Source organism: Haliotis rufescens, unplaced genomic scaffold (assembly GCF_023055435.1).
Source record: "Haliotis rufescens isolate VD_foot unplaced genomic scaffold, xgHalRufe1.0.p SCAF_1, whole genome shotgun sequence".
NCBI classification, from domain to species: Eukaryota; Metazoa; Mollusca; class Gastropoda; order Lepetellida; family Haliotidae; genus Haliotis; species Haliotis rufescens.
In genome coordinates, this window is record NW_025963779.1 from 59,572,210 (window position 1) to 59,829,507 (window position 257,298).

The 257,298-nt window shown below is 39.1% G+C and overlaps 11 protein-coding genes and 1 long non-coding RNA gene across 17 annotated transcripts; 8 read left to right on the plus strand and 4 right to left on the minus strand.

The window, feature by feature from the left end:
* The first annotated feature begins 4,735 nt into the window (after positions 1 to 4,735).
* Positions 4,736 to 33,822, plus strand: LOC124131494. The gene is made up of 11 exons (XM_046494781.2): positions 4,736 to 5,340; positions 25,268 to 25,386; positions 26,336 to 26,578; positions 27,110 to 27,321; positions 28,227 to 28,655; positions 30,109 to 30,309; positions 30,644 to 30,745; positions 31,028 to 31,171; positions 31,552 to 31,713; positions 32,537 to 32,677; positions 33,601 to 33,822. The coding sequence occupies exons 1-11, from the start codon at positions 5,030 to 5,032 to the stop codon at positions 33,652 to 33,654; spliced, it is 2,118 nt and encodes a 705-aa protein (XP_046350737.2). The 5' UTR covers positions 4,736 to 5,029; the 3' UTR covers positions 33,655 to 33,822.
* A 5,878-nt stretch (positions 33,823 to 39,700) lies between these two features.
* Positions 39,701 to 47,016, plus strand: LOC124131493. The gene is made up of 2 exons (XM_046494779.2): positions 39,701 to 40,250; positions 42,816 to 47,016. The coding sequence occupies exons 1-2, from the start codon at positions 39,816 to 39,818 to the stop codon at positions 42,912 to 42,914; spliced, it is 534 nt and encodes a 177-aa protein (XP_046350735.1). The 5' UTR covers positions 39,701 to 39,815; the 3' UTR covers positions 42,915 to 47,016.
* A 1,401-nt stretch (positions 47,017 to 48,417) lies between these two features.
* Positions 48,418 to 56,374, minus strand: LOC124131492 (cAMP-regulated phosphoprotein 19-like). Its single transcript, XM_046494778.2, has 3 exons — positions 56,219 to 56,374; positions 54,580 to 54,726; positions 48,418 to 51,290 (listed from the first exon to the last, which is right to left on the minus strand). Exons 1-3 carry the CDS (start codon positions 56,243 to 56,245, stop codon positions 51,099 to 51,101), a joined length of 366 nt encoding a protein of 121 aa, XP_046350734.1. The 5' UTR covers positions 56,246 to 56,374; the 3' UTR covers positions 48,418 to 51,098.
* A 216-nt stretch (positions 56,375 to 56,590) lies between these two features.
* LOC124131491 (GPI ethanolamine phosphate transferase 3-like) lies at positions 56,591 to 65,120 on the plus strand. Its single transcript, XM_046494777.2, has 5 exons — positions 56,591 to 57,463; positions 58,064 to 58,223; positions 58,639 to 60,397; positions 62,006 to 62,394; positions 63,488 to 65,120. The coding sequence occupies exons 1-5, from the start codon at positions 56,709 to 56,711 to the stop codon at positions 63,680 to 63,682; spliced, it is 3,258 nt and encodes a 1,085-aa protein (XP_046350733.2). The 5' UTR covers positions 56,591 to 56,708; the 3' UTR covers positions 63,683 to 65,120.
* A 224-nt stretch (positions 65,121 to 65,344) lies between these two features.
* LOC124131489 (neugrin-like) lies at positions 65,345 to 68,027 on the minus strand. Its single transcript, XM_046494776.2, has 2 exons — positions 67,743 to 68,027; positions 65,345 to 66,901 (listed from the first exon to the last, which is right to left on the minus strand). Exons 1-2 carry the CDS (start codon positions 67,964 to 67,966, stop codon positions 65,842 to 65,844), a joined length of 1,284 nt encoding a protein of 427 aa, XP_046350732.2. The 5' UTR covers positions 67,967 to 68,027; the 3' UTR covers positions 65,345 to 65,841.
* A 1,482-nt stretch (positions 68,028 to 69,509) lies between these two features.
* On the plus strand, positions 69,510 to 143,873 carry LOC125381572. Of its 2 annotated transcripts, none has more exons than XR_007221910.1 (2): positions 69,510 to 69,589; positions 143,580 to 143,873. It is a non-coding gene; the product is annotated as an uncharacterized LOC125381572 (long non-coding RNA). The 2 variants fall into 2 exon arrangements; XR_007221911.1 differs by lacking the exon at positions 69,510 to 69,589 and adding an exon at positions 142,851 to 143,048.
* A 33,393-nt stretch (positions 143,874 to 177,266) lies between these two features.
* LOC125381583 lies at positions 177,267 to 178,287 on the plus strand. Its single transcript, XM_048398645.1, has 2 exons — positions 177,267 to 177,666; positions 177,821 to 178,287. The coding sequence occupies exons 1-2, from the start codon at positions 177,308 to 177,310 to the stop codon at positions 178,218 to 178,220; spliced, it is 759 nt and encodes a 252-aa protein (XP_048254602.1). The 5' UTR covers positions 177,267 to 177,307; the 3' UTR covers positions 178,221 to 178,287.
* Positions 178,288 to 178,876: 589 nt separating this feature from the next.
* LOC124145090 (m7GpppN-mRNA hydrolase-like) lies at positions 178,877 to 193,973 on the plus strand. The gene is made up of 9 exons (XM_046514771.2): positions 178,877 to 179,253; positions 184,409 to 184,560; positions 184,988 to 185,115; positions 185,679 to 185,777; positions 187,680 to 187,832; positions 188,830 to 188,942; positions 189,654 to 190,017; positions 190,960 to 191,026; positions 191,867 to 193,973. The coding sequence occupies exons 1-9, from the start codon at positions 179,165 to 179,167 to the stop codon at positions 191,986 to 191,988; spliced, it is 1,287 nt and encodes a 428-aa protein (XP_046370727.2). The 5' UTR covers positions 178,877 to 179,164; the 3' UTR covers positions 191,989 to 193,973.
* Positions 193,974 to 195,295: 1,322 nt separating this feature from the next.
* Positions 195,296 to 206,588, minus strand: LOC124145089 (nicotinamide riboside kinase 1-like). The gene is made up of 7 exons (XM_046514770.2): positions 206,179 to 206,588; positions 204,908 to 204,998; positions 203,899 to 203,956; positions 202,490 to 202,616; positions 201,924 to 201,995; positions 200,177 to 200,280; positions 195,296 to 196,779 (listed from the first exon to the last, which is right to left on the minus strand). The coding sequence occupies exons 1-7, from the start codon at positions 206,211 to 206,213 to the stop codon at positions 196,691 to 196,693; spliced, it is 576 nt and encodes a 191-aa protein (XP_046370726.2). The 5' UTR covers positions 206,214 to 206,588; the 3' UTR covers positions 195,296 to 196,690.
* A 245-nt stretch (positions 206,589 to 206,833) lies between these two features.
* On the plus strand, positions 206,834 to 217,133 carry LOC124145087 (coiled-coil domain-containing protein 124-like). 5 transcript variants are annotated; one of them, XM_046514765.2, is made up of 5 exons: positions 206,834 to 206,989; positions 209,451 to 209,645; positions 211,072 to 211,243; positions 213,869 to 213,986; positions 214,788 to 217,133. In XM_046514765.2, exons 2-5 carry the CDS (start codon positions 209,487 to 209,489, stop codon positions 214,990 to 214,992), a joined length of 654 nt encoding a protein of 217 aa, XP_046370721.1. In that variant the 5' UTR covers positions 206,834 to 206,989; positions 209,451 to 209,486; the 3' UTR covers positions 214,993 to 217,133. The 5 variants fall into 5 exon arrangements, with proteins under 5 accessions (XP_046370721.1, XP_046370723.1, XP_046370722.1 ...); XM_046514767.2 differs by having other exon boundaries at positions 206,843 to 206,933; XM_046514766.2 differs by having other exon boundaries at positions 206,849 to 207,002.
* Positions 217,134 to 226,376: 9,243 nt separating this feature from the next.
* Positions 226,377 to 244,218, minus strand: LOC124145086 (alpha-1,3-arabinosyltransferase XAT3-like). Its single transcript, XM_046514764.2, has 7 exons — positions 244,117 to 244,218; positions 238,245 to 238,714; positions 236,203 to 236,265; positions 232,813 to 232,902; positions 231,304 to 231,422; positions 230,131 to 230,236; positions 226,377 to 228,280 (listed from the first exon to the last, which is right to left on the minus strand). The coding sequence occupies exons 2-7, from the start codon at positions 238,704 to 238,706 to the stop codon at positions 227,951 to 227,953; spliced, it is 1,170 nt and encodes a 389-aa protein (XP_046370720.2). The 5' UTR covers positions 238,707 to 238,714; positions 244,117 to 244,218; the 3' UTR covers positions 226,377 to 227,950.
* A 3,026-nt stretch (positions 244,219 to 247,244) lies between these two features.
* Positions 247,245 to 252,902, plus strand: LOC124145085 (zinc finger protein 595-like). Its single transcript, XM_046514763.2, has 2 exons — positions 247,245 to 247,396; positions 248,310 to 252,902. The coding sequence occupies exon 2, from the start codon at positions 248,348 to 248,350 to the stop codon at positions 251,069 to 251,071; it is 2,724 nt and encodes a 907-aa protein (XP_046370719.1). The 5' UTR covers positions 247,245 to 247,396; positions 248,310 to 248,347; the 3' UTR covers positions 251,072 to 252,902.
* The last annotated feature ends 4,396 nt before the right edge of the window (positions 252,903 to 257,298 follow it).

Below are 257,298 nucleotides of genomic sequence, written 5' to 3' on the forward strand. Positions count from 1 at the left end.
TTCGAACCCCGACCAAGGGATGCTGGTACGCCAAAGAAATGCAACTCGCGGAAAGGTAGATAAATGAAGGCAATGGTTGGAGGGAACTGAAAGTTCTAAGTATTAAAAATGTAAAATATATCCGAAGTCAAGTAATTAAAAACATATCTCATCGGGTGTGCGGCATATCCAGTGTATAACAGATTCGGTAAATATCATATGTAGTGAAACCCGTATTCAGTGTATAGCACATGTAGTGTAGAGCATATCCAGTATAAAACTGAATATCTAGTATAAAATACATTCATCACATAACGGATCCCTGGGACAGATAACGGCTGTCTCTGATTATCTGTAGAAAGTAGTGTGTAGCATATCCAGTATAAAACTGAATATGAAGTATAAAACACATTCAATACATAACGGATCCCTGGGACAGATAACGGCTGTCTCTGATTATCTGTAGAAAGTAGTGTATAGCATATCCAGTATAAAACTGAATATCAAGTATAAAACACATTCAATACATAACGGATCCCTGGGACAGATAACGGCTGTCTCTGATTATCTGTAGAAAGTAGTGTATAGCATATCCAGTATAAAACTGAATATCAAGTATAAAACACATTCAATACATAACGGATCCCTGGGACAGATAACGGCTGTCTCTGATTATCTGTAGAAAGTAGTGTATAGCATATCCAGTATAAAACTGAATATCAAGTATAAAACACATTCAATACATAACGGATCCCTGGGACAGATAACGGCTGTCTCTGATTATCTGTAGAAAGTAGTGCATAGCATATCCAGTATAAAACTGAATATCAAGTATAAAACACATTCAATACATAACGGATCCCTGGGACAGATAACGGCTGTCTCTGATTATCTGTAGAAAGTAGTGAAAAGCATATCCAGTATAAAACTGAATATCAAGTATAAAACACATTCAATACATAACGGATCCCTGGGACAGATAACGGCTGTCTCTGATTATCTGTAGAAAGTAGTGCATAGCATATCCAGTATAAAACTGAATATCAAGTATAAAACACATTCAATACATAACACATCCCTAGGACAGATAACGAATGTCTCTGATTATCTGTAGAAAGTAGTGTATAGCATATCCAGTATAAAACTGAATATCAAGTATAAAACACATTCAATACATAACGGATCCCTGGGACAGATAACGAATGTCTCTGATTATCTGTAGAACAGTTTTCGTTTTTGTAAATTAACTAAGCTCTAAAGCTTTAAAACTGCTGGGCGAAAGAAAGAAATGACCTAAAAACCGGATTTGACCAAATAAATTCAAACGTTATCAAAAGACTGAAAACACAAAACACAATGATACCGGTTACTATCAAATTCTTCACCATCAAATAACAATTTCGTGTTTGTTATATTTTTAGCAACCATCAAACATTGGTGTATACTTTCGTTTGTCCGCCAGTTTATTTCGAAATATTTTCTTTGGAACAGATTTACGATCAACGCGGCGTATTCATACATGTTGCCTCCGATCCAGATCCTTATTATTGATGTATGAGGGAATTGTCTCCCTCATCATCTAGTCACCCACCGCAATACTTGGCCGGCTTTATACCCACTACCTTTCTCCGGGATATCCAGGTTAATCCACGATATCCATATCAATCTACGATGCTCCTTTTAATCCACTATGTCAGTGTTAATCCACGCTTTCCATATTAATCTACGATGTTCCTTTAAATCCACTATGTCAATGTTAATCTACGCTTTCCATATTAATCTACGATGTTCCTTTTAATCCACTATGTCAATGTTAATCCACGACATCCATTTTAATCTACGATGTTCTTTTTAATCCACTATGTCAATGTTAATCCACGACATCCATATTAATCTACGATGTTCTTTTTAATCCACTATGTCAATGTGAATCCACGATATCCATATGAATCTACGATGTTCCTTTTAATCCACTATGTCAATGTTAATCCACGCTTTCCATATTAATCTGCAGTGTTGCTTTTAATCCACTCTCTCAATGTTAATCCACGATATCCATATTAATCTACGATGTTCTTTTTAATGAACTATGTCAATGTTAATCCACGATATCCATATTAATCTACGATGTTCCTTTTAATCCACTTTGTCAATGTTAATCCACGACATCAATATTAATCTACGATGTTCTTTTTAATCCACTATGTCTATGTGAATCCACGATATCCATATTAATCTACGATGTTCCTTTTAATCCGCTATGTCAATGTTAATCCACGCTTTCCATATTAATCTACGATGTTCTTTTTAATCAACTATGTCAATGTTAATCCACGATATCCATATTAATCTACGATGTTCCTTTTAATCCACTTTGTCAATGTTAATCCACGATATCCATATTAATCTACGATGTTCTTTTTAATCCACTATGTCTATGTTAATCCACGATATCCATATTAATCTACGTTGTTCCTTTTGATCCACTATGTCAATGCTAATCCACGATATCCATATTAATCTACGGTATTCCTTTTAATCCACTATGTCAATGTTAACCCACGAAATCCATATTAATCCACAATGTCCATTTTAACCCACGAAATCCATATTAATCCACAATGTCCATGTTATCCAAGACGGCCATGTTAACTCGCGATATCCATTTTAATCCATGTTAATAATCCACGGTTACAATATTAAGCCACGCTTGAGGAACGTTGTAAATACATGCCCAGGAATTACCAGTAGATTTTTCTTATATCCAGGTTGACTAAAATACACATTGTACACAACACATTTACGCATATATTTGCATATTAGTCACTCGTTGTAAAAGAAGTGAGTGAGTGAGTGAGTATGGTTTTACGCAGCTTTTAGCAATATTACAGCAATATCACGGCGGGGGACACCAGAAATGGGCTTCACACATTGTACCCATGTCGGTAATCGAACCCGGGTCTTCGGCGTGACGAGCGAACGTTTAAAAGAAGACCTCATATGTTATGATTAAGGTGGTTGGCCGTTGTTGGGCTGGGGGTGTGCTTTTGGGGGGTGCTATTTGGCGAGAATGTTAAAGTATGTTCCTAATGAAACCACAATGTCATTGAGGTAGACTTAAAGTTGTTCCGACAGAGAGTCTTTTTATAATCGAGAGAAATAACATGATATATAGTACAGGTGATACAGTGATTTCATATTTTCACATAAATAAAATATTTCATCATTATATTATAAACTGAGGGGCAAAAGAAAGAATAGAGAGTTTTGGTATGTTATTGAAAATTGAAAGAACTGTTGTTACAATTGATTATGTCTTTTAACCATCTCTCTCTCCTGCAACAGTAAGAAGTAATCTGTGGCTGGGTAATTCTTTGTAAAAAAATATATATGTTCAATGAAATGTGTAACCACATGCCCCCTACCATGTTTGAAATGTTGTACATTTGTGCCGAAAAAAAGGCAAATCTTTTTAAAGGTCAAGATGTATTAGATACCAATCAGCAGTTGCGTTTTATGCGATTTTAAAAAAACACACAACCCTTTTAAATCAAATTATATTTTTGAAAATAAAACCATATAGACATGTTTTGGTGCTGACTAAGCGACAGTATAGTTCATTCTTTGGATATGATATCGCTCACATAAGATATTTTTAATTGAAAATCAAACATATGTTATTATCAACTGAGTGGTACGGTTTCTTGTGTTCCTCAGTTGACAAGAACACGTTTATTATCTTAAGATAGATGATGAGAGTGTTTACCAGACACAAATCACCATCACGACAATGTCAAGTGGTAATAGGATCTCCAACAAAAGAAAATACAAGTTTGTGTTTTTACTGCTTCCCTGACCCAGCACGAGATTTCAAAGCCCAGACCTCGACTCTCAAAGCGACGATAACGGCTGCATAAACAAGGTTTCTCGGGTGAGAAGTAGCTAAAGGAATTTTTTTTATTATATAAAAAAAAAAAAGAGGTCGAGGAAGGAACGCTTTTTTTCACAAGTATATCAAGAAGCAACTTGACACATGTTAAACTCGGCTCTTTGATCCATATAGTATTTATGGATGTAAGTGCCTTTTATAGCCTATAAGTGGTTTCCCAACTGAAGCTAGCACGCGCAGATAACAGTAAAGCACTACACTCATGTCTATTCGGATTGTAAACATTTTACAGGAAGAAGAAAGGCCCGGGTCGAACGTGCACACGATCGCAGAATAATATTTCGTTCACTGGTTCAATATATTTTAGTTAATTTCTCCGAAAGGAGAAGTGGGGCATATATTTCACAACACATTTCTGGGGACATTCAACATGCAGACAATTATTTTTAACCCCCTAAAATGTAAAATAAAAAATTCCACAACTGCCGGGTAGCAGAAAGTATACAGTACACTTGGAAATTCACACTTCACTCTGCTCAGTACTGCATACTGTGAAATTGTGATCCCAATCTCCGTGAGACGTCATGTGAACGTCACCTGTTGTGAAATCTTCATTGATATGATGCATGTAATATCATCTATGATACCCGTATCACATACATCCCCATCGTATAACCATTTTAAAATAAAATTCATTTAAGCCACCTTCAAATATGGGTGTACGCGCTCTTTTGTCCGGTGGTTTATATATAGCGTGGTGCGAGATCTCGCCGCTGATACTACATAATTACACACGATGACGATTACGGAAAAAATTCTAAAGCAGCTAATTTGGTATGATGTATTGTGATCACGCACTGGCGCGTTCATCTTATGTTCTACGTTCGTACCGGATGCTATAGGTAAGATCAGGAGAGTCAACAAAACACATTACAAGCCTTGGCTGGGATTTTACCGTGGAAGTGTCACCGTTGAACATATTTCCGGAAAGTGCCGAAGGCGACCGAAGAGTGACAGGTTTGAGTTGAAGTTAGGTCATGGTGTCCCCAGGTCAATAACTGGAAAGCTCTGCAGGTAGTATAACAGGCAGCTGTCAGGACCGCTGCTCCACAACAGACGACGCAACAAGAAAACAACACACGCTATTTCACGTTGATCATAATGAACTTGAAGAAGACCAAGGTATATAAACTGATAGCGACTGGAAACAAGGATGCAGTTATTAAGGGGATGTACGACTACCTGAAGAGCGGCAAGTCTCCCAACACTCGGGACAGCGAGACGGGTGGGGGCCTACTTCACCATATTGTTAGTCATGCGGAACGTTTCACAGACCCAGACGTGTGTGTTGTCTTGTATATGCTGGCATGCAAGGATGTTGATGTGGATCTCCAGGACAATGCTGGGGAAACTGCCCTGCATAAAGTCGTTAGAAAAAAAGGAGCGTTCAGGATTATGCAGATGCTGCTGAGGTAAGTCATCTGGAAAACCTTTTTGAGATGTCTATATTGTTGAGGACGTGAAAAAAGTGTATTCGTGTTCACTACGTAATTGGCTAGGACCCATCTCTGCTTGTACTCAAAAAGGGAGATTTACTCAGACCTGCAGACTTGCATTTATTCATCGGATGAAGTTTACACACCTGTGGCCTTTGACTGTCAATATAAGGCACAGAGCCTTACAGGTGAGGTGAAACGGATCCGTCACAAAGTCTTACAATTAAAGGTTATATTTTGAATATAATATAACAAAGTATCGATAAACAACACATATACGCAAGACTTTGATGGTATTCAAATTGACTTGTCAAGCGTTTTGCTTTATTGTCAAGCATATGTAACTTTAACTTTGATACTCGAATATTCAGAGCGCGTGACACAGTATTGAAATGCGTCACCACCAAAATATGTCGTCCATGGATCGTAAACCCTTGGGGTAAGTCTCACCCTCGATAAAAAACATGTAACACGTGACATCCTCGGGGCCTCACGAGGATATCAAGGAAGTACGTTGCCATAGTAACGAACATAAGTATTTCAGCAGTTCTGATCAACAATTTAGGGAAATCGATTTATGCACGAAGCAGGTAGATTTATTGACAAAGTTTTTAGACTAAATAGGTTTCAACTTATTCAACAAGAGAATCTTTCAAATACCAGCCGAGGTTTAGTGTAGCGCTAAAAACTAATTTGTATTAATTATATTATCTTTTTTTAGTTTTTTATGTGCATCTTGATGACAGCAGTCTGTAAATATCGAGTCTGGATCAGACAATCCGGTTACTGCCATCGATCTATGCAATTGGGAAGCGAAGACATTCAATCAGCCAAATCACCGAGTCTAATTACCATCGATTTCGTCGCCTGTTACGAACAGCATGGGTTGATCGGGGCCAATTCTAACACGGATACCTCACGGGGTTATGTAACAACGAACTATTAGCAAAAGCAAAAATCCACAAACAAAAGGAACTGTGATCCCGTCAAGATATTCACAACTGAACATTAAGAATAATTATTATGACATGGATTATGTGGATTTACGGACAGATACAATTCTAACTGCGTACACAAGAAAACCGCTTGTCACAACAAGGGAAACATGAAGCCGATTGATTGATATGGGGATTAAGAAAGAGTCGCACATCAAATTGTCTGACTCTCTGAAACTGGTGAATATGTCTTTGGAGAAATAACGAGATATTTCGCCATGATTTGTGTAAAGAGCACACACATTGCTAGGCAGAATTGGAATTATGTTTTAAATTGGTTTTACATTTAATTTTTCAAAAATTCGAAACCATTACAAAGCATGTATGGGTCCATTTCTAGCCCACCTATACCGCACTATATTTAAGATTTTCAAAGAAAAACATCTAGAGCGGATTATTTGCTTCTTATAATTCACAAAATGAGGTTCGATTTCCTTCGTGGGTATAATGAACAATCTTTGTGTACCTAGATGAAGATGAAGATGAAGACGTGATGTGATGAAAACAGCCGACACTCTCAATCACTCACTTAGCATCCCTCTGTCATCTACTTTAGTTTGTTGGTTTGTTGTTTAACGCTTCACTCAGCAATATTCCAGCTACTAGTATATGACGGCGGTCTGTAAATAATCGAGTCTGGACCAGACAATCCAGTGATTAATATCATAAGCATCGATCCACGCAACTGGGATGAATGACATGCATCAACGAGCCTGCATCTACTTTAGACACAAGTAGATTCTGGTTTTATCATAACCCAAACACTTACATGCATCGTAATCCGATTCCGCGGACTGATGAACTTAAATAAGTATTTGAAATTAAAAACCGTGATGGACGTGCTGTATCAAATTCAGTGTGTTGATCGTTGTGCGTGATGCACATCCTAAATGTATGCCACTAAATACATTATTCATTCTTCGGCATAACATATTCAGTCTCCAGACACAGATTCGCTCTATTTATTCTGGCAACTGTGTATAATTGCCTACTACAGGTAGATTCTAATATGAGTCCACACATTTCATCCTCCGCCGGGGCATAATACAACATGAGAGAGACAGAGTCTATATTACCTAGGTATAGGCAGCGGCAAAAAGACAACATGGGAATTGATACTAAAGAGAAATATCAAATTTCGGGAAAGTTACCTCAAAACATACTCTAGACCAGACAATCCAGTGATTGATATCATGAACTACGATCCCTGTAATCTGGGTATTTAAGCACTTTCAATGAACCTGACCACCTGTTAAGTCACCTGTTACATCCATTCCTTCAATTCTTCTGTCATGTAACACCATTCCTTCAATTCTTGTCATTTAACGTCATTCCTTCAATTCTTCTGTAATTCAAACACCATTTCTTCAATTCAGAGGTTTTAACCATAAGCCGCGGTTTAAAGACAGTTAACGGAACCAGACAAACAATGCACGCATGTAAACAAAAGCATAAAAGTCTCTATTTCATTTGGTGTTGATATATAGTGCACCAAAGTGAACTGACATCACTGAAATGCTACAAATGACATTTCGGCCCTTTCATTAGTTGTGTACAATGTTTGTAATAATTCAGTGCTGGGTGCATCGTCAACGTTGAATGTTCGGTCAACAGTGAGTTCTATTCCTTAAAACACGTATGAAAGACGTTTGTTTTACTCCCTTGGGCCTATGCAAATTATTACAAACACCCAATTCGGACATGACAAAGATGTATTTAACGAATAGTCAGTTACTCTGAACCCAATTTTAATCAAAATATTATTTATGCGAATAACGAACTTCAAGTTGACTGCACATTCTCTACAAGCGTTAATGCTATGTAAATATCAGTTTCAAAGTGTCAAGTCAAGCATTGTGTTGTAGAACAATTTACCTATGGGGCCCAGTTCCACAAAGCGAATTTAGCGTTAAGGCGGTATTAACTCCTATTCTTTAGTGTTGGCGTACGATAATCGTAGTGCTAAGACCGCTCAGGATACTGGGTCCATGTCATTTATATTTTCCTATCACAGGGTGCCACCGGTGGGTAATTAGATGCTCCCCTTTTCGTGAACACCCAGTGTCATAACTCTATGATAGTGACTCGTAATCGCATGCTTGTGATACGGTCGGAATCACACAATGGGTTTCTTATGATTCTGGAAAGGGTTTGTCGCCTTTATTTATATATTTCTACGTTACCATATTTTCCTCACTTAATTAAGAGGACCGCCTCCGTGGTCTAGTGGTAGAGCGTCCGCCCGGAGAGCGGAAGGTCCGGGGTTCGATCACCGACCGCGTCATACCAAAAGACGTTAAAAGATGGTACTTGTTGTTACCCTGTCTGGCGCTCGGCATTAAGGGGCTAAAACAAGGACTGGTCGGCTCGGAGTCAGTATACTGTGTCTGAGTGGGGTATTCATGTTAAACTGCGGCATGGTATCTCAGTGAGCTAGCACTATAAATCGGCATCAGTCCGGACTAGTACAAGCAGCCACACACACATACATACACGTGCATGCACGTCGCTATATAAGTGCAATAATCTTGGACGCGACGTTAAACCCCATTTCACCTCACCTTAATTAAAAAAAAATACACGAACAATCGTTAACCCACAGAATATCAACAACGATTTGGTCAAGTCACTGCAGTAAAACTGCAGTAAAACATAACCTCAAATTCATTGTTGAGCAGATATTTCTTATGATTATGGAAAGGGTGTTGTCGCTTTTAATAAGCATATTCTTGTTGATTTTTACATGGAATTTTCATATTTCAATTTGGAATACATGTATGTGTCTGTGTATGTGTATGTTAATATATTTTTTCAGGTTGTAATACGTTTTTACACTATTTGTACAAATCACATCTTGAACTGTTTGCGAGAACGCATCGCCTCTCATTATGATACCCTTCGATTTTGCATTTTCTTGAAGTGAAAACATTTTCACCACGATCTTATTGAAATAAGTAAACACACCTGAAGCAAATGTTGAACGTGTGTAAACTGTTATTTCGAAACAGACATGGCGACGTCGTCTAACACCTTGTGTCTGTAACGTACACAGTAGATACTCTTCACTATGGGCGAACTCATTAGACTCCAGCACTATACAAGCAGCATCGCTACAGGTGATGAACACTTAACGACTGTTGACACGTCAGCGGACAATTATGTCAAAGACGTTAAATATACGACCATTGTTACTTTTTTTAAAAACACTTATGCTTCATCGGCTTTGAATACTTGAGCAGCGGGGGAGAATGAAATAGGCGAGCGACCATGCGTGTTTATTTTTAAAAATGCAGACTTCGCATTTACAGAACAGTTGAAATACTCCTTATTATTATGCATGTAGACATTATATTCTTGAGGGTCGTAAAAATGCAGACTTCGCATTTTCAGAACAGTTGAAATACTCCTTATTATTATGCATGTAGACATTATATTCTTGAGGGTCGTGCAAAGAACAACATTATTCGTCGCTATGGGTTCGAGTTATGGCTTTAGGGGTGGATGCAACATACAATATATGACCAATACACAACACATGGCTCCAGCGCTGTGTTTTAATGTTACCCGATTGGATTGTGTTAGTTATGAACCCGGTTGGAGTATATCGAGGACAAAGCGTCGCTTGTGTAGGGGCGGTGTTACTCGTCGGAACAAACAGCCTTTGTCAGAAAAGACTAAAATACCTCTCGGCGACCCCACCCGCCTGCAGCGAGGCAGACATACAGAGCAAGATATGATCGTTCATCAAATGTGGAGATAAAGCGTCTTTGTTAAGCGGAGCACATGCATATTGACAAGCAAGCCTCAAAATATGATGGATGATGATGAATTGAAGAGGTTGTTTGGTAAGCTAACTGTTCATGGTCCGTATTTGTAAGTGCACACTGGGAACAAGATTTGTATATAAGGAGGAATTGTGTTTATATTCGATTTACTGCAAATGTAAAAAATTAAATAAAATGTCCTCACTGGCTCTGTAACTCAGTTTAGTGAGTATGATTCGTACTGGTTTCAACACGGCAAGGTGAAAAATGAGGCATTTTATTTATTAAGAACGGCTCTTTTTAACTTCAGATCACTTCCATACCCTATGCATTTTAGAGGTCCCGCCCTTTTAACTCCAGCTTCTTTCCTACCCTATACATATTAGGGGCACAGTCCTTTTAACTTCAGATTCTGTCATACCCTATACATATTAGTTGGCACAGACCTTTTGACCAGGTCACTTTCATACCCTATACATATTAGGGGCACAGTCCTTTTTACTTCAGATTCTGTCATACCCTATACATATTAGGGGCACAGTCCTTTTAACTTCAGATTCTGTCATACCCTATGCATATTAGGGGCGCGGTCCTTTTAACTTCACCTTCTTTCATACCCTATACATATTAGAGGCCAGGTCAATGTTACTTCAGCCCATTTTTCAATATTAGAAGCAGGCCCTTACTAGATGCCCGGCCGTTATTCCTTTCATATCTTTGACGGGTGGTCGGGTAGCCTTGTGGTTTAAGCGTTCGCTCGTCACGCCGAAGACCCGGGTTCGATTCCAGACATGTATACAATGTGTGAAGCCCATTCCCGGTGACCCCCGCCGTGATATTGCTGGAATTTTGCTAAAAGTGGCGTAAAACCATACTCACTCATATCTTAGACGAGAAGGGACGGGAATTACGGCTCATGCTATCCATCTGTATAAAAGTGAAGAAGCCGCTAGCAGTAGCTGACCCAGCGCTTATTCCCAAACCTTACAGACTCAGATTAGGCTCGTCAGCTGACAGTCCTGGCTAATGTGATTCAAACCATTCAAAAAACAAGTCTTTCCCTTAAATTACCGAGCATGTCAAACATGGGGTACTAGGAGTCTAGCTAGCCCGGGATCCCCACAAGGAAGTTAATGAATAGACAGAAGTGATGCAGATTATAAGATACCTTTTGATAACTACAGAAGACTGGCATGGTTGTACTTAATCAGGGCTTTCACAGCATGTATCAAAATGCTCGATTCTATCAAAACAGTTTGTCACCATTGTTAAAACAATGACCGCTTTCATGTGATAACGCAAGGTTGTATGAGTTAAGTATAGCAAAAGGCGCACCTTGAACATCAATACAACCTACGGAATATGAATGACTTCCGCTTCAAACAATGATTCATTTTAACAATACACATTTATATGGTGTTATGTGAGAGTTTAACAATATTCATCCGCTGTTTGATATAAATTTATAAGATATATTATTCCCTTACGTCAACTGTGCGTCACCTGGGTCAAGTCTTGCGTCCGATGTTAACACTGTCTCTATTCATGTGTGTCTTGGTGCGTGGTAGTATTTCCTGTTACTGCAAGACACAGCCCACCCTGGGACAATGGGAAGATGACCCTAGATAGGCACGGCCTGCCCCAGGACAAAAACGTTTTACAAGACATTTAACTCGCTGTTTTAGGTTCCCTGCTTTATTTGTTATCGTGTATGTCTGTGTTATGCCAATACACTCCCTTGTTGTTACGCTGCATGTCAACCCCGGTTGGACCCGGACCATTCATACTTGGGAAGCACGACGGCTCTTTTCACACTAGACGTTGACGGATTAACCTGGATCGTCAACTACTTCATGTGAAGCCGGAATTTTACATTCAGATTTTTTACAGAAGCATTTTCACAATAAGTGTATTTAAAACATTCTTTTCTTGGCGACTTGGTGATTGTGTAAGACTATTAGGTATTAGAGTGCGTCCCCGGAGGGATAGGCGTCATTACATGAACGTGATAGAGTGAGTGAGTGAGTTTGAAGTATTTCAGTTATATCACGGCATGGGGGCAAAGCCCAAATTGATGCAGGTCTTAGACAAGGTCTTAGACAAACACTTGGTGAAACCCACGGGTATATCGCTGATAAACCAAGGATAATAATCAAGGCGTATCCCGACTTCGAACCCTTGAAAAGCGGATACTGGCAATACTAAGGGAGGCAACTGCACAGCGAATTTGGGTGCCTTAGACAACTGGGGCACCAGTTCCAATCACCGCGTGTCATAAGGTTATGCTATGGGAGCCTTGTAACCCCTTTAGCCTATGTACAGTCCGGACCAGACAGAAGTATGTACCCGTGTTCATATTTCACTAAGCCTCCGTAGCGCTATGATTTTCATAATCACGTACTTTATATAGACTAATAGGGGGGCACGGGTGAGCCAGTCGTCTAAGGCGCCGCGATTCGCTGTGCAGTCGCTGTGATTCGCTTGTATAGTCTTATGGACAAATTCATGCAGATATCTTCACATAGTTCAAAACAGCTTCAGTCACTTGTCTCAAGTGGTTGCGTGAATGAGCTTAGACACTCGTGGTTGTTCGGGACACTTTCCTCCGTCAGTCCAACTGAAAATCAATACATGGCTGCGTAAAGACGTCATATTATGACCATATATAAGCAGACACAAGGATAACGTTCGTGTGATTCATTACGTAGTTATCTCCAAAATTTCTCGCATACTAATGTATATAGCCCGGGTATCAGTCTAAAAGAGGAGGCTTAGCAACACAATGGCGAAAATGTTTCAATTGTCATAAAACTCTTCAAAGCTAGCATTAGATTTACGGTTAAAATTGTATCATTTTGCATGTCCTCATTGATAACACCCACAATGATTGTAGTTTCTATTCTTTTAATAATAAAATCATCTTCACATTAGCAACGGGTATCACCTGCATGTCATCACGTGGTTGATGGCAATGTTGCATTGTCGTAACAAGCAACCTATATTTGAAAATGATAGCTTGGTAGAGTTTCTATTATTATAAGGAAATCAGTGAAGAGACAATCACGTGGTCAACTGATGAAATGAACAGGTTGCAAGTCACGAACTAGGAGAGGCTTTGCTTGACTACCGGTCCTAAAATTAAGCAATGGCCGCATTGTTATGTCAAATTAGAAATTTATTTAATTTGTTCATGTATTTTGTAATGATTTGTGTCTATATATATCATATAGTATATGATGATAGGTGAAACACGTGCTGGCCATCCAGCCACTATACAGAAAAACCTTTAATAATCGATGGACATTTGTGGACTTCGGAGGTCCTCACAGACGGCGTTCATACGAGGCATGCATTTTTAGCTTCAAGAGTAGGTGTTTGTATTATTATTTTTTCAATTTTGTTTCGAAAATAAGTTTACTTTTGAATATGCCTTTATTCAATGCTTGCGTATATTCCTTTACATTTTTTCAAGACAAGCGTCATCTGCGAGTATGTTCCTTTACGTTTATTCAAGGCAAGCGTCATCTGCGAGTATATTCCTTGACGTTTATTCAAGGCAAGCGTCATCTGCGAGTATCCAGTGTATTAGATGCGCATACTATTATGATAAATACGCCACCAAAGCATTGTTCCGAAAGTGACGACGCCGCCTTCATCGCATCTATCTCGCACAGAATTTCTTTCGCTAGTAAGATTAATTTGATTTAACAACTATTTTTAGCCGCGTGATATTTGAATCGTTCAGGGTATTTATTCAAAATAGAATGTGGATACAGAACACGAGTTAATAGAGGATGATTATCTAATATATGTATATGCAATAAGCGCGGGGATCCTGGTTGTAGATTCTTGGCATGAAAACACGTTCCTAACCTGTCTCCTGAAAGTACAAAAATACCGGAAGACCATCAATTACATCAAGTGTAGGGAAGGTGGGACAGTTTTTCATGTGTGTGCTTCGTGTATCCTGTTGACCTGAATCTAGAGGAAACATTGTACAATTGCCTGACGTATTTTCATGATTCATCCAACCAGGTTTTTGTGTACACCAGGATCTGGTATTAAGATATTGATGTATGTACTGCTACATGCGAACCTGACACATCTTTTTTGTTGTTGTTGTTTAACGCCGCACTCAGCAATATTCCAGCTATATGACGGCGGTCTGTAAAATAATCGAGTCTGGACCAGACAATCCAGTGATTGACATGATGAGCATCGCTCCACGTAATTGGGATCGATGACATGTATCAACCAAGTCAGCGAGCCTGACCACCATATCCCGTTAGTCGCCTTTTACGACAAGCATAGTCGCCTTTTACGGCAAGCATGGGTTGCCAAATAGCGACAGCCCTATGGGCACATCGTATGATTTGTCCCAAATAGTAACATCCCTATATGGGTACATAGTATGATTTGTCCCAAATAGTGACAGCCCTGTGAGATTTGTCACGAATACGCTAGGCTGCTTTCAGTGATGCTTCTCTGTTGGGTTGTCAATTCATGTTTTATATTCATTTTCTCTCTTAAAATGTTAAGGTAATATATAGAACAGCCGACTTGAGACTAGAGTTATCTACCCCTTGTGACCGAATATTCTACCCCGGATCTTCACGGGTCCTGACACATCTTACCAAGTCAATGTGATCTTTATCTGGTGAACTATATAGGAATGAGTTTGACGTACAGTCGTACATGCTCTTTCTACGAAGATGTCCAAGAACGTCGTACGACTCTTGCTCAAAAAGTTGTTTGATCACGGTTACATCAATCATGGCGTTAGTACAGCTTTTTACTTTTGTAAGTTGTAAGGTAGTTTCCAAATCAAGTGATGCAATTCCCTATTTTTACTTGTACCAAATGTTCCCGTGTTTTGTTCAGGTGAACAATTGACTTGCCTTGGTGTGCCACAAGGATACGCTCACATTTTCGCGAACACCTGGTGTCATCACAGTTTCATAGTGATTCATAAACACATGCTTATGATACAGTCAGAATCGTACAGTGGACTCTGCTTTGAGGGGAGATTTCTTACGATTATGGAAACGGGCCTGTCGCTTTTATTTGCAGAGAGACAGAGTGGAGTTCCAACGACTTGGGCCCACCGGACGGGACTGTATCGCAGGAGAATCGTCCCCTGTTCAGAACACACATTTTTTTTAATGAACTATTATTAAATTTTTTGTGGATGGTACACATCTTTTTGGAAAGAAAGTTGTGTTAAAAAACATACCAATAAGTTGAAATGGTACCTTTGAGAAGTAACAACTGAGATGTTCAAATGAACGCAAAGAAATCTGTAAAAAGTCTAGATCAGTGAATTATTAAATGGTAATAATACATGGAATAAAGTTGTTTTTATGATCACAATAAAAACCACTTCCACATAAGTACACGGTTCATGCACACAAGGAGGCACGGGTGACCCAGGCGTCTAGGGCGCCGCGATTCGCTGTGCAGAGTTGCGTCCCTTGGGCACGCCAGAAACCTATGATTGTGGGGTCGATTCCCGGTTCGCCCCGATTATGTTTCTAGGTTTGTCAGCACCATAAGCGTCCTCGTGGGTTTCGCCGAAGTGGTAAACGTCTGAGACCTGCATCACTTCGGGCTTTCCTCCCATATTAAGCTGACAAGCCTTGATGTAATTGGAATACTGTTAAAAGCTGCGTTTAACCCGTTGAACTCACTCACTCATGCACACAATGTGGAGATACGTTCCACGTTATTTGACACAGCAAAGAGTGTTTTTGTTTCAGGAAACGTTACTCCGTCACCTTCCTCCACCCAGGACACATAACGTACGCGTATCCGATAAAACGTATGAGAACACAGACTGCAAAGGTATAAGCTAAAAGCAGTCATTTTTAATGCATGATGGGGACCCAAAACAACTCCTGTCCCTTAACACAACATAGTTTCCAATGAAAATTAGAGCTGTTCTTTGCCTGGGCCATTGAACATACTACACATCAGCATTGCTACAGTGAGATAACGCGATGCTGCCACTAAACACCCATGGATAGAACAAAACGACTTAACCTTATGCGTTATATGATGCCCTCTGACGCGGTAAGAGATACTCATCACGTCACAGGTCACTGCATTGTCAAGGTTGCAAGAGTAGCCTCCCCTGGATGCGTGATCCTATCAATACTCGGACATCGTGTTTTGTTTTGTTGTTATGTTTGCATTGTCCAAGGTGAAGGTTGCTGGCAAAATAAGGCCTTGGTATATCGTTGCCCTCTGTATATTCCATACCCAGTCACGTCAACCGTCGTCTCCACATGGTGTTTATCTCCAGTAAAATAGATCTGTTCAGATACAGATAGTTAGGAAATAAACGACGTATGGAGGTTGTTTATCGTACAATAAAACACTACAGGGAGAATAAACCACGATCACAATTAATAGATAACGCATCACGATATATACAAAAAGAGAATATAGAAAATGAAATATTGAAAATATTTTGGGGTTATATCTTCTCTTTTACACGTCATATGACATAACAGTTAAAATATAAAAAAATAGTTTAATACATTGCAAAGGTTTTCGTAATATAATATATTTTATTTAATCTTGAAATGATAAAATTATAAATGCTGATGATGATAGTGACCGAAAGCTCAGTTAATGACAAAATGTTGCTCATCTTCAACAGAACATTACATATGCGTTCCGTCGGGTAGCCTAATGGTAGCCTAGTAGCCTAGTGGTTAAAGCGTTCGATCGTCACGCCGAAGACCCGGGTTCGATTCCCGACATGGGTACAATGTGTGAAGCCCATTTCTGGTGTACCCCGCCGTGATATTGCTGGAATATTGCTAAAAGCGGCGTAAAACCATACTCACTCACTCACTCCGTCGTAAGGTGATATCCTGTGCGTGTAAGCTTGATGTGGGAGGGAAGACTCGAGTGACAAAGGATACCCGTAGACCTTACCACTTTGGTGAAACCCACGACAACGGTTTGCTGCTGAAAGAGCACAAATCATCATCGAATACAAGATTCGAACCCACGTCCACCGAGCCTGCATGTAAGGGAGGTAACTCTGCACTACGGTGGTGTGTGACAACCATGCGCGCCCTGTCGCGCCCTGTCACGGCAAGAATAAGTCTGATTTTATTTTTAAAAATATTGTCTGGTAATTTTGCAAATGAATAGCATAACTGATGTGGTACTCATTGGAGGGACTTAAATGTTCTTTTATGACATTAAAAATAATCATGACATTTGACTTTCAACCTGGAGACAGTTTTACTATTCAAAACGACATCACATTAACCCAACTCACTCACTTCAGCGATGCAAGTGTAATACAGGATCAGCACCACAAGGAACCGTATTTCCTCTATTAGACCCCCTGGTATATACATATTTCGTCGAAGCCGTTAACACGGCGCCTAGTCTGTTTAGTGCTGACACAGTGGCAACTTACCACCTTACCGAATCCCCCAAAATTGTGTACCGTCGGCATTCCGTTTCCAGAGACACGTGGAGATAAATAAAGTGAAACGGGGTAATCATTGCATGACTAAGTTAATGTGATAGGTATCATTTTTAATTTAATAAATGATGGACCCGGCGAAATAAAGATACCTGACTTCTATTTTCGTTTTTGCGTATGTCCAAGGGTCAATATTAGAGGCCGAAGAGTATTGGAGATCCGACATATAATAGTGGAAATACGGTATTAAAGCCGCACCACCGTACAGAAATTGATTGATATGTTTCCTTCTATAAGTAAAGGAAATGCAGTTATTCACAAACAACTGAAAAAGACTATTGTTGAACTGACATCATCGCATGGGTCACGTGACAAAGGTGCGCCATGTCTTAGCGGGAGATTAATGAATGTGTCCTGGATTATACAGCGACCCCGTTAATAGACAATACAGATATGACGAATTTACGTCAGTAGTTACGAAGTTCGTTACTTTGGTAACACATGCGAAAGGCTAAGTAACTCGGGTGAACACTTGATAATGATGTTTATTACTTGCCCGTGAAGAGATCACCCGTTTAATAAACATACAGCTGTATTACACATTGTGTAATACCAAAACGCGTGCTTATGTACTCCCGGAACACGTTTAACGAACAAATATTGAAAGCTCTGAACATCCCTTGGCTTATTCAACGACATTGTGTGTGGAGTTGATAGATCACTGAGAGGAGTTTATGCACACTCGATGACCCCAGCAACCTTGTTGCTAGGCTGACGTCACATGGCATTGTTTCGTCATCGGGTATTGTGACGTGATTGTAAACTTTGCGGTGCAAGGCCCCGTTCCACAAGGCGATCGTACTCTAGCGCAACGACAGTCGTTAGTCTGAGTTAACATTATGTGAGTTGTGATAGCCTTAGCCCTACGACAATTTTGTGGAACGGAAGCCTGAATTCTAAAGGTGGGTCGTTGTATGGTAGTAGATTCATACGTTTCAACTTTTGACGTGTTTGAAGTATTATTCTGTTAAACTCAATTAGATTATGCCGTGGATCGTGTAGGTGTCAGCCTATTCACACTCAACAGTATAATTCTAAAAATGTTATAAGTGACAAGTAATAAATAAAATACTAAACTCGTCCCCGTGTAAAACCAATTTTATGAAATTCGTGAATAGTTGTGGTATCTGACTCGCTTTCGCTCGTCAGATACAAGAACTATTCACTCGTTTCATAAAATTGGTATTAAACGGGAGCTCGTTTAGTATTCTTTATTTATCCAAAACTGGCTTCCACAGGAGATATCGCTTGGATGAGATCAAGCGATATCTACACTGTAGATATCGCTGAAATGAAATTACATCACAATGCTTTGCAAACCATTCGGACTTCACTGGTTACCATGACGTCACAATCAAATGACATCACTAATGGCTCTGCTACTGAAGCTGTTAGCAGTACTTTTTACACTGAAGACACTGCTAATTATTGTCTACAAATTGAAAAAGTTGGAAGAATGATGTTGGATGATAAATAAAATATCGGCAAGCCTCGGAATTTTTCCACTTTTATCCACTTGTGTAGATATATTTGATATCAAAAGACACTCGGGTGAGATTCTCTATATATACACTGCGATTGCGTTTATAACTTAATGACATATCAATGACAACACGGTAACCTGTATTTTCAGTAATATTCCATTCACTGCGTAATTAACCAAATATACGGAAGGCCGAAACAAAAATATTAGTTTGTTATTTTGGACCTTTTTTCCGGGCAATTTGTTTTTAAAACAACATTTATTGTTTTGAACCCGAAAAATATTCAGAATTTTTCTCTTAGCACACGCTATTATCCAAAAAACTAATACAAATTGTTTATATATCACATATTATATGGTATTTCGTTCTGGTGAATCTTAGCCATTATACACCACATGCTTTTTAACATCCAATGTGACAAAGTATTAATACATACAATCTACATTTATCGTGCAGTTCATGGTGAGATCACTACTATAAAAATTGTATTGAAGGATATAAAAAAAGAAATATAAGTAATTTCTTAACATATTCATCATCCTATACAACTAGTTTGTTTCATGTGCAAGTTGTACGGAAAACATGTTAAACTGCAAACTGTAATCATGGTTATTGTTATTTTAATAAATGAGTGACTGTTGTTTGACGCCGTAGCCATCTATATCACGACTGCTTGTAAATAATGGCGAACTGAAGACTTGACACGCGAATAACGTCCTCACGCCTTCGGGGGGTAAGTTGACATACAATACACAAAACCTCACCACCTGGTCCCCATTTATCCTCTATTTAGTTTCATCGTCAAGCATGAGCTGATTATTATCCCCCGCCACTTCCGCTTCTCAAAGGGGACAAACTATTTAAGTCCGAAATAGGAAATGTTATGGCCCTGGCTTGTCCCGCATTTTCAACTTAGTGCATACTGCGTGAAACAGGGACACGTTTTCTCAGAAACTACTGAAGTTACATGAATGAAGGTTTGCATGCTTACCTAAGAGATACTTGTCAAGACTGAGTTCGAAAAATTGGCCCTGTAAGTGATTTTTTTACAGAGTTACGGCCCTTGGTCTATGTTATTTTACTTAGTGCACAGTGTCCTCAATGGGGGCAAGTTTTCTCAAAAACTACTTAATTTTAGCTTATCTAAGAGCTACTTATCAAGACTGAGTTATTTTTGCCAGAGAAGGGCCCTTTTGTGCGTATTAATTTCACACTGAATCATTTTTTCCCCGATGACATAAGCGACCATCGTGCCTATCTCTTCTTAAGGCTTATAGGACTCTTTTTATAATTTCTATTTACTACTACATGAACAAACATGGCGGGGGATAGTGAGAACGCTGTTTTCTTCTTATGTTTTAATAAAAGTCCAAGTAAGGCAAATTCTGTCATAGTCAATGGGATTGGCCGCCATGTTGTTGATATCGCTAACCCAACATTGAGGCTGTTTTGAAACTCTCCTCAGTTCGCGAGAACCACGGGAACCCCGGGAACCCTGGGAATGGATCCAGGGGTAAGTATAGGTTTACTGAAATGCGAGCCCTGGAGATATAGAGGATTAATCAGATAGTGATTATTTACAACCTTCACCTGCATCCCCGCTTTCTATATCCCAACAAAGGTTTTTGTTATCCTTTAAAAGCATGGTACATTTCACATTTCTTAATGTGGAATGCCAAACCGTCCCGCGGCTAGCATGCAGCTTGGATTGTGTTCTCCCCAGGGAGAGAGGAAGTTGACTGTTTGGCCAGAGTAAGATTGTAGCGCCGTCATGAGCCTCTCCAGCATCTCAAACCAGTAATCGTTGTTGTGGCCTAACGATGCTAATGTCAATGTAACCTCCAATATATACGCCGGGGTAGACCTATCGTGTGTGGAGAACCTGACCTCGTTACATACTCTAATGAATAGGTTCACCGAGTCGTTTTAGAGTACGGGAAATAGGTGAAGTTCACCCTCTAACAATGTGTATTGTTACATATTGCCAATTACTGCAAATCTCCTTTCAAGGGATCCTGTTCTTATCCAGTCAGGCAACCAGCACCTTTGATCTCAAATGCGCGGTTACCGTCGAGCCGTCTTCAATTTCACCTAATCGGCGGATTGAAATCACAGAAGCGATTTCAGAAGCAGGGACACATATGTCCGACATTTATGTTCGTAGTGGGAATAAAGGTCCCTGTTTCGCTGTGGTTACTTTTTGACTGACCTTTTTTTTAAAAGCCTTTTTGTCTTATAATACGTGTAGATCTTTGTCAAAAAAAAGGTGCGGTGGGTAGCAGAGTGGTTAAGACCAGGTTTCATTCCCTACATGGGTACAGAGGTTGAAGCCCGTTTCTGGTGTCCCCTCCGTGGTATTACTGGAATATAGATGAAAGCGGCGTAAAGCCATATTCACTCAAACTTTGCTAAACAAACTTTGTGAAAAAAACCACACAACCGGACAATCGAACCTGCGTGTCTGCATAATCGGGTGGAAGGTCTTGTTCATGGGCCAGTCGATTTTGTATTCACTTCATTGTCCAGCAAGTACTCTCCACAGCAGTCCCCTTTAAATGACAATGGATTCTTCCGTTGTATTTGGAACGCCCGCTTTCCCAAAACGCGATGTTCAAGTTTGTTTTAGCAGGAACCAGTTGCCTCCCTTAGTTACCAGGTGCCAAGATTCACCTTGATTATGATATCCTTGGTTTGTCAGAACGACATCCGTGGCCGTGGGTGTTACCAAAGGTATATACATCTGAGATCTGCTTCCCTTTGTGTTTTCTGTGTGAGTGTGTTTCTTGTTTAACGCCACATCGATCAGTACTTCAGCGGTCTGTTAATAATCGAGTCTTGGCCAGACAATCCAGTGATCGATATTGTGTGCCATCGGTGTACTAAGACACACAATCCATCAAGTCAGCGAGCCTGACCACTCGATCCATTTGGTCGCCTCTTAGAACCAGCATAGGTTTCTTGGATCCTATGTTAACCCGGAGCTGACGCAGGGGCTGTGTCTTATTCCGAATCTATCCTGACACAACCATCTTCGCGAGGCAAGGGAACTAACTGACTTTAAAAATCCAGTCGAAACTGGACTTTAATAGTCAGTAACTCCCTTGCCTCGGGAAGATGGACACAACGAGCTATTACATAGCTACTTCTAACATCGATGTTAGCCCAACTCACTGATTCATAACATGCAACTAAAGTACATGGATTCTAAACTATTTTGGACATTAGTGAGTGAATGATTGTTGTTTTACGCCGAAGTCATTATTTCTCTTGGACTCTATTCTTACACTGAATCCTGTCAGGGAAATTCAATACATCTTTAATTATATGTGACATTACTTTTTAAGTCTGAAACAATAACGATTTTGCATGAAATTCCACCTGCAATGTTTTACTTGGTTACGATTATTATCCTCCGCCACGAAGTGGAAGGGGGATATAGGAATGGGTGCCGTCCGTCCGTCCTTCCGGCCATCCGTCCGTCACATTTCGTTTCCGGGGCAGATCTTGAAAACCGTAACATATTTCACCAAACTTGGCACATAGATAGGTCTTGTAGTGAACTGGTGCCTTTTGATAGTTGGGATTTAAAACATATATGATTTTCGAGTTTCCATGGCAACGACTTTGACTTAGACTGAAAATGGCGGTAGTCCTCGTTTCCGGGGCAGATCTTGAAAACCGTACCATATTTTCTTCACCAAACTTGGCACATAATGTCATCTCGCAGTACTGAATACATTTCCTTTCTTGTTGGCAAGTTCTGCATTGCGTGTGTGTATGTTCCTCCAAAAGTGTCATGGACACGGTTGTTGCATTCACTGACTAAATTCATGCAGAAACACAACTCATTACAAATCAACAGTGTAACTGATCTTAAACCTACTCAACTGTATAAACACTGCCTCCTATCCTGTATATATTCTTGTCAACCATACTCTGTACTTCACTTGCTTGATAACGGTGTTTGAACCTACACCGGAACCATCGCTCCTAATTGTAATAAAGAAGTTGTTCGTCCATATGTCTCATCCCTACTCATTACAAATACAGTTACATATTCTATCATTAACTGCAGATGGCAAAACAACACCATTAATAACTTTTTTGAGTGCTGCAATTAGGCCATTTACAAAAAGGCCCAGTGAACATAGTTCACAGGAGCTAAAGCATTGCACACAATCGGACATGTCATATTGGCGGGGGATATGAGTATTTCATGCTTATTTGTTTATTAAGTTACACAGGCAAATAATACTCCATGTAGGCATGGGGCAGGCCACCAAGAAGTCTAAACTATAACATTCATTAGTATCAGAACGGAAGCCGTGTGAAGTAAACCAAAATATTCACCCATAAAACCGCTTATGTACATACTTTAGGGTTCGGGTTTTCTTGGAAACATTCCAGATGCAATTTTAAATTCTGGAATTACACAGAAGAAACGTTTTTGATTAAAAAATAGAACATTGCAATGAGTCGCTGTGAAGTTTATTGAGACAGGACAAGCAACACTTGGCTAATCTGAACCTCACATGTTATCTCGCCAAGCATTAGAAGGAATCCATATTGGAACTGTTTCACTAGTTTCACTAATTCACGTGACTATCACATTACATAACACAAACTGGCGGCAGTCGTGGCCCTCATATACCTTTTGCTTGGTATTAAATGGCTTATTAAACTTTATGTCGGATGTCACGTTGTGGAACTGTATGGGGAGGGATCGCTCGGTGTGTGGTTTACAAGACATATTCAACGTAAAAAAAATTCATTGATACCCGGGTATTGTGTTGGTAACGGAATAAGCCCAGTGGACCTGAATGTACAAAGGCAATAAACGTATAAGGAATGACAAATCAGATTTGATGAAAGAGTGAGTACAAAGGATCTTGGGAACGGGCTCCTTGTGCTGCATGACTTGCATCTTGTGCAGCACGAGATAATATCACATGTCCGTCCTCGTGATGAATCATTTCACGTCTTAACGAATAAAAACGCGTCAGAATCAAAGTTCGTTTGATTAAAGGGCGAGGACGAGAATTTTGAAATTATTTAGGAATGGTGGACATTTCAAGATAAACTGACACTGGTGCCATTTATTCAGCATATAAGATAAACTATATGATAAACTGTCGGGCAAAACCCATGTTTGAGGGTGGCAAAAAATATAACAAACAAGAAATGGTTATTCGATGGTGATGTGTTTGATACCTGTACCAAACAATGAGTATCCCACAACAGGTCAGCCTAGTAACGTTTTGATAATGTTTGTAATGTTTTTGTCAAATTCATTTTCCAAGTGTATACTTTCTTTTGCTTTTGGTTTGTTGTTTTACGCCGCACTCAGCAATATTGCAGCTATATGACGGCGGTCTGAAAATAATCGAGTCTGGACCAGACAATCCAGTGATTTACGTCATGAGCATCGATCTATGTAATTGGGATACGATGACATGTATCAACAAAGTCAGCGAGCCTGACCACCCGATCCCGTTAGTCGCCTTTTACGGCAAGCATTGGTTGCCAAATAGTGACAGCCCTATGGGCACATCGTATGATTTGTCCCAAATAGTGACCGCCCTATATGGGTACATAGTATGATTTGTCCCAAATAGTGACATCCCTGTGAGATTTGTCACGAATACACTAGGCTGCTTTCAGTGATGCTTCTCTGTTGGGTTGACAATTCATGTTTTATATTCATTTTCTCTCTTAAAATGTTAAGGTAATATATAGAAGAGCCGACTTGAGACTAGAGTTATCTGCCCCTTGTGACCAAATATTGTACGTTTCTCGCTAAAGGCTCGGGATTAACGCCACCCATTCACTCCTGACAGTTAATCCGTAATGCCTCGTGGTTCGTTAGTTATTATCTAAGTATTTGGTGTAGAGTTTCAAGGATATATCTTTTGTAATGTGTAAAGACTTTTCGTGGATAACAATTTCTTTATTGGTTGTACACGTTACATGGCAACTTGATGCATCTCCGTGGAGTGAAGGCCTTGGGACGTCGTTGCAAACAATTAAGTTGCGTTATGACATGAAGTTGTGACATATAAACAGTTTTATGTCTTCAAGTTCTTCCAGCTTTTGTAATGTATGTCTATAAAGTGACGCCCTTTTTCACATTCTATATTACTTCTGGGCTTCCAGGTGTGGGTGCGATACACAGATAACAAACGACAAGAGTCAGACGGCGTTGAACATCCTGATGGACGAAAAGCCTGACGGTTGGCAGGAGACGCTTCACTGGTACAAGAAATATCACCCAGGTACATCTCATGACAGAGAGACATGTCAGTGTGGGGTGCATGGTACAGCGGCGAACACGATACTGTTAGTTTGTTGTTTAACACCGCACTCAGCAATATTCCAGCTACGGCGGTCTGTAAATACTGTAATCAAGTCTCGACCAGACAATCCAGTGATTGACATCATGAGCATCGATCCACGCAATTAGGATACGATGACATGCATCAACCGAGTCAGCGAGCCTGACCACCCGCAAGTCGCCTCTTACGACAAGCATAGTCGCCTTTTACGGCAAGCATTGGTTGCTGAAGACCTATTCTACCCCGGATCGTACACGATACTGAGTCAGTTTAGAAATATAACGCATGGATATACTGGCAGGTGTTCCTGTAGTCGCCCACGGGGCCGTAATTCGCTATCCCTTCTTCGTGTCGTAATCCGAGTGAGTGAGTGAAGATGGTTTTTAGCTTCTAGTAATATTCCAGCAATATCACGGCGGGGGATACACGAGAAATTGGCTTCACACATGGTATCAATGAACCCGAAACCGCGAAACGCTTTAACCGCCAGGCTACACCATCGCCCTTTAATCTGATGATCGGGTGTTTGAATCCCAGATCGACCCAGGGTCTCGTTCCATAAAGCGACCTTAGTTCTACGACAGTCGTAAGCCTATATTAAGTATGGGAGTTACGATCATCTGGTAAGCTCGCTTCGTGGAACGGGGCACTGATTATTGGGTCCTTGGTTTGTCAACGCCATGCTCATGAAATGCTATATCACTTCGTCGACACATTAATGACAAGATTGAATTGTTTTGCACATGCATAAACGAGGCCTTCAGTGGTATAGAGTACGTCATTTGACTTTCTTGCTTCTGTAATTATCAAGCATATATCCCAACATTTTACAAGTGCGATGTTTGAGATACAACACCGATTGTATTGCACATCTTTTGATTTTCCGCAGGTCTGTGGGTATTATTGCAGGAGCCCCAGCCAGACCGGAAGCAAGTTGAACGTCTGCTCCTCATGTGGTCTCGTCTGACAACAGTCAAGAACGGGAAGATTGTGAATATGAAGACATTGATTCAGGATGATGTTAGGAAAACAGACCTTTTACAATTGATTGAGAAATATGAGAACTCTATTGAGCTTGCTCTGGCATTTGTTGGCGGTCTAGGATTCATTGTGCGGATGTGGCACAAACAAGGTGAGACTCTCTGTTCCTGAATAGGATATGGTTCTGATTTAGATAATGAAATTCTGTGCCTTTGTACCATCAAAACCATATGTGATACATATTCAGTGATGTAATTGCGTTAGCGAAATCTATGTGCATTATCTTTAAGTGGAATTTTAGAAGCTGTAGTCTAAATGAAGAAAGGAATGACTAACGGATTTCAGAATGTGGGAAGAATACAAAAGTGGAAATCAACAAGTCAACTCTGTCGTTACCTATTTGTTTAACTGTTTGCATGAAAATTGGAACACATGTACATCCCGACTGTGCTTGGTCAATTGTATGACATCGTGAAGAAAAATATTACATCTAATGAATAGAATGCATATACATCTTATATATCTGCGTATATCTTGCAGCACTTTCAAAGATGCAAATACAGTTAATTTCACTGTCTGAAGCTACCCCCTTTCTACCTAACGATTAAACATGTTACAATATATATACTCAGTCTGTAAAACCATTTTTGTGTTTTCAAATGTTAACTTTGTAATCGTGCAGGTATTTTGACCAATCACGACGTCAACACAAGGGATCACGCCTACCAGAGACACTACCCAGAATGCCCGGAAGTCCCACAGCCCCTCCTGGCGGTGACGTGGGAAACTAACAGCCTGGACGCCATGGAAATGATCATGGACTTAAAACCAAACACAAGTGTCCTTTACAACGAGTATTCCGATTCTTCCCAAGCTAAACCTCTTTTCTTTCATGTAAGTTTATTCGCACAAAAGGAAACTTCTTTTAGACTTTTATTGATCAAGTAGTGATTTGCATAGCAGAAGGTTGTGTTGTAAAGGACAAAATGGTCAGTCGTCTTGTGTTATGTGATGAGGAAATGTAGGGAACCGTGAAACAAGTTTTTACCTCTTTGCGAGCAGGCAAGTGACACACACATGCAACAGTTTCATGATCCATTTAACAAACATTCAAATTTTCAATCGTTGAAAAGAGACCGACGGCACATTTGTCATTGAATACAACTGTCTGAACGTAGTCTGTTTCAAATGTAGGGCGTTCCCATACTTTTTGTATAAATATATATCAGACAAGAAGATATTCCAAATGTACTGCTCCTAATCACGAAATAAGTAAAATGACAACAAATATACAGAGTTATATAATATACTAGCAGCAAAAAAAACAACACCCACGAGGACAACAAGGACATGGAGATAAAGTGTCAGTTTGCGGTCACTGTAAAAACTTGTACTTCCAGAACAAACGTCCGATAGTATTTACAATGAGTTTTTTGTCCATGAACAGACAGTGTACCGTTACTGAGTGACTTTGGTTTCACGCCGTTTTGAACCGTATTTCAGTCATCTTGGTGTCTGTGGAAAGCATGAAGCGGTGCACGTCTTATGGGTTTACCACTTTGACGAAACACACGAGCATGGGTATGGTGCTGACAAACCTAGAAACATGAACATGGTGAACCGGGATTCGAATTCCCAAATTTAGGCAGCACGTCTAAGGGACGCAACTCTGCAAAGTGAATTGCGGTGCCTCAGGTTATTGGGCAACCTGTGTCTGTACAATGAACAATGGACGTAAGTACTGTAGTCAACGTAGGCGCGAAATAACGTGTACTTTATACCTCTATTTCAAATTACAGGTGTTAACGAGTCAGTTCCGTCCGCGCGATGACAAGGTCATAGAGAGATTGTTCCAGGGGTCAGACCTCGACGCCCGTAATATGGACGGCCAGACCGTCCTGTTTGAAATCATCAAATATAAAGAGACAGAGAACATTGGTAGAAGTGTACTTGCAGCAGGTGTGAGCATCTCTGCCAGGGACAGGTTTGGGAGAACAGCACGTGACTATGCCCAAGCGCTGAACTTACCTGTGTATATGAAACTGATTGATGAGCAGGTGCTGAGACTCATCAAGAACAAGCAGTTTGATGCCGTGGAGAAGCTGATTCTTGAAAACTACTCATTTACTGGCATCAAGGACAGTTCTGGCAAGTCAGCGGCAGAGTATGCCAAAAAGCATTCCTCGCGACAGGTGTTTGAAGTCGTCAAGCTTGTGGATGCAATACAGGTAGACTAAGTGTAGGGAAGCAGCTGGAGCTAATATAAGCAGAGAGAAACAGCTGTTGATCGGGGATTTATCTAAGATTTTTACTTTCTCTGGCAGGAAATTAAAAACAATATTATTTTGTCTAAAATTGGAATTTGTTTTAATCCGATATTTCATATCATTCAGAGTCCGTTTAACATTGGATGCAATTGGCATAATACTTAAACATGTATTTATCGAGCCTGTGTAAGATAAAATATACACAAATAACCTTTTCAAAACTGAGGAATTCTTACATTAACTTAATATGTGAATGTTTGGCTCAGATTTGGTTTTGGCATGAGGCCGAATATTGGCATCTGAGATCGCCTAATAAAATTCCCCGGGATATGTTATAGTTCCCACTTGACATAGTTTAACGTAACAATTATCCCTTTGAATTTGTAGTTGAAAGTGTGATCGGTACAGTGACACATAATTGAAGTAATAACTGCTTAGGTTATTTCTATGAATGGCAAGTTAAAGAGTTACTTCCCTTCCGATATGGATTTTGAGGGGTTTTTTTCTATTTCGGAAAATTTGGTAAATAATAAACTCGTCGGGGGAGGTCTGTGCGGAAGCCTTTCATGGCCATTTTTTTTTTTTATATAATAATTTGAAATTTGAAGATACATATAAGGGGCGTTCAATAAGTTTTGCAACTTCAATGTAAGACCAAGTCGCTGAATATCTTTTGCACTTATATTTTTCAATATAATCTCCATTCACCTCAATACACTTATTCCATTTGTCCGTCAAGCTTTTAATACCACTTTTATAGAAATCCGCAGATTGGCCCTCTAACCAGGCCTCTGTGGCAGCCTTTATGTCCTCGTCATCCTGGAAGCGTCTTCCACGTAGGACAGATTTCATTTGCCGAAACAAGAAATAGTCACTGGGGGCTAAGTCTGGGCTGTAGTCTGGGTGATTTAACTGTTCGAATTCACATTCACATATGGCGGCCTGTGCAATTCTCGACTTGTGAACCGGAGCATGTAAGGAACTTTATTACAGCGCGTTGTTCATCTTTGAGAGAATCCATGATTGTGACCACCCTTAGGTGAAAGAAGCCACCACATCTAACTTATTGTTGTGTCTGGAACTTGTTATGGCACGTGTCAACCTGATTATATGACTAGTGTCACACCTGCCACAAGTTGACATTGTTTGTGTAAACACAAATGCCCAATTCAAGTTGCAAAACATATTGAACGCCCCTCGCACTAAGTTGAAATTTCAAGATAATCATCTTGAAATTTCAAGATGATTACTTGAAATTTTAACTAAGTATCTTGAAATTTCAACTTATTATCTTGAAATTTCAAGTTAGTGTCATGAAATTTCAAGATAGTATCGTCGACTGGACCAGAGTTTAACTACTTCTACTTCTCCCTTTTACGAAATAATTCACTGTGTGACAATTTCTTGTATTCAGACGTATGTGAGGCGCGTGTTCACTGCAGTAGAGGACGATGCGATCGACGACCTGAAGAAATTGCTGTCGTGTCAGAAGTATGCTAACGCGAGGGATAAGTGTGGGAGGACGTCATTACTCAAAGCCATACTCCTCCGCCAGAGAGACGCCACGTTGATGCTTGCCCGGGACTGCTCCTTCATCGTCAACACACCTGATAATGTAACTATAACAGCTTGCCCGTAGACACGCAAGATAGTACTATAACCATAATGCTAAAGAATGAGAGAGTGCGGCTTGGGCAAATATTTGATAAGAAGGCACAGATGGCAAGGTCGCTTAAGGCGCCACAATTCACTGTGCGGAGTTGCTTCCCTTGAGCACTCCAGGATCCTATGATCAATTCGGCGTGCAAATCCTATCATATATTAGACATATGCTGCATGTAAACCTTTTCGTGTTGGCGACCTTTTCGCCTTGCAAATGTTACCTTATGCATGATGTATTCGACAAGCAAACCCTATTTTGCTGATGACTTTCCCGTCTGTAATTTCAGCTTGGGCGATACCCTCTCCATTACGTCCATCTCTTCATGGATGACCCAGAAGTGATCGACGTCCTTGAGCGACAAGGTGCTGACCCGGATCAATGTGACCTAGTACGTAGCGTTCATTTCCGGTCTGGCCAGGAGTTAGTAAATAGTAAAGGTTTCTTCGGCAATGTTTTCGCCTTATAGCGACAGCTGATAAAGGGCCTGGAAACTGAACCCGCAGATCAAGAAAGCACCCTTTCGGATGCTGCAGTCTTTCTCCCTTTATGGCTAACAAACGCTAATTGTTTCCCGAAGTATGTGTTAGCATGTTTGTGCACCCTGCCCCATTTTCAAAAAGCTGTATCCGCGATTGCTGACAGTAATGTAACCACATCTTGCTCCCCGTAGCGAGGACGGCGTCCAGTGGCCTACAGTCGGAAGATGTGCAGCAATCAGGAATTCTTGAACCTGCAGAAGGAAGTCCAGGATTTCGACATGGAGGTCTTCATATACGAAACGAACTTTGAGGAAGCTCTAAAAGGTGCTATTAAAGTGAGTATATTTACATTATTCACCAAGGACATAATTAATATGTATTTATGAAATGCAGGTACACAGATGAGTGAGTGAGTGAGTGAGTATAGTTTTACGCCGCTTTTAGCAATATTCCAGCAATATCACGGCGGGGGACACCAGAAATGGGCTTCACACATTGTACCCATGTCGGGAATCAAACCCGGGTCTTCGGCGTGACGAGCGAACGCTTTAACCACTAGGCTACCCGACCGCCCCGGTACACAGATGATGTACCATCCTTTTCGAGTGTACGAAATGAAAAAACAAATTATATTCACAAATATGAATATATTTTTTCGCGTTCATTAAAACGCCTCTCATAAAATGTGTGACTAGCGTTGACTCTGTTGATATAGAGAGCTGACCTCGATATGGTAACGAGGCTGGTGTCCGGTCTGAAGGAACATGGCGAGGTGAAGCGGTTCAACTCGGTGTTGTTTGACTGTGTGGACCAGAGACGGGAGGACATTGCAATGTTCCTGTTGAGGAATGGTTTCCAGTGTGATATATACAAACAGGTAAGCGAGTGAGAGAATCTTATCTTACGAAGCCAGATAAAACAGTGGTCGATGGTATGAGCAGTATGCATGACGTCCTGGCATGACGACACACAATCAGACGGGCCCCACATTGTCCGAATCCGAACCACCGATTCCTTATTAATCGTCACTTACGAAAAGCATGTGATACTGGGGACCTATTAGGGAATCCCGGCAATGACATCATCGGGTGAAGGCTTGTGGCTTCCAGTCCCTGGAATACACACGAGGACAATGAGATACAATACTTGTTTGTTGGTCTCTTAATTGCTATTGGACTCAATTATAGCAGACCTGTGAAGATCCGGGTTAGCATAGGTCTTCAGCAACCCATGCTTGCCGTAAAAGGTGACTATGCTTGTCGTAAAAGGCGACTAACGGGATCGGGTGGTCAGGCTCGCTGACTTGGTTGATGCATGTCATCGATCCCAATAGCGTGGATCGATGCACATGATGTCAATCACTGGATTGTCTGGTCCAGACTCGATTATTTACAGACCGCAGTCATATAGCTGGAATATTGCTGATTGCGGCGTAAAACAACGAGTTAGCGAGCCTGAGCACCCGATTCCTTTAGTCGCCTTTTACGACAAGCATGGGTTGCTGAAGATGGATTTAACCCAGATCTTCACGGGTCCGTGTAATGCGGTGGGAAAATAAAATGTCACGCAGATCTTTCACGCTTACAATGTTGTTGAAACACAAATGGTAATAGTTTAAACTAGATAATCGGGTAATTGTTTAAGAAGGTGAGTATAAATTCGAATTGTGACGTGCAATAAAGGAGATGTTTCCCTTTCAGTTCAAACATTGCAACCCAAATGACCCCATGTGTGCCATGATGGAATGCAGTCATTCGGTGACGTCACTCAAACAACGTGCAATTGACAAGCAGTGCAGCAGAGTGGAGCGAGCTATCACTGATATGATGAATGGTGGACTTGTGAGTGGCTTAATTCATGTTGAACAGATGTACAAGATCATATTCCCGAGGCAATGGAGTTAACTGACTTTAAACATCTAGTTTCCACCTTTGCCGAACTAAGCTGGAATTATGGAGTTTGGTAGGACTAACGAGTCTATGCATAGTCAAGTCAAAATACCGTCACGAAATCGACATCCGGTTAATAAACAACATGGCAACCGCCGCGCCGAATTCGTTCCAATGCAGGATTTGCAGAACATGTGTACCGTCCACTGGCAATCGACAGATATTTTCCAAATCTTTTCATGTTTTAATCAGTGATTTGGTGAGCAGCGTATTGACCAAGCTTCTCAGACTTCTCAAAGTAAAACCCGTTTTATTACAATAAAGATCTTTATTATCGATGAAATCGTCTTGAGAGGTGCAATCTGATTTGTCAGTTGGGGGGACATAGAAGGGACAAAACTCGTAATAGTCACTGGTGGCGCTGCAACCGAAGCCAGAATTTCCTGCTTATTTCGGCAGGGGTGGAAACTGAACTTCGAAAGTCAGTTATCTCCCTTGCCTCGGGAAGATGCCTGAGCATAAGCTACTTTCTAGTGTTGAAGTATTGTATCCTTGGACGAACATGAGACAAATCAATTTTGCCAAATGGCGTTGAAAATAGATGAAAGCATTATATCTCCGATAGGATACCTCTGTGTCATGGGCCCGGCCTTGCTTGTATCCGTGTCATCCCATTTCTACGTTTGCATTAATTCCACAGACATTCACAAATCTTACAACATGGCTTTGTTGTGCTTGTAAATATACTACATAAACTTGTTATCTTCTATGAATTTGCAAATACCCAAAATGTAATGTTTGAGGGTTCTTTGTCTATAAGCTTGGTCAATACGCTGCTCAAGTATATATTGTAATCACATGTGTCGTATTTTCAGGCTCCGCTCGTGAGTGTTCCTCCTCCATTCAACTACATGCCGAAACGACTGTAACACGGAGGGAGGGTGTTTCCAAAGTGCTCATGGCGGACCAGACGGGTGTGTGACCCACTGCAGGCGGGTTGTCGTGTAAAAACAGTTCCAGTCCCTCACGGGCTATTCATCGACACATGCATGTGATGACATTTCAATGGATAGTTTGAAATACAGTGACATCTATAACGCCTTTTCATAGTTGGTAGTGCCCATAGCATGCAAAATGACTGGTTGGCATTATTTGTTTGTTTGTTTATTTTTGTTTAACGCCGCACTCAGCAATATTCCAGCTATATGACGGCGGTCTGTAAATAATCGAGTCTGGACAAGACAATCCAGTGATTGACATCGTGAGCATGGATCCTCACAATTGGGATTGATGACATGCATCAACTAAGTCAGCGAGCCTGACCACCCGATCCCGTTAGTCGCCGCTTACGACAAGCATAGTCGCCTTTACGACAAGCATGGGTTGCTGAAGGCCTATTCTACCCCGGATCTTCATTAACTGCTATAGAAACGTGTGGTTACATTAAGTTCTGATTGTGTTCAAGTATGCTGGACAACCTTTCTAATGTATCTTGTCTTCGACCATTGCCGTCCCTGTAAAGAGTTGCGGCCGTTGTGCCACTATGCGATAGTGTATTTGTTTGTTTCTTTGTTGTTTCACGCTGCTCTCAGCAATCATCAGGTATATGACGGCGGTCTGTAAATAATCGAGTGATTGACATCCTGAGCATCGTTCTACTCAACTGGGATGCGATGACATGCACCAACCAAGTCAGCGAGTCTGCCCACCCGTTCCCGTTAGTCGCCTCTTACGACAAGTATAGTCGCCTTTTACGACAAGCATGGGTTGGCTATACGATAGCATGGGTTGACTATACGATACCTGGTGGTTGATTCAAATCTCATATTCGCGTCAATTATGGACCTTGGTCTGTCAGCACCATCACGTGCTTCGGTGTCTGTCAGGTACCATCGCGTGCTTCTGGGTTTACCAAAGTAGCAGTCGTCTATATGACGTGGGTTACTTTGTGACTTCGATAACATTAAGTTGGCACGTCCTCAAAGCTGAAATACTGTTCAAAGAGACGCTTAAACCCTAGTCACTCGCTCACCAAATCCTTCAAAACATGCCCGATGCACTGGGAACATTGTGTGCGATATACAAACACAGTTGGGGCGGTATTAGGACAAACGTGTGATATATGCCATATACTTCAACTTCATATATCAACCGGGGAGGTGGGGAAGCCTTGTGGTTTAAACGTTTGCTCAGCACGCCAAAAGGCCCAGATTCGATTCCCCTAGTCTCATTAAAATCAGATCTTAGTTTTCGCTATCTCTGAACGAAGATCTGATGACATCCCATTACGGATCACGTCAGAACGACCTTTCATCCGACCAATCAAAGCGTCGCTTACTAGATCATGAAAGTGACAGTCGGAATGTTTTTTTCTAATCATGCAACCTCGAAAGTGTTAACACTGGGTATTCCGAATGACAGTTAAAGCCAGTACGACTGATTCCGTCAAAGTTGTCGTCTATCTCTTGCTTCCGTGGGATAAACATTTGAACGGAGGAGGCGATGCACAGTACGTGGGAAGCACTGCCACACAATCTCAACCATATATTAGACATCCCGGAATGTTCGTTTGTTCAGTTTTCAAAATTTTAATCGAGAACTGTGTCAATATATTTTTCAAGTGTAGTCTGAAATGAAAATCGCCAGGTTAAGACGAGTGCCGCCGTAAAGCTCGAAAAAGCTTGGCTGATGTCGACTTCTTGTTTGTTTGTTTGTTTGTTGTTTAACACCGCACTCAGCTATCTTCCAGCGAAATGACGGCGGTCTGTATTATAATCGAGTCTGGGCCAAACAATCTAATGATTGACATCATGAGCATCGATCTACGCAGTTGGGAAGTCTCTTGGTAGTTATCTGGATACCTTGTCTCCACCATTGTTTATGATCTGGAGAACTGCCTGGACATGCATTCTAATCAGTTTTAAAATGAAAAGTCACAATATCACCAAATATATTTTTTTATTATTCATTAGAAAATCAAACATTCAATGAAGGAAAACCATAGTCATTAAATAAAATTGATATTTTCGAGAGCTTGTTTCATTCCAATTGAACAGTGCAGGCATCGTTTATTGGGAATCTCGTGTATAAATAAAAAAGTTTACGATTACCAGAAAGTATCTTCTTTGGCTCTTTGTTCTCGCGATGCTTGGATACATGGGATATACAGGTTGCCCACTGTGGCCACTAGATGGCTGATCAAGCAACTCACTCACTCACTTACTTTTATTTATCTTTGGGAAAGAAATGATAATGTTAGGAATGTACGGTTACTGTACACTGAACAAAAACAAAAGAGATTCGGTTATGGCTACAGGTTCAGAATACATAGAGGTACATACAGGTGTCTATAAGTGAAGTAGTCCATAGAAGGTCATGTTTGTTGTTTAACGCCGCAATCTTCAAGCTATACGGCAGCGGCCTGTGAATAGTCGAGTCTGGACCAGACAATCGAGTGATTGACATCAACGCAATGGGGATACGATGACGAGCATCAAACAAGTCAGCGAACCTGTTTGTATGACCTGTTCAGTTGGCAGAAAATACACGAGTAATATTGCACGTGGAGTAAATTTGAATATGTAAGTACAAGTATTTATACTATGATCTACTATGCGTTCACATGCAAACTGTGTGACGTGTGCAAAACAAGTTAGTTTTACTTACACAAGAGTAGCATTAAAACTCTATACCTGGTAAGAAAAGAAGAAATTTCTCATATTTTCTGTATACTGGTCTGAAATTAAAACTGACTAAAGAAGCGTGTTACATGTTGAAATTACCCTACCTACAGAATGTACACCAGTCAGAGGACATGTGAATGTAAGGTTCCTATGGCAGTCTAATGGCTGTTCGTCTCCTAAGTTCAGAACTGTTGGAAACTGTTTTGGTGCAGGACAATCTACAGTGTGGAAGTATTTGCCAGACGTGTGCATGCTGTTGAGTGAGTCCCACTTATGTCAGATTTCCCCTAAAAAGACGTAAAAGCTGGCATTGATGGTAACGATAAATCTGGGGATTCCACAACAGTGTTGGTGCCATCGACACAGTTGTGGAATGTGGACTCGCATCTCAATCAATGGCCCATGCCCAGGCTGACGCTCTGAACAGGAAAGACTGGTATTCAATATTGCTTCAAGCTCTTTGCGACCACAAGTATCTCTTTACTGATGTAAACGTTGGATGGCCGGGACGAGTACATGATGCTCAAGTTTTAGGGAACTCCGAGCTGTTCCACAAAGTGAAGATAATGACCTGTTGCCAGAGTAGCAAAAGAAGATAACTACACCAGACTAGGAATTCACGGTGCCTGTCACAGCAGCGGCAGATGATGATGCATGTTCGATTAAACCCAGGTTGTTAGATGTTACGGACAGCCCGGCCATATTGTCCCCATTTTGCTTCAGACTACACGGTCTCTGCGCAACGACCTGGCTTCATACTTTGTACATAATACATACATAAATAACACGTGGAACATACGGTTTACGTTTTCTGACATGACATGATTCTGAATGTTCAGGAAACTGTTTTACAAAGGATCATCATAACCTTATGACTTGATTAAGAAAGAGGTGTTTCAAAATGTTGAAATACAAAGCATAAAACTAGACAAACCGATTTATCTTTTTATGGATGGAAACAATGAAAATGTCTGTCAGTGAAATGACATCTTGTCAATTGCGAGCAAATACTAAAACATTCAAATAAAATGTATCAAAATGAAAGGAGGTTTGGGGGAGCAACTTGTTCAAAACTGAATATTACGTGCTGCGAATACACTGACCGCGAGTATGCTCAATTACAATTTATTAAATGCTAATTATTTTAACATACCCATTGTTAACATACATAAGTGAGCCAGTTGGGCCGTTAGCATGGTACAGAATACATGGCATGTAAATATACTAATGTACAGAAATACTTTTGCAAGACTAATACCCCGTTCACATGCACAGCGTTTACTAACGTGAGTAATTTTACACATGTGTAACTATAGAAAAATGTTCACGTGAAGCAACATGTATTTGATTTAATTTGTACACAAAATTTTGACTCCTTGAAACCAATAGAAAACACCGTCCGCTCAACTCTGTATATACGCATAAAAGTTGGCAACTATTGACAATTTTGGTGTTGGCAAAAGAACAGATCTTAATCAGATCATCCTCTTACGCTAAAATAAACGTTCACATTGCAACATATACACACAGTGCAAATTTACATTTACATTTGCACCTGTTCCAGACATGATGCAAATTTGCTCCTGGTGTAAATATACACATGAGTAAACGCGTTCGTATGAAAAGTATACTCATGTATGTATTTCTACATACGTATGCACATATACACACAGATGTATAGAGGCGCGATGTACACGGGGTATTATATAAGTTAATTATATGTGAACGCATAGTAAATTTACGTATACACACGCATGTATAGTTAAACGGGAGCAAAAGTACTTGCGTGGGTAAATTGTGTACTTTGTTCATCTAAATATACTCCCGATGTCATGTCGCATACATGTTGCGTTCACAACCCACTGTCTAATGGTGAGTACATTTACTTATCTGTGTATTCACATAAGTATAAACGCTGGCGTGTCAACGGGGTATAGTAGCCCCCTTTAACTGCTGAAGACCAATTCGAACCCAGATCTTTTAGGGGGAGTAACTCCTGTAATACGAATACATGAGAAATATAATATTCAGTAGTGTATGTATTTGCTACTAGAACATACATGACAAAGTAGACACAATTTATGGATAACAACTTCTTTAATACTGTGAAGGCGACGTTTCGGTATGGATCCTTATACCGTTGTCAAGCAAGACTGTCTTGCTTCTAAGTAATGCCTATCAAACAATAGAACATACATAGTTATAACCACGTAAGTAGCGATATATGAATATTTGTCTCGGAAAAAAACACAAAACGAAAAGGTATGATATGGGTCCTTTTTGGCCCACAGGATATAAACTGCCCGGCAAAAAGAAAATGTACACTTGAAACATTTGATTCGACCAAAGAATTATTAACTTTATCAAAACGGTACTGGGCTGAAAACAGTCACCGAAACACTGCAAACGTAAGATCCGAAACACAACTGTCATACCGGTATCAAATACATCAACATCTAATAACCATTTCTTTTATGTATCATTTTTAGACAGCATCAAACATGTGTTGATACTTTCTTTTCCCCGGCAGTTTATATCATTTAAGAAGTGGCAAAACCTTTCAACAGAGAGCTCCGGAAATGAACCATACTCTCATTTGAAGATACGAGTATGTCCAACGTACGTGCTGCCTTGGAAACCTAAGCCGTAACAGTTTTTTTTTAAAATTCATACCAAAGGGCATTAGTTGCCCCTAATGAACAATACTACGGGGTTAACCTAAGGTTGGTGTCCTTATGAGTCCGACTTGCAGTTTATTGTTGTTTATACAAGGTTTTACCAAAGTCCCCAAAGCGAACTCTGTCTGTTTTAATCTACCGCATAATTTGAATAAACTCAGGTTGAACTAAAATAAATAGGAGACATACAAAACCCCAAAAGCAATGTCTACTTCTAAAGATATGTCTGTACAACATTTCCGGAATGAGAACTACCCTTTATTTCTTTCATGGTCGCTGAAGCCTATGTATCTTCTCGCAAAAACAGTTATATTTTTCATGAAAAGAATCCTTTCATCAAGAAATATATAAAACACACTGTGAACAAATTGACAATGCATATACATGTGTATTTCCCATTTCCAAAATAAAAGTTCATGATGCAGGCCCTTCTCCTTTTCCCGGAAAGAAACGAATGATCACGAATGAACCCACACTCCGTCGCAGTGGTGCCTCAGCATACACTATGCTAGCTGGCTGCCGGCCGCATGGAACTCTGGGTAGGAGGGTGGAATGAACCGGAAGCTATATAGACTTAACGGTCTACCGGAAATACATACAGAGTTACAGTTCTTGAAGGTAACACTTCCGTTTCGAACGACGCTCAACGAGAAACATTCCGATATTAATCTCCGAAACGAAACATGTTTGTTTGCTGATGAGACTTGGTATGAATACCGAGCAATAGTCATGGCATCTGGAACTTCAAAATACGGTGAAAATGGAGGGAATGAGGACAGAGACAGTGAGAATAGTTCAGAATCTGAAGAACACGACAGAAACACAAATCAACGAGTTCATGAAAGGGAAAAGAAGCCAGCAAAAACAGATGCCACAACAGACGACGAGAAAAAAGAAGCTACATTTAGTTTGACTGACCCTGAAGCCTTGCTGGAACAGTTAGAAAGTGTTGAACTGACCGAGGAAGATACCGAGGAACTATTACACGAAGCTTACAAAGTAAACATGAAATTGAAAGAGATGCTTCGTAGGCAAGAAGCAAAACGTCGTGACAGACTTTCAAGCGCAAAATCTGCATACAGTACTGCATCGAACTCAAGAAAACATCCAGGACCTTCTGTCCTCCCACCTATTACCAAGAAAAGCTCAGCAAGTGATTCTAAGGTATGCTGCTAGACACGTAGTGAGTTTAAAATACCCAGTTCACTTAAGAAGGAAGGTAAGACTGGTTTTGGTAGCTGTTAGAATTGCTTGGCCCTGGCCATGATAAACAATATAGGTTGTATCCAAGAATAAATTGTTATGGAAAAAAAGTATATAACTAAACATGCATTTTGCTGGACAACTTCTGCGAATTTACACTGATCTAAAGCAATTCCCCGGGACTGGTTGTTGCCTTTGTTATTGTTTTTCCCGGTGAGTACCCGGAGGATACTGCAACGCAACTGAGCGTGACAAGAGACTGGGCTACCGTCTGCAAGGACAGCAAAATAAACTTGGGACAATATTTGTTTTACCCATTTTTGAACACTGATTGGTTAACCATGATCTATAAAGATTTCGACAAAGGGCGCATGTTAATTAATTTCTGAGGACACCTCCATATAAGGTCATGTCAGAGGGTTATAGCTAAAATGGCACCTCAGCAAAACGTCACCTCCCCTCAAGCGAAAACGGCTATTGTTGCATGGCGAAAATGGCACCCTATTTTTTTTACCTTGGTAAAATAAATGAAATTAAACTCACATGGTCGCTTGCAAACACCAATCTTTGTGAAATGTTAAAACTAGTTTACATTAGAAATTAGCCTCTACTCCAACTATATTCCAACTTAGCCTATACCAGAGACCATATAATAGGTATGGTATAATATTATATGGTCTCTGGCTATATGCAACTCAACATTTTGTGAAAACATAACATGCCTTGAAGTTAAATAAATTAAATTAAACTCACATTGTCTCTTATAAACACTACTTAATTTTATAATAGTGAAATGTTAAAACAAGTTTACAGTAGAAATTAGCCCCCTACTCCAAATTTACTCGCCGACTCTGATTGGGAGGTGCAACTAACTTATTATGAAAACATTATATGCTTTGAAGTAAAATAAATGAAATTAAACCCACATTGTCTCTTACAAACACCAATAATTGTGACAAGTTAAAACAAGTTTACATTAGAAATTAGCCCCCTGAGTCAGCTACTATCACAGTGCTCGGTGGTACATGAGCCAATATTGTAAACTGTGATGAAGATCAAAACTGTGAAGAACTGTATATGTGAATGTATGTAGTTATCTGTGAACATCTGGAAACAGGAAATAATATGTAAATACATCAAATAATATGTAACAAATAACATAAATCAGATATTCTACCACATAAATCATTCTTATCGTTATTAGAAATGAGGTGCCGTTTTCGCCAGAGAAATCGGTGACGTTTTGCTGAGGTGACGTTTTCGCCTGCATCCATGTCAGGTGCCCTCGGAGCTATCTTTGACCACCCAAGCACCATAAAGGATATGTGTGCTTTTGAGCCAATGAGACGTCAGCTTTCAATCAATTCAGCTTCATTTCTTCACCACCTCGATTCACTTTTAACAAAAGAAAACCTGCACAGAACACAAATATTCTTCAATACTGCACCCTTTTTGGTGTGGATGATAATGTACAGAATTGACATGGTGTGTTAAGTATCCACAATATACATGCAATGGTGCAATGTTTTTCTCATTTATGATAGGAACAGGCCGATTAACTTCATGTCCAAGATACAGAAATCAGATTCTCTTCTCTGAATGTTTTGCTCATTTATACCTCCGACTCGATGCTTATTGGCTGATTAGAAAGTTCACCTGCCTGAAGTGCCTTGATCCAACTGGTGTAGAAGGCTTCCTCCTGGTGGTGTTAAAAGTCTCCACACCATTCTACTTAATCAATGCAAACTGATGTTTCTGACAATTTCCAAAGTGATACAGTTGCTAATATTTCTGGAAGTCACATTAACTCCCACTTCTGTCTCAATGATGTCAGTAGTGAACAAGAATACCTCCCGCAATGACTGCAACCATGCTTCTAAATTTGATGCCAAGGGCAAAGTCACACAGTGACACTGACACAAGCTGACAACTTAAAATATTTTACATTTCAGCTTGTAATGTTGTTCCTTTATGTTTTGTTTGTGTCAAAACTATATTTGACCCGTAAAGATCTGGGGTAGAATTGGTCTTCAGCAAACCATGCTTGCTGTAAAAGGCGACTATGCTTGTCGTAAGAGGCGACTAACAGGATCGGGTGGTCAGGCTCGCTGACTTGGTTGATGCATGTCATTGATCCCAATTGCGTGGATCTATGTTCATGATATAAATCACTATATTGTCTGGTCTAGACTTGATTATTTACAGACTGCCGTCATATAGCTGGAATACTGCTGAGTGCGGCGTTAAACAACAAACCAACCAACCAAAACTATATTTGATGTTTCCTCCATGGACTGATGTATAAATTAGTATTGTGTACATTGTTTTCTTCAACATACATCTTATTTAATAGTATAACCAACAGTAAGTGAACTAAAAGTAAGAGCCATTGGCTGTTACATTTCTTAAAGTAACTGGATGGCCCTCTTTGTGTTTATTTTGTTTTACATCACCCAGAGCAATATTGAAACTGTATGATGGCAGCCTGTGAAAAAACATAACAGCGTATCTGGTTTATTTTTTCAGAGGAGAGGTGATTCATCAAAGAAACCTAGACATCCCAGTTCAACAAGTAAAAGCGCCAAAGAAAAGCCAATCTGGGATGACCGGTTCTCCTTCAGTTGAACTTACCAACAGGACTTGCACATCTGTGATAGAAAAATAATACCTGTTGTTGTGAACTAGATATCACTGTGACATTGCAAAGCATCATCTATACGGATGCCCCACTTCACATCTTCACTGTGTGCTGCTAATCAGTGTTGTAGATGTGCATTAAAACAAGCTTTTATTTCTGATGTGATAACACTGATCTTTTCCTATGTGCCCAACTATATTTGATATAAGAAGCTAGGCTGCAAGATAGGCAACAAATCCGGCATCAGATTTCAAAATAGTTCATCTTAAATTTTGTGTAAAAGGCACTCTGAAATGTCTCAGGATGGGTGTTTTACTACTCGCAAATATCTTTTAGACGTTGGGCAGTGTTAAAACCCTTTTAACCCATTAACAGACCAGAAGCATTTCAGATGCCACACTTCACTGTGTGCTGCTTATCAGTGTTGTAGATATGCATTAAAACAAGCTTTTATATCTGATGTGATAACACTGATCTTTTCCTATGTGCCCAACTATATTTGATATAAGAAGCTAGGCTGCAAGATAGGCAACAAATCCGGCATCAGATTTCAAAATAGTTCATCTTAAATTTTGTGTAAAAGGCACTCTGAAATGTCTCAGGATGGGTGTTTTACTACTCGCAAATTTCTTTTAGACGTTGGGCAGTGTTAAAACCCTTTTAACCCATTAACAGACCAGAAGCATTTCAGATGCCACACTTCACTGTGTGCTGCTTATCAGTGTTGTAGATATGCATTAAAACAAGCTTTTATATCTGATGTGATAACACTGATCTTTTCCTATGTGCCCAACTATATTTGATATAAGAAGCTAGGCTGCAAGATAGGCAATAAACCCGGCATCAGATTTCAAAATAGTACATCTTAACTTTTGTGTAAAAGGCACTCTGAAATGTCTCAGGATGGGTGTTTTACTACTCGCAAATATCTTTTAGACGTTGGGCAGTGTTAAAACCCTTCTAACCCATTAACAGACCTGCAGATTTCAGAAGCATTGAATTGAATTTATAATATGCTATTCATAGGACTCTTTTTTTATTGTTTTTGCGATAAATGTTGTGTTAGATTCTGATTTAAGTCTAAATCATATGTTCAGTTTGTTTTATGAACTACAGTCAAATGTAATACTGAGAAGATATACTTCTATATAAGAGTTGCCTCCCTTAGATGTGTAAGGTGAGTGTCAGTATGTCACCCTGGGCTGTTCTGCCAAATAAGGCTGACAGTGTATGAAATTGTGAAAGCATTGCTCAACACCAACTCCCTTTTACCTGAAAACAAAGTATGCCTTTGGTCACAGGGGCTTGTGACACAAAAATAGCAGCTACAAGATATATTGTCACACCCAGTGTCAGTATACTTTATAAAAGGATAAAAGGATCATTTGATATAGTATACTGACACTGGGTGTGACCATATATCTTGTAGCTGAAAGTTGTTGTACAAGCCCCTGTGTCTTTGGTCTCATTCATCACTCCATGATAATATGTAAAATATTTCCTGCATCTACAACAATGATGAAAAAGATAAAACATTTCCTTATTCTTAAACATGTTGTAGGTTAGTCATGTGTTTGCCTAAAAAAATCGTTGTTTTTTGTCACATTTTAACATGAACTTCACATGAATGATTGAAATTGAGTTTTCTTCATGGATCGCATGCATCCATACTATTGCCCATGTCATTCTTTCATTCCCAATATTGTTATAGCAAAGCAATATGAAATTAACTGTATAATTGTTTTAGAAATATATGGTTCTCTGAATCAGGAATTCCACAGTTGCTTTTGTCCCTCTCAGTACTGAGCCGACTCTGTTTATTCCTTTTGCCTGTATAGTAATTGCAACTGAAGTATGTCTTTCTCTCTGTGGTCCTTCCGATAAGGGACGGACAGTTTGATATTCTGGGGCCTCCGATTTTATATCGAGTTCAGATATTTTTTCAGCTTCATCTATAAAACCAGATGTTATTTTATTTAAAACTACGAGCCTGATTTTCGTGAAAAAAAACAAAACCTTGCATCAATGTAATTTTGTGGAATGTTTTCTCAACAGTCTCAAACATAATTAAAAAAAATTTGGGATAAAATATCAGACCCCTGAAATGGTCAGTCCCCTAAGTGTTCATATTATTAATAATTAATATCAGATCCTGTACTACAATTTGATACCTCTTTCTGTAAATGTCTCTCATGTCTAGTAAACCTTCTCATCAGTTAGTCAACAAGGAGGCATCTAAGCTCTTGGTACAGGTGAGCATGGTGAGAGAACACGGAGCAGCATATCAGATATCTGTAAGCCAAAATTAACACAAATGGGCAGTTCTGAATGGAGAATATAGATGGTTGGGTGTGGAGAGGGGAATTCAAATATCTGATTTCAATAAGATTTTATTTGTGATAGATATGTAAATATGTTCTCACCAAATACATATGTAGATCCCCGTATTAAGAACAGTTTTTTATGTACTATCAGTATTATAACTTATTGTATGTGTGTTGAACAATGCTGTTTGTAAATAGATACTATTGTTATTACATTGACATATATACAGTAAACTATGGTTATAACAAACTCAAAGGGACCACTAATTTTAGTTTGTTATAACTGTTGTTCATTATAAGCATACATACAGCATATATTCAGCAAAGTCTGGGACCAAAAAACAGAGTTTGTTACATCCGTCAGTTTGTTATAAGCATGTTCGTTATAAACATAGTTTACTGTATTCCATTATAGTTCTACCAGTACAACACAGGTTAAATATGTTATTGCAATTATAACATAGACATTATCATGATGACAAGAAATGGTAGCATTCAGGAAATAACTTTATCTTTATTAAACACCGAGATGAATTCTTGTAATTGTTTTGAAAAAAATGATGCAATTGTTGGTATTGTCAGATATGTTTCTGAAACAAATAAATGAAACATTATTGACCACGCTGTAAACTAAAACCCTTTGGCATTCATAGAATATTTTTGGATTACAAAAATTACATGCATATTTGGCCTACATGGGACCAAATAGATTTCTGAATCCTTGAAGTTATAATAGTATGTTTGTATGTCATGTGTGAATTCACATACAGAATTCAGCTGTAATGTTCATGTTTAGTATTGGTTACATCCATCTTCCTGAGACGAGGGCAATAACGGACTATAAAAGTCCAGTTTCCACCCTTGCCAAACTAAGCTGTAATTCAGGAGTTACATTATGGTTGGACTAATGAGTCTATGCACAGTCCAATCAAAATCGTGTAATGAACTAGACATCCGGTTCATAAACAACATGGATTTCATTGCGCAGATTTCAGTCGACTGAAGGATTTGCAAAGCATGTGTACCGTCAGCTGGGCGTCGACATGTATTTTGCAAATCATTTCATGTTTTTAATCAAGGTGCTCTAGTGGTTTGATGCACTTCACGAGGCAAGGCCCGTTTTATTACTATAGATCTTGATTATCCATCAGATCATATTGACTGGGAGCTGACATTTTGTTTGAAGCAGTTGCAAATGATATGAGAGGTGTAATCTGATTGGTCAATAGGAGGGACATAGAAGGGACATAACTCATAATAGCCACAAGCGCTACGATCAAGCCTGGAAATTTCAGCCTAGTTCGACAAGGGTGGAAACTGGACTTTTATAGTCAGTTAACTCCCTTGCCTCAGGAAGATGGTTTACATCTGGTTCATTTATTCTATGCCAACCAAGTGGGTTAAAATTTTAGAATATTGTACACTAACATATTCCAAATAAATAGTTTGCATGTGTCATGTGAGAGGTTATCACCTTTATAGCATGTCAAAGAAACACCCTCAGGTCACCTTCACAGGATGCTGAGAAGGGCCACTTAGCCATAACTTTCTAGGTTATATTGTGTTCTGAAAATTCTCTAAATAAAAACATTGCAAAAGTCAACAGTGAGATTGAATTTGTGGAATGATGGCCAACGAAAGGCCCTTTTTTTGGTCAATTAGTCATTGTCAAAATAAGGTTTTCAATGTTGAAAAGCAGCCCAAATGTTCCCGAATTCAATTGACATGCCTGTACAGGCACTGGATATTAAAATAGTAAATCACCTACAAAGTTTCTTTGTTTTTGAAGTTTTAATAGGCATTAAAGCCATTTAAAATTCAATCAGGCCACAGCTGTCAAGTCAATAAACATGCGACAAAATAACTTATCAGTGTTTCTATCATGTGCATTATCATGATTACCTCCATTGTATAATGCAATGAATATCAGAGCAGGACATTTTTAGCCAAGCTCTGGTTGAGTGGTCATGGAAGATTGCTGAACAGATTTCTTGACAAACAAAAAGGTTCCCAGGATGAGAAGAAAACTTGCAGAGATTTTTAGACACATCAGAAACCTTTTTTGATATATTGGTTTAACGCAATACAAACGCACACTGAAGCTGCAAGCATGTCATGAATATGTTGTAGATCACTGGAACATCTTTGAAGGTCCGGGTTACAACTGATCATCAGCAAACCATGCCTGCCATAAGAGGAGACTAACTTGCTAATGCATGTCATCGTATGCAAACTGCTTAAATCAATGCACCAGACTTAATTATTAACAGATTGCAGTCATACAGTTTGAATATTGCGAAGTGTTGCGTAAGCAACGAACATCATTTGGGCATTGCCTCAACATGCTTTATGTAGACAGACAGGAATGGGTAATACCCCCTTCATTATATTTCATGATCTGCTAATCCTCAGGAGAGAAACTTCACTTCCCCATCACAGGATAATCCTCTAGGTACACAAGTCTGTTAGTCCAAGACAAGTGAAAATCTAGAGGGACCAGTTGACTTCTCCCAAGATATAACTATGCTACTCAACACTTACTAAGGACCACACCTTTGACTAAAGATGACATTTATGGTCATTTGCAACTGTCGTAGTAGTATATTGTACAGAAACTAGTCTGAAATGAGCTGTGAACAGTTGAACTTTACCAGTGGGGTATACCCCTGTCCATACACATTAGGCCATCGGGGCCACCTGACGACCATCTAAATCTTGTCTGGAAGCATGAATTCAAACTTAAATATCCAAAGGAAGGTCAAGTTTGGATCTTGAAAACTATTCAAACCCTGTCAAGATGTGTGGGTCTTCTGTTCTGATATTATCTACACTGTTTGTCTTCATGTAACAAGACCCGTGAAGATTTCGGGGTAGAATAGGTCTTCAGCAACCCATGCTTGCCGTAAAAGGTGACTATGCTTGTCGTAAGAGGCGACTTACAGGATCAGGTGGTCAGGCTTGCTGACTTGGTTGATGCATGTCATCGATCCCAATTGCGTGGATCGATGCTCATGATATCATTCACTGGATTGTCTAGTCCAGAATCGATTATTTACAGACCGCCGTCATATAGCTGGAATATTGCTGAGTTCGGCGTTAAACAACAAACCAACCAACCAATCATGTAACAATACAGGTTTAGTGGGAAAAATAACTAAGATTTCTAGAAACTGAACATCAAACTTTATTTCAGATAAAATTCCTGCGTAGTTTATAAAGCTTGATGGTTCTATTTAAAACAACAGTGTACATTTGATATTGACGCATCTATTGTTCTTCTTTCACAAGACATAGATTCACCACAACAGAACAGACGAAGACGTTTCTAGTTTTCATCAACTTTTAGTCAGGCTGCTTTCATCATAACATCTTCCAACTGTAACCCTGTGTCCATATATTTCACTTCCTACTCATACAAAGCATGCACTAAATGTCTGAACACATAAAATTAATACATAATTATTTCCAACAGTTGAATATTTGTATCATTGCATGATTTTGACAAAGAGATTAGCTTCAACTTGAAAGCTTTTTATACTTTGTACAGATTGCTATGAAAGAAATGGACTTCAAAATGTTGCTTAGTTATGAAACCAAGATATAGTCACTAAATAAGAATCATTACTGTGATATTTGTTGTAACTTACAACTTTCTGAATCTCAGGTGCAACTATATAACTGAAACAATACTCTATTATAACTGACACAAACACATAGCACAATTAATGCTGGAAAAATATTTAACAGAAGGAAAACATACTGATGTAATCCTGTAACATTAATTCATCTGGATCACATACACAAGGTCCTTGAAACATTGAATGTATTTCTAAGTTGAGGAAAAAGTTTTCTGGCAAATTTGCAGCTGAATAAAAGGATTACTTTAACCAGGTTAAATACATAACAGATGTGTTCAGTGTACCATTCTGATGCCATATCCCATACATTTAGTCATCAAATTTTTCTGAACATTGTACGATTATGTACACCAGGCTTTTGAAAATGTGTTCCTCATTTTAAATGAGAGAGATATGGCCACAAATACAACAATAAATGACAAACAAGACCTACATATATACATATTCTGAATACACATGTGATGCACACAGTTCGCTTGCATTCAAACTTTTCACAATATATTCCAACAATCTTTAACATACTGGCCGCACCTGTAATACGAGCCATCATGGATAATATTTCTCCATTGTAGGAAGTAGTAAATATGAAAGCTTCGGACAAATTTAGGATAAGCTTTTAAAAGACATCTACAAAACAAGAAATAAGGACTAGGGATCCATGCATGAAGCTTTCATTGATTATATAGAGAAAGGGGAGGGCTAGAAATTTACTTCTTTTTTTTCTGCAAAGAAACAAAGTTTCGCCTCCAATGTCTCAGTCAGGATAATGCATTTCCGTAATAATAGATGCCAATACTTTCAAACTGAAGTCTACACATAATGATGCCAAAACACAAGTTCATCATGTCCGTGCCTCCACTAGCAGTGGAGAAAATACTTGACACTGAGGTACTTCTATTGTAGCAAATCCCAACGTTTTAATGAAATAACACAAATGATTTTATCACCATTTTATTTTTCTCCATTATCATTTGATTAACAGTGTGTATATAAGCAGTGGGAAGAGTTTCCTGGGTAGTAACTGTGCAGATGCAAACCAGAAAAACAGGTGACAAGTCCTCTTACATGTCTGTCATTTACTACCATACATATTTCTCAGGTAGCAAAATACCGTATGACTCACAGGTGCTATTTCACTACTTGCTACCAGTTCCAGCCCTGAAGTGATTTCTTTGTCTTCATTATCTGCCCAATGAACAGAAACAAGGCAGCTATATACAAGAGAGGCCTTCAAGAAAAGTAAGGATAAAGAGCCTGTACATTTTTCAACAACAATGAAGAAAAGACAAATGGAGTGATTAGAACACATGTTAATTTCAATTTTGATTATATACATTACAAATGTAAGGTCCAGAGTTTTCTCTCATATATTTGTATTTAACCATGTCCAAAATAAAGTAAATCAAACAGGACGCAACTTAACTAGTGTCAACATACAAGGACACCCTGATAAAGCCTGAAATTCTACTAGCCCTCAGGGAACCTCGACATCTTGGCTTGTGGGCAAACGCCAATCTGATAAATTATTCTGTTAATTTCAACACCTGTGAGCTTTTGTTACCCACTTATGGCTGAAGTGTCTCATTCAGCTGATATTATGCTTTCTACCAGGGCTAAGCATACCATGCATCAGATAGCTGTGGGAGAGTTAAAGCATGAAGAGATGAAACCAGGTCACTAATTAACAAGAATATTGAATGATATTGATGTGCTCAAGAGATATTCATCATAAAAGCCATTCATTCTACTGGGAATTCATCTTCTAGCTTGATATGCTTGATAGGGACTACTGTGATATGGGAACACCACTTTCAAAGGTATGAAATCAAAAAGCACCACTATGATATCTAGTTACAAGGGTATTTCTGCAGGTGACATGCACACTAACTCTTGACAAAAGCTCTGCAACAAAGAGGCACAAGCAAGAGGAAACCAAACACTAAAGGTCTTCATTCCACTACCATGATTACTAATTACACATGAATAACGATGTATGTCTGATAAACTAAAACGAAGGAATACTCATGTAGATCCCTGTGAGTGTGATTGTGTGAGAACACGCCCCTATATACACATCCATCCAGGTCAGTTCAAGCTTACAGTAACCATCATAACAATGTCAACCAAGATACTGTTTCAGTCATTGGCCTTCCTTTAGAGTTATCTCCCCTTAGCCAAATTGTCTCTTACGAACTTTGCCATTGGCCAATCAAGAGAGTGCTCCTGACGCAAGTTTGCTTGTCACTATTGAAGGTTTGCGAGGTGGAAGGGTTTCTGGGGTTGGAATAGTTTCTCCAATTGATTCTTGCAAGAAAAGTTTTTCATTGGGTGCAAGAGGTCTCTTCGGGTTGTTCATCTTTGCCTTGGCCATATTGTAGTCACCAGAGTCAAAATATTTTTGCTGAAAGTAAACATTGAAAAGTTATAGTTCAATCAAATCAGTCACATAGATTTAAATTTTCCCTTCTTCAAGACATTCATAAAACAATTGCTTTGCACAATGCTGCAGACAAGTACTACACTTAAAAAGCTCAAGATAAGCTCATCTGTATAACAAATGCACACAAAAATATGTATTATCTAATTTATTTTGAGTTGCTAGCTTTCCATGAACAAAAATAAAAAAACCAAAAGCAACAATGTGTTCAATTACCCAATGTAGTCTCTTCAGCTTGCTTATCTCTTTTTCCACACATGTTATTATGTACTGATTGAATTCAGGCATCACCCTTATCATAGTATGAAGTCAAGTATAACTATCACTGTCGCGAGCTGAAGCAATATTTGACACACTTGGCATACTTGGAGCAGCACATGAACAGATGCAAATGAGAAGTCGTAGACTACTGTATCTGAAACAGGCCTTAGGACAGGCCTTGCGACAGGCCTAAATAATACTAAATACTAGGGCTGATACGATTCTCTCGCGTATTCGGTGAATCGAACCATATCCATTCATGAATTGAATTTGTTATTTGTGGTCACTAGAATCGAATATTCATGAATATGCAGTCATGTGCATTTACATACTCTGACCCTTAAAATATCCATAACTAAGAACATATTATATGCATAGATTTTATGAGTGACAGTATTTTAGTCACTGGTCATTGTTGCATTTGAGCAGACACTAGTACCTTGATAAGTGAAGTATATTAATGTATAATAAATTAATAATTTTCAAGCCATGTCAAATAATTTATTTTGATATTGTTTCACTGAATATCATAAATAATATATCAACTGCTGACTTGTTATTGTATTTGTGAATAAATATTCGTATTCGTTACCCTATATTCATTATACGAATCATATTCGCCTCATAGTGTATTCGTTGCAGCCCTACTAAATACCAGAAGAGAAATATGGACACAGCATAAATGTAGCATGCGAGTAAATATTGAATATAGTTACATGGGACTGCAATAAAATCAAGTAAATCATGCCATGACACTGCAGCTCACCCTGACATATTGTCAACAGTCTTAAAAAAGTCACCGAACAAAAGTGGCTGTCAGCATTGATTTTGTAATATTTCCTGCATAAATACTGAGGATGCTTCAAGAAATATTCAATGAACTGAACAAAATATGCTGTCTTCACAAGTAGAAACATACTTGCTCAAGTCCAGTTCCTTGTCGTGTAATTTCAAAGGGAAAAGAATTGTACAGTAGTGGTGAGACGATTCACCGATGCATTGGTGTATTGGGATCAATTCCCTCTCAATACAAGTTTGGATCATAGTGGCACTCTAACTTAAAAATATCGATACATACTTTATATGTTTGTTTTAATAACTGTTTCACCAAACACTAATTATCTCCCCCATCTTGAAGTCTTCACATTGGATGCGAAAACAACAATTTGTCTTAAAGAGCATGAAAGTTAATACTTATTTGTCCTTAACAACTTGTCACCATAATTTCTGACATTGTCATGAAGTAGAGAAAAAGTTGTTTACAAACTATCATGTAATAGTTGGTGTTTTAATGTCAGTTGTTACAAGGGGGTCAGTGCAATAAACATAACAACTGAAGGGCATCGTGAACACAGGGATAGTCTCAAAATTTATATTCTGAAATATTTTCATTGTCAATGTCTAATGAAATAATTTGACTGACAACTACATGATCTAATCCATCTATTTTACAACATGAAGCGCTAATTCCAGTCTCAACTTTGTCAATGCACCCCCTTTGACTTGCAACAATCATAAATCATTGCTTTGAGTATAAATTTATTTTGCACTTCATCTGTATTATTTTGCAGTAAAAAATATATTGAAAAAATGGAATAAATATGTTGAATCCCACATCTTATTACAAAAATACCAAATGTCACTACATTTTGTACAAAAATAGCTAATGACCCTATTGAAAGTTGGATTTGAATCTCTTGAACACATTTAGGTGTAATCATTGGTGTGAACAAGCATATAAAATTACGCTTCACTGGTCCAGTGGTTTCTGAGAAGGTGTTTGTGATGTACAATTCAGGCCATGATATAGCTCACTTGATGTTCAGTCATGTGAGCTAAAAATAGACAGAAGCCTATCATACATACTTTCACTCACTAGTATGTGTCCGTATATGCATGCACATAGAACATATTACAGATACACGTCCTATTTGTTTGAACCTATTAAAACTATGAAGAATGAAAACAAAATATTTGACAGTCGCACATAGCAAACATCCTTATCAGAATTTAGAATCTGTACATGGAAACTAATTCTGTATAATAACAAAAGTATCCCATAAACTGCAGAAAATCAAAATATCAGACCTACTTTATTCATTAACTTCCTGTTGAAAAAGTTGACTCTTAAAATAGTATGTCACAGCGCTACCATTTTTCTAACTTGAAACATGAAATGAATTGTATGTTTCATAACATGTAGTTTTCTTTTGCTTTCAGGGCTACATGACATAGCTCTCCTAATTGTTTTTACACTCTGAAGATCTGGGTTAGAACAGGTCTTCAGTAACCCATGCTTGTTGACTTGCATGACATCATATCCCAATTATGTAGATCGTTGCTCATGATGACAATCACTGCATTACATTTAGACCACCATAATAAAAGCTTTATGGTTCCAAGTTAAACAACAAACAAACAAAATAACTACTTTTACTCAGCTGTGTGACAATTTACACAATCATCTTCAGACCTTGATATTTTGTAAACTTGAAAAATACAACATTAATTGAAAAGCTCATCTGATATTTTGATGTTAAAATAAGAAATGTGATAGTTTATCTGACAACTTGTGGCATTTTCACAATTTTTCTAATCATGTTTGTATGAATGGGGTAGCTAAAAGAAAGATACATGACGTCATCTCGGTAGAATGACAACCGGCCGCCATTTTGTAATGCGTACAACATTTTCATTTGCTCATAAATCACCACAAAATGAGGCAAATAGAAGCTTAGATTTAACCTCAGAGCACAGGAAAAGGCGTTATAAGGGTGAGAAATTATAAAAAAATCAGAGCCACGCTAGGAGGCTATGCGACCTCAGGTTCGGACACTTTGCGGCCTCATCATTTAGTCGTGGGCCAGTTAGTTTGGAGAAGGGCCAGTAACTTTTAAAAGGAGGAAGCCTTGCTGGCTACATACAAATTTGTTGTTAAATCTACCCCTGTCACCTGTATGTAGAATAACACGATATGATAAGCGCTACTTACTCCTTTTGCCAGTCTCTTGTGGAGTAGTGCTGAGCCGCCAGAGTTGCTTAAAGATGGGTACTTGGCCTTGAGTTTGTCAGCCTCCCTCTGCTCCAAAGCCTTCTTGTCAGGCTGTGGTTGGGGCTGTGGTTGGGGCTGTGGCTGGGGCTGAAATTGTCATCACCATGTACAGATATAGTTCTTGTTATTTACTATTATTTGTGAGTTGTACAACACCCCACTAGGGAATATTCCAGCAATATGAGACAGTCTATAAATAATCAAGTGAGACAAACCACTACCAGGGATTAATATATGATGTCAGGGCCCTTTAACATGCTATCTACCAAGTCACTGAGTATAGCCATCTGATCCAATAACATGATTTCAACAAGCGTAAGTTGCTGGAGGCATACCCGTGAAGATCGGGTTAGAATTGATCTACAGCAACCCATGCTTGTCGTATGAGGCGACAAATGAGATCGGGCAGTCAGGCCTGCTGATGTGGTTTATGCATGTCATTGTATTACAGTTGCAAGGATTGGTGCTCTTGGTGACAATCACTGGATTTTCTGGTCCAGGTTCGATTATTTACAGACCGCTGTCACATAGCTTGAATATTGCAGAGTGTGGCATTAAACAACAAACAAAAATTCTCTGCTGAATGTTACAACGCAAGTAACATATTAGACATGAGCAATCTCTATTATATTATAACATCATGAGAATAATGCATCAAAAAATCCTCAACAAGCTAACAAACAAAATACAAAATACAACAAATAAATAAATTTGAAACATTGTTTAAAAAATGCTGCAAAATGGAGGTGTCATGCCTTTGGAAGAGAGATTGTGAAAAGATATACCAGTCTTCTTTGAAACTCATAAAAGAAACAGGGACTGCTTCCAGTCTAGCAACACATCTGAACTGCCGGATCCCCAGGATTCTACACTTCAGCTGAGCTTGTCATAATAGCTTCAACAGGGTTCAAGGCCAACAAAACAATGACACCTGACAGACAGTTAACATGACAATGAGGAATGTCATCAGCCCCTACTGGCTATTTGCCATGTTTGAAGCAGGAGAATTCAACAAAATATGAAACTTTAGTACACCACATAATTCATCGCGGAAATTCGACACAGTCAAATTCAAACGACCTTCTTGAATTCACGATTTATTCCCCTTCCGGTGAAGTTGCCTTGACATAGTTTAGAACATGCTCTTGCTGTTGTGAAAGTACATGTTCTGAACTTACGTCTCTAATCATCAACTCATGCTATCTATTAGTGAACACTACACTAGTGCACACTGCACAAGTGCACAAGAGGGTGTGTGAGCATAATGTCAGAATACAAACATTATTTAGTTGACTGTTGCAAATAGCCACAGCAAAACCGGGTCTGATTCGTGAAAAAAATAAACATATACTCAGTTTCCAAATAATTTCATTCCATCCACTGAGACAAACACATATGTTGAATTGGTTCACAGCGGACATTTATTGCTGCGTGAACTTGAACACTTTTCGAAAGGTAAACACGAACACTTTAATAATCCCCATGTGTGTCGTAATAAAGTTAAAAATAGGTTTCCCAAACAACATTGTATCTGCTGTCGATAAATGTAAATTTAAGCACATAAATTCCCCGTCACTACCTGGTTAGATTCTTCAACGTCAGACATTTTCAAGGGAAACTTCGCTTGACAACAGTCTGGCTCTCTTTCCTCGGAAAATGGCGATTTTGACGTCAAACAAAATAGGTACGATATTCCTACACACTAACTATATTGCCTACTTTGCAATTACAATGAAGTTAAATATGTAAACAATGAACTTGAATTGTAACTCAGTCGGTTGTATCGAGTACCAATCAAGTATCGACTGAAAAATCCAAATATTGTCTTGTACTGAACAATCATACAAATAAGGACTTTTCATTGATGGAATAGACATCTTGAAATGTGTCTTTGACAAATAGTATCTGACATTTGCGCCTGAAAGATTGAACCAATCAACTATCGGGAAATAATGAGCGCGTACCTGCAAGATGTCTGCGTCCATGCCTCAGGCATGAATAAGAAAGAAATTGTTGTGTAGTAACTGTTTTACTGTATTTCTTCAACAGCACTGACACTTGCTTCAATAATGCAGCAGGGCGTTAAAGTCTGTGTACTTGTGATCAGTCTGATTGTGATTTATACGACAGGGTGTCTAATTTTTACCAGAGGCTTTCTACTGAAACGATCGGTTGTCAATGAAAACAGCACCTGTCATGCTGATTTTTCGGTGCAGAAGGATGATCATGGAGACGACGGGTGTTGGCAACATTCCAGATTCAAAAGAGCAATAATTATTGTTATCGACGCTTTGAAATACGAATTTATGAAGTATGACCCGAAGCTGAAATCAAAATCATTTTTCTTGAACAAACTTCCTTTCTTGAATAATGTTTTGAATCGCAAACCAAAACATTCCAGATTATATAGGTTTATAGCAGACCCCCCAACAACCACGTTACAACGCATAAAGGGACTTACAACTGGTAGTTTGCCTACTTTTGTAGATGCTGGGGCAAACTTTGCTAGTGCTGAAATAACCGAAGATAACATCATTGATCAGTTAATTACACAAGATAAAAAGATAAAATTTCTTGGGGATGATACGTGGATCGGACTATTTCCTAACCGTTTTTCTAAAGCATTCCCGTTTCCATCTTTCAACGTTAAAGATCTCCATACAGTTGACAATGGCATACTTCGGCATCTCATGCCAGAAATTCGCAAACGAAACTGGGATATCATGATAGCACATTTTCTCGGAGTTGATCATTGTGGTCATAGATTTGGACCTAATCATCCAGCAATGGCAGAAAAACTTTCACAAATGGATCAGATGCTCAGGTAAATAATAATTGGCCAGCATCTCTTAAGACTGAGAATTGGTGATGGAGGAATGGAGTACGTACAAACCCGTGAAGTGAAGTAGAGATGATGATTTATATCATGACAGATGAACACTTGACATGCCAAGGAGTTACATTCCATTATTAGTAAATGATTTAACATTGTGGCGTTATGTCCCTTTTGATCCCAGCATTCAAATACCTGTTTATCATGTGGGAGTGTGGGGAAGCAGGTCAGTGGTTTGATACCATGTCCACATCATATTGAAAGATGGTACTATCCTGCCCGACACTTGACATAAAGGAAATAAACAATGACTGGCTGGCTCAGATTCCCTGTGATGTGTCTGAGTGGGATATCCATGTAAAACTGTTGCATAGTATCTCAGTGGGGAAGCCCTGTAAAACCAGACTAGTACAAGCAGCCACACACACACATGCATGCACGTTGCTATATGAGTGAAATAATTTTGAATGCAAAATCTACTAAGTCCTAACATTCAGGTAAGTTATTGGCAAACCAATATGGTTTTAAGAAAAAAACCATTTGTGTCAGATGTTGCTGAGTAAAGGTACATGTTTTCAATTTTGTATTCAGCAATGTGACACGGGAGATGAAGGATGATACTGTGCTGTTTGTGCTGGGGGACCACGGAATGACGAAGACTGGTGATCATGGTGGAGACAGCGACGATGAGTTGGAAGCAGGGCTGTTTGTCTACAGTCCATCTCAGCTGGCAGCTACAGACTATAAACCAGTGCGTTAGTTGTCTCTGCATGGGGTAGTGCATCTATATCAGTCAGAAAATACTATTTTGTGGCCTTTGCCTGCTGATTGCTTATTTTCCAAACATGTTGTCTGTTATGAGTTTACATTAACCCTACGTAAACGTGTTGACGTTGTGGAGTTTTTTGGTAGGTCTTCCTGACCAAATGAGAGCTCAATGTTTGTCAAGGCAAAAAATAGTCCTTTTTCAGAAATGTATATTCAAGGCAAAAAATATTTTAGTTAAATAACAACTGTAACAATCTTCAGAGAAAGTATGTGGCCTAAAAAGCTAAATCAATTATATCCTATGAATACAGATTTTGCAAAGTCAAGTTTACTATAAGGATTGAAGTCGAATGAGTAACTAATGAACTAAGTAACATCTACTGATTCTGTGGTTTCAGGACGTTGTGAACTCTGTGGCCCAGACTGATCTCGTCCCCACCCTGGCTCTCCTGCTGGGTGTACCCATCCCCTTCTCCAACCTGGGCATGGTGATCAAGGACCTCTTCACACACTGTTCCTGGTGGAAGACGAGCACCAGCGACATCAAGCAGGTGTATCATTCCGTCAAGGCACTCCGTCTCAATGCACACCAGATCAGCAATTACCTAAAGACCTACTCAAAAGTTTCATCTGATTTCCCCCAGGACAAGTGGAGCAGACTGCAGGAACTGCTTCAACATTCAGAGACTGACCTCCAGAGTCTTCTGACCTCTATGGTACAAGAAGGAGAAACTGCCGATATTTTGAAAAGATTCCAGAAATTAGAAGATCATTATGCTCAATTTATGACAGATGTTCGGGAAATATGCCAGGGAATATGGGCTAAATTTGATGTAATGTCCATTTTGATTGGGATATTAACTATGGCTGTAGGTTTAAGTATTAACATACTGATACTGCGTTGTTTGACGAGAGATGGAAGCGATTCTTGGACCCCTGTGTATGTGGCGACTACTGCAGCATGGGTGTATCTGGTGTATGCCATTGTGCAAACTGTTTTTCTGTCGGATTTTGTGAATCCAATGATGTTGTTTGTGTTAGGGGGCATGCTGCTTCTAGTTCTGTGGATTTTGATCAAAAATTCCTTTTATGGAGCAACCAAGGTTGAAGGAAGCCAGAAGTCACAAAATATCCAACATTCGTTAAGCTTTGATGATATTTTTGGAATCTCAATTTGTGTTCTGTATTTTCTTGTTTACTTCTCAAATAGTTTCGTGGTACTGGAAGATAGTGTAACAATGTTCTTCTCACAAACCATGATCTGGATGTTTGGCTTAAAAAATATTAAGTACAACATGTCAATCTACTTATCACAGAAGAGTCATAAAGAAATAGCAGCAAGACGCAGTAAGTCCAAACTGACCATCAACATCCTGAGCCTTGTGTCTCACCCAGTGACCTTGACCCTTGTCTTCACCTTGACCTGCAGTGTGTGTCTTCGTCTGTCGGTTCCATTCCGTGCATGTAGAGAAGAACAGTGGTTCTGCAACAACACTATATTCATGAAACCTCTTGCAAACTTGGCAGTTGATGCTGTCGGTTATCGAAACGTCAGATATTTCTTCAGTATCGCTGCTTTATCAGCTTTCATCATTTCCATCCGCCAGTGGCTGAAGTGTTATGGCAACCTCAATGGATACTCACCAACTGTGATGTGCATGAGATTCGCATATCCATTTGCGGGAGTTTGCTGTTGTCTACACTGGGCTCTGCAAGGACTCCCAGTGCAGGTCCTGGATTATCTCCCTTGGTGGCAGCAGGTGCTTCTGGCCCAGCTTGTCTACGTGTCGCTCCTACTCTCCATCCTCATCCTGGTCTTCAAGCCACTGTGTGTGTACAAGCGACCCTCTGCTAGGGATCCTTCAATCGCAATTCCCTATGGAGGTTTAGACGGGCCTCAGATCATCCCCACTGTGTACAAACATCTCCGAGATCGCTTGAGAGCAGAGGCAGATACAGATGCAAAACCGCCAGTTGTGTATGGACTGGGCACTGTCTATAGTGCCAGCCTTTTACAGGTTGTTATGGTGACAGGGCTGTTGTTGTCCCTGTTGCTAGGTGATGGATTAGCACCAAGTCTTCTTCTTGCTCTCCTGACTGTGTATGTCTTTTATGAGATTTATGGAGCAAGCGTCTTTCATCATATTGAAACAACAGGTAATAAGAATGTACATATGACTATCTCCACCACCCTCTCTTTCCTGAAGCTTACTATACATGTAACTGTAACAGGATAACATGTCACAGAATGTACCTTATTGGTGACATGTTTCAACAAAAGTACAACTACCAGATGCAAATTGTTGCCTGACATCAAAACAACACAGTTCTATTTTTTCAAATAAAGAAGTTACAAACGATTTGAGGTAAGGACGGGTTTAACACTTGTCCAAGATCATTGCACATATATGGCAGTGTGTGTGTTGAGGGGTGCACTTGTATTAGTCCTGATTAATTTAGAATATATTACACCAGCCCACTGATATACCATGCCACAGTTTAAACATCAGACACAGTGTACCGACTCCAAGCCGACCAGTAGTTGTTTTAGCCCCTTAATACTGAGTTCCAGGCACAGTAACAAGAAGTACCACTTTTTAACATCTTGTGGTATGACACGGCCGGGGGATCGAGCCCCGGACCTTCTGCTCTCCGGGCGGATGCTCACCGAGGCGGTCACAAACGATTTGTTCATTGTTTAGGGACTGGTCATTTATGATAGTGAAGGGGGAGGGGGAGGGGGTGTCATGGAAAAATGAAAAACTGAAGTGGTGCCTTTTGCTATTTACTGATTTTGGGCATTTTTACTTTTCTCAATTTCAATGGAAACAATTTGGACTCTGTCTCATAGAGGTATGGAGTTCGTTTCCATAGCCCAACTAAAAAATCGTTCAATATGTTGCAACAAAATTTGGGAGATATATCAAACAGATCCTGAAGTGGTGCCTTTTGCTATTTGTAGATTTTTTACATTTTTATTGTTCTTGATTTCCATGGAAATAATTTGGACTTAGTCTCAAAAGGGGCTGAAGGATTTCGTTTCTGGAGCACAACTTGAAAACCATGAAGTCCTTTTTACCAAACCTGGTACATGTATTAACCAAGGGCTGAAGTGGTACCTTTTGCTTTTTAGGAATTTTTCAAAATTTGATTTTTCCCTGTTTCCATGGAAACAATTTAGACTTTGCTGAAACAGAGGTAGGTGTTGTTTCCGAAGCAGAACTAAGAAAACTAGGCAACGATTTTCACCCAAACTTGGTACAGGTATTAATCAGGGGCTGAAGTGGTTCCTTTTCCTATTTAGGAAATTGAAAACAATTATTTTTTCTCCCATATCCCTAGCAACAAGTTTGACTTTAACTGTGTACATAGTAGTGTGTCTGTCCAGACCATATCTCTGAAACTAAAAGGTATTCTTACATGACACTTTGCACACACAAAGACCAGGTTGTCAAATACTGCCTTTTGATACTTAGGGATTTTTATAATTATTATGTTTTTCATTTCCATGGCAACAAGTTTGACTTTGACTTAGAAATTCAAAGTTCTGAAATCCCAATTCCATAGTATTGGTTTGATAGCTCAATAACTACTCTTGTATACGGACAGACAGATTAGATAGAAATTCTCTTAAACTGTTGGACTTAAAGTAACAGTCACATGATTTGTTCTTTTGAATTTGTGGGGGCCGGGGAGTTTGTCATCAACTGATGACTCTTGTTTCATTATTTTTACTTAACATTTGAAACATGGTTATCATTTCAGACAGACATCATCTTGTTCCATTGTCAGCCATTGTCACACTTGGTCTCCTCATGTCGACATTCTTCTTTGCAACTGGACATCAAACAACTGTTCCTGCCATCAGATTTGAGTCGGCATTCACTGGTTTCCATGGCGATTTCACATACAACGTCATCCCCGCAGTCCTCATCGCACTCAACACGTTTGCCTCACAAGTGTTCTTCATAGTTATCTCCCCTTTATTGTTGTTCTGGCCCCATCTAGAAGGCGTTGTGTCCCAGCTAATGCGGCATGTGTCAAAGAAGGACCGTGTGTGGCGAGGGGACTTTGTAGCATACGATGACAGAACTTCATTCAGGAAAAACATCATGAGACTTGTGTTTGGTTTATTACTGTTTTCAGCATTTAAGGTAAGGCTAATAAATCATGACATCTTGGAATTGCTTGTTACTTTCTTTTTGTGCCCTGTATTTTACTGGCAGTCAGTCTTAATTTTAAACTTCATGATAATTTGATTATGTATATATATATATATATATAGCATATTTCACTCTTATGAAGGTACCAGTAGGCTGAAATTGATCTCTATTTATGTCATTTATGACGCGGCAGGGATTCGAACCATCGATCTTCCGCTCTCTGGCCAGTCGCTCTGTCCACTAAACCTCGGAGCCAGTCTTCATAGTGAAAATTAATGATAAGACGTATTTAGGCTAATGATATGTGTTTTGTTTGATGATTTACGATTGGCAATACATACAGTGAAACCTCCTTACCTTGAGGGGCGGTCAGGTAGCCAAATGGTTCTAGCATTCGCTCGTCCTGCAGAAAACCCGGATTCGATTCCCGACATGGGTACAATGTGTGAAGCACATTTCTGGGGTCCCCAACCGTGATATTGCTGGAATATTGCTAAAAGCAGCGTAAAACCTCACTCACTCGCTCACTCATAAAAGAGTGTGCGTTATTGAAATCCAGTAACATCTTGGGTACCTGGGGCTAGTACAGATTCCTGAGGGCTAGTACAAACTCTCAGCTACTTTAACACCACAAAGGCTTTTGATTTTTACTTGGGCTAGAAAAGATTCGAGTTTAGTTCTAACCTTGAATACCGTTAGTAATGAACCTGTTTAATGTTCAAAGCGCTAGTTGTTGCAAGAGATGTGGTCAAAGAAGATGAATCAGTGTTATTGTCATATGTTGTAGAATACAGATGGCACTGTTGTCAATATTGCCAAAATTTGCATGTGGTGTTGCATCCTTATGTATTCCAGAAATACATGACTGGGTTCCAATCTTGCATTTGCCCTGATTATGTTTCTTGGTTTGTCAGCACCTACCCTTGGTTTCAATCAAATGGTAAACAAGGTAGAAGCCAGTAAGGCTTGCATCAGTCTGGGCGGTTTCACATATTGAACTGACATGCCGTGATAAGACAAATACTATTAGACAGATACTGTTAGATACTCACTCACCAATAATTAAATCCCTCGTCTGTTGCAGGTGCTTGGTGCTATGGCGGCTGCAGGTTTACATCGGCGCCACCTCATGGTGTGGAAAATATTTGCTCCTCGTTTTGTTTTTGAGGGAGCGGCCATGTTTGTGACCTTCACTGCTGTATTGCTTGTGTACCTGTTTCTTGTAATAGTTGACAGGGCAGTGAACACATTCGCGGAGGGATTGAACAAGGAGAACTAGATGGACAATGTACATGCATCTTCCCGAAGCAAGAGGTAACCGACTTTAAAAGTCCAGTTTCCACCCTTGCCGAATTAGGCATGAATTACTGGACTTGATCGTAGCGCCACCAGTGGCTATTACCAGTGATGTCCCCTCTAAGCCTCTCCTATGGACCAATGAGATTCCACCTCTCGTATCACTTGCATTTGCTTCACCCAAAATGGTGGGGCCAAGTCAGGATGATCTGATCGATAATCAAGATCTATATTGTGATAAAACGGGTCTTACATCGCGAAATGCATCAAATCATGTGAGCACCTTGATTAAAAATAGAAAAGATTTGGAAAATATCTGCTGACGAGTTCGAGGTGCACATGCTTTGCAAATACTGCAATCGACCCAATTCTGCACGACAATTTACGAACCGGATTTCGATTTTGATTGGACTACGCATAGACTCGTTAGTCCAGCCAAAATGTAACTCCATAATACCAGTCTAGTTCGGCAAGGGTGGAAACTGGACTTTTATAGTCAGTTAACTCACTTGCCTCGGGAAGATGATGTACATGAGACAAATAGCAGTATTGTATTGTTTAAACAGAATCTGGGGTTGAGGGAGGATATTACTGCATTGGAGAAATTAGTGTTAGAGAAAAAAGATTGTGACAAATGTAGGAATAGTTTCTCTTAGTGCTTGGAGCAACACACCCTCGATAATCCAGCCTACTATATCACCATTCATTTATGTTATGATATATACCCTGGACTACGTCGCGACCATAGCCTCATATGTGAATTGATGTCACCAGGTCCATCTTTTCACCAACAAAGAACAGAATTTCTCTCCTGCGCTTACTTCAACAACCAATCAGAATGCCTCTTCTGAATGAACATTGTTACCGGTGTTGTTGCGCCACTGTGCGTGGGTTGAATCTCACACCAGTGGTCTGTCTGCTCCAGGCTGGTTTATGGGTGCCTGTTTTCTGTGCTGTGGACTAGGGTGTTTCATTTAGCTTCACTTCAGTTTCATCAACCTTTTCCAGCAGGGCTTCTGGGTTGGTTGGATGGTTTGTTGTTTAACGCCGCACTCAGCAATGGAATAGATGCCCAGCAGCCTGAGCTTGTCATGAGAGGCGACTACATGGATCCTGTGGTCACACTTGGTGACATGGTGTGCAGTGGCATGGGACATTACACATAATATTAATCACTCTTTGTCTTGTCCAGACTTGATTATCTAAAGGCCGCAATCATATTGCTGGAACGTTGCAATTTTTGACATTAATTGATTAAACAATCAAATTTTCTGCTACTTCCATTTGTACAGTTGATGCAGATATAGGATATCACTGTACCCTGATATACATTCTTTTTTGTGCCATCATTGTTTGTTACATTTTGTATACATATATCACCATTATTCAGGAAAAGTCAATAAATCTTATTGTTTTGTAAATATTTGTATGTATTGTGTTCTGCGATTAAAGACACAGTTACCATGGTTACAGTCACTGATATTTGCTTCAGTGTTGTTGAAATAATAGCGAGTGATTATGAAACCAACAAGGGTTCATCCTATTGCATGAGCTAAATTGTCTGCATATTGGATTGTAGGGAGTTATTTTGCCTAGCCATCATTGATAACTTGCGTCCTGGTCTCCATGGTAACACCCCACATGATTGTGGCTCTCACTGAGGCAGGTTTTATTCACTCATACAAGATGGACATACAAACAATATGAGCTGTACACTTGGTTCAACCTTACCAGTTTCTAAGCATTAGCTTTTTATAAATTAATTGTTAGATTATCATGGTTTTTTTCCCTTGATGAATAGATATGTGCCAAAAAGGACTGAATTGATCCTTATAAAGATCAATTCAGTCATTTTTGGAACATATCTATTCAACAACCTGACAAAGCTTAATCAAATATTTAACATGTTAAAAGCGGTATGACATGAAGTTTAAGACGAAGATGGGAGGGGATGACCATGATGATAATCTAGTGATTCGTTATACCATGTACACTGGCCTTACCATGCTTACTGTGAATACAACAGTATAAATGAAAGCTCTCTTTCTAGTTAAGGGTACACTTTCCTTTTGAAACTTTCACATGTAAACTTTATTGTCAAAACAACCCTACAGGCTAGTAACATGAAATGGTATGAAAATGTCATGGTTTTTTATACAGAAACTCTCCATCTTCATCATATACACAACTGTCCTTTTCATACACATCTTCCCTTTTGCTTGAGGATTTCCTGTTCATTAACATGGAAGGGTACTTCTCTGATTTTTCATGAAACCTATCCATGTTATCCTGTTTAAGTTCAGAAATTGTCAAGTTATCTCTTATTTGAAGCTCTCTCTTTGTATCTTCCACATGTAGCTGATCAGCATTCCATTCAGACTCTACCTCTGACCACATAGAATTGCGTTTTGTCTGGCGGACACTGTTAATTGGCCCAGTTTCAAACATACTCAAGTGTTCTAGTTGTGAATCGCTGAGTGATGTTAACTCTACTTTTCCCATACCAAGGGTCTGTGCTAATCTTTTCTGGCGGCGGGAAGGAGCTCCCGCTTCTGTTGCATCCTCTCTCTTTGTTGCATCTGTTACATGATCAGAAACAAGCAGCTCGTTTTCTCTATCTGACTTCAAATTATCCATACTGGAAATTTCTGCAAGCAAAGACTTATCATCAGAAAAATGTTTAGCATACTGATGTTTTGGTTCTCTGGTTGCTTTAAAATCTGTAACTATGGACTCAAAAAGTCCAACTTTCCTCTGGTGTGTCTGTGAAGTAAGCCTATCTGGAACAACAACACCGTCAATGCCACCTGCATTTATTACCAAGGCAAATTTATCTGATGATGTAAGATGCCTCACTGATTCTTCTACTGGTCCACCTTCAATGTCTTCCAACGCATTATCATTTTTCTTCAAGTAAGATCTCACGGCAAGCCAATTCTTACGGACACGATTATCATGTCTTTCTATTTCCCACTGTTGTTTTGGCACATAACTTGATTTGAGAATTGCGATGATGCCTGTCTCCGATACAGGAAAGCTCTTTGCTAATCTGGTCACAGTCCACTCGTGAGGGTATTCAGAGTTAAGATATCGAATTTGTTCTTTTGCATTCCATGAGAGGAGATTCAGTTCAGATGCTTTCTTGAAGTATTTCCTTTGCACGATCTTCTTTTTCAGCAACAATCTTTCTTTCTTTTCTTCTCTGGAACAAAATCAGTCTTGTTTTAATGACAAAATTGTGACCAAACTAAACCAGCTTCTGTACCATATTGAAGATATTCCTAAATTCTGTGTATTGTAACCCTAGTATAAAAAACAACTGTCCACCTTTTCTTATACTACATAAACAAATCATAAACATGTTAAAAAGGACAGTAATTACATCCTCTTGACTTTTGTATGTCGACATGAATCATAGATGAATGATTACATGTAAACATTTCAATCAGAAACAAAAGTGGTCTTAAAATGGCAATGAAAAATGCTAATCAAACGCTACTTTGGATTCAATAACCATGATAACAGGTTCATTAGTGGGCCATATCCAAGTATGTATGATTAACAACCAGTCTATGAGGTTGTATGTCAGACAGTAAAGGGAAACCGGAGCATTGCTTGGATATGGCAACTGCAGCTGATATCATGATACAGATACATGTTCATGAACCGTTTCATTCCCTCTTCCCGCCCCCCCCCCCCACCCCCAACACACACAAACTGTTATTGTGTGCATGCATTGCCGCTCAATCCTCCTTTTATAAATTATATATAATCCAATTATCTATATTATTATTGTATTTATTTATTTTTATTTATTTATTTATTTTTTTTTTTTTGGGGGGGGGGGGGGGGTCGAGCGGATCTATTAACAGCATAAAACCTAAATCATCATCTACATTTGTAGAAACGACAGCTTTAATATTCGCATTAGGCTTTTATCAATCCAAACAAATGAAAAATTCATCCATGCCCGTGGTGACAGTCGAGGCAGACAATGATTAGTGCCAGTAATATGAAAATCGGAAGCTGGTATGGTTACAAACCGTGTCTTATCTGCCTTAGACCGGAGGAGCTGGTCTTCAATTTGATCCAAGTCTGAAATTATTTCTGATTCGTCTGCAACATCATATTCGTTCAACTGAACAAACTCTGACGGTTTGTAGAATGGAATGTGTCCCCGTCGCGCATATCCTCGCAATGGAACCTGTGTTGATGACGAGCACAGTGCTAAGGGACGAACAAACTGATGAATTACACTTTTAAACATTCTTCCTGTCGATTAACAAAATTCAAACACACGTGAAAATGATATTACCACCATGTTGAATTTTGACCGGAAGTTAAATAGTATGTTTTGTCAGACTATTATTTGAAGTTCATAAACGTTATTCGAACAAGAAATTGATGGTGCCCCAGAATCAGGCTAAAACGACGACAAAGTTACCTGGTGAAAAAACTATATACCATGTATATATTATAACGGTTCAGTATCCTTATACGTACAATTCATTGTGCCTACAACGTGTATGGCTGCGCTGGGATATGCTTCAACATCTCTTTCCATACACGGAAATGGACTGTACCAAAGTACCAGCTTTTCCACGTACGACACAAAGTTAAACAAAAATAGATATTTCAATGTCTTTTATTCCAGTAACAACAGGACAATCTACACATATTCAAGACCACAAGTGGATCATGTTGACAATGTTCACTGACACAAGGTTACTGTTGCTGTTACTGTTGTTTGGTCAAATGGGAGCAGGTGGGAACGGCCTCATGTCAGAACGGATAAACAAAGACGAAAAAACTCAAGTATTGTGTCAACGTAAAATGGGGCATGAAGTATAGTTGGCTGGGTTTGTCCGGATTGTGTTGTTGAAAACCAAAACGAGTTATTGTAAAGTTGGCTAGGTTTGTCGAGATCCTGTGCATCGACGTCGCAGTCACTTAGAAAATCAAAGCATTCCATTGTCTTCCAATATAACTAATATCATGGTGTGTGAAATACATAGTTATTATTAATAATATATCCGTTGCTTTGACAAGGAATCAACAATTCACATAAGTAGGTATCAGATGTGATTGCGTTGGTGCTTCCAGAAAATATTTGTTTGAAGGAAGTTAGTTGGTCTATGCTTGTGACTTTTCGCTTCATCTACAAGGCAGTTGCCACGATGTTTGAGAGTGTTTTTTGCAGTATTGGGTTGGGAGTATGAGAGCCCTCTGCTAAGACGCCTCATTCAACTAATGATGAGCATATTTCCCTTAAAACGCCAGTGTCTTACGGAGCTTAGCTTCCGTTGCTTGGAGTGAGTGAGTGAGTTTGGTTTTACGCCGCTTTTAGCAATATTCCAGCAATATCACAGCGGGTGACACCAGAAATGGGCTTCACACACTGTACCCATGTCGGGAATCGAACCCGGGTCTTCGGCGTGACGAGCGAACGCTTTAACCACTAGGCTACCCGACCGCCCCCCGTTGCTTGGAATTGATCTGCGTTGTTTACTGTAGTTGTCCCGTATTTTGTTTGCAATCTGTGCTATATCCATGATTGAGGACGTCATGATGGGTTGATAAAGGGGTCCCATCTGTCGCACAGGCCCGGACAATAAGGAGCGACCCTTACCAAATAAATACAGGGTTCCACAAACGGTCTGGAACAAAGTGGTGATGTAGCCAAGCAGAAATCTGTGACGTCAACAATGGAGCCACGTCATTGTTTATTGTGTCCCCATAAGTTATGTCGTCATAGACAAAATACGTCAACAATCAGCTGATGTCATGGACAATTCATTGTATGGGCTGCGAACGTGGCTGACGGACGTCTTGCTCTCTGGGTGTACTGCAAAAGCGGTTTTGGGTGCAACAGAGACGGGGATGTGCACAGGTAAGTCAGTGGCTTTATTCTTTGATGTGAAACCAGTTTGGATTAGTATTTAAAAATGAAATACGCGTTATTGACTGAAATATGTATGTACAGTGCGGACGACTGTGGATTTGGTGATTGTATCCTGCTCTGTCTTGTTATTGAGTTTGAATTGAGAAAGCCGATGTTCAGGAGGTAACTGTTGATGGCAACGTCGGCATTATGATAACGGGATTGTTACAAAACTTAAATGTGATTTTACATTTAAAATGATTGAATTACAAATGTGTAGACCTTTGTGTGAAGGCTGCAGAGTTAAGTGTCGGGCGCTGAACGCGAGTATTTGTGTAGTGACTGTTGATTGCCGTCACATATGACTTGAATGTTTGTTCCTGGACGACATTGTTTTGTTGAAAACCAAAACAGTTCCACTTGTTTAGTTGGCGGGGTTTGTCCAGATCGTGTGCATCAAAGTCGCAGTCAGTTGGAAAATTAAACTATTCTATTGTCCTCCACTATAACTAATATCATGGTGGTTTGAAATCAGTCACTGACATAAGAGATAATGTTAATATAACACACAATTTTGCTTTCATATGAAGCATTATGAGAACTGGGGAGCCAATATGCAAGTATTACACGCATTCACTCACGGAAGAAATTTATAGTTGATATTGTATATTTTTCAATCAGTCTGAACACATGTATATCAAAATAGCAAATAAACAAGTCCATGGAAAATGCTTTGTTGCACTTTAATGTTTTTTTGCTTTCACTTAGACATTCATAACAGTAAGAGAAGGTTTGGGATTCCTCTTGAAAGTACTAAAATAACAATTGTTCTTTACTGAACAGAGAGTTTTTATGATAAAAACATTGACAATAAATTTCTTCTCTCATTTTCCAATGTAGTTCAATTCAAATTTCTTCTCTTTTGCTAAACTGTTAAGAAAAAATGTTAACACGATCCGAAGGTAATGAGCCTGTTGAATGTTACCCTGTGAGATCTGCCAAATCCTTATCGGATTTGACGCTATCTACAGGTTCAGCCATTTCCAATTTCCTCCACTAGTTATTGGAAACGTTCAGGAAAATATTTCCTTTCTCCCTTAATCCCATCTTTCATGCATGTAAAACATATACTTAGTGAGAGCTTTCTATAATCCATACAATAAACTAATGTTCATTCATTATGATATTGATGGGTGTAGGGAACAGTCCCTTTGAATTTTATGATTTAACACACACACATTTATGTACAGTTTGGCAGATTATAATAATATACATATAAAAAGTCATCACCACTTCCCAAGTTCACTACAATGTCACCAGTGGGAAGTTGTCGGAGATAAACACGGATTCTAACCAAGTCTGATCTTTTTTTACCATGGAATGCATGAACTGGTTGAGTGACTTCTTTCCATCAGAATTACACACAGAGAAAGAAAGGGGGGTTAAATTTATTACATTACGTTACATTATTGAGTATAGTAAAGATTTATAGGTATATATGTTGACTATTAATTATAAATGATGTATAAGAGTTGGCAATATAGATAAAATTAAGCCCATATATATTAGTAATGTATAGCTTTGATAGGTGTAAAGCACAGCAGGATATAGTAATATAAACAGCTAGGCTGTATGAGGGGCCTGCTAAATAAAGGAAAACTGAAGTGAAGCCTAGCTTCAACATTGATATGTTTGTATGTTAACATGTTTGATAGCGCTTGTACAAGAAACTTATTCTCCAGGAAAAGTAATTAAGCATTAAGAAACCTGACAGACACTTTTGACGTTCAATCCGTAATCTGTAGGTTTGTTCATTGGGACAGGACGTCGTTCTTTCTGAAGTATTGTTTTCACACAACAGCCGATAATCCCTAAGCTTACTCTGGTCCATTCGCCTTATTCAAAAAGATTGAGAGAAGTTTCAGCCCTAGTGACCAACTCCGAGAGTTGGCTTCTTTCCCGGGAATACCTCTGCCTTCTGGCTTCAAGCGACCAAAGCATTTATTTTGTAATCTAGGCTTACATACATTTACATTCATACATAATTTACATACATTTAATCATACATACAGCCATACATACCATGCGTACACACAGCCATGTAATCATACGTACATGCTGAATAGGAAGCGTGGGTATTGATCTGTTGTCTTAATCACTGACCCATCAAGAGTGTCAGTCGCCAGGTATAAAATCTTTTTATTGTGATAACTGTCACACCTGATCATGACTTATTTGTCTGAATGAGACGCCTGAAAACAAGGGGTGAACCTTTACACAGTAACTCGGGGAAACAATTTCTGTGGTATAGAATCAAAGTACCGTTGTGCTCATGTGTATGGGGAACATATATCTCACGATGATGTGTCATTCCTTAACCAGTACGATGTATGGCATAAGTATATACACTTAAAAGTAGACACATGTTAACGATAATAATGACTGAGAGATAAATAAACGCAGGTCGGGTAAGTATTATTACCTTGGTTAATTATAAGTTGCCATTTTTTAAACAGTTTTTCATAAGATGAAAGAAATGATGGTGCAGAAAAACAGACTAGCAATTAACACTTAGCCGTGATGCAAATGCGTTACTTAATACAGTCCACAAAGAAAAATATATAGGGCGCCTTTTTACTATTTATTCGTTATACTATATATGGATACTAAAGAATGAATTTATATCACACATTTGATTTTGTTTTATCATGAAATGTTTATCAATATGGCAAATCGGTTTTTAGATATCAATAACTGAATTTATTATCAAATGTACTTTATCATCTAAAAAATCAAATGTGGTATTGTATCTATAGCCTTCGTCTCCGTGAGCTTTATGCCCATTTTTTAAATACTTCGTGAAGATAGATACAGTATCGTAACATTTGCATATATAGTCATATTCAGATGATGTCCCTACATATTACTGAGTCAAATTAAAAACTTCACATTTTTAAAAGTAATCCCATACATGATATACAACGGACAAATGTATCAGAGAAGGTAATGTTTAATCATTAATGTCCAAAGAAGGATTTTAATTAACGGTGGTAACCATAATTTGTTCCAAGCACCTACAGTATTCCGTAATAACATCAACAGTTTAAATCATAAGTCCCAAGCACGAGAATCTGATGGCACACAAGTTCAGTAGCGTGTATGCCCACCATGTGCGTTGAAAACTGCCACACAACGCCTCCGCATGGACCTTGTGATGCTTGTGAACACATGATTGGGAAGACGACGCCATTGTTGCTGCAAAATGGTGCCAAGATCTAGCAAATTCTGTGGTTGGTTCTGGAGAGTGCGCAGACTTCTGCCAAGAGCATCCCAGACGTGTTCGATGGGATTGAGGTCGGGAGACCTTGACGGCCAGTCCATGACGTTGACTCCCGCATTCTGAAGGAAATTCCTTGTCAAAATTGCTGTCTGGGGTCTGGCATTGTCGTGTTGGAAGATCAAACCGGGTCCATGTACATGTGCTGTCATAAAAGGTTGGTTGGTTTGTTGTTTAACGCCGCAATCAGCAATATTCCAGCTATATGACGGCGGTCTGTAAATAATCGAGTCTGGACCTGACAATCCAGTGATTAATGTCATGAGCATCGATCCACGCAATTGGGATCGATGACATGCATCAACCAATTCAGCGATTCTGACCACCCGATCCCGTAAGTCGCCTTTTACGGCAAACATGGGTTGCTGAAGACCTATTCTACCCCGGAATATTCAAGGGTTTGCCATAAAAGGCAGAAGTTTTGGTGCCAGTACATGGTCCCGGTAAGCAGCAGCGTTGATGTTGCCACGGATGACAAGAAGCCTGGAACGTGCATTGCCACAGAAAGCACCCCACACCATGACACTTCCGTCTCGAAATCTGTCAACTTCCTGCACACAACACTGGGCGTAACGTTCATGACATCGCCTCCACACCCTCGCCCTACCAACAGCAAATCGAAGATTAAATCGGGATTCTCCACTGAAGACGACTTGATTCCAATTCCTCTGAGTCAATCGTAAGTGTCGCTGTGCCCACAATTGACGTTGACGTCTGTGTAATTGAGTCAGAATCAGCCCGCAGTATGGCCGTCGTGCTTGAAGGTGATCAGTTCTCAGACGGTTTCGAACAGTTTGCGCACTCAGTCTACCCCTAAACAGTTCATTTCTGGTTGATGTAGCCGTCAAAAATCGGCTACGGAGGTGACGTAAAGACAATCTATCGATCCTCTGCATGTGACGTCACACGTGGTCGACCTGGCCGAGGGCGATCACCGGTGGTACCCGTTTGCTGTAGACGCGTCTGTAAATCACAAACAGTCCGTCGACTACAACCCATCGTCCTTGCGACTTCAGCTACGGACGTTCCCGTCTTCAACATGCCGATGGCACGTTCACGTTGCACATTTGAAAGACGTGGCATGACAAATGGCCGTAAAGACTTTTGTTTTTGTGTGTTTTTCTTTTTTTTATTAATGACTGCTAACAAGTATGGCTGAAAACACGTGCGGTATTATGGCCACATGACCAGTTGCACGTGAAAAAACACTTTTGCCACTATAGTGCTGTGCACATGATTTTGATCGATTCACCTGCACAAAAACGGGTGTTATCTGAAGAAAATACGTGGCCATTACTGTTTAAATACACAATAAGGGCCCACAATGATAACTGGTCGAAATGTTTAAATTTTAGGATTGTGAAGTTTTTAATTTGGTTCAGTATATGTAAAGGCAAGCTTCTTCCCTTTGTTTAGTCAGCAGCTGTCCTCCTGGCTATGAATGTGGAACACAGGCTTTAGGGTTACATATGAATCTTGTTATCATTGTATTTTAATGCGATTTGAATATTATTATTTACTATCGTACTTACTTCATGTTTTAAATGAGACGTTTTATATTTATATGTCACCACAAATTACAATTATTGCTTGTACGTTCGACACAATTAACAAATACTCTAAAAGATATAACTAGTAAACCATTAATGTACGTTGAAAATGCCAAAATGATGTATCCAGGATCAAGTAGAAGATATATGGACAGCAGCGCCGGAATTTATTCAACAGGCCCGTGAAAACAACACTGCTTTAGCTCAATGTTTAGCACTCCTGGCGGCCATTATGCAATGACCATGTTACACACAACCCCGCGCTCACGTCTACAGGTCTCTTCCTGTGGTACGGTAATTAGTAGAACCCTCTCCCTCAAGTGTATCCTCCATGATATAACCTACTCTCATTAATTAAATGCTGCCCTTTCCCAGCGTCACGGCTATGGAGCTGAGACAAAGAGACCCAACCATCATAAAATAATTAGGGTCCAATGAAAACAATGCTCCACCAAACCTCATAAACATGATCACTGAAAGTCGTACAGCAGACTTTTAATGTCAAATCACAAAAAAACCCATTTGAATAGCAATAACATTTAACAGGATCATGTATTCTCTTAACACCATCGGAAAACATCATGTAGAAGCCACAAAGGTACTCCTCATATTTTCCAACAAAATCACATCTAAAAATGAGACATCAGCAAGTACATAAAATAAAATGTGTGTTAACATTTTTCGTCAGGAAATCAAAACGTTATCGCCTTGTTACCACGTCTAGGTTCAGCCTGCATGGTGGGACGCAGAGTGTGATAGACTGAAGTCGGAGAAGTATTTTGAACTGGATAGATTCAGAGACACGGATAGAGATGAAGATTACCAAGTATAAAAACAGCACAGACGAACCTTTAAAGAATTATGCAAACAGAAACAAGATGAATTTCAGCGTTCACTCAGAGATAGATTTAATGAGATAAAAAGTGATAACAACAAACTGTGGAAGGAAATCAAGAAAATAAAATGTTGCAGGAAAACAAACAGTATCAGTTCTTGGGGATGGTTTTCATATTTCCAGAATCTATTAAATTCTCCCCGTTCGAAGTCATCTATTGAAGATTTAGTAAAATCAGACATATCACAGCATGACAATGATGTATGTGAGGCTTGTGAACGTGGATCGCCTGAAGACGTAAACAGAGAGATATCAAGTGATGAAGTGAAGACAGCCATTATCAACATGAAATCAAATAAAGCACCAGGATGTGATGGGATCTCTTCTGAACTATTTCTGAATTCTTTGGATATTATTGTTCCTATATGTGTGCATCTGTTTAACGAGATAATGAAATCAGGTGTTTATCCGGAATCATGGTGCAGAGCAGTTATATGTCCGATGTATAAAGATGGAGATACGAACAGTGTGAATAATTATATATAGAGGCATTTCATTATTACCCGTTTTGGGGAAAATATTCACAAAAATGATCAACGAACGCCTGCAGCTATGGTGTGATGACAATTATATATTATATGAAAACCAGTTTGGTTTTAGAAAAGGACGCTAAACAGTCGACAGTATTTTCACATTGTATGGAATGATACAGAAATACCTATCAAAATCAACCGGTGGAAGATTTTATTGTCTCTTCATTGACTTCAGTAAAGCGTTTGACTGTTCACCATAACTTGCTTTGGCATCGGCTTATGAAATATGGTATCCATGGAAACGTTCTAAAAATTCTACGAGATATGTATTCGAAACTAAAAGCTTGTGTGAGAACTGATAATGGTTTAACTGAATATTTTAACTGTTTTATTGGAACACGACAAGGATGCATGATCAGCCCGACACTCTTTTGCCTGTTTATAAATGAATTGGTCAACGAACTAAATCAATCTGACTCTCGTGGAATATTCATCTCAGAAGAAGCACCAAATATTTGTTCTTTATTATACGCCGATGATGTTGCCAACACTGCCGATACCACTGGAAGATTACAACAGATCAAATGTATAAGTGAATTTGGTAAAAAATGGGGACTGTCTCTAAATATGAACAAATCAAAGATAATCGTTTTTAGAAATGGTGGACGTTTAAGGAACTATGAAAATTGGACTTACAGAGAAGAAAAGATAGAGACTGTTTCATCTTATAAATATTTGGGACTATTTGTCACTGCTAAATTGCTATGGACAAAAGCAACGGCAACACTTTCACAACAAGCAGAAAAAGTATGTCATTATATCTATAAAATAACTATGTGGAGGATTACCAATCATTACTGCAATCAAGATGTTCGAATCCATGGTTTTTACTAATATTAACATATGGCTCTGAAGTTTGGGGTTTCCAATACTACGAAACTATAGAGATGGTACAGGCTAAATATTACAAACGGATTCTTTACCTACCAAATAATGCAAGCAATGACGCTGTTCTTGGTGAAACTGGAAGACAACGATTATATGTGTATTATATTAGTAAATGTATTAAATATTGGACAAAATTAATCTCTATGAACACTGATCGTCTACTGAAGCAAACGTATTTAATGATGTACAAATTAGATGAAGCTGGCCGTATATCATGGGAAACATATATAAAAAAACATTCTTTTCAAGTATGGATTTGGCTACGCCTGGATAATTCAAGATGTTGGAGATCCGCAAATATTCATTTCACAATTCAAACAACGTATCGTGGACTGTGGTCAACAACGTTGGACTATAAAACCTATCTCAAAAATCAAAACTTAAAACATATTTAACTTTCAAATCGGTATTAACAATAGAAATGTACCTTCAGGGAGTAAACAAGAAGATCTATAAAGAAACCCTAACAAGATTCCGATGCAGCTGCCATAAACTTATGATCGAAACTGGATGTCATACCAATATAGAAGAAAACAAAAGATTTTGCCCACAATGTCAAAAATTGGACTTCAACTACATTGAAAATGAATATCATTTCCTCCATATTTGTACTTCATATTCAACATTACGTTTACATTTTATTGATACATATTTTCACACTAATCCATCATATGAAAAAATTGTAAATCTTATGTCTTCTAAATGTAAATACACTATTACACAACTTGCTAAATATATCTACCACGCTTTTAGATTACGCGAGTCACTCACAATTCACTGATATATTATTTATGTATTATATTAATTTCATGTATTTATGCATACACTTTATTGATATCATGTATGTTCTATGGGCCTATGGCCTGAAACTTGGAGGAAATAAACTCTAGAGAACGTCCAGGTTCAGCTAGACATGGATCCTACTTTGGACAAAAGTTTGTTCTCCCTCTAATGAGTGTGTCACGCGTTGCACACGGGTATCACACACGTCGCGGACGGGTTCGAGTGACCAACGGAGTGCACACGGGTTGCGTAACGCGTTTCCCATGCGTGTAAGGGGAATGAACTTCAAGGCAGTAGTGTAGCTATACATAGTGATACATGCACATCCAGGAAGTCAGTTTACAATGCAGTTATATATAGTAATACATGCACACCAAGAATGTCAGTACTCAACGTAGCTATAAATAGTGACATATGCACACCTAAGATGTCAGTATACAACGTAGCTATATATAGTGATACATGTAGACCGAAGATGTTAGTATAGAACGTAGCTATATATAGTGACACAGGTACACCCGGGATGTTAGTATACAGCGTAGCTATCTATGGTGACACATGCACAGCCAGGTTGTTAGTATACAACGTAGCTATATATAGTGACACATGTACACCCAGGATGTCAGTATACAACGGAGCTATATATAGTGACACATATACACCCAGGATGTCAGTATGCAACGTAGCTATACATAGTGACACATGTACACCTACGATGTCAGTAAGAACGTAGCTGTATGTAGTGGTATATGTACACCCAGGATGTCAGTATACAACATAGCTATATATAGTAACACATGTACACCCAGGATGTCATTATACTTAGCTGTATATAGTGGTACAAATATACAAGGAAATTCAGTATAGAGCGTAGCTATATGTAGTAGTAGATGTACATATGTATACACAGGATGTCAGTATACAACAGAGTTATACATAGTGACACATGTACACGCAGGATGTCAGTATACAACGTAGCTATATAAAGTGACACATGTACACACAGGATGTCAGTATACAACGTAGCTATATATAGTGACACATGTACACCCAGGAGGTCAGTATACAACGTAGCTATATATAGTGACACATGCACTCTCAGGATGGGAGTACACAACGTAGCTATATATAGTGACACATGTACACCCAGGATGTCAGTTTTCAACGTAGCTATACATAGTGACACATGTACACCCAGGATGTCAGTTTGCAAAGTAGCTATATATAGTGACACATGCACACTCAAGATGTCAGTTTTCAACGTAGCTATATATAGTGACACATGCACACCCAAGATGTCAGTTTTCAACGTAGCTATATATAGTGACACATGTACACCTAGGATTATATATAGTGGTACATGTACACCCCGAATGATAGACTAAGTATATAATGTAGCTATATGTAGTGAAAGGTGTACACCCTGGGTGTCAGTATACAACGTAGCTATATATAGTGGTACATGAACACCCAGGATGTCAGTTTGCAAAGAAGCTATATATAGTGACACACGTACACCCAGGATGTCAGTATACAACGTAGCTATATATAGTGACACATGTACACACAGGATGTCAGTATACAACGTAGCTATATACAGTGACACATGTACACACAGGATGTCAGTATGCAACGTAGCTATATATAGTGACACATGTACACCCAGGAGGTCAGTATACAACGTAGCTATATATAGTGACACATGCACACCCAGGATGTTATTTTACAACGTAGCTATATATAGTGACACATGTACACGCAGGATGTCAGTATACAACGTAGCTGTATATAGTGACACATGTACACCCAGGATGTCAGTATACAACGTAGCTATATAAAGTGACGCATGTACACACAGGGTGTCAGTATACAACGTAGGTATATATAGTGACACATGTAGACCCAGGGTGGCATTATACAACGTAGGTATATAAAGTGACACGTGCACGCCAAGTGTGTCAGTATATGAAATAGGTTTACCTGGTGACACCTGCACAACCAGGATGTTAGTACATAATGTAGCTGTTTATAGTGACACATGTACACCCGGGATGTTAGTATACAGCGTAGCTATCTATGGTGACACATGCACACCCAGGTTGTTAGTATACAACGTATCTATACATAGTGACATCTGTACACCTAGGATGTCAGTATACAACGTAGCTATACATAGTGACACATGTACACCCAGGATGTCAGTTTGCAAAGTAGCTATATATAGTGACACATGTACACCCAGGATGTCAGTATACAACGTAGCTATATATAGTGACACATGTACACCTAGGATGTCAGTATACAACGTAGCTATATATAGTGACACATGTACACCTAGGATTATATATAGTGGTACATGTACACCCCGAATGATAGACTAAGTATATAATGTAGCTATATGTAGTGAAAGGTGTACACCCTGGGTGTCAGTATACAACGTAGCTATATATAGTGGTACATGAACACCCAGGATGTCAGTTTGCAAAGAAGCTATATATAGTGACACACGTACACCCAGGATGTCAGTATACAACGTAGCTATATATAGTGACACATGTACACGCAGGATGTCAGTATACAACGTAGCTATATATAGTGACACATGTACACACAGGATGTCAGTATGCAACGTAGCTATATATAGTGACACATGTACACCCAGGAGGTCAGTATACAACGTAGCTATATATAGTGACGCATGCACACCCAGGATGTTATTTTACAACGTAGCTATATATAGTGACACATGTACACGCAGGATGTCAGTATACAACGTAGCTATATATAGTGACACATGTACACCCAGGATGTCAGTATACAACGTAGCTATATAAAGTGACGCATGTACACACAGGGTGTCAGTATACAACGTAGGTATGTATAGTGACACATGTAGACCCAGGGTGGCATTATACAACGTAGGTATATAAAGTGACACGTGCACGCCAAGTGTGTCAGTATATGAAATAGGTTTACCTGGTGACACCTGCACAACCAGGATGTTAGTATATAATGTAGCTGTTTATAGTGACACATGTACACCCGGGATGTTAGTATACAGCGTAGCTATCTATGGTGACACATGCACACCCAGGTTGTTAGTATACAACGTATCTATACATAGTGACATCTGTACACCTAGGATGTCAGTATACAACGTAGCTATACATAGTGACACATGTACACCCAGGATGTCAGTTTGCAAAGTAGCTATATATAGTGACACATGTACACCCAGGATGTCAGTATACAACGTAGCTATATATAGTGACACATGTACACCTAGGATGTCAGTATACAACGTAGCTATATATAGTGACACATGTACACCTAGGATTATATATAGTGGTACATGTACACCCCGAATGATAGACTAAGTATATAATGTAGCTATATGTAGTGAAAGGTGTACACCCAGGATGTCAGTATACAACGTAGCTATATATAGTGACACATGTACACCCAGGATGTCAGTATACAACGTAGCTATATATAGTGACACATGTACACCTAGGATGTCAGTATACAACGTAGCTATATATAGTGGCACATGTACACCCTGGATGCCAGTATGCATCGTAGCTTTTTAAAGTGCTACATGTGCACAGCCCGGTTGTCAACACAGAACATTATGTTTCAGACAATGTGTATAATCAGTCAGCGTGTCAATGGACAATGAACAGATTTGTCACTTAATTTGTAAAATGACTAAAATATTTAGACATTTTAGAAATTGCCTAAATGAATCAGATTTAACACATTGAGTGCAACATGTATATTGGTACGTATTCACATTGGGTGTTAGTGTAGACCATAGCAGGATGCGCATGCGCCTGAATAGCATGTCGCTGAAAAGAATGCTCCGTCACAATCGCGTTAATTATGAGATGATGTTGTGCAAAAATAATGTAATTTGACCTTGAAGCAACCCGGAATGGGTATATGTGAGTGAATCATATGCATTATTGAGCGTTTTGCTTAAAATCAAGTGTCCAAAATGTAAACAAATGTGAAGGCGAATTTACACAAGTATTGTCACTGCTGACTGACCCGGCGTCCAGGCAATCAACAAACAATGGGCAGCCCGTGCAGGGTTATTGAAGCACTGACCAGTTCTCACAGCAAGGAAGACGGCCTACGATATCCAAAGTGTGGAGGATACACGCATTGACATTTTCAAAGCAATACACAGACGGCTTGGACAACGTGATGGAATTTATTTTGAAAATGAACTGTTTGAAACATACACTGATGATAAAGAAAACGGAACGAGGAGAGGAAGAGTAGACATGAATAGTCGACGTGATTCCCCAAAATGGACGTCCACCAAAACGTGTTCACAGAGAGCATTCCAAGAAGTCGGTGATTGAGAAATGTGCGTCTGGTGTATATTGCCTATATGACTTTTTTACAAACACAACCCCCTCCCACACACTGGAAAAAAACAAGCACGCAGCAATTGCAAGCCCGAACCCCGCCCGACCCACATGGAGACAGTTCAATGGACAAACAACGAGGTAAAGATTTTTCTACCCTTATCCATACCACGTCCAATTTTCATTCTTTAAAAATCTGTTGTCCAGAAACTCTAAGCATTGTGGCCGGTTTTACACAGTTGATCGTGTTGTTTCCGCGGAGACATCCTAAGGTGTGAAAAGCGCAGCAATATGTTGTCGAAAAACCACGTGGTGACCAATTTTCCTTTGCACAAGTCTGATATTTTTGGCAGTCAAGACATATAACTCAACCGATGTCTAATATAATTCAATGTTTAGCGTCATGTAAACATTTGTCCCATGAACCAGCGCGTGTTCCTTCATTCAAAAATCATTTCTTTGTTTTGAAGAAACACAACCGTGTAAATACAAATATCACCAAACGTAGGTTATGCTTTTATTAAATATAATTTAATAGACACTGTGATTTCACAAAAAAATCCATGTTGTAAAACAACCGTGTGATAAAACCTGCGCCCTTGTCAACACCTACCGTTGGATATTTATGATCAGTCAGACGGGTGATTGGTAAAAACAATGAGGGTAGGGGTGGGGTACTTATGTATGGAGGGTCACCTCACCTGTTAGTGACAGCTTGGTGTGCAACTAGTATATCACATAGATGTTTCTTTGACGATATTCATCTTTACTCACGTGCTTCGAAAAGCTTTACATTCTCAAGTTCGACTACTTCAAACGTGTAAACCTAATTAAATTGCATTAAACATTATTTTGAAATGAAATGGCATAGTTTACGTATTTACAGCTGTTACATCCGTGTGTTTACCGATTGGCATACAACGCTTACACAATAACATAGCGAAACAGATGGTCATGAGCGCCTATTGAAAATCTTTATTAACAAAGTATGTACGTAATTAAAGTTTAAATGCCAGAGTAATTTATACGTAATTTAAAGTCTTAATGCGGGAGACAAAAAGGTCTTGCCGTGACCTCGTGAACAGAAAGTAATGAACTATTACTCTGTGAACTCTATGACATAATCTCTGGTGTTCTCACGAGTAGTGTCGGATATGGTCGACACATTTCACTCACTACCCCGAACATAACTCGGTGTCTGTTGCATAACATTGATGAGAGATGAGTTGACTGTCAAGCCAGTATTCCTCTTTTAAACAGCAAGATACTACTTTGTATACACCGGTCTAATGCTCATTTAATTGTAAAATACTCTTTGTTAGCCATTTAGAAGTTGTAGGAACATGGGGACATAAAACGGTTATGGATAGCAACTTTAATGTTTGTAGCGATGTTTCAGGGTTACTCTATCATGCGAATACTGAGTAAGATTATTGAGTAACATTGTTTATCACACATCACACATCACGCATCATATATTACATTTCATACATGCTACCCGTCATCTATCGCATGACACACATGACATGACACATAACGCATTTCACATGTATCCACAAGGAATGACAAATATCAAATATCACATGAAACATATAACATAAGGGCCGATGGAGTAGCCTTGTGGTTAAAGCGTTAGCTTGACACGCTTCAGACCCGGGTTCGATTCCCCACATGGACACAATGTGTGAAGCCCATTTCTGGTGTCCCCCGCCGTGATATTGCTGGAATAATGCTAAAAGATGCGTAAAACTATACTCACCCACTCACTCACTATAACATATTACATAACAGTCAATGTATGCCATGACATATTTCGCGTGACACAACACATGATACATCACACAAATCACATTTCACATGATACGACACACGACATATGAGACGTATATATCACCTAGGACATGACACATGACAAAACAGGACACTACACACATCATATGCCACATGACAAATACCGGACGCCCCATATTACGAAAAACCTTTCGGGGCTCATACCACAGAATACATGACACATATTACAGGTAAAATGATTCATATCATAAACATATCGAATATCACATGAAACAAGACACATCACGCATAAAAGGTTAATCACATATCACATAATACATTACAGAACACATATCACAGGATACATGATATATATGGCACATTACTTAATACATGACGCACGATACAGGACACATATAAACGAACTCATGACAAACGTCACATGGAACATATCTCCTGATATAAATCGCAGGACACATTGCATATAACATCGCATTACACATATCTCACCTCACATATAAAATGACAAATGATATATGAAATGAAATATACCACATATGATATGACGCATATGGCACGCATACATAACATATATGGCACATCACAAATATCAATTGATCACATCACATATAACAACAAAAAACATTGCATGCTACAGATCACAGGATACATGACACATATTGCACATGGCACATCACACTTATACAATTACTCACATAACACAAAAAATACATGACACATATCACAGGATACATGACAGATATGGCACATGCCACATCACACATATACAATGACTATGATATGACGCATATGGCACGCATACATGACATATATGGCACATCACAAATATCAATTGATCACATCACATATTACAACAAAAACATTGTATGACAGATCACATGATGCATGACATATAAAACACATCACATATATACAGTTACACACATTACATGACATATTTCACGGGATACATGGCGCATATGGCATATCACACATATACAATTACTCCTATCATATATCACAAACAACATTCCATGACACAGATCACTGGGCCCAACGTTAGATTACGCCTGTTTTATTCCTCAATACCTCCCTGGCAGCCAGAAATGTTTGAACCAATCTGCTTAAAATATCAGGTAACAAGTCATACTTTTTGCAAGCTGAATTCACTTTGAACTCTAGCCGTGAAAAAATTGAAATAAAAAGAAATATTCAAAGTTAAAAACATGTAAAGAATCATATCTTTTTTCAGAAAAATTGATATCAAAATCAAACTTTGCACCAACATTGGCCTAACGTAGGACCGCCGATCAAAATAACGTTGGCCCAATGTTGATAGCTAACGTTGGCCCAACGTTAGATTACGCCTGTTTTATTCCTCAATACCTCCCAGGCACCCTGAAATGTTTGTACCAATCTAGTTAAGACATCAGGTAACAAGCAAATCATTCTGCAAGCTGAATTCACTTTGAACTCTAACTATGAAAGAGTTGAAATAAAAATAAATACTCGAAGTTAAAAACATGTTAAGAATCACATTTTTCCGAAAATATACACATCATAATTAAACTTTGCACCAACTTTGGCCCAATGTAGGACCGCCGATCAAAATAACGTTGGCCCAATGTTGATAGCCAATGTTGGCCCAACGTTAGATAACGCCTGTTTTATCCCTCAATACCGCCCAGTCAGCCTGAAATGTTTGTACCAATCTAGTTAAGACATCAGGTAAAAAGCACTTCATTCTGCAAGCTGAATTCACTTTGAACTCTGACCATGAAAGAGTTGAAATAAAAAGAAATATTCGAAATTAAAAACATTTCTTTCCGAAAATATACATATCAAAATCAAACATTGCACGAACGTTGGCCCAACATAAGACCGCCGATCAAAAAAACGTTGGCCCAACGTTGATAGCAAACGTTTGCCCAACGTTAGATAACGCCTGTTTTATTCCTCAATACCGCCCAGTCAGCCTGAAATGTGTGTACCAATCTATTTGAGACATGATGTAACAAGCACTACATTCTGCAAGCAGAATTCACTATGAACTATACTGAACCAAATCAAAAACTTCACAATCCTAAAATTTTAACATTTTGACCAGTTATCATTGTGGGGCCCTTATTGTGTATTTAAACAGTAATGGCCACGTATTGTCTTCAGATAACACCCGTTTTTGTGCAGGTGAATCGATCAAAATCATGTGCACAGCACTATAGTGGCAAAAGTGGTTTTTCACGTGCAACTGGTCACGTGGCCATAATACCGCACGTGTTTCAGCCATACTTGTTAGCAGTCATTAACAAAAATACACAAGAAAACAAAAGTCTGTACGGCATTGTCATGCCACGAGTTTCAAATGTGCAACGTGAACGTGCTATCGGCATGTTTATGATTTACAGACGCGTCTACAGCAAACGGGTACCACCGCTGATAGCCCTCGGCCAGGTCGACCACGTGTGACGTCACATGCAGAGGATCGTCAGATTGTCTTGCGTCACCTGCGTAACCGATTTTTGACGGCTACATCAACCAGAAATGAACTGTTTAGGGGTAGACTGAGTGCGCAAACTGTTCGAAACCGTCTGAGAATTGCTCACCTTCAAGCACGACGGCCATACTGCGGGCCGATTCTGAATCAATTACACAGACGTCAACGTCAATTGTGGGCACAGCGACACTTACGATGGACTCAGAGGAATTGGAATCAAGTCGTCTTCAGTGATGAATCCCGATTTAATCTTCGATTTGCTGATAGTAGGGCGAGGGTGTGGAGGCGCCGTCATGAACGTTACGCCCAGTGATGTGTAGAGGAAGTTGACAGATTTCGAGGCGGAAGTGTCATGGTGTGTGGAGATTTCTGTGGCAATGCACGCTCCAGGCATCTTGTCATCCGTGGCAACCTCAACGCTGCTGCTTACCGCGACCAGGTACTGGCACCAGAACTGCTGCTTTTTATGGCAGCACATGCACCCGGTTTGATCTTCCAACACGACTATGCCAGACCCCACACAGCAATTTTGACAAGGAATTTCCTTCGGAAGGCGGGAGTCAACGTCATGGACTGGCCGTCAAGGTCTCCCGACCTTAATCCCATCGAACACGTCTGGGATGCTCTTGGCAGAAGTCTGCGCACTCTCCAGAACCAACCACAGAATTTGCTAGATCTTGGCATCATTTTGCAGTAACAATGGCGTCGTCTTCCCAATCATGTGTTCACAAGCATCAAAAGGTCCATGCGGAGGCGTTGTGTGGCAGTTGTCAACGTACATGGTGGCCATACACGCTACTGAACTTGTGTGCCATCAGATTCTCGTGCTTGGGACTTATGATTTAAACTGTTGATGTTATTACCGAATACCGTAGGTGCTTGGAACAAATTATGGTTACCACCGTTAATTAAAATCCTTCTTTGGACATAAATGATTAACAATTACCTTCTCTGATACATTTGTCCGTTGTATGTCTTATATGGGATTACTTTTAAAAATGTGAAGTTTTTAATTTGACTCAGTATATATCTGCGAAAGAGTTGAAATAAAAAGAAATATTCGAAGTTAAAAACATGTAAAGAATCATATTTGTTTCCGAAAATATACACATCAAAATCAAACATTGCACGAACGTTGGCCCAACGTAGGACCGCCGATCAAAATAACGTTGGCCCAACGTTGAAAGCCAACGTTGGCCCAACGTTAGATTACGCCTGTTTTATTCCTCAATACCGCCCAGTCAGCCTGAAATGTTTGTACCAATCAAGTTAAGACATCAGGTAACAACCACTACATTCTGCAAGTTGAATTCACTTTGAACTCTGACCATAAAAAAGTTGAAATAAAAATAAATACTCGAAGTTACAAAAATGTAAAGAATAATATTTTTTCCAAAAATATACACATCATAATCAAACTTTGCACCAACGTTGGCCCAACGTAGGACCGCCGATCAAAATAACGTTGGCCCGACGTTGATAGCCAACGTTGTTAGATTGCGCCTGTTTTATTCCTATATACCGCCAAGTCAGCCTGAAATGGTTGTACCAATCTATTTGAGACATGATGTAACAAGCACTATATTCTGCAAGCTGAATTCACTTTGAACTCTGACCATAAAAGAGTTGAAATAAAAAGAAATATTCGAAGTTAAAAACATGTAAAGAATCACATTTGTTTCCGAAAATATACATATCAAAATCAAACATTGCACCAACGTTGGCCCTACGTAGGACCGCCGATCCAAATAAGGTTGGCCCAACGTTGAAAGCCAACGTTGGCCAAACGTTAGATTACGCCTGTTTTATTCTTCAATACCGTCCAGTCAGCCTGAAATGTTTGTACCAACCTAGATGAGACATCAGGTAACAACCACTACATTCTGTAAGTTGAATTCACTTTGAACTCTGACGATGAAAGAGTTGAAATATAAAGAAATATTCGAAGTTAAAAAAATGTAAAGGATTATATTTTTTCCGAAAATAAACACATCATAATCAAACTTTGCGCCAACGTTGGCCCAACGTAGGACTGCCGATCAAAACAACGTTGACCCAACGTTGATAGCCAACGTTGCCCCAACGTTAGATTACGCCTGTTTTATTTCTCAATACCGCCAAGTCAGCCGTATATGTTTGTAGCAATCTATATAAGACATGATGTAACAAGCACTACATTCTGCAAGCTGAATTCACTTTGAACTCTATCCATGAAAGAGCATGTCAATGAAATGCGCTGTCTTCTGGCAGGGTACCTCGGTATACATAGTTTCAAATACGGCCAAGACAAAATTCAAAATGTTTTTAATTACGTGAACAATTTCGTGATATAATATTTACTTTCCAAAACAATTTTCAAGACTATGTGCAAATTCTTCACAAATGTTTCAACACTATTAAAAGATATATGATTTTCCCACGAGTTTGCAAATTAAAAACCATCAGACAATAAGCCCGGCACAAATTGAAACATTTAATTTTCCTTGGCCTTATCCAATACATTCAGCATTGAGAGCAATACTGAGACAGCCAAAATAGTCCATGCATCGGATCTCCTATGATTGATTGCCTCGATCCATTAAAAAATATGATGACAGCAACAAAATGACAATCGAGTTCTGGTTTAGGTGACCATTATTTATTTGTTAAATGACAAGTCAGAACTTGGGTTGAGTGGTTGAGGAGCCTTTTCATCACATCACATCACATAAAAAAACATTACATGACACAGATCAAAGGGTACATGACACATATGGCACATGGCACATCACAAATTTACAATTAATCACATGTCCCACAAAAAAAAAGATGGCACAGATCACAGGATACATGACACAAACGGCACATGGCACATCATAAATGTACAATTAATCACATATCAAGAAAATACATTACATGACACAGATCACTGGATACATGACACATATGGTACATGGCACATCACACATATAAAATCAATCACATCGCATATCACAAACAAAAACATTACATGACACAGATCACTGGATACATGACACACATGGTACATGGCACATCACACATCACACATCACACATATAAAGTTAATCACATTGCATATTAAAAACACCCAAACAATTCCATGACACATATCACAGGATACACGACACATATGTCACATGGCACATCACGGATATACGAATAATCACATCACATATCACCAAATAAAAACATCACATGACACAGATCACAGGATACATGACACATATGGTACATGGCACATCACTCATCACACATATAAAATTAATCACATTGCATATGAAAAATTTAAAAAAAACCATTCCTTGACACATATCACAGCATACATGACACATATGTCACATGGCGCATCACGCATATACAAATAATCACATCACATATCACCAAAAGAAAACATTACATGACACAAATCACAGAATACATGACACATATGGTACATGGCACATGGCACATCACACATCACAAATATGCAATTAATCACATCATATATCACAAAAAATATGACACGACGCAGATCACAGGGTACATGACACATCCCAGAAAGAAGTCAGTCGTTGTGCCGTCCGTCAAAACAACGTTGGTCCTACGTTGATAGACAGCGTTGGCCCAACGTTAGATTACGCCTGTTTTATTCCTCAATATCTCCCAGGCTGCTTGAAATGTTTGTTCCAATCTGGATAAATATCAGGTAACAAGCACTACATTCTGCAAGCTGAATTTACTCTGAACTCTATCCATGAAAGAGCATGTCAATGAAATGCGCTGTCTTCTGGCAGGGTGCCTCGGCATACATAGTTTCAAATACGGCCAAGACAAAATTCAAAATGTTTTTAATTACATGCACAATTTTGTGATATAATATCTACTTTCAAAAACATTTTTCAAGACTATATGCAAATTGTTCACAAATGTTTCAACCCTAATAAAAGATATATGATTTTCCCACGAGTTTGCAAATTAAAAATCATCGGCACAAATTGAAACATTTAATTTTCCTTGGCCTTACCCAATACATTCAGCATTGAGAGCTACACTTAGACAAGCAAAATAGTCCATGCATCGGATGTCCTATGATCCGTTGCCTTGATACATTAAAAAATATGATAACAGCAACAAAATGACAATAGAGTTCTGGTTTAGGTGACCTTTATTAATTTTTGTTAAATGACAAGTCAGAACTTGGGCTGAGTGGTTGAGGAGCCTTTTCAGTCCTCAAATGAAGCATCAGACGAACTAACCACTCTCAAGTAAAAGGTAGCACAAACATAAAATAAAAAAACATTCTAAGTTCAAAACATGCAAAATTTCATATTGTTTCATAAAATACATATATCAAAATCAAGCTTTGTAATGCATGTCTCCAATAATATAAAAAAGTGTTCCTTAAATTTGAAGGGAACCCATGTGGCAGTTCTCACGTTAAAGGTCGCACAATGTTGAATTAAAAAAAACCATTCAAAACTTGTAAAAAAAATAAATATTGTTTCATAAAATACACACATCAAAATCAACATTTGGACTGCACCTTTTTTATTAGAATAGAATGTGTTTCTTACATTTGGAAAGAATCCATGTGGCAGCTCTCCAGTAAAAGGTAGCACAAACATGGAATAAAAATAATAATTCTTGTTTTAAAATGTGAAAAGGAAACCTACAGGCGATATATCTCCTTTTTACTATCCCTTACACCACGAAAACATAATTTCTGTTGATTGAATACCCAGAATAAGTTTGCATTAGTTATGCAAGATATACGTAAATATTAGTTTTATACTTTTTAATTTACAATAATTTTCCTATCAAAACATTACAATCAACTAAGGTTTAATCAATTTCACTGTCCTATCAGAACCAAACAATCAGATTGAGTTTTGCCAATTGGATTGCCCTCACTCAGTCACAGTCATTCATATTCATGAGTCATATCATAAAATTGATCATATGGTTTATTTACATGTTCTGCTCATTTACTATTGTTTGCAATATACATGTAAAAAGAAATATAATTATATAGATCGATTGCTATATCCGTGTGCTAAATACGCTTCAGTCGGAAAGCGCACATAAAATCTCCAAGTATAAGTAAGTAAGTAAGTAAGATTGCTATATATATTCATGGGTACAAAATCAATAAACATTTTGGGTAGAAAATATTTTTATGGTTCATAACAAACATCACGTGTGTCTTGTTTCATCCGTTCTGAGAGGATAACATAGTGGTAAAAGCTTTCGCTCGTCACGCCGAAGACCCGGGGTAGATTCCCGACATGGGTACAATGTGTGAAGCCAATTTCTGGTGTTCTCCACCGTGATATTGCTTGAATATTGAATAAAGCGGCCACCCACCCATCCGTTCTGAGAACGGGATATTCTCAGAAAAAGTTTGCAAAGACATTCTAAATTGTCCTTCATGCAATGATAGATCAATAACACCATTTTCCAATTTCGGCTTCAAAACGTAGACTTCGATATGTACGATGCTATATGTGCTTCCGATTTCAGCAAGGAGTCATAAAATTACAAATAGTTTGATTATTTTACATAATCTGCATTATGCTGCTATTAAATCGTTTTGTTACTATGTAAATAAGTTCAGATTATAAATAAACTTATTAAAGTTTTGATGCTTAGAAAGCTTGAGGCAGAAAAGTTTCAAGAGGACAACTCGAGGCATTGATTGCCAAGAATATATTTAGTGGCACTTCTCTGGCACGAAGACACCCTAGAGGCAGAAGAGTTCTATGAGGACATCTCGAGGCATTGATTCTCAAAAATATTTTGAGTGGCACTTCACAGTCACGAAGACAACCTGGAGACTGAAGAATTCTAAGAGGACATTTTGAAGCATTGATTGCCAAGAGTATACCAAGTGACACTTCTCTGCCACGAAGACACCGTACAAGAGGCATTTCGAGGCAATGATTGTTAAGAATATATTCAATGACATTTCACTGTCACGAAGACAACCTGGAGACAGAAGAGTTCCATCAGGACTGTAACGAAGACATCCTGAAGGCAGATTTCTAAGAGAACATTTCGAGGCATTGACTGCTGAGAAGATATTTAGTGACACCTCACTGGGAGGAAGAATGCCCAGAAGAGATCAAAGAGGACATTTCGAAGCAATGATTGCAAAGAATGTATTAAGTGGCACTTCTCTGTCACGAAGACACCCTGGGGGTTGAAGAGATCCAATAGGACTGTCACGAAGACACCCTGAAGGCAGACGATTTCTCAGATAACATTTCGAGGCATTGACTGCTGAGATGATATTCAGTGACACATGGCACCTCACTGGCACGAATACAGCCCAGAAGAGATCTAAGAGGAAGGACATTTTGAGGCATTGGTTGCTAAATAGATATTCAGTGACTCGTCACTGTCACGACGGCATCCTGGATGCAACAGTTTTCTGATTGGACATTTCGAGGCATTGATTGCTGAAAAGATAGTCATTGACACTTAACTGTAACGAAGATACTTTAGAGGCAGAAAGCTTCCAAGGGGACATGTCGATGCATTGATTCCTAAAAAGCTATTCAATGACACTTCAATGTCACGAAGACACACGAGAGGCAAAGCAGATGAAACTGCACATCTCGAGGCATTGATTGCTAAGAATGTATCAAGTGGCACTTTTCTGACACGAATACACCCTGGAAGCATACGATTTCTAAGAGGACATTTCGAGGCATTGATTGCTAAGAATATATTCAATGGCACTTCACTATCACAAAGACACCCTGGAAGCAGAAACGTTTCAAGAGGACATGTCGAGGCCTTGATTGCTAAGAAGAAAGTCAGTGGTAATTCACTTTCACGAAGAAAGGCAGAAGGCAGAAGTGTGCTAAGAGGACATTTCGAGGCATTGATTGCTGAAAAGATACTCAGTGACACTTTACTGTCACGAAGACACCCTGGAGGCAGGCAGGGCCAAAAAGTCATCTATGAGTTATGATTGCCAAGAAGATTGTCAGTGAAAATTCACTTTCACGACGGCGTCCTGCAGCTCATGAAGCATTTGTCTCCTGGAAGATATTCGGTGACAATTCACTGTTAAGAAGACATCCTAGAATTCTTGAACCAATGATTGCCAAGAAGATATTCAGTGACACTTCACTGTCACGAAGACACCATTGAGGCTGAAAGGTGCCTTGATTTCTTCTGGAAGTATTGATGTCAAAGAGGATAGTCTGTAACAAATCACAGAAGAGACACAGACGAGTTGCAAGGACACGTCTGGAGGCAATGTTTGCCAAGAAGATGTTCAGTCACAGGCAACTGACTGTCACGAAGAAACACTGGAAGCATTAGAGTGCCAACAAGACTCTTGGGGGCAGAAAATGGCCGAGAAGACATCTATTGGAATATGTCTGCCAATAAGACATCATTGAGGCAAAGGAATCACCAGGAGACTCTCCAGGACCAGGTTTCCCACCTCCCATGATCACTGGTACCAAAATAAGACCTCTGGAGACCTCGATCTAAGGGTCGGGTATGCTTCTGAGGCACGTTAGGTTCAGAGACTTAACACTGTACTAACCTGCACTAACCCGCACTAACGACCTGCACGTAGGCGCATCACTTTATAGAAAGAAACGTCCAAATTATTTAGATTTAGGTTCAAAATTGGGGATTGTTTGGTTGTCAGAGGCAGTGTCAGCCTCTTTGTATCCGCCTGAAGCATGCCTGACCACTGGATAACGACGGTCACACACTGGAGGCAAAAGGGGGTCAAGAAGACTTATGAATGCAGTTATGCTGCTAATAATATATTCAGTGGAAAATGACTGTCACTATGGAGGCAGAAGAGATCAAAGTGCACATTTCGAGGCATTGATTGCCAAGAATTATTAAGTGGCACTTCTCTGGCACGAAGACACCCTGGAGGGAAAACAGTGACATGACGCATCTTGATGCAATGAAGGCCAAGAAGATATTCAGTGACACATCACAGTCACGAAGACACCCTGGAGACAGAAGACTTCCATGAGGACATCCCGAGGCAATGATTGCCAAGAATATATTGAGTGACACTTCTCTGTAATGAAGACTCCCTGCAGGCAAAAGAGTTCCAAGAGGACATTTCGAGGCATTGATTGCTAAGAATATATTCAATGACACTTCACTGTCACAAAGACACCCTAGAGGCAGAAAAGTTCCATTAGGATTGTTACAAAGACATCCTGAAGGCAGACGATTTCTTAGAGGACATGTCGTGGCGTTGATTGCTAAGAAGATATTCAGTGACACTTCACTGTCACGAAGACACCCTGGAAGCAGAAAAGTTTCAAGAGGACGTTTCGAGGCATTGATTACTAAGAATATATTCAATGACACTTCACTGTCACGAAGACATCCTTGAGGCAAAGGATATCGGAGAAGACATCCCAAGGCATTGATTGCTGCCAAGAATAGGTGGAAGAAAAGGGCAAAGTGCACATTTCGAGGAATTGATTGCAAAGAATGTATTCAGTCGTACTTCTCCTTCACTAAGACACCCTGGAGGCAGAAGATTTCTAAGAGGTCATTTCGAAGCATTGATTGCTTAGAAGATATTCAGTAACACCACACTGTCACGAAGACATCCTGGAGAGAAACGGTGACATAACGCATCTTGAGGCAAAGAATGCCAATAAGATATTTAGTGACACGTCACTGTCACGAAGACAACTTGGAGGCAGAAAGATCCAAGAGGACATTTCGAGACATGAGACAATGATTGCCAAGAATATGTTCAATGACACTTCACTGTCACGAAGACATCCTGGGGGGCACAAAGCTTCCAATAGGACATTTCGATTAGTATAGAAAGTGTTTCTTACATTTGGAAAGAATCTATGTAGAAGCTCTCAAGTAAAAGGTAACACAAACATAGAATAATTAAAAAACATTAAAAACATGCATGTTCAAAACATGCAAGAATTTCATATTGTTTCATAAAATCAATACATCAAAATCAACCTTTGCACTGCACCTCTCCTATTTGTAAGGAAAGTGTTTCTCTAATTTGAAAAGAATCCATGTAGCAGTTCTCCGGTTAAAGGTAGCACAATTTTGAATTACGAAACACATTCTTAGTTCAAAACATGTGCAAAATCATATCGTTTCATAAAATAAACACATCAAAATCAACCTTTACACTGCATCTCTCCTATTTATATAGTCAATATTCCTCAAATATGGAAAAAAATCCGTGTAGTAGTGCTCAAGTTAAACGTAGCACAATTTTGAATTACGAAACACATTCTTAGTTCAAAACATGTACAAAATCATATCGTTTCATAAAATAAACACATCAAAATCAACCTTTACACTGTATCTCTCCTATTTATATAGACAATATTCCTCAAATATGGAAAAATCCGTGTAGTAGCTCTCAAGTTAAACGTAGCACAATTTTGAATTACGAAACACATTCTTAGTTCAAAACATGTAAAAAATCCTATTGTTTCATAAAATATACATATTAAAATCAACCTTTGCACTGCACTCAGACAAATTTTTTTTATATCTTTAGAAGGACGGACAAACGGATATCCTTGGTAAGGCTTTATCAACCCGCCCTTTTAGATTGGGAATATCATTAAATAAGAAACATCTAAATTTTTATTATTAAAGATCATCACACATCACACATTAACACTTAATCACATCACATATCGCACAAAAAACATTACATGACACAGATCAAAGGGTACATGACACATACGTCTGTCAAAACAACGTTGGCCCAACGTTAGATTACGCCTGTTTTATTCCTCAATACATCCCAGGCAGCTTGAAATGTTTGTACCAACCTGGTTAAAATATCAGGTAACAAGCAGTTAGTTCTGCGGGCTGATTTCACTCTGAACTCTATCTGAGGAAGAGCATGTTAATGAAATGCGCTGTCTTCTGGCAGGGTACCTCGGTATACATAGTTTCAAGTACGGCCAAGACAAAATTAAAAATGGTTATAATTACATGCATAATTTCGTCATATAATATTTACTTTCCAAAACAACTTTCAAGACTATGCGCAAATTGTTCACAAATGCTTCAACACTATTAAAAGATATATTATTTCCCCACGAGTTTGCAATTAAAAACCATCAGACAATAAGCCCGGCACAAATTGAAACATTTAATTTTCCTTGGCCTTACCCCATACATTCAGTATTGAGAGCAACACTGAGACAGGCAAAATAGTCCATGCATCGGATGTCCTTTGATTGATTGCCTTGATCCATTAAAAAATATGATAACAGCAACAAAATGACAATAGAGTTCTGGTTTAGGTGACCTTTATTTATTTGTTAAATGACAAGTCAGAACCAAGTGGTTGAGGAGCCTTTTCAGTCCTCAAATGAGGAATCAGACGAACTTATCACAGGGATGATCTTCAACCTTATCCATGGTCACTGCTTTTGCCTTGGTAACTGAATAAAACAATGACACAAATATTATAAAATTACAAGGAAAGGGACATATTTTGACATTAAAAAGTTGCCTTCCCCCAAATAATAATTTGATGTCTGAAAAAAATCTCAGCAGTGCTACCTCCACCCGTCCAAGTCATTAAACTGTTCAAAACTGCTAAAACTGGGAAGGTGACATGGACAGTAATACCATGATGCTCTTGGATCATACATTGACAGAAAAGCTTTTAACACTAAAATGAACAAGGGAAACCTCGACTCATTCATTTTTCAAAGTTCAAAACATGAAACAAATAATATTTGTTCCGAAAATACGCATATCAAGATCAACATCTGCACGGCTCCTCTAATATTTGTATAGAAAGTGTTTCTCACATTTGGAAAGAATCCATGTGGCAGCTCTCAAGTAAAAGGTAGCACAAACATAGAATAATAAAACATTCTATGTTCAAAACATGTAAAAATTTCATATTGTTTCATAAAATAAACATATCAATATCAACCTTTGCACTACTTCTCTCCAATAAATGTCTCAAATTAAAGGTAGCTCAATGTTAAATGAAAACAACAACATTCAAAACATGTACAAAATCATATTGTTTCCTAAAAAACACATATCAAAATCAACATTTGCACTGCACCTCTCCTATTTGTATGAAAAGTGTTCCTCAAATTTGGAAAGGATTCATGTAGTAGTTCTTAACTTAAAGGTCGCACAATGTTGAATAAAAATAAACAAAAAAACCTATGTTCAAAACATGTACTAAATCCTATTGTTTCATAAAATACACATATCAAAATCAACCTTTCCACTGCATCTCTCCAATTAATATCTCAAGTTGAAGGTCGCACAATGTTGAATTAAAAAGAAAACATTCTAAGTTCAAAACAAGAAAAAAATCATATTGTTTCATTCAAATATACATATCAAAATCAACTTTTCCACTGCACCTCCACCAAAAAAATGTCTTTGAAAGGACAGAGAGATATCCTTGGTATGGCTTTACAAACCCGCCCTTTCAGTTGGGGGTATCATTAAATAAGAAACATCTAAATTTTTATTATCAATGATGTTTGTATATATTTTGTAGGGCACACCACACATTAACACTTAATCACATCACATATCGCACAAAAAACATGACATGACACCTATCAAAGGGTACATGACACATATGGCACATGGCACATCACAAATATACAATAAATCACATATAACAAAAACATATATGACACAGATCACAGGGTACATGACACATGCGGCACATGGCACATCATAAATGTACAATGAATCACATATCTCGAAAATACGTTACATGACACAGATCACTGGATACATGACACATATGGTACATGGCACATCACACATATAAAATCAATCACATCACATATCACAAACAAAAACATTACATGATACAGATCACAGGATACATGACACATATGGTACATGGCACATCACACATCACACATATAAAATTAATCACATTGCATATAAAAAAAAATATAAAAAATTCAATAACACATATCACAGGATACATGACATATATGTCAGATGGCAAATCACAAATATACAATTAATCACATCACATATCACAAAAAAATACATGACACAGATCACTGGATACATGACACATATGGTACATGGCACATAACGCAAATACAAATAATCACATCACATATCTCAAACAAAAACAGTACATGACACAGATCACAGGATACATGACACATACGGCACATGGCACATCATAAATGTACAATGAACCACATATCACGAAAATACGTTACATGACACAGATCACTGGATACATGACACATATGGTACATAGTACATCACATATATAAAATCAATCACATCACATATCACAAACAAAAACATTACATGATGCAGATCACTGGGTACATTACACATATGGTACAGGCACATCAAACATCACACATATAAAATTGATCACATTGTATATGATTTTTTAAAAAAAATTCAATGACACATATCACAGCATACATGACACATATGTCAGATGGCAAATCACGCATCTACAAATAATCACATGACATATCACACAAAAAAACATAACATGACACGGATCACAGGATACATGATACATATGGTACATGGCACATCACACATTACAAATATGCAATTAATCACATCAGTTATCACAAAAAATATTACATGACACAGATCACAGGGTACATGACACATCCCAGAAAGAAGTCAGACGTTGTGCCGTCTGTCAAAACAACGTTGGCCCAACGTTGATAGACAGCGTTGGTCCAACGTTAGATTACGCCTGTTTTATTCCTCAATACCTCCCAGGCAGCTTGAAATGTTTGTTCCAACCTGGTTAAAATATCAGGTAACAAGCAGTAAGTTCTGCTAGCTTAATTCACTCTGAATGAACTCTATCCGAGGAAGAGCATGTTAATGAAATGCGCTGTCTTCTGGCAGGGTACCTCGGCATACATAGTACAAATGAAAATACAACCAAGACAAAATTCAAAATGTTTTAGTTACGTGCACAATTTTGTGATATAATAATTACTTTCCAAAACAACTTTCAAGACAATGTGCAAATTGTTCACAAATGTTTCAACAATATTTAAAGAAATATGATTTTCCCACAAGTTTGTAAATTAAAAATCATCAGCCTGGCACAAAATGAAACATATAATTTTCCTTGGCTTTACCCCATACATTCAGTATTGAGAGCAACACTGAGACAGGCAAAATAGTCCATGCATCGGATCTCCTATAATTCATTGTCTTGATCCATTAAAAAATATGACAGCAACAAATTGACAATAGAATTCTGGTTTAGGTGACCTCTATCTATTTGTTAAATGACAAATTAGAAATTGGGCCGAATGGTTGAGGAGCCTTTTCAGTCCTCAAATGAAGCATCAGACGAACTTATCACTCTCAAGTAAAAGGAAGCACCCGTGTAGCAGTTCTCACGTTAAAGGTCGCACAATGTTGAATTTAAAAAAACATTCAAAACTTGTAAAAAAATAATAATGTTTCATAAAATACACACATCAAAATCAACATTTGGACTGCACCTTTTATATTAGAATAGAATGTGTTTCTTACATTTGGAAAGAATCCATGTTGTAGCTCTCCAGTAAAAGGTAGCACAAACATGAAATAAAAAAAACATTCTTGTTTTAAAATGTGAAAAGGAAACAGGCGATATATCTCCTTTTTACTATCCCATCACACCACGAAATCCGGTTGAAATGTAGTGATTTTGTAACCATAATTTCTGTTGATTGAATACCCAGAATAAGTTTGCATTAGTTTCAAAATATACGTAAATATTAGTTTGCAATATACATGTAAAAAGAAATATAATTATATAGATCGATTGTTATATATTCATTGGTACAAAATCACGTAGCATTTTGGGTAGAAAATATTTTTATGGTACATCACAAACATCACGTGTATCTTGTTTCATCCGTTCTGAGAGGGGCTGTCAGATAGCATAATGGTTAAAGCGTTCGCTCGTCACGCCGAAGACCCGGGGTAGATTCCCGACATGGGTACAATGTGTGAAGCCAATTTCTGGTGTTCTCCACCGTGATATTTCTTGAATATTGAAAAAAGCGGCGTAAAACCATACTCACTCACCCACCCATCCGTTCTGAGAACGGGAGATTCTCAGAAAAAGTTTGTAAAGACTTTCTAAATTGTCCTTCTTGCAATGATAGACCAATAACACCATTATTTGGGTACAATTATATCACATCAATATGTTATATATCTATCCCCGCCGCCCTGTTTAAAAAAACAATTCGAAAATCATTGAGCGTAGAATCCATGACTATTTCCGATTTCGGCTTCAAAACTTAGACTTCGATATGTACGATGCTGTATGTGCTTCCGATTTCAGCAAGGAGTCATAAAATTACAAATAGTTTGATTATTTTACATAATCTGCATTATGCTGCAAATAAATCGTTTTGTTACTATGTAAATAAGTTCAGATTATAAATAAACTTAATAAAGTTTTGATGCTTAGAAAGCTTGAGGCAGAAAAGTTTCAAGAGGATATTTCGAAGCAATGATTGCAAAGAATGTAATAAGTGGCACTTCTCTGGGGACACCCTGGGGGTTGAAGAGATCCAATAGGACTGTCACGAAGACACCCTGAATGCAGACGATTTCTCAGATAACATTTCGAGGCATTGACTGCTGAGATGGTATTCAGTGACACGTGCTAAGAATATATTCAATGACACTTCACTGTCACGAAGACACCCTGGAGGCAGAAGAGATCAAAGTGCATATTTCGAGGCATTGATTGCCAAAAATATACCCTGAAGGCAGAAGTGTGCTAAGAGACATTGATTGCTGAAAAGATATTCAGTGACACTTAATACCATTAATACTGTCACGAAGACGCCCTGGATACAGAATTCAATGAGGACATCTCCAGGCATTGATTGCTAAGAAAATATTCAGTGGTAATTTATTGCTGAACAGATATTCAGTGACACTTCACTGTCACGAAGACACCCTGGAAGTAGTAACGTTTCAAGAGGACATGTCGATGCATTGATTGCTAAGAAGAAATTCAGTGGTAATTCACTTTCACGAAGACAAACTGAAGGCAGAAGTGTGCTAAGAGGACATTTCGAGGCATTGATTGCTGAAAAGATATCCAGCGACACTTCACTGTCACGAAGACACCCTGGAGGCAGGACAGGGCCAATAAGTCATCTATGAGTTATGATTGCCAAAAAGATTGTCAGTGAAAATTCACTTTCACGACGGCGTCCTGCAGCTCATGAAGCAAATGGTTCCTAGAAGATATTCGGTGACAATTCACTGTCAAGAAGACATCCTAGAATTCTTGAACCAATGATTGCCAAGAAGATATTTAGTGGCACTTCACTGTCACGACGACACCATTGAGGCTAAAAGGTGCCTTAATTTCTTCTGGAAACATTGATGTCCAAGAGGATAGTCTTTAACAAATCACAGAAGAGACACAGACGAGTTGCAAGGAGACGTCTGGAGGCAATGTTTGCCAAGAAGCTGTTCAGTGGCAATTGACTGTCACGAAGAAACACAGGAAGCATTAGAGTGCCAACAAGACTTCTGGGGGCGGAAAATGACCAAGAAGACATCATTGAGGCAAAAGGCATCACCAGGAGACTCTCCAGGACCAGGTTTCCCACCTCCCATGATCACTGGTACCCAAATAAGACCTCTGGAGACCTCGATCTAAGGGTCGGGTATGCTTCTGAGGCACGTTAGGTTCAGAGACTTAACACTGTACTAACCTTTACTAACCCGCACTAACAACCTGCACGTAGGCGCATCACTTTATAGAAAGACACTTCCAAATTATTTAGATTTAGGTTCAAAATCGGGGATTGTTTGGTTGTCAGAGGCAGTGTCAGCCTCTTTGTATCCGCCTGAAGCATACCTGACCACTGGATAACGACGGTCACACACTGGAGGCAAAAGGGGGTCAAGAAGGCTTATGAATGCAGTGATGCTGCTAATAATATATTCAGTGGAAACTGACTGTCACGAAGGCACTTTGGAGGCAGAAGAGATCAAAGTGCACATTTCGAGGCATTGATTGCCAAGAATTATTAAGTGGCACTTCTCTGGCACGAAGACACCCTGGAGGGAAAACAGTGACATTACGAATCTTGAGGCAATGAATGCCAAGAAGATATTCAGTGACACATCACAGTCACGAAGACACCCTGGAGGCAGAAGAATTCCATGAGGACATCCCGATACAATGATTGCCAAGAATATATTGAGTGGCACTCACTGTCATGAAGACACTCTGGAAGCAGAAACGTTTCAAGAGGGCATTTTGAAGCATTGATTGCTAAGAAAATATTCAATGACACTTCACTGTCATGAAGATATCCTGGAGGCATTGATTTCTGCCAAGAATATATCAAGTGACACTTTGCTGTCACGAAGACGTTCTGGAGGAAGAAAAGATTTCCAAGAATGTATAAAGTCGAACTTCTCCTTCACGAAGACAACCTGGAGGCAGAAGATTTCTAGGAGGTAATTTCGAAGCATTGATTGCTGAGAAGATATTCAGCAACACCTCACTGTCACGAAGACATTCTGGAGAGAAACGGTGACATAACGCATCTTGAGGCAATGAATGCCAATAAGATATTTAGTGACACGTCACTGTCACGAAGACACCCTGGAGGCAGAAAGATCCAAGAGGATATTTCGATTATTATAGAAAGAGTTTCTTACATTTGGAAAGAATCTATGTAGAAGCTCTCAAGTAAAAGGTAACACAAACATAGAATAATTAAAAAAACATTCAAAACATGCATGTTCAAACCATGCAAGAGTTTCATATTGTTTTTCAAAAAATCAACACATCTCTCCAATTAATGTCTCAACTTAAAGGTCGCACAATGATGAATTAAAATAAAACTTTCTAAGTTCAAAACATGTACAAAATCATATTGTTTCATAAAAAATACACTTATGAAAATCAAGCTTTGCTCTTCACCTCTCCTATTTGTATAGAAAGTGTTCCTCAAATTTGGAAAGAATCCATGTAGCAGTTCTCCGGTTAAAGGTAGCACAATTTCGAATTTAAAAAAAACATTCTTAGTTCAAAACATGTACAAAATCATATTCTTTCATAAAATAAGTACATCAAAATCAACCTTTGCACTGCATCTCTCCAATTATTATCTCAAGTTAAAGGTCGCACAATGTTGAATTAAAAAAACATTCTAAGTTCAAAACAAGTAAATAATCATATTGTTTCATAAAATACACATATCAAAATGAACCTTTTCACTGCACCTCCACACAAAATGTCTTTTGAAGGACGGACAGACGTATGTCCTTGGTATGGCTTTATCAACCCGCCCTTTTAGATTTGGGATATCATTAAAAAAGGAAATATCTAAATTTTTATTATAAAAGATGTTTGTATATATTATTGCAGGGAACATCATACATTAACACTTAATCACATCACATATGGCATAAAAAAAATTACATGACACAGATCAAAGGGTACATGATACATATGGCACATGGCACATCATAAATGTACAATGAATCACATAACACGAAAATACGTTACATGACACATATCACTGGATACATGACACATATGGTACATGGCACATTTAAAATCAATCACATCGCATATCACAAACATAAACATTACATGACACAGATCACTGGATACATAACACACATGGTACATCATACATCACACATCACAAATATGCAATTAATCACATCAGATATCACAAAAAATATTACACGGCACAGATCACACGGTACATGACACATCCCAGAAAGAAGTCAGACGTTGTGCCGTCCGTCAAAACAACGTTGGCCCAACGTTGATAGACATCGTTGGTCCAACGTTAGATTACGCCTGTTTTATTACTCAATACCTCCCAGGCAGCTTGAAATGTTTGTACCAATCTGATTACAATATTAGGTATCAAGAAGTAAATTCTGCAAGCTGAATTCACTCTGAACTCTATCCATGAAAGAGTATGTCAATTAAATGTGCTGTCTCCTGGCAGGGTACCTCGGTATACATAGTTTCAAATAAGGCCAAGACAAAATTCAAAATGGTTATAATTACATGCATAATTTCGTGATATAATATTTACTTTCCAAAACAACTTTCAAGACTATGCGCAAATTGTTCACAAATGTTTCAACACTATTAAAAGATAAATTATTTCCCCACGAGTTTGCAAATTAAAAACCATCAGACAATAAGCCCGGCACAAATTGAAACATTTAATTTTCCTTGGCCTTACCCCATACATTTAGTATTGAGAGCAACACTGAGACAGGCAAAATAGTCCATGCATCGGATGTCCTTTGATTGATTGCCTTGATCCATTAAAAAATATGATGACAGCAACAAAATGACAGTCGAATTCTGGTTTAGGTGACCTTTATTTATTTGTTAAATGACAAGTCAGAACTTGGGCTGACTGGTTGAGGAGCCTTTTCAGTCCTCAAATGAGGAATCAGACGAACTTATCACAGGGATGATCTTCAACCTTATCCATGGTCACTGCTTTTGCCTTGGTAACTGAATAAAACAATGACACAAATATTATAAAATTACAAGGAAAGGGACATATTTTGACATTAAAAAGTTGCCTTCCCCCAAATAATAATTTGATGTCTGAAAAAGATCTCAGCAGTGCTACCTCCACCCGTCCAAGTCATTAATCTGTTCAAAACTGCTAAAACTGGGAAGGTGACATGGACAGTAATACCATGATGCTCTTGGATCATACATTGGCAGAAAAGCTTTTAACACCAAAGTGAACAAGGGTAACCTCAACTCATTCAAACAATATTTGTTCCGAAAATACACATATCAAAATCCACATTTGTACTGCACCTCTCATATTTGTATAGGAAGTGTTTCTCACATTTGGATAGAATCCATGCAACAGTTCTCAAGTAAAAGCTAGCACAAACATAGAATTAAAAACAACATTCTAGGTTCAAAATATGCAAAACATCATACTGTTTAATAAATACATATATTAAAATCAACATTTGCACTGCACCTCTTCTATTAGTATAGAAAGAGTTTCTTACATTTGGAAAGAATCCATGTGGGAGCTCTCAAGTAAAAGGTAGCACAAACATAGAATAATTAAAGAAAAACATTCTATGTTCAATTTTTTTTCAAGAATTTCATATTGTTTCATAAAATCAACATATCAAAATCAACTTTTGCAATACATCTCTCCAACTGATATCTCAAGTAAAAGGTAGCACAAACATAGAATTTAAAACAACATTCTGTATTCAAAACATGTGAAAATTTCATATCATTTCATAAAATAAACATATCAAAATCAACCTTTGCACGACATCTCTCAGATTAATGTCTCAACTTAAAGGTCGCACAATGATGAATTAAAATAAAACTTTCTAAATTCAAAACATGTACAAAATCATATTGTTTCATAAAAAATACACTTATGAAAATCAAGCTTTGCTCTTCACCTCTCCTATTTGTATAGAAAGTGTTCCTCAAATTTGGAAAGAATTCATGTAGCAGTTCTCCGGTTAAAGGTAGCACAATTTCGAATTTAAAAAAAACATTCTAAGTTCAAAACATGTACAAAATCATATTCTTTCATAAAATAAATACATCAAAATCAACCTTTGCACTGCATCTCTCCAATTATTATCTCAAGTTAAAGGTCGCACAATGTTGAATTAAAAAAACATTCTAAGTTCAAAACAAGTAAATAATCATATTGTTTCATAAAATACACATATCAAAATGAACCTTTTCACTGCACTCACACACAAAATGTCTTTGGAAGGACGGACAGACGTATATCCTTGGTATGGCTTTATCAACCCGCCCTTTTAGATTTGGGATATCATTAAAAAAGAAATATCTAAATTCTTATTATAAAAGATGTTTGTATATATTATTGCAGGGAACATCATACATTAACACTTAATCACATCACATATGGCATAAAAAAAATTACATGACACAGATCAAAGGGTACATGATACATATGGCACATGGCACATCATAAATGTACAATGAATCACATATCACGAAAATACGTTACATGACACATATCACTGGATACATGACACATATGGTACATGGCACATTTAAAATCAATCACATCGCATATCACAAACATAAACATTACATGACACAGATCACTGGATACATAACACACATGGTACATCACACATCAAACATCACAAATATGCAATTAATCACATCAGATATCACAAAAAATATTACACGGCACAGATCACACGGTACATGACACATCCCAGAAAGAAGTCAGACGTTGTGCCGTCCGTCAAAACAACGTTGGCCCAATGTTGATAGACATCGTTGGTCCAACGTTAGATTACGCCTGTTTTATTACTCAATACCTCCCAGGCAGCTTGAAATGTTTGTACCAATCTGATTAAAATATTAGGTATTAAGCAGTAAATTCTGCAAGCTGAATTCACTCTGAACTCTATCCATGAAAGAGTGTGTCAATTAAATGTGCTGTCTTCTGGCAGGGTACCTCGGTATACATAGTTTCAAATAAGGCCAAGACAAAATTCAAAATGGTTATAATTACATGCATAATTTCGTCATAAAATATTTACTTTCCAAAACAACTTTCAAGACTATGCGCAAATTGTTCACAAATGCTTCAACACTATTAAAAGATATATTATTTCCCCACGAGTTTGCAAATTAAAAACCATCAGACAATAAGCCCGGCACAAATTGAAACATTTAATTTTCCTTGGCCTTACCCAATACATTCAGCATTGAGAGAAACACTGAGACAGGCAAAATAGTCCATGCATCGGATGTCCTATGATTGATTGCCTTGATCCATTAAAAAATATTATGACAGCGACAAAATAACAGTCAAATTCTGGTTTAGGTGACCTTTATTTATTTGTTAAATGACAAGTCAGAACTTCGGCCAAGTGTTTGGGGAGCCTTTTCAGTCCTCAAATGAGGAATCAGACGAACTTATCACAGGGATGATCTTCAACCTTATCCATGGTCACTGCTTTTGCCTTGGTAACTGAATAAAACAATGACACAAATATTATAAAATTACAAGGAAAGGGACATATTTTGACATTAAAAAGTTGCCTTCCCCCAAATAATAATTTGTTGTCTGAAAAAAATCTCAGCAGTGCTACCCCCACCCATCCAAGTCATTAAACTGTTCAAAACTGCTAAAACTGGGAAGGTGACATGGACAGTAATACCATGATGCTCTTGGATCATACATTGGCAGAAAAGCTTTTAACACTAAAATGAACAAGGGTAACCTCAACTCATTCAAACAATATTTGTTCCAAAAATACACATATCAAAATCCACATTTGTACTGCACCTCTCATATTTGTATATAAAGTGTTTCTCACATTTAGAAACAATCCATGTAGCAGTTCTCAAGTAAAAGCTAGCACAAACATAGAATTAAAAACAACATTCTAGGTTCAAAATATGCAAAACATCATACTGTTTAATAAAATACATATATGAAAATCAACATTTGCACTGCACCTCTTCTATTAGTATAGAAAGAGTTTCTTACATTTGGAAAGAATACATGTGGGAGCTCTCAAGTAAAAGGTAGCACAAACATAGAATAATTAAAGAAAAACATTCTATGTTCAATTTTTTTTCAAGAATTTCATATTGTTTCTTAAAATCAACATATCAAAATCAACTTTTGCAATACATCTCTCCAACTGATATCTCAAGTCAAAGGTCGCACAATGTTGAATTAAAAAAAACATTCTCAGTTAAAAACATGTAAAAAATCATATTGTTTCATAAAATATACATATCAAAATCAACATTTGCAATGCACCACTCCCATTTGTATGGAAAGTGTTCCTCGAATTGGAAAGAATCCATACAGGAGCTCTCAAGTAAAAGGTAGCACAAACATAGAATTTAAAACAACATTCTGTATTCAAAACATGTGAAAATTTCATATCGTTTCATAAAATAAACATATCAAAATCAACCTTTGCACGCCATCTCTCCAATTAATATATCAAGTTAAAAGTCGAACAATGTTGAATAGCAAAACACATTCTAAATTCAAAACATCTACAAAATCATATTGTTTCATAAAATAAACACACCAAAATCAACCTTTGCACGACATCTCTCCAATTAATATCTCAACTTAAAGGTCGCACAATGATGAATTAAAATAAAACATTCTAAGTTCAAAACATGTACAAAATCATATTGTTTCATAAAAAATACACTTATGAAAATCAAGCTTTGCTCCTCACCTCTCCTATTTGTATAGAAAGTGTTCCTCAAATTTGGAAAGAATCCATGTAAAAGGTTCTCCGGTTAAAGGTAGCACAATTTTGAATTAAAAACACATTCTAAGTTCAAAACATGTACAAAATCATATTCTTTCATAAAATAAACACATCAAAATCAACCTTTGCACTGCATCTCTCCAATTAATATCTCAAGTTAAAGGTCGCACAATATTGAATTAAATAAACAACATTCTAAGTTCAAAACAAGTAAATAATCATATTGTTTCATAAAATACACATATCAAAATGAACCTTTTCACTGCACTCCCACACAAAATGTCTTTGGAAGGACGGACAGACGTATATCCTTGGTATGGCTTTATCAACCCGCCCTTTTAGATTTGGGATATCATTAAAAAAGGAAACATCTAAATTTTTATTATAAAAGATGTTTGTATATATTATTGCAGGGAACATCATACATTAACATTTAATCACATCACATATGGCATAAAAAAAATTACATGACACAGATCAAAGGGTACATGATACATATGGCACATGGCACATGATAAATGTACAATGAATCACATGTCACGAAAATACGTTACATGACCCTTATCACTGGATACATGACACATATGGTACATGGCACATTTAAAATCAATCACATCGCATATCACAAACATAAACATTACATGACACAGATCACTGGATACATAACACACATGGTACATGGTACATCATACATCACACATATAAAATTCTTCGAATTGTATATAAAAAAAACCCAAAGCATTCCATGAGACATATGACAGGATACATGACACATGCCACATGGCACATATCACTTATATACAAATAATCATATCACATATCACAAACATAAACATTACATGACACAGATCACAACATACATGACACATATGGTACATGGCACATCACACATCACAAATATGCAATTAATCACATCAGATATCACAAAAAAATATTACACGACACAGATCACAGGGTACATGACACATCCCAGAAAGAAGTCAGACGTTGTGCCGTCCGTCAAAACAACGTTGGCCCAATGTTGATAGACATCGTTGGTCCAACGTTAGATTACGCCTGTTTTATTACTCAATACATCCCAGGCAGCTTGAAATGTTTGTACCAATCTGATTAAAATATCAGGTATCAAGCATTAAATTCTGCAAGCTGAATTCACTCTGAACTCTATCCATGAAAGAGTATGTCAATTAAATGTGCTGTCTTCTGGCAGGGTACCTCGGTATACATAGTTTCAAATACGGCCAAGACAAAATTCAAAATGGTTGTTACTGCATGCATTATTTCGTGATATAATATTTACTTTCCAAAACAACTTTCAAGACTATGCGCAAATTGTTCACAAATGTTTCAACACTATTAAAAGATATATTATTTCCCCACGAGTTTGCAAATTAAAAACCATCAGACAATAAGGCGGGCACAAATTGAAACATTTAATTTTCCTTGGCCTTACCTAATACATTCAGCATTGAGAGCAACACTGAGACAGGCAAAATAGTCCATGCATCGGATGTCCTATGATTGATTGCCTTGATCCATTAAAAAATATTATGACAGCGACAAAATAACAGTCAAATTCTGGTTTAGGTGACCTTTATTTATTTGTTAAATGACAAGTCAGAACTTCGGCCAAGTGTTTGGGGAGCCTTTTCAGTCCTCAAATGAGGAATCAGACGAACTTATCACAGGGATGATCTTCAACCTCATCCATGGTCACTGCTTTTGCCTTGGTAACTGAATAAAACAATGACACAAATATTATAAAATTACAAGGAAAGGGACATATTTTGACATTAAAAAGTTGCCTTCCCCCAAATAATAATTTGTTGTCTGAAAAAAATCTCAGCAGTGCTACCTCCACCCGTCCAAGTCATTAAACTGTTCAAAACTGCTAAAACTGGGAAGGTGACATGGACAGTAATACCATGATGCTCTTGGATCATACATTGGCAGAAAAGCTTTTAACACTAAAATGAACAAGGGTAACCTCACCTCATTCAAACAATATTTGTTCCGAAAATACACATATCAAAATCCACATTTGTACTGCACCTCTCATATTTGTATATAAAGTGTTTCTCACATTTAGAAACAATCCATGTAGCAGTTCTCAAGTAAAAGCTAGCATAAACATAGAATTAAAAACAACATTCTAGGTTCAAAATATGCAAAACATCATACTGTTTAATAAAATACATATATGAAAATCAACATTTGCACTGCACCTCTTCTATTAGTATAGAAAGAGTTTCTTACATTTGGAAAGAATACATGTGGGAGCTCTCAAGTAAAAGGTAGCACAAACATAGAATAATTAAAGAAAAACATTCTATGTTCAATTTTTTTTCAAGAATTTCATATTGTTTCATAAAATCAACATATCAAAATCAACTTTTGCAATACATCTCTCCAACTGATATCTCAAGTCAAAGGTCGCACAATGTTGAATTAAAAAAACCATTCTCAGTTAAAAACATGTAAAAAATCATATTGTTTCATAAAATATACATATCAAAATCAACATTTGCAATGCACCACACCCATTTGTATGGAAAGTGTTCCTCGAATTGGAAAGAATCCATACAGGAGCTCTCAAGTAAAAGGTAGCACAAACATAGAATTTAAAACAACATTCTGTATTCAAAACATGTGAAAATTTCATATCGTTTCATATAATAAACATATCAAAATCAACCTTTGCACGCCATCTCTCCAATTAATATATCAAGTTAAAAGTCGAACAATGTTGAATAGCAAAACACATTCTAAATTCAAAACATCTACAAAATCATATTGTTTCATAAAATAAACACACCAAAATCAACCTTTGCACGACATCTCTCCAATTAATATCTCAACTTAAAGGTCGCACAATGATGAATTAAAATAAAACATTCTAAGTTCAAAACATGTACAAAATCATATTGTTTCATAAAAAATACACTTATGAAAATCAAGCTTTGCTCCTCACCTCTCCTATTTGTATAGAGAGTGTTCCTCAAATTTGGAAAGAATCCATGTAAAAGGTTCTCCGGTTAAAGGTAGCACAATTTTGAATAAAAAAACACATTCTAAGTTCAAAACATGTACAAAATCATATTCTTTCATAAAATAAACACATCAAAATCAACCTTTGCACTGCATCTCTCCAATTAATATCTCAAGTTAAAGGTCGCACAATGTTGAATTAAAAAAACACATTCTAAGTTCAAAACAAGTAAAAAATCATATTGTTTCATAAAATACACATATCAAAATGAACCTTTCCACTGCACTCCCACACAAAATGTCTTTGGAAGGACGGACAGACGTATATCCTTGGTATGACTTTATCAACCGCCCTTTTAGATTTGGGATATCATTAAAAAAGGAAACATCTAAATTTTTATTATAAAAGATGTTTGTATATATTATTGCAGGGAACATCATACATTAACATTTAATCACATCACATATGGCATACAAAAATTTACATGACACAGATCAAAGGGTACATGATACATATGGCACATGGCACATCATAAATGTACAATGAATCACATATCACGAAAATACGTTACATGACACATATCACTGGATACATGACACATATGGTACATGGCACATTTAAAATCAATCACATCGCATATCACAAACATAAACATTACATGACACAGATCACTGGATACATAACACACATGGTACATGGCACATCACACATCACACATATAAAATTAATCGCATTGCATATAAAAAAAAAACAAAGCATATTGTTTCATAAAAAATACACTTATGAAAATCAAGCTTTGCTTTTCACCTCTCCTATTTGTATAGAAAGTGTTCCTCAAATTTGGAAAGAATCCATGTAGCAGTTCTCCGGTTAAAGGTAGCACAATTTTGAATTAAAAAACACATTCTAAGTTCAAAACATATACAAAATCATATTCTTTCATAAAATAAACACATCAAAATCAACCTTTGCACTGCATCTCTCCAATTAATATCTCAAGTTAAAGGTCGCACAATATAAAATTAATCGCATTGCATATAAAGAAAACCCAAAACATTCCATGAGACATATGACAGGATACATGACACATATGGCACATGGCAAATCCCGTATATACAAATAATCATATCACATATCACAAACGAAAACGTTACATGACACAGATCACAGGATACATGACACATATGGTACATGGCACATCACACATCACAAATATGCAATTAATCACATCAGATATCACAAAAAAATATTACACGACACAGATATCGTTGGTCCAACGTTAGATTACGCCTATTTTATTCCTAAATACCTCCCAGGCAGCTTGAAATGTTTGTTCCAACCTGGTTAAAATATCAGGTAACAAGCAGTAAGTTCTGCTAGCTTAATTCACTCTGAATGAACTCTATCCGAGGAAGAGCATGTTAATGAAATGCGCTGTCTTCTGGCAGGGTACCTCGGCATACATAGTTTCAAATACGACCAAGACAAAATTCAAAATGTTTTTAGTTACGTGCACAATTTTGTGATATAATAATTACTTTCCAAAACAACTTTCAAGACAATGTGCAAATTGTTCACAAATGTTTCAACAATATTTAAAGAAATATGATTTTCCCACGAGTTTGTAAATTAAAAATCATCAGCCTGGCACAAAATGAAACATATAATTTTCCTTGGCCTTACCCCATACATTCAGTATTGAGAGCAACACTGAGACAGGCAAAATAGTCCATGCATCGGATCTCCTATAATTCATTGTCTTGATCCATTAAAAAATATGACAGCAACAAATTGACAATAGAATTCTGGTTTAGGTGACCTCTATCTATTTGTTAAATGACAAGTTAGAAATTGGGCCGAATGGTTGAGGAGCCTTTTCAGTCCTCAAATGAAGCATCAGACGAACTTATCACTCTCAAGTAAAAGGAAGCACCCGTGTAGCAGTTCTCACGTTAAAGGTCGCACAATGTTGAATTTAAAAAAACATTCAAAACTTGTAAAAAAATAATAATGTTTCATAAAATACACACATCAAAATCAACATTTGGACTGCACCTTTTATATTAGAATAGAATGTGTTTCTTACATTTGGAAAGAATCCATGTTGTAGCTCTCCAGTAAAAGGTAGCACAAACATGGAATAAAAAAAACATTCTTGTTTTAAAACGTGAAAAGGAAACAGGCGATATATCTCCTTTTTACTATCCCATCACACCACGAAATCCGGTTGAAATGTAGTGATTTTGTAACCATAATTTCTGTTGATTGAATACCCAGAATAAGTTTGCATTAGTTTCAAAATATACGTAAATATTAGTTTGCAATATACATGTAAAAAGAAATATAATTATATAGATCGATTGTTATATATTCATTGGTACAAAATCACTTAGCATTTTGGGTAGAAAATATTTTTATGGTACATCACAAACATCACGTGTATCTTGTTTCATCCGTTCTGAGAGGGGCTGTCAGATAGCATAATGGTTAAAGCGTTCGCTCGTCACGCCGAAGACCCGGGGTAGATTCCCGACATGGGTACAATGTGTGAAGCCAATTTCTGGTGTTCTCCACCGTGATATTTCTTGAATATTTGAAAAAAGCGGCGTAAAACCATACTCACTCACCCACCCATCCGTTCTGAGAACGGGAGATTCTCAGATAAGTTTGTAAAGACTTTCTAAATTGTCCTTCTTGCAATGATAGACCAATAACACCATTATTTGGGTACAATTATATCACATCAATATGTTATATATCTATCCTCGCCGCCCTGTTTAAAAAAACAATTCGAAAATCATCGAGCGTAGAATCCATGACTATTTCCGATTTCGGCTTCAAAACTTAGACTTCGATATGTACGATGCTGTATGTGCTTCCGATTTCAGCAAGGAGTCATAAAATTACAAATAGTTTGATTATTTTACATAATCTGCATTATGCTGCAAATAAATCGTTTTGTTACTATGTAAATAAGTTCAGATTATAAATAAACTTATTAAAGTTTTGATGCTTAGAAAGCTTGAGGCAGAAAAGTTTCAAGAGGATATTTCGAAGCAATGATTGCAAAGAATGTAATAAGTGGCACTTCTCTGGGGACACCCTGGGGGTTGAAGAGATCCAATAGGACTGTCACGAAGACACCCTGAATGCAGACGATTTCTCAGATAACATTTCGAGGCATTGACTGCTGAGATGGTATTCAGTGACACGTGGCACCTCACTTGCACGAATACACCCCAGAAGAGAGCTAAGAGGACATTTTGAGGCATTGGCTGCTAAAAAGATATTCAGTGACTCGTCACTGTCACGAAGGCACCCTTGAGGCATAAGATTTCTAAGAGGACCTTTCGAAGCATTTATTGTTAAGAAGCTATTCAGTGACACTTCACGGTCACGATGACATCCTGGAGGCAGAAGTTTTCTGATTGGACATTTCGAGGCATTGATTGCTAAAAAGATATTTAGTGACTCGTCACTGTCACGAGAGGCAGAAGGTTTGAAACTGCACATCTAGAGGCATTGATTGCTAAGAATGTATCAAGTGGCACTTTTCTGACACGAATACACCCTGGAAGCAGAAGAGATCTAATAGGACATTTCGAGGCATTGGTTGCTAAGAATATATTCAATGACACTTCACTGTCACGAAGACACCCTGGAGGCAGAAGAGATCAAAGTGCATATTTCGAGGCATTGATTGCCAAAAATATACCCTGAAGGCAGAAGTGTGCTAAGAGACATTGATTGCTGAAAAGATATTCAGTGACACTTAATACCATTAATACTGTCACGAAGACGCCCTGGATACATAATTCAATGAGGACATCTCCAGGCATTGATTGCTAAGAAAATATTCAGTGGTAATTTATTGCTGAACAGATATTCAGTGACACTTCACTGTCACGAAGACACCCTGGAAGTAGTAACGTTTCAAGAGGACATGTCGATGCATTGATTGCTAAGAAGAAATTCAGTGGTAATTCACTTTCACGAAGACAAACTGAAGGCAGAAGTGTGCTAAGAGGACATTTCGAGGCATTGATTGCTGGAAAGATATTCAGTGACACTTCACTGTCACGAAGACACCCCGGAGGCAGGACAGGGCCAATAAGCCATCTATGAGTTATGATTGCCAAAAAGATTTTCAGTGAAAATTCACTTTCACGACGGCGTCCTGCAGCTCATGAAGCAAATGGTTCCTAGAAGATATTCGGTGACAATTCACTGTCAAGAAGACATCCTAGAATTCTTGAACCAATGATTGCCAAGAAGATATTCAGTGGCACTTCAATGTCACGACGACACCATTGAGGCTGAAAGGTGCCTTAATTTTATTCTGGAAACATTGATGTCCAAGAGGATAGTCTTTAACAAATCACAGAAGAGACACAGACGAGTTGCAAGGAGACGTCTGGAGGCAATGTTTGCCAAGAAGCTGTTCAGTGGCAATTGACTGTCACGAAGAAACACAGGAAGCATTAGAGTGCCAACAAGACTTCTGGGGGCGGAAAATGACCAATAAGACATCATTGAGGCAAAAGGCATCACCAGGAGACTCTCCAGGACCAGGTTTCCCACCTCCCATGATCACTGGTACCCAAATAAGACCTCTGGAGACCTCGATCTAAGGGTCGGGTATGCTTCTGAGGCACGTTAGGTTCAGAGACTTAACACTGTACTAACCTTTACTAACCCGCACTAACAACCTGCACGTAGGCGCATCACTTTATAGAAAGACACTTCCAAATTATTTAGATTTAGGTTCAAAATCGGGGATTGTTTGGTTGTCAGAGGCAGTGTCAGCCTCTTTGTATCCGCCTGAAGCATGCCTGACCACTGGATAACGACGGTCACACACTGGAGGCAAAAGGGGGTCAAGAAGACTTATGAATGCAGTGATGCTGCTAATAAGATATTCAGTGGAAACTGACTGTTACGAAGGCACTTTGGAGGCAGAAGAGATCAACGTGCACATTTCGAGGCATTGTTTGCCAAGAATTATTAAGTGGCACTTCTCTGGCACGAAGACATCCTGGAGGGAAAACAGTGACATTACGAATCTTGAGGCAATGAATGCCAAGAAGATATTCAGTGACACATCACAGTCACGAAGACACCCTGGAGGCAGACGAATTCCATGAGGACATCCCGAGGCAATGATTGCCAAGAATATATTGAGTGGCACTCACTGTCATGAAGACACCCTGGAAGCAGAAACATTTCAAGAGGGCATTTCGAGGCATTGATTGCTAAGAATATATTCAATGACACTTCACTGTCATGAAGATATCCTGGAGGCATTGATTGCTGCCAAGAATATATCAAGTGACATTTGCTGTCACGAAGACGTTCTGGAGGAAGAAAAGATTTCCAAGAATGTATTAAGTCGAACTTCTCCTTCACGAAGACAACCTGGAGGCAGAAGATTTCTAGGAGGTAATTTCGAAGCATTGATTGCTGAGAAGATATTCAGCAACACCTCACTGTCACGAAGACATTCTGGAGAGAAACGGTGACATAACGCATCTTGAGGCAATGAATGCCAATAAGATATTTAGTGACACGTCACTGTCACGAAGACACCCTGGAGGCAGAAAGATCCAAGAGGATATTTCGATTAGTATAGAAAGAGTTTCTTACATTTGGAAAGAATCTATGTAGAAGCTCTCAAGTAAAAGGTAACACAAACATAGAATAATTAAAAAAACATTCAAAACATGCATGTTCAAACCATGCAAGAGTTTCATATTGTTTCATAAAATCAACACATCAAAATCAACCTTTGCACTGCACCTCTCCTATTTGTACAGAAAGTGTTCCTCAAATTTGGAAAGAATCCATGTAGCAGTTCTCCGGTTAAAGGTAGCATACTTTTGAATGACTTATTTTGACATTAAAAATGTTGCCTTCCCCCAAATAATAATTTGATGTCTGAAAAAAGTCTCAGCAGTGCTACCTCCACCCGTCCAAGTCATTAAACTGTTAAAAACTGCTAAAACTGGGAAGGTGACATGGACAGTAATACCATGATGCTCTTGGATCATACATTGGCAGAAAAGATATTAACACTAAACTGAACAAGGGTAACCTCGACTCATTCATTTTTCAAAGTTCAAAACATGTACAAAATCATATTGTTTCATAAAATACACATATGAAAATCAACCTTTGCTCTGCACCTCTCCTATTTATATAGACAGTATTCCTCAAATATTGAAAGAATCCATGTAGTAGTTCTCCGGTTAAAGGTACCAGAATGTTCAATTAAAAAACCATTCTCAGTTCCAAACATGTAAAAATTCATATTGTTTCATAAGATATACATATCAAAATCAACATTTGCAATGCACCACTCCCATTTGTATAGAAAGTGTTCCTCGAATTGGAAATACCAGGAGCTCTCAAGTAACAGGTAGCACAAACATAGAATTTAAAACAACATTCTGTATTCAAAACATGTGAAAATTTCATATCGTTTCATATAATAAACATATCAAAATCAACCTTTGCACGACATCTCTCCAATTAATATCTCAACTTAAAGGTCGAACAATGTTCAATAGAAAAACACATTCTAAGTTCAAAACATCTACAAAATCATATTGTTTCATAAAATAAACACACCAAAATCAACCTTTGCACGACATCTCTCCAATTAATATCTCAAGTTAAAGGTCGCACAATGATGAATTAAAATAAAACATTCTAAGTTCAAAACATGTACAAAATCATATTGTTTCATAAAAAATACACTTATGAAAATCAAGCTTTGCTCCTCACCTCTCCTATTTGTATAGAAAGTGTTCCTCAAATTTGGAAAGAATCCATGTAGCAGTTCTCCGGTTAAAGGTAGCACAATTTTGAATTAAAAAACACATTCTAAGTTCAAAACATGTACAAAATCATATTCTTTCATAAAATAAACACATCAAAATCAACCTTTGCACTGCATCTCTCCAATTAATATCTCAAGTTAAAGGTCGCACAATATTGAATTAAATAAACAACATTCTAAGTTCAAAACAAGTAAATAATCATATTGTTTCATAAAATACACATATCAAAATGAACCTTTTCACTGCACTCACACACAAAATGTCTTTTGAAGGACGGACAGACGTATATCCTTGGTATGGCTTTATCAACCCGCCCTTTTAGATTTGGGATATCATTAAAAAAGGAAATATCTAAATTTTTATTATAAAAGATGTTTGTATATACATATTATTGCAGGGAACATCATACATTAACACTTAATCACATCACATATGGCATAAAAAAAATTACATGACACAGATCAAAGGGTACATGATACATATGGCACATGGCACATCATAAATGTACAATGAATCACATATCACGAAAATACGTTACATGACACATATCACTGGATACATGACACATATGGTACATGGCACATTTAAAATCAATAACATCGCATATCACAAACATAAACATTACATGACACAGATCACAGGATACATAACACACATGGTACATGGTACATCACACATCGCAAATATGCAATTAATCACATCAGATATCACAAAAAAGATTACACGGCACAGATCACAGGGTACATGACACATCCCAGAAAGAAGTCAGACGTTGTGCCGTCCGTCAAAACAACGTTGGCCCAATGTTGATAGACATCGTTGGTCCAACGTTAGATCACGCCTGTTTTATTATACTCAATACCTCCCAGGCAGCTTGAAATGTTTGTACCAATCTGATTACAATATTAGGTATCAAGCAGTAAATTCTGCAAGCTGAATTCACTCTGAACTCTATCCATGAAAGAGTATGTCAATTAAATGTGCTGTCTCCTGGCAGGGTACCTCGGTATACATAGTTTCAAATACGGCCAAGACAAAATTCAAAATGGTTATAATTACATGCATAATTTCGTGATATAATATTTACTTTCCAAAACAACTTTCAAGACTATGCGCAAATTGTTCACAAATGTTTCAACACTATTAAAAGATATATTATTTCCCCACGAGTTTGCAAATTAAAAACCATCAGACAATAAGCCCGGCACAAATTGAAACATTTAATTTTTCTTGGCCTTACCTAATACATTCAGCATTGAGAGCAACATTGAGACAGGCAAAATAGTCCATGCATCGGATGTCCTATGATTGATTGCCTTGATCCATTAAAAATATTATGACAGCGACAAAATAACAGTCAAATTCTGGTTTAGGTGACCTTTATTTATTTGTTAAATGACAAGTCAGAACTTTGGCCAAGTGTTTGGGGAGCCTTTTCAGTCCTCAAATGAGGAATCAGACGAACTTATCACAGGGATGATCTTCAACCTTATCCATGGTCACTGCTTTTGCCTTGGTAACTGAATAAAACAATGACACAACTGTTATAAAATTACAAGGAAAGGGACATATTTTGACATTAAAAAGTTGCCTTCCCCCAAATAATAATTTGATGTCTGAAAAAAATCTCAGCAGTGCTACCTCCACCCGTCCAAGTCATTAATCTGTTCAAAACTGCTAAAACTGGGAAGGTGACATGGACAGTAATACCATGATGCTCTTGGATCATACAATGGCAGAAAAGCTTTTAACACTAAAATGAACAAGGGTAACCTCAACTCATTCAAACAATATTTGTTCCGAAAATACACATATCAAAATCCACATTTGTACTGCACCTCTCATATTTGTATAGAAAGTGTTTCTCACATTTGGAAAGAATCCATGCAGCAGTTCTCAAGTAAAAGCTAGCATAAACATAGAATTAAAAACCTTCTAGGTTCAAAATATGCAAAACATCATACTGTTTCATAAAATACATATATGAAAATCAACATTTGCACTGCACCTCTTCTATTAGTATAGAAAGAGTTTCTTACATTTGGAAAGAATACATGTGGGAGCTCTCAAGTAAAAGGTAGCACAAACATAGAATAATTAAAGAAAAACATTCTATGTTCAAATTTTTTTCAAGAATTTCATATTGTTTCATAAAATCAACATATCAAAATCAACTTTTGCAATACATCTCTCCAACTGATATCTCAAGTCAAAGGTCGCACAATGTTGAATTAAAAAACCCATTCTCAGTTAAAAACATGTAAAAAATCATATTGTTTCATAAAATATACATATCAAAATCAACATTTGCAATGCACCACTCCCATTTGTATGGAAAGTGTTCCTCGAATTGGAAAGAATCCATACAGGAGCTCTCAAGTAAAAGGTAGCACAAAGATAGAATTTAAAACAACATTCTGTATTCAAAACATGTGAAAATTTCATATCGTTTCATAAAATAAACAAAATCAACCTTTGCACGACATCTCTCCAATTAATATCTCAACTACAGGTCGCACAATGATGAATTAAAATAAAACATTCTAAGTTCAAAACATGTACAAAATCATATTGTTTCATAAAAAATACACTTATGAAAATCAAGCTTCGCTCTTCACCTCTCCTATTTGTATAGAAAGTGTTTCTTACATTTGGAAAGAATCTATGTAGAAGCTCTCAAGTAAAAGGTAACACAAACATAGAATAATTAAAAAAACATTCAAAACATGCATGTTCAAACCATGCAAGAGTTTCATATTGTTTCATAAAATCAACACATCAAAATCAACCTTTGCACTGCACCTCTCCTATTTGTACAGAAAGTGTTCCTCAAATTTGGAAAGAATCCATGTAGCAGTTCTCCGGTTAAAGGTAGCATACTTTTGAATGACATATTTTGACATTAAAAATGTTGCCTTCCCCCAAATAATAATTTGATGTCTGAAAAAAGTCTCAGCAGTGCTACCTCCACCCGTCCAAGTCATTAAACTGTTCAAAACTGCTAAAACTGGGAAGGTGACATGGACAGTAATACCATGATGCTCTTGGATCATACATTGGCAGAAAAGATATTAACACTAAACTGAACAAGGGTAACCTCGACTCATTCATTTTTCAAAGTTCAAAACATGTACAAAATCATATTGTTTCATAAAATACACATATGAAAATCAACCTTTGCTCTGCACCTCTCCTATTTATATAGACAGTATTCCTCAAATATTGAAAGAATCCATGTAGTAGTTCTCCGGTTAAAGGTACCAGAATGTTCAATTAAAAAACCATTCTCAGTTCCAAACATGTAAAAATTCATATTGTTTCATAAGATATACATATCAAAATCAACATTTGCAATGCACCACTCCCATTTGTATAGAAAGTGTTCCTCGAATTGGAAATACCAGGAGCTCTCAAGTAACAGGTAGCACAAACATAGAATTTAAAACAACATTCTGTATTCAAAACATGTGAAAATTTCATATCGTTTCATATAATAAACATATCAAAATCAACCTTTGCACGACATCTCTCCAATTAATATCTCAACTTAAAGGTCGAACAATGTTCAATAGAAAAACACATTCTAAGTTCAAAACATCTACAAAATCATATTGTTTCATAAAATAAACACACCAAAATCAACCTTTGCACGACATCTCTCCAATTAATATCTCAAGTTAAAGGTCGCACAATGATGAATTAAAATAAAACATTCTAAGTTCAAAACATGTACAAAATTATATTGTTTCATAAAAAATACACTTATGAAAATCAAGCTTTGCTCCTCACCTCTCCTATTTGTATAGAAAGTGTTCCTCAAATTTGGAAAGAATCCATGTAGCAGTTCTCCGGTTAAAGGTAGCACAATTTTGAATTAAAAAACACATTCTAAGTTCAAAACATATACAAAATCATATTCTTTCATAAAATAAACACATCAAAATCAACCTTTGCACTGCATCTCTCCAATTAATATCTCAAGTTAAAGGTCGCACAATATTGAATTAAATAAACAACATTCTAAGTTCAAAACAAGTAAATAATCATATTGTTTCATAAAATACACATATCAAAATGAACCTTTTCACTGCACTCCCACACAAAATGTCTTTTGAAGGACGGACAGACGTATATCCTTGGTATGGCTTTATCAACCCGCCCTTTTAGATCTGGGATATCATTAAAAAAGGAAATATCTAAATTTTTATTATAAAAGATGTTTGTATATATTATTGCAGGGAACATCATACATTAACACTTAATCACATCACATATGGCATAAAAAAAATTACATGACACAGATCAAAGGGTACATGATACATATGGCACATGGCACATCATAAATGTACAATGAATCACATATCACGAAAATACGTTACATGACACATATCACTGGATACATGACACATATGGTACATGGCACATTTAAACTCAATCACATCGCATATCACAAACATAAACATTACATGACACAGATCACAGGATACATAACACACATGGTACATGGTACATCACACATCACAAATATGCAATTAATCACATCCATCAGATATCACAAAAAATATTACACGGCACGGATCACAGGGTACATGACACATCCCAGAAAGAAGTCAGACGTTGTGCCGTCCGTCAAAACAACGTTGGCCCAATGTTGATAGACATCGTTGGTCCAACGTTAGATTACGCCTGTTTTATTACTCAATACCTCCCAGGCAGCTTGAAATGTTTGTACCAATCTGATAACAATATTAGGTATCAAGCAGTAAATTCTGCAAGCTGAATTCACTCTGAACTCTATCCATGAAAGAGTATGTCAATTAAATGTGCTGTCTTCTGGCAGGGTACCTCGGTATACATAGTTTCAAATACGGCCAAGACAAAATTCAAAATGGTTATAATTACATGCATAATTTCGTCATATAATATTTACTTTCCAAAACAACTTTCAAGACTATGCGCAAATTGTTTACAATTGTTTCAACACTATTAAAAGATATATTATTTCCCCACGAGTTTGCAAATTAAAAACCATCAGACAATAAGCCCGGCACAAATTGAAACATTTAATTTTCCTTGGCCTTACCCCATACATTCAGCATTGAGAGCAACACTGAGACAGGCAAAATAGTCCATGCATCGGATGTCCTATGATTGATTGCCTTGATCCATTAAAAAATATGATGACAGCAACAAAATGACAGTCGAATTCTGGTTTAGGTGACCTTTATTTATTTGTTAAATGACAAGTCAGAACTTGGGCTGAGTGGTTGAGGGGCCTTTTCAGTCCTCAAATGAGGAATCAGACGAACTTATCACAGGGATGATCTTCAACCTTATCCATGGTCACTGCTTTTGCCTTGGTAACTGAATAAAACAATGACACAAATATTATAAAATTACAAGGAAAGGGACATATTTTGACATTAAAAAGTTGCCTTCCCCAAATAATAATTTGATGTCTGAAAAAAATCTCAGCAGTGCTACCTCCACCCGTCCAAGTCATTAAACTGTTCAAAACTGCTAAAACTGGGAAGGTGACGTGGACAGTAATACCATGATGCTCTTGGATCATACATTGGCAGAAAAGCTTTTAACACTTAAATGAACAAGGGTAACCTCAACTCATTCAAACAATATTTGTTCCGAAAATACACATATCAAAATCCACATTTGTACTGCACCTCTCATATTTGTATAGAAAGTGTTTCTCACATTTGGAAAAAAAGCTAGCACAAACATAGAATTATAAACAACATTCTAGGTTCAAAATATGCAAAACATCATACTGTTTAATAAATACATATATTAAAATCAACATTTGCACTGCACCTCTTCTATTAGTATAGAAAGAGTTTCTTACATTTGGAAAGAATCCATGTGGGAGCTCTCAAGTAAAAGGTAGCACAAACATAGAATAATTAAAGAAAAACATTCTATGTTCAAATTTTTTTCAAGAATTTCATATTGTTTCATAAAATCAACATATCAAAATCAACTTTTGCAATACATCTCTCCAACTGATATCTCAAGTCAAAGGTCGCACAATGTTGAATTAAAAAACCCATTCTCAGTCAAAAACATGTAAAAAATCATATTGTTTCATAAAATATACATATCAAAATCAACATTTGCAATGCACCACTCCCATTTGTATAGAAAGTGTTCCTCGAATTGGAAAGAATCCATACAGGAGCCCTCAAGTAAAAGGTAGCACAAACATAGAATTTAAAACAACATTCTGTATTCAAAACATGTGAAAATTTCATATCGTTTCATAGAAATAAACAAAATCAACCTTTGCACGACATCTCTCCAATAAATATCTCAAGTTAAAGGTCGAACAATGTTGAATAGAAAAACACATTCTAAGTTCAAAACATGTACAAAATTATATTGTTTCATAAAAAATACACTTATGAAAATCAAGCTTTGCTCTTCACCTCTCCTATTTGTATAGAAAGTGTTCCTCAAATTTGGAAAGAATCCATGTAGCAGTTCTCCGGTTAAAGGTAGCACAATTTTGAATTAAAAAACACATTCTAAGTTCAAAACATGTACAAAATCATATTCTTTCATAAAATAAACACATCAAAATCAACCTTTGCACTGCATCTCTCCAATTAATATCTCAAGTTAAAGGTCGCACAATATTGAATTAAAAAAAAACTTTCTCAGTTCAAAACAAGTAAATAATCATATTGTTTCATAAAATACACATATCAAAATGAACCTTTTCACTGCACTCCCACACAAAATGTCTTTTGAAGGACGGACAGACGTATATCCTTGGTATGGCTTTATCAACCCGCCCTTTTAGATTTGGGATATCATTAAAAATGGAAACATCTAAATTTTTATTATAAAAGATGTTTGTATATACATATTATTGCAGGGAACATCATACATTAACACTTAATCACATCACATATGGCATAAAAAAATTTACATGACACAGATCAAAGGGTACATGATACATATGGCACATGGCACATCATAAATGTACAATGAATCACATATCACGAAAATACGTTACATGACACATATCACTGGATACATGACACATATGGTACATGGCACATTTAAAATCAATAACATCGCATATCACAAACATAAACATTACATGACACAGATCACTGGATACATAACACACATGGTACATGGTACATCACAAATATGCAATTAATCACATCAGATATCACAAAAAAATATTACACGGCACAGATCACAGGGTACATGACACATCCCAGAAAGAAGTCAGACGTTGTGCCGTCCGTCAAAACAACGTTGGCCCAATGTTGATAGACATCGTTGGTCCAACGTTAGATCACGCCTGTTTTATTATACTCAATACCTCCCAGGCAGCTTGAAATGTTTGTACCAATCTGATAACAATATTAGGTATCAAGCAGTAAATTCTGCAAGCTGAATTCACTCTGAACTCTATCCATGAAAGAGTATGTCAATTAAATGTGCTGTCTCCTGGCAGGGTACCTCGGTATACATAGTTTCAAATAAGGCCAAGACAAAATTCAAAATGGTTATAATTACATGCATAATTTCGTGATATAATATTTACTTTCCAAAACAACTTTCAAGACTATGCGCAAATTGTTCACAAATGTTTCAACACTATTAAAAGATATATTATTTCCCCACGAGTTTGCAAATTAAAAACCATCAGACAATAAGCCCGGCACAAATTGAAACATTTAATTTTTCTTGGCCTTACCTAATACATTCAGCATTGAGAGCAACATTGAGACAGGCAAAATAGTCCATGCATCGGATGTCCTATGATTGATTGCCTTGATCCATTAAAAATATTATGACAGCGACAAAATGACAGTCGAATTCTGGTTTAGGTGACCTTTATTTATTTGTTAAATGACAAGTCAGAACTTTGGCCAAGTGTTTGGGGAGCCTTTTCAGTCCTCAAATGAGGAATCAGACGAACTTATCACAGGGATGATCTTCAACCTTATCCATGGTCACTGCTTTTGCCTTGGTAACTGAATAAAACAATGACACAACTGTTATAAAATTACAAGGAAAGGGACATATTTTGACATTAAAAAGTTGCCTTCCCCCAAATAATAATTTGATGTCTGAAAAAAATCTCAGCAGTGCTACCTCCACCCGTCCAAGTCATTAATCTGTTCAAAACTGCTAAAACTGGGAAGGTGACATGGACAGTAATACCATGATGCTCTTGGATCATACAATGGCAGAAAAGCTTTTAACACTAAAATGAACAAGGGTAACCTCAACTCATTCAAACAATATTTGTTCCGAAAATACACATATCAAAATCCACATTTGTACTGCACCTCTCATATTTGTATAGAAAGTGTTTCTCACATTTGGAAAGAATCCATGCAGCAGTTCTCAAGTAAAAGCTAGCACAAACATAGAATAATTAAAGAAAAACATTCTATGTTCAAATTTTTTTCAAGAATTTCATATTGTTTCATAAAATCAACATATCAAAATCAACTTTTGCAATACATCTCTCCAACTGATATCTCAAGTCAAAGGTCGCACAATGTTGAATTAAAAAAACCATTCTCAGTCAAAAACATGTAAAAAATCATATTGTTTCATAAAATATACATATCAAAATCAACATTTGCAATGCACCACTCCCATTTGTATGGAAAGTGTTCCTTGAATTGGAAAGAATCCATACAGGAGCTCTCAAGTAAAAGGTAGCACAAAGATAGAATTTAAAACAACATTCTGTGTTCAAAACATGTGAAAATTTCATATCGTTTCATAAAATAAACAAAATCAACCTTTGCACGACATCTCTCCAATTAATATCTCAACTACAGGTCGCACAATGATGAATTAAAATAAAACATTGTAAGTTCAAAACATGTACAAAATCATATTGTTTCATAAAAAATACACTTATGAAAATCAAGCTTTGCTCTTCACCTCTCCTATTTGTATAGAAAGTGTTCCTCAAATTTGGAAAAAATCCATGTAAAAGGTTCTCCGGTTAAAGGTAGCACAATTTTGAATTTAAAAAAACATTCTAAGTTCAAAACATATACAAAATCATATTCTTTCATAAAATAAACACATCAAAATCAACCTTTGCACTGCATCTCTCCAATTAATATCTCAAGTTAAAGGTCGCACAATATTGAATTAAAAAAACAACATTCTAAGTTCAAAACAAGTAAAAAATCATATTGTTTCATAAAATACACATATCAAAATGAACCTTTCCACTGCACTCACACACAAAATGTCTTTGGAAGGACGGACAGATGTATATCCTTGGTATGGCTTTATCAACCCGCCCTTTTAGATTTGGGATATCATTAAAAAAGGAAACATCTACATGTTTATTATAAAAGATGTTTGTATATATTAATGCAGGGAACATCATACATTAACACTTAATCACATCACATATGGCATAAAAAAAATTACATGACACAGATCAAAGGGTACATGATACATATGGCACATGGCACATGGCACATCATAAATGTACAATGAATCACATATCACGAAAATACGTTACATGACACATATCACTGGATACATGACACATATGGTACATGGCACATTTAAAATCAATAACATCGCATATCACAAACATAAACATTACATGACACAGATCACTGGATACATAACACACATGGTACATGGTACATCACACATCACAAATATGCAATTAATCACATCAGATATCACAAAAAAATATTACACGGCACAGATCACAGGGTACATGACACATCCCAGAAAGAAGTCAGACGTTGTGCCGTCCGTCAAAACAACGTTGGCCCAATGTTGATAGACATCGTTGGTCCAACGTTAGATTACGCCTGTTTTATTACTCAATACCTCCCAGGCAGCTTGAAATGTTTGTACTAATCTGATTACAATATTAGGTATCAAGCAGTAAATTCTGCAAGCTGAATTCACTCTGAACTCTATCCATGAAAGAGTATGTCAATTAAATGTGCTGTCTTCTGGCAGGGTACCTCGGTATACATAGTTTCAAATACGGCCAAGACAAAATTCAAAATGGTTATAATTACATGCATAATTTCGTGATATAATATTTACTTTCCAAAACAACTTTCAAGACTATGCGCAAATTGTTCACAAATGTTTCAACACTATTAAAAGATATATTATTTCCCCACGAGTTTGCAAATTAAAAACCATCAGACAATAAGCCCGGCACAAATTGAAACATTTAATTTTCCTTGGCCTTACCTAATACATTCAGTATTGAGAGCAACACTGAGACAGGCAAAATAGTCCATGCATCGGATGTCCTATGATTGATTGCCTTGATCCATTAAAAAATATGATGACAGCAACAAAATGACAGTAGAGTTCTGGTTTAGGTGACCTTTATTTATTTGTTAAATGACAAGTCAGAACTTGGGCCAAGTGGTTGAGGAGCCTTTTCGGTCCTCAAATGAGGAATCAGACGAACTTATCACAGGGATGATCTTCAACCTTATCCATGGTCACTGCTTTTGCCTTGGTAACTGAATAAAACAATGACACAAATATTATAAAATTACAAGGAAAGGGACATATTTTGACATTAAAAAGTTGCCTTCCCCCAAATAATAATTTGATGTCTGAAAAAGATCTCAGCAGTGCTACCTCCACCCGTCCAAATCATCAATCTGTTCAAAACTGCTAAAACTGGGAAGGTGACATGGACAGTAATACCATGATGCTCTTGGATCATACATTGGCAGAAAAGCTTTTAACACTAAAATGAACAAGGGTAACCTCAACTCATTCAAACAATATTTGTTCCGAAAATACACATATCAAAATCCACATTTGTACTGCACCTCTCATATTTGTATAGAAAGTGTTTCTCACATTTGGAAAGAATCCATGCAGCAGTTCTCAAGTAAAAGCTAGCACAAACATAGAATTAAAAACAACATTCTAGGTTCAAAATATGCAAAAAATCATACTGTTTCATAAAATATATATATGAAAATCAACATTTGCACTGCACCTCTTCTATTAGTATAGAAAGAGTTTCTTACATTTGGAAAGAATCCATGTGGGAGTTCTCAAGTAAAAGGTAGCACAAACATAGAATAATTAAAGAAAAACATTCTATGTTCAAAACATTTTCAAGAATTTCATATTGTTTCATAAAATCAACATATCAAAATCAACCTTCGCACTGCATCTCTCCAATGAATATAAAAAAGTGTTCCTTAAATGTGAAGAGAACCCATGTGGCAGTTCTCACTTTAAAGGTCGCACAATGTTGAATTTAAAAAAACACATTCACAACTTGTAAGAAAATAATATTGTTTCATAAAATACACATATCAAAATCAACATTTGGACTGCACCTTTTTTATTAGAATAGAATGTGTTTCTTACATTTGGAAAGAATCCATGTTGCAGCTCTCAAGTAAAAGGTAGCACAAACATGGAAAAAACCCGATTCTTTTTTTAAAATGTGAAAAGGAAACCTACAGGCGATATATCTCCTTTTTACTATCCCATCACTCCCATGAAATCAGGTTGAAATGTAGTGATTTTGTACCCATAGGTTTTGTTGATTGCATACCCAGAATAAGTAAGCATTAGTTTCAAAGAAATACGTAAATATATTGAACCAAATTAACAACTTCACAATCCTTAAACTTTAACTTTTTGACAAGTTATCATTGTGGGCCCTTAATGTGTATTTATAACAGTAATGTCCACGTATTGTCTTTAGATAACACCCATTTTGTGCAGGTGAATCGATCAAAATCATGTGCATAGCACTATAGTGGCAAAAGTGGTTTTTCACCTGCAACTGGTCACGTGGCCATAATACCGCACGTGTTTTCAGCCATACTTGTTAGCAGTCATTAACAAACAAAAAAGAAAAACACAAGAAAACAAAAGTCTTTACGGCCATTTGTCATGCCACGCCTTTCAAAATGTGCAGACGGGAACGTCCGTAGCTGAAGTCGCAAGGACGATGGGTTGTAGTCGACGGACTGTTTATGATTTACAGACGCGTCTACAGCAAACGGGTACCACCTCTGATCGCCCTCGGCCAGGCCGACCACGTGTGACGTCACATGCAGAGGATCGTCAGATTGTCTTACATCACCTCCGTAACCGATTTTTGACGGCTACATCAACCAGAAATGAACTGTTTAGGGGTAGACTGAGTGCGCAAACTGTTCGAAACCGTCTGAGAACTGTTCACCTTCAAGCACGACGGCCATACAGCGGGCCGATTCTGACTCAATTACACAGACGTCAACGTCAATTGTGGGATAGCGACACTTACGATGGACTCAGAGGAATTGGAATCAAGTCGTCTTCAGTGATGAATCTCGATTTAATCTTCGATTTGCTGATGGTAGGGCGAGGGTGTGGAGGCGCCGTCATGAACGTTACGCCCAGTGTTGTGTACAGGTAGTTGACAGATTTCGAGGCGGAAGTGTCATGGTGTGGGGTGCTTTCTGTGGCAATGCACGTTCCAGGCTTCTTGTCATCCGTGCCAACCTCAACGCTGCTGCTTACCGCGACCAGATACTGGCACCAGAACTTCTGCCTTTTATGGCAGCACATGGACCCGGTTTGATCTTCCAACACGACAATGCCAGACCCCATACAGCAATTTTGACAAGGAATTTCCTTCCGAATGCGGGAGTCAACGTCATGGACTGGCCGCCAAGGTCTCCCGACCTCAATCCCATCGAACACGTCTGGGATGCTCTTGGCAGAAGTCTGCGCACTCTCCAGAACCAACCACAGAATTAGCAAGATTTTGGCACCATTTTGCAGCAACAATGGCGTCGTCTTCCCGATCGTGTGTTCACAAGCATCAAATGGTCCATGCGGAGGCGTTGTGTGGCAGTTGTCAACGCAGATGGTGGCCATGCACGCTACGGAACTTGTGTGCCAGCAGATTCTCGTGCTTGGAAATTATGATTTGAACTGTTGATGTTATTACGGAATACTGTAAGTGCTTGGAACAAATTATGGTTACCACCGTTAATTCAAATCCTTCTTTGGACATTAATGATTAAAAATTACCTTCTCTGATACATTTGTCCGTTGTATATCATATATGGGATTACTTTTAAAAATGTGAAGTTTTTCATTTGTCAAAAATATTTTGAGTGGCACTTCACAGTCACGAAGACAACCTGGAGACTGAAGAATTCTAAGTGCACATTTTGAAGCATTGATTGCTAAGAGTATACCAAGTGACACTTCTCTGCCACGAAGACGCCCTGGAGGCAGAAGATTTTTGAGAGGACATTTCGATTGCAATGATTGCTAAGAATATATTCAATGACATTTCACTGTCACGAAGACAACCTGGAGACAGAAGAGTTCCATCAGGACTGTAAGGAAGACATCCTGAAGGCAGATTTCTAAGAGAACATTTCGAGGCATTGACTGCTGAGAAGATATTCAGTGACACCTCACTGGGAGGAAGAATGCCCAGAAGAGATCTAAGAGGACATTTCGAAGCAATGATTGCAAAGAATGTATTAAGTGGCACTTCTCTGTCACGAAGACACCCTGGGGGTTGAAGAGATGCAATAGGACTGTCACGAAGACTGTGACACGTGGCACCTCACCGGCACGAATACACCCCAGAAGAGATCTAAGAGGACATTTTGAGGCATTGATTGCTAAAAAGATATTCAGTGACTCGTCACTGTCACGAAGGCGCCCTGTAGGCAGAAGTTTTCTGATTGGACATTTCGAGGCATTGATTGCTAAAAAGATATTTATTGACACTTCACTGTCACGAAGACACTTTAGAGGCAGAAAGCTTCCAAGAGGACAGGTCGATGCATTGATTGCTAAAAGGATATTCAATGACTCTTCAATGTCACGAAGACACACTAGAGGCAGAAGAGATGAAACTGCACATCTCGAGGCATTGATTGCTAAGAATGTATCAAGTGGCACTTTTCTGACACGAATACACCCTGGGAGCATAAGATTTCTAAGAGGACATTTCGAGGCAATGATTACTAAGAATATATTCAATGATATTTCACTGTCACGAAGCCACCCTACAGGCAGTAGGTTTCTGAGAAGACATTTCGAGGCATTGATTGCCAAGAAGATAGTCAGTGATATTTCACTGCCACGAAGACACTCTGGGGGCAGAAGAGATCAAAGTGCATATTTCGAGTCATTGATTGCCATGAATATACCAAGTAACACTTCTCTGTCACGAAGACACTGTAGAAGAGATCTAATAGGACATTTCGAGGCAATGATTGCTAAGAATATATTCAATGATACTTCACTGTCACAACAGACCCGTGAAGATTCCGGGGTAGAATAGGTCTTCAGCAACCCATGCTTACCGTTAAATGTGACTCTGCTTGTCGTAAAAGGCGACTAACGGGATCGGGTGGTCAGGCTCGCTGACTTGGTTGATGCATGTCATCGATCCCAATTGCGTGTATCGATGCTCATGATATTAATCACTGGATTGTCTGGTCCAGACTCGATTATTTACAGACAGCCGTCATATAGTCATATGGAATATTGCTGAGTGCGGCGTTAAACAACAAACCAACCAACCACTGTCACAAAGACAGTCCATTAGGACGGTCACGAAGACATCCTGGAGGAAGAAGATTTCTAAGAGGACATTTCGAGGCATTGATTGCTAAGAAGATATTCAGTGACACTTTACTGTCACGAAGACACCCTGGAGGCAGAAGAGATCAAAGTGCATATTTCGAGTCATTAATTGCCAAGAATGTACCAAGTGACACTTCCCTGTCATGAAGAGACAGCAGAAGAGATCTAATAGGAAATTTCGAGGCAATGATTGCTAAGAATATATTCAATGACACTTCACTATCACGAAGACACCCTGGGGGCAGAAGAGATCAAAGTGCATATTTCGAGTCATTGATTGCCAAGAATGTACCAAGTGACACTTCCCTGTCATGAAGAGACAGCAGAAGAGATCTAATAGGACATTTCGAGGCAATGATTGTTAAGAATATATTCAATGACACCTCACTGTCACGAAGACACTTTACAGGCAGTGGAGGACATGTGGAGGCATTGATTGCTAAGAAGATAGTCAGTGACATTTCACTGACACGTAGACGCTCTGGAGGCACAAGAGATCCAAAAAGACATTTCGAGGCATTGATTGCCAAGAATATACCAAGTGACTTCTCTGTCATGAAGACACCAAAGAAGAGATCTTATAAGCCATTTCGGGGCATTGAAGGCTAAGAATAAATTCAAGTGGCACTTCTCTGTCACGAAGACTCCTTGGATGCAGAAGAGTTTTAAGAGGACATTTCGAGGCATTGATTGCTAAGAATAAATTCATTGACACTTCACTGTCACGAAGTCACCCTGGAAGTAGAAACGTTTCAAGAGGACAAGTCGATGCATTGATTGCTGAATAGATATTCAGTGACACTTCACTGTCACGAAGACACCCTGGAGGCAGGACAGGGCCAATAAGTAATCTATGAGTTATGATTGCCAAAAAGGATTTTCAGTGAAAATGTACTTTCACGACGACGTCCTGCAGTTCATGAAGCAATTATTTCCTTGAAGATATTCGGTGACAATTCACTGTAAAGAAGACATCCAAGAACTCTTGAACCAATGATTGTCAAGAAGATATTCAGTGGCACCCTACGACGAAACCATTGAGGCCTAAAGGTGCCTTGATTTCTTCTGGAAACATTGAGGTCCAAGAGGATAGTCTGTAACAAATCACAGAAGAGACATAGACGAGTTGCAAGGATACTTCTGGAAGCAAGGTTTGCCAAGAAGCTGTTCAGTGGCAATCGACTGTCACAAAGAAACACAGGAAGCATTAGAGTGCCAACAAGACTTCTGGGGGCAGAAAATGACCAAGAAGACCCCTTTAGGAATATGTCTGCCATAAGACATCCTTTAGGCAAAAGGCATCACCAGGAGACTCTCCAGGACCAGGTTTCCCACCTCCAATGGTCACTGGTACCAAATAAGACCTCTGGAGACCTCGATCTAAGGGTCGGGTATGCTTCTGAGGCACGTTAGGTTCAGAGACTTAACACTCCACTAACCTTTACTAACCCGCACTAACAACCTGCACGTAGGCGCATCACTTTATAGAAAGACACTTCCAAATTATTTAGATTTAAGTTCCAAATCGGGGATTGTTTGGTTGTCAGAGGCAGTGTCAGCCTCTTTGTATCCGCCTGAAGCATGCCCGACCATTGGATAACGACGGTCACACACTGGAGGCAAAAGGGGGTCAAGAAGACTTATGAATGCAGTGATGCTGCTAATAAGATATTCAGTGGAAATTGACTGTCACAATGGCGCTATGGAGGCAGAAGAGATCAAAGTGCACATTTCGAGGCATTGATTGCCAAGAATTATTAAGTGGCACTTCTCTGGCACGAACACACCCTGGAGGGAAAACAGTGACATGAAGCACCTTGAAGCAATGAATGCCAAGAAGATATTCAGTGACACATCACAGGCACGAAGACACCCTGGAGGCAGACGAATTCCTTGAAGACATCTCGAGGCATTGATTGCCAAGATTAAATTTAGTGGCACTTCACTATCATAAAGACAGCATGGATGTATAAGGTTTCTTAAAGGACATTTCAATTCATTGATTGCTAAAAATACATTCAAAGACACTTCACTGTTACGGAGACACCCTTGAGACAGAAGAATTCGATGAGGACATTTCGAGACATTGATTGCTGAGGATACATTCAGTGACACTTTACTGTCACAAAGAAACCTTCAGTCTGAAGAGTTCTAAGAGGATATTTTGAGGAATTGATTGCTAAGAATATATTCAGTGATATTTCACTGTCACGAAGACACCCTTGATGCAGAAGAGTTCTGAAAGGAAATCTCGAGGCATTGATTGCCAAGAATGTATTGTTTGACATTTCAATTTTACGAAGACACTCATTAAACAGAAGAATTCCATAAGGACATCTCGAGGCATTAAATGGAAAAAGTGGATTAAGTGGCACTTCACTGTTCACAAAGACAGCTTCGATGCATAAGGTTTCTCAAAGGACATTTCAATTCATTGCTTGCTAAAAATACATTTAAAGACACTTCAATGATACGGAGACACCTTTGAGACAGAAGAATTTGAAGAGGATATTTCGAGGCATTGATTGCTAAGAATACGTTCAGTGACACCTCACTGTCAAGAAGACACCATGGATGCAGAAGAATTCTCTCGAGGCATTGATTGCAAAGATTATATTGAGTGGCAATCCACTGTCAGGAAGACACCCTAGAAGCAGAGGAATTCGATGAGGACATTTAGAGGCATTGATTGCTAAGAATATATTCAGTGACATTTCACTGTCACGAAGACACCCTAGAAGCAGAGGAATTCGATGAGGACATTTAGAGGCATTGATTGCCAAGAATATACTGAGTCAAATTAAAAACTTCACATATTTAAAAGTAATCCCATATATGATATATACCGGACAAATGTATCAGAGAAGGTAGTTTTTAATCATTAATGTCCAAAGAAGGATTTTAATTAACGGTGGTAACCATAATTTGTTCCAAGCACCTACGGTATTCCGTAATAACATCAACAGTTTAAATCATAAGTCCCAAGCACGAGAATCTGCTTGCACACAAGTTCGGTAGCGTCTATGGCCACCATGTGTGTTGACAACTGCCACACAACGCCTCCGCATAGACCATTTGATGCTTGTGAACACATGATTGGAAAGACGACGCCATTGTTGCTGCAAAATGGTGCCAAAATCTTGCTAATTCTGTGGTTGGTTCTGGAGAGTGCGCAGATATCTGCCAAGAGCATCCCAGACGTGTTCGATGGGATTGAGGTCGGGAGACCTTGGCGGCCAGTCCATGACGTTGACTCCCGCATTCGGAAGGAAATTCCTTGTCAAAATTGCTGTATGGGGTCTGGCTTTGTCGTGTTGGAAGATCCAACCGCATGTGCATGTGCTGCCATAAAAGGCAGAAGTTCTGGTGCCAGTATCTGGTCGCGGTTAGCAGCAGCGTTGAGGTTGCCATGGATGACAAGAAGCCTGGAACGTACATTGCCACAGAAAGCACCCCACACCATGACACTTCCGCCTCGAAATCTGTCAACTACCTGTACACAACACTAGGCGTAACGTTCATGACGGCGCCTCCACACCCTCGCCCTACCATCAGCAAATCGAAGATTAAATCGGGATTCATCACTGAAGACGATATGATTTCAATTCCTCTGAGTCCATCGTTAGTGTCGCTGTGCCCACAATTGACGTTGACGTCTGTGTAATTGAGTCAGAATCAGCCCGCAATATCGTGGCCATTACTCTTTAAATACACAATAAGGGCCAACAATGATAACTTGTCAAAATGTTAAAATGTTAGCATTGTGAAGTTTTTAATTTGGTTCAGTATACAGTCAATGACACTTCACTGTCACGAAGACGCCCTGGATGTAGAAGAGTTCTATGACATCTCGAGGCATTTATTGCCAAGATTATATTGAGTGGCACTTCATTGTCACGAAGACACCCTTGAGACAAAGGAGTTTGAAGAGGATATTTCTATTCATGCATTGCTGAGGATACGTTCAGTGACACTTCACTGTCAGGAAGACACCCAGGAGGCAAAATATATCCATGAGGACATTTGGAGGCATTGATTGCTGTGAATACATTCAGTGACACTTCACTGTCACAAAGATACCCGAGGGGCAGAAAAATTCCATGATGACATTTCGAGGCATTGATTGCTATGAATACATTCAGTGACACTTCACTGTCACGAAGACACCTTGGTTGCAGAAGAGTTCCATGACAACTCGACGCATTAATTACCAAGATTATATTGAGTGGCACTTCACTGTCAGGAAGACACCCTTGTGACAGAAGAATTTGAAGAGGATATTTCGAGGCATTGATTGCTAAGAATACGTTCAGTGACACCTCACTGTCAAGAAGACACCATGGATGCAGAAGAATTCTCTCGAGGCATGGATTGCAAAGATTATATTGAGTGGCACTTCACTGTCAGGAAGAAACCCTTGAGACAGAAGAATTTGAACAGGATATTTCGAGGCATTGATTGCTAAGAATATATTCAGTGACATTTCACTGTCACGAAGACACCCTAGAAGCAGAGGAATTCGATGAGGACATTTAGAGGCATTGATTGCCAAGAATATACTGAGTCAAATTAAAAACTTCACATATTTAAAAGTAATCCCATATATGATATAACCATAATTTGTTCCAAGCACCTACGGTATTCCGTAATAACATCAACAGTTTAAATCATAAGTCCCAAGCACGAGAATCTGCTGGCACACAAGTTCGGTAGCGTATGTGGCCACCATGTGTGTTGACAACTGCCACACAACGCCTCCGCATAGACCTTTTGATGCTTGTGAACACATGATTGGAAAAACGACGCCATTGTTGCTGCAAAATGGTGCCAAGATCTTGCTAATTCTGTGGTTGGTTCTCGAGAGTGCGCAGACTTCTGCCAAGAGCATCCCAGACGTGTTCGATGGGATTGAGGTCGGGAGACCTTGACGGCCAGTCCATGACGTTGACTCCCGCATTCGGAAGGAAATTCCTTGTCAAAATTGCTGTATGGGGTCTGGCTTTGTTGTGTTGGAAGATCAAACCGGGTGCATGTGCTGCAAAACAGACAGAAGTTCTGGTGCCAGTACCTGGTCGCGGTAAGCAGCAGCGTTGAGGTTGCCACGGATGACAAGAAGCCTGGAACGTGCATTGCCACAGAAAGCACCCCACACCATGACACTTCCGCCTCGAAATCTGTCAACTTCCTGTGCACAACACTGGGCGTAACGTTCATGACGGCGCCTCCACACCCTCGTTCTACCATCAGCAAATCGAAGATTAAATCGGGATTCATCACTGAAGACGATATGATTCCTATTCCTCTGAGTCCATCGTAAGTGTCGCTGTGCCCACAATTGACGTTGACGTCTGTGTAATTGAGTCAGAATCAGCCCGCTGTATGACCGTCGTGCTTGAAGGTGAACAGTTCTCAGACGGTTTCGAACAGTTTGCGCACTCAGTCTACCCCTAAACAGTTCATTTCTGGTTGATGTAGCCGTCAAAAATCGGTTACGGAGGTGATGTAAGACAATCTGACGATCCTCTGCATGTGACGTCACACGTGGTCGGCCTGGCCGAGGGTGATCAGCGATGGTACCCGTTTGCTGTAGACGCGTCTGTAAATCATAAGCAGTCCGTCGACTACAACCCATCGTCCTTGCGTCTTCAGCTACGGACGTTCTCGTCTGCAACATGCCGATGGCACGTTCACGTTTCACATTTGAAAGGCGTGGAATGACAAATGGCCGTAAAGACTTTTGTTTTCTTGTGTTTTTCTTTTTTTATTAATGACTGCTAACAAGTATGACTGAAAATACGTGCGGTATTGTGGCCACGTGACCAGTTGCAGGTGAAAAACCACTTTTGTCACTATAGTGCTGTGCACATGATTTTGATCGATTCACCTGCAAAAAAATGGGTGTTATCTGAAGACAATACGTGGACATTGGAAATTTGGAATGTAATTGCCAAAATTGTATTGAGTGGCACTTCATTGTCAGGAAGACACCATTGAGACAAAAGAGTTTGAAGAGGACATTTCGAGGCATTGATTGCTGTGAATACATTCGGTGACACTTCACTGTCACGAAGACTCCTTGGATGCCGAAGAGTTTCATGACAACTCGACGCATTGATTACCAAGATTATATTGAGTGGCACTTCATTGTCACGAAGACACCCTTGAGACAGAAGAGTTTGAAGAGGATATTTCGACTCATTGATTGCTAAGAATACATTCAGTGACACTTCACTGCCATGAAGACACCGTGATTGCAAATGAGTTTCATGACAACTGGACTCATTGATTACACACATTATATTCAGTGGCACTTCACTGTCAGTAAGAGACCCTTGAGACACAAGAGTTTGAAGGGGATATTTCTATTCGTTCATTGTTGAGGATACGTTCAGTGACACTTCACTGTCACAAAGACATCCTGGAGGCAGAAGAGTTCCGTGACATCTCAAGGCATCGATTGCCAAAATTGTATTCCGTGGCACTTCATTGTCACGAAGACACACTTGAGACAGAAGAATTTGAAGAGGATATTTCTATTCATTCATTGTTGAGGATACGTTCAGTGACGGTTCACTTTCAGAAAGACACCCTGGAGGCAGAAGAGGTCCATAAGAACATTTTGAGGCATTGATTGCGATGAATACATTCAGTGACACTTCACTGTCACGAAAACACCTTGAATGCAGAAGAGTTTCATGACAACTCGAAGGCATTGATTACCAAGATTTTATTGAGTGTCACTTCATTGTCACGAAGACACCCTTGAGACAGAAGTTTGAGAATGATATTTCGAATCATTGATTGCACAGAATACATTCAGTGATACTTCACTGTCACGAAGACACCCTTGAGACAGAAGAGTTTGAAGAGGATATTTCTATTCATTCATTGCTGAGGATACGTTCAGTGACACTTCACTGTCACAAAGACACCCTGGAGGCAGAAGAATTCAATGAGAACATTTCGAGACATTGATTGTTATGAATACATTCAGTGGCACTTCATTGTCACGAAGACACCTTGGATTTAGAAGAATTCTCTGACATCTCGAGGCATTTATGGTGAAGATTAAATTGAATGGCATTTCATTGCCACGAAGACACATTTGAGACAGAAGAGTTTGAAGAGGATATTTCTATTCATTCATTGCTGAAGATACGTTCGGTGACACTTCACTGTCAGGAAAACACCCTTGAGGCAGAAGAATTCTATGAGGACGTTTCGAGGCATTGATTGCTGAGAATACATTCCTTGACACTTCATTGTCACGTAGACACCTTGGATGCAGAAGAATTCTCTGACATCTCGAGGCATTGATTGCAAGATTATACTGAGTGGCACTTCACTGTCACGAAGACACATTCGAGATAAAAGAGTTTGAAGAGGATATTTCGATTCATTCATTGCTATGAATACATTCAGTGACACTTCACTGTCACAAAGACACCTTGGATGTAGAAGAATTCTATGACATCTCGAGGCATTAATTGTCAAGATTACATTGAATGACACTTCATTGCCACGAAGATACCCTTGAGACAGAAGAGTTTGAAGAGGATATTTCTATGCATTCATTGCTGAGGATACGTTCAGTGACATTTCACTATCACAAAGACACCCTGGAGGAAGAAGAATTCCGTGGGGACATTTCGAGGCATTGATTGCTAAGAATACATTCAGTGACACTTCACTGTCACAAAGACACCTTGGATGCAGAAGATTTCTCTGACATCTCGAGGCAGGAATGGTCAAGATTACATTGAATGACACTTCATTGCCACGAAGATACCCTTGAGAGAGAAGAGTTTGAAGAAGATATTTCGATTCATTCATTGCTATGAATACATTCAGTGACACTTCACTGTCACGAAGTCACCTTGGATAAAGAAGAGTTCTATGACATCTCGAGGCATTGATTGCCAACTTTATATTGAATGGCACTTCATTGCCACGAAGACACCCTTGAGACAGAAGAGTTTGAAGAGGATATTTCCATTCATTCATTGCTGAGGATACGTTCAGTGACACTTCGCTGTCAGGAAAACACCCTGGAGGCAGAAGAATTCCATCAAGACATTTTGATTCATTGATTGCAAAGAATACATTCAGTGACACTTCACTGTCACGAAGACACCTTGGACGCAGAAGAGTTCCATGATATTTCCAGGCATTGATTGCCAAGAATGTATTGAGTGGCACTTCATTGTCACAAAGACACCCTTGAGACAGAAGAGTTTGAAGAGGATCTTTCGATGCATGTATTGCTAAAAATATATTCAGTAACACTTCACTGTCATAAAGACAACCTGGAGGCAGAAGAAATACCTGAGGACATTTCGATTCATTGATTGCTATGAATACATTCCTTCACACTTCACTGTCACGAAGACACATTGAATGCTGAAGAATTCTATGACATCTCGAGGCTTTGATAGCCAAGATAATATTGAGTGGCACTTCACTGTCACGAAGACACCCTTGAGAGAGAAGGGTTTGAAGAGGATATTTCGATTCATTGATTAAACACATTCAGTGACACTTCACTGTCACGAAGACACCTTGGATGCAGAAGAATTCTATGACATCTCGAGGCATTTATGGTGAAGATTATATTGAGTGGCACTTGATTGTCACGACGACACCCTTGAGACAGAAGAGTTTGAAGAGGATATTTCTATTCATTGATTGCTGAGGATACGTTCAGTGACACTTCACTGTCACAAAGACACCCTGGAGGCAGAAGAATTCCATGAGAACATTTCGAGACATTGATTGCTATGAAAACATTCAGTGACACTTCACTGTCACAAAGACACCTTGGATTTAGAAGAATTCTCTGACATCTCGAGGCATTTATGGTGAAGATTATATTGAATGGCATTTCATTGCCACGAAGACACATTTGAGACAGAAGAGTTTGAAGAGGATATTTCTATTCATTCATTGCTGAAGATACGTTCGGTGACACTTCGCTGTCAGGAAAACACCCTGGAGGCAGAAGAATTCCAACAAGACATTTTGATTCATTGATTGCAAAGAATACATTCAGTGACACTTCACTGTCACGAAGACACCTTGGATGCAGAAGAATTCTATGACATCTCGAGGCATGAATGGTCAAGATTATATTGAGTGGCACTTCATTGTTATGAAGACACCCTTGAGACAGAAGAGTTTGAAGACGATAGTTCGATTTTTTCATTGTTATGAATACATTCAGTGACACTTCACTGTCACGAAGTCACCTTGGATGTAGAAGAATTCTATGACATCTAGAGGCATTAATGTCCAAGATTATATTGAGTGGCACATCATTGTCACGAAGACACCCTTGAGACATGAGATTAAAGTGGATATTACGAGGCATGGATTGCTAAGAAAACATTCAGTTACACTTCACTCTCACGAAGACACCTTGAATGCAGAAGAGTTCCTTGACATCTCGACGCATTGATTACAAAGATTATATTGAGTGGCACTTCACTGTTACGAAGACACCCTTGAGACAGAAGAGTTTGAAGAGGATATTTCTATTTATTGATCGCTAAGGAAACGTTCCGTGGTACTTCATTTTCAGGAAGACACCCTGGAGGTAGAAGAATTCCATGAGGACATTTCGAGGCATTGATTACTATGAATGCATTCAGTGACACTTAAAAATCACAAAGTCGTCATTGAGGGAGAAAAGTTCTAAAAGGAAATTTCGAGGTATTGATTGCCAAGCATACATTCCTTGACCTTTTTTCTGTCACGATGACACCCTTTAGTCACAAGAGTTCAAAGAGGACATCTCGAGACATTGATTGCTGAGAATATTTTAAGTGGCACTTTACTGTCACGTTATGGTAGCTTGTGGAATAACACTTTCTGTTTTGAAGTTGTCTTCTTTCCAAACGGGAAATGATGTCATTTAACTGGAAGTGCCAAAAACTTTCTTAGTAATGTTGGTGCAGAACTGTTTTTAGGTTGTGATGCATTGAGCTTATGTTATGGTTGGCCTTTACTACAATTAAGTCAGTTTGTCTGTTTTCCCATTACAGAGGTGAAGTTATCAAACCAAGAGTGCTTGAGGCACAGGACTAATTTCTACTGCATTTGGCAACATGAGGTATCCGTGATGAATCTAAAACATGTATTGATGAGATCATCTGTCACTTGAGTAGATGGACGTTAAAATGGGTCATGATACACGTATGTTGTGGTAAAGTTTTCGCTATTCAAGAAATATTATGTAGGGACTAGTTCTGTGTTGCATGTAATTTAATATATTTATTCATATATGTTTTACATGTTTGTCCTTGCATCTGTAGGTAGTTGTAGAATAGCATTACTGTTGTAAATATGTAAGCTTAGTGCCATAAGGTAGAAATGGATCCCATACACCTGGGAATATTGTAACAATTTAAACCTTTAAAATTATGGTCGCGGTTGTTTAAACAAATCCATGGCGAGATGAAGTATGAAATGCATTGCTTCGATGCTGTCAGTTCCATTCAAATTGATTAGCAGAGTCAGATAGCATTAATTATGAGAAACAATACGCGCTGATGGCTGAAAATCAATGTTACGACAAAACTAATTCTACATGTCACCAATTTGTAAGTGCTTACTTGTAACGTTGTCTTTCTTTTTCATTCAGTATGAATCACTTGATCCACCAAGACTTGAACGAGCTGTGGAGGACAAGTAGTTGGTACCTGACAAAGGCCACTGTGATGGGCATTACTTGCACCGGGTACCACCTGGAAAACTCGCAGTTGTGCCCCGAATGATTGTGCACCGTCCTCTAATCACTCGAACGTGATGCCACACTTACAACTACTGTGGGACTAGGTGGTTTCAATATCATACTTGTGAAGCTGACTTTCATGAACTATAGTCTCACGCCATTTTTCTGTATCAAACCATGTATAATAAAATTATGAAAAATCCACCATTTGGTTTTCATTGTAGCTAATCGGGCATTTGAAGCCATGAGAGTATGAAATGATTTGTTGAAAATCTTGATATGATTCCCTAGTCTATCAGGCCAAATGATTTTCTCTTACTGCAAAATATATTGATTGACTACAGAGCCTAATGTTTCAACACCAACGTGTTGTTTACTACAAAAATGACTGCTGAGCGATATTTTGAAGTACATAATACAAAGTGGTAAATAATAAATGTCTGGCAGAAATTTCTGGAGGTATAAAAAAAATTCTTCCAGAAATTTCTGCAGTACAAAACAAATCAGTCAGAATTTTCTTCAGAAATGCATTTGAGCTCATTTGAGGAACATAAACTTTCCAATGTTCCTGTGTGTTCCAGTAGGCTCGATCCCTTTATGGTCATGTTCGGACTGCTGACCATTCCAAAGTTGTATCGCCTCTCCTTCATGTAAGTTATATCCCAGTGTGTTACATGTAGGTTCATGCGGAGGAAACGTCTGAAGCGGTACAGAACGTAGGAGAACCCAAATGTCAGTAAAATGATAAAATATAAAACCTAGCAAATTCGAAAATTAGGCTGAAAAAAATACAGTGCTCTCGCTGTCAGTTGACAATGCATTTGTTTAAAAACAACTCTCGCAATGCAATTTAATTTTGATTTTCTAACAAAAATGATCACACATATCTTCACACCACGATTAATTTGTAACCAGGGTGAAATATTCACGTGAAACGTGTGACGCACCGCCTGAGAAGGGATGTATCAGGGTGTTTCTGTTCAAATAATGTTTTCTCATCAACTGACCTGACATAAATGATCAAACGTGCTCCATTCATTCAATATTTGGCAAGAAATGGCATATGTTCTCTTCTATGGAAACTCATTGAAACACAAAGAAAGTAGTTCCTGCAGCTTCGTTTTTTTGAAAATGTTTCCACTGACGCGTACAGCAAAACTCAGCGTTCTAAATGAGCGAACACCACAACATGGACAGATCAGAATATTTTAGCGAAGTGACTTATGCTTTTAAGGACAAAAGACGCATCAACAGCCACTGTTTTCGACTATTTAACGTTACAAAAACATCAGTTGAAAAAAGAGGAAGTAAGAAATATAAGGAAACAAAAAGTGAAACATAAAAAGTAGCCAGTTCCTGGGACTACATATCACCAATTCTGAGTCACTCGGGTGAATGAGAGAGCTCAGCATTATTCCGGACGTAAAATGTTAAAATTGCAGAATAAAGTAGTTTAACTATTTGCTGCTTGTTGGTCAGTTCGGGAAACATGCGTCTACGGGTAATTGATGGGTGGTGACACCAGACACCATGGATCTGCCTATGCCTCTGCTTGCTACACAATAATATAAAATATAATTTCCCTCGCTAGCTTGTCAGTTTTTGCTGACTGTGTCGTTAAACAAAATTCAACATAATATACCACACATCACTTCACGTACAAAAGAATAATTGTGGATATCCTATCTTGTGTAAACGGGACAATTATAATAGCTTTTCGTCACAGGGATCACGTTTTACACATGATTCTTATTATTGACCATAAGAGAGAAATGTTCAGAGGAGATAATGCCGGAGTGCACGTTCCACTCTTGCCTATGAATACATTACATTACCACTTTCACATGGCTGTCCAAATCGCCAAACATTAAAGCCACAGAACATAAAGGGGCCCCATCTGTCGCACAGGCCCGGACAATAAGGAGTGACCCTTACCAAATAAATACAGGGTTCCACAAACGGTCTGGAACAAAGTGGTGATGTAGCCAAGCAGAAATCTGTGACGTCAACAATGGAGCCACGTCATTTTTTATTTCGTCCCCATAAGTGATGTCGTCATAGGCAAAATACGTCAACAATCAGCTGACGTGAGTGACAATCATTGTATGGGGTGCGAACGTGGCTGACGGACGTCTTGCTCTCTGGGTGTACTGCAAAAGCGGTTTTGGGTGCAACAGAGACGGGGATAGGCACAGGTAAGTCAGTGGCTTTATTCTTTGATGTGAAACCAGTTTGGATAAGTATTTAAAAACGAAATACACGTTATTGACTGGAATATGTATGTACAGTGCGGACGACTGTGGATTTGGTGATTGTATCCTGCTCTGTCTTGTTATTGAGTTTGAATTGAGAAAGCCGATGTTCAGGAGGTAACTGTTGATGGCAACATCGGCATTATGATAACGGGATTGTTACAAAACTTAAATGTGATTTTACATTTAAAATGATTGAATTACAAATGTGTAGACCTTTGTGTGAAAGCTGCAGAGTTAAGTGTCGGGCGCTGAACGCGAGTATTTGTGTAGTGACTGTTGATTGCCGTCACATATGACTTGAATGTTTGTTCCTGGATGACATTGTTTTGTTGAAAACCAAAACAGTTCCACTTGTTTAGTTGGCGGGGTTTGTCCAGATCGTGTGCATCAAAGTCGCAGTCAGTTGGAAAATTAAACTATTCTATTGTCCTCCACTATAACTATTATCATGGTGTGTGAAATACACAGTTTTTCATATTTCCTTTGCTTTGACAAGGAAATCAACAATTCGCAGAAGTAGGTATCAGATGTGATTTCGTTGGTGCTGTCAGAAAATATGTGTTTGAAGGAAGTTAGTTGGTCTATGCTTGTGACTTTTCGCTTCATCTACAAGGCAGTTGTCCCGATGTTTGAGAGTGTTTTTGGCAATATTTAGTTGGGAGTATGAGAGCCCTCTGCTAAGACGCCTCATTCAACTTATGATGCGCATATTTCCCCTAAAACGCCAGTGGTCTTACGGAGCTTAGCTTCCGTTGCTTGGAATTGATCTGCGTTGTTTACTGTAGTTGTCCCGTATTTTGTTTGCAATCTGTGCTATATCCATGATTGAGGACGTCATGATGGGTTGATAAAGGGGCCCCATCTGTCGCACAGGCCCGGACAATAAGGAGTGACCCTTACCAAATAAATACAGGGTTCCACAAACGGTCTGGAACAAAGTGGTGATGTAGCCAAGCAGAAATAAGTGACGTCAACAATGGAGCCACGTCATTATTTATTGTGTCCCCATAAGTGATGTCGTCATAGACAAAATACGTCAACAATCAGCTGACGTGATTGACAATCATTGTATGGGGTGCGAACGTGGCTGACGGACGTCTTGCTCTCTGGGTGTACTGCAAAAGCGGTTTTGGGTGCAACAGAGACGGGGATAGGCACAGGTAAGTCAGTGGCTTTATTCTTTGATGTGAAACCAGTTTGGATAAGTATTTAAAAACGAAATACGCATTATTGACTGGAATATGTATGTACAGTGCGGACGACTGTGGATTTGGTGATTGTATCCTGCTCTGTCTTGTTATTGAGTTTGAATTGAGAAAGCCGATGTTCAGGAGGTAACTGTTGATGGCAACGTCGGTATTACGATAACGGGATTGTTACAAAACTTAAATGTGATTTACATTTAAAATGATTGAATTACAAATGTGTAGACCTTTGTGTGAAAGCTGCAGAGTTAAGTGTCGGGCGCTGAACGCGAGTATTTGTGTAGTGACTGTTGATTGCCGTCACATATGACTTGAATGTTTGTTCCTGGACGACATTGTTTTGTTGAAAACCAAAACAGTTCCACTTGTTTAGTTGGCGGGGTTTGTCCAGATCGTGTGCATCAAAGTCGCAGTCAGTTGGAAAATTAAACTATTCTATTGTCCTCCACTATAACTATTATCATGGTGTGTGAAATACACAGTTTTTCATATTTCCTTTGCTTTGACAAGGAAATCAACAATTCGCAGAAGTAGGTATCAGGTGTGATTTCGTTGGTGCTGTCAGAAAATATGTGTTTGAAGGAAGTTAGTTGGTCTATGCTTGTGACTTTTCGCTTCATCTACAAGGCAGTTGTCCCGATGTTTGAGAGTGTTTTTGGCAATATTTAGTTGGGAGTATGAGAGCCCTCTGCTAAGACGCCTCATTCAACTTATGATGCGCATATTTCCCCTAAAACGCCAGTGGTCTTACGGAGCTTAGCTTCCGTTGCTTGGAATTGATCTGCGTTGTTTACTGTAGTTGTCCCGTATTTTGTTTGCAATCTGTGCTATATCCATGATTGAGGACGTCATGATGGGTTGATAAAGGGGCCCTATCTGTCGCACAGGCCCGGACAATAAGGAGTGACCCTTACCAAATAAATACAGGGTTCCACAAACGGTCTGGAACAAAGTGGTGATGTAGCCAAGCAGAAATCTGTGACGTCAACAATGGAGCCACGTCATTATTTATTGTGTCACCATAAGTGATGTCGTCATAGACAAAATACGTCAACAATCAGCTGACGTGATTGACAATCATTGTATGGGGTGCGAACGTGGCTGACGGACGTCTTGCTCTCTGGGTGTACTGCAAAAGCGGTTTTGGGTGCAACAGAGACGGGGATAGGCACAGGTAAGTCAGTGGCTTTATTCTTTGATGTGAAACCAGTTTGGATAAGTATTTAAAAACGAAATACGCATTATTGACTGGAATATGTATGTACAGTGCGGACGACTGTGGATTTGGTGATTGTATCCTGCTCTGTCTTGTTATTGAGTTTGAATTGAGAAAGCCGATGTTCAGGAGGTAACTGTTGATGGCAACGTCGGCATTACGATAACGGGATTGTTACAAAACTTAAATGTGATTTACATTTAAAATGATTGAATTACAAATGTGTAGACCTTTGTGTGAAAGCTGCAGAGTTAAGTGTCGGGCGCTGAACGCGAGTATTTGTGTAGTGACTGTTGATTGCCGTCACATATGACTTGAATGTTTGTTCCTGGACGACATTGTTTTGTTGAAAACCAAAACAGTTCCACTTGTTTAGTTGGCGGGGTTTGTCCAGATCGTGTGCATCAAAGTCGCAGTCAGTTGGAAAATTAAACTATTCTATTGTCCTCCACTATAACTATTATCATGGTGTGTGAAATACACAGTTTTTCATATTTCCTTTGCTTTGACAAGGAAATCAACAATTCGCAGAAGTAGGTATCAGGTGTGATTTCGTTGGTGCTGTCAGAAAATATGTGTTTGAAGGAAGTTAGTTGGTCTATGCTTGTGACTTTTCGCTTCATCTACAAGGCATTTGTCCCGATGTTTGAGAGTGTTTTTGGCAATATTTAGTTGGGAGTATGAGAGCCCTCTGCTAAGACGCCTCATTCAACTTATGATGCGCATATTTCCCCTAAAACGCCAGTGGTCTTACGGAGCTTAGCTTCCGTTGCTTGGAATTGATCTGCGTTGTTTACTGTAGTTGTCCCGTATTTTGTTTGCAATCTGTGCTATATCCATGATTGAGGACGTCATGATGGGTTGATAAAGGGGCCCTATCTGTCGCACAGGCCCGGACAATAAGGAGTGACCCTTACCAAATAAATACAGGGTTCCACAAACGGTCTGGAACAAAGTGGTGATGTAGCCAAGCAGAAATCTGTGACGTCAACAATGGAGCCACGTCATTATTTATTGTGTCCCCATAAGTGATGTCGTCATAGACAAAATACGTCAACAATCAGCTGACGTGATTGACAATCATTGTATGGGGTGCGAACGTGGCTGACGGACGTCTTGCTCTCTGGGTGTACTGCAAAAGCGGTTTTGGGTGCAACAGAGACGGGGATAGGCACAGGTAAGTCAGTGGCTTTATTCTTTGATGTGAAACCAGTTTGGATAAGTATTTAAAAACGAAATACGCATTATTGACTGTAATATGTTTGTACAGTGCGGACGACTGTGGATTTGGTGATTGTATCCTGCTCTGTCTTGTTATTGAGTTTGAATTGAGAAAGCCGATGTTCAGGAGGTAACTGTTGATGGCAACGTCGGCATTACGATAACGGGATTGTTACAAAACTTAAATGTGATTTACATTTAAAATGATTGAATTACAAATGTGTAGACCTTTGTGTGAAAGCTGCAGAGTTAAGTGTCGGGCGCTGAACGCGAGTATTTGTGTAGTGACTGTTGATTGCCGTCACATATGACTTGAATGTTTGTTCCTGGACGACATTGTTTTGTTGAAAACCAAAATAGTTCCACTTGTTTAGTTGGCGGGGTTTGTCCAAATCGTGTGCATCAAAGTCGCAGTCAGTTGGAAAATTAAACTATTCTATTGTCCTCCACTATAACTATTATCATGGTGTGTGAAATACACAGTTTTTCATATTTCCTTTGCTTTGACAAGGAAATCAACAATTCGCAGAAGTAGGTATCAGATGTGATTTCGTTGGTGCTGTCAGAAAATATGTGTTTGAAGGAAGTTAGTTGGTCTATGCTTGTGACTTTTCGCTTCATCTACAAGGCAGTTGTCCCGATGTTTGAGAGTGTTTTTGGCAATATTTAGTTGGGAGTATGAGAGCCCTCTGCTAAGACGCCTCATTCAACTTATGATGCGCATATTTCCCCTAAAACGCCAGTGGTCTTACGGAGCTTAGCTTCCGTTGCTTGGAATTGATCTGCGTTGTTTACTGTAGTTGTCCCGTATTTTGTTTGCAATCTGTGCTATATCCATGATTGAGGACGTCATGATGGGTTGATAAAGGGGCCCCATCTGTCGCACAGGCCCGGACAATAAGGAGTGACCCTTACCAAATAAATACAGGGTTCCACAAACGGTCTGGAACAAAGTGGTGATGTAGCCAAGCAGAAATCTGTGACGTCAGCAATGGAACCACGTCATTGTTTATTGTGTCCCCATAAGTGATGTCGTCATAGACAACATACGTCAACAATCAGCTGACGTGATTGACAATCATTGTATGGGGTGCGAACGTGGCTGACGGATGTCTTGCTCTCTGGGTGTACTGCAAAAGCGGTTTTGGGTGCAACAGAGACGGGGATAGGCACAGGTAAGTCAGTGGCTTTATTCTTTGATGTGAAACCAGTTTGGATTAGTATTTAAAAACGAAATACGCATTATTGACTGGAATATGTATGTACAGTGCGGACGACTGTGGATTTGGTGATTGTATCCTGCTCTGTCTTGTTATTGAGTTTGAATTGAGAAAGCCGATGTTCAGGAGGTAACTGTTGATGGCAACATCGGCATTATGATAACGGGATTGTTACAAAACTTAAATGTGATTTTACATTTAAAATGATTGAATTACAAATGTGTAGACCTTTGTGTGAAAGCTGCAGAGTTAAGTGTCGGGCGCTGAACGCGAGTATTTGTGTAGTGACTGTTGATTGCCGTCACATATGACTTGAATGTTTGTTCCTGGATGACATTGTTTTGTTGAAAACCAAAACAGTTCCACTTGTTTAGTTGGCGGGGTTTGTCCAGATCGTGTGCATCAAAGTCGCAGTCAGTTGGAAAATTAAACTATTCTATTGTCCTCCACTATAACTATTATCATGGTGTGTGAAATACACAGTTTTTCATATTTCCTTTGCTTTGACAAGGAAATCAACAATTCGCAGAAGTAGGTATCAGATGTGATTTCGTTGGTGCTGTCAGAAAATATGTGTTTGAAGGAAGTTAGTTGGTCTATGCTTGTGACTTTTCGCTTCATCTACAAGGCAGTTGTCCCGATGTTTGAGAGTGTTTTTGGCAATATTTAGTTGGGAGTATGAGAGCCCTCTGCTAAGACGCCTCATTCAACTTATGATGCGCATATTTCCCCTAAAACGCCAGTGGTCTTACGGAGCTTAGCTTCCGTTGCTTGGAATTGATCTGCGTTGTTTACTGTAGTTGTCCCGTATTTTGTTTGCAATCTGTGCTATATCCATGATTGAGGACGTCATGATGGGTTGATAAAGGGGCCCCATCTGTCGCACAGGCCCGGACAATAAGGAGTGACCCTTACCAAATAAATACAGGGTTCCACAAACGGTCTGGAACAAAGTGGTGATGTAGCCAAGCAGAAATAAGTGACGTCAACAATGGAGCCACGTCATTATTTATTGTGTCCCCATAAGTGATGTCGTCATAGACAAAATACGTCAACAATCAGCTGACGTGATTGACAATCATTGTATGGGGTGCGAACGTGGCTGACGGACGTCTTGCTCTCTGGGTGTACTGCAAAAGCGGTTTTGGGTGCAACAGAGACGGGGATAGGCACAGGTAAGTCAGTGGCTTTATTCTTTGATGTGAAACCAGTTTGGATAAGTATTTAAAAACGAAATACGCATTATTGACTGGAATATGTATGTACAGTGCGGACGACTGTGGATTTGGTGATTGTATCCTGCTCTGTCTTGTTATTGAGTTTGAATTGAGAAAGCCGATGTTCAGGAGGTAACTGTTGATGGCAACGTCGGTATTACGATAACGGGATTGTTACAAAACTTAAATGTGATTTACATTTAAAATGATTGAATTACAAATGTGTAGACCTTTGTGTGAAAGCTGCAGAGTTAAGTGTCGGGCGCTGAACGCGAGTATTTGTGTAGTGACTGTTGATTGCCGTCACATATGACTTGAATGTTTGTTCCTGGACGACATTGTTTTGTTGAAAACCAAAACAGTTCCACTTGTTTAGTTGGCGGGGTTTGTCCAGATCGTGTGCATCAAAGTCGCAGTCAGTTGGAAAATTAAACTATTCTATTGTTCTCCACTATAACTATTATCATGGTGTGTGAAATACACAGTTTTTCATATTTCCTTTGCTTTGACAAGGAAATCAACAATTCGCAGAAGTAGGTATCAGGTGTGATTTCGTTGGTGCTGTCAGAAAATATGTGTTTGAAGGAAGTTAGTTGGTCTATGCTTGTGACTTTTCGCTTCATCTACAAGGCAGTTGTCCCGATGTTTGAGAGTGTTTTTGGCAATATTTAGTTGGGAGTATGAGAGCCCTCTGCTAAGACGCCTCATTCAACTTATGATGCGCATATTTCCCCTAAAACGCCAGTGGTCTTACGGAGCTTAGCTTCCGTTGCTTGGAATTGATCTGCGTTGTTTACTGTAGTTGTCCCGTATTTTGTTTGCAATCTGTGCTATATCCATGATTGAGGACGTCATGATGGGTTGATAAAGGGGCCCTATCTGTCGCACAGGCCCGGACAATAAGGAGTGACCCTTACCAAATAAATACAGGGTTCCACAAACGGTCTGGAACAAAGTGGTGATGTAGCCAAGCAGAAATCTGTGACGTCAACAATGGAGCCACGTCATTATTTATTGTGTCACCATAAGTGATGTCGTCATAGACAAAATACGTCAACAATCAGCTGACGTGATTGACAATCATTGTATGGGGTGCGAACGTGGCTGACGGACGTCTTGCTCTCTGGGTGTACTGCAAAAGCGGTTTTGGGTGCAACAGAGACGGGGATAGGCACAGGTAAGTCAGTGGCTTTATTCTTTGATGTGAAACCAGTTTGGATAAGTATTTAAAAACGAAATACGCATTATTGACTGGAATATGTATGTACAGTGCGGACGACTGTGGATTTGGTGATTGTATCCTGCTCTGTCTTGTTATTGAGTTTGAATTGAGAAAGCCGATGTTCAGGAGGTAACTGTTGATGGCAACGTCGGCATTACGATAACGGGATTGTTACAAAACTTAAATGTGATTTACATTTAAAATGATTGAATTACAAATGTGTAGACCTTTGTGTGAAAGCTGCAGAGTTAAGTGTCGGGCGCTGAACGCGAGTATTTGTGTAGTGACTGTTGATTGCCGTCACATATGACTTGAATGTTTGTTCCTGGACGACATTGTTTTGTTGAAAACCAAAACAGTTCCACTTGTTTAGTTGGCGGGGTTTGTCCAGATCGTGTGCATCAAAGTCGCAGTCAGTTGGAAAATTAAACTATTCTATTGTCCTCCACTATAACTATTATCATGGTGTGTGAAATACACAGTTTTTCATATTTCCTTTGCTTTGACAAGGAAATCAACAATTCGCAGAAGTAGGTATCAGGTGTGATTTCGTTGGTGCTGTCAGAAAATATGTGTTTGAAGGAAGTTAGTTGGTCTATGCTTGTGACTTTTCGCTTCATCTACAAGGCATTTGTCCCGATGTTTGAGAGTGTTTTTGGCAATATTTAGTTGGGAGTATGAGAGCCCTCTGCTAAGACGCCTCATTCAACTTATGATGCGCATATTTCCCCTAAAACGCCAGTGGTCTTACGGAGCTTAGCTTCCGTTGCTTGGAATTGATCTGCGTTGTTTACTGTAGTTGTCCCGTATTTTGTTTGCAATCTGTGCTATATCCATGATTGAGGACGTCATGATGGGTTGATAAAGGGGCCCTATCTGTCGCACAGGCCCGGACAATAAGGAGTGACCCTTACCAAATAAATACAGGGTTCCACAAACGGTCTGGAACAAAGTGGTGATGTAGCCAAGCAGAAATCTGTGACGTCAACAATGGAGCCACGTCATTATTTATTGTGTCCCCATAAGTGATGTCGTCATAGACAAAATACGTCAACAATCAGCTGACGTGATTGACAATCATTGTATGGGGTGCGAACGTGGCTGACGGACGTCTTGCTCTCTGGGTGTACTGCAAAAGCGGTTTTGGGTGCAACAGAGACGGGGATAGGCACAGGTAAGTCAGTGGCTTTATTCTTTGATGTGAAACCAGTTTGGATAAGTATTTAAAAACGAAATACGCATTATTGACTGTAATATGTTTGTACAGTGCGGACGACTGTGGATTTGGTGATTGTATCCTGCTCTGTCTTGTTATTGAGTTTGAATTGAGAAAGCCGATGTTCAGGAGGTAACTGTTGATGGCAACGTCGGCATTACGATAACGGGATTGTTACAAAACTTAAATGTGATTTACATTTAAAATGATTGAATTACAAATGTGTAGACCTTTGTGTGAAAGCTGCAGAGTTAAGTGTCGGGCGCTGAACGCGAGTATTTGTGTAGTGACTGTTGATTGCCGTCACATATGACTTGAATGTTTGTTCCTGGACGACATTGTTTTGTTGAAAACCAAAATAGTTCCACTTGTTTAGTTGGCGGGGTTTGTCCAGATCGTGTGCATCAAAGTCGCAGTCAGTTGGAAAATTAAACTATTCTATTGTCCTCCACTATAACTATTATCATGGTGTGTGAAATACACAGTTTTTCATATTTCCTTTGCTTTGACAAGGAAATCAACAATTCGCAGAAGTAGGTATCAGATGTGATTTCGTTGGTGCTGTCAGAAAATATGTGTTTGAAGGAAGTTAGTTGGTCTATGCTTGTGACTTTTCGCTTCATCTACAAGGCATTTGTCCCGATGTTTGAGAGTGTTTTTGGCAATATTTAGTTGGGAGTATGAGAGCCCTCTGCTAAGACGCCTCATTCAACTTATGATGCGCATATTTCCCCTAAAACGCCAGTGGTCTTACGGAGCTTAGCTTCCGTTGCTTGGAATTGATCTGCGTTGTTTACTGTAGTTGTCCCGTATTTTGTTTGCAATCTGTGCTATATCCATGATTGAGGACGTCATGATGGGTTGATAAAGGGGCCCCATCTGTCGCACAGGCCCGGACAATAAGGAGTGACCCTTACCAAATAAATACAGGGTTCCACAAACGGTCTGGAACAAAGTGGTGATGTAGCCAAGCAGAAATCTGTGACGTCAGCAATGGAACCACGTCATTGTTTATTGTGTCCCCATAAGTGATGTCGTCATAGACAACATACGTCAACAATCAGCTGACGTGATTGACAATCATTGTATGGGGTGCGAACGTGGCTGACGGATGTCTTGCTCTCTGGGTGTACTGCAAAAGCGGTTTTGGGTGCAACAGAGACGGGGATAGGCACAGGTAAGTCAGTGGCTTTATTCTTTGATGTGAAACCAGTTTGGATTAGTATTTAAAAACGAAATACGCATTATTGACTGGAATATGTATGTACAGTGCGGACGACTGTGGATTTGGTGATTGTATCCGGCTCTGTCTTGTTATTGAGTTTGAATTGAGAAAGCCGATGTTCAGGAGGTAACTGTTGATGGCAACGTCGGCATTATGATAACGGGATTGTTACAAAACTTAAATGTGATTTACATTTAAAATGATTGAATTACAAATGTGTAGACCTTTGTGTGAAAGCTGCAGAGTTAAGTGTCGGGCGCTGAACGCGAGTATTTGTGTAGTGACTGTTGATTGCCGTCACATATGACTTGAATGTTTGTTCCTTGATGACATTGTGTTGTTGAAAACCAAAACAGTTCCACTTGTTTAGTTGGCGGGGTTTGTCCAGATCGTGTGCATCAAAGTCGCAGTCAGTTGGAAAATTAAACTATTCTATTGTCCTCCACTATAACTAATATCATGGTGTGTGGAATACACAGTTATTAATATTTTCTTTGCTTTGACAAGTAAAGGAAAAATTCGCAGAAGTAGGTATCAGATGTGATTTCGTTGGTGCTGTCAGAAAATATGTGTTTGAAGGAAGTTAGTTGGTCTATGCTTGTGACTTTTCGCTTCATCTACAAGGCAGTTGTCCCGATGTTTGAGAGTGTTTTTGGCAATATTTAGTTGGGAGTATGAGAGCCCTCTGCTAAGACGCCTCATTCAACTTATGATGCGCATATTTCCCCTAAAACGCCAGTGGTCTTACGGAGCTTAGCTTCCGTTGCTTGGAATTGATCTGCGTTGTTTACTGTAGTTGTCCCGTATTTTGTTTGCAATCTGTGCTATATCCATGATTGAGGACGTCATGATGGGTTGATAAAGGGGCCCCATCTGTCGCACAGGCCCGGACAATAAGGAGCGACCCTTACCAAATAAATACAGGGTTCCACAAACGGTCTGGAACAAAGTGGTGATGTAGCCAAGCAGAAATCTGTGACGTCAACAATGGAGCCACGTCATTATTTATTGTGTCCCCATAAGTGATGTCGTCATAGACAAAATACGTCAACAATCAGCTGACGTGATTGACAATCATTGTATGGGGTGCGAACGTGGCTGACGGATGTTTTGCTCTCTGGGTGTACTGCAAAAGCGGTTTTGGGTGCAACAGAGACGGGGATAGGCACAGGTAAGTCAGTGGCTTTATTCTTTGATGTGAAACCAGTTTGGATTAGTATTTAAAAACGAAATACGCATTATTGACTGGAATATGTATGTACAGTGCGGACGACTGTGGATTTGGTGATTGTATCCTGCTCTGTCTTGTTATTGAGTTTGAATTGAGAAAGCCGATGTTCAGCAGGTAACTGTTGATGGCAACGTCGGCATTACGATAACGGGATTGTTACAAAACTTAAATGTGATTTACATTTAAAATGATTGAATTACAAATGTGTAGACCTTTGTGTGAAAGCTGCAGAGTTAAGTGTCGGGCGCTGAACGCGAGTATTTGTGTAGTGACTGTTGATTGCCGTCACATATGACTTGAATGTTTGTTCCTTGACGACATTGTTTTGTTGAAAACCAAAACAGTTCCACTTGTTTAGTTGGCGGGGTTTGTCCAGATCGTGTGCATCAAAGTCGCAGTCAGTTGGAAAATTAAACTATTCTATTGTCCTCCACTATAACTTTTATCATGGTGTGTGAAATACACAGTTTTTCATATTTCCTTTGCTTTGACAAGGAAATCAACAATTCGCAGAAGTAGGTATCAGGTGTGATTTCGTTGGTGCTGTCAGAAAATATGTGTTTGAAGGAAGTTAGTTGGTCTATGCTTGTGACTTTTCGCTTCATCTACAAGGCAGTTGTCCCGATGTTTGAGAGTGTTTTTGGCAATATTTAGTTGGGAGTATGAGAGCCCTCTGCTAAGACGCCTCATTCAACTTATGATGCGCATATTTCCCCTAAAACGCCAGTGGTCTTACGGAGCTTAGCTTCCGTTGCTTGGAATTGATCTGCGTTGTTTACTGTAGTTGTCCCGTATTTTGTTTGCAATCTGTGCTATATCCATGATTGAGGACGTCATGATGGGTTGATAAAGGGGCCCTATCTGTCGCACAGGCCCGGACAATAAGGAGTGACCCTTACCAAATAAATACAGGGTTCCACAAACGGTCTGGAACAAAGTGGTGATGTAGCCAAGCAGAAATCTGTGACGTCAACAATGGAGCCACGTCATTATTTATTGTGTCACCATAAGTGATGTCGTCATAGACAAAATACGTCAACAATCAGCTGACGTGATTGACAATCATTGTATGGGGTGCGAACGTGGCTGACGGACGTCTTGCTCTCTGGGTGTACTGCAAAAGCGGTTTTGGGTGCAACAGAGACGGGGATAGGCACAGGTAAGTCAGTGGCTTTATTCTTTGATGTGAAACCAGTTTGGATAAGTATTTAAAAACGAAATACACATTATTGACTGTAATATGTATGTACAGTGCGGACGACTGTGGATTTGGTGATTGTATCCTGCTCTGTCTTGTTATTGAGTTTGAATTGAGAAAGCCGATGTTCAGGAGGTAACTGTTGATGGCAACGTCGGCATTACGATAACGGGATTGTTACAAAACTTAAATGTGATTTACATTTAAAATGATTGAATTACAAATGTGTAGACCTTTGTGTGAAAGCTGCAGAGTTAAGTGTCGGGCGCTGAACGCGAGTATTTGTGTAGTGACTGTTGATTGCCGTCACATATGACTTGAATGTTTGTTCCTGGACGACATTGTTTTGTTGAAAACCAAAACAGTTCCACTTGTTTAGTTGGCGGGGTTTGTCCAGATCGTGTGCATCAAAGTCGCAGTCAGTTGGAAAATTAAACTATTCTATTGTCCTCCACTATAACTATTATCATGGTGTGTGAAATACACAGTTTTTCATATTTCCTTTGCTTTGACAAGGAAATCAACAATTCGCAGAAGTAGGTATCAGGTGTGATTTCGTTGGTGCTGTCAGAAAATATGTGTTTGAAGGAAGTTAGTTGGTCTATGCTTGTGACTTTTCGCTTCATCTACAAGGCATTTGTCCCGATGTTTGAGAGTGTTTTTGGCAATATTTAGTTGGGAGTATGAGAGCCCTCTGCTAAGACGCCTCATTCAACTTATGATGCGCATATTTCCCCTAAAACGCCAGTGGTCTTACGGAGCTTAGCTTCCGTTGCTTGGAATTGATCTGCGTTGTTTACTGTAGTTGTCCCGTATTTTGTTTGCAATCTGTGCTATATCCATGATTGAGGACGTCATGATGGGTTGATAAAGGGGCCCTATCTGTCGCACAGGCCCGGACAATAAGGAGTGACCCTTACCAAATAAATACAGGGTTCCACAAACGGTCTGGAACAAAGTGGTGATGTAGCCAAGCAGAAATCTGTGACGTCAACAATGGAGCCACGTCATTATTTATTGTGTCACCATAAGTGATGTCGTCATAGACAAAATACGTCAACAATCAGCTGACGTGATTGACAATCATTGTATGGGGTGCGAACGTGGCTGACGGACGTCTTGCTCTCTGGGTGTACTGCAAAAGCGGTTTTGGGTGCAACAGAGACGGGGATAGGCACAGGTAAGTCAGTGGCTTTATTCTTTGATGTGAAACCAGTTTGGATAAGTATTTAAAAACGAAATACGCATTATTGACTGTAATATGTATGTACAGTGCGGACGACTGTGGATTTGGTGATTGTATCCTGCTCTGTCTTGTTATTGAGTTTGAATTGAGAAAGCCGATGTTCAGGAGGTAACTGTTGATGGCAACGTCGGTATTACGATAACGGGATTGTTACAAAACTTAAATGTGATTTACATTTAAAATGATTGAATTACAAATGTGTAGACCTTTGTGTGAAAGCTGCAGAGTTAAGTGTCGGGCGCTGAACGCGAGTATTTGTGTAGTGACTGTTGATTGCCGTCACATATGACTTGAATGTTTGTTCCTGGACGACATTGTTTTGTTGAAAACCAAAACAGTTCCACTTGTTTAGTTGGCGGGGTTTGTCCAGATCGTGTGCATCAAAGTCGCAGTCAGTTGGAAAATTAAACTATTCTATTGTCCTCCACTATAACTATTATCATGGTGTGTGAAATACACAGTTTTTCATATTTCCTTTGCTTTGACAAGGAAATCAACAATTCGCAGAAGTAGGTATCAGGTGTGATTTCGTTGGTGCTGTCAGAAAATATGTGTTTGAAGGAAGTTAGTTGGTCTATGCTTGTGACTTTTCGCTTCATCTACAAGGCAGTTGTCCCGATGTTTGAGAGTGTTTTTGGCAATATTTAGTTGGGAGTATGAGAGCCCTCTGCTAAGACGCCTCATTCAACTTATGATGCGCATATTTCCCCTAAAACGCCAGTGGTCTTACGGAGCTTAGCTTCCGTTGCTTGGAATTGATCTGCGTTGTTTACTGTAGTTGTCCCGTATTTTGTTTGCAATCTGTGCTATATCCATGATTGAGGACGTCATGATGGGTTGATAAAGGGGCCCTATCTGTCGCACAGGCCCGGACAATAAGGAGTGACCCTTACCAAATAAATACAGGGTTCCACAAACGGTCTGGAACAAAGTGGTGATGTAGCCAAGCAGAAATCTGTGACGTCAACAATGGAGCCACGTCATTATTTATTGTGTCACCATAAGTGATGTCGTCATAGACAAAATACGTCAACAATCAGCTGACGTGATTGACAATCATTGTATGGGGTGCGAACGTGGCTGACGGACGTCTTGCTCTCTGGGTGTACTGCAAAAGCGGTTTTGGGTGCAACAGAGACGGGGATAGGCACAGGTAAGTCAGTGGCTTTATTCTTTGATGTGAAACCAGTTTGGATAAGTATTTAAAAACGAAATACGCATTATTGACTGGAATATGTATGTACAGTGCGGACGACTGTGGATTTGGTGATTGTATCCTGCTCTGTCTTGTTATTGAGTTTGAATTGAGAAAGCCGATGTTCAGGAGGTAACTGTTGATGGCAACGTCGGCATTACGATAACGGGATTGTTACAAAACTTAAATGTGATTTACATTTAAAATGATTGAATTACAAATGTGTAGACCTTTGTGTGAAAGCTGCAGAGTTAAGTGTCGGGCGCTGAACGCGAGTATTTGTGTAGTGACTGTTGATTGCCGTCACATATGACTTGAATGTTTGTTCCTGGACGACATTGTTTTGTTGAAAACCAAAACAGTTCCACTTGTTTAGTTGGCGGGGTTTGTCCAGATCGTGTGCATCAAAGTCGCAGTCAGTTGGAAAATTAAACTATTCTATTGTCCTCCACTATAACTATTATCATGGTGTGTGAAATACACAGTTTTTCATATTTCCTTTGCTTTGACAAGGAAATCAACAATTCGCAGAAGTAGGTATCAGGTGTGATTTCGTTGGTGCTGTCAGAAAATATGTGTTTGAAGGAAGTTAGTTGGTCTATGCTTGTGACTTTTCGCTTCATCTACAAGGCATTTGTCCCGATGTTTGAGAGTGTTTTTGGCAATATTTAGTTGGGAGTATGAGAGCCCTCTGCTAAGACGCCTCATTCAACTTATGATGCGCATATTTCCCCTAAAACGCCAGTGGTCTTACGGAGCTTAGCTTCCGTTGCTTGGAATTGATCTGCGTTGTTTACTGTAGTTGTCCCGTATTTTGTTTGCAATCTGTGCTATATCCATGATTGAGGACGTCATGATGGGTTGATAAAGGGGCCCTATCTGTCGCACAGGCCCGGACAATAAGGAGTGACCCTTACCAAATAAATACAGGGTTCCACAAACGGTCTGGAACAAAGTGGTGATGTAGCCAAGCAGAAATCTGTGACGTCAACAATGGAGCCACGTCATTATTTATTGTGTCACCATAAGTGATGTCGTCATAGACAAAATACGTCAACAATCAGCTGACGTGATTGACAATCATTGTATGGGGTGCGAACGTGGCTGACGGACGTCTTGCTCTCTGGGTGTACTGCAAAAGCGGTTTTGGGTGCAACAGAGACGGGGATAGGCACAGGTAAGTCAGTGGCTTTATTCTTTGATGTGAAACCAGTTTGGATAAGTATTTAAAAACGAAATACGCATTATTGACTGGAATATGTATGTACAGTGCGGACGACTGTGGATTTGGTGATTGTATCCTGCTCTGTCTTGTTATTGAGTTTGAATTGAGAAAGCCGATGTTCAGGAGGTAACTGTTGATGGCAACGTCGGCATTACGATAACGGGATTGTTACAAAACTTAAATGTGATTTACATTTAAAATGATTGAATTACAAATGTGTAGACCTTTGTGTGAAAGCTGCAGAGTTAAGTGTCGGGCGCTGAACGCGAGTATTTGTGTAGTGACTGTTGATTGCCGTCACATATGACTTGAATGTTTGTTCCTGGACGACATTGTTTTGTTGAAAACCAAAACAGTTCCACTTGTTTAGTTGGCGGGGTTTGTCCAGATCGTGTGCATCAAAGTCGCAGTCAGTTGGAAAATTAAACTATTCTATTGTCCTCCACTATAACTATTATCATGGTGTGTGAAATACACAGTTTTTCATATTTCCTTTGCTTTGACAAGGAAATCAACAATTCGCAGAAGTAGGTATCAGGTGTGATTTCGTTGGTGCTGTCAGAAAATATGTGTTTGAAGGAAGTTAGTTGGTCTATGCTTGTGACTTTTCGCTTCATCTACAAGGCATTTGTCCCGATGTTTGAGAGTGTTTTTGGCAATATTTAGTTGGGAGTATGAGAGCCCTCTGCTAAGACGCCTCATTCAACTTATGATGCGCATATTTCCCCTAAAACGCCAGTGGTCTTACGGAGCTTAGCTTCCGTTGCTTGGAATTGATCTGCGTTGTTTACTGTAGTTGTCCCGTATTTTGTTTGCAATCTGTGCTATATCCATGATTGAGGACGTCATGATGGGTTGATAAAGGGGCCCTATCTGTCGCACAGGCCCGGACAATAAGGAGTGACCCTTACCAAATAAATACAGGGTTCCACAAACGGTCTGGAACAAAGTGGTGATGTAGCCAAGCAGAAATCTGTGACGTCAACAATGGAGCCACGTCATTATTTATTGTGTCCCCATAAGTGATGTCGTCATAGACAAAATACGTCAACAATCAGCTGACGTGATTGACAATCATTGTATGGGGTGCGAACGTGGCTGACGGACGTCTTGCTCTCTGGGTGTACTGCAAAAGCGGTTTTGGGTGCAACAGAGACGGGGATAGGCACAGGTAAGTCAGTGGCTTTATTCTTTGATGTGAAACCAGTTTGGATAAGTATTTAAAAACGAAATACGCATTATTGACTGTAATATGTTTGTACAGTGCGGACGACTGTGGATTTGGTGATTGTATCCTGCTCTGTCTTGTTATTGAGTTTGAATTGAGAAAGCCGATGTTCAGGAGGTAACTGTTGATGGCAACGTCGGCATTACGATAACGGGATTGTTACAAAACTTAAATGTGATTTACATTTAAAATGATTGAATTACAAATGTGTAGACCTTTGTGTGAAAGCTGCAGAGTTAAGTGTCGGGCGCTGAACGCGAGTATTTGTGTAGTGACTGTTGATTGCCGTCACATATGACTTGAATGTTTGTTCCTGGACGACATTGTTTTGTTGAAAACCAAAATAGTTCCACTTGTTTAGTTGGCGGGGTTTGTCCAGATCGTGTGCATCAAAGTCGCAGTCAGTTGGAAAATTAAACTATTCTATTGTCCTCCACTATAACTATTATCATGGTGTGTGAAATACACAGTTTTTCATATTTCCTTTGCTTTGACAAGGAAATCAACAATTCGCAGAAGTAGGTATCAGATGTGATTTCGTTGGTGCTGTCAGAAAATATGTGTTTGAAGGAAGTTAGTTGGTCTATGCTTGTGACTTTTCGCTTCATCTACAAGGCATTTGTCCCGATGTTTGAGAGTGTTTTTGGCAATATTTAGTTGGGAGTATGAGAGCCCTCTGCTAAGACGCCTCATTCAACTTATGATGCGCATATTTCCCCTAAAACGCCAGTGGTCTTACGGAGCTTAGCTTCCGTTGCTTGGAATTGATCTGCGTTGTTTACTGTAGTTGTCCCGTATTTTGTTTGCAATCTGTGCTATATCCATGATTGAGGACGTCATGATGGGTTGATAAAGGGGCCCCATCTGTCGCACAGGCCCGGACAATAAGGAGTGACCCTTACCAAATAAATACAGGGTTCCACAAACGGTCTGGAACAAAGTGGTGATGTAGCCAAGCAGAAATCTGTGACGTCAGCAATGGAACCACGTCATTGTTTATTGTGTCCCCATAAGTGATGTCGTCATAGACAAAATACGTCAACAATCAGCTGACGTGATTGACAATCATTGTATGGGGTGCGAACGTGGCTGACGGATGTCTTGCTCTCTGGGTGTACTGCAAAAGCGGTTTTGGGTGCAACAGAGACGGGGATAGGCACAGGTAAGTCAGTGGCTTTATTCTTTGATGTGAAACCAGTTTGGATTAGTATTTAAAAACGAAATACGCATTATTGACTGGAATATGTATGTACAGTGCGGACGACTGTGGATTTGGTGATTGTATCCGGCTCTGTCTTATTATTGAGTTTGAATTGAGAAAGCCGATGTTCAGCAGGTAACTGTTGATGGCAACGTCGGCATTATGATAACGGGATTGTTACAAAACTTAAATGTGATTTACATTTAAAATGATTGAATTACAAATGTGTAGACCTTTGTGTGAAAGCTGCAGAGTTAAGTGTCGGGCGCTGAACGCGAGTATTTGTGTAGTGACTGTTGATTGCCGTCACATATGACTTGAATGTTTGTTCCTTGATGACATTGTGTTGTTGAAAACCAAAACAGTTCCACTTGTTTAGTTGGCGGGGTTTGTCCAGATCGTGTGCATCAAAGTCGCAGTCAGTTGGAAAATTAAACTATTCTATTGTCCTCCACTATAACTAATATCATGGTGTGTGGAATACACAGTTATTAATATTTTCTTTGCTTTGACAAGTAAAGGAAAAATTCGCAGAAGTAGGTATCAGATGTGATTTCGTTGGTGCTGTCAGAAAATATGTGTTTGAAGGAAGTTAGTTGGTCTATGCTTGTGACTTTTCGCTTCATCTACAAGGCAGTTGTCCCGATGTTTGAGAGTGTTTTTGGCAATATTTAGTTGGGAGTATGAGAGCCCTCTGCTAAGACGCCTCATTCAACTTATGATGCGCATATTTCCCCTAAAACGCCAGTGGTCTTACGGAGCTTAGCTTCCGTTGCTTGGAATTGATCTGCGTTGTTTACTGTAGTTGTCCCGTATTTTGTTTGCAATCTGTGCTATATCCATGATTGAGGACGTCATGATGGGTTGATAAAGGGGCCCCATCTGTCGCACAGGCCCGGACAATAAGGAGCGACCCTTACCAAATAAATACAGGGTTCCACAAACGGTCTGGAACAAAGTGGTGATGTAGCCAAGCAGAAATCTGTGACGTCAACAATGGAGCCACGTCATTATTTATTGTGTCCCCATAAGTGATGTCGTCATAGACAAAATACGTCAACAATCAGCTGACGTGATTGACAATCATTGTATGGGGTGCGAACGTGGCTGACGGATGTTTTGCTCTCTGGGTGTACTGCAAAAGCGGTTTTGGGTGCAACAGAGACGGGGATAGGCACAGGTAAGTCAGTGGCTTTATTCTTTGATGTGAAACCAGTTTGGATTAGTATTTAAAAACGAAATACGCATTATTGACTGGAATATGTATGTACAGTGCGGACGACTGTGGATTTGGTGATTGTATCCTGCTCTGTCTTGTTATTGAGTTTGAATTGAGAAAGCCGATGTTCAGCAGGTAACTGTTGATGGCAACGTCGGCATTACGATAACGGGATTGTTACAAAACTTAAATGTGATTTACATTTAAAATGATTGAATTACAAATGTGTAGACCTTTGTGTGAAAGCTGCAGAGTTAAGTGTCGGGCGCTGAACGCGAGTATTTGTGTAGTGACTGTTGATTGCCGTCACATATGACTTGAATGTTTGTTCCTGGACGACATTGTTTTGTTGAAAACCAAAACAGTTCCACTTGTTTAGTTGGCGGGGTTTGTCCAGATCGTGTGCATCAAAGTCGCAGTCAGTTGGAAAATTAAACTATTCTATTGTCCTCCACTATAACTTTTATCATGGTGTGTGAAATACACAGTTTTTCATATTTCCTTTGCTTTGACAAGGAAATCAACAATTCGCAGAAGTAGGTATGAGATGTGATTTCGTTGGTGCTGTCAGAAAATATGTGTTTGAAGGAAGTTAGTTGGTCTATGCTTGTGACTTTTCGCTTCATCTACAAGGCAGTTGTCCCGATGTTTGAGAGTGTTTTTGGCAATATTTAGTTGGGAGTATGAGAGCCCTCTGCTAAGACGCCTCATTCAACTTATGATGCGCATATTTCCCCTAAAACGCCAGTGGTCTTACGGAGCTTAGCTTCCGTTGCTTGGAATTGATCTGCGTTGTTTACTGTAGTTGTCCCGTATTTTGTTTGCAATCTGTGCTATATCCATGATTGAGGACGTCATGATGGGTTGATAAAGGGGCCCCATCTGTCGCACAGGCCCGGACAATAAGGAGTGACCCTTACCAAATAAATACAGGGTTCCACAAACGGTCTGGAACAAAGTGGTGATGTAGCCAAGCAGAAATCTGTGACGTCAGCAATGGAACCACGTCATTGTTTATTGTGTCCCCATAAGTGATGTCGTCATAGACAACATACGTCAACAATCAGCTGACGTGATTGACAATCATTGTATGGGGTGCGAACGTGGCTGACGGATGTCTTGCTCTCTGGGTGTACTGCAAAAGCGGTTTTGGGTGCAACAGAGACGGGGATAGGCACAGGTAAGTCAGTGGCTTTATTCTTTGATGTGAAACCAGTTTGGATTAGTATTTAAAAACGAAATACGCATTATTGACTGGAATATGTATGTACAGTGCGGACGACTGTGGATTTGGTGATTGTATCCGGCTCTGTCTTGTTATTGAGTTTGAATTGAGAAAGCCGATGTTCAGGAGGTAACTGTTGATGGCAACGTCGGCATTATGATAACGGGATTGTTACAAAACTTAAATGTGATTTACATTTAAAATGATTGAATTACAAATGTGTAGACCTTTGTGTGAAAGCTGCAGAGTTAAGTGTCGGGCGCTGAACGCGAGTATTTGTGTAGTGACTGTTGATTGCCGTCACATATGACTTGAATGTTTGTTCCTTGATGACATTGTGTTGTTGAAAACCAAAACAGTTCCACTTGTTTAGTTGGCGGGGTTTGTCCAGATCGTGTGCATCAAAGTCGCAGTCAGTTGGAAAATTAAACTATTCTATTGTCCTCCACTATAACTAATATCATGGTGTGTTGAATACACAGTTATTAATATTTTCTTTGCTTTGACAAGTAAAGGAAAAATTCGCAGAATTAGGTATCAGATGTGATTTCGTTGGTGCTGTCAGAAAATATGTGTTTGAAGGAAGTTAGTTGGTCTTTGCTTGTGACTTTTCGCTTCATCTACAAGGCAGTTGTCCCGATGTTTGAGAGTGTTTTTGGCAATATTTAGTTGGGAGTATGAGAGCCCTCTGCTAAGACGCCTCATTCAACTTATGATGCGCATATTTCCCCTAAAACGCCAGTGGTCTTACGGAGCTTAGCTTCCGTTGCTTGGAATTGATCTGCGTTGTTTACTGTAGTTGTCCCGTATTTTGTTTGCAATCTGTGCTATATCCATGATTAAGGACGTCATGATGGGTTGATAAAGGGGCCCCATCTGTCGCACAGGCCCGGACAATAAGGAGTGACCCTTACCAAATAAATACAGGGTTCCACAAACGGTCTGGAACAAAGTGGTGATGTAGCCAAGCAGAAATAAGTGACGTCAACAATGGAGCCACGTCATTTTTTATTGTGTCCCCATAAGTGATGTCGTCATAGACAAAATACGTCAACAATCAGCTGACGTGATTGACAATCATTGTATGGGGTGCGAACGTGGCTGACGGACGTCTTGCTCTCTGGGTGTACTGCAAAAGCGGTTTTGGGTGCAACAGAGACGGGGATAGGCACAGGTAAGTCAGTGGCTTTATTCTTTGATGTGAAACTAGTTTGGATAAGTATTTAAAAACGAAATACGCATTATTGACTGGAATATGTATGTACAGTGCGGACGACTGTGGATTTGGTGATTGTATCCTGCTCTGTCTTGTTATTGAGTTTGAATTGAGAAAGCCGATGTTCAGGAGGTAACTGTTGATGGCAACATCGGCATTATGATAACGGGATTGTTACAAAACTTAAATGTGATTTTACATTTAAAATGATTGAATTACAAATGTGTAGACCTTTGTGTGAAAGCTGCAGAGTTAAGTGTCGGGCGCTGAACGCGAGTATTTGTGTAGTGACTGTTGATTGCCGTCACATATGACTTGAATGTTTGTTCCTGGATGACATTGTTTTGTTGAAAACCAAAACAGTTCCACTTGTTTAGTTGGCGGGGTTTGTCCAGATCGTGTGCATCAAAGTCGAAGTCAGTTGGAAAATTAAACTATTCTATTGTCCTCCACTATAACTAATATCATGGTGTGTGAAATACACAGTTTTTCATATTTCCTTTGCTTTGACAAGGAAATCAACAATTCGCAGAATTAGGTATCAGGTGTGATTTCGTTGGTGCTGTCAGAAAATATGTGTTTGAAGGAAGTTAGTTGGTCTATGCTTGTGACTTTTCGCTTCATCTACAAGGCAGTTGTCCCGATGTTTGAGAGTGTTTTTGGCAATATTTAGTTGGGAGTATGAGAGCCCTCTGCTAAGACGCCTCATTCAACTTATGATGCGCATATTTCCCCTAAAACGCCAGTGGTCTTACGGAGCTTAGCTTCCGTTGCTTGGAATTGATCTGCGTTGTTGACTGTAGTTGTCCCGTATTTTGTTTGCAATCTGTGCTATATCCATGATTGAGGACGTCATGATGGGTTGATAAAGGGGCCCCATCTGTCGCACAGGCCCGGACAATAAGGAGCGACCCTTACCAAATAAATACAGGGTTCCACAAACGGTCTGGAACAAAGTGGTGATGTAGCCAAGCAGAAATCTGTGACGTCAACAATGGAGCCACGTCATTATTTATTGTGTCCCCATAAGTGATGTCGTCATAGACAAAATACGTCAACAATCAGCTGACGTGATTGACAATCATTGTATGGGGTGCGAACGTGGCTGACGGACGTCTTGCTCTCTGGGTGTACTGCAAAAGCGGTTTTGGGTGCAACAGAGACGGGGATAGGCACAGGTAAGTCAGTGGCTTTATTCTTTGATGTGAAACCAGTTTGGATAAGTATTTAAAAACGAAATACGCGTTATTGACTGGAATATGTATGTACAGTGCGGACGACTGTGGATTTGGTGATTGTATCCTGCTCTGTCTTGTTATTGAGTTTGAATTGAGAAAGCCGATGTTCAGCAGGTAACTGTTGATGGCAACGTCGGCATTATGATAACGGGATTGTTACAAAACTTAAATGTGATTTACATTTAAAATGATTGAATTACAAATGTGTAGACCTTTGTGTGAAAGCTGCAGAGTTAAGTGTCGGGCGCTGAACGCGAGTATTTGTGTAGTGACTGTTGATTGCCGTCACATATGACTTGAATGTTTGTTCCTGGACGACATTGTGTTGTTGAAAACCAAAACAGTTCCACTTGTTTAGTTGGCGGGGTTTGTCCAGATCGTGTGCATCAAAGTCGAAGTCAGTTGGAAAATTAAACTATTCTATTGTCCTCCACTATAACTAATATCATGGTGTGTGAAATACACAGTTTTTCATATTTCCTTTGCTTTGACAAGGAAATCAGCAATTCGCAGAAGTAGGTATGAGATGTGATTTCGTTGGTGCTGTCAGAAAATATGTGTTTGAAGGAAGTTAGTTGGTCTATGCTTGTGACTTTTCGCTTCATCTACAAGGCAGTTGTCCCGATGTTTGAGAGTGTTTTTGGCAATATTTAGTTGGGAGTATGAGAGCCCTCTGCTAAGACGCCTCATTCAACTTATGATGCGCATATTTCCCCTAAAACGCCAGTGGTCTTACGGAGCTTAGCTTCCGTTGCTTGGAATTGATCTGCGTTGTTTACTGTAGTTGTCCCGTATTTTGTTTGCAATCTGTGCTATATCCATGATTAAGGACGTCATGATGGGTTGATAAAGGGGCCCCATCTGTCGCACAGGCCCGGACAATAAGGAGTGACCCTTACCAAATAAATACAGGGTTCCACAAACGGTCTGGAACAAAGTGGTGATGTAGCCAAGCAGAAATAAGTGACGTCAACAATGGAGCCACGTCATTTTTTATTGTGTCCCCATAAGTGATGTCGTCATAGACAAAATACGTCAACAATCAGCTGACGTGATTGACAATCATTGTATGGGGTGCGAACGTGGCTGACGGACGTCTTGCTCTCTGGGTGTACTGCAAAAGCGGTTTTGGGTGCAACAGAGACGGGGATAGGCACAGGTAAGTCAGTGGCTTTATTCTTTGATGTGAAACTAGTTTGGATAAGTATTTAAAAACGAAATACGCATTATTGACTGGAATATGTATGTACAGTGCGGACGACTGTGGATTTGGTGATTGTATCCTGCTCTGTCTTGTTATTGAGTTTGAATTGAGAAAGCCGATGTTCAGGAGGTAACTGTTGATGGCAACATCGGCATTATGATAACGGGATTGTTACAAAACTTAAATGTGATTTTACATTTAAAATGATTGAATTACAAATGTGTAGACCTTTGTGTGAAAGCTGCAGAGTTAAGTGTCGGGCGCTGAACGCGAGTATTTGTGTAGTGACTGTTGATTGCCGTCACATATGACTTGAATGTTTGTTCCTTGATGACATTGTGTTGTTGAGACCAAAACAGTTCTATTTGTTTAGTTGGCGGGGTTTGTCCAGGTCGTGTGCATCAAAGTCGAAGTCAGTTGGAAAATTAAACTATTCTATTGTCCTCCACTATAACTAATATCATGGTGTGTGAAATACACAGTTTTTCATATTTCCTTTGCTTTGACAAGGAAATCAACAATTCGCAGAAGTAGGTATCAGGTGTGATTTCGTTGGTGCTGTCAGAAAATATGTGTTTGAAGGAAGTTAGTTGGTCTATGCTTGTGACTTTTCGCTTCATCTACAAGGCAGTTGTCCCGATGTTTGAGAGTGTTTTTGGCAATATTTAGTTGGGAGTATGAGAGCCCTCTGCTAAGACGCCTCATTCAACTTATGATGCGCATATTTCCCCTAAAACGCCAGTGGTCTTACGGAGCTTAGCTTCCGTTGCTTGGAATTGATCTGCGTTGTTTACTGTAGTTGTCCCGTATTTTGTTTGCAATCTGTGCTATATCCATGATTGAGGACGTCATGATGGGTTGATAAAGGGGCCCCATCTGTCGCACAGGCCCGAACAATAAGGAGTGACCCTTACCAAATAAATACAGGGTTCCACAAACGGCCTGGAACAAAGTTGTGATGTAGCCAAGCAGAAATAAGTGACGTCAACAATGGAGCCACGTCATTTTTTATTGTGTCCCCATAAGTGATGTCGTCATAGACAAAATACGTCAACAATCAGCTGACGTGATTGACAATCATTGTATGGGGTGCGAACGTGGCTGACGGACGTCTTGCTCTCTGGGTGTACTGCAAAAGCGGTTTTGGGTGCAACAGAGACGGGGATAGGCACAGGTAAGTCAGTGGCTTTATTCTTTGATGTGAAACCAGTTTGGATAAGTATTTAAAAACGAAATACGCGTTATTGACTGGAATATGTATGTACAGTGCGGACGACTGTGGATTTGGTGATTGTATCCTGCTCTGTCTTGTTATTGAGTTTGAATTGAGAAAGCCGATGTTCAGGAGGTAACTGTTGATGGCAACGTCGGCATTACGATAACGGGATTGTTACAAAACTTAAATGTGATTTACATTTAAAATGATTGAATTACAAATGTGTAGACCTTTGTGTGAAAGCTGCAGAATTCAGTGTCGGGCGCTGAACGCGAGTATTTGTGAAGTGACTGTTGATTGCCGTCACATATGACTTGAATGTTTGTTCCTTGATGACATTGTGTTGTTGAAAAGCAAAACAGTTCCACTTGTTTAGTTGGCGGGGTTTGTCCAGATCGTGTGCATCAAAGTCGAAGTCAGTTGGAAAATTAAACTATTCTATTGTCCTCCACTATAACTTATACCAAGGTGTGTGAAATACACAGTTATTAATATTTCCTTTACTTTGACAAGGAAATCAACAATTCGCAGGAGTAGGTATCAGGTGTGATTTCGTTGGTGCTGTCAGAAAATATGTTGGTCTATGCTTGTGACTTTTCGCTTCATCTAGAAGGCAGTTGTCACGATGTATGAGAGTGTTTGTGGCAGTGTTGAGTTGGGAATTTGAGAGATACTTTCCTGTGCATGGAAGTCGCAGTCCGTTGTAAAATTAATGCCGTTTCCAATTATTTGTGCCATGGCTCACTTTTCGATTCATACGCACACATGTGTAACCAACCGTGCAAACAAGGGCATATACTCGTCTTGTCATAAGACTCGCGGTTCTACCCCCTGATTACTGTAATGCCCTATCAATATAGAGAACAGCACATGTGGTTTGGCTTAGGATCAAGAGCCCATGACCAGCCCCCTGCAGTGTGACTCACCACGGGAGCTTGTGGTCAGCTTTAGTATTGAAAACATTGTTTTGGTGGTGGAAATAAAACTAACAATTAATGACTCTACTCTTGCTATATTATTGATAATACCAGGCTGCATTACTATACTAAGTTAGATCATCAATATGCCTACTCACATTGTTGTTTATCATTATATAGCATTAGCTGGAATGAATATTTTTCTATTAATCGCTGCCTCTTACCGTCGCAGTTTTGTTAAAATTTGCCTCACAGTAATGTTTTTAGTTGTCGCCGCGCTCGCTGAACTGATAAAGGAATTTCTGAATTAATGTACAAAATTTACAAACTGGTGTCAAGAATCCTACTTGCTTTTGAATGTAGGTAAACAAAAGAAACGATTATAAGCTAAAGGAAATAAGCCTGATCACAAACTAGCATGGAAGATGAGTACAGATTACATTTCAAAAGTCACAGCAACGATTGTATTTATTGCGTAATCTGAGACATTCTAAAACCATTCTTTTGGACCTTCATACAAAGTATCATAACCATTAATATCCACAGGTGTCGTTGTTAACATTGCAAACAAAGTTAATTGAGCCAGGAAATGTTGATAATCTTCGAATTTGTCTATACCCGATTAAGTGGACCTATACTATCCTTAACTGATATGAAAATATGACTTGGTCCATTAGAGTTACACCTGCCCGTCTCTAATTTCTAGGACAACATTACTTGTACTGCTATCCTTGTTATGACATACGGGACAATGAAAGCACTGGAATGTTGTTTATGTTGTGTTTTAATTGGTTTGAAAGAATAAGCTCTAAAAGCGTGCGGAATCTCATTGGTGTGAGTCATCAGTTCGGCAAATGTTAAAACATGGAACTTCGCCCTCGAATAGACACAAACTACAGAGAGCTCCATGAAGCATAAGCTAAACTGTTTCTTTCAACGAATCTGTCAGCACTCGTGTTACAGTTGGAATCTATTCCGAAGAGTCTCATTTGGAAGCGCAAGTGTCCTCAGGTATGTTGATAAATTAATTGATGGCAACAATAAGACAACATATAATATAAAATACATTATAGTGATTTGCAAAATGTACTTTATCTCGCATACTTTCGACTAATAATTTAAGTTGACTGGTTGACAAAACATGTTACATGTTACTATTCCAAATAGGAAAATGACAATCCGCAATGAAGGACTTAACAATTGATTATGTATCATATGATCTGAGAAAAGACTGTTATTTTATACATTATAACAGCTCGAAACGTTTGCGATATTTACGAAAAGCTCCTATTATTGCTCAATAAGTCTATGAAACTAGAATAAAGATATATTTGCAAGAAAGTAAGCAGAACTCATTGAAGTTTTATTTTTTATAATATTAACCAAAATCTGTCAAGATTTCTGTCCGAAATTTACTTGCGTTTTCAAAATCATCTTGATAATTCCCATAGATATGTTAATATCAGAAATATGCCATCTTCCCGAGGCAAGTGAGTTAACTGACTATAAAAGTCCAGTTTGACTTTTAAAGTCAGTCAACTCTCTTGCTTCGGGAAGATGGAAATATGCTGACGAAGAAAATAAATATTCATAGCTATATTTATATATACTGCATTATTTGTTCATGTATGATCGGTTTTAATTAATATTAACGATTATTATACATATTACGTAAAATGTTTTCAAAACGTTATGTTTCAATTACCTGTTTTCGTAACATTGTGGGGACAGGGGTGTCCCAGTCGTCTAAGTCGCCGCAATTAGCTGTGCCGACACTTGGGCACATCAGAAACATATGATTGTGGGTTCGTATTCCGGTTCTCTCCGATTCTCACCTGCATCACTTCGGGCTTTCCTCCCACATTAAGCTGACACACCGTGATGTAACTAAAATACTTTCAAAGCGGCGTTAAACCCAACTCACTCACTCATTTTCCAACATTATTTATTATATATGATTTTACAAGATGAATAGGTATCACACATAAAATAATAACCAGATGGAAATCAACTAAAAACAACCCAACAAGCCCATAGAGCTAGTATAATTATATATAATATTATATAAATGAACTTCATTTATCTGATTATATTTAATGGCAACTGACTTCATTTATATCCTCCTGCTCTATCAGCGGAAAACATCCGACGTATGGAATATCAAACTAATGACATGCGATGTCTTCTCACTCCATTCATTTTATCACGTGCATGTGTAGAGTGTACCAATACTTAGCTTATTCCCGAGGGAGGTGATATGAACCGAAATTATATTTTTAATTACTTATTGCAGGGTCTATTTATCTAGTGGAGTGGACGGACTACCCCCTTGAAGACGCAACCTTGGGAGTCTTCCTGCCACATCCCTGCCCATCCCCTGGAGGACTACAACTGCCCTCCCGGGTCCGGGGAGCGCCTGGGGCTCGCTTCAGGTCCTGTCGAGAGGTCACTAAAGACAGCTGTCAAGTCGCCAGGTGGTCAACTATCAGTACACATACAGACACACAGTTGGTCACCTGACCCGCTATGAGATCCTTCTTAAGAATACTGGTGGTATAATCTTACCAACATGGCGAATGTCTTCAGATTTTTAACTTTCCTGTGAGAGTCTCACCAAAGCTTTTTATGAATAAGACGTGGACGGCGACTGGAGGAGTTTTGACATTGCGGAATGTACCGGTGGAGTAGATTGTTATGTTTGTCACCAGTAAATCGGCAGTTTGGGGACACTGGACTCTCGGTAATAAACTCTTAGTATAACCAGAGACCATATCTATTATATGGTCTCTGGTATAACTTGGGTCATTTTCGGGATTCTGGATGCGTGCATGATAAGGTACACGTATTTAGCCATGGCAAACAGCTCTTTAAGCGGTAGAATAAACATATCATTTTTCAGTGCATCACCAACTCCACGATCAGCCGAAAATTATCTCTTTTTAGAAATATCTCATAAATGTTTGAGAGAACTAGACAGTTACTCAACAACACATCCGGATTTTACTTTCGTGGACATTCTAAATGCCAATTTACTTGTAATACAATTACAGCAATCTGTTAGGGTAGAAAAACGCATACGCGTAACAATTTCAAAAGTGAAGTCAAAATTCAAAAGGCTTACTGGTGTGAAAAAGCAGGCATATGTAAAGAAGTTGTACAAATTACGGTTGTTAGAGAATGAAGTTGTAAATGCTAGACAGATGAGCGAGACTGTTGTGGCGCTCGCTGAAACGCCACCTCAAACAGCACTCAGTCAGAGAAGACAAAATGTCCTCAAGGGAAAAACTGATTGACCTGATCAGTTCAGCAATGCATGTTTAATCTGCCCGCCGGGAAGCTGACAAATGTATTATCATAACTGATGAATATCTACCCAACATTTGTTATAAAGTTTAAAGATTTGTGAAGAGCTTGTCCGGACTAAAATGTGTTGTGTACGCTGCAATGACCTGTGATAATGATTTATCATTGTTTAAATAATGCGGTGAATAAACTTCTTGGAATACGATTTACTTTGTATATATCATGACCCCTCGTTATCCCATGAAATGTGCCGCTTTTTGCCAACCTCTGTCTTGGTGTTCTCATAAATGACCGGATGCACCAGCTTAATAGCTTACCCCAACTGAGCGTCCTCCCCAGTGGATACTGACCTATGCATATATTTGTGCCACGAGTAAAGGGATGTAACTCCACATAACTTTAAACGGCCTGAAGACATGATTAAAAAACCTTTAAAGTTAACCATGAAGGTGTTTATTTATATAACTGATAATTTGCATAGAGACAATGTTGATTGTTATTATATCGACCCGTGAGGATTCGGGGTGGAATAGGTCTTCAGCAACCCATGCTTGCCGTAAAAGGCGATTATGCGTGTCGTAAGAGGCGACTAACCGGATCGGGTGGTCAGTCTCGCTGCCTTGGTTGATGCATGTCATAGTATCCCAGTTGCGTGGATCGATGCTCATGATGTAAGTCACTGGATTGTCTAGTCCAGACTCGGTGATTTTGTTGATGCATGTCACCGTATTCCAATTGCGTGGATAGATGCTCATGATGTCAATCACAGGATTGTCTTGTACAGACTCGATTAAATACAGACCGCCGCAATAAAGCTGGAATAGTGCCGGATGCGGTGTTAAACAACAATTAAACAAACAAACAAACAAAGCAACCAGATCGGTAAACACACAATGTTATGGCTTGCGGCTGCTGCAGTATGCTAACGTCAGTGGTGGAAAGTTGCAACATGTACGACAGAAAAATGAGAATTATATGGATAACAACACGCTGAAAGGATAATGAAATATATGACCTATTTAAAAAATAAAGTACCCATTTAAGTGATGTTGTATTAATATGTTTGAAACGTAAACATGTCTCTCAACGTAAGGGTGCAGGCAATTAGGGGAAAGAGCCCGTCAATTTGCCCGGTTCGAGGATTTTCAATTTATGTCACAGGTCATTACAGTGTTGGTTTAGCCTTTTGTGTCAGCTCTATTTAACGCAAGATTAGTCTTAACGGTTATATCCCATTAGTTAGACATCCCATTAGTTAGACGTCCCAATTGTTAGACATGTTTATTTAGGCAAAGAGGGAATCTACCTACAGGTGTAATGGATCAGTCCCAATTAGATTAAAGTACTGGGTAGGGAAAGGGGACTCACAGTTTAGGGAGTATATATGTTATAATTTCGTTTAATTAACCTAAATTACCTTACTCTCAGCACAGGTTCAATAGGCATGAGATTAACTATGTAAACTATGGAGTAGCTTAATTGTCTTACTGTATGATCAGTTGAAGGATTTGAGTTTAGATTATCTACTCATCAAACAAATAAAAATGATCTTGGGGTACGTATCATTATCAGTATCGATATGGCTGGTTTAAGGAAAGTAGAGTACCTCACCTCTCGGCGTGGAAGTGAGCAGTTGATATTAGATGGATATATTTACAACAGAAACCGCGAGAGGCAAACCTGCACACATTGGAGATGTGTCGTCAAGACGTGCAATGGGAAATGTACGACTGTCGGTGACTTTCTTTGCAATCAGTCGGAACATAACCATCCGCCTGAAGATGAAACCAGAGTGAACTTTGTCAGCAATCTTCGTAAAAGAGCTCGAGAAGAAACCACACAGATGCAGGCATTGTACGAGGAGCAAGTCACTCAAGTAGATGAAGCCAACATGCCAGCGATGCCATCATTTCAGAGCGTGAAAAGTGCACTTTACAGGTAAATATCATCCCGTATTTTTGACTTGGTTAGAATTTACTTCTTTTTTTTAGGTCCCACATAACTTGTTTCGCTCTTAAACATGTCAAGTTAATGAAATCATTATCAATATTTCATGTAACACATGTGTAACTGTTCCTTTGCTCTTGTTCAGGCGTTACATTCCAGCGTTACCCAGGTCGCGGTCAGCAGTAGACATTGAAGACAAATGGTCAGAGACAACAGATGGACGTCCCTTTCTACTGTTCAGCGACGGTGACGATGACAAGATCCTGGCTTTCTCCACTGCAGAACAGATACAAGCCCTCCATGAAGCTGACACCCTTTACATGGATGGTACCTTCACAGCATGTCCAGGTTTATGGGATCAAGTATACATCATTCATGCCAGAGTTTGTCCCATCACCTTCCCTCTAGTGTTCGCCCTTTTGCCAGATCGCCAAGCAACAACCTATGGCCGGCTTTTTCGACAACTGAAGACAGAAGTTCAAGAGCGACTCAACAGACCTCTGTCACCTAGCACACTTGCTTCGTCTGGGATAAATAAACTGTAAAAGTTATTAAATGTAAAGTGTACATTACCAAAAACTGTCACAAAGTGTTGTTAAAAACTGTATAAAATTTACCAAATGTAAAGTGTCATTAAATGTTAAGTATAATATTAAAGTATCTATTTAGCTGCTTTGCTTTGTTTGTCATATCTTATCTGGACTATTCCATTTTAAAGTCTGAGGTAACAAGCATAAGGATTAGTGTGCACTCAACCGTTTAAAGTGTTGTTATAAGCTGTCTAACTATTGGGACGTCTAACTAATGGGAGGACACCGTCTTAACTTGGGCATCTTAGAAATGTCTGCTCTACCCCCATGTGTTGTGTGATAAAGTATAGTTTTGCCCTGATGTCACTCAAGCGATATCTCCTGTGGAAGTCACTTTGATAAGTGTACATTCTGCCCTGAATTTGGAAAATATCCCACCACCACCCCACCCCCCAAAGAAACAAAAAAAAGAAAAAGAAAAAAACAAACCAAAAAACAACCTCGAAAATGTATTTTGGCGCGTACGGTTCTAAATTCAATTTAGCGCGATGGAATCTACAGGTAACCTAGCTTTACATTGAAAACATAGTATGTCTGTCTCCTGATTAACATGACTGAATAGTTTGGGAAACGCTTAATAAAATACTAACATTTTAGACATGACATGTAAATATAGTTAGACCATCATCGGATTATACACAGAGTAAGCTGAAAACATCAATGAAATAGTGTTTGCTTTCTATGTGGAATATGTATTTTATTTTCCTTTCTCAAGTTCAAACGTACGAAAACGATGTATGACTGTTCGCCTAGGGTACATAAACGTATTATTGTTCTCTGTCGGAAAATACTAGTTAGTCTTACTCCGTTTCCGCTTCCGGTAACCAATGGCGGAGATTTTCTTTCGTATGAAATTACCAAATTGTTTTCCTACATAGCTTTCTGATTTCGTATGAAAAATGGAAACTCAAGCACCGCCCACTTCAACTAACCAATCTTCAACCCTAGCATTCCCAATCCCTGGATACGTGTTGGACGACCTGTGCAGGTTTGTTAAAGAATTATTGAATCGTCAAGGCTGGTGATCTTGCTTTGTCTTAGCACCGGACACTCTTTTTCCGCGAAATGCAGCTGTTGTAGAAGTCTATCTGAATACGAAATTGCATGTCACCAGTCCATGTCATTTTCTTGAATTAAAAGCTCGAATTAAAAAGTTCATGTTGAAATGTGATTATCAATACCGATCATATTGACCACTAATCTCTTGTGTCATAACGATTTTCATAGGCTTGGAATATAATCATCATGTAACAAACACCTTGTATATCTACAACATAAGTTCAGTTTACAGCAAGTTTAGTTTACATTTCATTGCGATGTGGCATCAGCATGATCAGCGGATCCAGATAACCCAATCAAAACATTACCTCACAAGTGAACCAGGACGGTTGTCGGGGTGCAGGCTAAAACGGGACCTCAGCAAAACGTCACCGATTTCTCTGGCGAAAACGGCACCGCATTTGGCGAAAACGGCTACTATGTGTCGGGCGAAAACGGCACCTCTATTTTTAATAACGATAACAACGATTTTTGTAGTAATATGTATGGTTTATTTACATGGTATTTGATGTATTGAGTACATCTGAAGCCGTAATGTGAAGGTCTCTTAAATCAGTTTCAGCTTAAATTGAGTAAAGGTACTTAAAACTTCAAAGCGTATAGTGAATCTCACAATTATTGGCCTTTGCAAGTTACAATGTAAGTTTAATATCATTTATTTGACCAAGGTAAAAAAAAAAATAAGGTGCCGTTTTCGCTCGAGTCGAGGTGCCGTTTTCGCTTGAGTCGAGGTGCCGTTTTCGCCAATCGGTGCCGTTTTCGCCCGATGACGTTTTGCTGAGGTGACGTTTTCGCTATAACCCCGGTTGTCGTACATTTAAAGTTCAAGAGAAGATGAGTGTAACTAATGCAGCACTAATTAGCTAATCTGCCACACAAATTACAAACAAAGACGTAATACCTATTAAATTTGCATCATAATGATAACAACCTGGCATATTTTCAATGGACCCTGACACAGTAAATGATGCAGCGTTTTGTTGTGGTCTGCGTGTCACTAAGACAAGCAAACTTTTTTTGTAAGAAACTCATGACATGCGGATTGTTAGTCTGACAGCTAACTGACTGAGCTACATCCACACGGTTAAACTGATTTTACCTAGTCATGCTTGAGATGTTACGGAAATGGTTGAATAGATGATGGACACTTACCGAAGATTATGGGTAGGCATGGTGTCTTGTGACAGACACTGACGATTGATCCCGATGCCATTTTGCACACTCATCAGGTTCTATTACCTACAAGAAACAGAGTGGTTAGGAATAATCCGTTATGGCACAAACTGAAAACAGCTACAGGCAACAGATGTTGAATTCACAAGAATATCAGTATTTTTATATTCATTGGGTGATTTTTGTGACAGAAAAGAGTGGGAGGGAACCTGTTGCAAGGCTGACGTCACAGGGCATTGTTTCACTGGTGTATAGGGCAACATTATGTCACAAATAACGCCATACCGTTTTGTTTGTAAACTTTGTGTTGCTGAATTCTAAAGGTAGGCCTAAGACTTTCGTCTCCTTAAGGAAGAGTTACTGTTCTTTTCACCAATGTCAAAAACACCTCAAACACCCAGGAATCAGATTGCAGTATTGAAATTTGCGTACAACTTGGAATCTAGTGTTGTGTTTGGACCTGATAACTCCTGCAAAATGCTCACAGCCATTAAAATGATAAAAAAAATGTTTTATTTTAAGCAGCACATATATATGAACTCTACATCTAATTAAGTTTACACTGAATTGCTGCACAGGGATGTGATAAACCAACAAACAACTCTAAACATGCTAAACTGACAAACACACATTAATTGCCATTGCAGCCAAGTTCAACTGGTCATCAACGGTTTTGATTATGGCCAGCGGGGTGGTGTGAGTGTGCATAGTGGAATAGATGGGGTGCAGGCTAAAACGGCACCTCAGCAAAACGTCACCGATTTCTCTGGCGAAAACGGCACCGCATTTGGCGAAAACGGCAACTATGTGTCGGGCGAAAACGGCACCTCTATTTTTAATAACGATACGAACGATTTTGTAGTAATATATAGGGTCCACTGGGTCCACTGTCACAGTTATCACATGATACAGCATGTTGATTTCTTCTGACATTCTTCTCGCATGCTACACATCGAAAGGCCATATAAATAATTGTGATCTGACAGCATCATGTTTGGCCTCTTAAATACAGTTTCAGCTTAAATTGAGTAAAGGTACTTAAAACTTCAATGCGTATAGTGATTTCACAATAAGTTAACTACGCCTCCCAATCGGAGTCGGTGAGTAAATTGGAGTAGGGGGCTAATTTCTTATTTGTGTTATTTCACAATTAGTTGTGTTTGTAAGAGACGATGTGAGTTTAATTTCTAATATTTTTCTTCAAAGCATGTTATGTTTTCTCAATAAGTTGAGTTGCGTATAAGCTAAGTTGGATTATAGTTTGAGTAGAGGCAAATTTCTAATGTAAACTTGTTTTAACATCTCACAATTATTGGTACTTGCAAGTTACAATGTAAGTTTAATATCATTTATTTGACCAAGGTAAAACAAAAAAATAAGGTGCCGTTTTCGCTCGAGTCGAGGTGCCGTTTTCACCAATCGGTGCCGTTTTCGCCCGGTGACGTTTTGCTGAGGTGCCGTTTTCGCTATAACCCGAATAGATGTTCCTAAATTAGGAAAGAAATGCTGGAAGCAACTTACAGCTTAGCATAACAATTATGTACAATGATGTATGTGCCATCCCATTATGGCTGAAATACTGCCGACGTGACTTTAAAGGGGCACTGATCTAACGCAATTCCCCGGGACTGGTTGTTGCCTTTGTTATTGTTTTTTTCCAGTGAGTACCCGGATGTATAGCAGAAATCTAGACTAGTTCGCGACCTCTGCTGCGCCATTCGTAAGCGCATTAGTCGCTTTTATGGGTAGTAATAAGGGCGTATGGTCACATTGATCAACAAAATGAAATACAGTTTTCGAGATAATAAGGAAATGTAGGTATCTTTGTGGGTAGCATCGGTAATGGTGACGAAGTTTTGATAAGTCACTTGCTTGGTAATTTTGCGATTTTCTTTTACACTATTTTGACTTGCAACACAAAGTAAATGTTTCACCTGAGCATTGCTTTTTTTATAGTGTGTATTTTTTTTACTGTCAAATGTGTTACAAATTTATTAAACGTCTAAATATTCAGTTATTTTACAAAGCGACTGAAAACATTTCCATCTGTATTATTATGATAACGAATTCCAAACATTTTGATGTTTAATGTCATCACCAAGAGCCTGAAAATGTTACGTTGAGAAATGTACATTTCTATGTTGTTTGGCTTCTAATCCTAATCCTACATAATAATCTGTTGTGATGTTTGTAGGCCCTTTTGATCGTCTTAATCAATCTGGACAGATTTTTTAGTCAAAATGACTGAAATATTTACACATTTTATAAATTGCCTGAGAGAATCACATTTTACAAATTGACGGTAATATATACACGCTTACAAAGGAAAAGAAAAGTCTATCGCGCATTGAAGAATATCCCAACCAAGACGTAGAGAAACAAGAACGAATCGGTTCAAATGAAGGAAAACAAAATGCAAATATCATAATTACAACCTACCAAATTTATGTGTATAAATTTTAGGCAGCTTCCTTGTTCGAGGAATGTATCCGTGAATATCCACACAAAGGAACAATATCCCACTCGTCTGCAGCTGTACAAAGAAACTTATTCGATGTCACGTGTCTCAGTAACAATCAAATCTTTTAAAAGATATATATCGTTTCGGGATATTATAACCCGTGTTCATTTCTCAACTGATCACTTGGATTGTTTCAGGTGTTTTACATAGGTGTCAAGTCTCAATGGTCGGCTGAGAAAGCCCACGTGACAACTATTTTCATAACGTTCACGGTTCCTAAAAAATCCATTGAGTGATAGATAACAATGATCAATCAATCAACGTATTATAAGTTAACCCTTTGAACAAAGTATGTTGTTTTGACATCGGCACTTCACGCCATGGTATGAGTGTATCCCCTTTGTTTTAGTAAACCTAGACATGTAAACACTCACTCTTGACATATCCACTGTGCAAGATAACAGTGATTAATCAATCAACGTATTTTCTGTTAATCCTTTGATGACTAGGAACGTTCCGTTGATTTACAAAAAAATAAATCAACTTATCATTCATCTCTTGCTGGGCTGCCACGTGCATATTACATAACACACATTTCACCTCACTTCAACCCTGGATTTAGATTGAATAATTACCCCAGACACAATAAATGCCAAATGGGAACCTTTGTCAGGTAATCTAAGTGGTGCTACCACTAATTGTACCTGTAATAAATTCATTAACTGAGCATCAAGTGAATGACGACAAATACACAAGTGAAGGGTTATACGAGAAAACGTGGATGACAACAAGGGAGTAGTAATCGTATTATCGACGCAAGCCGAAATCCGAAAATGCTTTCACTGCATGGATCCTTTTTTTAGTATAAAACTATAACCATCTGGGGTATTTCCAAATGACGACATCCGATGAGCTCCGCTGTTCTTTTTGTCTGCTTGTTTAGGCTGAAGAAATTAATTAACATGCGCCCTTTGTCGAAATCTTTACAGATCACAGTTAACCAATCAGTGTTTATGCAAAAATGCGTAAAACAAATATTGCCTCCAGCCTCCAAGTTTATTTAGCTGTCCTTGCAGACGGTAGCCCAGTCTCTGGTCACGCTGAGTTGCGTTGGGTATCATCCGGGTACTCACGGGGGAAAAAACAATAACAAAGGCAACAACCAGTCCGGGGAATTGCGTTAGATCAGTGCCCCTTTAAATCGAACTCACTCACTATGTATGTACCATTCAACAAACATATAAGTAACCATGGTAACAAGAGATAACTTCATAATAATACCAGTTACAGGATGTTTATGAATTCCACATAAATATTATTGATGGGTTTGACTTTCTGATCTGTCGCCCGAACCAAATTTGGACTACTTGAATCTGATTGGTTGGTTCACATAAACAGACACCTATCATGGCCTATAGACCACTCAATGTAGTTTCATGTTATTTTTTAGTCGATTCATCATCAATATCCCTGAGGAGGAGCGTCAGGACTTGATCCGCATCTTCTTCCAAGTAGAGCTAGCACATTGGTTCTATCTTGACTTCTACTGTGCTGAAAACCCAGAACTGAAGACATGTGGAATCAAGGAATTCTCTTCCCACAGTATCCTTGCTGTAACATGTACCTTATAGCATTGTAAAGATCTTATTTTGATGGTACATAAACATCTAAACTTATTTCTGTAAGGCCATGAAAAGTTAAAAAAGGGTTTGAAATCATTATACAGGAAGTTTGAAAATGTATATGTGACAAATGTTTTTGATGAGAAATCAGTATTCATGACATTGTTTGGTTTTGTCTGGCAAAATGGTAATGTTAGTTCATGCATGTCAATATTGCCCAACGTCTAATGTAAGGGTTATTATTCCTTTCTTAAACTGTGCCAACATGCTAAATTAGTTTTTTTTTCTGGTAAGGTTAAAAGCCTAGTGAACTGGTTAATTTTTGAAAATGAGTTTTTGATGAGAAATGTTTCTTTTCACTGCCTAATCGTGATAGTAAATTAATTATATTTTCTTAACCATATCAGTTTTCCGCCACTGTCCATTTTTGTCCATCCATGCAGAGCATGTGGACAAGCGGCTCGAAGAATGGAGAGCCTACAAAATGAGCGTCCCAACCTATGGAGCTATCATCCTTGATCCTGACAAAAAATATGTATGTTCAATTAGCATTCGTGATGTTAGTGTGTGCTGGTCACATATGATGAGTTACATCTCATCAACTTGGGTACTTTGTTAGTTAAGTCTATCATGTCTATGTGACCCTGTACAAAAATATGGGCCAAGTCATCTGAGGAGCCAGAATTTGCTGTAGAGAGTAACATCCCTTAGGCATGTCAGGAAGCTATGATTTGAATCCTAGATTTGCTCTGATTATGTTTCTAGGTTTGTCAACACGAAACTCATGTTCGTGGGTTTCACCAAAGTGGAAAACGTACAAGACCCACATCACTTCAGGCTTTCTTCCCACATTAAGCTGACATGCAGTGATATATGCCTAACTATTTTCAAAGCGGTGTTAAAATCACTCACTCACAATCACTTGCGATCAACATGCTGAATGAACTTCCAGGGATTAAAAAAATAATTACTTCTACTGTTTCTATATTTTAAGTGACATTTTCACATCTTGCATAGTTCATAACAATTTATTTGTAATAAGTAATGTAACTATGAGGAAGATAAGGCGATGTAGAAAATGTATGTGGCCGCTTGCAGTGTCTCCTGGTGCAGGGGTTTTGGACCAAGTCAAGCTGGGGGTTCCCTAAGGGCAAGGTCAACGCAGAGGAGAGTGCCCTCAACTGTGCTGTCAGAGAGGTAAGTCCAGCAATAAGATTTGCTACACATTACTTCTTTCATAGGCATACTTGCCAACCACACTCTGTATATCACTTGCTTAATAACAGTGTTAGAACCTACACCGAAACGTCGCTCTTAATTGTAATAAAGAAGTTGTTCATCCATAAATTCTAATCCTTACTTGGCTACACATGCTTTTATGACAAGAGAACCTGAAGTAGCAAGCTGTACCATTCTTGTACTCATGACGCCGCGAATAGCTGCAAAATTGCTGATGCGGCGTTAAGCAATATTCACTCACTCACTTGTATTCATGTAGCATGATTTCAAAAGTAGATATCCATGTAGTATAACCCATAGGGTAGAAGGATCATGTGAAATAGCTTTGTGATATTTGTACGTGAATTTTAGTGATTCTCAACATGCTCGTTGCTGATTGGTCAATTGAATCCACAGGATGTCACAGTGCTTCATTGTTGAGAAAAATGTGATATGACGTCATCCACCATTCATGACGTCACACATTGATTACATTACGTCATCTGAAAAATATTCTACCATCTTTGAAATTTCTATGCAGGTTGACATTTCTTATGTTTTTTCTTGATTTTCTCTCTCAAATTTTCAATGAGTAATATATAGAATAACTACTTGAAACTTGGAATCACGGATTATCAGTCCCTCGTGAATGAATGCTGTAAGTCCCTTGCCAAAGGCTTGGGTTTGAAGCCATTCACTCTCTTGGGATAGATAATACATTCCTCTTAGCTCGCTGGTTATTCTCTAATTCTGATTCGGATCAAACCACAATATGAGAAAGGGTGGAACTTTAAAATTTGGGAGTGTAGTTAGTTTGATTCATGTCTTTCAAACACAACATTCCACATCTGCCAACTCAGATTTATTATGTATATCAATGCTAATGATAACAATTACCCCAATCAAATAAACATAGCCTCAGTTTCACATGATGCACTTATTAGTAATTTCATTGTCGAAACCTATACGGAAAATGAACAATAGGCGGAATAGTAAAGTCCTTCTTAAAAAAGGACTGTGATGATTCAACATAGTGCTAGTACAATATGATACTTTGTGCCATTATGCGATACTTGTGTCCTAGGTCCATTTTTTACATGATGTATCGTAGCCATTTTCGGTAATGGTCTTGACATTGTAGAGAGTGTCTTGTGTCAACAGAGATTATGTCTCTATTTAACAAGGTAATTAATGACCAACTGTTTGATTGCCATAACAGAGTAACTAAAGTCATTAAAAAAAATTGGGTGTTCTTTCAATCTTTTTAGTAGTATACATCATGAAATTTGAGTAAGCAGACGGACAAATAAGTTTGTGAACAAAATGAAACTTGCAGGGATTGTAAATTGGCCTGAGGATAGTTCCCCCTTTAAAATTAATGATGGCAAGTGTTTCTTTAATTTGTTTACTTTGATTTGCTATCATGACAACTTTAATGATGTGTATTGTACAGTGAGAGTGACCTTTATATGTTTATTGATAAAGAGACCGCCTCCATGGTCTAGTGGTAGAGCGTCTGACCGGAGAGGGGAAGGTCCTGTGTTCGATCCTCGGACGTGTCATACCAAAAGACGTTAAAAGATGGTACTTGTTGTTACCCTGTCTGGCGCTGGCATTAAGGGGCTAAAACAAGGACTGGTCGGCTCGGAGTCAGTATACTGTGTCTGAGTGGGGTATTCATGTTAAACTGCGGCATAGTATCTCAGTGAGCTAGCACTATAAAAGGGCATCAGTCCGGACTAGTACAAGCAGACACACACACACACACGTACATGCAGTCGCTATATAAGTGCAGTAATCTTGGACGCGACGTTAAACATTTCACTTCACTTCACCTCACCTATTGATAAAGTACAAATTTACATTTTGATCTGTTGTCAGGTGATGGAGGAGACAGGATTGGACATATCAGCACTTATCCGAAAAACAGACTACTTGGAGAACCAGATGAACGATCAGCTGACCCGTCTGTACATCGTCCCAGGGGTGCCACTCAATACACATTTTCAGCCCAAGACACGCAAGGAGATAAAGGTTTGGTGTCTTACTATTCTGTTGTCCTTTGGTAATTATCATGAAGTGTTATTCCTTGGGCATATGAAAACAACAGAGTTTAGACCTGATCTATCACTGATTTCAAAACTCGTACAACTTTAAATTACAAAATAACACTCGATCACCGGACCAGCGTGTCATTAATTGTACTTGTCCTTAAGAAAATCTACTAACTAGGAACAGTGGATCAGTGTTAGTGTCTAGTACTGAGTCTGTATTAACCATGTTATTGTCAGCTGTGATTAAGTATGAAACCCAGGAACTCAACTGCTTTGTCATAGATTAAGCATTTTAGCTATCTCTGTCGCAAGAAAGTTTACAAAATGAAGATCCAGGTTAGAATTGGTCCTCAGCAACCCATGTTTGTCGTAAGAGACAACTAACAGGATCAGGTCGTAAGTCTGGCTGACTCGGGTGATACATTTCATCATATCCCAATTGTTTAGATCGATGCTTAAAATGTCATCACTGGATTGTCTGGCCCAGACTTGTTGGAATTTTGCTGAGTGTAGTGTTCAACATCAAGGGGATTTATCTAGACCTGCTCAGAGGCCAAATTCAGCTCCAAGTCTGGAGCAAATGTCAGCAAAATTTGATTAATTGGAATGAAACATTTCCTAGTTCATGCTGTTACAGTTAACGCTATTAAATGTTATGACTTTGGAGAAGGGACTTGTTTTCACTAATAACAGAACCAATACAGAGGAAGAAGCTTAAATCTTTAGTTTCACTAGTGTTAAAATGAGCATTGATGCCTCTTCCTCTATATTGCATTGAATGCAATGTGAAAACCTCTCAATTTAGGCAAATAAGAACTTTGAAAAAATCACAACTTTAAACAAAATAGTGATTTGCCTGCCAATTGCACTTAGTTTGGAATTCTAGATAAATCTGTGGTTTTGTAGACATGGGTCTGGCCAGAATAGAACCTGTAATCATGGTAATAGTATTACATGTATGCAGATGTTTGTTTCAGAGCCTGCAGTGGTTTCCCATTGACTCCCTCCCGTGTCACAAGAAGGACATCGGGTGCAAGACGAAGCTGGGGATGAACCCAAATAATTTCTTCATGGTTATCCCCTTTGTGAAGTGAGTGTGTCTGTGTTTCTGCAACTAAGTTGACATTACAATCATTGAAGATCCGGGTTAGAATTGGTCTTCAGCAGCTCATGCTTGTTGTAAGAGGCGACTAACGGGATCAGGTGGTTAGGCTTGCTGAATTGCTTGATGCATGTCATCGTATCCCAATCGTGTAGATTGATGCTCATGATGTCAATCACTGGATTGTCTGGTCCAGATTCTATTATTTACAGACTGCAGTCATATAGCTGGAATATTGCTGAGTGCAGTGTTAAACAACAAATAAACATTAAAGCATTCAAGATGTAGAACTTTTGGAGTCGCAATCTGAGCACACAGAAATATCAACCTCGATTATCCAGTGTATTGTAATATCTAACTCCCTTCTATTATGTTAAACACCCTGGACATGTTCTCTTCCAAATCTCCCATTCAAATGGCACAACGCTGAATGGGTCCAGGGGCCTGTTCCACAAAGCGATCTTAGTGCTATGGCTGCTGTGAGCCTGTGTTAAAGTATGGGAGTTATGATCATCTTAGCGCTAAGATCGCTTTGTGGAACGGGCCCCAGGGCATTTATCAAAACAGCATGGAGATATAATACACTGGATAATATAAGATGATATCTTTAAGAGAAACCAACCAACCAGCACATCCTCACACAAGTTTGAAACCCTCTGTGAAAGGTCTGCTTCTCTATGTAGTTTATTTTCACTTCAGACAGCTACGCAAATGGTTAGGCTTCAATTCAGAGTCTCAAACTCAGTCTCAGTCGGATGGAGAGTTCAAGAATACAACCAACCAGCAAAAGGCATCCAAGAATCGTGAAGCCAGTGAGGGGAGACAGTCTGGGACGCGGCAGAAGCAGCGGCAGACGTTGGTATTTGGTCAGCAGCTTCAGAGTGACTACCAGGAGTACATCCAGCTGAAGGAGTCTGCCAAGCAGGCTGTGAAGGAAAATAAGCATCGAGCAGAGTCCCCGGGGAAAGGGCGTGGCAATGTTGTCAAGGCGACAGGAAGCCAGCAGCGTCAGCAGGTGATGCAGTCTCCACACCAACAGAACAAACAGCAGTACCAGATTCTGGTGAGGCTCTATGATGAGAAAGTATCTATACTCCAACACTGTCTGATCCCCTCCGCTCCGCATTCCCTCACCACCACCCACCACAAATCGCGAGTTAGGCCACGCCCAAAACATATTTCTTACGTTGGTCGGCATGTCAACAACAGGTCAATGTCAGAAAGTTTATCAAACGAAATAATTTGCAAACTCGATAAAAATGAGATTTTTTGTACAAAGATATATACATCCATGTTACTAATTATAGAAACTTAAGTTTCTGAATGTAACTGAATGGTTATAATAGTACTACGGGATCACGATGCATATGGAGTTGTTTGTTTACCGCCGTTGCCATGATCGTGCAAGTTCCATACAATTGATGATGTTATGATTCAGAGTGTTTTTGTTTACAATTAGTTACACCGAAAGTTGCTAATTTTTAGAAAAATGATAAAATTGTAAAGAAAATGTCGGACTGCATGACGCTTAACGTGAAGTGCCAAAAGTCAACAATGGCCGTTTCTGGTAGTTGTGTGCCGAGAAGTTTGGCCGAAACTTTTTTAACTTGTGATATTTTCTTTTTGAAGTAAATAAACCACTGAAAGTTTTAATATTGAGCAAGCTCATTTAGCCTTCTTGGTAAATAGATATGGCGAGTTTTATTTTGGGGTGTTGTTATGCTATTCGCCTGTCGAATTGGTTTGACATCAGATGCACGGGAAGTGCATGGGTTCGACGTTAGCGTGCAGAGCTTCAAGCAGTAGCTAGCTGCCGAGTGTCCAAGCTCCATGTTATCGACTGCTTTGAGGTGTTGTCTTACAAATACTATTTCTTGTTGGATTTTAAGTTTAAATAATCATTAGTGCACATTTTTGTAAGTTGTGTGAGTTTTTTTAACTATATTTTATACCTCAGCATCTGTGTCAAATGTCTATGACTAGAATGTGCTGTTCTGTTTGCCAGGCTCGTGATGGTGCTGTGACGGGGCAGACAAGGAGGAATCTTGCCACTCAGTTTGACAAACAACAAGGTAAGCACACTCAACATGCCGAGTACTGTCTTAGTCTGGGTGGGACTCATTTCATATTACCCAAAGTAAGCCAACAAAAATTACATGAGATAACTCTAAACATATTTTCATTTGGAATAAAAGATTTATCCCCTTATATTTAGGCTAAAAATATAATAGTCTTGGTTCTCAGGCACCGCCCACATCATCATTAAGTCAGCCGCATGTTTTGTTTTTGTTTCCGTTTAAAAAAAAATACTTTAAATATTCTGTGTTTTGAACACACAACCTCGGCAGTGTAATGTTACAATACAAAGTACTGTATAGTATTTTACTCATCAAGGAATACATTTATGTATGGAGGCCCTTTCCCAGGTTGATTGTACACAGCTGTTTATTTGGTTACACAATAGTTTGAACAACCAGAAAAAAAAACAGAAAAAAAACACTGCCCACCACAATATTTTCAAAAACCATCGCCTGAGAACTCATTCCTTTTTTTTAAGCCACATATTTATATTTATGTCCTTATGCTGTATATTGGAATAGCAATGGCTATGATGCAGGTTATTTGTCCTTGTGAAGATTAGATCAAGTTCCTTACGTCGAGCCCTGCATGAGAGAACTCAACATATTTTCATTTGAAATAAAAGATTTATCCCTGAAATAAGATGGCCTCATACTGTATATTGGAAGACTTTATCTGTGTACATGCAGCTATCCTCGTCCATAGGGTTTAGCATATCTCTGGGTCTCATACTGTATATTGGAAGACTTTATCTGTGTACATGCAGCTATCCTCGTCCACAGGGTTTAGCATATCTCTGGGTCTTGGGAATGACAATGCATCAAACATTTCAGGACGTTCCACTCAGTCGGAGAAACTACAGAAGAAGCGTGACCTCGGAAAAGGAGAACTTTACTCAAAAACATGGCTCAACTTTCGTTTTGATGTGGATGCTATAATGGCCTGTCTTTCATAGTTGAACAGTTCCAGGGAAACAGCTGTTTCCGTGATGACACTTTTGCTCATTGTTAATCAGGAAACCTACAGAACAAAAACAGTCTGGTACCTGATGTGATTCTGGAGTGAATAAATTGCTCTGATGCTCCCAAGGGCATGGGTGCCCAGTGGCCTAAGGTACCAGATTTTAATGTGCAGAATCGTACCCCTTACATGTGCCAGGATCTGCTGACCATGGGTTGGAATTCCAGATTTTCCCAGGTTATGGTCCTTGGGTTGTCAGCACCATGAACCTGTTTGGGCGTTTCACCAGAGTGGTAAACATCGAAGACCAGTGTCACCTTGGGCTATCTTCCCACATTAAGCTATGATGGAGGTAAAATACTGTTCACAGCAGCATTTAACCCAACCTGCTCACTGATTCTCCATGTTGCATTAGCATGAAGAAGGAAACTTTAAGACCTACACCAGCTAGTATTCCGAAACTATAAATAACTTGTTGAGTTGTCCCTTACCATGTATTGTTCAGTGGAAAGAGGTGAGGTTTTTGTTGAAAAAAATATTAGATATGGTTGGTGAAAATCACAACTCAATATTGAGGTAAGGTCACACTAGAGGTTAAGTTAAATCTTTCTGTGAGATTGAAAAAGCTTTCTACAAAAATATTGAATGCTGCTTTGGGTGTTTGTTTTTTTATGATGAAAAAGATAAACAATGATGAAAGTACTGTTTAGAGTACATTAGGTAGGTCAATATAAGAAAGTAAGATATTTTTTGTTTTCTAATAATGTTATACCCTCAGAAATGTTTTAATAAGTTTGTTTACAAAAAGTTGTTTCTCGGATTATTTTTAGATTTTCTTTTTGTTTTGTTCACTGACCATACCACTATTAAAGGAAGAATTTGAAAACCAAGTAAATTAAAAATCAATTGGCTGAAATCGGTTCCTTTATGACCTATCAGCATGTTGATGTGTGTGACATTGAGCGGGAGGGGAGACAGGATTGGTTACTGGCCTCTGTCCACTCAAACGCTGGAAGCACTTTTGAAAGCTGAATCACAATTGACATTTATTATTCCTACTCATGGACTTGATGTACCTTGTCAGTAGGAGGGCCGTGAATAGCCGTAATATTGCTGATGCGGTGTAAAGCAGTATTTATTCATTCATTCTTTTAGCGGATCAAAAGATTCAGTTCCTGAGTTGCCATGGTTACTGCCCATAGCTCTATTTAACATTCCCACCAATATCCGTGTAAAAAGCATTATTTCAGGGTACTACTGTAGTTGTTAGGGTATTTTAGTGATAAGAAAAAGTCTGTGAACAGGATTTATTGGATATTTTTTAAAAATACATGATTTCTTATTTTGCTGAGAATGTACATTTCTCCAGAAAACTCAATGCTATCATCAGTCATCGAGCTGTTTGGGCAGCCAGTGTGAGTTTCTTACGATTGTCTTAGACCATAATCACAACAGAAAATGACACATTTACTTATATCATATTCATATTCCTTCTGGCATGAATTGACTTTTGTTGAGTGGCGGAAAATGTACCCTGTATATTACTTTCATGAAAAGCCTCCATAAAGGACTTACATTTCATATTCATTTTTGCATTTTCAGAATTCAACTGATAAGTTTCATTGTAACCCTTTTTATGAGTTGTACAAACACGTGGTGTCCATTTCAGAAAACAATTTTTAATTTAACCCTTTATTTGTGCCTCCTGGATTATTGCTGCAACAATGTGTTGGTACTTGCGTATCATGAAGTACATGAGGCAGGAGCACATTGAAGGAGTAAGTTTAATGTTGATTGAGTTAGGGTGTACTTCATTGCAGTCACAATCTCATTAAATCATATCTTTGTTCTCGCTACCGCCAGTGAGAACTAAAATCGTATTTTAATGAGATTCTCTCAGGCACTATTTAATGCAAGTAATTGTTTTGTACGTTTGATAGATTTGTAAATGTTTGCTGTTGTATAAACTTTTTTTAACAATCCTGATTCATGTTGTTATTTTGTGGATATCTTGTAAACCAGAGTGTTATTTCACAACATTTCAAATGCTGTTGACAGTAGTGAGACATGTCTTATCTGGAATCATATCTCAGTATCCATCTGTCATGATTTCAACCATCCGATTTCAAACTTACAAGACATGACCACTCATCTTGTAACAACAAATTATAATACCTCAGTCAAAGTATCGGGGAAATGCTCATCCCAACCAGAACAGACCCTGAAAACCTCCCTGTGGGGACTCCCAGACCTCCTGCTATGGGCTGACCAATAAGATCAGATTGTTACAGGAGGCCTAGCTGATGGGGTCGTCAAACCCAACCCGGGTGCTTCATTGCTCATGCTGACAACCATTTTGAACATTACTCACAGACTCTGTATAAAACCTAACGCGGGGCACATAAAACCCCATGTACCCCCTGTGAACCCGCTACAACTAATAATACTCTCACCCCGCAAGCCATCAGCATGCATCAGGACACATTATGATCAACAACAATGTAGGATGATGGTATGGTTTTATTGAGAATCGACATTCAAATATGCAGTGGTATCACAAAGTGTATTAATAGGACAAGTATAAACTGATATGTAATCATTGATGCACGCAGTGACACACACAGCCATTCTGATGGGTACCTGCAAGAGGAACACTGGTTCATTGCAATATATTTTGTCTAAGAGGATACATATTGATACAGACCCTTGAAGATCTGGGGTAGAATAGTTCTTCAACAATACATGCTTGTCGTAAGAGGCGACTAACAGGATCGGGTGGTCAGGCTCGCTGACTTGGTTGATGATTAATATTGTATCCCAATTGCGTGGATTGATGCTCATGATGTCAATTAATAGATTGTCTGATCCAGACTCAATTATTTACAGACTGCCTGCCGTCCTATAACTGGCAAATTGCTGAGTGTGGCATAAACAACAAACAAACATATTGATATAACCTTGGCTCTTAAAACTCATCTTTTCAAGCTCTAACACAATGAATTCCCTGTTTACACCTCTCTCTTTAATATATTTATATCAAAAGGATAATCATCAAATGTACATATTAGATACTTCTAATTTATTCCTAATGAAGACTGGAGAATGTTTTTGTTGACACTGAAAGAGTTTGTGTGTTGTTTTACGCCGGCCTCAGCAATATTCCAGCTATATGACGGCGGTCTGTAAATAATCAAGTCTGGCCCAAACAATCCAGTGATTTACATCATGAGCATCGATCCACACAAATGAGATACGATGACATGCATCAACCAAGTCAGCGAGCCTGACCACCCGATCCCGTTAGTTGCCTCTTACGACAAGCGTAGTCGCCTCTTATAGCAAGCATAGTCGCCTCTTATAGCAAGCATAGTCGCCTCTTACGGCAAGCATGGGTTGCTGAAGACCTATTCTACCCCGGATCTTCATAGGTCTAAGAACCATGTGTTAGGAATGTAGGTTGTTTGTACAGATACATTTTGTTCTGTTAATATTGCAAACCCACATACTATAATATGTGTCCTCAGTTAATGTTGTTGTGTAACAAAGTAACAAGCCACAAATACATTAGTAATTAAAACCTAATTACAGAATACAGCCTATAAGTAGGCCCAACACGACAGAGCATAGTCCCTCGAACAACAGAAACATTACTACCCTCTCTCCCTTTCCCCCGTCAAATGACGATGGTGATATGAATTTGAAATATAACATACAGTTGGTCTTGGTTTCACTAATATCATGACATGAATATCAGTAAAAAGCATTATCGCACACACCTTCCAGGACAGGTAACTCCCTTAACCCTGGAAAATGTATTGGACAAGGTTGGAAGAGATTTTGAATTTCAACAGGAAAACTTGAAAATCACATGTTTGTACATATCATGACCGTGAATCATAAACATATTACGCTTAGTACATGTCCAGTGCAGCAGTGTTGTGTGAACAGGAATTTACGCTTACACATATTTCATCCCTCTAAAAGGTGCAACACATTTTTCAACCAAAAAATACATGTTACAATTGATAGAATAGTTACATACTGACACCTGAATTAGTGGCATATAGTCAACATACTGAAAACTTTTGTGATAAATGAGTAAATGTTTAAAAAATATAAACCAACGCCGATATTGGTCAAATTTCCCACTAAAACATAGATGGGTTCAGGAACCAATCTTGATATACCCAACGTCTTATCTTTTGATAATACATCTATGAATCAGGATGACTTGACATCTGCCACTTACCAAGTTGGGTCTATAGAACGAGCATAAAATAGGAATAGAGTTAGCAAGTGAGGTACTTTTTATACCAACAACGCTTAGCGAATTTCCGAGTCCTAGACAAGTATGAATAAAGATACAGTTGCTTCTAACATGTCTATTGCATTTACATGAGACTTAACCACACCTATAATTAATATCACATTGCATCTTGTTCTTCTTGGAGGTTAAAGGAATTTTTTCCCCTCTTTCCGGATTAGTCAGCAAAGTTTGTTATCAGTGGAATGGTAGATACAGAAGTCAAGCCTACTGACAAATATACTCAATGTAGAACAAATACCTGAGACATGGTTATATTCCTCTGAAACTAAAATCCATGTAAATACAATTCTTCTTCTCTGTCTTGCATAAAATACACAAAGATGTTATAGTCTTCTTCCAAGACCCTAAGCTTATCACATAGCTGTCTACATCAGCTTTGGGATTTGTTTAGGAACACGTTGATATCTTCCTGTATTGTGTTTACAAGTTTTTCATGGTCCTGTGCTCCGTTCAAAAAACCTGCAAAAAGAAAAACAAATCTTTAAAACTTTGATGCTATGTGAAATTATCAAAACCTAAAAACTTAAGGGTATCTGACGTGAAACAAATATTCATTATGATGTACAGTAAACTATGGTTAAAACAAACTCAAAGGGACCACTAAGTTTAATTTGTTATATCCATCTTTCGTTATGCGCTATTCGACCGTCAGACATCTTTTATCAAGTCAGTGGCATCCTGTTACTCGATAAATAACAAGAAAAAATGTGAGCGTGGCTCACTAATACCCCCGACCCGCCTAGAGTGTCAGTAGTTTCAAATTAAATAGCAAGGATAGGGTTAGGGTTTGAAAAATTCATTAAAAAAATGGAAAATTAATCAAAACAAATTTTTTCTTTTGACTGCACCCCTCCATATGACACAGATTATATGTACTAAGTTTGAGAGGAATCCACTGAATAGTTTAAGAGAAATCACGCGGACAAAGTTTTCGGACAGACGTTAGGGTTTGAAAAATTCATTAAAAAAATGGAAAATTATTAAAAAAAATTTTTTCGTTTGACTGCACCCCTTCATATGCCACAGATTATATGTACTAAGTTTGAGATGAATCCACTGAATAGTTTAAGACAAATCGCGCGGATAAAGTTTTCGAATACGGACGGATGGAACATTGGTATAACTATATACCCCCAACATTTTGTCGGGGGTATAACAAAAGTGTGCAGTGTACATGTACAGAATATATCCACTTCAATCACTGTGTTACTATTGTTAATTGAGGGTGTAATTTGAGGGCAAGGTGTCAGTACTTTAAGAGTAAATCAATTGCCTTCAATTGTTTATTGACGCTTTGAAAAGCAGTGCTTGGCCGCGGTTGTTTTGATAGGTAGACTGGTGACACATGAGGAGTTCAGCTCAGGGATTAACAGTTCCTTATACACTTCAACATTATCATTGACAGAGTATACACCCGGGACCACAAGGTGAGTTCACTATGTCCGTTATTTTGTTATGAGCGTTATACCCATCAACTTTACATGATAAAATATACAGCAAAGGACCGGGACCAAAAGAACGGTTACAGGCCGGCAAAGCCACATTTCGAAAATAGATAGCCCAAATTGATGTGGCTCTCGCGGCAATGGTTATGGTTGCGTGATTGTATAATGTGGCTCTCGCGGCTATGCTGTCAAAACATGCTTTGTGATTCTAACAGGTTACCGTATATAACAAAACAAGTCTTGTTTTCTCATTTTTTATTCAACAAGGATAACATATTCATCAAAACTTTACATTGATGTATATGAATAGCATATGAATATCATAATGGATTTAATGTCATTACTGCAGATGAAGGAGGTCGCCCACGTGGTCAGCATATTCCATCTCACTCAGGTGTTGGTTCAGGAGCTGGATCTTGAGGGACGCAATACGTGCATCGATTGCCTTGTACTTCTTTCTTCATGAAGGTTCTGACCACTGGTGAGAGAGTCTCAGGACTGCAACCTCTTTGAGTGACTGCTCTCGCTGAAATAGCTTCACTACCTCGTAGATGTTCGGGTGGCACTTCTTGGCAAGTTTCTTTATCTTGTTGTGCCACCCTTCCAGGTGATTGTTGGTATGGTGGCCTTGGTGTTCGAAATGGTTCCAAATCTCTGGCATGAAGGAACATCCTTGAACCCAACTGGTTGTCACGTAGTCCATGAAGGCAGTCACTTTAGGTGAGGTGGGTGAGTCAGCAATGGCATCAAGTCACACATCATCCACTTTGTCACGAGGTACTAGAGGGAGGGCAGCAGCTCTTCTCGCCAGTTTCTTCACCTCCCCATCTTCCTTATAGTCCATCACTAGACCTTCTTTCTGCCCCCTCCTCCAGATACATGATACAATGTTCTTGTCTGTAGTGAAGATGAGGATGTCGTCACTAACACGGTGTAGGAACTGGTCGCCTCCCTCAGTCTGGGAGTACTTCTCCTCCAGCTGGATCTGGGGTCTGCTGTCAGGAAGGCGGGGCAAGGTCTTGTGTCTCTGGCGGTAGAGGATAGGGGTGAGAGACTTCAGGGCTGGTATCTGCTTCAGGAGGTCATCTGAGATGATGTCGTGATGTTGGCGTAGTCTGGATATCTCCTCTCCGTAGATAGTGGGTATAGGTGTCGCTTCTGTCCTCGCTCTCTCCATCAGTCTAGCCTTAAAGGCATCAACCTCAAACTCGAATGGTAGTGGGTCGTGGGAGTGACCCATGATCTCAATGGCGTGGAGCAACTCAGACTGCTCTTAGACCAAAACTTAAAGCCATCATAGTACAAATGTACGCCTCCTCTGACACTTTCAATGAACTTTATTTGAACTTGTGCGTTTGCCATGGTTCTGATATGGAGTGAACACGACGTCACTTAAATATGTTATGAATAGCAGGATGAACTCAATGTCAATTAAGACTGCCTTTGATCTCTAAAGAACACCACACTTAGTAATTTAAATGTGGGACACTCATTTAAAGGTATCTCTAAAGAACACCACGCTTAGTAATTTAAATGTGGGACACTCATATAAAGGTATCGGTAATCAGATTAATTAATTACCCGCTAGAATAGGTGAAATGCACTCAGCTGAAAATGTGGCTCTACCGGCAATAGCCATTTCTGAAATGTGGCCCTCCCGTTATCAATTAATTAATCAATTAATTATTAGATTTTCATCTAAATATATTTGAAATGTGTTTTTTCCTCAAATTTTCCTGTCAAGTCATCTGCATAAATTAACTGTCAACAGATGTGATTGACATGAATACTTGGTAGGACGATGTATCTTATCTGTTTCAAGTCAAGAAAGAAGGCAACACAAGTGGTGGTTTTCTTTGTCTGAATGTACTTGGGAACAATAAAATGACGTGAGGCGGTTGGGGACGAAACCCTTATAACAATTATATTATGGCCTAATGCCATCCTCAGCCGAAAGTTTTCAGAGAGACAAAAATATAAATCTAAGACGCAAGGACCCTGTTACATGGAACACTAGAACGCCCATTAAACAAAAAAACATTAGGTAACCATATCTATTGCAACACCTTTTTCCTCAACTGTTCAACTTACAATATAAACAATAGAATATAACCCAAAACCTTTTATATAAAAGCATGGCAACATAAAAAAATCAGAAAAAAGTCTCAAAGATCTTCGTAAAGACTGCCACAAAAATGGTCACTAATTAATAATTAACAAATTAAATATTCTAAAAATCCCTGACCTTTTACTGATCATTAATGAATGATATTGCCACTTAAAAGAAGTTTCTGATCTATAAACTATCAAATGCTGACAAGCGTTACACTTGTACAGGTCAAGTATACACCATGTTCTTCCTTTGATAATGTAAGTGTCGACATAATTCAGACTTCAGAGGAGAAACCTACATATGTCGTTCTGTTCTCTCAGTTCCTGTAGGTTCAGGTTATACATTGGCCACACCACCTCCTCAAAATACCACGGGGGATCTGCAGGTATGTAGACTCTCTCACTGGGGAACAACACATCAACATATTAGTATCATGAAAACAAGGCAACAAGAAAACAGTGTCATCGATATACCTCCGCCTAATGGAGATGTTAATAAAATAACAATATAAATTATTTGTAAATACATATGTTGTATATCTGATCATACTAAACAAAACTAGTCCTGAAGCTTGTGAGCACATGGGATATTATGGTGCACCCTGCAGATTTATTTCTCCATGATAAGTCAACACCATAAGATTCCTTCTGTTTTTTAAATGCCGTCATTACTTCCATTCAAGTGAATTTAGGAATAGTACCAGTTCAAAACAGAACTTTTCATTTCAAAGTCTGTTGTTTAATGCTGCACTCAGCAAAATTCCAGCTATATGAGCTTCACACATTGTACCCATGTATTTCAACTGTATTTAAAGATGAAATTGAATAAAATCTTGAATAATTTTTTGGTAAAAATGAGACCCTGAATATATGATCAACACACATTAAGCATGTTGAGAGCCATCTTCCCAAGGCAAGTGTGTACACGAGCCTATATCAAAGCCTAGTTTCTACCCTTGACACATCAAGGCCGCTTTTCTTGGCTTGACCTCGTGCCACCTCATGATGATCACGAGTTGTGCCCCTTGTAATGAAAACGCGACATCCAATCAGATTCATCCCTGACATAAAACATAGGCAATCATTGGGTTTTTTTAAAAGATGATAAAAAATCCGTGTCAACAGAGACAGGCAGCAGTAAATCACTTTCATACGAAGGTGTGAACCAGTACGAAGATTTTGTGAAACGTTCTCTGATTGGACTATCGATATGTGCGATAGTCCAATCATACTTAGCACAGGAAAGTGGACTTGATGTGGCAAGGGTGGAAACAAGACTTTGATAAAAGGGCTAGTGGACGTTCTTGCCTTGGGAAGTTGTTTGAGAGCATAATTCAACACCACTTTTATTTCATCTGTTTGTTGTTTAATGCCGCACTAAGCAATATTCCAGCTTTATGATGGCAGTCTATAAATAATCTAATCTGGGCCAAACAATCCAGTGGTTGACATTAGAATGGATCTATACAATTGAGATAGATGACATGCATGAACCAAGTCAGCAATCCTGACCACCCAATTCCACTGGTTGTGTCTTATGACATTCATGGGTTTCTGAAGACTAATTCAAACCCAGATCTTCACAGGACTCACTTAGAAGTGTCTGACAGTAATGTTACCTATTTTTTAAACTCTAAATTATATTTCCACAACCCCCCAAACAAGCATTTACTCGTATCCCCTGCCAAAAAATTCTGTTCTGACATGTTCTGCTGAGTGACCACTTGATGAGGAAAAACAAATTGTACACAAAAAGCAAAACTCATCAGATATGGCTAGACTGATATGTACATATATCTGTATACAGTTTGATCAAGACATATTGAACAGTCCTTCAACTATACTCTGGAAATAAAATGTGGTGGACAGAATGATTCATAGACAAAACGACTCACAATTCTTCCTCCCACCTCGTGAATGGTAATTATAAATAGTGATACAGTTCCTGAATTGATATATGATGTACATACAAAGTCTACCATTGAAACGTTGTTGATTGACACCAGGCATTAGTGGACGAAATGAAAAGTAGAAACAAAGTATCACCTCCGTCGATCTTTACACGTCTGCTTGTCAATGGTGATGAAATACTTCTTGTCGAATAACCTTGCCAGTGGACTGTAACAAAATAGTCAACTAGATATCAGTGAGTGAGTGAGTGAGTGAGTGGGTGGGTGGGTTGAATAAAATCTTGAATATTTCAGTGAAAAACAAATTGGCAGCAAAGTATTGCTCATTTTCAATAAGCTAAACATAAGACCCTGAATAATTGCTGAACACACATTGAGAGTATAGTTCAACACCTCTTTCTTTTTATTTGTTTGTTGGTTGGTTAACTCTGCACTCAGCAATATTTCAGCTATATGATGGCAGTCTGTAAATAATCGAGTCTTGGTCAGACAATCAATGACATCAAGAGCATCGATCTACGCTATTATGATACGATACCATGTGTCAACTAAGTCTGACGACTCTATCCCGTTAGTCACCTCTTACAACAAGCAGGGGTACCTGAAGACCAAGCATCCAACATCACAAAATCTTACTCAGGGTAATAGGTATCTTTTCCATCCCCACCAAAATGTGTCACAGATATTGGCTCCCCAACCTACCCGTAGTTGAAAATAAGGATCCCCTCAATGAAGAGAAAACTTGTTGAGTTGCTTCCCTTGGTCTGTTGGTTCTGTATCCACTTGTGAACATGATTCACCATTGACTTCATGTCCAACGCTGATAGCTCTGTAACAGTGTGTTTATCAATCAGTTAGGTGTAAGGTACATGTATATGAATGACATGATGTCTTGTTGATGTTGTTATGGGTCAGTCTTTCATATACCAGCCACCATGCCGCATCATAAATTTATCACTAGTAAAACAAACAGAAAAACAGAAGAAGCCCGTTACCATTTCTAGAAGACCCAGAAATTATTCCATATCAGTTTGGTGAAATACATGCCTACTGCAGCGTCAAACCAGATGTGTTGCTTAGATAACTTTGTTTATTTGTTGTTTAATGCCATCCTCTGAAATATTCTAGCTATTTGACATCTATATGAGCATTTATATAGCATCCACCTATATATGAGCATCGATCTACACAACTGGGATATGATGACATGCATGAACAAAGTCAGTGAACCTGACCACCGAAACCTGTTAGTTGCCTCTTATGACTAACATGGATGGCTGAAGACCAACTGTAACCAGGTCGCCTTCAGCTAACCTAATCAAGAACCTTAAATGCAATTTTGCTTTACTGACATCATTTCCAGTCTAATGACATGATTTATAGTTTGGCAAACTAACATGTCATACACACAGGGCGTTCAGGTCACCAAGAAGGCTTTCTATTCAGTGACAATTTCTGTGTGACCTTGACATTCACTCAAAACCTTTCCACTTTAATCCGCCACCCAATGTTTGTTGCGTATCAAATTTCACTCAATTGCAGCAAACATTCCTGGAGTTATCATCAACATTTTTGAGTGTTTGGATTGGTCTTAGGACAGTCATAGGAAAGGATTTGCTTTGGAAAAAATCTAACATTGAATTCATTTGTCTAGTCTAAAAAAACAAAACAGTCTTGGTTCTCAGGCACTGCCCGCATCATCATAAGGTCTGCAACGTGTTTCGTTTTTATTTCCATTTTTAAAAAATAAAAGTCTTTAAACACACGACCCTGTCAGTAAAATGCTACAATACTTAACAACAACATGATTTCCACGAAATTTATTGTAAACAAACTTTGGTTACATACTAGCATGAATAAAAAAAGCCAACAAACCACTGCCCGCCCATGCGATAATTTCAAAAGCCATTGCCTGAGATTCAATTCTATCATTTTTTTAAGCCCTATGTGTATACTATGCATCCCTCTCTGTCATGTCTGCATAGCTGCGTTTTCTTCTTAAAAAGCGTTTAACATGCATACACAAGACAATATGGAACATACTACAGTGTAACAAACTGGGGAACCGAGAACTACAACTTGTACAAAAATTGACAACATGATGAACTTACTTTCCCAGTTGGCATGATCTCGTTGTGGTACCATCTCCAGCCTTTCATCACAGGGATCCTAGAAAACATTCACAACAAAGTGTTAGCGTAACTTAGACAGAGGATGCACGACAGTACATTGTCAGGATTTAAAAGCATTGCCACCAAAAAGACGGCATGCAGTGCAAGGTGATTCCAGACATTTTCTCAAATTGTCACAAGTTATCTACCACATAAAGCCAAAATACCATTTGTGTAAATAATTCATCACACACATTTCAAGAATACTGTCAACAGTAGGTTTAACAGGATAAAGGGAGGTGAGGTGAAATGGGGATGAACGTCGCGTCCAAGATTATTGCACTTATATAGCAACATGCATGCGTGTATGTGTGCGTGCATGTACTAGTCTGGACTAATGCCGATTTTATAGTGCTAATCCACTGAGATACCATGCCACAGTTTAACACTCAGACACAGTGTAGAGACTCCAAACCGACCAGTAATTGTTTTAGCCCATTTATGCCAAGCGCTAGGCATGGTAACAATAAGTACCATCTTTTAACGTCTTTTGGTATGACACGGCCGCTTTCCAGGCGGACACTCTACAACTAGATCACAGAGATAGTCCCAGGACATAAGTGTACTCTGGGATCATTGCATAAGTTCACAGGCAACAACTCTCAGGCATTGGTGCATCACACTAAATTCTGCAAATCCATCATTTTTAATGACAATTACAAAATATTTTTTCAAATTTCATATGTCATATGAAGAAGACTGTTATCCATGCTTGAAATATCATCATTCTAAAGAGATGAGTTCAGTGTGTGCCTAGTTGTGTTTGCTAGTATTCTTACTGGGGAAAAATATAAAATGTTCCTCCCTCATCACTTTTGTTATCAATAGTAAAAAAACCAATACATCCTACCTACTTTTGAGACAAATGTGACCTAAGAAACTTTTTTTATGCAGCCTAAACAGTCTTTAATTTTACAGATGTTGTGGTCTGTCTTCAATATGAACCCACCAGGAAGTAGAAGTCTTGACCCATCGCTGTAGCACCAGGAAAAGTCGCACATAGTTTCTTCACAGCAGTCGTTTTTCCACTGTTTGTTGTACTGAAAATATCAAGATCCAATTTACTCAAATCTGAGTGACTAAGAAACTGGCTCTCTTTGTATACTTTGCATTTAGTCCAGTGTCTTGCCAGTCTGAAATCCCTTCTGAACTTATTGGGTACCATAAACCACTTGCTGCCCTCTGACATTTGAGATTACATCACAAACATTCAGGGATTCCCCTGAGGAGACAACTGATGACATATTCTATGTTGTTACTAATTCTTGGGATCAGTTGTGGACACTTAAATCAAACAGATGATCAGACAGAAAAGGCCTGTAATATAATAAAAAACCTGAGGCAGAAGTGGGCTGGCTGGGCAGGGGCTTGATTGTTGAAACTATGCAGCGTGACAAAAGAAGCAGAACCCGTCTTAACTTACATTGAGAAAATATCCGTACTCATACTCCATGTGATGTCATCAAAGCCCTACGGAGAGCTAGTAATACGGTCACTTTGATGTGTAAAGCTATATGGTCAAGCACCTCAATGTTGCATTTCTAGTAGTATGTCTTAATTATATGTAAACGATATGTAAAGCATAGTGAAAGGCTTGCATTATTGTTTCAGAAAAGTCCAGTCACGTGATAAGCCTACACCCGCGGTGTGGTCACTGGAGCAGAAATTCTCGTGGACTGAGGTGAGAAGAGCTATGCTGGGGGGTTATCAGCTATTGTTTACAAACAATGCTTCAGAACATCAATGCCCTATCCCACATGGTATCGTGGTTGAGCACTCTGATTGGTAAATATCACCGTGTGGGTTTGTTTTGGTTGGAGCCTAGACCAATCACAGCACTCGACAAAATTGAGCGCAGAGATTTTTTGTTTACTTTCGTGACCGACAGCCACGACTGAGCCAATATTTTGATGAAACCACCCGATATAGGTAATAAATTTGAAAAAAAATGAGGCATTCAGTGAGTATGTTGAGAGAGGTGGGGAAGTTTTGTGAACACGACATGCATACATTTCCATTTAATTTAAACGATACAGCTGATTTCTACATCGGCCAAGATGGCGAGTGATGTACCTTGTCTATTTATATATAGTATATATATATATATGGGTACAGTGTTCCAGTAATATTACTATCCTGCTTCAGGGCCTGTGGCCTGTACCACCGACCTCAAGTGATCGTGACTTTGAATAATCTAATTACTTATTTACTTCAGCTTACCCCGATATGCCAATTAGAAAATAGTTTCTTGCCATAGTGATTAGTTAGACTCGTCAAAATGGTCTTCCTTATTTTCGCCTCCCTCCGGTTTATTGGCACCAAATGCAACAGAGTTATCGCCGGTGTTCAGACGAGACAGAAATGCACCCAGCAATTTCTTGTTCAAGTGATCTGTTTGAGTTATTTTGCGTTCGTCCTTTTCGTCCTGGTTGGCAGATGCGTCTGCCTGAAGATGGGTTTCACTTATTTTCTTTTGGACACTTAACAATTCACTTTCATCTGTGTTATCCCCATGTGAGGAAACTTTGTCAGCCATGTCGTGTAAACAAGTACTTTGTATCTGATGCGATGCACAATCTACGCTGTATGTAAACATATAGACAGACCACAAGTTTTGTAAATGAATGCTGCCCGCATTACTCAAATACGCTGCAAGGAGCTACCAACTGGGTTGTTTTAAAATTGGTATCGTACATTGTAAACTCGGAGCCGAAAACCCAATATATTTTTTCACTCAAAGAACAAAAATTAGGTGTTATCAAATATTAATTAGCGAAATCGTGCTGCTCATGGGGCTAAATAAATTCATTTGTTTGACAAAAGCAATTACACCATCTACATCCACTCGCGTCCAGACACGTTTGAAGTTTGGGATCGTATTTCAGAATTTGCACATTGATGTGGTGACACTTCCTTTTCACATGTAAATATTGCAAAGTTGTAAGAAATATTGAAGTCGACCTCTTTTTCTGCGTGTAAGACTCAACAGATGGTCATAACCTATCTGTTTAACCATTTTGTTAGTTCAAAGGTAAAGTTTACAGGTAATGTGTGCAACAGACATGTTGTTTAACCAGCAGCAGATGAGAGTGGTGTAAACTTGCTATGAGAATTTTGACGCAGACTATAGTATGTATAAATACTACCAATAATTATGTTAGATATTTAAACTGCTTGTTTTAGAAAGTTTAAAATCAGACTTCTTGACTTACTAAAGTCACCAGTGCCCTCGTCAGTGCCCTACTTCTAAGCCTATATTTCTGTGCTTTTTAGCAGCTGTTCGAGGTTTGGAATTGTTTGTTGTTTTGCTGAACTCTGCATCATTTATGATGGACGGCTTGTAAATAATTAAGTTTTGACTAGGCCGTGTTTATGACCGTTGTCGTAATTATTATGCTCAGGGTTTTATCTTGACTTACAAACGTGGCATCATGGGGAACTCAAATAATTTAAGGGTCACTGCAGGAAATATGAGGGTCCTTTAAAGTAATGAAATGGTGTAGTGTAATCTATGGTTTAATAATTACTTTAGAGCCTGGAATGATTAAATGATCATATGGACAGTGGTCATGACTGATGGATGAAATGAAAGATGTCCATAACTGCTCTTGATGCGCTTTAAGTAAAATGAATATTATTGTGTATCCTTCAGGATGCAGTATGTTCTTTTCTGCGTCCATTATCAACATTTGTGTGTAGCCTGCAACCTCGGGGTATCGCGGTACTTGTCATGTACGCTAAACGGAACAAAATGCACTCACTAACCATTATGATTATTTGTGTTCTCTCTATCAGATGTCATTTATTTGATCTAACAATGCATATTTTACTGATAAAAATTCATTATTTACATTAGTAGCTCCGAGTAAAAGCCGGGCCTCCCGCTCAGTTTGACAAGGGAGAGAACTCCATCGTATCGCGGTACAGAGAAAAGTTGTGTATGGAGGTCCGAATTGGACAAAAAGTGGACATAATTCTACCAACCACTTGGTATGATCATGCAGGACATCAGTGATTTGTCCAGACAAGTGCAAAGACAGCACAAGTAAAATTCTAAATGTGTTATCAGCAATAGGTATTCAATGCATATTTACCGAAAAGTAAGAGAAAAATATTTTTATAAGTCAACATCAAAATATCAGAAATGATATTTTAAGATTGTTTAAAAAATATTGGATGACAATAATTTGTCACAAATTGGAAAAATGTTAAAAGTCAACAATAAATATATAAAAAGCACTCCTAGTATGCCCAAAGTATGTATTTATCTTTTGGTTAATTACTAGTGAAGAACGTATTTCTAAGTTTGGCATTATGGCCCTTATGATCTCCCAATAGATTCTGGGCACAGAGCGGGAAAAAATGTGCGGACTACGTAACTTCCGTTACCTCATTAGTCGCCATGAATATGCAGATGATCTAGTTCAGGTCGATAGAGAAAGTTTACGTGGGGAACTGCGGGTTATATCGTTGGCCATTGATAGATGGGGGTAAGGCAATATTACAACAGATGCCAGAAATATGTATCAACGGATTAATAACTTCTTACTTACAGCAGACGGAACATTCCGAGGAAATTGAAATTGTTTACGAAGTGAGCACTTCCTGGTTACTGATTTGCATTAATAGACAGCCGCTAAGAGGCGTGTCCCTCGTGAACTATCGGAAATCACAAATGCCGCGGTACCATGGGGTCCGAGTATACTGGAGGCACATTCGTGCATTGCATAAATCCCTGATGCTGATCTTCTACAATGTACCACAAAAGGCATAAACATGGTGAAATTAAGTCTGGACCAGACAAACCAAGGATTGATATTCACCATGTCTAACCACCTGATCATTGCTGAGTTGACTCTTACATATCTTGTGACAAGTGAGGGCATGGGTGGCCCAGTTGTCTAGACGCTTCAATTCACTGTACAGAGTTGTGTCCCTATAGGGCACACCAGAAACCTATGATTGTGGATCAAATCCTGGTTTGCCCCGAGTATGTTTCCAGGTTTGTCAGCACCATACCATTGCTTATGGGTTTCACCAAAGTGGTAAAATGTCTGGGACCTACATCACTTTTGGCGTTCCGTTCCTTGAATACTGTTCACAGCATCGTTAAACCCATCTCACTCACTCACTCACTCTATCCCAGAATACCCACAGATCTGGTATTTGACCCAAGTTGTGTCATTCTCCTTTCCATTTGTTTACCTTTGTATTTTGGTTTTATTTGTTTATTTGTTGTTTAACGCTGCACTTAGCAATATTCCAGCAATATGATGACAGTCTTGACCAGACAATCCAGTGATTGACATCATGAGCATCAATCTATACACTTGTTATGAGGAGAAACAAACCATACACAAAAAGCAAAACTCATCATTCCATGGCTAGACTGATATGCATCAAGCAAGTCAGATTTTAACGACAAGCATGGGTTTGCTGAAGACCTATTTGATCCCGATCTTCACTGGTCTTGTATTTTGTGTATTCTGCAGATATATCAAAGTACTGGACACAGTGATTTTTGAAAAATGCCTAAGAAATTCAAAGGAGAAAACTCTAAAGCAGTGGAAGCAAGGGTACGAAGAGATGCCCAGAAATATGCTGAACAAGAAAAGAAACAAAAAGAAGCTGAAGATGAGCTTTGGAGAGATGATGACAAGCATGCTACGAGGAAGCAGCAACGGAAAGTAAGAACAAGTTGAACATCCTTATAAACTTGAAACATGTAAGCTATATACAACAGTAAACATTTACTGAAAATACAGTCTCCATTCCACCAGTTACAGTTTGATTGTCGATATACTTTGGTCTCCTGCAAACTCAGATCTGATAATCTACCTTGTTAACATGTTTAATCTGATGAAATAGAAGCATGAGACCCCTTCACATAATGCATATCATGTTCTCTAGGCAGTTTTAAGATAAAAGAATTTTGTGTAGAGAGCATTAACACAGCCACCAGATTATGGAGATGAAGCCATCTTTCGTCTTAAGGGAACTGTACTCATGCTCCACAAACTATACCAATGAATATCCATAGTTTCAATATATATCTAGTGAAAGGGTTCCCTTCTGGGTGATAACTGGTGGCTTTGGAACTCCTATTACTATCAGTCTTCAGTCACTGTCTACAAAACATCAATTCTCAGCCAGTGCTACATCAGTCGTTGTTTTTTTAATCTTGTCATGGTAGAAATTAATCAAATGAATTTGGACCTGAACGCACAGCTTGAGGTTTCAAAAGATAAATTTAGCATAGTTAAATGTACAGGTAACCTACCGCGACATTGAAAACACAGTATGTTTCTCTCCATTCTACAATGACTAAATAATAAGCGAACTCTTTGGTGTTAGCAAATATATTGAGTGAAGTGGCATATGCTCAAGCTGTTTCTTAACAGGGTAATTACTTCATTCAAACTTATGGCAGGCACTGACAGCATGTAGCACGCCAATTTCGTAAGCTAGCGTGAGGTGGGCACCCCTAAAGAAAACTAAGCAAATGTTTCGTTCCACACCGCACGTCACTATTATGCCATCATATAATTCATTGTGACGCAAAAGATATGACGTTACACTCGTATATAGAAAGCACCAAATAGCAAGCTCTCTGTTGTCTTCAAAACTTGAAATATATTCTTTTATATTATGTTTTCTGCATGATATGTATTGTCACACATCCTTTGAATTTTGTAGTAACAGCAACTTTGCATTTTGTAGCCTATAGTCATACATATAATTATTTAAATATTTCTACCAACAATGATTGTAAAAGAAGTACTATTCTAAAAATATTAGTTTCCCCGGTGATGTGGCTGTCAGATTGGCTGTTTCAATCAGAGGGGGTTTATTGTGATTTGAAACCTCTGATTGTCCAATCAAAATCAAGTATTTTCATGGTAGAATACATATTTATTATGCATAGGCTACATTCTATCATGGACATGTGTTTGGTGGTGTGGTAGTGTTGTGGGTAAAGCATTCACACATCACATAGATGACTTATGTGATATTGTCACAGTGTGTGAAGATACTTCCTGGCGTCACCACCATGATTTAGCTGGTTGATCTCTTAATGTGACTTATGAGCCAACTCACTCACTGTTTGTTCAGGAGGACAAGGAGAAGAGGCGCTTGGATCAGGTGGAGAAGAAGAAGGAGCTGCAGCAGCTTCATGATGAGGAGATGAGCAAGCTGAAGAGTGCCAAGCCTGTCGCCGCTGCCAAGTTGACTCGTGCAGATATTGCAGCACAGCAGGAGAGACTCGAGGCTGCAGCAGCAGCAGGTAAAGTCTACTGAGACACCACATGTAACCTCATGTCAGGAGGACAACTTTAGAGATCTGGGTGCTTATATCTTTGTCATTCATTTATTAAGCATGTTAAGCTCTGATGGCTTTGCCTTTGATTGTTACACACTCAGTCAACCACTGGTTTGCCTGGCCTTGGTCCTGTTATTTATGGGCTGCCATAAAGGCTAAGTGTATGGTGGATCAGTTGGAAATCACATGGTGGTGTCTTCCCTTGTAGGATATCACATGGTGGTGTCTACCCCTGTTGGATATCATATGGTGGGGTCTACCCCTGTTGGATATCACATGGTGGGGTCTACCCCTGTTGGATATCACATGGTGGGGTCTACCCCTGTTGGAAATCACATGGTGGTGTCTTCCCCTGTTGGTTATCACATGGTGGTGTCTACCCCTGTTAAATATCACATGGTGGTGTCTTCCCCTGTAGGATATCACATGGTGGGGTCTACCCCTGTTGGATATCACATGGTGGTGTCTACCCCTGTTGGATATCACATGGTGGTGTCTTCCCCTGTAGGATATCACATGGTGGTGTCTACCCTTTGTTGCATATCACATGGTGGGGTCTACCCTTTGTTGCATATCACATGGTGGGGTCTACCCTTTGTTGCATATCACATGGTGGGGTCTACCCTTTGTTGGATATCACATGGTGGGGTCTACCCTTTGTTGGATATCACATGGTGGTGTCTTTCCCTGTAGGATATCACATGGTGGGGTCTTCCCCTGTTGCATATCACATGGTGGGGTCTACCCCTATTGGATATTACATGGTGGTGTCTTCCCCTGTTGGATATCACATGGTGGTGTCTACCCCTGTTAAATATCACATGGTGATGTCTTCCCCTATAGGATATCACATAGTGGGGTCTACCCCTGTTGGATATCACATGGTGGTGTCTACCCCTGTTAAATATCACATGGTGGTGTCTTCCCCTGTAGGATATCACATGGTGGGGTCTACCCCTGTTGGATATCACATGGTGGTGTCTACCCCTGTTAAATATCACATGGTGGGGTCTACCCCTGTTGGATATCACATGGTGGTGTCTACCCCTGTTGCATATCACATGGTGGGGTCTACCCCTGTTGCATATCACATGGTGGGGTCTACCCTTTGTTGGATATCACATGGTGGGGTCTTCCCTTTGTTGCATATCACATGGTGGGGTCTTCCCTTTGTTGCATAAACCAATGGTGGGGTCTACCCTTTGTTGGATATCACATGTTGGTGTCTTTCCCTGTAGGATATCACATGGTGGGGTCTTCCCCTGTTGCATATCACATGGTGGGGTCTACCCCTATTGGATATTACATGGTGGTGTCTTCCCCTGTTGGATATCACATGGTGGTGTCTACCCCTGTTAAATATCACATGGTGATGTCTTTCCCTATAGGATATCACATGGTGGGGTCTACCCCTGTTGGATATCACATGGTGGTGTCTACCCCTGTTAAATATCACATGGTGGTGTCTTCCCCTGTAGGATATCACATGGTGGGGTCTACCCCTGTTGGATATCACATGGTGGTGTCTACCCCTGTTAAATATCACATGGTGGGGTCTACCCCTGTTGGATATCACATGGTGGTGTCTACCCCTGTTGCATATCACATGGTGGGGTCTACCCCTGTTGCATATCACATGGTGGGGTCTACCCTTTGTTGGATATCACATGGTGGGGTCTTCCCTTTGTTGGATATCACATGGTGGGGTCTTCCCTTTGTTGCATAAACCAATGGTGGGGTCTACCCTTTGTTGCATATCACATGGTGGGGTCTACCCCTGTTGCATATCACATGGTGGGGTCTACCCTTTGTTGGATATCACATGGTGGGGTCTTCCCTTTGTTGGATATCACATGGTGGTGTCTTCCCTTTGTTGCATATCACATGGCGGGGTCTACCCTTTGTTGCATATCACATGGTGGGGTCTACCCTTTGTTGGATATCACATGGTGGGGTCTTCCCTTTGTTGCATATCACATGGTGGGGTCTACCCCTTTGTTGCATATCACATGGCTGGGTCTACCCTTTGTTGCATATCACATGGTGGGGTCTACCCTTTGTTGGATATCACATGGTGGTGTCTTCCCTTTGTTGCATATCACATGGCGGGGTCTACCCTTTGTTGGATATCACATGGTGGGGTCTTCCCTTTGTTGCATATCACATGGTGGGGTCTACCCTTTGTTGCATATCACATGGCGGGGTCTACCCTTTGTTGCATATCACATGGTGGTAATGACTGTCATCTAGCAAAGATTGTATCATGCTTAGCACCGAGAACTGGTGGCCCATTACTCTAAGCGCCACGGTTCACTGTTGCTTACCTTTGCCAAATACATACCGGTAATTGTGGGTTCGAATCCTAACTGCATAACTAAAATACTGTTCAAAAGCAAGGTTAAACCCAACTCACTTACTCTCTGCATCACATTTGCCAACAGGTCATGCTTCATTTCATGTTTTCATGATGATCATACTACTTATGTGATGGATATTCTCAGTTGTCAGCTGTGTATGGATGACCATTTTGGGGGGTGTCTCCCTGGACCAGATGTTTGGTATGAACCTGTTCCAAATCTTTTTCCACAGCTGAGAAGCATGACAAGGAAGTGTCGCATGATGAGAAACCCCTTGAAGAAAACATCAACCGTCTGGAAATGGAGGGCCAGGAAGCAAGAACTGTAGAGGAGGCCATTTCCCTTCTCAGGTGCGAGCACTTCCTTAAGTTGTAAAATTAACTGGTTGACTTTGTGCAGGTTGTATAAGTCAGAGTTAGATTTGGTTGCAGTTTTTCGTCCCAAAGTGTAGGGTTGGTTCAGGAGGAAAGGACAGGACAATATATTTGTTTTCAATTTTCTTGGTTCAATATCTGAATTTTTGGGGAGGAGAATGAAAGGATTAATAATTGAAGGTTCCTACCTGCAACGTTTCATTAATCATTTTTTAACCTTATATGTAATTATTTAACATTGATGACCACTCTGTTGAAAATGACCACGGGTGGCCGAGTCGTCTAAGGCGCCACGATTTGCTGTGCAGAGTTGTGTCCCTTGGGCACACCAGAAACCTATGATTGTGGGTTCGAATCCCGGTTCGCCCAGATTATGTTTCTAGGTTTGTCAGCACCATACCTGTGCTCGTGTGGATTTCACCGAAGTGGTAAACGTCTGAGACCTGCATCACTTCAGGTTTTCCTCCCACATTAAGCTGACACGCCATGATATAACTGGAATACTGTTAAAAGCGGCGTTGAACCCAACTCACTCACTCGCCAAATGGATCAGGTGGTCAGGCTCTGTGACTTGATTGAGTGCATGTCATCATACCTCAACATTGTGGACTGTTGCACACAATATGAATCACTGGATTGTCTGGCCCAGATTTGATTATATACAGTCTGCTGTCATATAGCTTGAATATTGCTGAGTGCTGTGTTAAACAACAAACAAACTGTAGAAGGATAATGTCTGCAAGTTTCAAGATATTTTTTTTCTTTCATTTCTTTCAGTGTGAAATCAGAAAGACTTGACAGACATCCAGAAAAGCGTGTCAAGGCAGCATACACTGACTTTGAAGCTGAAAATCTTCCACGTCTCAAACAAGAAAATCCCAATCTCCGATTATCGCAGTTAAAACAGATGTTGAAGAAAGAATGGCTAAAATCACCTGAAAACCCTCTCAATCAAAGGTCAATTGCATATAATTCAAAATGAACTGTTTGAAAAGGGCAAGTGTGTAACCTTCCATTGTTAATCCCCAGTGAAATCTTATTATTATACAGGTGACAGAATGAACAGGCCCTCCAACTGAAACAGGTACCCAGTACTGCTAGACACAGGGACAGTGTGGAGAATCGACCTGGAATGTATTTGTTTTGAACAGTATATCCTCATTGTTGTCATGACGACAAGAGTCATGCTTTAGAACTAAATATTGTCGATAAGTATTCAAGCATAGTGCTACCCCAAGCACCCAAGCACATACCACACACACAACCTGACCATTCTGTGTAATCTACTAATGCCTACAGTGACAAACGCATACAGTGTCATGTTACCAACCACACAATTGTCTATACCAGCTGCACACAAATATGAAAATGCTTAAATTCAATTGATTGCTGTGAAAACTGCCTATTTTATGGCTTCTTTGCACTGAATGTTTTTTTATGTTAGTTATTGAACATTGACCATAAACACCCATCTTCCCGAGGCAAGGGAGTTAACTGACTATAAAGGTCCAGTTCCATGCTTGCCGAACTAGGCTGGAATTCTGGAGTTATATCTTGGCTGCGCTAATGAGTTCATGCATAGTCCATTCATAATTGTGTTACGAAATTGGAATCTGGTTGGTAATCTGCCATGCAGATTTCGGTCGATAGCAGGATTTGCAAAACGTGTGGCCCGTCAATTTAACGTCAACATATATATATATATATATTCCATATCTTTTCATGTTTTTAATCAAGCTGCTCACGTGATTTGATGCACTTCGCGATGTAAGACCTGTTTTATTACAATAAAGATCTTGATTATCAATCAGATCGTCTTCACTGGGTGCTGCCATTTTGTTTCAAGCAAATGCAATGATATGAGAGGTGGATTCTGATTGGTCAATAGGAGGGACATAGAAGGGACATAACTCATAATAGCCAGTGGTGGCGCTATGATTGAGCCCAGAAATTCCAGTCAATTTTGGCAAGGGTGGAAACTGAACTTTTACAGTCAGCTAACCTCCTTGTCACAGGAAGATGGTTAACACCAAATACAGGTTTATTATAAGAACAGATTGATACTTTATTAAGTTTTGGTATACACAGCTTGGTCTTTAGTTCCTGCTTGAAAAGTCTCAATCTTCTCCAGTGCCTCACTATGAACACTTTGTATGATGATGTTTGCTTTATTAGATCTATTGTGTGTGTGTAAAATGACCTTGTGAGTGTACTGAAATCTGACCTGTTGCATTATGTGCCCATACCTAGGTACAAATGCCTTGTTTACATTCATTTCTACGAAATAACAATTAACTTCTAAAACACTTCTCAAGGACCTATGTACCTATAATGTAAACCATCGTCAGTACTTCGCAGATTTCTCCATTACCCACGAATACATACCATCGCTTTAGTGAGGTGTCTTTCTTCAGTCAGGCTTTGCATAACTCAAGGAAGTCAAATGAGCCTTATTCCATGCATGTGCCAACAGTAGCGTTGTCTGACGTTGAAGCAATGTGTAGAGTAGATGCCATGTTGGAAAAGAAATATCGCCAGGGTAATTTTTATACTTATTGTTCTGAAAACTGGCTGGTTTTCCCCCTTGGCTTGGACAGGACCAAGGCTTGATTCATTAGCTAAAATAGCAACTGAACCATTTTGTGGTTGTATGTATTTACGGTGGACAGAGGAATGTAGTGCACACAACCTGTGAAGTATTGGAGCATCCACAGACTATTCACTGGTGTAAACTCACAGAGGTTGTCTGAACATCTGGTTTACAGTGGACTTTTGCTTCTCAATGTAAGAGTCAACGGCAGTATGCTATTTCTTGTTACTTTCATTTGCTGAAATAAGTTGAAACCACTGTTTGACATGTTAAAAACATATTGTGGTCATTTCAAAGTGCTATTTTCCGATGTACTATTTTTTTCATGTGGTTATTTGTTTTGCTTAAGAAGCAGTCATTTATTTATTCTCCCCTGCTGTAAAGTGTACATATTACCTGTGATGTGTTTTGTACAGGTCATCTTATCTTTGTACACTTTTTCAACATGTTGCTGACCAGACAGACATCACTGTGGAGACATTCTCTAGGCACTTGGCCTACATTGCAGTACTAACAATAAAGGATTTACAGAATTTAACTTTGTTGTTGCTTCTCAAATAAAGATGTTAAAATTCAAAGCAGGGGGGAATATTACGTGCAGTCTCATACAGTAAATAATTCTGCTTTCCAAGCAGAACAGCAGTGTTAAAACTCACTGGTAACACAACCCTGCTAGCCTTTGGCTGCTATAATTTTCGCAGGGCTAGTTAAATGCAGAAAAACACAAAACTAACTTTCAGAATTGATTTTCCGGATTTATTCCATGCAGTGATATAGTTCGTTTTTGTATTCACTGAATGAGTAGATGGGATAGGCTAGATCAGAAACAATCTCATTAAAATCAGATCTTCGTTCTCGCTACCGCTAAACAAAGATCTGAGGACATCCCATTAGGGATCACGTCAGAACGACCTTTCATCCGACCAATCAGAGCATCACTTACCAGATTATGAAAGTGAAAGTCGGAATGTGATTTCTAATCATGCAACCTCCGAACGATAGTTACGGGTTTAACGACTGAATCCATACAATTTAGACCATCTATTAACCATTCCAGAATGTTCTTTTGTTCAGATTTAAAATTTGTAATCGAGAATTTGTCAAAATATGTTTCGAAGCGTAGTCGCTAATTTGAAATTAGTGCCGTAAAGCACGAGATAGCTGCCTTCTGATTGGTCATTCCATTGGTCGGTCAGAGTTTGCTCAAGGTCGGTCTGACGTGACCCGTAATGGGATGTCCTCAGATCTTTGTTTAGAGGTAGCGAGAACTAAGATCTGATTTTAATGAGATTGGATCAGAAAACCCACTGTACCAGCTTTCAGTAAACAAAAAATAAAGTAATGGCTTACTGGCATTCATTAGGGCTAATCCATATTGTATACACCTGGTAAGAACACTACACCAAACTTGTGTTTATCTTTTGGAAATATAAACTACATGTGACATTGATTTTATATTTCGATACATATCTACGACAATAGTATTAAGTGGTATTAATTAATTTCATGTGTATGTTTTTCCAGTGCTGAATGGCTTATGAAGCAATTGTGTTCAATTTTAACAGTGTAAAGAGTCCTATGTGGTAGGAACTGTGTATTTAGCACAAGTAGAAGTTGTGTAGCATGATGTATGTAAAGTCCAGGTATGGGGCTTTGATTCATACCAGAAACATTAACATGCATAAATGGACCGATACCCTGTGAGGAGCATGTTGATCATCTTCCCGTGACAATGGAGTTAACCGACTATACAAGTTGGAATTTCTGGGCCTCGATGGTAGCGCCACCAGTGGCTTTTACAAGTTATGTCCCTTCTATGTCCCCACAACTGACCATCTTCCTGTGACAAGGAGGTTCGCTGACTGTAAAAGTTCAGTTTCCACCCTTGCCAAAATTGACTGGAATTTCTGGACTCAAACGTAGCGCCACCAATGGCTATTATGAGTTATGTCCCTTCTATGTCCCTCCTATTGACCAATCAGATTCCACCTCTCATATCACTTTCATTTGCTTGAAACAAAATGGTCTCATACTGTCTAGACACACAGTCGTGTGGAAACTGGACTTTCGTAGTCAGTTAACGCCCTTGCCTCGGGAAGATATGAATGTTGATATACTACCTAACTTTTGATAGGGATACTCCGATATGTCATTCCATTTAAATATGCACTTGGCATGTTATAAGAAACGGTTTTGTGTATCATAGAAAGATAAAAAATATCCCTATCAAGAGTGGAGCTGTATATATTCCACTGTTCATGCTACAGAGTTGCATGTGAGCTATGTGCCAAATACATCACCTTGATATTTCATGGTGAGAATTCATTGAATGATTCATCACGGTATTGAGAATACTTCAAGATGAATTCATGAGGCCATTCATATTTGTTACTTGGATCATGGAATTATTCAGATGGGATGAAAAAGAAGACGATACGGACACCAAACCAGCAAAGTGTGCCACTGCTCTGGCACCTTGGTTAAACAAAGTTTACTGCCTATATATTCAGCAGAAACAAAATCAATGATCAATTCATATTCTTCACCTAAATCTTTCAATGATCTCAGTAATAAGGTTGGCCTTATGATGTGAAGAACCTTGAAGGGTAATGAGAGCCTTGTTGTATTGGTTAATATAAATGAATGGTATTTCTATCTGTATGAAAAACCTGAAATAAATTTTCAGATGGGATGCCTTTATTTGTCATTTACTTGTATATACTACTCAAAAAGAATTTTAGAACACTTGATTTTTTTCATATGACTTTAGTATATGAGATGACAGATTAACTAAAGTAATATGACAAATAGGGTGTTGTTTTACATCTTTTCAGTAGTATATGTAAATGCTATAGGAGCAATAGGAGATAAATATCATGCCGTTTTCTTGTATTCCACATCATAAAAAGACCTATCATGCACTATCAGATTTGCAGTCAAACATCTATTCCACATAAGACCAAACCATTCATATTATGAAATCATTTATTCTTTAAAAAAATAGACTTCATGTACAATGAGATATTACAGTGATATCATTTATTCTACACAATACTTTTAAAGCACTGATCAGGTGTAGATCTTCCAAGCAACAAGATTTACAGCTATCTGCATGCGGATAAATAGGTTCAGCACACTAAACTCACAATACGTTTTTGTGAAAGAAATATATTAAAATAGAATTTGTGATGAAAAGTTATAAAGAACATTCACACCATCCAAAACATTCTTAGACATCAGCAAAGATAACACTCAAATGTTACAAGTTTACCTACTAGTTTTTTACTCTCTTACATAAAATCCTAGTACAACAAACTCAATGACATGCATAGAAATGACAGACACAGATATTCATTGATAGGCAAGCTATGACATTCATGCCAACCGACTATATTGTTATTGGGGCAATTTGAACCTAGTCAGAAGCTCCTGGCATGGGCAAGGGATGCAATGCTGCAACAACAGCCCTTCATCTCCACAAACAATGTTCATGGTACAGCAAGGTACATGGTACAATGGCTGACACTAGTTGCCAAGAAAAACAAAAAACAAACACCCTGACAGATAACAAGGACCAGGATGTGTATGAAGTTTTATCCTTAAAACAAAACATTTGATTCCTTTGGTCAAAGAATTATAACAATAAAAACAATCATGATATTATATGCCAAACATTGCGTTTGATTATGCTGGAAACACATGGGCCACAAGGCTATAGCTCACCCTATATTTACCGCCTCCGTGGTCTAGTGGTAGAGCGTCCGCCCAGAGAGCGGAAGGTCCAGGGTTCGAGGTACAAAACATAGGTATGAAATTATTCTGTCTGAGAAAAAATTCCCATGACATTAACAAATGAGATTTTTTCAAGACTGAAATATCAGCTAGCTTTTCCATTGGACATTATTTTTCTGCATTGCTACACCTTGGCAGGGAAACCAGGTCGGAGGGTAATTTGATCTTGGTGTTTTACAGATTTCTCTTTATCTTAGATGTTTGATACAGTTCTGTACAGGTCCTTAATGTAAGTGACTGTCAGGGATGGTTTCAAAAGTCATAACTGCACAAAACTGTCAAAAGAAACAGCTGCCTTAACTTCATGGCACCCTTCAAATTAATTGATTAAGGCTAATGGTTTCTGTAATAACTTGTACATTGTACAATTCAAATGTAGTTTGCATAATTAAATATCCAATCTGAAACATGCATCATATCTATGTTGACTGTTAGATGCATAACTCTCACGCCACACAATAATGGATATGCCTAAGATATGATTTAGAATAATACGATTTTCAAGTTAAAAAAGGTAACATTTCTCTTGGAAAATATTTTCAGTGAGACAGTTGGACATTTGTGACCGGAAATCTCATTAAAATATACATGTATACATAGTCTTTACATTCACATTATAAATAAGGTGCCTTTGGCAAAGCATATTATGCTAATCATCACTAAAATGGTGAAAAATACATAAACTCAGTTATGAGATTAAAACCAAATAAATATCAAAATGATAAACATTCATTCTTGCATATAATATAAAATCACAGCTCAGTTTTATCACTGTAGTCATCACTGTTTACAAGCTGCAAAGCTTTCTTGATGAGTTCAACAAACTCTCCTACTTGAACTGTAGTGTCTGACTGTCCATGATAGGGATCGTTTGGGAGTTCTTGGGACAGGTTGGCGTGCTCGTTGTGCCACTCAAGGTAAGGACCACGGTTCTTCAGAAGTTGACCGAATTCTTTGAAGTTGAGATCAGCCCTGAACGGCACCAGCTGGACAGTGACGGCACCCGGGGACAGAAAGAGGCCATTCATAAGCCCGGCGCCATTCATGCCAACAAGCACGGAGTACTCCTGCACCTTCTCAATCTGCCGAAAAGAGACATTTCCGAGTCATCCTTGGAATCACAGTTTTATCCTCAGTCAGTGTTTGTTGATATTGTTTTTGGAGGGGGTTTGCAAATTCCAATACGTCAAAATCCATATATGGCCTTGAATCACAGATGTATTCAATATACATGATATAAATTTTACGAAAGAGGAATTTAAATAAAATAAAACACATCTGTTTTATGTAAGTTTTTGTCATTATCCATATTAAAAAAATTAAGATATAACTATTGGGGGTAACTGTGAACTTCCCCCTAACATACAATAGCCTTATTCTCCTGTTAGTAGTTACCGCCCTTAGCACATGCCAGGAAACAACAAACACCACCTTGAAGCTATCATGACATTACACATTACACTAGAATCAGCCTTGTAATCATGGTGAATGATATTCTGAATGGAAGAACTTGAAACTGGAATCTCACTTGGACAATAAATAGATTAGGCCATCACAATGCATTTGTCCTCCATCTCCCTTCTCAACTTCTGCAGTGCTCTGACTACTACTACTACTACTACTACATTTATATGGTGCTGTATGCCATGCATAAGCATGCTCCAGGTGCTTAGACATTAATACCCTGGTGAATGGATCATTGTGCACTGAACAGTCATTCTCAGCTCCCTGGGGAGTATACAACCATAGCTGCCAGTGAGGCATTAGAAGGTTAACAACCACATTGCCATCTCAACCTACAGGTTCCCTTTCACTGGTTGGACGCACATTTCGAACAAAGTCATTTGCCCAAGGACACACCACATGTGTTACAAGTGCTTCAGTCTGGGGCAAGACCAAAGCCCAAGAAACACTGAGGAGGCAAGCTGCCAACACACGGTCACCCATTCAAGGACTCTCTACAACCAACATGGTTTAACGCTGTAACCTGTGCACAGGACCACGTGCCACTGTACTGTTGACAGCAGGAAGGCATAGGCGTGGAGATTTTCCCAGGAAACGGTCAGAGTGTCATGATTCCCGCCCAGTGGATCTTGGATTGGAGACACAAATACTGTAAGCCAGTGGTTGTATCTTGCACTGCACAGATCATGACAGGATGTCAGCAGACGACATTTGTATTGCCTGGGATGTGGTGATCTGTTGTCACTATCACAGCTAAGAAACTGTAGGCTGTTGTTGTGCAGTCTTGCCTGATCTCCTGATCACCCTACCAAGACGGAGTGGAGGTCCTGACCACCTTACCGAGACAGAGTGGAGGTCCTGACCACCTTACCAAGACTGAGTGGAGGTCCTGACCACCTTACCAAGACTGAGTGGAGGTCCTGACCACCTTACCAAGACTGAGTGGAGGTCCTGACCACCTTACCAAGACTGAGTGGAGGTCCTGACCACCTTACCGAGACTGAGTGGAGTAACTCTGTCAGAATTTGTCAAAATGAAACGGGACTGCGATATGTGTGTCATCAACATGTCGACATCTTCAAGGAACTCAAGGAAGTCAAATGAGCCTTATTCCATGCATGTGCCAACAGTAGCGTTGTCTGACATTGAAGCAATGTGTAGAGTAGATGCCATGTTGGAAAAGAAATATCGCCAGGGTAATTTTTATACTTATTGTTCTGAAAACTGGCTGGTTTTCCCCCTTGGCTTGGACAGGACCAAGGCTTGATTCATTAGCTAAAATAGCGACTGCACCATTTTGTGGTTGTATGTATTTACGGTGGACAGAGGAATGTAGTGCACACAACCTGTGAAGTATTGGAGCATCCACAGACTATTCACTGGTGTAAACTCAGAGGTTGTCTGAACATCTGGTTTACAGTGGACTTTTGCTTCTCAATGTAAGAGTCAACGGCAGTATGCTATTTCTTGTTACTTTCATTTGCTGAAATAAGTTGAAACCACTGTTTGACATGTTAAAAACATATTGTGGTCATTTCAAAGTGCTATTTTCCGATGTACTATTTTTTTCATGTGGTTATTTGTTTTGCTTAAGAAGCAGTCATTTATTTATTCTCCCCTGCTGTAAAGTGTACATATTTACTGTGATGTGTTTTGTACAGGTCATCTTATCTTTGTACACTATTTCAACATGTTGCTGACCAGACAGACATCACTGTGGAGACATTCTCTAGGCACTTGGCCTACATTGCAGTACTAACAATAAAGGATTTACAGAATTTAACTTTGTTGTTGCTTCTCAAATAAAGATGTTAAAATTCAAAGCAGGGGGGAATATTACGTGCAGTCTCATACAGTAAATAATTCTGCTTTCCAAGCAGAACAGCAGTGTTAGAACTCACTGGTAACACAACCCTGCTAGCCTTTGGCTGCTATAATTTTCGCAGGGCTAGTTAAATGCAGAAAAACACAAAACTAACTTTCAGAATTGATTTTCCGGATTTATTCCATGCAGTGGTATAGTTAGTTTTTGTATTCACTGAATGAGTAGATGGGATAGGCTAGATCCGAAACAATCTCATTAAAATCAGATCTTCGTTCTCGCTACCGCTAAACAAAGATCTGAGGACATCCCATTAAGGGTCACGTCAGAACGACCTTTCATCCGACCAATCAGAGCATCACTTACCAGATTATGAAAGTGAAAGTCGGAATGTGATTTCTAATCATGCAACCTCCGAACGATAGTTACGGGTTTAACGACTGAATCCATACAATTTAGACCATCTATTAACCATTCCAGAATGTTCTTTTGTTCAGATTTAAAATTTGTAATCGAGAATTTGTCAAAATATGTTTCGAAGCGTAGTCGCTAATTTGAAATTTGTGCCTTAAAGCACGAGATAGCTGCCTTCTCATTGGTCATTCCATTGGTCGGTCAGAGTTCGCTCAAGGTCGGTCTGACGTGACCCGTAATGGGATGTCCTCAGATCTTTGTTTAGAGGTAGCGAGAACTAAGATCTGATTTTAATGAGATTGGATCAGAAAACCCACTGTACCAGCTTTCAGTAAACAAAAAATAAAGTAATGGCTTACTGGCATTCATTAGGGCTAATCCATATTGTATACACCTGGTAAAAACACTACACCAAACTTGTGTTTATCTTTTGGAAATATAAACTACATGTGACATTGATTTTATATTTCGATACATATCTACGATATATAGTATTAAGTGGTATTAATTAATTTCATGTGTACCGGTATGTTTTTCCAGTGCTGAATGGCTTATGAAGCAATTGTGTTCAATTTTAACAGTGTAAAGAGTCCTATGTGGTAGGAACTGTGTATTTAGCACAAGTAGAAGTTGTGTAGCATGATGTATGTAAAGTCCAGGTATGGGGCTTTGATTCATACCAGAAACATTAACATGCATAAATGGACCGATACCCTGTGAGGAGCATGTTGATCATCTTCCCGTACCAATGGAGTTAACTAACTGTACAAGTTGTTTCCTACCGAAGTAGGCTGGAATTTCTGGGCCTCGATGGTAGCGCCACCAGTGGCTTTTACAAGTTATGTCCCTTCTATGTCCCCACAACTGACCATCTTCCTGTGACAAGGAGGTTCGCTGACTGTAAAAGTTCAGTTTCCACCCTTGCCAAAATTGACTGGAATTTCTGGACTCAAACGTAGCGCCACCAATGGCTATTATGAGTTATGTCCCTTCTATGTCCCTCCTATTGACCAATCAGATTCCACCTCTCATATCACTTTCATTTGCTTGAAACAAAATGGTCTCACACTGTCTAGACACACAGTCTTGTGGAAACTGGACTTTCGTAGTCAGTTAACGCCCTCGCCTCGGGAAGATATGAATGTTGATATACTACTCAACTTTTGATAGGGATACACCGATATGTCATTCCATTTAAATATGCACTTAGCATGTTATAAGAAACGGTTTTGTGTATCATAGAAAGATAAAAAATATCCCTATCAAGAGTGGAGCTGTATATATTCCACTGTTCATGCTACAGAGTTGCATGTCAGCTATGTGCCAAATACATCACCTTGATATTTCATGGTGAGAATTCATTGAATGATTCATCACGGTATTGAGAATACTTCAAGATGAATTCATGAGGCCATTCATATTGTTACTTGGATCATGGAATTATTCAGATGGGATAAAAAAGAAGACGATACGGACACCAAACCAGCAAAGTGTGCCAGCTCTGGCACCTTGGTTAAACAAAGTTTACTGCCTATATATTCAGCTGAAACAAAACCAATGATCAATTCATATTCTTCACCCAAATCTTTCAATGATCTCAGTAATAAGGTTGGCCTTATGATGTGAAGAACCTTGAAGGGTAATGAGAGCCTTGTTGTATTGGTTAATATAAATGAATGGTATTTCTATCTGTATGAAAAAACCTGAAATAAATTTTCAGATGGGATGCCTTTATTTGTCATTTACTTGTATATACTACTTAAAACGAATTTTAGAACACTTGATTTTTTTCATATGACTTTAGTATATGAGATGACAGATTAACTAAAGTAATATGAAAAATCGGGTGTTTTTTTACATCTTTTCAGTAGTATATGTAAATGCTATAGGTTGGTTGGTCGGTTGGTTTCTTGTTTAACGCCGCACTCAGCTACATTCCAGCTATATGACGGCAGTCTGTAAATAATCAACTCTGGACCAGAAAATCCAGTGATTGATATCATGAGCATCGATCCACGCATTTGGGATCGATGACCGTGCATCAACCAAGTCAGCAAGCCTGACCACCCATTCCTGTTAGTCGCCTTTCACGACAAGCATAGTCACCTTTTACGGCAAGCATGGGTTGCTGAAGACCTATTCTACCCCGGATCTTCACGGGTGTAAAGGAGCAATAGGAGATAAATATCATGCTGTTTTCTTGTATTCCCTATCATAAAATGACCTATCATGCACTATGAGATTTGCAGTCAAACATCTATTCCACATAAGACCAAACCATTCATATTATGAAATCATTTATTCTTTAAAAAAATAGACTTCATGTACAATGAGATATTACAGTGATATCATTTATTCTACACAATACTTTTAAAGCACTGATCAGGTGTAGATCTTCCAAGCAACAAGATTTACAGCTATCTGCATGCGGATAAATAGGTTCAGCACACTAAACTCACAATACGTTTTTGTGAAAGAAATATATTAAAATAGAATTTGTGATGAAAAGTTATAAAGAACATTCACACCATCCAAAACATTCTTGGACATCAGCAAAGATAACACTCAAATGTTACAAGTTTACCTACTAGTTTTTTACTCTCTTACATAAAATCCTAGTACAACAAACTCAATGACATGCATAGAAATGACAGACACAGATATTCATTGATAGGCAAGCTATGACATTCATGCCAACCGACTATATTGTTATTGGGGCAATTTGAACCTAGTCAGAAGCTCCTGGCATGGGCAAGGGATGCAATGCTGCAACAACAGCCCTTCATCTCCACAAACAATGTTCATGGTACAGCAAGGTACATGGTACAATGGCTGATACTAGTTGCCAAGAAAAACAAAAAACAAACACCCTGACAGATAACAAGGACCAGGATGTGTATGAAGTTTTATCCTTAAAACAAAACATTTGATTCCTTTGGTCAAAGAATTATAACAATAAAAACAATCATGATATTATATGCCAAACATTGCATTTGATTATGCTTGAAACACATGGGCCACAAGGCTATAGCTCACCCTATATTTACCGCCTCCGTGGTCTAGTGGTAGAGCGTCTGCCCGGAGAGCGGAAGGTCCAGGGTTCGAGGTACAAAACATAGGTATGAAATTATTCTGTCTGAGAAAAAATTCCCATGACATTAACAAATGAGATTTTTTCAAGACTGAAATATCAGCTAGTTTTTCCATTGGACATTATTTTTCTGCATTGCTACACCTTGGCAGGGAAACCAGGTATGAGGTTAATTTGATCTTGGTGTTTTACAGATTTCTCTTTATCTTAGATGTTTGATACAGTTCTGTACAGGTCCTTAATGTAAGTGACTGTCAGGGATGGTTTCAAAAGTCATAACTGCACGAAACTGTCAAAAGAAACAGCTGCCTTAACTTCATGGCACCCTTCAAATTAATTGATTAAGGCTAATGGTTTCTGTAATAACTTGTACATTGTACAATTCAAATTTAGTTTGCATAATTAAATATCCAATCTGAAACATGCATCATATCCATGTTGACTGTTAGATGTATAACTCTCACGTCACACAATAATGGATATGCCTAAGATATGATTTAGAATAATACGATTTTCAAGTTAAAAAAGGTAAAATTTCTCTTGGAAATATTTTCAGTGAGACAGTTGGACATTTGTGACCGGAAATCTCATTAAAATATACATGTATTTAAATAGTCTTTACATTCACATTATAAATAAGGTGCCTTTGGCAAAGCATATTATGCTTATCATCACTAAAATGGTGAAAAATATATAAACTCAGTTATGAGATTAAAACCAAATAAATATCAAAATGATATACATTTATTCTTGCATATACTATAAAATCACAGCTCAGTTTTATCACTGTAGTCATCACTGTTTACAAGCTGCAAAGCTTTCTTGATGAGTTCAACAAACTCTCCTACTTGAACTGTAGTGTCTGACTGTCCATGATAGGGATCGTTTGGGAGTTCTTGGGACAGGTTGGCGTGCTCGTTGTGCCACTCAAGGTAAGGACCACGGTTCTTCAGAAGTTGACCGAATTCTTTGAAGTTGAGATCAGCCCTGAACGGCACCAGCTGGACAGTGACGGCACCCGGGGACAGAAAGAGGCCATTCATAAGCCCGGCGCCATTCATGCCAACAAGCACGGAGTACTCCTGCACCTTCTCAATCTGCCGAAAAGAGACATATCCGAGTCATCCTTGGAATCACAGTTTAATCCTCAATCAGTGTTTGTTGATATTGTTTTTTTGGGGGGGTTGTCAAATTCCAATACGTCAATATCAATATATGGTCTTGAATCACAGATGTATTCAATATACATGATATAAATTTTATGAAAAAAGAATTTAAAACAAAACAAAACACATCTGTTTTATGTAAGTTTTTGTCATTATCCATATTAAAAAAATTAAGATATAACTATTGGGGGTAACTGTGAACTTCCCCCTAACATACAATAGCCTTATTCTCTTGTTAGTAGTTACCTCCCTTAGCACATGCCAGGAAACAACAAACACCACCTTGAAGCTATCATGACATTACACATTACACTAGAATCAGCCTTGTAAAATCATGGTGAATGATATTCTGAATGGAAGAACTTGAAACTGGAATCTCACTTTGACAATAAATCGATTAGGCCATCACAATGCATTTGTCCTTCATCTCCCTTCTCAACTTCTGCAGTGCTCTGACTACTACTACTACTACTACTACTACTACAACATTTATATGGTGCTGTATGCCATGCATAAGCATGCTCCAGGTGCTTAGACATTAATACCCTGGTGAATGGATCATTGTGCACTGAACAGTCATTCCCAGCTCCCTGGGGAGTATACAACCATAGCTGCCAGTGAGGCATTAGAAGGTTAACAACTACATTGCCATCTCAACCTACAGGTTCCCTTTCACTGGTTGGACGCACATTTCGAACAAAGTCATTTGCCCAAGGACACACCACATGTGTTACAAGTGCTTCAGTCTGGGGCAAGACCAAAGCCCAAGAAACACTGAGGAGGCAAGCTGCCAACACACGGTCACCCATTCAAAGACTCTCTGCAACCAACATGGTTTAACGCTGTAACCTGTGCACAGGACCACGTGCCACTATACTGTTGACAGCAGGAAGGCAAAGGTGTGGAGATTTTCCCAGGAAACGGTCAGAGTGTCATGATTCCCGCCCAGTGGATCTTGGATTGGAGACACAAATACTGTAAGCCAGTGGTTGTATCTTGCAGTGCACAGATCATGACAGGATGTCAGCAGACGACATTTGTATTGCCTGGGATGTTGTGATCTGTTGTCACTATCACAGCTAAGAAACTGTAGGCTGTTGATGTGCAGTCTTGCCTGATCTCCTGATCACCCTACCAAGACGGAGTGGTGGTCCTGATCACCCTACCAAGACGGAGTGGTGGTCCTGACCACCCTACCAAGACGGAGTGGTGGTCCTGACCACCTTACCGAGACTGAGTTGAGTAACTCTGTCAGAATTTGTCGAAATGAAACGGGACTGCTATATGTGTGTCATCAACATGTCGACATCTTCTAAAAGCTGGAGGAGGAAATTGATTTCACAAGCTTAGTACCCTCTGTGGGACGGACAGACTGACAGATGGACAGAAGGAAAATCAATCAGTCAATGTTTTTGTCTGCTTTCTGGATTTCTTTGCTTAGCCTGATGTCACATTTGGAGCCCACAAGAGATATGAATATCTCAGCACTAGGGATAGGCTCATGTACCACACTCAAAAAAGGTTTATTCTTGTTGGGTCTGCCTGACAGGAGAATGAGGCTAGTGTATTCTGGAGGTGCAGTTTTCACAAAAATTACATATGTTCAAGAACTTGTTGTGCTGACAACTGGTCTATTCATCTACAGCACAGATATTTGATAGTCACCACTTACCACAAACATGGAGAGAGGAGCCATTTAGTAGAAGTCATAAGGACAAGGAATATCTTTCCTTACAAAACAGATTAATACACATGTACAAAGAGAATTAAACTGTCAAAACCTGTTGCTTAAAGCTGAGTCTTGAGAAGTCTACCAGTTCCACATCAGCGATGTTGGACACTGCCTCAACCAGCTCTCCTTCATTGAGGATTCTGCGACGGTTGGTTCTGAAATGGTTATGACGATATGTCAGCTCATATGATGCGTTGTCTGTCAGTCTGAGTGAGTGAGTAAGTGAGTTGGGTTTAACGCCGCTTTTAACAGAATTCCAGTCATATCGCGGCGTGTCAGCTTAATGTGGGAGGAAAGCCCGAAGTGATGCAGGTCTCAGACGTTTACCACTTCGGTGAAACCCACGAGCACGGGTATGGTGCTGACAAACCTAGAAACATAATCAGGGCGAACCGGGATCGAACCCACAATCATAGGTTTCTGGAGTGTCCAAGGGACGCAACTCTGCACAGCGAATCGCGGCGCCTTAGACGACTGGGCCACCCGTGCCCCCCTGTCAGTCTTATATTTTCATTATTTTAGTATAAAGTGTCAGATCACTTGCATGTGCTATCATGGCGAGCAATAGAAAGAGGAAAGCTGTCAGTTTAGATACGAAATTGAGAATTATAAATGCTGTTGATGTATATAACGAAAAACGGATATAACGAACTGATTTCTCTGGTCCCTTGTAGTTCGTTATATCCATGTTCTACTGTACATATGAAACATATACTGGTACAAGCATGTACATTATAAGCTGTCAACCGATCCCTCGGGGTACATGATGTGATGTATCCAGTGTGTGAGCCTATATACCCCAAGCCGTCATAGAGGCCCATAGACTTTCACACAGGGTACATCACACCATATGCCCTGAGGGATCGGTCCACAACGAATATATCTCACCAACATTCATTCCTACAGACCCGTAATATATGTCCGAAGTTTCTCCTGGTAAAAAGCTTTGATTCAGCCATGCTGATATCTAGCCGACGACGAAAACGAACCGAGTTAATTCCCTTTATCCATTGCATTCAGATAAATAACAGCTGAACGATACTTATGCAAGATAAACAAGTAACCTATGGTTTATTCTGATTGATTTCTCAGCGGGCTACATGAGTGGGCTACATGGAAAATAATTGCCAGCTCCTTAACCAATCAGAAGCTAGTATTTTAATGTAAGGTGAGATAAGACGTGAATGGATAGCTTCAATCCTAGTAAAGAGTGACGGATTACCTCTTGATAATACCAACTTTATCCTTTGAGATTTGATGATGTCTTACACCAAGCTCTTCTTTGATGAACTGAACGTAGGGTATAATGAGGTCTTTGTCCGCACTGGAATACATGGGGGTCTGAAACACAATATTCATGCAAGTCTTTTTCAAACAATTTTATCAAAACTGTTTCAGTTTATTACCATCAGCTTTAACAGTTCAGTGATAGGTAGTAGAATATTTCAATTCATTCAACATTTTATCAGTTCTTAATAGGGCCTTCTTCTTTATCATTGCCTACTAATCGGTCGATGGCATGAAAACATTAAGAAATCAGTGACTTACCAGTAAAACACTTAAATTTCTTTATTAAACACATTAATAATTTAGACAAACTTTCAAAAGTCCTTCATCAAAATAACCCCTTCACAGATTTCCTTTATTTCTGTAGTGTAATGAAGGACTCAGAAACTTAACATAGATAAAATGGAGTAGAACAGTTAGTTGTATGAAGCTTTCATATGCTCTGTGGTGCATTGGCATTGTTTCTGGAGTGTTATACAGTGGTCCCTCGCTACGAAAGCGCGATTACGAAATGAATGACCGCCGTGTTGTGACAGCAACTACATGTATGTTACAGTGTCGCCTCAAATTGGATTGCCTACTAATTAAGAATATAAACTTCACTAGTGGTTCTCTTTTATTGCATGCATGCGCTTCTAAGATCAAAGGATGTATAGTGTGAAAAGTTAACTAGTTGAACAATCGTATTTCCGGGACTTGCCGCGGATATTTTCAAACAGATTATTAGAACCCCATTCAGCGATAAACGGTTGATTATGCAATGAGAAGCGTTATGTGCAAATGAACAACGAACAACAATACAATTATGTCTGTGTAAAACTCTCAGTATTAAAAGTGTACATAAATTTTGGGAGCCATGCGTTACCGCGCGTAGTAACCGAGGTAGCGCTTTATCGAAGAGCACAATAGTGAGGGATCACTGTATTTCTGTTGGTTATTGGAGCACAAGCAAATACCACACAACTAACTTTTGCCAGACAAGTTTCATTTCATCCTTTCCTGTCCTTATCAAATACAATACTATTTATATACATCTTTGATTTTAACCAAACACATAATGTTTATGGTCATCATGCTCTCACAAAATGCCTAGTCATAATGTTGGGCAATGTGATGAGGTAACAAAGATCGGTAAAACTACTCTAATGAAAGCAACTTGACCAATGATGATAGTTCTAGCATGAAATTATACTCGATTCTGATTGGTTATTTAGAGGTATCAAATCTCCCAATTGAACTGTCTGACAGATGTTGAATCAAGGCTAACTGATAGAATGTATACTGTACAGGGCAGAAAGTGCTTACAACTTAAAAGGTATATCATACTTCTTCCGGACACAGGAGCCAACAGTCCTTGAATTTACAGGTCAAACCATATTTTACTATTCAAAATCTGGTTGTACTGGCGGAGAAACACTGATATGGTACTCATTGTCATACGAACCCCAAAGTTTATGGTCTTGAAACATATGTTTCCTTGGCTCTTTTGTATCCTGTCATCCAGAGGTAGGAGAGTGTGTGAGGAGGCCAGCACCTGCAACATCAGCATCACACTGGTCACACAGGTCATTATTACCATCATATCTGTGAAAAGTAGAGCCATACATCTCTGTAGAATTCTACTTGTGTGAGTAAGTTTATCTCCCAATCGAACTGTCTGACAGATGCAGAAAATCCTTAAGTAATGCTCGTCTTAGACCTTTAGCACTTTGGTAAAACCCATGAGCACTAGCTGGTATGGCGCTTACAAACCTAGAAACATAATCCAGGAGGTCTGGGATTCTAATACATGATTTCAGGTTTCTGGCACAGCAAATTGTTGCACCTCTTCATTGGTAGACAAGAAAATGTCTATAGGCTTCTACACAACAGAGGATTCTACACAATAGCCTCACTGCCTCTATGGTGAGGCAGATAAAGCATCTGCCCAGAGAGTGGACGGTCTTTGGTTCAATCACCTGGCCATATCACAGCAAAAGATGTTAAAAGATGGTATACTTGTTGTTAGCCTGCCTGGCCCTTGGCATTAAGGGAATAATACAAGGACTGGTAGGATTAGATTCCATATACTGTGTCTGAGTGCAGTATCTAGGCATCTTCCCAAGGCAAGAGGTTAACTGACTATAAAAGTCCAGTTTCCACCCTTGCCAAACTATGCTGGATTTATCGAGTTATATTATGGCTGGACTAACGATTCTATGCAAAGTCAAATCAAAATTGCGAAATGAAATCGACATCCGGTTTGTAAACAAAATGCATTTCAACACGCAGATTTTGGTTGATTGCAGGATTTGCAAAGGATGTGTACCTTTGACTTGGTGTCGACAGATATTTTTCAAATCGTTTCATGTTTTAATCCAGGTGCTCACATGATTTGATGCACTTTGCGAGGCAAGACCTGTTTTATTACAATCTAGATCTTGATCATCGATCAGATTGTCTTGACTGGGTGCCGCCATTTTCTTTGAAGCAAATGCAAGTGATATGAGTGGTGGAATCTAATTGGTCAATAGGAGGAGCGTAGAAGGGACATAGCACATAATAGCCACTGGTGGCGCTACGATCAAGCCTCAACACGATCAACATGATATCGCAGTCAAAAAGCACCACATAACTGGTATAAGTCTGTACTAATACAAGCAGCCACATACACAAATGTGCATGAATGACGCCATAAGACTGCCTCCGTGGTCTAATGGTAGAGCGTCCGCCCGGAGAGCGGAAGGTCCAGGGTTTGATCCCCGGCCGTGTCATACCAAAAGACATTGAAAGATGGTACTTGTTGTTACCCTGTCTGGCACTTAGTATAAAGGGGCTATTACAAGGACTGGTCGGCTCGGAGTCAGTATTCTGTGTCTGAGTGGGGTATTCATGTTAAACTGTGGCATGGTATCTCAGTGAGCTAGCACTATAAATCGGCATCAGTCCGGACTAGTACAAGCAGCCACAAACACATACACATACACGTGCATGCAAATTGCTGTATAAGTACAATAATCTTGGACGCGATGTTAAACCCCATTTCACCTCACCTTACCATGAAGCTTTATAAGTGTAATAATCTTGAACACAACATTAAAGCCCATTATACTTCAACACACAACAGACCGTCTCCATGGTCTAGTGGTAGAGCGTTTGATCCCCGGCCGTGTCATACCAATTGACGTTAAAAGATGGTACTTGTTGTTACCCTGTCTGGAACTCGGTATAAAGGGGCTAAAACAAGGACTGGTCGGCTCGGAGTCAGTATACTGTGTCTGAGTAGGGTATTCATGTTAAACTGCGGCATGGTATCTCACTGAGCTAGCACTGTAAATTGGCATTAGTCTGGACTAGTACAAGCAGACACACACGTGCATGCGCGTTGCTATATAAGTGCAATAATCTTGGACGCGATGTTAATCCCAATTTCACCCCACCTCACCTCAACACACAACAAGGAGATTAAACAGCACATCGATAGACATTAATAACTGGCTGCGAAGTGGGCCCAAATTGACTGCAAATCACAATCTGGGAAAAAAAGACATTTTCAATATGGCTGGCATGAAGGAACAATAGGTTTCACAAACTTATGTTATTGTCAGCAACATATTCCAGTATATAACTACTCACATCATCAGGGTTCAGCGACCTCCATTGTAACCACCTGATCCTTAGTTTCTGGTTCTTACAACAATCTTGGAGTACTAAGGACCTACACTGTCTCAGAATCCCCACATGGGGTTAACAAAAATAATTTTATAGCAAACACAGCATGAAAATCCTGTGCAGGATTAAGTGCAGAAATTGCCGGATAATTTGCGATATTACAAGTGTTTATGAAAACATGCACTTCCTGTGACATTCCTGTGACACTGGTTCAGACATCGTCAATACTTCACAGCGTTGTATACGCCACGTTCATCCATCCCCTGTGAATACATATGGCTGTTTTGCACTATTTTTAAAATCTGCTATGTTCAAGCAACGAATCAAGCCACGGCCTGACTCCAGCGAAAGGGAATATGGGAGTATTACACCAATGAGCCCTCAGATTACACTGCACAAACAGCAATGTGTTTTGCTTGACATCACATGCTACAGCCTTGTGGTATTTGCTCTACACATCTTCAATGTCAGTGTAGCCGCCCAAATACACCCTGTGTATAAATGTTTTGCCATTAAAGATTTTACGAGGCATTAATTTTGTCTGTTAAAAAGGGGAGATTACTCTAATTGTTTGTGACCTAGAAGCAGCATGGCTGAGATTTGAATGTAGATGGGCTGTCTAAGGAGAATGTAGAGTCATGTAGTCATATCAAGTGGCATGTTAAAAAAACTTTAAGCATTAAAACAATAAGCTTCATTATATGTAAAAAAGCTCAAATATTTATATTTAATGTTCAACTTGTATTTGCATGCCGTGTCATGCTGTCGGCCATTACTGCAGTAGAGTAATTTTGCATATTTAACATTGTTGCAGTCAATCTTTATCTCACATTTCCTCAGCTACAGAATAAAGAGAAATGAACTGACATGAATTGACTTTTATAGATACAGTCAGGCAATGGTAGGGTTTGCACAAAGTTCCTCTACAGAGTAAGGTTCACATGACTTCCATGCATTATTCATGGATTCTTTTGATTAGCTGACTGACAGTAGACATACATCTCCACTACAAAGCAATGTTATCATCATAAGGACCAGTGGACTAAAAAACTGTTCGTTTCTACCGCTGCACAGCATACCCATTCAGTGTATTCATGGTGATGGAGGAACTTAGTGTATGCACACCCATGAAGTATTGACGATGCTCACTTTGGAATCCTTGTAGAGACCAGCTTCCTCTCACCTTCAGCATCTGGTACCAGTACTTGGATGTGTCGTGGAATGCTTTTGTCTCCCAGTACATGGCCTAAAACACAGGAGATGGGAAGATCTAATATGCTTCACACTTTTGAATCTGTTTCTAAATCACAAAGTAAAATATACAATCATGTAGTTTTCTCATATCAAGTTATACCCAAACTGTGGTTAGTCCTGAAGCTTGTGAGTACAAGTGACACTTTGGGGGACCCTGGCAGAATCATCTCCAATCTCATTAAATTCAGATCTTAGTTCTCGCTACCGCTGAACATAGATCTGCGGACATCCCATTACGGGTCACGTCAGAACGACCTTTCATCCAACCAATCAGAGCGTCGCTTACCAGATCATGAAAATGACAGTCGGAATGTGTTTTCTAATCATGCAACCTCAAAATATTTATCCAAGGGTATTCCAAACGACAGAAACAGGTTTTAGGAATTATATCCATACAATCTAGGACATCTATAAGTCATTTCAGAATGTTCTTTGATCAGTTTTAATTTTTGCATTCGAGAATACGTCAAAATGTGTTTCAAAGCGTAGTCGCCAGTTTGAAATTAGTGTCGTAAAGCTCGAGAAAGCTGCCTTCTGATTGGCTAATGTCGATTTCTTGTCAGTCATATCATTGGTCAGTCAAAGTTTGCGATAGGTCCTTTTGACGTGACCCATAATAGGATGTCCTCAGATCTTTGTTTAGCGGTAGCGAAACTAAGATCTGATTTTAATGAGATTGAATCATCTCCCCATGCTAACTCCACACAAAAGGATTCCTTCTGTCCTTGAACTGATTGCTGATTGTGAAATAGTGTTTTCATTATTTGGTATTTAATGCCGCACTCAGCAATATTCCAGCTATAAAACGGCTGTCTGTAAATAATCAAGTCTGGACCAGACAGTCCCGCAATTGACATCATAAACAACTGAGCATCAGTCTATGAAAGTGGGATATGATAACATGTATCAACCAAGTCAGCAAGCCTTGGTTGTTAGTCGCTTCTTACAACAAACATGAGTTGCGGAAGAACAGTTCTAACCCAGATCTTCATGGGTAGTGGAATAGTAATGAATGAACTCAAAGGCACAGCTCTAACCCATCATTGTCTTTACAAACCAGAGCCTACAAACCTCACCAATTTATATTTTGACCAATGTTACTATTATCAACATATGACTAATATGTACAAAGTTTTATGAAGAAGCAGTTTATGAGTGATGCTCAAGAAATGAATACAACAGATGGATAGAGCCTATTTCTTTTACCCCCACCAATCTTTCTTTGTGGAAGAGATAATTATCTTAATCTTTACACCAGCTGAAAAAAAGAGACTGAATATTAAAAACAATATTTACAACACATCAACTATTGCAGTCCAACACCAATAGTATAGACATGTCTACCTGGGTTTCTGATTAAGGGAACAGCTGTTACCGTAAGCTTTTATTTATTATTCATACAAAGAATGGCATATTGCCTTGGCAAGTTTGAAGGCTATGTTTATTCCAGGTTTAGATATATTAGATAGTTTATGTCAATTGGTCAGTTTAAGTGATATACATGTACATGTATTTTTTAAAGAATTTTAACTGTTTTTCCTGAGAAATTATCCTGTGATAAAATTGAAACACTGAATCAGTATCAGTACAATAATGCTGTCGACCTCATCCCTGTTCAAGTGGATATAGCATCTGCCCGAAGAGCAGAAGGCTGGTGATTTGATCCCTGGCCGCATCATACCAAATGGCATTAAACATAGATACTTGTTGTTACCCTGTCTGGCACAAGGCAGATAAAACGAGGACCTGTCGGCTTGGAGTCAGTATACAGTGTCGGAGTGGGGTATCCATGTTAAACTGCAACATGGTATCTCAGTGGGCTAGCAGTACAAACAACATTAGTCCAGACTGGTACAAGCAGTCAAACATACACACGCACGTGCCCCCTCATTTCACTATAAGAGCATAATCTTGTTTGCGAGGCTCAACCCTTGTCACCTCACCTGATACTAAATTAATCCCAAGACATACCTGTAAGCGAACTGACTCGACAGAGGGCATGAGCACAATCTTCTTCCCCTTGTCCTCTTTGCGCAGCTCAGAAAACAGTGGAATCATCATGTCATAGTGGAGGTGGAAGTAGTTGCTACCGTAGTAGAAGTACATGGTGAACACGTAGCCTTCATCGTACGTCTCATCACAGGTCATTGAATCGGATTGTTCATCAGGCCGAACAGACCATATTCCTGCTCCTGCTCCACAAGAACTGTCAAAAGTGTTCCTCGAAGTGAGATCCTGCTTGTACCTAAACACTCTGTCTCTGGCGTCTAGAAGGACATGCGACATCTTGCAGAACACTGGGGGATAGTGTCCTCGCACGGGGGAAATGTTGGAGGCCGGCCATGCTGCTTTACACAGGCTAGTACATATGGTAAGGAGGACTATTGCTCTGAACACCAGCAGCTTGAATAATTCCTGACTGTAGTTGGTCATGGTACTGTCTGCAAACAAGAAACATATATCACAAACACGGGCAAATACAAACAGTTGTTAAAAAATAAGAAATGTTTGAACTTAATAATGAATCTATTCATGATTATAGTTTACATCTGTTCACTGTATACCAATGTCATGAATTCCACACCTAAATCTTTATAAGCCTGTTACTAGTTGCCGACAAAAATGCACATGACTTGAAAACTGTTCAAGAACAGATCGGTGGAATTCAAATCAATAAGGTCACACAGCAAAGGTCAACCAATAGGAAGCAAGGATCGTGTCCTTCACCTCAGAATGACACAAGTGTAAGGTCACAGTCACAGAATCAGAAGTGTTAAAGAAGAAGCTAAAATCACACTGAAACCCAATGCCAGGCCTATATTCATGACAGCAAGACCAGTGTCATATGCCCTGAGAGAGACAGTGGAGAAATAGCTAGACAAGTTGGAGTAAGATGGAGTGATTTCAAAAGTCAACTCAAGTGATTGGGCAACACCCATTGTTGTCGTTCCTAAGAAATCAAACGATGTGAGAATCTATGGGGACTATGAAGTTACCTTTAACCAGTGGATTGAAGTGGAAAAGTACTCCCTCCCGAAAGCAGCAGATTTGTTTGCAACTCTAGCAGGCAGTAAAATCTTCTCGAAAATTGATCTGACAAAAGCGTATCACCAAGTCCTGGTAAGTGAAGAAACCAAGAAGTTGCTTGTAATCAAAACCCACAAAGGACTTTACTGTTACAATCGACTGCCCTTTGGCATCGCTAGTTGTCCAGCAATATTTCAACAAATCATGGAACAGATCCTGCAAGGTATACCTAGAACTGTCACCTTTCAGAAAATGAAGAAAATGCCAGTTTGCACAACCCAAAATTGAGTATTTGGGTCATGTGATCGATCGAAATGGATTGCATACAGTTCAAGAGAAGGTTGAAGCTATCACCCGAGGTACGGAACCTACAAACAGAACCCAGCTCAGATCGTTCCTCAGAATGCTGCAATACTACGCACATTTTATCTCAAACCTATCGACGATGATTCATCCTCTCAACAATCTACTAAAGGTAAACACTAAGTGGATCTGGACACCACAATGTCAGGAAGCTTTTAACCGAGCAAAACAAGCCTTGTCTTCAGCTGAAGTGTTGACACATTATGACCCCAAGAAGAAAATCAAGTTGGCATGTGACGCATCCAATTATGGACTAGGTCCGGTTATCTCACACATTATTGACGATGGAACTGAACAACCAATTGCATTCGCATCAAGAACACTGTCGACCAGCGAAAGAAATTATGCCCAGATTGAGAAGGAAGCACTTTCCCTGATATATGGATTGAAGAAATTCCACGAATATCTCTATGGCCGCTCATTTACCTTAGTGACAGATCACAAGCCTCTTCTCTCAATTCTGGGACCCAAGAAAGGTGTACCAACTCTGGCAGCAGCTCGTATGCAGAGATGGGCATTAATCCTAGCAGCTTACCAATACGACATTGAATTTAGATCCACTGATCAACATTTCAAAGCAGATATGCTTTCTCGATTACCACTACAAGAAGAAAACATTCAAGATGAAGAAGACATATTCAACTTTTCCCACCTTGATACCCTACCAGTCACAGCCAAAATCATTGAAAGCGCAACCAGAAAGGACCCAACTCTATTGCGAGTCTATGCTTTCACACTGAATGGATGGCCTGCAAGTGTGACCAATCCAGACCTACTGCCATTCTTTGCAAGAAGAAATGAACTATCAGTAGAACAAGGTGTTGTACAATGGGGACTCTGCGTGATCATACCATCCTCACTTCAGCTGAGAGTACTCGAAGAACTTCATTCAAAGCACATTGGCATTGTCAGGATGAAAGGAGTATCAAGAAGTTATGTTTGATGGCCGTCACTTGATTCAGACATTGAGAAGACTGTTAAATCCTGTGAAAATTGTACATCTGTGAGAAACATGACCTAATCCACACCACTGCATGAATGGCCATGGCCATCACAACCGTGGGAAAGAGTTCACATTGATTTTGCCGAATACAAAGGACGAAATTACTTCATTCTAATCGATGACTATTCCAAATGGCCAGAAGTGTACCTGATGAATTCAACAACCACAAGCAAGACAGTTGAAACTCTGCGACATATCTTTGCTACACATGGCACACCAGAACAGTTAGTATCTGACAACGGCCCACAATTCACCTAAGAAGAATTCAACACTTTTATGAAGATGAACGGAATTAATCACCTGCGCAGTGCTCTGTATCACCCAGCAACCAACGGTGCAGCGGAGACATTTGTTCAGGTATTGAAGATGCACCTCAAAACTTCAGAAAAATCTGATCCCCTGAGACAGTTAGCAAATATGTTGATTGTGTACAGAACTACTCCTCACACAGTCACTGGAAAAACTCTGTCAGAACTGCTAGAGAAGAGAAAAATCAGAACAAGACTTGACTTGCTCCAGCAAAATCTAAGACAACATGTTACAAAGAAACAAATAGGCCAGAAGATAACACATGATGGTGGAAACCCTACCTTGAGACAGTTTGAACCTGGAAAAAGAGTAGCCATCAGAAGATTTAGAGGTCCAAACAAGTAGGTCTATGGTTCCATTTTGCAGAGAATCGGCCCCCTTGCTTACATTGTGGACATTGACAATCACCCCAGTCATGTGCTTATTGATCACATCATTGTGGCTCCTAACAATGATTCAGGTAGTGCAGACATCCTTCACAGAAGAGAAATACTGTTACCAACAACTTTGCAGACTACAAAGTCTACTTTTCCTGAGACATCACAGACCATGCCTCAGCAGCCTGCAACACCACCATCCACCACTGAGACTCCAAACGACGATGCACCATCAAGTGAGATGTCTTTCCCCAACACCACACCGGTGCCATCCATGATGATGCGACGTTCACAACGACTTCGCCTACCTCCTAAAAGACTTGATTTGTGACTTTCTCGCATTGTGACTTTTTCGCATTCTCGCATTGTGACTCTTTCGCATTTCCTCCTCCTAGTGTTGCTTAAACTTGTTCGCGGTTGTATTGTATATTCTAAACAGGTAGGAGTGAAGTGTTTTGTTGTTTGCATGCTGCACGTGCACCTTCGCGCACTGCCAATTCGGATGTGACGTCACATGTCCAAGTGACGTCACTGGTGACGTCCTGCTTGTATTGACATCGTGGGCTCCCAAGTAAACAGGCATTAACTAGAAGGCATCTCGTTATCATTACGTACTAGTTACTGAAGAAATACTTAGGCCTATACACTACAGCAACCTGTGGCGGTACAGAAAAAATAAAATACTAATTTGACCTTGACCTGAGTACCGTATTCGACGTAATAAGCGCCCCGCTCTAATAAGCGCCCACTGCGATATTTGCTAATATATTGGCAAGTGAACAATCCCAATTAGCACCCCTTCCGATTGATCAAAGTACACAAGACTTATTTATTCGTGTATAATACACACTCGTGTGTTATATGCCTCCTTAATTATGGGCAATTAAATTCTGGAAAAATATATCTGTCATATATAAACAGTTCAGGCCGTCAGCATAAACCTCGAAATTTACCTTTCAACTCTGTTTTTTTCCACCAAAATAATATTTTAATAAGAGCCCCTATTTCTAATTTGAGAGCGCCCTGGGCGCTTATTACGTCGAATACGGTATATAGAATAAAGGGTGTGTTATGTATGTAGCCTACACGAAGAGAATCTCACCCAAGTGTTTATTGATATCAAATATATAAACACAAGTCGGTATCTGAGGCTTGATACACTTGATATCCAAAGACACGAGTGTGAGATTCTATTTATCATCCAAAATCATTCTTTCAAGATTTTCAGTAATAAATAGTGTCTGGTGTGTAAACATATCAGCTCTCCAGCTTCTGTGTCATTTGATTATAACGTCATGGTAACAGCTGGATGTCTGAAAACCATTGTGATGCAATAGTAGTGATATCTACTGCTTGATCAACAGAAATATGTAACTGTGCACACAAAAAGTAACTAATTTATTGACCCAAGTATCCTGCAAGCCAAAATGTTTTTGTGTGTACAGACACGTATCCAAGTGCTTCATCTCACCCAGGTGATATCTACTGTGGAGCCAGCTTTGGATAATAAATAACATTTAGTTCCTACATATCGTTTGGCTAAATATATTTCCTACACTAACCCAGACTCCAATGAAAAATTCAGTTTTGTCAACATATAAACCTACAACTACACTACTATAAAATCAGCATTAGTCCGGACTAGTATGAGGAGGCACACACACACACACACACACACATTAATGCATGCACTTCGCTGTTTGTAAGTACAATAATCTTGAACGTGATGTTTAAACCCTATTTCACCTCAACTTTCACCTACTACACATTGATTGATAATGTAATAAAGTACTTGGCACATGAAGATCCGGATTAGAATTCGTCTTCAGCAACTCATGCTTGTCGTAAAAGTGAAAAATCCTAAAGGGATCAGGTGGTCAAGCTCTCTGATCTGGTTGATTACAGGACCACGTAACTAATAATAATAACCAACAAATGTGCAGACGAGGCCGAAGGCCGAGTTTTTTTGCAAGTTTGTTTATTATTATTATTATTATTATTATTATTATTATTATTACCTACATAGTCCTTTTGGTTGATGCATGTCATCGTATCCCAACATGCGTAGATCGATGCTCATAATGCACTTGATTGTCTGGTCTAGACTCGATTATGTACAGACCGTGGTCATATAGCTGGAATATTGCTGAGTGCTGCGTTAAACAACAAACAAACACATAATTTATTTCCCCTTGCTAGCCACAATAACGTACAAATGTAACCAAAGCATTTATTCTTATGTAATAAGACCTAAATTGTTAATATCATGAAAATTAATCTTCATAATTAAATATTAATTCCTTAAATAAGCTGGAAAAAAGAAGGTGTGGTTAAACAAAAATTATTGTCCGACGATACTGTCAACGAACTGTCATGGTTTGTCCCCCTGGATAAAAAATCACGGGCTACTTTTTCAGACTTACACCGAATGCTGGTGGGATCGTTCGATCTGAGGCGGATGCAGGATTTTCAACAGTTCGAAAGAGGGGAAGCATATAGATACTACCTAGTTAAAATGCAAGTTGTCTAAAAAAAGGGGACCCACAGTGGCCCTACAAAAATGGATCGTGCGGGTGGCATTTTGATTCCACGTAGCCATTGTGCTGTCGAGTAGCACTGGATCAGAACTGAGCCCGTTTCAAATAAAACACCATTGGGTGTCAAATGTCATCTTATCGTTCGTGCTTGAGTTAACTTCGGATCGTTAAAATGTCTAAAAAAAACTAAACAGATAATTTGCGCAAACCCAATAAAACGCACTTACTGTCGTTACTTAGACTTTCCTTATAGATGTAGATCTTTGATCTACTTCTTGCAAGTCGTATAAACTTGGACACACCTGTTGTGTTGAGTAGAGTTCCAGATGGTTAAAGGGAGATAACTGTAATTTTCACTTTTTATTATACGATATTGCATGCAACAGTGGTTCAAATCAACCCTTGCATTATCTCACTTTTATTGATTTGAACTTGAAAAATACAAGATATTTACCTCTACTTACCACGTTGTGAAAATACAGGTATCAGATGTCAGATTGAAAACAAAGGTATCTAACGAGAATGAGTGTAGTATTTTCTATTGATTTAAAAATAAATTAGGCCTAATTGTTGACAAATGCACATTCTTTCAATTTTGTTCTTAAAGATTTAAAAGATCAGAAAATAGACTGAAATGCAGACTCGTCTCTATGTATTGAGGATAATGTGTACTTTGTTTAATATATTTTGTTTCAATGACATCATTTAAATTATTACCTTCAAATGTCGTTATGCTCTCTCAGATCTGTAGATCTCTCATAAACTAATGGGATGCAATAGATTAGATATATAGGTTTTTAATTATTATTCTTGTTGTTATTGTTGTTGTTGGTGGTTGTGGTGATGGTTGTTGTCCTCATCATATAGGTCTTCAGCAACCCACGCTTATGGTAAGAGGCGACTAACGGGATCAGGTGGCCAGGCTCGCTGACTTGGTTGATGCATGTCATCGTATCCCAACATGCGTAGATGGATGCTCATGATGTCAATCACTTGATTGTCTGGTCCAAACTCGATTATATACAGACCGCGGTCATAAAGCTGGAATATTTGTTATTGCGGTCTTATACAAACAAACAAACAAACAAACAAACACGCAGCAGCAGTAGGTGTAGTAGTTCTTCTGGGATTAACAGTCGGGTGTGCCTCTATATAGCATAGACTTAGACTCCCGATGTGAAATGTCAGATTGAAAACAAAGACTGGTTTCTTAGTTTTATACTAATTAAATATTCACTTTTAGTCATCTCGCTCACAGCTTTTACATACTGTACGATAGATTTACGGCAATTTGTTCAAGGACTGCATAAAAAAAGCAGTAGGTAAATATTGCTCGTTACTAATGAACATAAATATATACCAAAAATAAAGTGGATCTATAAAAATACCTTTTTACTGCCTGCATCAAATATTACGCACACTAAATCAGTTCAAAATTAACTGATTGTTTAAGATATACGAAACAAACAAGACTTTGTCTTTGAAAATGTGATATGTTATAATAATATATTTAATAAAGATGAACCACACTGTGTATCACCTGATTGGTCTTTCCTTGGCCGCACAGTTCAAAGGCAGTAATGGGATATTTTACAGCCGCTTCCTAGACCATACGCGTACCCCCCAGACATGACCTTGTGAATTCTTCCGTGATTGACTGAGTTGAGTTTTACCTCGCTTTGAGCATCATTCAAGACCTTTCATGGCAGGGGACACCACGAATAGGTTTGACACTTGAATTCAAGTGAGGAGTCATATAGTAATAACTGTTTTAGTGTCTATGTTAATGAAGCACTCCTCGAATGAAATGACTTCATCATCTGTCTGATAGAACACACAACTTTAACATGGGTGTATTGAATCGGAGTGCAAGATTTGATTTTAACCATATTAAAATCTTACTGGTAGGCTTGACCCTCGATATGATTTATATTTCTGGTTGATAAGATTTGAATCATATACAGTTGCCAGGATGGTACGTAATAGTTGAGAAGAAAACGTATTACTCTTTATACACGACTGGTATTCGTGTCTTGAAATCCGGACTGGATTTTTTATCCGGGAAAATAAGGTCGACACCCATATCCCCCCAATTATCCATACATCTCCATGTGGTTTCAATAAGTTTTAAATACAATGTACATTAAATTGGTGAATCCGGTACTCGCTTCCCTTTAATCCCCCCGGTCAGTTATGCACAATTACTGTCTTCTCCGAAAGAGCCTGTGTTCCTCTATACAAGGCGGCTTAGACAAACATCTAGTCTTTGAAAAAATATATTTTACAGAAAAAGAGTTGTTAAATTATAGTTATAAAATATATGAAAAAGGGCCAAGAGACCTTAATTTTCAGATACTGTAGTATTCTAGACTTGCCAAAAATATATAGACTTGCATGGGCTATATTGGATATATTTGTTTCTGGGTCTGTATGACAGACAAAAAGGAGATATAAGGAGGAAGGTACAAGACCTTGGAAGACTCCACAGCAATGGATCGGGCGAGCAGCAGCCCTGTCCTTCCTTCTCAAGATACGCTGCACGTCTTATTTGCTTGTATCACATACGGCTAAGTCGGATATAGCTAGTGTTACAACTATAAGGGTTATGACATGAATACTTTGTATATGTAATGTAGAACGAGTATCAAAGGAGCAAGTACCCGTGTAAAAAGTAATTTAGAAGCTCAAAACCCACTACAGGGTAACCTTTTCTCACGTGTAATATACACTATTCACCAAGCAACCTAAATTTTGAAAAATATTTGTAGGTCGCCACGCAAAATAGTATTTGCATACCCCCCAAACTAGGGGTGTCAAGTGTGATAGCTGAAAAGGGAGATAGCTCATTATGTAGATATAATTAATCACAAAGTGTGCTTGTCATTGAACATTATTTAGAGATGAAATACATATGCAGGTGTGATGTTTTACAATCCTCTCTGTTAATTAATTATTCATTGATAGCAATGCTCAATTAAATAAATCCCTATTCTCGTTGCAAAAAAAATTAATAATAACAAAATAAGTCAGGGAGGGGAATACAATGTGCCAAATTAATAATACAAGAGGACATGAAAGTTCTCGATATCCCCACTATTGTATCCAACGTCTTTAACGTGGTTTGGGTATTTTGCATGTTGTGTGATTTTGAGATGTAAACTAAACGAGAAACAACATTGCATTGTTTTCCTTAAACATCAGTATGACCATACATGTGCTTCATTTGTATAATCAACTTATTCTACTCGTGATGGACAGAGCACATCCAGGGTTCAGTTATGACCGAGGCATGCGCTCAACCGTCACTCTCAATCACCGACGTTCTAAACGTGTGAGTTATCTCCTCCTGAAACTGCGCCACCTGTATAATGCTGTCCAGACAGGTGCTTGTCAGAATCAAAGGTTTTCTTGTCAATTATCCGGATGTATTGCATTCTAATGTACATACCCACAGGTAGTGACACACCACGGCTATCAAACTACATCACACAAGACATTGACACTTGAGTAAGTGATTAATGGACGCTAGAAACTGATTTAAAAGAATTCTTTTGGGTACAAATCAAACATATTAGTACAGTTCTTTCTTACAATGCTCAGATGTACATCCTTTCTGACGTGTTTGATTGAGTGCATGTGAATTTTATTATTCTGTACTACACTCTAATTACAACATCGTGGTTAAGTTGTTTGTAGATGGCATTTGTTCCTTACGAAATCAGTTTATATAGTCTCGCAATTGTCAACATGGGCAGATAACTCGTGGTGGGATGATAAATAAACTGTCGAGTAACGGCAACTCATATCATCCGTGTAATAAAGAACATTATAGCTTGAGGCATTCTAGTATTATGTGATTGTTTTTTTTCAATATTGATTGACTTTCAAAGAATGACAAAGACACTTCTGGTTCATTATATTTGATTGACACTAATTTTGTTGATGAGGAAATGAAACAGCCTCAAGAAAATTATATTCCACATTCAAAGATGATGGTGTAACAGAAATTCTAAATGGATGTTTGCCTTCCTTTACTCAGTAATGGTATTCATGAAGTCAGTAAGGGAACGAAGTCGGTCTGAATCCAACTCCAATCATAATCCAATCTTAACCGATTATGTTACTGTTGGTCTATAGATGCTAGTACCTATGGTCCTATGTGACAGTGGTCACAGAGATGAACTTAACTCGTATAACTAAAATAATTGATGAATGTTTAGTATAGGATAAATCTTGAAATTAACCACAGATATTTCATTATATATCTATTTACTGTAAACCATATTTGGTGTTGGAACTTAGAAGGGGAAATCAAGGGTTCAGTGTCGGATGACTTATGTTAAGATTGATAAATGTAGGGAGCCCTTAGATTCAAATACTGTTGGCGAAATCCTCAAGTATTTGTTTTTTTATTTTTCAGTTTGAAGTTTTGCATTTTGATCACTGAAGATCCCCACCATGGACCTGCCAATGACTGACACCAATGAGAATGTACTGGTGGTCACTGAGGACTTCCAGTACTACATACCCAACTTGAATCAGGCTCAGGTGCGGCAAGTTCAGCATACCCCAGTCTCTCATCATAACAGTATGAACATGGGAGGTCACATTCCCATGCCCCAGTCCAGCCAAGCCCAGCATCTAGCCCCTCAAAACATCCATGCCCCTCCCGCAATGGGAAATATTGGGGGCATGAGGCCAGTACACATGGTACCCACAGGGATGGACATGGGCGACGGGCTGCAGATGCTGGGCAACATCTGCATGCAGACACAGCAGGAAAATATGGGAGTACCGCGGACTATGGGAATTCCACGAACAGTTATGCAACAGACACTTCCAGGTCAGAGTTGCAGCTACGCCCAAATGTCCATGAATGGAGGGTCAATGCAGCAACATCCTGGGAATACCATGGTGACTCAAGCAAAGGATCATGGGTATTCCAGGAACATGATGCAACCCCAAAGGGATAATGTGAACTATCAGTCGTCTGAAGCTTACAAAGCTGCCCTGATGATAATGACACCCGATAACATGCAGGACAGCATGACAACATACCAGACAGTCCAACTCAGTAATGTTAATCTCAATATCAATGCAACCAATACCAACATTCTTCCACAAGTAAACAATCCAGTGAACTCTTTTAGTGCGACTATTAACACTCTAAACTCTGTGAATGCACTGAACACCCTTCCTCAGCCTGCGGTGGTCACCCAGACCATTGACAACTGTCAGCTAACGGAACTGAGGGCCCAGTTTCACACTGACTACAACACAGACCCATTCCAGAAAGAACTGGAGGAAGATAAATCTCCTAAAAAGAGAAAGAAGATGGCAGTTTTACGAACAGGGAAGGAAGATGATGGGAAGGTGAACCAGGTGATGTTGGACAATGTAACTCTTCAGATGCCGAAGATACGAAAGAAAGGTAGTGGCAGAAAACCGAAGGTCAAGGCATGTCATTTCTGTGCAAAGGAGCTTGTGGAACCAGACAAGTCTGTGTTGTTTAAGATTGGAGAGGATGGTAAAAGCGTGTTCTTTGATACATGTAATGCTTGTTTAGCTCGGGAGAACTCACAGATTGCTGCAGGAAGGGGTGAAGTTCAACCAGAGCCAATACAACATGTTCCAGTTCCAGAAATTCCTGCTCCTCCTATTGTTGTACCTAAGGTTAAAACTCCAGAAAACATATGTCAGGTATGCTCGAAACATGTGGAGAAAATAACGTCTGTCATTGCTAAAATTGAAGATGGAAAAGTAACCTACTTAAATGCTTGTAAAGAGTGCTCTTTCAAGCCAAAGCCAGTTGAAGAAAAGAAGAAAAAGAAATTGAAGGACAAGAAGAAAAAGAAGTTAAAGAAATTAAAGAAGTTGAATGAAGTAGAAGGTGGTGCAGCTAAAGTAGATGAACCTGTCATTGAAGGTGGAGATGTTACTGAAGCCAGACCCGATGAATCTACATCAGACGAACCGAAAGTAGTGAAGACAATCGGAACTCAGGTTGATGAAAATCCCTATAAATGGAAGTGTAGCACGTGTAAGAAGCTGTTTGGTTCTAAAAATGAGCTGCAGAAACATCGTCGTCAGAATCATCGCTACTATCGTCTCTTTCAGTGTGATCAGTGTGAGAGTAAAATCAAGATCTACAGCTCGACAGAGATGGTTGATTGTTTCAACTGTGGTAAACACTTTGACCAAACAAACTATAGTCCATATACTTTATCAAAACAGTTCTATGTTAAAAGAACTACTCAGGACCTCAAGTGCCCGATTTGTGAGAAGCAGTTTTCTTCACGAAGAGGTGTCCTTGAGCATCAGAAGATCCACACAAACATCAAGCCCCACCTGTGTAATGTGTGTGGGAAAACATTCCGGACCCTGCCCCCACTGCGGATCCACATGAGGGTCCACACTGGGGAAAAACCGTACCAGTGTGAAATGTGTGGCAAGTGTTTCCGACAAAGTTCAGCTCTCAACATGCATGTACGTCATCACACGGGAGAAACTCCATATTCTTGTGAAGTCTGTGACAAAAAGTTTGCACGAAGAAGCCAATACACCAAGCACATGGAGAGTCATACTGAGAAAACATTTGTGTGCACAGTGTGTAGTAAGAAGTTCCCTACAGAGGTCCGTCTGAAGCGACATCACCGTAAGCATACAGACGAGAACCCATACAGGTGCACTGTCTGTGGTATGAACTATGAAGAAAACAGCGCATACCGCAGACACATGCAGAAGCATGACGTCATGAATCCCTACCGCTGTACCCTGTGTGGCAAGCAGTTCGGGGGACGGCGGGGATTGATGGAACATGCCGTGGGTCACCAGGAAGGCAATGAGTTCAAGTGTGGCATCTGTGGGGAGGAGTACACCAACAAGGAGGACCTGGACACTCACATCCAGTCCCATTTCATTGAGAAACCTTACAAATGTCAGCACTGTGACCTCTCCTTCTCCACCAAAAGCCTGCTGGAACACCACACCAACTTCCACTCAACCAGGGAGTTCTTTGACTGTAAGAAGTGTGGTAAAAAGTTCACGAAGCGGGTGACATTGGACATGCACATGAGACGTCATGATGGTGCGAAGCCATTCAAGTGTTTCATCTGTGGTGAGGAATACTTGTGGAGCACCACATTAGATTCTCACATGAAGACACATTATGTAAATGTTTAGACAACTGACTGTACGTCTTGGTATTTTACATGTTGAATGATAGACACATAGATGATCCATTGTTTGGCTGGGACTAAGTCTAATTATTAAAATTGTGATATATTTAACTTCTTAAAATCAAAAGACATTTTCTGTAAGGTAAGAAGACATTGTTTTGCTTACTGTATTGTAAGCAGTAAGTCTGTCCTATGACCTGGACGAATGGTCAAGTTATATATGATTGTATAAATATGATAAAGATCGAACGACTTCTGAAACTTATTCACATTTATGAAAACCCACATTAGTCCGAACTCAATTTTCAACGAGAAAGAAGGATAAGTACCTCAGCTCAATGTTTCAGGTGGGCATGGGAACTGACCCCTGAATAGATAAAGCACATTAATTTTAGAGCAGTAGGCATGAATCTCCATAACCTTACTCATCATTTTCACAGGTAGGGAATCAGGCAGACTTATTCTTTTGAAGGAGCTTTGTATGCATGCATATTGTTAAGTTACTCATAGCTATGCAGAGGCCATGTCCAGTATTGGAGACCTCGTATTGTATATTTGTGTGTATAACACTGTACACACTTGTGTATAATCAGCTCCCCGCTCCTTCATGGGTTCAGGGGTGTCTTTTTAAAAAGCTAACCCGTGTACAGTGTGCCATCCAAAACTACATTGTATTGGGTCAGATGAAGTATATGTTGGCGCAGTCAGGAGATTTCAAAGTAGGCCATAATGTCAATGTATAAATGTTGCAAGAAACAATTACTAGACATCAGAAAATATGGTATTCAGGGTACTAGAGACAATTGATTTAATTGTAAGTTTAATAGACATTATAGCCTAGCTATTGTGTATATATGTATATCTGTATCACAATGTTGGTAGAATATTGAGTTTCATCATGTGTATGATGTTACTGATTTGTATGATAGTTATGACAAAGTCAATTATCATAGAAAAAGAGAGAGGAGCATTCTTTGAAACTCCAATATTGTATGGCATTACGGCTTGCTATGCAGTCTGTTTGCACATAATGAACAGCTTCATGCAGAGTCACTCCAACATCTATACAGTAAAGGTTGTTTGAAGAATACTTCTGGTAATGAGCTCTATATTTTATGCATCACATCAAATATTATTTTTGAAGATGAGGAAAGAGTCAGGAAATGATACATTGATGTACGTACATTCTCAATATAATGAGATCTTTTCTTCCATCTGATACTCTTCGGTGTGAAGATCTGAGGACACTTCATAGGAGATCAGGGGAACTTTCTAATCAGCCAATCAGCATCAAGGTCTCTAAATTCTCAGTACAATCGTTAGAGGCGACTAACTGGATCGGGTGGTCAGACTCGCTGACTTGGTTGATGCATGTCATCGTATCCCAATTGCGTGGATTGATGATCATGATGTCAATTACTGGATTGTCTGATAGAGACTGGATTGTTTACAGACCGCCGTCGTATAGCTGGAATATTGCGGAGTGCTGCATGGTACAACAAAGAAAACTTACGTCCAAAAAACAAATAACAAACAGTACAAATGATTGAAGAATTCAAACCAGCATATCTGATTTCTGTATCTCGAAAACAAAAAAGTCCCTAAAGTAGAAAGTATGAGGGCATCATCATTGTTGTGGACGATTGGTACATTCTCTCGCTCCAAGCGCCATGGCATGTACACACAATAGCGAGTACCATCAAAGAAATATGATCTTCAGCAACCCACGCTTGTTGTAAGAGGCGACTAACGAGAATGGGTGTCAGGCTTGGTGACTTGGTTGATGCATGCCATCGTATCCTATTTGCATTGATCGATGCTCATGATGTCAATCATTGGATTGTCTGGTCCAGATTTGATTATTTATAGACAGATGTCATGTAGCTGGAATATTGCTGGGTGCAGCATTAAACAAGAAACAAACAAATGAATTAAGGTGCTTAATAGTCAAATCATTTTAAAAAGCTGACATTTGAATGGCTCTAGAACAGCCTTCATTTAGACAGGGCGATTGAAGTGCACTCCTGGTTGACATCATGCAAACTTCCATGGAGGTGACCTCAGATCTTAACGCAGATATGTATCATGTCGGTGTAAAAGATAGGATTTTAATAACATTGCATTAATGTACAGCTTTCAAAGGAATTATGTTTAAGCAGTTTGGTTTGAAGTGGTTGTTAGTACATTCTGTAAATCTTTAATAATGTATCCATGGTATAGTATGACAATCCTTAGTTCAAAGGATCTGGGACATGTACAGTACTTTAAGGGTAATCCTTTATCTGTTGGTCTAGATGTTATGTAGTGACAGATTATATTTCATGTACATGCATTATTAGTAGTTCTCGAATGTATCACAAGAAGGGCTCTCAAGATATCGCAGGGTGGATATTGCAAGGCAATATTACAATACTGCAGTCATGTTTTAATATTGCCATCATACAAGAGTATGTGATGGTTGGGTATACAATTTTGTGTTGGAAGGCACACAGTTTGGATACATTTTCAATTGATGTGATTGAACTTATGTGAATAGGTGAATAGATGCCTGGCTTGAATAGACACGACTGATAGGCTCACAAATTAAATAAATGCCTGTGAATTGTTACCAGATCAATGCAAATGGACAGGGAAACTTTTATCTCTACACATAGATATTCCTTTATGTACTCATTGAAGTGATAGTAAGAAACAAAAGCTGTCATCATACAAAATGCAAATCTCACTCGTTCTGGTCAAATTTAACACCCTTCATTGAAATTTAATGTTTGCAATACTGAAAAAAATAGATGCCTGCCTTCAAAAGATGCTGGGTGTAAGATCCCCAGGCACCCATTCAAGGATATACAGTATTTGGCCCAGTGTCCTTTTGGGTCTCAACCTCTCAGGTGCCAGGATATTCTTGTCCTGGATTTGAATGCTGAGTAGGTGGACACAATATCGATGCTTATTGGTGTCACCAAAGTGGTCAAAGTTACCACCCTTCAGACTTTCAACCTATATGAAGCAGTCATGTCATTTCATAATGTTACTGGAAGACTGTAACTCTAACACTGTTTGAACTGAAGGCTGTGTTAAGCCCAATTCACTCCTCCATTGTACTGCTTATGTCAAGTTGCCTGCTTCGAATCTGGTCACTAGTTTGAGATAGAAGACCCTTACCATGGTTACAGTTGCCTCTTACAAAGTTGAATATGTGTATTGAATATTTAGTAGTTGTTACTTTGTGAATGAAATGCAATAAATGTGATAATATACTCTTTCTGAGTGTAATAACCTATCAAAACAATAAGATACAATGCAATACAATGATGATATGTTACTATTAGACTGGAGTCTGTTATAGATTTATCCACTGTTGCACCAATATTGTCCAGTGCTTTATAGCATTTATCTCAGATGTGACATAGTAAATAAATACTAAATATGCAATAAATGCCCCAGCGTGAAATGGAATTACCACATCAGTCAGGGTACCTGTAATTCAATTGGGGTTATTCATGGGGCAATATCATACCATACGATAATATTTTTGTTTGTGCGTTAGTTTGAATGCATGAAGTATGACAAGTACATTTTTTTTAATTTAGATCTTACAGTTATTTTGTGTGCCATGATTCCAATGTATAATCCCCTCTCCATAAAAATGGATCAATAAATTTCCATAATAGATGAAACATGTTTTCTTGGTTTTTTTCTTGCAAGTCTTGTAAACCAGCAGGTAAAAAGGCAAACGGAAGTCACCTAAATGTAGAAGTGATACTTTTGACACTGTTTAGGACACAGTAAATCTATTTCATTACCATTAGACATCAAAAGTTTTGTGAATTCATTCGTTGAATATGGTGAGGATCGGTGAAAAAAGAAAGTTGGTGAAATGACTCTCCATGGCGGTACTACAAGAAAGCTGAAAGAAGCACACGTCTGCTCTAGGTGACCATTAGTACTGCTTGTGTCCACCTCTTGCGATTTTGCCGGCAGCTCCTTTTGAATCCACTTTTCGCACGTATTCTCAGCGTACTGGGTATCCTGCCAGAATGGATCTGGCATCAAGTTCATCCCCCCTATGAGGGTTGAGAAACCAGCAACTGAGGATGCTCCTGGAACCGTGGAAGAACTAGTTCTTGCAAGACGTCATCCCTGCACACCCGGGTGTTAATATTCAGTCTGAAGATGTGAAGGCGATTGTGTGCATGGCTAGCACTGCCACCTCTGAATCTGTTCCATCATCACACAGTTGTCTGCATAACCAGCTGATGACACTCATTGGGTAGTCGCCAAATGTGGACACGTCCATCAGCATGAGGCGGATGAAAAACGACTCTCAACACAGAACATGACTTCTTGCATGCAGTGAGCGATCTGTCAGTCCCTATATGACAGTAGAATGTTTGAAACAGGCGTGTGTTTTTAGGCTGGTCTGGAAACTGTTTACTGTTGGGTGTTTTATCCAGTTGTATAATCCCATTAAACGACAGCAGATGTTTTGAAAGAACAGTATCCAAACGTTTTAAAGTTCCCATCTTTGGGGTTGTAGTTGATTCTTAGAGTTGGAACGAAAGAGTCACTGTGGTAGTTGAGCTGTTCTATTGATGAACTGATGTGTCAGGGAGAACTATTGTAATCATCTCGAGCACGTATTGGGAGCCAATGAAGAGACTTAAGTATTGGCTGATTGACCATATAGGCTGATTGATGGTAACATTCGACTCAAAATAAATGAGAGAAAAAACACACCAAGCAAATGCTGTCCGGTAGTCGCGAGGATCTGTTATCAGTTGATCAGTCGTTCCCTATGCTTATGAACTAGGTCGGAATGAGGGTGTCGGGCTCAGTGACCCTTTCATCACAGAGGTCCTGGCATCACACAACAAGGTTGGCATTGAAACATTGCTCATAATATCAACCACTGGTTTGTCTGGTCCAGATTCGATTACGAAAAAAAAATACAGATCATGCATCCATATTGATGACTGCATCCTTTATCAACATTCACTCACTAAGTATCAAGTACCTGATGTAACAGAAATACTTTCAAAGCGACCTCGCTCAATACACCACCATATATATAAGCAAGAGTAAGAAATTTGTTTTACACGAAAAACATTCATGGGTAAACGTACCGAGCTAATGATCATTTCATTGCCAATTAGGGGCACGGGTGGCCCAGTCGTCTAAGGCACCGCGATTCGCTGTGCAGAGTTGCGTCCCTTGGGCACGCCAGAAACCTATGATTGTGGGATCGAATCCCGGTTTGCCCCAATTATGTTTCTAGGTTTGTCAGCACCATACCCGTGCTCGTGGGTTTCACCGAAGTGGTAAACGTCTTAGACCTGCGTCACTTCGGGCTTTCCTCCCACATTAAGCTGACACGCCGTGATATAACTGGAATAATGTTAAAAGCGGCGTTAAATCCAACTCACTCACTCACTCACTCACTCACTCATTGCCAATAACAATCAGTCGTACATATTGTGAAGTAGTAGTATCCCTAAACCCGTGTTACAGGCGTACCGGGTCAACGTACGTGATTCGTGGCAAGAATGATGCACTATTGCGTCATTACACTGAGTGACATCAGTAATCATTAGTTACGTCCACGGCAGTAGTTCATTACGTCAACAACGGTGTTTGTATTACGTACACGGCAGTACATCATTACGTCAACAACGGTGTTTGTATTACGTACACGGCAGTAGTTCATTACGTCAACAACGGTGTTTGTATTACGTCCACGGCAGTAGATCATTACGTCAACAACGGTGTTTGTATTACGTCCACGGCAGTAGATCATTACGTCAACAACGGTGTTTGTATTACGTACACAGCGGTAGTTCATTACGTCAACAACGGTGTTTGTATTACGTACACAGCGGTAGTTCATTACGTCAACAACGGTGTTTGTATTACGTACACAGCGGTAGTTCATTACGTCAACAACGGTGTTTGTATTACGTCCAAAACGGTAGTTCATTACGTCAACAACGGTGTTTGTATTACGTACACGGCAGTAGTTCATTTCATCATAGGAGCAGTGTTGTCCTAACAAATGCAGCGTCATTTTGTTATTTTCTAAGATGCACACCTAAAATGACTTGTTATTTTGTTGATTAGATGTTGTATAAAGACTATATTATTATCACAACGGGAGCCGCATGTGCTTCTATAACATTAAATTGCTGTTTTTGTTTGGGGGGCGTCAATATCCCAAGTTGCCCGAATGGCAAATAA

What these genes read in the sequence shown, in the direction of transcription:
- LOC124131494 (XM_046494781.2), top strand. Translation starts at nt 5,030, where the DNA reads ATGAACTTGAAGAAGACCAAGGTATATAAACTGATAGCGACTGGAAAC. An exon ending in TCGTCAACACACCTGATAAT is followed by an intron (nt 30,310 to 30,643) that starts GTAACTATAACA and finishes CTGTAATTTCAG; the next exon opens with CTTGGGCGATACCCTCTCCA. An exon ending in AGTGTGATATATACAAACAG is followed by an intron (nt 31,714 to 32,536) that starts GTAAGCGAGTGA and finishes TTTCCCTTTCAG; the next exon opens with TTCAAACATTGCAACCCAAA.
- LOC124131493 (XM_046494779.2), top strand. Translation starts at nt 39,816, where the DNA reads ATGGCATCTGGAACTTCAAAATACGGTGAAAATGGAGGGAATGAGGAC. An exon ending in GCTCAGCAAGTGATTCTAAG is followed by an intron (nt 40,251 to 42,815) that starts GTATGCTGCTAG and finishes TTATTTTTTCAG; the next exon opens with AGGAGAGGTGATTCATCAAA.
- LOC124131492 (XM_046494778.2), bottom strand. Translation starts at nt 56,245, where the DNA reads ATGTCTGACGTTGAAGAATCTAACCAG. An exon ending in ACGTTGAAGAATCTAACCAG is followed by an intron (nt 54,727 to 56,218) that starts GTAGTGACGGGG and finishes TGACAATTTCAG; the next exon opens with CCCCAGCCACAGCCCCAACC. An exon ending in ACAAGAGACTGGCAAAAGGA is followed by an intron (nt 51,291 to 54,579) that starts GTAAGTAGCGCT and finishes GTTTACTTTCAG; the next exon opens with CAAAAATATTTTGACTCTGG.
- LOC124131491 (XM_046494777.2), top strand. Translation starts at nt 56,709, where the DNA reads ATGCAGCAGGGCGTTAAAGTCTGTGTACTTGTGATCAGTCTGATTGTG. An exon ending in CAGCTACAGACTATAAACCA is followed by an intron (nt 58,224 to 58,638) that starts GTGCGTTAGTTG and finishes CTGTGGTTTCAG; the next exon opens with GACGTTGTGAACTCTGTGGC. An exon ending in TACTGTTTTCAGCATTTAAG is followed by an intron (nt 62,395 to 63,487) that starts GTAAGGCTAATA and finishes CGTCTGTTGCAG; the next exon opens with GTGCTTGGTGCTATGGCGGC.
- LOC124131489 (XM_046494776.2), bottom strand. Translation starts at nt 67,966, where the DNA reads ATGTTTAAAAGTGTAATTCATCAGTTTGTTCGTCCCTTAGCACTGTGC. An exon ending in TCTAAGGCAGATAAGACACG is followed by an intron (nt 66,902 to 67,742) that starts GTTTGTAACCAT and finishes ATTTTGTTCCAG; the next exon opens with AGAAGAAAAGAAAGAAAGAT.
- LOC125381583 (XM_048398645.1), top strand. Translation starts at nt 177,308, where the DNA reads ATGGCTGGTTTAAGGAAAGTAGAGTACCTCACCTCTCGGCGTGGAAGT. An exon ending in GTGAAAAGTGCACTTTACAG is followed by an intron (nt 177,667 to 177,820) that starts GTAAATATCATC and finishes GCTCTTGTTCAG; the next exon opens with GCGTTACATTCCAGCGTTAC.
- LOC124145090 (XM_046514771.2), top strand. Translation starts at nt 179,165, where the DNA reads ATGGAAACTCAAGCACCGCCCACTTCAACTAACCAATCTTCAACCCTA. An exon ending in TCAACTGTGCTGTCAGAGAG is followed by an intron (nt 185,778 to 187,679) that starts GTAAGTCCAGCA and finishes ATCTGTTGTCAG; the next exon opens with GTGATGGAGGAGACAGGATT. An exon ending in AACAGCAGTACCAGATTCTG is followed by an intron (nt 190,018 to 190,959) that starts GTGAGGCTCTAT and finishes TCTGTTTGCCAG; the next exon opens with GCTCGTGATGGTGCTGTGAC.
- LOC124145089 (XM_046514770.2), bottom strand. Translation starts at nt 206,213, where the DNA reads ATGGCAAGAAACTATTTTCTAATTGGCATATCGGG. An exon ending in ACGTGTAAAGATCGACGGAG is followed by an intron (nt 200,281 to 201,923) that starts GTGATACTTTGT and finishes GTTGTTCCCCAG; the next exon opens with TGAGAGAGTCTACATACCTG. An exon ending in GAGAGAACAGAACGACATAT is followed by an intron (nt 196,780 to 200,176) that starts GTAGGTTTCTCC and finishes TTCTTTTTGCAG; the next exon opens with GTTTTTTGAACGGAGCACAG.
- LOC124145087 (XM_046514765.2), top strand. Translation starts at nt 209,487, where the DNA reads ATGCCTAAGAAATTCAAAGGAGAAAACTCTAAAGCAGTGGAAGCAAGG. An exon ending in CGAGGAAGCAGCAACGGAAA is followed by an intron (nt 209,646 to 211,071) that starts GTAAGAACAAGT and finishes CTGTTTGTTCAG; the next exon opens with GAGGACAAGGAGAAGAGGCG. An exon ending in CGAGGCTGCAGCAGCAGCAG is followed by an intron (nt 211,244 to 213,868) that starts GTAAAGTCTACT and finishes CTTTTTCCACAG; the next exon opens with CTGAGAAGCATGACAAGGAA.
- LOC124145086 (XM_046514764.2), bottom strand. Translation starts at nt 238,706, where the DNA reads ATGACCAACTACAGTCAGGAATTATTCAAGCTGCTGGTGTTCAGAGCA. An exon ending in TCAAGACCATAAACTTTGGG is followed by an intron (nt 231,423 to 232,812) that starts GTTCGTATGACA and finishes ATTGTGTTTCAG; the next exon opens with ACCCCCATGTATTCCAGTGC. An exon ending in AAAGTTGGTATTATCAAGAG is followed by an intron (nt 230,237 to 231,303) that starts GTAATCCGTCAC and finishes TAACCATTTCAG; the next exon opens with AACCAACCGTCGCAGAATCC.
- LOC124145085 (XM_046514763.2), top strand. Translation starts at nt 248,348, where the DNA reads ATGGACCTGCCAATGACTGACACCAATGAGAATGTACTGGTGGTCACT.